Below are 288358 nucleotides of genomic sequence, written 5' to 3' on the forward strand. Positions count from 1 at the left end.
TTCTAATGGAGGATAAGGACAGGGATCAAGTACTCTTGCACATGAGAGGAGCGAAAGCCAAGGCAAGAGAGATAGATGTAACAATCTTGGAATCATGGTGGCAGGGACTTAGCACCACTTGGACATTAAATTGCTGGTCTGGGAAGTTCGCTCAAATGGGAGTGCCTCTCAGGGTATAGTTCCTTAAGCAGACTCTAGGGTGCTTTCACTGCTATAGGTACTATAGGGTAGGCTAGGCAATCCTTCTGACTACAAAGCTAGAGGGAGATTGTGGCACAAGGAGGCTTTGGATGGGCTTGCCTAGCAGAGGATTAGGGTCATGGGTCGATTGGGAAAGATTTGGTGTATCAATCTAGATTCAGTTCTTTTGGACTAAGAGGGAGTCTTTATGAGGGGCACGCTCTTAGGGATGTCTAGTGGGATGTAGGATAGTGGTTTTTGGCCTGCTTGAGTAGGGCACATAAACAAGGTGGAGGAGGTTCCCTTATTCTCATATATGACCCTGATCAGACGATGCTTGCATGGAACCCCTTGAGGGAGCACCACTAGGTTAAGCAAGAGGTCCCCAAAGAGATCATACCCCGATTTTGGTCACACCTTTGGTCCAGCCTGTGACCATGGAAGATTTCCTATTTCTTTATGATGATAGCACATGCAGGCCCATTGCCCCCTCATTGGACTAGGTGCAATTGTATGGCAGATGCCATTGTTGCACTGATGGAGTTACTGAGGTGATTCCTCACTGCCTTTGGGGATGCCTCGTAGTGCACAGGACCTAGTCAACAGCTTTGAGAATCATAGTGAGCACCCAATCGATGGAGCTTGACTTCATGTGGGGGATGGTTGCATGGCTCACAAAGGGGGGGTGTGCTTGGAGGCAGTAGCATGGACCCCCTCAAGGGAGCACCCCACGGGGTTAAGCAAGAGGTCCCCAAAGAATATGTACCCCACTTCTGGTCACGCTAGGTTGCGACCATGCATGATTTCCTATTTCTTCTGGATGATAGCACTTAGAGGCTTGCCCATTGCCCCCTCATTGAACTAGATGTGGGTGGATGGAAGATGTCAGTGATACATTGATGGAGTGATTGAGACGACTCCTCACTGTCTTTGGGGATGCCTAGCAGTGTAGAGGACTTGGTCAATAGCTTTGAGAATTGTAGTGAGCACCTAACGGATGGAGCACGACTTCATGTGGGGGATGGTTGCTAGGCTCATAGAGGGAGAGCATGAATTTTTTATCAACCCTAGCGATCCAAGCTTTCAGATTCATAGCCAAACAATGGCCAAGATAGAGGCCCATGTGGCAATACCTCCGAGACGTGGTCACCCTGCTCTCTTAATAGAGGATAATGTGTGCATGGCACATTTGGGTTGCCCATTGCAATTTGGTGATGGGAGGCCAATAGATTACTCTGATGGCCACTCTTATCGCCATTCGGTAGGACATCATCTACATTCTGCAACCTATTTGGGAGCATAAATTGTCTGCCAAAAGGCAAGAGCATTTTGGCATGCATTTTTTTTCTGAGAAAATTACTTCATTAAGTATGAATGAAAACACATGAGAGCAAGCTCAAAATGCGGGAGTACATCATGCAATGCATGAGGAAAAAAACAACTCAAAAAGAGCTAATAAAAAACCAAGGCAAAGGCTAAAGATGCCACCTCAACCCTGAGGGAGACTTAGAGAAAAAAGGAGATCCTCTCCAAACTCTGAAAAAGTAACTCTCTTAGTAGTGGCTGATCTCGAGGATCCCTACATGCTCACCCATATGATCATCAGAGTGTGTACTGTGTCAGTCCAAATACTGGCCATAGCCTGGGAAGGGTGAACCTGGATACCCTCCATCACCTCTGTACACCTGGCTCTCCAAATATGCAAAGCTTCAATGCTAGCCATAATCTCCCAAGAAGTGTCTACTGAGGCATGAGTAGCTCTAAAAGGAGTGAAGGGAACATCCTAGAGGGAACAAGACTCCACTAAGTGTCACTATACAATGAGAGCTGGATCTAAATCATGTCCCTCAAGAAACACCTAAGGGCTAGTAAGTGATAACCAAGCTATTGAACCCTAGGTCATATAGAAAGGTGTTGTATGAGAGATAATAAAAATCCTAGCAACACCTTTCCAGATCGTCCTCGCCTGTCTGCACTCCCAAAGGCAATGCTGTACTAACTCAACTACAATGTGGCAATGAGGACAAGTAGGGTCAGCCCCGAACCTGGATCTCCACAAGTCCACTGCAATCCCTCCATGAATAGAAATCCAAAAGAAAAGATTGATCTTTCTATTCCTAAGGTATTTCCACAGCCCATGCCAAAAGTTTTTGCACACAATTGCGAAAACTTGAAAACTATCTCGATGAGGTGCTCTGGAGGGCCTCCAACCTCTACTACTGAGCTAAAATCTTCGGGCATTTCTGATTGTATAGCGAAAGAAGGGGAAGCTCTTCTCTAGGTGGCCCTCATCAATCCATCCCACTCCCCTAGGTCCCACTACAAGAACCTAATAGGGTAACCGCCATATAACCAACATTTTTTGCATTTTCTGTGAAGAGAGTGGGAGAGAAGTAAGGAGACTCACTTGCAGCTTTCTCACATACACAATGGGGGAATACACACAAAAGGTGGAGCCTGAAAATAGTTTTCCTCTTCTTAGTTGCGAAAGCCAAAAGAACTCTCTCTAAGTACAAAAGGAATAGGTGAACCCTATATGTGGGTCTCAAACCAAACTCAGCTAACCTAGGTGGCATGCTAACTGAGCCACTAACTAGAATACATAAATATAGCTGTCATCCAGCTATTATTCATGGGTGGTGTACCAACCATATCTGCAGCTAACAAGTCGGTGATATAAATGCACAACGGTCACCCTGGCATATCACAAGTGGAGCTCGATATCTCAACACTCCCCCTCGAGCTCAATCCCAATTCCTGCACACCAAGTAGGTCTCTGAACTTGCGCAGCTTCTCTGTGCCTAATGCCTTTGTGAATATGTCAGCTACCTAATCCTCTATGCTGACATAAACTAGATCAATAAAACCTACTAGAACCTTCTCCCCCACATAGTGATAATGCACCTCAATGTGCTTTGTTCTAGCATGATAGATTGGGTTATTTGCCAAGTCTATACTGCTCATGTTGTCATAATAAATGACAACTAGCCCATCTGTAGACTAATGCATATCATAAAGTAGCATACGCAACCAAGTTACCTCACATGCAACCATTGCTGCACCCCTGTACTTAGCCTCTGTGCTCGACAAGGCAACTGTAGGCTATTTCTTGTTGCTCCAAGTGACTGCAGCACTCCCAAAAGAGAACACATATCCACTAGTAGATCGTCTATCAGAAATACTACCAGCCCAATCAGCAGTGTGTATCCATGCAATTGTATCTGAACCGTAGTCTCATAAAATAGTCCATACTGCAATGTGGACTTCACGTACCTCAGTATGCATCTAGCCGCATCCAAATGCGATTTCCTTGGAGCCTGCATAAAATGACTTACCAACCCAATAGCATAGCTCAAATCTGGCTTGGTAATAGCCATATAAATCAAACTTCCTACTATGCGTCTGTACATAGTAGGGTCTTCTAGAAGCTCACCTGCATCTATGCTCAACTTCACATTTTGCTCCAAAGGAGCTGAAATAGTCTTATAGCCTGTCATCCCATATTTGGACAGCATGTCCAATCCATACTGCCTCTGCAAGAGCCATATCCCACTTGTGGATCTAATCACCTCAATGCCCCAGAAGTAATGCAGCTCTCCCAAATCCTTCATCTCAAATTTTTGCTTCAATGCATTTTCACATGAAGGATATCTTCATCACTATCACCTGTGATGATCAAATCATCAACATAAATGACAAGCAGCATAATGCCTTTCTCTGTTTTTCTCACATAAAGTGAGAAATCTGCCTTGGAAATCTGAAAGTCAATAGTGACAAGATACTGTTCTATCTTGTTAGACCATGCTCTGGGTGCTTGCTTCAAGCCATACAAGGCTTTCTTCAACCTGCAAACAAACTCAGGATGAACAGCATGGACATAACCTGGTGGCTGCTCCATATAGACCTCTTCTTGCAAATCACAATGCAAGAAGGCATTCTTTACATCCATCTGATGTAAAGACCATCCCTTTGATGCAACCATAGCAATGACTGCTCTTACAGTTGCCATCCTTGCAACCGGACTGAATGTTTCTTCATAATCAATGCCATATGTCTGTGCATACCCCTTGACAACTAATCTTGCCTTGTATCTGTTCACCGAACCATCTGCATTGTGCTTCACCTTATAAACCCACTTGCAGCCAATTGCATTCTTGTCTTTAGGCAAAGGCACCAATTTCCATGTAGCATTTGCTTCCAAGGCATCCATTTCTTCATCCATGGCTTTCTCCCATTTTTCTTTTCCCATGGCTTGCTCAAAAGAAGTGGGTTCTGGTTCATGTATGACTTTGACCATATAGGAATAGTGAATGGCTGTAAATCCATCATATTTCAGCCTATCTACAGGATAACTCTGGTAGACCTGCGCAAAATAGGCTCACTACTAGGTGCTCTCAAAACATCCTAACTCATCATCAAGGCTCTGTTCTGAGCCACATGATATGCCAAGGTGACCGTTGTGCGTTTATGTCATCGACTTGTTAGCTGCACATGCGGTTGGTACACTGCCCATGAATAATAGCTGTTGGATGACAGCTATCTTTATGTACTCTAGTTATGGGATACCTTCCGTACAGCTATCAGTAACTCTGCACCTGGTGGAATAATTTCTCATTTGCAATTTGCGTCTCCAGATTCTGAATCTGCATCTGATTCATGGTCCTGCTGTGAATTCTGTGCAACATCACCATTTTGTCATCTACATCATCAATCACATTTATTGGTTTATATCAGCTGCTCATCTCATCAAAAACAACATCTTTCCTTACTGTAAACTTACAAGTAGAAGGGTTATAGCATCTATACCCTTTCTGCTACAGATGATAACCAATAAAGATGCACTTCTCAGCTTTTGGATCCAACTTGGATCTCAACTCATGCATCAAATTATTTCAAGGTGATTTAGTGATATGAAATCAAATATTTCATTGACATAGCCAACTTAAAGGTGGCTCCAAAGGCAAGATAAACAAAGAAAATGAAAACTTACAAGGTGACGTTGTGGAAGATCAAAGTCTTTTGGATTAAATTAAAAATTATATTGGCTTTCACAACTAAGAAGAGGAAAACTATTTTCAGCCTCCACCTTTTGTGTGTATTCACCCATTGTGTATGTGACAAGCTACAAGTGAGACTCCTTACTTCTCTCCCACTTTCTTCACATGGAATCAGAGCTCGGTTCGTGGTAAGGAGCTCAAGAAAGCAAACCAAGTTCGTGGTGTCTTGGTAAGAGGATCAGTGTTGCTTTCTTTTTTCGAGTTTGGGAGCAAATCTCTATAGGTAGCACAGCCGAAAAGTGCAAGAGTGCACTGTCTCAGATTGGGAAGCCCTTGGTGACATTATTTTTTTGATTCGAGGCCATTTCGAGGCCCGTTTTGGTGGTGGAAGTTTTCCGCAAGCACTCAGATAAGTGCCCTGTTTTTGCTGTGCGACCACTGTTCTGCAGGTCTGTGAAAAGTTGCCGTAGAAATTGCATCGTATGCCTATGCGCAGAGATATTGGGAGTGACATAATCATTCTTATTGCCTCTTGATGCAAAATCATCACTAGGAAGTGACTGTGGTCAAATACCACTTTCGTCAGTTTTGTAGATTTGTCCTTGTGAGGTAGAAGTTGTGTTTTTTGCAGTGATAGAATATTTTTGCAGTGTTATGTAATGGCGTCTGATGCTCTTTCACAGATAGTCACTGAAAATCTTGACAAGAACAACTTCCAAGCATGGAAGTTTAGAATGACGAATTTCCTTAAGGGAAAAGGCTATTGGGAGTTCATTACTAGAGCTAAACAAGAACTAGTTATTCCTAATGTTCCCAATCAACAGGAGTTGTAGGCATTTATCTGCAAGTCCATTAGTTGTGGGGTATGACTGCATGAATATTGCTACTTTATGCCATGCCCCTACTCTCTTTAAGTACAAAAGGAATAGGTGAACCCTATATGTGGGTCTCAAACCAAACTCAGCTATCACGGTCATCATCACATCCATGGCCATGATCATCCTCCATACGCTCCATATTAGTAAATGTACTATACATCACTTTGGAACGTGGCATAATAGGTATGACATGCCACCATCTATTATTATCCACCATTGGTTGATAGACAACCTAATTCAAACACAAATACAATCATGTTATTTTTCTTGCATCAAATATTTAAAAGCGAGTATTTTTATATGTATGCACAGTACCTGTTCACATTGTTGCGGTAGTACTAGTGTGTCCTTCCTACTTTGTCAAAACTTTGTGGAGTCAATAGTTACAAAGCCACTTGCATGGCGTTTGATTGTTGCCTTAGGGCCTCTTTCCACCATGTCCTTAAACCCCTTTACATCCAAAACATACACAAAGAAGCGTCGAAAGTCAAGCATAATAATATCTTGGATTATGCCACAATAATCATCCATGGCTCCATTGGCTCCCTCAAAGCTAGCAATGATGCCGCAGTCTTTTGTGTTTCTCTTATCATCAATCTGTTGTGTTCGAAAATGCTTGCCCTCACACCATATAGCATTGAACATAGTGCGCTACACCAAGAAAAAATCAATTAAATAAGCAATCTAAATTATTGAAAGCTCATAACTTATGCATAATATTCTATATACCGACCTTGCTCATGCATCCCCAAGCATACTCCCATTCTTCCATTGTGATATGCATCCCCTCGTCTTTCTCTGCTTTCTCCATTTCATCAAGTAGCCAATCCACATGAATATCCTTTGGAAGTGCTCTTAGATACTGAGGATATGGCACACGAGATCTGTGGTGTGTACGAAAGAGGGCCCTTTCTTCTTGTCTTCTTGCCTTTGCATCCTCGTATCTTGTCACCCATCTTTTCATCACATCACTATTAAGCACGCAAAAGAGGTTGATACTATTATGCAACTCCGTGTCTATTACTTTGTTGCGTCCTTTGCCTTGAGGCACAATAGAGGTCATCCTTAGGTCTTCATCATCTCTCCATAGTCGTGGGAGAGAGCCTGCACGTGAAGACCATAAATGAGGAAAAGCATTCGAGTAATTGACCCACTAGCATAATTCACCATGTTTGCAAAATAGACTTTAAAGCTTACTTGAGTAATGCATTCAAACTTGCATTGCTCCATCCATAGATGGTTTGCAAGTTTAGTAACTCAAGGGAAGCACGTAGAACAGAGAATGTGCACCCCTCAAATAGTGGAGTCGATGCTGCAGTAAAAAGATCATCCTACTCCATGCTATCATCCTCCCTTGATGGACATATAAATCCCGCACCATATCATCAAACACCTCCTCCTCCACGGCTTCATGAGGTAATGGCGGAGGGCTACTATCACCATCACTCCATGCATCCGTAACGGTCCCTCCTGAAGATCCCACCTCATATCGCTGACGCTTCGCCTCCTCACGGCGAGCATAGGGCAACATATGCGGGTGTGGCACTGCATCCTGTATCAAATTAAAACGGGATCATAACTCAAACATATGAACACCCATAGGTATCTCAATCAACCTTAACTTACAAACCCTTACCCTGTTTACGGTCACATCCCATTCTCCATACTTTGAGATATGATTGAGTGTAATCCTGCATGCAGGATACATGTTTCCTCGACATCGATAACACAGACATTTGATCTTTTGCTCCAACCACATTTCACGATGGTGGATACAGAGGGATTCATCCTCACTGGAGCTACTTGTTGAAGATGAAGACATCCTACAAACAAACAACCCACCAAATTTGCTCTTCTTCAAATGTTTAATTTAAACTCTGTGGCACGTCTAAAAGCGCGTCTACAGTCGCATCTAAAGGCGCATCTAAAGGCACATCTACTCTGTGTATTTAGACGCGCTATCGATGCACCATTAGACGCGATTATAGACGCGGCTTTTAAACCTACTTTTAGCGTGCTCGCTTTGCTTTTCTTCACATTACTTATACTTGCGCGTCTAGCCTGTTTGCAGACACAGAAAAACACGCCTATAGACGCGCTATTAGACACGATTATAGATGTACTAATCAAACGCGTCTATAGACACGCTCTGACAGTAAGCCTCTTTTCCCTTCCCCTTTCTTCTCAGCTCATCAGTAATAGATTTTTTTCCTTTTTCAATTCAACATGTGGCCAGGAAGTGCTTCCAGCTCACCTGATCCCCAGGATTCTATTTGGAAGGACTTATATAACCTTTTAGGGCACCCTCCTAGTCCTGCGGAGTTATACGGGTATATGATGGGTACTTTAAACACTCCCCAAGAGTCGGCACTACAGACTCCAAACCACCCCACACCACCTGAGATCACCCCAGCGGAGTCAGCATAGCCGTCTTATGCCCCTTCCCCCATACCGTCTTATACCCCTTCCCCCATGCCGTCTTATGTCCCTTCTGCCATCCCGTCTTATGCCCCTTCCCCCATGCCGTCAGGAGGTCCTTCTGTCTCGCAGAGCTGTCGACGTACTCCTGTGCCATCGAGACTCGGTTCTCCAGCTACAAGTGGTCAGCGTAGTCCCGTGGAGTCTCCAGCTACGAGTGGCCAGCGTACGAGCTCGACACGACAGGGTAGCAGGCGTAGTAGCAAGGAGAGCGGTGGGGGATGCATGGCACAGTGCTTTGGGCCATGTGGCGGTGGGGAGGATGATGATTCAGATGATTTAGACGTGCCTCCGAGTGATGGTACGATATTCTATGACCTCACTCAGACAGGAGGCATCTTGATGGATGCGTGGGGGAAGGACATCATGGCCTTCATGTGCTCTGTAATTGCTAACAATTACAGAGATTGCTTTATCCACTTCAAAGACCAGCCAAAGAGGTTGGCTAATGAGACCCTCGCTGCAGTTCGCTCTAGGTATCCTAACCCCCCCAATCGCCAGTTCACAGAGAAATGGGCCAAGTCAAAGATTGTTACGATACTTGGCAATAAAAGATCTTCGCTTAAGAGGCAGGCACTAGCGGAGCTTGCCAAGCTTGAGGGAGGTCAACCACCAAGGAGCCCGCCCCACACCGCTCACAAGTGTGAGTGGAAGAAATCAATGAAGTCAGCGAGGGAGGACCCCAGTCTGCAGCACGTGGAGGCACGGAGGATCCAGATGGAGGAATATGGAAGCGCGCATTTTGGAGCAGGGGGTGTTGAATCATGGGAGGCCCAATTTGTAAGTATCGATCTCAAATTATATTGCTTATGTAGTTTATTAGGAGGTTGTTTCTTTGTGCTAATCCCTCCACAAAGTGTGTCGTCTTGCAGCTTGAGATCGTGGGCAGATACCCTACTCCTGTGGAGACAGCCTACCACCGCCACCATCGCAGAGGAGATACATGGAGGCACTTCTATGATGACGGGTTGATTATTGAGGAGCAGTATACCCGGGCTACTAGAGCGGCCCCTGAGGTATTTGAAAGTAATTAAATAATGCCGAAATTATAAGTAAAGATTTGATTTTTCATACATTGATATATGTTGTCCCTTGTTTACAGGCCCGTGCACAAGATGATGAGAAAGACGAGGAAGGAGGCGCAGAAGGGAACGCAGAAGGGAGCGTGGAAGGGAGCGAGGACCTAGAGAACATAGATTAGTCGTAGAAGTAGTGCTAGCTACTCTTTTTTGTACTTAAAGCCACTAGCTTGGCTTCATGCCTCTTGTATATACACTCCTCTTATTTTTTGTACTTGAAGCCACATGACGTGGCTTAGCTTCCTTATTTTTTGTACTTGAAGCCACATGACGTGGCTTAGCTTCATGCTATATGTATATACAAGCACTTTTTGAGCTTTCAATTTTATTGCGTTTTGGAGTTGTAATGTTTTATTTGGAATTGTAATTAAAATGCGGTTGGCTATAAGAATTGAATTACACAATGTGGATATGGGATTCTTGTAACTATATAGCATACACAACATACATAGCATTCTGTAAATTTTATATTTAAAAAAATAAAGCACGTATATCAGTGCATCTATAAATGCGTTTATAAGCACGTCTGTCTATTTGACCAGCGTCTATTTTTGCATTTATAAACGCGTTTATAAGCGCATCTATTTAAGCATCTAAGTGCGCGTCTATACACGCATGTGTCTGATATATAGACGCGCTGATAGACGTGGGTCTCCAGACGCGAAAATAGACGTGCCCGCAAGTTTTTTATTTAGTTCAGTAAACGCGTCTATGTGCACGTCTATGGGTGCTTTGTCTTGTTGTGTACAAAAGTGATGGGCCTTGAACTAGCAAAACATTGACTACATTCCTTTTTGGTTTTGCATGTCCACTTATTAGTTTTCTCTGATTATTATACTTTCACTAACAATTGAAACAATATTTACAATCCATTCTTGTCTTATTGTCTAGATCAAGTGTCCACAAGAGTATGGTGCTTGAAACTTCCATTAGAACAACTTTCAACTCCAAGACAGCTCTACAATTTAATAAGGTAGCTAAAATTTTGGTTTGAATCTTATTATACATTGAATGAACCATTATGGCTCGTATGTTGCATAGATGCAATTATTACAACAAAGTGTTTTACTCATTATTCTTATTCATTTAATATTCTTGTCTTAGGAGAGCCACCATTTTGATCATGAAAATATAATAATCTCTATGTCCATATCATGTCATGGAATTGCATGAGATAATCCATTGCATGTTTTATTCATCATGTCTCCTTACTGAAATATTTATCCATTCTAATCATTGTAGTTACAACTTCTTATTAAGACATAGTACACATGTAGGTGGATTTTACTACCAACTGATGAGTCATCATTGGGGAATGAGGTCTCCCTAAAAAAACCTAGATGAACTTTGTCCGATGCTAGTGTGTTACCTGGGAAGGAGATGAGTGAAGTAGGTGGGCTGGAGGTGACTGTGAAAAATGTGGAGTTGGCTAAGGCAAGAGCTCGTGCCAAGCTAGGGTTCTTGTGAGGGAGAAGTCTAATCGAGTGAGTGTTCACTAATGCTTGTCATGATGTGCACCATAGTATGCTAAGGTGCTTGCAAAAAAAATGCAGAGTGGTTCTCCCCTTAGGTTAAAAATGTAGAGTTGTTCTCCCCTCTACCTGAGGAGGAAGAGAAAAGTATTCTCCAAGCTAAGGTGGTCAGGAGGGTGAAGGAGTTGGAGCACAAAATGCGGCTCAAGGGGAGGAAAGGCACAGGACAAGTCTGTGAACTCTAGGTGGAGGACATTACCCCGGAGTTCGAACGTCTCTCCAAAGATATGCTTTATCTTTTCTTTAGAGGATGTACCCCCCTCGATGGATGAGCTCGAACACTTTATGTCCTACGACTGCGAATTACAAAATACCAGCTATGCAGGCCATTTCCTTGGAAAAGGCTTCTTTTTTTGGTCTAGTGCATCTTTGAAGGCATCCAAAATGAGCTGTTGGGGCACTCATTGCTCTTCTCTAGAGCCTTGGTGTTGGTGGTGCTACGAGTCTTAAGCTGAGTGCAGACTACTTATTACTACATGACTGCCCAATGTGGATTGAATTTCCATACATCCCACCATGGTTGGATGATAAGGTTGGCAGACTGGCGTTGACCCTGGGAAAGGTGCTGCACCTCAACTTGCTTGCCAACAAAAAGGAAGAGAGCGTGGATATTATGGGATAGGAAATCCTGAATTTCATCGATATCAAGTTCCTTGACGATCCAGTGATTGCACTCTAGGTCAAGTTCAACACATTTCCCGATGCATTTCATGTAGGCAAATGTTTTGGGCACTTCGTGAGAAACTGTCTACTCATCAAGGCCGCGAGGAACTTTGGAGGGTGGTGGGATGGAAAGAAAAGGCAAGGTGACCAACCAAAGCCATGAAGACCTACTAATCGACTAGTATGCAAAAGGCCTCCCAGCTCACTCCTAGCTCAAGCGGGCATGTCAAAAGATGATGGTCGAAGTGTTGGTCTTAAGACGCAGGCATTGTGGATGCAGAGCTACATTCTCGTGAGAAAGGACATACAAAAAATCTTTTCGAGAAAAGTGCTCCAATACATCAACACAGTCTTTCAAAACATATCAAAGAGGTAGCCATGGGAGGTGAGGATAATAGGTTCAGTTCTTAACAAAACCAACATGAAAAAATCATCCATCCTCCACTAGCTTTTCAGCCTCATTTCGACCAATGGATGAGTCTATTTCGACCAGTGGCTCTTGCTACTTCAGCTCATGGTGGCTGATCTTTGTCGCCATCTTCTTTTCCTCCTTCCAACAAAACTGCTGCTCTTTTGGCCTCTTTCACATTTTGTAGTAGCTCTAGCTGCTTCTTCCACAATAGGCACTTACTTTTTTGGTGTCCCTCCTTCCCATAGAAGAAACACTCTGTAATGGGGTTCGTTGGCCTTTCACCTTAATAGGCCCTTCTTGGCTCCTGTTCCACTTTGTGGATGTCCACCGTTCTCTTTTTTTTGTTGTACAAATAGTCTTCGATGTCGTGGGTCAAGTTGTTGCAGATTTCCCACCATTGGCCAACCAACACTTGTATGACCTTAGATTTTGCATTTGTGGCACTAGGGCTCACCCTTCTCTGGGTTTCCTTGGATGCCCACTTCTTTTAGGAGTTTTTTGGTTTTCTTTTTGGGGTACCACCTCTTGTTCTTCTCTTCTTCATCTTTGCTCTTAACTTCTTGAACGGGTGGCTTCTTTTTCTTTCGAGATTCCATGTTTCTCTTTTCTAATGCAATCATGCCTCATTGGAAAAATTATCTCCATCTTGTGCAACTTCGTTCCCAAGGCAAGTCCACTCAACAACCATGACCTTAACATTGTCTTGTCTTGTGCATTGGTATGTTGGTTGGTTTGTTTCCAAGGCAAGGCCACTCAACAACCATGACCTTGACACTATCTTGTCTTGCCTGTTGGTAAGTTGGTTGGTCAACACCCTCATCTTGGCTACAAAGTCATACACCGTTTTGATTTTCGCGTGGTCGATATTGTTAAGCTTTACCAATACGTCTTCCTCATTGGATACATGCTAAAACCTCTTCAGAGACATAGCCTTCAACTCATCCCATGTGGTGAAGTGCCCATCGAAAATTCTTGGTCATACTATTCGATGGCCTTGCAGGTGAACGTGTACAATAAGTACTCCTGAGTGATCGCAAAAGTTCTTAAGAAATTTTGAACATGAGAATGGAGATGCTCTCCCTCGCTCCCTTTTAAGTTTGGAAACTTGATCCTTACTATCGACTCCTCGGTGTGAGCTGTTTGGTGACGTTGAGAATCAGTCCCCTCTCTCATCTCGCTTGGATCGATTGCCACCACTACCTTCCTCTTTGTTTCCGTCACATCTTCCCTTCCGTCTTTCATCTTGGTATTCTTCTCCTATCTCCTTGTTGTTGTTGTAGGCGTACCTCCACCGACTTCTTGCTCTTGCGTTTGGTCTCCATTAGCTTTTCTAGTGCACTCAAATTATACTCCCTAGTAGGACCACCAAATGTTAATGCCAAAATGCTAACTCCGAACTCCTAACATTACTACGCATTATCAAGTCAATTGGTTGTCCCATGAGCCCTTTGTTCGTCTAGGTGGCAGCACGGTTGCCTTTTCCAGATAATCAGAGAGGTGACTGAATGCGAGACAAATGGTGAAAACATGCTGCTATGTTGAGTATTAAATAGTGAAGAAGGAAAGATAGAGAAATGGTGCAAAGATGGACGTTTGCTTAAGGAAATGGGGATCCAAATGTCTAGATACAATAGCACACTGCCTACCCTCACACACATCAAAGAGAGGGAGTTACCAAGTCTCATAAAAAAATCAATCTCAATTTTCTTTGTTAGTAATTTTCATTTTTTTTGGGAAGAATTCAAGCATAGATTATGTATTCAAAAGAAAATCTTATATGAAAGTATATGTTTGTACAAGGTGTAACTAACTTAGCAAAACTAGCCTTTTCTTACATTTGTTTAAGATGACAAGAATACAACAATAATTGAGTATTGCACCAATTATTACTTTCAGATGATCCACAACCATGTAAAATTTGACACATCAATGCAACGAGCAATGAGAGCATACATACACTAGTTTTAACCAAAAACAAAAAACTCATAAAGGAGGTTGTACGATGAGAGTGCACATAAACTCATTTTAAGAAAATAAAACTCAACATGAAGGTTACATCTCAAAGCAAAGCAATGTATTCATTAAAAAAAGGGGTCGCGAGACTAGCATAAGAAATTCAATGAAGCTTAATGAAAGTCACGAATTGCAGACAAATTCCTTTTAAAACTTTGCGAAATGCTTACTGCGATACATCATAAGGGGGTGTGTGGTTTTAAAACACGAGTTGATTGGCGATGTGGTGCAACTAAATCTAACCTACAAAACGCACAACGCTCTAATCCCAAGGATTTGAAAACCATGCCTGAGCATGGCTGAATGCAATTGGGCAGCGCAGGCACAACTAGTTGTGTTCTTTCCTTTTAATAAATTATAATCTTTGTGTGAAAAAAAAGGCTTTTAAAAAAAAAAGAACAAAAATTTTATTAAGAATTCTAAGAGTGGAGAACTATGCTAAACTCATACGTGAGGGCCACCTCTTCTCTCTCTCTCTCTCTCTCTCTCCAATCTCTCTCGTTTGCTTTAGTTTAATTGATTAAACTAAGTTAATTTTTCCAAACCTCATTTTACCGGACTATTTAAATCCCTAGCTACCATCATACGCCAGCCACCCTAAGGGAGGGGCCACATTGTCCTTAGCACACTTCATTCTGTCTTATGACGATAGTGGAGGATGGTTTAGCTGTAGATGATTAGACACACACTACAATCTCTCTCTCTCACACTACAATCTCTCTCTCTCTCTCTTTTGCTTGTTCAATTCTCTCTCTATCTCTCTCACACACACACACACACTACATTCTCTTTGTAAAAATATCTCTCTCTCTCTCTCTCTCGCGCTCGCTCGCTCAATTCTAATGTCTTTACAGAGCTGCCTACGCTATCAACATAGAGTATGAGTGCTTACAAATACGACGGGCTGGCTGCGAAGTACGTCGCCCAGCTATGGAGGTTACAGGCCGCATGCAAAGAATGACTCATAAGCCCTCGTCTCTTCAGCTACGTTCTAAATAGTTCCTCTAGGTCCAAGAAACCTTCCTCGTCGTTCGGGGCCTCGCTGGTTGAAGGCCGGTTTCGCGTTGTCGAAAACTGCGATTCGCTCGAATCCGTCGACGCCCAGGTAAGACGGTGAGGAGCTCCTTGCGAAGAAGAATCCGTAATCTCTTCAGCTAGGGGCGCAATGGGGAGCCGATTGTCATTCGACGTGGAGGGATGATTGTCAATGCGAAAGTTCGACGGACTGGCGTGAATTCTGTCATATCTTGCGCCCTCAGCTAAAGCGGCTCGCTGAATGGCCTTGGGCGACAACCCCGGATAACGGGCTGCAGCTGGGATCTGAGGCGGGGAGTCTGGGAAATTGAGCTGAGCAGAAGGTCCTCTAAGGTAAACGAGGGCAGTATCGTAAGCACGAGCAGCAGCCTCGGGCTTGTGATAGGAGCCCAACCAGATACGAGACCGCTTATGGGGCTCTCGAATTTCGGAAACCCATTTCCCCCAAGAACGCTGGCGAACTCCACGGTACCCGGGTCTAAGACTAGAGGCGTTCACCTTTGAGGGCCTTGCACCCTCGGAAATGTTCATTGGCAGCGTTGATTGACCACTAAATTTAGGCTTTCACGTCAAATCGAAAAGCGAGTGTAGAGCAAAATTCAAACAGGAAGAGTCTGCACTCTACGTGCGTGATTGGAAACAATCATGGTTTACCAATATGGTCCGAATTTGAAGATCTCTTGGCGGTTAAAGAGGCGTGAGACTTTCTATCTCAGCTAGCAATAAAGAACATGGCGACTCGCGAGTGCTTTCGAGACGCTTCGCACACGTATTTCCGTGATACCCACGTCAACCGCCTTACCGGCCAACTGCTCGCTATCATGGAAGGAGGCGTACCTCAACGTGGCACTGTGTTATAGATTACATAGAACTCTACGGCGAGCCTATCGATAAATCTTTAATTTGCTTGTATTAATCACGTGCGTAATTCCAGTTACATCATCGATGAGCCGAAATTCGAATCCCCGTCCAGAAGTTGTACGATGAGAACCACCGCCTAAGTTTTAAATCCCTCTATCTTCGAAATTACATTCTGATTAACGTAGACTGATGCACAATTCCGTCACAAGCTGTGCAATGCGAACCACCGCCTAAGTTTTAAATCCCTCTAGAAATACTGAACACATCGGTTCGAAAAAGACTGAAGTTACATTCTAATTAAAGTGGAGCTTAGTAGACGTGATGCAAGTGCACAAGATACATACTATTGTTCCACCCAACTCGTGCTTATTCTAATTAATAATGTTTCTTCCCGATTGATTGAGCATAGTTGAAGTAACACTTGCATGATCGTCAAAGATTGACGAATATCCCATGGGTAAATTCCATTACGAAGCAATGAAATATGTCTAAAAAGCTCAATCAAACCTGAGATCAGTCCTTTACTCAACCACATACAAGCCAAAAGAGCAATTAGAAAACGCGAGAAGACATATCTAATTTTGGTGAATACGGTAAGAGCTACTTAGCCAAACACTAAGCCTACACACCAAAAGTTTCTTTCTCAATTTTCTGATTGTTTCTTAGAGGATTTACTACCTGGACTACCATGTTCTCGACCTGAAGATCATAGGATAGAAATTTTACCGGGCAATACTCCACCTTGCAAAGCTCCTTATAGAGTCAATCAGCTAGAACAAAAGAAAATTCAAAAGCAAGTGGAGAAACTGATAGAGAGAGGATTGATAAGACTTAGCAGTTCTCCTTATGGAGCACTTGTCCTATTAGTCAAAAAGAAAAATGGAGCCTATCGAATGTGCATAGACTATCGTGCACTAAACAAAATCACAGTGAAGAACAAATATCCAATCCCTAGGATTGATGATCTTTTGGACAAATTGAAAGGGGCCAAGGGCTTTAGTAAGATAGATCTCACATCCGGCTATCATCAAGTTTGTATGGTAGAAGAGAATATATACAAGACTGCATTTAGAACTAAAACGGGACATTATGAGTTCTTACTTATGCCTTTTGGGCTAACTAATGCTCCAGCTACTTTTAGTAGAATGATGAACCGAATCCTTCTTAAACACCAAGATTGTGTGGTAGTATTTTTTGATGATATTCTGGTGTTTAGCAAAGATGTTGAGGAGCATAAAGAACATCTGAAGCATTCCCTCCCCTTCTAATCCCTTTTCCCCACCCATGATAATGTTTTTTCCTCACGTTCTCCTTTCCTCTATGGCCCTCGAGCGTCGCCATGCTAAGTCTCTAGCCTCTTGTCTTGATTTCTTTTCTAGCTAATAGTATGTACTATATCTTAATAAGAATTTGTAATCACAATGATTAAAATGGATAAATATTTTAGTAAGGAGACGGATTGAATAAAACATGCAATGGATTATCTCATGCAATTCCATGACATGATATGGACATAGTGTGAAGAGAGTGGGAGAGAAGTAAGGAGTCTCCTCGGAGTCTCACTTGTAGCTTTCTCACATACACAATGGGGGAATACACACAAAGGTGGAGGCTGAAAATAGTTTCCCTCTTCTTAGTTGTGAAAGCCAAAAGAACTCTCTCTTAGTACAAAAGGAATAGGTGAACCCTATATGTGGGTCTCAAACCAAACTCAGATAACCTAGGTGGCATACTAACTGAGCCACTAACTAGAGTACATAAAGATAGATGTCATCCAACTATTATTCATGGGCGGTGTACCAATCGCATCTGTAGCTAACAAGTCGGTGACATAAATGCACAACGGTCACCCTGGCATATCACGAGTGGAGCTCGATATCTCAACACTCCCCCTCGAGCTCAATCCCAATTCTTGCACACCAAGTAGGTCTTTGAACTTGCGTAGCTTCTCTGTGCCCAATGCCTTCGTGAATATGTCAGCTACCTGTTCCTCTGTGCTGCCATAAACTAGATCAATAAAACCTACTAGAACCTTCTCCCGCACATAGTGATAATGCACCTCAATGTGCTTTGTTCTAGCATGATAGACTAGGTTATTTGCCAAGTGTAAACTGCTCATATTGTCACAATAAATGACAACTGGTCCATCTCTAAACTGATGCATATCATAAAGTAGCTTACGCAACCAAGCTACCTCACATATAGCCATTGTTCCACCCCTATACTCAACCTCTGTGCTCGACAAGGCAAATGTAGGCTGTTTCTTGCTGCTCCAAGTGACTACAGCACTCCCAAAAGAGAACACATATCCACCACTGGTAGATCGTCTATCAGAAATACTACCAACCCAATCAGCATCAGTGTATCCATGCAATTGTATCTGAACCCTAGCTCTTGCGATTGCCATCCTTGCAACCGGACTGAATGTTTCTTCATAATCAATGCCATATATTTGTCATACCCCTTGACAACTAATCTTGCCTTGTGCATATTCACAGAACCATTTGCATTGTGCTTCACCTTATAAACCCACTTGTAGGCAATTGCATGCTTGTCTTTAGGCAAAGGCACCAATTCCCATGTAGCATTTGCTTCCAAGGCATCCATTTCTTCATCCATGGCTTTCTCCCATTTTTCTTTTTCCATGGCTTGCTCTAAAGAAGTGGGTTCTAGTTCATGTATCACTTTGACCATATAGGCATAGTGAATGGCTGTAAATCCATCATATTTCAGCCTATCCACAGGATACTTAACTCTAGTAGACTTGTGCAAAATAGGCTCACTACCAGGTGCTCTCAAAACATCCCTTGTCTTCCTTCCTTCTGGTGTAACAATAGACGGAATACCCAACTCATCATCAAGGCTCTGTTCTGAGCCACTGGATTCACCATCCACATAAGAGTGACCTTCATTCACATCAAACATGGGCTGATCTACTTTGTCTTTTCCTTTTTGTGATACTTGCATACCACTATCTGCATTGCTTTGAGGAGATCCTCCTGATCTCAATCTGCCTATCCATGGCAAAGTATGTGAACCACTACTAAGGACACTACAGGTCCACTAATATTTTGTGATTGCTGCTATGAATTCTGTGCATCTACATCATTAATCACATTTAATGGTTTATACCAGCTGCTCATCTCATCAAAAACATCTCTGCCTAATGTAAACTTACGAGTAGAAGGGTTATAGCATCTATAACCTTTCTGCTATAGAGAATAACCAATAAAGATGCACTTCTCATCTTTTGGATCCAACTTGGATCTCAAGTCATCTGGCACATAAACATAGGCAATGCAACCAAAAACTTTCAAATGAGAAATATCTAGTTTCTTACCAGTATACGTCTCCTCTGGCGTCATGCCATGTATTGCTACAGTGGAAGTCTATTCATTATGTAGACTGTTGTAGCAACTTCTTCAGCCCAATAATAATCTGGCAGGTCTTTTTCGTTGAGCATGGCATGAGATACCTCTCCAATATGCCTGTTTTTCCTTTCTGCAAGTCCATTTTGCTGTGGGGTATGATTGCATGAATATTGCTGCTTTATGCCATGCTCCTGCATGAACCTTGCAAACTCATTTGAGAGGTACTCTCCCCCTCCATCTGACCTTAGGCATTTTATTTGCAGGCATGTTTCTTTCTCAACCATAGCTTTAAAAGCTTTGAAATGCCCAAACACTTCACTTTTCTTTTTCATAAAATACACCCAAACTTTTCTACTGTAGTCATCAATAAAAGTGACAAAATAATGACAGCCTCCAATAGATGCAGCTTTAGTAGTCCACACATCAGAGTGGATTAATTCCAATGGCCTCTTACTCTCTTGAACATGTCTAGGAAATGGTTTCCTTGCCTATTTTCCAAATTGACAGGCTTCACATACCTTATGCATTTTTGCAACCTTGAACTTAGGCAATCCTACAATAATATTTTGGGCCTGCATTAATTTAAGTCATTGTACATTAACATGACCAATGTGTTTTTGCCAGATATCAATATCTACAACTACACCGGTCCCATGTGCAAACATTGCTGCACTCAATTCAGGCATGTCCGCATCCAATGTAAACATCCTGCCCTTATTCTTCCCTTTTGCTATCAAGCGACCTTTATTTTTCATATCCTCAACAAAGCATCCATGAGGATTAAATCTGACCTGCAAGCCCTGCTCAACCATTTGACCAATAGAAACTAGGTTCTTGGTGATATTCGGGACATGAAATACATTAGACAGGTATTTCTTTTTCCCATCCTTCATAGACAAAGGAATTTTACCAATCTGCACAATAGGATGTGCAGATCATCACCAGTCTCCACAAATCCTGGTCTTTCCATTTTCCTTGCATCCTGCATCCATTCTGCATGACCTGTCATGTGGTTTGACGCACCTGAGTCAACATACCACACATCATTGCTTTCTTCTGCACTTGTCAGAGAATCGGTCATGCCCTTCACCATAAACGAATGCTCATTTCTGTCATCACCCTGTCTACTAGAGGATGCATAATTGCCTTGCTGCAATTTTCCAGTCATGATGTCATTCTGCTTTTTATAGCAGTCTTTAGCCATATGACCCATTTTACCACAGTAGTAGCATTCAACATTGTTGTTTGCATTTTGGCCTCTCTGCTATCCACCACGACCTCTTTGGCTCCCCCTGCCTCTAAAGTTACCACGTCCTCCTCCATAGGAGTGGTTTTCTTGAATTTCTTGCATATTCTGATTTCTGCCACGGCCTCCAGATTGGCGTGCTCTACCTCTACCTCTACCTCTTCCAGCATTTGAGTAGAAGATAGTTTCTTTTGAAGTTCCTCTTGAATAAGATGCACCACCATTTCTCTGCTCTTTAGAAATTAGAAGAGCAATCAACTCCTCAAAATCGGAAAATGCTCACGGACAGCAATGGATGTACGGAATTGTTCATAATCCTTTCCTAGACCATTCAAGGTCTCATCATCTTCCACTAGCAACCCAATAGAAGCAAGTGCATCTACAATCTTCTTCACCTTCATATGGTAGTCATTGATGCTCATATTTTCTCTCTGCACATTATGCAACTTCTACTTGAGCTGCATTTTCCTGGCTTGTGTATTTGTGCTATACATTTTTGTCAAAGTATCCCACGCCTCCTTCGGCGTGCTTGCATCCTGAATATGCACAATCATAGAATCTGAAATACTGATAGACAGCCATTACATAACTTTTTTGGCTCTCTCATGCCAGCCTTTAAATGCCTGCAACTCTTGTTGATTGGGAACATTAGGAATAACTGGTTCTTGTTCAGCTCTAATAATGAACTCCTAATAGCCTTTTCCCTTAAGGAAATTCGTCATTCTAAACTTCAATGCATGGAAGTTGTTCTTGTCAAGCTTTTTAGTGACTATCTGTGAAAGAGCATCAGACGCCATTATAGAACACAGCAAAAATATTCTGTCACTGCAAAAAACACAACTTTTGCCTCACAAGGGCAAATCTGCAAAACTAACGAAAGTGGTATTTGACCACATAGTCACTTCCTAGTGACGATTTTGCATCAACAAGCAATAAGAATGATTCTGTCACTCCCAATATCTCTGTGCATAGGCATACGATGTAATTTTTGTGACAACTTTTCACCGACCTGTGGAATAGTGGTTGCACAGCAAAAACAGGGCACTTTTCTGAGTGCCTGTGGAAAACTTCTGCCACCAAAACGGGCCCCGAAATGGCCTCTAATCGAAATGCCCTCTCGCCACACTGCGAAGGGCATCCCAATCCGAGACAGTGCACTCTTGCACTTTCCAGCTGTGCTACTTGCATAGATTTGCTCCCAAACTCGAAAAAGGAAAGAAACACTAATCCTCTTACTAAGACACCGCAAACTTGGTTTGCTTTCTTGAGCTCCTTACCATGAAACTGAGCTCTGATACCATGTGAAGAGAGTGGGAGAGGAGTAAGGAGTCTCACTTGCAGCTTTCTCACATACACAATGGGGGAATACACACAAAGGTGGAGGCTGAAAACAGTTTTCCTCTTCTTAGTTGTGAAAGCCAAAAGAACTCTCTCTTAGTACAAAAGGAATAGGTGAACCCTATACGTGGGTCTCAAACCAAACTCAGCTAACCTAGGTGGCATACTAACTGAGCCACTAACTAGAGTACATAAACATAGCTGTCATCTAGCTATTATTCATGGGTAGTGTACCAACCGCATCTACAGCTAACAAGTCGATGACATAAATGCACAACGGTCACCCTGGCATATCACGAGTGGAGCTCGATATCTCAACACATAGAGCTTATTACATTTTCATGCTCAAAATGGTGGCTCTCCTAAGACAAGAATATGAAGTTAATAAGAATCATGAGTACAACACTTTCTTGTAATAAATGCATCTATGCAAAATGCGAGCCATAATGGTTCATTCAATGTCTAATAAGATTCAAACCAAAATTTTAGCTACCTTATTAAATTGTAGAGCTTACTTGGAGTTGAAACTTGTTCTAATGGAAGTTTCAAGCACCATATTCTTGTGGAGACTTGATTAAGACAATAAGACAAGAATGCATTGTAAATATTGCTTCAATTGTTAGTGGAAGCTATAATAATCAGAGAGAACTATATATGTGGACATGCAAACCCAAAAAGGAATGTAGTCAATGTTTTGCTAATTCAAGGCCCATCACTTTTGTAATCTTATAGATCTATGAACAAATAGCATAATGGCTTTAAGATATGGAATATATTTATCTCTTAGCTTGATACAACTCTATTTGATGGAAACAAAATGAGAACAAAACTTGCTTCAGTAATTGTTGCACTTCCTAAAATAGTTGATGACTACAATGCAAGGGAATGCATTGAATATATTATTTCAATTGTGAATGGATGTTATAATTATTGGTGATAGGCAAACCAAAGGGAGGTTTATTGAGGGCAATTGGTTGGTAGATAGACATGGAGCAATGCATGGCGACGTGCATGTGCAGCTTGGAAGGCTGGTTGGGAGGATATGATCTTGTTGTTAACATGACTCCATTGTTGGAAGGTTGGTTAGGAGGTTATGATCTTGTTGTGATCATGACTCCATTGTTGGGAAGGCTGGTTGGGAGGATATGATCTTGTTGTGATCATGACTCCATTGTTGGTGTAGTTTTTTCCAAGGTTGTCGTCGTTGAGATCTCATCATGATGATGCAGCACCCATGATGTTTGTGGTGGATGTTGCAAATTCTCCTCCTGATCATGGCTCATGTTTTAGGTTGTAAGCAGAGAGAGAGAGAGAGAGAGAGAGAGAGAGAGTGTGTGTGTGTGTGTGTGTGTGTGTGTTTGTTTGTGTTAGACTCAGTTGTAACTCCAACAAGCTTGGTCGAGTTGAGGAGATCAATTAACAAAGCTCTCGATTATGAATAAATGATCTGTCAAATTAGGGGATCGACTCTCCTAGTCACTAAGATAACATCCTAATACAACACTAATCTAAGGAGGATGCAACCTAAGTGCAAACATGATGAAGAGAGTGCTCATGACATGTACCTCAAGTCAATTAGGTTCCAAGATAGATTAGCTTGGACTCATAAAGAGAATCTTGAGATAGTGCAAAGTGCTTGATTGATATTACTTCAAATGAACCTCCCTCTTAGAGGTGAGGGTACTTACATCCATATGCTTGCTCACATGTGGGATATCTCCTCCATGCCATGTGGCAGCTTGCCCTTTACTCATATCTTTGCTCTACATGTGCTCATGGCACCACAACTCTCAATACCTCCCCTTAGTACCATGATCCTTTGGCTACTGCAAGGTGGTCACATGTGAGTTACAAGATCAAATCCTACCCTGGGTGCTTTCATATCTACTCTCAGGTGGTCAGGTTTGATTTACAAAATATAGGCAAGGTTGGCAAGGTTTTTGTTTCTCAATACATTCCATTGATGTCACCTTTTGGCTCATGGCTTGATGACGATGGCGTTTGCTTCTTTGCTTGGCATAGCTTCATGCATGATTCTTTGTTCTTCCATGTGCCTTGATGCTTTATGTGTGGATGCCATGCTCTGTGCTATGGTCATCTCATGCAGTTGTGCTTTTGGCATGCTTATGACAATGATGTGTGCATTCATGCTTTGATTTGTCATTTGTTGCAAAGGTCTTACCATGAGCTTCATTTTGCTTAGATGGCAGTGTCTAATTGCATACAATGATTCTGACTTGATACGTGCATAGAGCTCAAAAAGACGATCACTTTTCCTTTTTGGAGCGAGTGCAAATTCTTCCTGGATTAGAAGTTATGGCTTGTTGAAGTTTTTGTGAAGAAGAGGGGGCCTTGATGATGTGGCACAAGGATTCATATGCTGAATTCCAAACTGTGCTTGGTAGGGGCAATGTGCTTAGGTGGCACTGTTGACTGTGCATGCTTATCTGGTAGTTAACCAATCGTAACTCTAACCATCGTGGGTTAAGTTAACCAGACCATGATTGAGTCTTATCTACCACGTGGCAAAACTTTGACCAAACATCATTAAACTAAACCTAGAATTAACCACGGTTTGTGTGGGGGTTAAAGGTCACTGTGCCTTTACCCTGGTTATGTACAATACTCAAACACATATATAAATGAATGAAAAAGAAGATTAGGGTGGTTCTGCACCCATCAAAACTTGTGTGGATCTCTGTCTCTCTCTCTCCTTCTTCCGTTCTTGCTTCCGTTGAGAGCACTCTCAACTGGTATCAGAGCCCGAGTGATCTAGCTGAGCGTGCATGAATACCTGGAAGCTCAACAACTCTATGGGAGGAAGGAGAAGCTCTGTGGGAAGCTTTGTGGGCGACTGTACTTGCATCCGAGTGTGCAGAGACCTTGGAGGAACCTTTGGAAAAGTCACTTTGGCTTTGCGAAGTGGTTTTGAGAGCCTGTTAAGTGTTTTCAAAGAAAAAGTCGTTTTTTGAGCTTTTCCCTGTTCCGTTCGATGACAGAGACTGCGTATTGACTTGTAGAGGCAACTATTGCTTGCTTTTGGTGTCCACTTCACTTAAGGAGCTTGGAAACACCTTCATTCTTGAATCTGGGATCATTTCATTGGATTTCTGACTCACTGTGTCAGTTTTCGCGTTTTTTGCCCGGGTGTTGGAACTCAAGTTTCGAGCAACCATTTGTAGATCTGTCAGTTCCGGTGGACTCAGGAGGTCCTAAACCTTCTATGTTGCTCATCATTTGCACTCTGGTGGAGTTTACAAACAGCTCTGTTTCCAAAATGTTTTTCAGTCCGTGTGTTGGACCCAGTGGATTGAGACCACGGTTTCCAAAACTGTCTATCCCATTGCGTTCCGGATGCCCAAAAACCCCTACCTGTCAGTTCTTGTGCGATTCAATGGAGGATTTTTAGAGTTATAGAACTTTGTGTATTCGATTTCGTCTCTCTGTTATGCATTTTTCATTCTAAGGTTTTGAAACCTTAGATTTATGCCACATGGCAGTGGATAAGTGTTGACTCCCATTTCTCACTCATCGGTTGGGATTTTGGAGTTTCGACAAAAGAGAGATATTTTCACATTTTCTTGCTGAGTCCGATTATGCAATGGCGCCCATGCTTTGAGGCATCTCAGGTTCTATTTTCAGTAGCGGTCATTACCGTGGGACCATGATTTCTTGAGCATAACTTATGCAGATCACTCTGGTTGCAGTTTGAGCAGTGTGCGCTCATTCGTGGTGTGCATTGGGTTGCAGTGGATGATTTATAGGCCATTTGGATGTATTGCGATCCTTATTAGATGTGCTGATAGGCCCAAATTGCCTTGTGGGATGCTATTTTTATGGACGCTTTGCACATGGATGCTATTTTATGCTAAGGGACAGTTTTGACACATTGCAGGTGATGCACTGATAGTGCTATGCTCTCTTGGATGAGATATTATTAATGCATATGCCAGTGGACGGTGTTTATGCTTGAGTCATTTGGCACTTATTGGCATTTTGGATTGCCATTGCAGTTGGCATTTTCTTTTGGGCCAGATTTGCTCATATGGATGCATAGTACATGCACATGAGTCAGCTACATCTTTTTTTGATGCTTTGATCTTTGAGTTTTTGTGATATTTCAGTCTATTGTGGCATACACATTTGGGTGCACCTGGTATTTGATGTGATTCTCTCTTACAGGCACTAGCATTTGGGATTTTGCTTTATTTGCATTATGGCATCCTCTTCCATGTCTGAAAAGGAGTTTTTCAACATTAAAAAGTTTGACGGGACAAACTTTTCTTTGTGGAAAGAACAGATAAGGGATGTGCTTATTCAAAAGAAGCAGATTAAACCCTTGGCAGGGATTGAAGCTAAGCCTGCAAATATGTCCGAGGATGATTGGAATGAGTTGGATGCATTAGCAAAGTCTACTATTAGACTTCATCTTGTAGAGTCAGTTTATTTCACATTAGTAAATCAGCAAACTATGGAAGATTTGTGGAAGAAACTGTGTGCCACGTATGAGAAGGAAACTGCCTCTAATAAAGTTTACCTCATGAAGAGGTTGTTTGAGCTACAGATGAAGGAAGGGGTCTCCATTGCTTCTCACTTGAATGAATTCAATATTATTTTCAGCCAGTTTCAGGCTCAGAAGATGAATTTTGATGCGGAGACTAAGGCAATATTTCTCTTATGTTCATTGCCATCCTCATGGGATACCTTCCGTACAGCTGTCAGTAACTCTGCACCTGGTGGAGTACTGAAATTTGATGATGTTGTGGGTAGCTTGTTGGCCGAGGAGATTAGACGGAAGTCTATGGACGGCAACAAGCAGGATGCAGCCTTAAATGTGCAAAGGGGCAGATCACAGTTCAGGGGGAAGTCCCAAGAAAGAGGGAAGTCTCGTAGCAAATCCAGGGCATGGAACATTGAGTGTTACCACTATGGCAAGAAGGGCCATATGAAAAAGGATTGCTACAAGCTAAAAAGAGAGCAAAAGGATAAGAAAAAGAATGCAAATTGGGGTGCAAATCAAAAGGAAGAGAGTCCAAGGGAGGACAAAGGAAAAATGAAGATCGAGGAGATCAATGCACACATGATAGTGACAATGACGTTCTCTTCATGTCTAGTTTATCTGTAGAGTTGCTTACCACTTCAGATGATGCATATTCCCAGGATTGGATTTTGGATTCTAGTGCTTCATTCCATGTTACTCCCCATAGGGAATGGTTCTCCACTTATGATAGTGGAAAGACAGGTTGTGTGCATCTTGGAAATGACTATGCATGTGACATAGTCGGAGCAGGTGACATAAAGTTTTCTTTTGCAAATGGGTCTACATTTATTTTGAAACATGTGAGACATGTGCCTAAGTTGACCAAGGGTCTTATTTCAGTGGGTCAACTAGATGATGCTGGTTTTCACACCACTTTTGGCTTTCAGAGTTGGAAAATTCAGAAGGGCTCTATGCTTTTGGCCAGGGGTGCCAAGTGTGGGACTTTGTATCCCTTATATGTATCAGGGGTATTTGATCATGTTGTTGCAATAACCAAGCAGCCAAGCACTTCTTTGTGGCATTGCAGGTTGGGGCACATGAGCCAGAATGGAATGAAACTCTTATGCTGCTTGGGTTATGTACCGCATTTGAGTTTCTCTGATTTTGAATTTTGTGAGTACTGTCTCTATGGGAAGCAGACTAAATCAGCCCATAAAAGAAGGGGAAAGAAAGAGTTTGAAAAGCTTGACTTGGTGCATTTAGACGTATGTGGTCTCATGCCTACATGGTCATTAGGCGGGGTTGAATACTATGTGACATTCATTGATGATGCAACTAGGAAAGTGTGGGCTTATGCTATAGCTCAAAAGAGTGATGTGTTCCAAGTATTTCAGAAATGGCTGGCCTTGGTTGAGAATCAGTCAGGTAGAACGTTTAAATGCCTACGGACTGACAATGGTGGAGAGTATCTCTCTCATGACTTTCAGCATTTCTGTGATACACATGGGATTAAGAGGGAGCTCACATCCCCTCGTACTCCAGAGCAAAATTTAGTTGCAGAAAAGATGAACCGTACCATTCAAGAAAGGTTGCAATGCATGCTTTCCAATGCAAGTCTTTCTGGTGGTTTTTGGGCTGAGGCAATGAAGACTGCAGTGCATGTGATCAATAGATCACCTAGTAAGAGTTTAGATGGTGGTATTCCTAAAGAGGCATGGAGTGGCAAGAAGCCCTCTTACTCTCATTTGCGTATATTTGGGTGTGAGGCATATGCACATGTGCCAAAAGCGCTTCGAAAGAAGCTAGACCCTAAGTCTAGGAAATGCATCTTTCTAGGTTATGGTGAAAGTGGAGAGATGGGCTATCGTCTCTGGGATCCAGAAGCAAAGAAGATCATACGCAGCCATGATGTAGTCTTCAATGAGAAGAAGATGCATAAGACACCCATGAGGGATGTGGAAATGAGGAGAATCACTTTCCAGGATGTGAATCCACCTACATATGTTGATAGACAGCAAGCTGTCCATGCACCAAATGTGCAAGAAATGGTACCACCAAGTACTCCCATAGGTATACAATTAAGGGTAGATGATGGATCATCTATTGGTGGAAATGATGAGCCAAATGTGGCTGATATGTAGGTGGGACAGTAAGTTGAAATGCCTTTGAGAAGATCATCTAGAGTGTCTAGACAACTTGATAGGTCTGTTCTAGGGGTAGACTATGTGATGCTTACTGATTGCGGGGAGCCTTCTTGCTATAGAGAGGCTATGATGCACGAGGATAAATGCAAGTGGGAGTATGCTATGCAATCAGAGATGAGTTCACTTATGAAGAATAAGACTTGGGACTTGGTTTCTTTGCCACATGGAAAGAAAGCATTGCCATGTAAATGGGTCTACAAAATGAAGGTCACAGGTGATGATGTGCCTAGGTACAAGGCCCGTTTGGTTGCTAAAGGGTTCAAGCAAGAGAAGGGTGTGGACTTTGATGAGATATTCTCTCCGGTTGTGAAGATGACCACACTTAGATGCATGCTTTGACTAGTGGCATTAGAGGATATGGAGCTTATGCAGATGAATGTCAAGACAGCTTTCTTGCATGGGGATTTGCATGAGGAAATTTACATGGTGCAGCCGGAAGGCTTTGAAGAAAAGGGCAAGGAGAATTTAGTTTGCAAGCTGAAGAAGAGTCTCTAAGGTCTTAAGCAAGCACCTAGAGAATGGTATCAGAAGTTTGATGCTTTCATTCGGTCCCAGGGTTTTAGAAGGAGTGAAATTGATCACTGCCTCTACACTAAAAGGGCTAAGGATAATAGCCTGATAATCTTGGCACTATATGTGGATGATATGCTATTGAGCCTATGTTGTTTGAAGGAGCCGTCTGGCATTGGCACTGTAGGTTGTCGGTCTAGAGTTGTTGGCTCGAGTTCGGAGTTTCTGTTGCAAGGAGATAGAGCTCTTAGTGGTTGTGAAGGTTGTGAGGCTCATAGTTATGGCTCGTTGGAGGTGTTGGCAGCTGATTTGATAGGGCGCTACTCGTTGTTGAGGTCACCATTGAATCCGAGTCGCTATAAGAGCTGTTGATATGGCTTGAGTCTGCTGGGTGCGGAGCGATGCTATGAAGGAGGAGCATGTGAAGGCACTGGGAGCCAGGCTATGAAGCTAGAGGAGAAGAAAAATAGAAGGAATTGCTAAGTGTATAAGGGCTGACTTGGGTTCTCCAGGGCATGGGTTGTACTCAGCTTCATTCCTCCTGAAAACATCCAAAATGTTATTGTTCGGCTTCCCCTCCCCAAACTTGTTCGCCTTCATTCAGTAAGCCCTGGTCTTCCCTCATTCCTGTTGGGATATCTCAAGGTGTATGCCTCAGGCACACCTTGGTTTCTATGTGTGAGTGCTAGAGGCACAGTTAGGTGCCCACAAGCACAGTTAGGTGGTGGAAGAGCCACATAGGATGATTGAGAGAATCTAGGAGCAGATTGAGGAGATGATTGTGGAGCTCTGAAGTCATCAGTGATGTCAGTGAGCATGTATGAGGTGCCTACTTAAGGACCTCACTCTTCTTCATTCTACAAGCAAGTAATGCAAGTATTCTGAGTTTGTGTCCACTCTTTCCTTTCCTTTCAGTTTACCAACATGGTATCAGAGCCCTTTGATCCCCCTTGAGCCCATTTCTGCCACATCATCTTCTTCTTCTTCATCTTCTTCTCCATTTTCCTCTTTCTTCCCAAAATCTTTGAGAGCTTGGTTCTCCACCTACAAACGACCATTGCCCAAACCCTCTAAGCTAGAAACTCCTCTAGTATGGGCAAACTTCCACCTGCAAGCAATTGAAGAAAAAACGTCTGTGGTGGCTGCCATTCCCCAAAAAGCGCATTTTTTTACCATTTCTTCTATTGCTCAATACTCCCTACTTGCTCCGCCATTGCCTGAGCCCTCTTAGGAGTAGATGGGTGACCTCAAGACAAAGATTTTGAGCCATTTTTCAGCTCATTTGGTTTAGTAACGAGGGAGAAATCGTCAAAACTCAGGTTCAGCCTGTAGCAACTCCCCCGGCCAAAAGTGCGCACCATTTCGTCCAACCTCTGTGTTGGACCCTCTCTGGTATATGAGCTTTCTTTTGCTTTAGAAAGCCCTCTTTTCCTTGCTTTGAAGAGTGAGCTACAAGCCCTCCAAGTTCAGCCTTTTAGTTTTGACAGTTTTGGACAAGTTTTTGAAGATGATGCTACATAAAATGCTACTCTAGCATTTCTGGTTTTTTGAAACTTTCAATAACTTCAGTACAAGTGTGGCTTCAGTTTTGTTTTGAATTGCTAGACCTGGTTTTGATTGGAAAGTATTCATTTTAGCCACTTCTATGAAGCATGTAAGAAGAAGCATCATTGATTGAATATTGGTCACTAGTCTTTGCTACATCAAGTGCTCATATTTTGGAAGTCTTTCAATTATTTTTTGCCTTGTAAGAGAGATAGACACTGCCCAATATCTGGGTTAGACCCTCTCATGGCTACCCTATTGAATCTAGAAAAGTTCAATGGAAAGGGCTTCCACACATGGCAGATGAAGGTGAAATTTGCATTGATGAGGGAGAACTTATGGGGACTTGTCAAACCGACTCCTACCGCTTCTTCTACGGCCTCCAATGCTGGAGAATCCTCCACTCCGACACGACCGGCAAGGGATCCAGCTAGAGAAGAAAAAGCATATGGTATCATTGCTCTTGCTTTAGGAGATGATTATATTCACCATATCTCTGACTTGGAGTCTCCTTCAGAAGCTTGGCAGAAGCTTGACATGATTTTTGGTGCTAGCTCTCACATCTCTAAACTATCACTTAAAATCTCTTTCTTTGAATTGAAGATGGCTAGTGGTACTACTTTAGCAGCTCATGTCAACTATATGCGGAGTCTTATGACTCAATTAGCTTCTATCAACTCTCCTATTACTCCAGATGATGCTATGGCAGTGTTACTTAAGAGTATGCCTGAAGACTATGATCACATAGTTACCACTTTGAAAAATCTTCCTAACCCTAATCTTGAAGGTATTATCTCTGCTCTCCAAGAAGAAGAAAGGCATATGGAGCTCAGGAAAGGCAATGACACTGTTTATGCTGTAAAAGTCCAGAAGGGCAAGTATACCCCTTGCAATCACTGTGGAAAGACAAATCACCTTTCAAAGGACTGCTTCAAAATTAATCCATGCAAGCACTGTGGCAAGAACAACCATAATGAGAAGTTTTGCAGAGCCAAAGCAAAGACAGAAAATGCAAATCTACTTTCAGTTGATGAGCCTCCACAAGATGAGGCATCCTTTGAAGATTATGCATTTTAAAACATCTCTATGTATGCTCCAAATCTCTCTTTTTATGTCAAGGTACTCAGCCTGGATAGTCCTCCAAAATGAATGAAATAAACTATTGTGTTTTGTGTGTTTTGTAAACACCTCTGGTCACCTTATGATGTAGGCCATGTGTATGTTTTGCTCCATGGTACCTTCTGCAGACATTGTGTGCATGTACATGCAGGGGAGATAACCATTGGAAGGTCTTTTTGTATCCCTTTTGTTTACCTTACACCCATGGGAACCCTTGCTAGCATGAGAACCTAGCCATAGATTTATCCTTGACCACCATGAGATGGCATGAGAAACTATGAGACTAGATGTATCCTTGACATAGCCTGAGGCATTCCCTTGAGGGGGGGTTTGTTGGGATATCTCAAGGTGTATGCCTCAGGCACACCTGGGTTTCTATGTGTGAGTGCTAAAGGCACAATTAGGTGCCCACAAGCACAGTTAGGTGGTGGAAGAGCCACATAGGATGATTGAGAGAATCTAGGAGTAGATTGAGGAGATGATTGTGGAGCTCTGAAGTCATCAGTGATGTCAGTGAGCATGTATGAGGTGCCTACTTAAGGACCTCACTCTTCTTCATTCTACAAGCAAGTAATGCAAGTATTCTGAGTTTGTGTCCACTCTTTCCTTTCCTTTCAGTTTACCAACAATTCCTTGACCAAGCTTTGGTGAGCTTTGGATTAAGGCTCCTGTTAGGAAATCGTGGCTTGTCTTGGATGTCACCGACCTTGAAGAATCGCGCTGTTTCACTTAAGTTTTTGAATCGAATTCCTGGTTTCTATTTGTCCTCAAAAAACCTTCTAGAAACATGTGTGATCATGAGCTCAGCCGGAGGATTGTCATAGCATTAGCTTTGTGGCTTGCTTGAAGCTTTGGAGCTACAGGTCTCCAAGATGGCAGAACATCGGCTGTTTGTGATGCCCGTCTCTCCTCTCGGAATAGGAGGAGACTAGATCTCTATCTCACAAGGGATCTCTGTGAAGAACTTCACAATTTCTTGTCTCAATGGAAACACCTCTCTCTCATGGACGGAATGGATGGAATGAACAAATGGAAAAGAGCCAACATTGGTATCAGAGGCAATGTAGAGAAGATGGAAAGCAAATCCAAACATGAGGTGAAGCTAATTGATTACAATAGCACCAACTTTCCTATTTGGCAGCTCACGCTTTGTTTGTATCATGGAGAAGGCTTTTGGTCGATTGTCTTAGATGTTGAGAAGAAACCAACAGGGAGAAAGGCTCATGACTCTCCTAAATTAGTAGAGAGATTGGAGGAAAGGAATGACAAGGCTCTTGGAATTCTGGGGTGAGCACTTGGTGGGAGGTATAGCCATCATCTCAACTTCTCCAAGATGGCATGCGAGAACTAGACTGTAGTGGAGACCTTGTTTAGTAGGCCGAGGCTCCAAAATTCAAAGGTATTACTCAATCATCAATTCTTTTGTTTGAATATTACAGAGGATCAAACACTTGGAGAGCATCTAAATCAGATGCACTCAATCCTTTGACAACCATTGATCTCGGTGTATGTATGGAAGACGATGATTCTAAAGTTGTACTTATTTCTAGCCTTACACCATCATATGATGATCTTGTTAAGATCCTAAGAGTTAAAAATGATGCAAGTCTCTTATAAATGATTTCCATGCTACTAGAAGAGAGGCACAAGGTACTGACGGGTAAAAGTGTGGATATTGTTGGAAGCTTGGACACAGAAAATAAACCTGTTTCAAAATGCGGGATGATATCACTCAGAAGAACAAAGAAAAAGGTAAAGAAAGTGTGCATGCAATAGAGGATTTTGCGAGACTCTATGTTGCAAGTGCAAGCGATGAAGATGAATGGGCATTCTAAACTCGGTGTTCATGTGTTGACTCTGTGCCAACATGAACTTATGAAGAAAGAGAAGGTGTTACAACTTTGTGATACAACTTTGTGTTACAACTTTCTGTTACAACTTCTAGACACAACCTTGTGTTACGACTTTGTGTTACAACTTCTACATGAAGAGAGAGAATGTGTTACGACTTTGTGACACAACTTTGTGTTACAGCTTTGTGTAACAACTTTGTGTTACAACTTTGTGTTACAACTTCTACATGTAGAGAGAGAATGTGTTACAACTTTGTGTTACAACTTTGTGATACAACTTTGTGTTACAACTTTGTGATACGACTTTGTGTTATATGCAGAGAGAGAAGCTCTCCAACTTGTATAAATACCCCATAATGGAATGAAGCCCACACTCTTTGGGGCATTGTGTTGAGTCTACTTTGGTATTCTAAGCATTTGTCTCAAGTGTCCATGCTTCCTTGCACTGCACGTCCAAAAGCATGTCCTAACCTTACAACTCCTCCTTCCCTCTCCTCCAACCTTGCAACTCATCCTCTCCCTCTCCTCCTCCCTCCTCCTCCTCCCTCCTCCTCCTCCTCCTCCTCCCTCCTCCTCCTCCTCCTCTCCTCCTCCTCCCTCCTCCTCCTTCCTCCTCTCTCTTCTTTCCCCCATGCTCTTACACCTTTTTCCTCTCCCACTCCTATGCTTTCCTAAACCCTTTGTTCCTCAACCCTTAAACTCCATGATCTACGAGGGAGACGAGTTCTCCACCATGTACTCTACTCTGAACCTTGGATCCTCCTTCTAACCTTGGACTCCTTCTAAACCTTGGAACCTCCTTCTAAACCCTGGAACTCTTTCTGAACCCTGGAACCTCCTTCTAAACCTTAAACTCCTCCTAAACCCTACAACCCCCAATGAAGGCGAAATAAAGATGATTTACGTTCCTTTTACACATGCATGCACTTTGTTTTCTTACCACACTTAAGCCTACGTCTCTCACCGAAACACGACTCGAGGTCCTAAGCTACACATCTACTACAACCGACAATCCCAATATATCTGTAGGTGACAAAAATCCTCGGAACCTTGCAAACATAGAATACCCAGCTCTTCCTACGAAAGTAATAGGAAAGAGCCAACATTTGTGGTAAGCAAACAAAGTGCATGCATGTGTAAAAGGAACATAAATCATCTTTGTTGAAGTAACGAAGGCTTTCGCCTTCATTGGGGGTTATAGGGTTTAGGAGGAGTTTAAGGTTTAGAAGGAGGTTCCAGGGTTCAGAAAGAGTTCTAGGGTTTAGAAGGAGGTTCCAAGGTTTAGAAGGAGTCTAGGGTTGTTGACTTTGTGCCAACATGAACTTATGAAGAAAGAGAAGGTGTTACAACTTTGTGACACAACTTTGTGTTACAACTTCTAGACACAACTTTGTGTTACGACTTTGTGTTACAACTTCTACATGAAGAGAGAGAATGTGTTACGACTTTGTGACACAACTTTGTATCACTCCTATGCTTTCCTAAACCCTTTGTCCCTCAACCCTTAAACTCCATGATCTACGAGGGAGACGAGTTCTCCACCATGTACTCTACTCTGAACCTTGGATCCTCCTTCTAACCCTGGACTCCTTCTAAAACTTGGAACCTCCTTCTAAACCCTGGAACTCTTTCTGAACCCTAGAACCTCCTTCTAAACCTTAAACTCCTCCTAAACCCTACAACCCCCAATGAAGGCGAAAGCCTTCATTACTTCAACAAAAATGATTTATCTTCCTTTTACACATGCATGCACTTTGTTTGCTTACCACACTTAAGCCTACGTCTCTCACCGGAACACGACTCGAGGTCCTAAGCTACACATATACTACAACCGACAATCCCAATATATCTGTAGGTGACAAAATTCCTCGGAACCCTGCAAACATAGAATACCCAGCTCTTCCTACGAAAGTAGTAGGAAAGAGCCAACATTTGTGGTAAGTAAACAAAGTGCATGCATGTGTAAAAGGAACGTAAATCATCTTTGTTGAAGTCATGAAGGCTTTCGCCTTCATTGGGGGTTGTAGGGTTTAGGAGGAGTTTAAGGTTTAGAAGGAGGTTCCAGGTTTCAGAAAGAGTTCTAGGGTTTAGAAGGAGGTTCCAAGGTTTAGAAGGAATTGTTGACTCTGTGCCAACATGAACTTATGAAGAAAGAGAAGGTGTTACAACTTTGTGATACAACTTTGTGTTACAACTTTGTGTTACAACTTTGTGTTACGAGTTCTAGACACAACTTTGTGTTACGACTTTGTGTAACAACTTTGTGTTACAACTTCTACATGAAGAGAGAGAATGTGTTACGACTTTGTGACACAACTTTGTGTTACAACTTTGTGTAACAACTTTGTGTTACAACTTTGTGTTACAACTTCTACATGTAGAGAGAGAATGTGTTACAACTTTGTGCTATAACTTTGTGATACAACTTTGTGTTACAACTTTGTGATACGACTTTGTGTTACATGCAGAGAGGGAAGCTCTCCAACTTGTATAAATACCCCATAATGGAATGAAGCCCACACTCTTTGGGGCATTGTGTTGAGTCTACTTTGGTATTCCAAGCATTTGTCTCAAGTATCCATGCTTCCTTACACTGCACGTCCAAAAGCATGTCCTAACCTTACAACTCCTCCTTCCCTCTCCTCCAACCTTGCAACCCATCCTCTCCCTCTCCTCCTCCCTCCTCCTCCTCCCTCCTCCTCCTCCTCCTCCCTCCTCCTCCTCCTCCTCTCTCCTCCTCCTTCCTCCTCTCTCTTCTTTCCCCCATGCTCTTACACCTTCTTCCTCTCCCACTCCTATGCTTTCCTAAACCCTTTGTTCTGCAACCCTTAAACTCCATGATCTACGAGGGAGACGAGTTCTCCATTATGTACTCTACTCTGAACGTTGGATCCTCCTTCTAACCCTGGACTCCTTCTAAACCTTGGAACCTCCTTCTAAACCTTGGAACTCTTTCTGAACCCTGGAACCTCCTTCTAAACCTTAAACTCCTCCTAAACCCTACAACCCCCAATGAAGGCGAAAGCCTTCATTACTTCAATAAAGATGATTTACGTTCCTTTTACACATGCATGCACTTTGTTTGCTTACCACACTTAAGCCTACGTCTCTCACTGGAACACAACTCGAGGTCCTAAGCTACACATCTACCACAACCGACAATCCCAATATATCTGTAGGTGACAAAAATCCTCGGAACCCTGCAAACATAGAATACCCAGCTCTTCCTACGAAAGTAATAGGAAAGAGCCAACATTTGTGGTAAGCAAACAAAGTGCATGCATGTTTAAAAGGAACATAAATCATCTTTGGTTAAGTAACGAAGGCTTTCGCCTTCATTGAGGGTTGTAGGGTTTAGGAGGAGTTTAAGGTTTAGAAGGAGGTTCCAGGAATCAGAAAGAGTTCCAGGGTTTAGAAGGAGGTTCCAAGGTTTAGAAGGAGTCTAGGGTTGTTGACTCTGTGCCAACATGAACTTATGAAGAAAGAGAAGGTGTTACAACTTTGTGATACAACTTTGTGTTACAACTTTGTGTTACAACTTCTAGACACAACTTTGTGTTACGACTTTGTGTAACAACTTTGTGTTATAACTTCTACATGAAGAGAGAGAATGTGTTACGACTTTGTGACACAACTTTGTATCACTCCTATGCTTTCCTAAACCCTTTGTTCCTCAACCCTTAAACTCCATGATCTACGAGGGAGGCGAGTTCTCCACCATGTACTCTACTCTGAACCTTGGATCCTCCTTCTAACCCTGGACTCCTTCTAAACCTTGGAACCTCCTTCTAAACCTTGGAACTCTTTCTGAACCCTAGAACCTCCTTCTAAACCTTAAACTCCTCCTAAACCCTACAACCCCCAATGAAGGCGAAAGCCTTCATTACTTCAACAAAGATGATTTACGTTCCTTTTACACATGCATGCACTTTGTTTGCTTACCACACTTAAGCCTACGTCTCTCACTGGAACACGACTCAAGGTCCTAAGCTACACATATACTACAACCGACAATCCCAATATATCTGTAGGTGACAAAAATCCTCGGAACCCTGCAAACATAGAATACCCAGCTCTTCCTACGAAAGTAGTAGGAAAGAGCCAACATTTGTGGTAAGCAAACAAAGTGCATGCATGTGTAAAAGGAACGTAAATCATCTTTGTTCAAGTAATGAAGGTTTCGCCTTCATTGGGGGTTGTAGGGTTTAGGAGGAGTTTAAGGTTTAGAAGGAGGTTCCAGGGTTCAGAAAGAGTTCCAGGGTTTAGAAGGAGGTTCCAAGGTTTAGAAGAAGTTGTTGACTCTGTGCCAACATGAACTTATGAAGAAAGAGAAGGTGTTACAACTTTGTGATACAACTTTGTGTTACAACTTCTAGACACAACTTTGTGTTACGACTTTGTGTAACAACTTTGTGTTACAACTTCTACATGAAGAGAGAGAATGTGTTACGACTTTGTTACACAACTTTGTGTAGCAACTTTGTGTTACAACTTTGTGTTACAACTTCTACATGTAGAGAGAGAATGTGTTACAACTTTGTGCTATAACTTTGTGCTACAACTTTGTGATACAACTTTGTGTTACAACTTTGTGATACGACTTTGTGTTACATGCAGAGAGAGAAGCTCTCCAACTTGTATAAATACCCCATAATGGAATGAAGCCCACACTCTTTGGGGCATTGTGTTGAGTCTACTTTGGTATTCCAAGCATTTGTCTCAAGTGTCCATGCTTCCTTGCACTGCACGTCCAAAAGCATGTCCTAACCTTACAACTCCTCCTTCCCTCTCCTCCAACCTTGCAACCCATCCTCTCCCTCTCCTCCTCCCTCCTCCTCCTCCCTCCTCCTCCTCCTCCTCTCTCCTCCTCCTCCCTCCTCCTCCTTCCTCCTCTCTCTTCTTTCCCCCATGCTCTTACACCTTCTTCCTCTCCCACTCCTATGCTTTCCTAAACCCTTTGTTCCTCAACCCTTAAACTCCATGATCTACGAGGGAGATGAGTTCTCCACCATGTACTCTACTCTGAACCTTGGATCCTCCTTCTAACCTTGGACTCCTTCTAAACCTTGAAACCTCCTTCTAAACCCTGGAACTCTTTCTGAACCCTGGAACCTCCTTCTAAAACTTAAACTCCTCCTAAACCCTACAACCCCCAATGAAGGCGAAAGCCTTCATTACTTTAACAAAGATGATTTACGTTCCTTTTACACATGCATGCACTTCGTTTGCTTACCACACTTAAGCCTACGTCTCTCACCGGAACACGACTCGAGGTCCTAAGCTACACATATACTACAACCGACAATCCCAATATATCTGTAGGTGATAAAAATCCTCGGAACCCTGCAAACATAGAATACCCAGCTCTTCCTACGAAAGCAGTAGGAAAGAGCCAACATTTGTGGTAAGCAAACAAAGTGCATGCATGTGTAAAAGGAAAGTAATTCATCTTTGTTGAAATAATGAAGGCTTTCGCCTTCATTGGGGGTTGTAGGGTTTAGGAGGAGTTTAAGGTTTAGAAGGAGGTTCTAGGGTTCAAAAAGAGTTCCAGGGTTTAGAAGGAGATTCCAAGGATTAGAAGGAGTCCAGGGTTGTTGACTCTGTGCCAACATGAACTTATAAAGAAAGGGAAGGTGTTACAACTTTGTGATACAACTTTGTGTTACAACTTCTAGACACAACTTTGTGTTACGACTTTGTGTAACAACTTTGTGTTACAACTTCTACATGAAGAGAGAGAATGTGTTACGACTTTGTGACACAACTTTGTGTTACAACTTTGTGTTACAACTTTGTGTAACAACTTTGTGTTGCAACTTTGTGTTACAACTTCTACATGTAGAGAGAGAATGTGTTACAACTTTGTGATACAACTTTGTGTTACAACTTTGTGATACGACTTTGTGTTACATGCAGAGAGAGAAGCTCTCCAACTTGTATAAATACCCCATAATGGAATGAAGCCCACACTCTTTGGGGCATTGTGTTGAGTCTACTTTGGTATTCCAAGCATTTGTCTCAAGTGTCCATGCTTAGTATAACTGAGAGTTAGTTACCCTAACTAGGTTAGTTGAACTAACTGTGGGCAGTTTAACCCTAACTAATTAGGCATCTAACTTAACTTCATCTAACTAGATCAACTTGGTTTCAACCCCTCGGTTGGACTTAAAGTCCATTCACACCACCATTAGGACCCCCGCAACGCAAAATTTACCCCTACTTTAACCCCTCTAAACTCATCCGTTTGGGACCCAAATTGAACCCCGTTTGAACCCAGATTTCACACACGGAAACACCACGTTACGAGGTATTTTTCCAGCCCATTGCACACCATTTCGGCATCCCTAGCACACGTTCATTCGTGCCCCCGTGTGGGCCTCATTTTGCATTAATTCACTCGTATTTTCACGCCATGACTTCCGATTAACGATCCGTCTGCACCGGCACATTTCCCTACACACGTAGGACAATCTTAGGCACATTATTAACACGACGGTCCCTACACAAACTAACACCACTCTAACTCTCCGAACAACACCACCTCCACACCCGCACTTGGGGTAGCGACACCCTTGGCAAATCACGCACAATTTGCATGCAGTTACGTTCCGGCCAACGACTTCGACTCCAACGATCGCCCCATCCACAACTAACTCCACTGCAACAACCGCCCCCGCCTATCCTCTACCCCGAATCCCCCCCTGAGATTCAACAACTCCCTTTAACTCCTCCACGCCCCAACATGGCTGGACGTCGTCATGACCATGATGGGGATATCGAGCTCGATGCAGAGGCTGACAACTCTTTCAATCGATGAAATCACAACAATCAAGGCCGATGCCCCTTGGGAAAACTGGAACTTCCCAAATATAATGGTAGGGGAGACCCAGCTCGCTTCCTCCAGCATTTTGATGCCGCATGTCGAGCAGGTGGTGATCAATCCCATGAAACCAAGGTGGCTTGGTTTCCAATGGCCTTAACTGATGAAGCGTCAGAATGGTACCTTGACCTTCTCGTGGAAGAATGCGCCACATGGGACCTACTTCAAACTGAATTCAAATGTCGCTTTCAAACGGAGAGACTACAAGATGATCCCGCTCTCCAACTCAACAAGATCGAACAAGGCTGGAGAGAAGATGTACGCACATACCTGGGAAAGATGAAGAGATTGATCGCCAAATGTGACCCACGCCCAGATGCAAAGTACCTCACGGCATGGTTCATAGCAGGTCTAAGAAAGAAAATCCGCAAGGATATGAAAAAGATAAGTAGCTATGAAACATTCAGTGTTGCTCATGCGGCAGCCATTGACATCGAAGATGGCATGACAGATTCAGACGATTCAGACACTAGTAGTGATGATGCCAGATCAAATACACGAGATAAGTGCTTGAAAAAAGGTAAATCAAAGGACACTGCCAAAACATCCAATGAAGATCGCCTAGAGGCCATGACTTTGAAGCTGAAAGAAGATATGATGCAGGCCATGGATCAAAAACTCCACTTGTCTCAGCCGCCAACTCAAACATATCCACGGCGAGAAAATGTCTGGTGCTCACACTACTTGGCAAATCATACAGCAAATGAATGCCCAGTCCTAAGAGCAAGGATCAGTGCACAAGCAAATCCACCGCCACGGTTGTGGTGCCATATCTGTGTCATCGGCGGCCATGATGAGAACAGTTGCATCTTCAACATGCGCAACAATCCGCCTCGACCTCCACAATACCAAGCGGCACCCATGCCAGTATACAGGCAACCGGCACTTGCACAAGCGCCCCCAGCTCCAAGGCTAAATCATGTTCCCGTTCGGACACAAGTCCCACAACTACTCAGGAATCCGAATCCACGACCGTGTCCAAGAGCACCTAATCCAGCTCCTTAGCCAGTTCCCATACATCAATTACAAGCCGAGGAAGTAGACTCACTATTTGAGTATGAAGCAGAGTACCCAGTGTACTATGTAGAAGGTGCAGAGGGTCTCATACCAGTTTATGCAAATCAAGTACAACCCAACACATATCGAGCACCAATCAAGTGTTACAGTGATCGTAGAGTGCCCTCATCGTGGTAGCCCCGCTACTTTCCAACACTCTGCAGAGATTGTGGCATAGGACATGCCTGTATGGATTGTCCCATGAAAAATAAGGTCCTAGAATAAACAGAGGTTAAGCCTGACATCCCCATCGGCATCATTGGGGTGGACCATCAAAGTCTAGGTCCGGCAATTCTAAGGTCACAACCTATCAATGTAATTACACGCCAACAGAAAGAGATCACGAAGGACCCTATCATTCCAATCCAACTAAAGTGACTTCTGAAAAAGAAAGCACAAGTGCCTCCACCTCCGCAGCAGTAATCGAGGGAATTCCCGAGGAAGTCACAGTCATTTTGCAAATGAACATGGAAATATGTTTCTTGCAAGTGAAGAATTGCATCAGACTAATACAATGCACCTAGACACTGATTTCAATCCCAAAGAGGATTACAGCTATCAAGTCGACCAAGTGGAACAGGATCCTTGGTACATCGACAGCAGTGCATCATCTCATATGACAAATCATCAAGAATGGTTCACAGAAATGAAGCCATTAGAAGGTCAAAATAATGTCATCTACACAGCAAACAATACACCGAATCCGATTCAAGGGACAGGTGTTATCCCTATGAAAATTTTCACTGGTACAAAAGGATTAGTCAAAGATGTGCTCTATGTTCTGAAGCTCAGCAAGAACCTTTTGTCAGTAGGTCAAATGATGGAACACAACTACAAAGTCATCTTCGACGGTGATGAATGCACTATCAGAGACAAATCCAAAAGAGGTCAGCTAGTAGCAAAAGGTGTCAAGGAAGGACGCTTATACAGGATGCTAGCTACTGTACTAGATAAGCATGCCATGTCAGCTCAAATGCAATAGATGCCACTATCTGCAAAATGGCACAAGAGATATGGTCATGTCAACTTCAAGTACTTGTTAGATCTCAAAATCAGAATATGGCAATTGGGATTCCGAAGCTACAGTTTCTTGGAAAGGTTTGTGAAGCATGCTGCTTCGGCAAACAAAAGCGAACCAACTTTGTCAGAAGTACCTCTCGTGCACGAGGTATTCTTGATTTGATTCATACAGATGTATGGGGTTATGCCCAGACCCGCAGCATCAATGGTTCACTTTACTACTTGACCTTCATCGACGACTATAGCAGATATTGTTGGGTCTACTTTCTGAAAGAGAAATCTGAAGTGTTTTTCAGATTCCAAGAATTCAAAGCCATGGTAGAAAACCAAACAGGCAGAAAGATCAAGGTCATGAGATCAGACAGAGGAGGTGAATACATGTCTTCAGCATTCATGAACTTTTGCGAAAATCACGGCATACGAAGACAATTCACATGTGCAGATACTCCTCAGCAAAATGCAAGAGCTGAAAGGAAGAATGGGACTTTAGCAGACAGTGCTAGAGCAATGCTTAGTGAAAAGCATCTTCCGAATCAGTATTGGGTAGAAGCAATAGCTACAGCTAACTACTTGCTTAATCGGCTTCCTACCGAACCGATACAAGGTATGACTCCTTATGAAGCATTCACTGGACACAAGCCACGCATTGGGCACCTCCGCATATTTGGTTGCATAGCATATGCCCACATACATGATGATCATCGCAGGAAATTGGATGCGAAGTCACGCAAATGCATCATGGTTGGCTACAGTGAAGAAAGCAAAGCATACAAATTGTATGATCCCATCAACCGCAAAGTCATTATCTCCAGAGATGTAATCTTTGATGAGGAATCAGAATGGAAAACCTCACCTACACAGGAGATAGAAGCATCGACTTCACAGTCATCTACAAAACAGGTTGATGAAGAAGAGCAAGAATTGCCAGCAACACCCCAAGCAAAGCCACAGCAGCTCAGACGGTCTACTAGGGAAAGCAGACCACCAGCCAGATTGACATATGCTCAGAAAGGCAAAGCAATTCAGGTGGAAACCACCAACTATGCTCTTATGACTACCATCATGGCTACAGAAGAGCTAGTGTACTTCGAAGACGCAGTAGATAAGCCAGAATGGCAAATTGCTATAAATGAAGAAATTGCTGCTTTGTATAAGAATAACACTTGGGAATTATGCGACCTTCCACCAGGAAAGAAGGCCATAGCCAACAAATGGGTATACAAAGTGAAGTACAATCCAGATGGCAGTATTCAGAGATATAAAGCCAGATTAGTTGCAAAAGGATTTGCACAACAATATGGTCAAGACTATGATGAGACTTATGCTTCAGTAGCAAAGATGGATTCCATACGGTTCTTGATATCACTAGCGACACTCAGTAAATGGAATGTGTATCAGCTCGATGTCAAGAATGTATTTCTCAATGGTTATCTAGACGAGGAAGTCTACATGCAACAACCAGCAGGTTATGTTGAACCAGGAAAGGAGAAAAAGGTTTGCCATCTCAAGAAAAGTCTCTACAGCTTAAAGCAAGCACCCAGAAGTTGGTACAGCAGAATTGACAAGTATTTTGCTGATCTGGGATACATGAAGTCCAATGCAGATCATACTCTCTACTACAAAGTTCAAGGGGAAGACATTACTATTGCACTTTTGTACGTAGATGATCTGATTGTGACAGGAAGCAAGGATAGCTTCATCAGAAAATTAAAACAAGACTTATCTGCAGAGTTCGACATGAAAGATCTTGGACTTATGCACTATTGTCTTGGAATTGAGTTCTGGAGAGATTCAGATAGCACATTCATGAGTCAGCTCAAGTATGTTGACAATCTCCTGAAGAAGTTTCATATGGCAGATTGCAAGATTGCAGCCACTCCCATGGAACAGAGTTTGAAACTTACTAAAGATTCAGAAAAGCCTACAATCAATGACAGATACTACAGGCAGCTCATTGGATCTCTTATATATCTGACAATCACACGGCCAAATATTTGTTATGCAGTAAGCTCACTAGCACAGTTTATGGCAAATCCAAAACAGTCTCACTGGAATGCAGCCAAAAGAGTCTTGAGATACATCAGAGGTACAAGACATTTTGGGATAGAATACAGAGGAAGTCATCCACGGTTGCATGGATACTGTGACAGTGACTATGCTGGAGATCATGAGACCAGGAGATCGACACAGGGATATGCATTTTTCCTTGGTCAAGGTGCTATATCATGGTTGTCAAACAAACAGCCAACTGTTTCTTTGTCTTCGATTGAAGCAAAATATAGAGCACTCACTACAGGTGCATGTGAGGCTATATGGCTCAGAAGACTATTGTCAGAAACAGATTACTTCGATGAGTCAAAGCCAACAACAATATACTGTGATAATCAATCGGCTCAAGCATTGGCCAAAAATCCAGTATATCACTCCAGGACAAAGCACATTGATGTCAGAGAGCACTTCATCAGAGAAAGAGTGTTACTTGGTGACATCACATTCCAGCATTGTGATAGCAAAGAAAATGTTGCAGACATCTTTACCAAACCACTCGGTAAAGAGCTATTCGAGAAACACCGACTAGCTCTTGGTTTGACACAGAGGAAGGACATTCCCATTAAAGGGGTGTGATGGAATGTAATGCTCAGTCCTTCTTCGATTCCCTCATCATCTTGAGGGAAGGCCTACTTCATGATGTTGATCTTGAGGGAAGGTGTTGAGAGTTCACGCTCAACATCATGTGATCATGTGTGCATAGCACCATCACGTGATCATATGTGCATAGCACTAACCTTATAGAGTGCTATAAAGGAAAGGGTTAGATTCCCTAACCCTAACCCTAAAAGGGTTTGTATATATTCTATTTTTTCAACTAAATCTAGTGTACAGTTAGTCATTTGTGGTGTGCTCTCTAGCTATGCCCTCTCTCCTCATCTCCACTCTTCTCCTCTCCCCTCTTCAAATTTTGTCAGGCATCTATGTGAACGTGGAATATTAGATTCTAGTCTAGGGCTTGTAATACCGATGTAGTGGCTAGGGCTAGTTTGAGAGTTTCGAAGGACACTTCTCGGTCCACTCAAAGACTACTAACAGTTTGTATAGTGGCCACGCTATGTCTGTGTAGAACAGAATGAACCTTTGGTAGTAGCCCGTGTGGCTAGTAAATCACTGCACTCCCTTGGCATTTGTGGGGGTGGTAATTTTAGAATGAGCTTGATTTTGTTGTAGTCCATGGAGATACCATTCTGGGACACTATGTGGCCGAGAATCACGTCATGTTTGACCCAAAATTGGCACTTAAGGGGATCCAGGGATATACAGTATAACTAGCACTTTTCCAAGACTAGTCTCAGGTATCTCAGGTGATCATCCCACTCAAGCTCACGCATATGTCATCCAAGAAGTCTTCCACAAAGTCCCTTAGGTACTCCTTGAAGATGGTGATCATCAACCGTTGGAAGGTGGTAGGAGCATTGGTAAGCCCAAATATCATTATCCTAGCTGCATACAAACCCCACTCGGTTGCGAAGGCCATTTTGTGTTGATCCTGAGGAGTGATAGGCACTTGAGTGTACCCAGAGAATCCGTCTAGGAAGCTATCGGCTTCCTTTCCAACAGATCTATGCATACTCGAATCTTTCCATTGTTCTTCAGGACTATCACAATGGGTGACATAGTCTGTATGCTCAATTTCATAGATGGATCCCGCATCTATGAGTTTTTGGATCTCCTCTCTCACTATGAGCGCATATTTGGGATTCATAGGGTAGGGACGTTGATGCACTGACCTGGCATCATCAAGCATGGGTATACCTTTCATATCTATGTATTTCTAGGTCATACAATCCTTGTACTCTTGAAGGAGGGCTATTAAAGCATTCTCCTCATTGGAGGTGAGATCGTCTCGGTGATGAATACCGGTTGGGGGTTTGGACCTTTCGGCGCTTGGTTTACCTCCTTGACCCAGGTTGGGCTGTCATATCCTTGGAAGTACCCGTCTTCCTGAGATCTCTTGTCCTGTTGGTATAAGATCTTGCAATCCTCAATCGTGTAGGCCTTGTAGTGGGCTGGTACCTGTCGTAGATCCTCCTTCTCTTCACCTTCCTCTTCCACTCCTTCTTGGGGGGTAGTCCTCTTGGTCCTAGTAGGGCTTTTGGATGTTGGGAGTTTCAGACCTGAAGGGGGCTCTTTCATGGCACTTATAGAGCCAATTGGGAGGTAACCTTGCTTACCTTTGCTCCCCAATTGGAGAAGAACTCATGGTGGGTGGTAGTGGCACCAACATATGCTATCCAGTGGAGGTTTGATTTGACCCTTACTGTCCCCTTGCTCACCTCGAGGGGTTTGAGCATGTTGATCAACCTGAGGGGAGCCAACGAGGTCAACCGCTCGAGTTCGAGCATTGTCACTTGGAGCCCTATTCTCTTTGGGACATCAATGTTTGCCAGAATGTGCATCCACTAGTTCTAAGAGAATTCCGCCTTGGGAAGAGGGGCATACCAAAATTCATTGGCCTCCTTCTCATCCTCTTCCTTCCCACAAGGTTGGAATAGTTTTAGGGATGCTGTCCAGATGGTTGTGTCAGATTCTGCGGCAAATAGTTGTCCTAACAATTGGTGGGTCTTGTAGGTGCACAAGTCCACTTGCATGATTTGCTCCTCATGCCACAAATAGATGATGTTGGTGCGCCAATTGTGTATGAGTCCGGACATCTGCAAGAAGGGCCTGCCTAGGATGGCTTCATATCCCAGTTGCTGGGTAAAGTCCATGATTACGAACCTAGCGGTGTACATGAAGCCAAATACTTTAATATTAATATCGATGAGGACTCCCAAGGGTGGCAAAGTTCTGCCATCGACTAACTTCACTTCTAGATGGGTTTGCTCGAGCACGGGTTTTCCCCACTTCACCCGATATTCCTTGGTACAAACACTCACTCCCGCTCCCCCATCTAGGATGGCATCCATCTTTTGGTTCTGGTAGGTTATGGAGATAGTCGCGTTAGTATCATCACCCTTCAAAGTATTGGCCCAGCTTATTGATGGGAATCTTGGGTAAGTTATGTCCCTTCTCTAGTGATTGATCGGCCTTGGGGCTAGTAGGTCTTGGGGGTAGGAATCGTCCATTCATCCAGCTCGATAGGTCTCGCCAGAGGGTAGGATTCCCTCATAACAAGGAAGCGATCGGCATTTTTACCTTAATGGAGAGGAAGGCTGCCAACCCCTATCGCAAGGTTCCCGAGAGAACTCTTTACCCACTGATAGCAGATCCTAAAAACCGTAAAGGTCTCCTTCTTCTTATAAGTTCTGCAATACTGGGTACTCTTGGAACATTCAATGCATCAAGTCTGAAGCCTCTGATTTACCGAAGCTAGAACGTTCCTCTTCTTCTACCCTTTCTAGCACCCTAAGCGCCTTTGCCCCTCTGTGCGTGGACAGGTGGATTGGGTGCATGGTATCCTAACCCTCTGCTAGCCTTGAGTCTATGATCGAACTTTTTCTGGCACTCCCGTACTGTCCTGAGCCTCTATTACATATTGTTTTTCCAATGCTGGGTTTGGATAGGTTCCCTTATATGGAGGTGGGGATGTGAGGCCTCGGGCCTGCACTGGCTTGTTTACATATGGGTCACTTTGGGAGGGAGAGGAGGTGGCAAGGGTGGCTGTCTCCTCATCAGAGCTGTCTTGAATGAACACCTCGTCGGCTCCTTCACCTACCTGTATGGCCTTCTTGGACCGGGTTTGCAGTGGTTGAGACACCTCAGGATTTTGTGGTAGGGGCGCTTTATCCTTCCTTGCCTATTTCTTCATTTCCCTGCCTATGGCTTTGGCCTACATCCTTGTGATGACCTTCAAGGGTACCACTGCTACTTGACCTTGTTCAATACTTATAGCAAAAGTTAAGGCCGATGCTCTTAGGCGGGGTGATCGGAGTTGTTGGTCATCCCAAGGGACAATCCTTGAATAAATGTTCTATTCTGCAACCAGCACACAAGGATGTAGGGCCTTTTGTGGGTGGGACTGCTAGGGTAAGACCTTTGTAAGGGAAGTCCTTTAAGAAATGCGGCCCCTGGCACTTGAAGCATGACATCGGAGGGTCTGCGAAGCCCTTATAGGGGCCCTGTGTGGACCCTGGCAAGTATAACACTGGATTGGAGGCCTTCATGTAACGGAGTTCATGTCTCTCACCCTTGCGGTCCGGGGGGCGATCTGGAACATTGGAACTTGTTGGTCCTCATGTAGGAGGTAGTGACTTAGGGTGCCACTTCCTTCCTTGTAAGGGTAATAGTCAAGGTGACCGTGGTTCGGATCTACTTCCTCCCAATTGTTGGGCACCTCCTCTACCAATACTTGATTAACATGAGTTATACGAGGTGGGGGAGTATGGGCGGCGGTAAGAGAGCCTGTTGTGCTCTGTACTACCCAGGGCTAGCCAAAGGGGCACCTTGTGTGTTCATAGGGCTAGGTGGGGCCGTCAGGGCGTGGGGGTCTCGCTTGGTACATAGGTTGGGGGATAGGGCCCTCGGGAATCTGCATTGGGAGGTGTTTCCCCATGTATGACAGTGTGCACAGTAGAGGGCTTGCCTTGCCCTAAGACGGGGGCACTCATTGGAAGGATGGTTGCCGTTGCATACCCCGCACCACACGTTGTCTCTCTGTGGAAACAAATGGGGGTTACTCAGTGCCTCCTTGGAGGACCCTAACTTCCACTACTGGCCCAACTGATTCAACAGATTTGAGGCCAGCTCTCGCTCATATCCAAGCCCTTGGGCTCGTTGTTCTCCTTCTTGGTAGGCTCCACACTCAAAGACGTCATCGGTCCTAGTGCATTCACCACGATGTGCATCGCCTCATCTAATAGCACTGTTTGGGAAGGTGGTGGAGGCAGCACCGTTGTGGGACTTACAGGTCGTAGTGGTGGCCTCACAAGCCTAGCCCTAGTGGTAGAATCCACTAAGTTGCTAGTACTGGCATTGCTATGCAGGCGAAAATGGTCGAGCTCCAAGAGGGGGCGGGTCATGAGGCATCTGCATGGAGCTTCCTTGCATTGGGCGGTAGGGTAGAACTTGTGGTGCCACATAGCTAATGAAGGTGGGGGGCACTTAGAAGATCGGAAGTTCATAAGAATTCCCCCCATGAGAGCCTCGTGCATCTCCTCGGCTAGGGTCTCATCCTGCAAAGTCACTCATCCATGGGTCTTCATCATCCATGCGTTCCCACTGAGGATGCCTTGTGAAAGCTGTGGGCCTCGAGTCCACAAAGGTGGTTTTAGTCCCTATCTGTGGCTCAAGAGTTGGTTGTTGCTGACCTTCCCTTCCCACGGACATACTGGCGAAGGGGTTCTCCATGTCTGCTAAATTCATCCGGCCCAACCATCCAAACATGTTGGTGATCGTACCTCTTAACTTGGATGCTACGGAAGGAGCAGGAGAGTTGGGTGGAGCCAAACTGGTGAAGGGGGCTTTGGAAGCCCTCTAATCTGAGGGGTCTTGCATTTCCTCGTTCAAGCTCTCCGTCTTGTCGGAGCTAGATGGATCCTCCCGTCAAGGCCCTAGCACTGAGTGGGAGCTAGGAATCAAGCTTTCGGTTTGGACTGATCCCAAACTCGGGTGAAAGGTGGGCTGAGCGTAAGCGTAGCTTGAAACACTATCCTCTGGACAAAATTCTTCTAGATCTCAAGTGCATGTATAAGATCTCTAAAATGGTACACTTTGGCTGAAACTTTAATTCGGTATTTTTTTGGACTACCCCAGAGATATCTCGAGGGTCGTGGGGATAGGGCTAAGGCGACGGTCGTAGGGATGAAGCTAAGGCAACGGTCGTAGGGATAGGGCTAAGGCGACAGTTGTAGGGATGAAGCTAAGGCAACGGTCATAGGGATGGGAAGCGACACGTGTCGGAGGGATGGGATGTAGGTGGTATCCCCACGGTCGTGGGGCTAGTGCTAAGGCTACGGTCATAGGGATGATAAGGTCAGTGGGATGCGAGTATTGTGACAGGTGTGGGGTTGATAGTAAGGCAACGATCGTAGGGATAGACCTTGGGCGTCAGTCATTGGCGGGGGTTATCTATCTTGGCGAGATATGAGTATGGCGACGGGCGCGGGGTTGACAATAGGGCAAAGGTCATAGGGATAGACCTTGGGTGTCGATCGGCGGGTTATCTATCTTAGTGGGATATGAGTATAACGGTGGGCACGGGGTTAACAATAAGGCAACGGATTGTGGGCATAAGCTCAAGGGCACTAGTCAATGCATGTTAGACCGGTGGGATCATTGATTCTGACATGTATTACTTAAGGCGGCAGGTTAGACGATGGTCAGAAGTTAGGTCGTGGGGATAAGGACTAAGCCAGTGGGTCAATGCAAGTTTGACCACTGGGATAGCGCTATGGCAACGGGTCGACGGGTTAACGCTATGGCGATGACCTATGGGGATAGGAAATTTGTGGGAACAAGAATTTCGCCGACTTCTGTTTGGTGATTTCTAGTGATTTCTGAGTGTTTGTGGGTGCTATGCACTACCTAAACCACCTATACTAAACAAAAAAGAGCAAAAAGCATCAACTTTGGGTGCATGAATGAAAGATTTCTACAAGCTGGGTTGTTCACCCTCAAGAACCATTTTGAAATTGAGCTTCCATCTCCATTTTTCGGTGTTTTTGTTAGGATTTGCTATCACCCACACCTTAGCAATCTTATAAACTACCTTCCTATCAGTTCAAAACATTAACAAACATAAAAAACAAGCTTCCCATGCTCAAAAATGCCTTCCAACAGAAAATGACGGTTTTCATCTCTTTTCCATTCAAACACTCACTTCTTCACTCTTTCCACTCCTAAATTCCACTAACAAAGCTCCAAGTTAAGCTTGAAACAATGCGCAATGGGTAAATTACGAGAGAAGGCAAATGCAATGCAAAAGCATACCTTGAACCCCCGGTAGCGACGCCAAAGATGTGGTCTCAACGGTGACTCATGTGTCGTGGGGATCTTGAAGGAATGCCAATGGAGCCTCCACTCCAAGCTACTCCTTGTGAGAGCAATGCAAGGCATAAGCCATCTGCATGTGTCACTCAAGCGTTGCAATGTGTTTCCACAAGAGAAAGAGGGAAGGGGGAGAAGGGAGAGGAGAGGAAGAAGGGGAGAAGAGAGGGGAGAAGGGAGGGAGAAGGAGGAGGGAAGGAGACAGTGAAGGGGGATGGAGTAGCAAACACAAAGGCACTACAAGGGAAACAAGAGAACACCCAAAGACACTCTTGAAAGAGAACAGGGTGCTTGTATTCCAAACTTATGCATACAACAATGAAGACCAAAGTCAACCATTTGACCTTTTATACAAGTCACCTTTTGAAGGGAGGGCCAATCCTTTTCCTTTTTGCACTCTCCCTTCCTTTACATTCACAAGGCTCTTGGGCCCATAGGGTGCCAAGGCGTATTCTCTATCCTTTCCTTCTCTCTTCTATTGTTACGTCTATCCGTGTGTCGAAAATAGCACCTGTGTTAACCATATACAAGTCACCTTTTGAAGGGAGGGCCAATCCTTTTCCTTTTTGCACTCTCCCTTTCTTTACATTCACAAGGCTCTTGGACCCGTAGGGTGCCAAGGCGTCTTGTCTATCCTTTTCTTCTCTCTTCTATTGTTATGTCTCTCCGTGTGTCAAAAATAGCACTTGTGTTAACCATATAAGAGCGCTTGGGACAAACCGGGCATTAGGAGGGGTTCCTAATCGGGTCCCAAATAGCACTTGTGTTAACCTTGCCCATTCGAGTCCTAAGCCATCTGAGGCTCAAAACCCATCTGTGAGGCTTAAAACTTGGAGTGGCGAGGCCGAGATCTTAAGCCATTTGTGGCTCAAACCCTGTAAAGCATGGAACTATACTCCTTCCATGGCTGCGACCGTCGAAGTAAATCATGAAGCCTAATCACCTCTAATCACTCATTACCATGCATTTTGCGACTGTACTCTGTGGATGTTAACAGGGCTACAAAGGAAATCTTGTTTATTCTATCCCCTTGATTGCTACTTTTTCACTTGAGGATGTTCTTCTTCACGAATGTTTCATTTTCCAAATGCTAATGTTCATGTACTCTATGTATTGCCAAAAAAGGAGCTCCCAAACTTTGGGACCAACACGAGGAGCCTCCAACACATATGGACTCAACTTCCAATGGCTAGGAGATCATTCTTTTTGTTACGTTTGGCCCATTCCCTAACGCCTATTACCATTACAGGAAATCTGGTCATTTTGCAAGGAACTATCCTTTGATGTTCCATCAGCTCCACAATCTAATAATTTGGTCCAAGATAAGATTGCGGTTGATCACATGCTTTTGATGTTGACGTTCAGCAGGCCATTAGTGGTTCTAAGGAAGTGGTTGCCAATATATACTCCTGAGCAACTGCCATATATACTTTCAGCAATAGAACTAAGTCCTCTTGGCCCATTAGTGATAGCTATCAAATACCATCTCCGAGCCATTGAGCATAGTAAACTTGCAATTGAGAGAATCCAATCTCGACTTAAATGGCTTGATTGTGGTGATAGACCTCTTGATTTTTTTCCAAACACATAAAGGGAAAAAAGCTAAAGGAAAATATTATTTCCAAGAGAGTTTGCTAACAACGCTGAGTCACCACAAACTGGTCACATGAGAGACGTAATATGAGCGCGTAAACCCAGAACCCTGCAGCATATATTACGAATTTTGCTCTGTGTTCCTCTGGTCTTCTTCTGTGTTGCTCTGTTGTCTTTGAACGATCCATTGCTCTATCTATCATCAAGTTCTGGTAATTTTAGTCTGGAGTTTTGTTTTCCTCCTCCTCCATGTAGTGATCCTCTTTCAAAGTACTCCCTCTTTTCATCGTCCTGCTTTTTCAATTGCTCCTTGTCCAGGATTGATTCGCGCCTAGTGCATTGTATTCTCGTCCACATTGGCTTCAAAACATTTGATTCCTACATTCAATTTGTCTGAAGCCATGACGCCCGAGACGGAATCTCGTTTGCAACCCCGCCCGAAGCGGTTGCGGTCGCCTTCTCCAACTTTAGAAGAGGAATTTTCCCAGAAACCCGATGACACTTCCAGGGTATCCGTGGATGAACCAGAGTCCGAAAATTACGACTTTGGAGAGGAGTGGAGAGAGCCTCTGCAAGCAGAAGCGATTGGTATTCATTTTCCTTTAATCACCAATTACAAATTTCAAATGTCAAATTTCATTGCCGATTGCCGTGTCCTAGTGCTGAAGGTGCCACACATACTTCAACTGGTTACTATCTTTGCTGAAAATGTTGCAGTTTTAAGAAAGATAAATGTTTGGTCCCTGACGTGTTTTTTGGTGCTTGGGTCAAGCACAAGGCAAAGAAGATGCAGAATTAGAAGCAGGCTTCTTACGTTTGGAGGATTTGGACGAGAGGATCACGAGAATATTAGCTGAAATCACGTCTAAAAGACCCACCGAAGCTCTTATAGAGTTCCGGGAGCTTTTGAGAGGCGTTGATGGCGGGAAGTTTCTCCTGCAGTATGTATTGCTTTCTCCAAAATGTATAGAAATTATGTCCGCTTGGTCTTTAGGGCCTGTTGCAGAATCTGCAGTGCCTTTGTTGCTTCTGGTAGACGAGCTAATGCGGCATCCTATTGGTAAAGATGGTGCACAACAAGATTCGATGGGTGCTTTCCAGCATGGTAAAGGGGACCCGCAGAAGATATTGCTGTTAGTGCGGGTAAGGCTAGATAAATTAGCACGCTCCATTGTATCTACCAAGCTGAAAGACATCTATGCACACCTAACGTCTAATGAACGGAGCCGTCAAAAGGCAGCATTGCTTCTCATGGCGGCCATTGTTAAGCGAGGGAGTATGTTAGCATCAGAGGTTGCCACAACGTTTGATTTTAATTTAAGCGTCCTGCCCAAGTTGTCAAAACCAGCCAAGGGTTACGAACAAAAAAGGGGAGAGAGAAAGCCGGAGGATGTTTTAAAGAGGACAACACGGTTTACATTCATTGAATTTGCCCTATCCTTCTTGGAGGTTTGTCACGCTGCCCTTTTACGATGGGTTCTGCAGATTCGGCCTTTGTATGCAGGTGTGTTGCATAAGCTTGCCAGCGATGATGAAATGACAATAGTGGCTGTTCTCAAGATACTCCAAAATAAAGTATTGGATTCAGCTGCCATGGTGCCTCCAGGGCTTCAAAGTGCCATATTTGGAGATGCCACTCTCGAGCAACTGGCCATCATATCTTGCAGCTCGTTACAGTTTGAGGCAGTACAAATAGCACATCACACCCTTTTGCTGCTTTGCACCGATCCTATTCATGGAATTTGTCCAGAGCCATCTTTATCATGGGGTGCTCCAACAGGGAAGTCAGGTAGTTACGGAGGTGGTCAAGGACGGTTAGTGAGGCTAATGCTGAAATTAAGAGCAACCGAAAACCAAAATCACAGGGAGTTACTTTTGTCCATAGCAGCGGGAAGACCATTGCTGGTCGCCACGTATTTTGAGTCTTTTCCATACTCTCTCGAACCAAGGGCTTCTATTGCATGGTAATTTGGGCTGATTCAACTGCATGGATCAATTTTGAAAGCATATTTTCCACGCTATAATGAGCTTGCGTTTTGTTCTTAGGCGTTCCACAGATTTGTGATTTTTGTATCTTGGCCTTTACATCTCTGATTCAGGTTAAACAAACATGCCATGACATTGGAGCAGTTTGCAGGTTTGCAGCTGTCTCGCTCATTTCTGAGATAATTTCTGTCACCAAGGTGCAACCTCCATTTTCCATACTGGCAGTTCAAGGTCTTCCACCTCCTGCTGTTGACAGTCCTTTGATCCAGGGTATGCTAAGGAGTGCATTGCCCCGGAATTTAACTCGCTTAGTGATAAACAGGGCCCTCCTTCATGCAAACATGCGGGTTAAGCATGCGTGTTTGAGGATGCTGCTGGAGGTGTTGTCCTCAGTTGAATTTTATTTAAGTTCAGTGTTCAATGCACATGTAACTTTTCAGCAAAAGCACAGCACCAGAGATTTATCAGAGCAGACAGCTGAGAATATAGCTGGGAAACAGAAGGTTCTGGAGTCTTTTGTAGGTGGTAGCATGGAGCCAAATAGTTCTGTCGGCTTACTTGCATGTAGAGATATCGAGGTCTTAGCTCGTGATTCTGGTTGCAAAGATTGGCTCGACTGTCAAAGATGGCTGGCCCTTGGAAAATATATTCAGGATGAACAGCGTTCTATGTTACCTGATCCTCAGGTTCTGCTGTCATTGCTGCCTTTAAAGCATGCCAACGTTGAAGACCTTGCTGTTTCGAAAAGGAAGAAAAATGAAGGCTTCTTAGAAGGCATTTCCATCAATATGACTATGGATAAGAGCAACTTGAAGAGAGAGAGCTTCCCAGAAAATGATGGTGATGTGGAGTTTGGGGATGATAAGAGTGATGCTTTGGATCATAGAGAAAATGAAGAGGCTACATTGGAACAGATTTGGAATGCGGACTCCCACTTAATTGAAACGGGTGATCTTGAAGATATCGGGAGCTTTCTAAATGCAAAGCTCCTCGAAGTGCTGGCTGCTTATCAGGTATTTGCTGATTGCATTGACTGCTTGAAGTGATCCAGCATTCAGTTTGCACTTACATTTTGAACTCAAGATGTAAGGAATCCCATTGATTTAATCGCATTTTTGTCCATGAAAAGCCTGAAAGGAGCACAAGAGAATCACACTAGGAGCAGTAAAGTGAATGGTATATAGAAAATGAAGAGAATGAATGGTCCCTTATATAGAGAAAGAGAGAAATAAAGTTTATGAAAGTCTTTGAAAGAACGAAGGGTGATCTCATATCTTCACCTTTGCATGTATTGGGCATGTCATGTGTGCTAGAGAGCTTTCAGTTTGGTTTAGGATTAATTACAGGTAAAAAGAGGGGTAGGTAGACTTTATGTTCTAGGTCAGGACTTTCATGATGTTATGTCATGGACAAGGATTATAGATTTTAAGGGGCCACATGATGTTGTAAGCCTCCACATGGACGAAGTGGATGGGTGCCACATGGCACTAATCAAATGGTCTATCTCATGTGGCTTTGCCACCTCACACAAACATGCACTCACCATGTCACTCACTCTGGGGCATCCAATTAGATGCAGGTATTGCATCTATGGCATGTGTTTGATGAATTTTGATTGGGCACAGTGTGTCAGTGTGCCACCTAGATGGGGCTGAAGAGGGTTTGCTATGTATGAGATTCATTGTGTGATTGCAGTAGTTGCTGCATTTTCAGTTTGGTGCGTCCATTGTAGCCAGTGGTTGGCCATCCATTTGGAGCAATACATTGTGCACGCATCCTACTTGTGTATCTGTGGGAGGGCATCACAGAGTTTTGTGAGCCTCCCTTGTTTTCTTTCACATAGGCACATGCGCGCACACACATAATAGCACGTGCGCAAATGTGCACACATAATGCACACGCCTGCTTGTATGCATACACACATGCACACAGCTTTCCATATGACTAGAATGTATCTTATCTAACAATTAATGTATATTCTTGTCTTCTTGCAATGTAGAGAATCATCCCTATGGCTTTGGTGGACAGTTGCTTTGATGTATTCAAGCTTCTCCCAGATGAGCCACTATCTCTGTCATGGTCTCAGCAGAAAGCCTTATTAACATTGCTGTTAGCAGCAACAGGGGAATCTTCTGTGCTGAATATGGGTTACATTTCTCAAACAGGAGGTGGAAATCCTCATCTTAGAAATTTGTATACGCATTTGAAGCCTTTGATAAAAGTAATGCTTGGATCAAAGGTTGCGTGGATGAGGGAGCAGGCTCAATGTCTTGCTGACAGAGCTATGGCTAGCTCTGGAGCTTTTGAAAGCAATAAGAATGAGATTCGTGTATGGCTCCAGTCCCTCTCACCTTGGAGTGATGCTGTTATATCATTTTTATGTGACGCTGTGAGCACTATTGGAAGGAACATTGACAAGCATTTGGATGTGCTTATTTCCATCGTCTATTCAGATACTAAAGAAGGTATGCACGTTTGGACGATCTTTACTGTTTGATCTCACAATTTTAAGCAATTAGTTTCACTGTAATGTAATATCAGTGGGTTACATGCAGATGTTTTCGGTACGACAGAGTTCGGTCCACTGGTAGTCTGCATCCTCGATAAATGTCTTCGAGTGCTGGCATCAAGTGCGAAGAATTTGAAACTTCCTCAACGAACAAGTATCTCTCTCTATGTTGCTACTACTCTGGAACTACTTTTGCAGTCACAGGTGGGCCATGTCTTTTTCTTGAAAACAAATAAATAGCTTTGACCTTTTTCTATTTTGTGCCATTCTTCTTTGATACAATGTGTGAAATCATTTTTGTTTGTATTGCTCCAGGGTTACCCAAAACCCCTAGGGGCTGTCATAAATGCATTGTTATGCTCAGGACTAAAGAATAGTGGCCAGTCTTTGGAGAACATGAACAGTTTCAGATCTGAGTGGAACCCTTTACAAAGACTGTATCTCTATGTGCAATGTGTTTTGAGAAAAGAAGATAAAATTTCATTCTGGGATTGTGACAGTTACAGCTTGGCAGTAAAGCAGAATGAATTTTCAACTGGGAATCTTGCAAAGGCACTTCAACTTTGTAAACAGGATGAAAGAAGCTCCTTGCAGGCAAAAGCTTCTGCTCTGAGCTCTTGTCTCCTTTGTGTTCCCCTTGAAGACATAGTTGACAATTTGCCTTTATTGATGGATAATTTTTTCCACATATTCAAAGGGAAATGCCCTATTTTAATGGCATTGCTTGGTGCGTACAAGCAGTTGCTGTTTTCCATTGCAGAACGTTGGCCTGACCTTTTTAATGAGTGTTTGTCACTGGCTTCTAGCTTGGCACATTCTGGAAAGGACATGTACAAAAAGTCTGATTTGTCCCAAGGGCAAGGGAAACATATTCTATCAGGAGAGTTACCCAATTCAACATTTGAAGATGAAGACACGCTGATGTCCTCAGCATCTTCAAACAGCACAACTCTTGCATTTTCTGCATTCTTGTTGGCTCTACCATTTGGAATTATTTTCCCTGCAGCTGCACGTAGCCACGAGGCACGATTTCTAAGTTCCAATGTATTTAGAAGCATCCTTGAAGCCGCACTTGCTGAAGTGCCACCAGGGCAATGGCTTATTACAGCTAGGGTAATTTTGTTTTGGATTGAAGAAATATGGATTCTTGGCCAGAATGGCTCAGATGTGGCATGTCAACTGGAAACCTGCTTCTTTCTTTTGAAAGATCTGATTCTACCGCCTGAAGACAAGGGCTGGTTAAGGCTTCTACAAAATGAACAAGATACAAGTACATATCTTCCTCTGATTGAAGATCTCATCAAGGGGGTCATGGCACACCCTGTAATGACTGTCCATCAAAGAGACTATGAAGTTCCTCAACAAGTTTCGAGTGGATATTATGATAAATTCAATAATTGTGACTTAGAGGCTGGTGAGATGGAATCATGGCTTTCTAAGGGCAGATGTGAACTTGCTTTGATAGACCACTATACCATTGATATTTTGAAGGAGCTTCTGTTCTGGGCTTCTAAGTTATCCAAAGCAGACTTGTCAGCTGCAGCTTTGAAAAGCTATGAAGTTGTTCAGAGGCGAATTTTAGCTGCCTGCAAGCCTTTCCTAACATGCATTATAGATGGTATGAAAAAGGAGGTCATTGAAAGTCAGAAACGTCATTTAAATGGTCTTTCACCATCTAAAAAAACATTCATAGCTTTTACGTTCTTGTCTCTCACTGATGTCCACTCACTATTGGACCTTGCTTACACCCTTCTCTCACAAGAACCTTCTGATCGAAATGTGGACAATAGATTTTCCACAGTAGTTGGCATGCCCTACCACTATGTGGGTCTTTATATGGCCACTTTGGCTTTTGATAGAATCTTGCTTTTGTCTGCGCAGACAGAGGCTGATGTGCATGCTTCTATTGTGTGGCAGTGGGAATCAGAACACATGAATATGTCTAAGGACAGTTTATTGCAAGATCTGTATGATAGAATAGTGCAGTTAGTGTTAACAAGACCATCTGAAAGGGCGATGGCTTGCTTCTTGGCTGCCTTGGAAGCATTGTGCAATTGTGGTCACTCCTGTCCTGATCAACCCCTGTACAGACTGTCAAATGCTGTGCTATCACCTTGCATACACAGAACACCGGTGCAAATATTAAGGCATCTCATGATAGATTTGAATAAAACAAAAGCAAAGATAGTCTTCCTTTTAGTTCAGGTAAGTCAGTTTTATCTCTTGGAGTTTGCTGAGATATTCGCTTGTAATGTGGGATATACAAAAAATGGTCTTACATGTGCACCCAGTTTCAGACTAGCTTCTGTAATTTTACATGCATCACAATCAATCCTTAGTTTCAGTAATGCTGAATATTCACTTAAAGATATGATTCTCCTTCTGCCAGCAGTCCACTGGTTCATCACTAAGGTGGTGTCTAATGAGCAGCTGCCAGTTAATAAAATGGTGGAACATGTTACTCTGGTCTACTTGAAGGCTAGTACAGAGATGTTAAAGGATTGGGATACTATACTTACTGATGTGAATAATGAGGAAGTTCTTTTATATATAAACAAAACTCAAGCAAACACGGATTTCTCTAAATTGGTTGATCTGACAGCCCCTGGACAGATTGCGTTAATGATGGAACAGTGCCTTGCCCATCACATGCTTAACTCAAAGGAGAGGGTAGAACTGTTTACATTGCTATTGCAAAAAAGTTATCCTTTACTAGATTCATCGGTTAGCACCATCAGCATGTCTTCTCTAGAGGATACGGTGAAGTCAGTAAGCTCTATGATTGCCAAGGCAATGATGGCAAGGCTGTTAATTTTTCCCGATATATGTGAGGGTGGTACTAGGCCCGGTGATGCTGGCGCAGGGCGTCTTCATGGAGCCAGACTCCAGGAAATGCTAGAAAAGACATGCAACCTCCAAGCTGACAGCTTTGATGTTGCTAATATGCTAATTCATACACTTGGCGTGATTTTTCAGCAGAATGTGTCAGGGATAAGAGAAGTTGAGGGTTTTGACTGTGTTCTAACGGCTCCTGGAGGTGGAGGTGAGGTTACCAAAAGCAGTTTGCTGAATTTTTTAGAGATGACGTTGTTGAATCATCTGAAAGAGATCTCTAGGACAGGGATCCCTGCCTCACGTCAAGGCCAATATACCTTCCTACTGACGAAGTTCACAAAACTGGTGCTCCGTTATAGATTTGGAGAAGGTTTACCCATGCAAGTTTTACGGTGCCTTGCATCCAGGCTAGTACGGATTCCGGAATTAGCGGGGCAATATGGTTCGCATGCATTTGATTTGTTAGTTGGGCATTCTAAATTTGTACCCACTCTTCTATCATGTGGGCCTAGCACAAAGCATAATCTGCTTGTTGGCAAAAACAATGAGAAAGATACGAGTGCAAGATCTCTTTCCTCTGTGTTGTATTTATTGAAGGCCCCATACAGGCAGCACTCAGTCGGTGATCCTAATAATCTTGATCGCCTTGATACAAAGAGCATTGAGGTAAAGCACGAAGTGTTGGTGCCAGGATGTGGCTTTTCTCAAAAACTTGAGCTGCTGAGGCTTTTAAGGCTATTGTACCATTTAAAGCGGCAAGGTACAGAATCTAATACATCAGCATACCCGGCATTAAACTCAAATGAGTTGCTATCTTTGTTGTTGGCGGCATATGGTGCTTCAATGAGTGAGGTAGATAAGGAAAACTTACTGTTAATGCATGAGCTGGAGTCATATGAGGGGGCAGGATTTTCTGGTCTTGTGGGGATGGATTATTTGTGGGGTGAAGCTGCTTTGAAACGATGGCAAACAAATGTTGAGGTAGATCAAGGGTTCAGTGCTTTGGAAACTGCCAATGAAGAGACCATCAAGGAAGTTCGTAAAAGGTGGTTTAAGGAGGACTTAGTGCTGGATCCAGTAAGGTGTGGTCTAAGTGTGCTATTCTTCCCTTCAAGAAGAAACGTGGTCACTGGAGCAGTGGCATTGACCAGAGGATTTGAAGAAGCCGATGAGGTGTGAACTAATAACTCTAGTACTGTATTTTATCACCTTAGAATCTGTGTGTTTGTACCTGGTAGGGAGCCATGTTTACCCATTTAGACAACAGAGTAGAAAGATTTTGGGCCTGGTAGGGAGCCATGTTTACCCATGGCTGAGTCTGCCCTTCACCTCTGGAGTGCCGACAGAAACTCAGTACGAAGACTTTGTATAAATGGATGCTCAAGTATGTGTGGGTGTGTGGATTTGTATGTGTGAGAGCATATTTTTATACTATGGTCTACACCCACTGTTGGGCGCTGATGACGTCAGTGGGGATGTCATAGTAGCTAGTCCCTGCTATGCATGATGGAGTTTATGGTTTTCAACCTTGTGAGTGACTATCATGAAATTGAAACTGCACTATGTTGTGTTTTTAGAGGATGAGTTTGGGAATGTTCCTGGATTCATCTAGGTATATAACAGAGTAGAAAGAGTTTGGGTATTTCTTATCACTTATCCTATGGCGTAATAATTTGGCTCTTCGTGCTTCTCCATGTGGTTCCCCTTGTTTTTCCTGCAGGTACAACTGCCTATCTTGGAATCTGGTGAGAAAGTACTGATGGAGGCAGCATATGACCCTTCTTTCATTTTGACGTTTGCTTTACACAGCATATCCTCTGGTTGGGTTGACGCAGAAGATTTTGTACTCAAAGGGTTGCTGGCTATAGCCTTTGCAAGTATCGCTTCTGCAGAAGAAGGCATGCGGAAGCTTGGCTATGACGTTCTTGCAAAGTTCTTCACTGTCCTTGAGGTATTTGCTTCATTCAATATTGTATATCAATCCGTTTACTCGTTATTCCTTTGAAGATTCAGTCTCTATATTCTTCAAAAGAATGTGCCAAGTCCCTTGCAATCTCTTATGCCTTGGAAAATTATTGGAGCTGCCCAAACTTTTCGTGCAAGAATAAGTATAGATTCACTGTTATACACCCACAAGTTTAAAAACCATCCACTCCCTTATACACTTTTGGACTAGCTTTTACGACATTCCCTTGATCAGCGCCTAGCAATGTACCAATGGGTGTAGAATTGGTATTAGTAACATGGTAGCAAGGGTTATAGAGCACATCACAATCTTGACCTTGAATGCTGCATACAACAATGTTGATAAGCTTGCCTGCCAACACAATGCTCCAACCAATGAAGAAACAAATATTTGCCAGAACATGTAAGAGTAGAGCAGAAAAGCTGTTGGAACATGTGCCAGACCCAAGGGGAGTATTTGATTTTCTAGATTGGAGATAGGGTTGACGATTTGAAGTACATAGGTTGAAGCTAGTTTAGTTTAGGCTTGAATGAAGAAAGAAAGAAAGAAAGAAATTTTATTAGAGTCTTCGGAAGACCGATGGGTCTATGAGACTGAAAGAAAACATGATACTGTAAGGGTGGAGCTACTGAAACGAGCATCATCACCCGTGCTGAACCCTAAGTCTGATCATACATAATCAAATACATCTGGATGTAACAATGAAAAGAAAAGGACTGGAGCGGAGCGGAATCCTCCGTATGTCATGTCGCCCTGGCTGGTGCATAGCCGGTGATGGGACGCTGGCGCCCGTCAAGGGGTGCCGTGCGTCTCGGTCTCCTGGACGAGGCTCGACACAAGACCAGAGCCACCGTGACTCCCGTGGGACGTATCCCGGGTCCAAACAATGACGGGAGGTCCCCCAGAGTGATCTGTGTGTCCCCTCGATGTCTCATGTGTCGTGCTGCAGTCGTCGGGTCGGGGTCCCTGTCACGTCTGCAGCTAGAGACTGGACGATCAATGTCACTCGATGGAAAGAACTCTGTGATCCTGCTTTGAGAGGTGTCTGATGATGTGGCCAAGCCCCGTCGCCTGAGTAAGTACTCTCTGTGTCGGACCCCCTCGTGAATGCCTTCTTCTTTAGTGCTAGCCTTCTCCTTTAGTGCTAGCCTTCCGGAGTGCCGACAGAAACTCAGTACGAAGACTTTGTATAAATGGATGCTCAAGTATCTGTGGGTGTGTGGTTTTGTATGTGTGAGAGCATATTTTTATACTATGGTCTACACCCACTGTTGGGCACTGACGATGTCAGTGGGGATGTCATAGTTGCTAGTCCCTGCTATGCATGATGGAGTTTATGGTTTTCAACCTTGTGAGTGACTATCATGAGATTGAAACTGCACTATGTTGTGTTTTTAGAGGATGAGTTTGGGAATGTTCCTGGATTCATCTAGGTATATATTAGTTTAGGCTTGTCTAGTTTAAGGCAGCTCAATGTAAATAGATGGTTTAAAGTAGTTGCCCCTTAACCCTTTACTTGTTTCAATTTGGTACAAGAGAGAACTCACTTGAATTGTTGAAAATGGGTTGGTCACGTCCCCATCTATAAGCTGCCATATGAGGAGAGCATTTTGTTGGGCGGGGGGGGTTGAACCAAAGTGTGATGTGGCTGCCACAGCATACAAACAACAAAACATGGAAGCATGGGCCTGCCACATGGGCAGCACATGGGCTGCCATGTGGACAACACAAAGGGGACGTGCCTGACTGTGATGACGTGGACCTGCACAAGACGGATGATGTCAGCAATAGTACAAAAAAGGGAAGGTACCTGACTGTGATGACGTGTCTGGCAATGGTTGGCAGGAGCAAATCTGTACAGGGATCACAGGTAGGAGACGCTGCGATGATGTGATGCTGACATCAGCATCAGTACGGAGCTGTTTGGAGGACATCTAGGGCCTGCCAATGGCCACAGAAGAGGCGGATTGCAGGCGGAATACAAAGGCTGAAGAGGCGACTGCTTTGGGCAGGTTTGGGCCTGGAAAAGGACAAACACAGGTCGGTTTTAGGGCAGGACTGCCTGGGCCAGTGGCAGCCTGCCACGTGGCCAGGCAAGGCCTACAAGCCCTCAGTTGATGTGCCCTTATGAGTCAGTTGTTATAGACTGGGTGGGTCGGCTGATACAGGGCTGCGAGTTGGCCATTTTAGGGGGCTACCTGAAACCGGCCTCTAATCACTCAGAGGGCAGTGGAACTAAACCTTTAATCACTTCAGCACTTATTTACAGCTCACAAAGCATTTATCACAACCATTAACCATTGCATGATCACCATTTGGCATTTACCCATTTGTTCACAAACAAAATTACTGAAAAAGGGATGTGAAAAAGGGATGGAGGCTAGAATGCCCCTGCTCAACTGACATAGACAAGTGCACCTGATTGGCCCCAAACACTGTGGCGCCCCTTTCAGTATTTCTTTATATTTCACAGTGAAATGATTACAAGTTGCATCTGGGAGACCTTCCCTGTAACTGAGCACGCAGCCCCAATTCACTAAGCCTTCGCAAGGCTTTCAAGCATAGAACACCATCACATAAGTACACTTAACCCATAGGCTCAACCCAAAGGCATTCTCTTTTCTGAGTGCAATTCCATTGGCTGTCCAGATGCAATCACACTGCACCCCAGCTGCACTCTCTTTGAGTGGTTTCTAGATGGCATTCACAAAGCTTTTTAAAGCTCCAAAATAAAATCAGCAAAGTACCCAACCAAAGACAAAGAATGACTCATGTAGCACTGCCTGGGCACCTGTGAGCCAAGAAAGAGGCGGCACACGAGGCCAACCAATAGCTTATGGCAAAAAGAAATTGCAGTAGCAAAATCACAACTCACCAAGCCCTGAAAACTCGAACCAAGTCCCCTCAATCGCCAAGAGGACATAGTAGCCAATGCCCAATTGCATTCTCAGCCAAAGAGGAGTGCAAAGGCATGAAGAAAGAGCATTTACAAGAGCCGACCAGCAAGAATTCCACTAAAAAATGCGAAAAGAAGCACTTCTGTCACGAAGAAGTGGGAGTTCTTGGGCTCAAAAGAAGCGTGCTTCAGAGAGGAATGCATTGAGAAGGTTTTGGAGAAGTTTCATCGCCGGAAAGTCCTGCAAAACTGAGAAAAACCAGTCAACCAGCGCTTGGGACCACTCGAAATTCAACAGAAAGCTGTAGCTTTGCAAGAGGAGAGGCCCAGGAGGCGGTAGAAGCAAAAAGATCCAGAAAAAGCCACTTTTGCAAATTCGACCAGCAAAAGAAGTGCTCAGCTCTGCCCGTTCTACCAAACGCACGGAGGGAAAAGCATATCACTACGAAGGGGAGGCAGAGGGGAAGCCATCGGGCCAAACGGAAGTCGAGGAATCCAAACGGGTAAGGAGTTATGAAGAAAAACGGAATTTAGTTGAAGGAGGCTGAAAAACCAGTCCAAAATCTCAACAAAGGGAGAAGACGAGAGAGAAAACCACACATGTGAAGTTTAGAAGGCCCAGGAAGGTCCAAGAATGGCAAAGGAGCATGTAGAAGGCACTAGAGCCACCTGGAACTCTAGGGGGGCCACTGAAGGTACATGGCCCTCTAGGGAGCCCATTAAAAATGCCACATCATCATTTTCCAGCAACCACTCTTTTAATTCCTTGGAATGCCTTTGGGCCTAGGGATTAATTACGCTTATGTGCTAGGCACCATGCCGCGTTTAATTACACATTATTAAGCCCACGCTTGGACTTTTAAAACCAAAGTTGTCACGGTCTTGTAGTACATTAAAGTACTTAGAATTTCACGCCCCCGTGACATACCCCTCTCTTGAAATAGCAAACCACAGTTTGCTGCCCCAAAACACCGGAGCGAGCATGAAATATAGCATAAAAGAGTGTTAGAAAATACCCAACAGAGGGTACACGTAGCGGAAGACTTATAGTAATGCCCAGGAGCTCACACAGTGTGCGGTGTGGGTGTGGAATCACAAACTTCTTTACTTATGTGCATTCAATAGGTGTGCAGACTCATCAATAGACATTGAACCAAACTAGATAGAGAAACCACCAAATAATATATTTCCGTCCACAACTATGGACACAATACAAGAGTGACAGATCCAGAGTCCCACCAATGGTGTGGTCCTCTGATCTTACCACAAAGTCCTTCTCCTATCTGCTGGCTATCTCTAGACTAGAGTCCGCGTGCTCCACCTCGAGCGTGAGTAGACTTTCCGTCTAAAATGATCCTCTCCACCTTGCTGTCTGGGAACCAGCCTAGGTGGGCAGCTTCCTGGCTAACTCTGCAGCCCTGCTAGCACCTCTCTATCCTCCTGCTGTAGGTCCAGAGGGTGGCTACCTGCTGCTCCTTTCTGCTCTGGATCTGCTGCTGCAAGTGATGCTGAAATGAGGCTAAATGGCCTCTTTATATAGGCCCCAAGGCCTGCACCAAAAAACCAACCAGTCTGCTTGAAAAAACCGACTCAGTCTGTACAAAAAACCGACCAGACTGCTTGGAAAAAACCGCCCTTAAAGGGCTCACAAGTCAGGCCTTTTATGGCCCAAACTTCCAGGGCTTTTGGCCCTCCATTCAAGGCAAATATGCAGCCTATAAAAGGGCTGCCACCTGCCCACTGACAGTCACATTCCTTGCTGCAGATCTGAGCCTGCACTCCCTGCCATGTCTGCGCCTCTGCAAACAGTGCGCCTCCATGTCCTAGATCCTTCGCAATCTGTCCCAGACTGTCTTGCTTCTGCTCCGGGCTTGTTCCAGCTCTAAGGCTCCTGCCTGAGCTCCGTATGCCAGCCGTACAGCAGGCATCTGTATTCTGCCATCCTTCCGTACTTTCCTGGCCCTTAACAGTTCTAGATGTGCTGCCCTCATGCCAGCCATGATGCTGTCTATGTGGCAGCCCCTTTCTCTCTTTTCCTGTTGGGTACTGCCCTAGGTCTCCCTCCCCCATGCTCTCCTCATATGGGGGCTTACAGATGGGGAGGTGACTTTTCCAACACCCCAACTAGCCGACACATCCCAGCCCAATGCCAACACGTCGATGAAGATGCTCCAGTAACTCCCTGGTCGTAGTCCTCTGGAACCTTTCGGTGTCAAAATCTTTTCCTGGCTTTTCATCCAGTGGCTCCTGGTCCACCAGGTCCGGTTCCGCTTCCGCACACCATCCTGGTACACAGGTCCATCTCTGGTAGCACCTCCTGGTACCACCTCCTTCAGTCGCATTCCCGCCTCTGAACTTGAGCAACCCAGCCGTCACGATCTTCCAGTCGTCCCCCTCATAATGAGTGAACAACCTGGAGTCTTCCAGGTACCATGCTCTGAGGGTCTGTTTCAACCCGTCCTTCCTTTGGCAAGGTCTGTAACCAATGAATATTTCCAGATAACCTGGACCATGAACTCTCGCTGAGTTCTCAAGCAGGTACTCTTTAGGCTTCAGTACTCTTTGTCCACCACCTTCTAGCAATCTGCGTCCGAGATTTGAAGAAGCACCAATACTTCCCCTTCTGCCTTCGAAGAAGGCCAATTCCTTCCAATCTCTTATAACCTGAGACAAATGAAGAGCAGAATCTCCCCACAGCATGCTATAAAGGCTCAAATGCAGAATATCAAATACATACCAGACTGTTGTACTGCCTGAATGTTCGCTCTGAAAGCAAACCCTGTACCTCAATGAGGCACCCGCCAAGATCCTGTGTAATCCTGTTCTGTCCCCTTCTGAAGTCCAGCATCCATCTGACCATGAGACCCCAGGGCTTTCCATGGAATCCACCCTCGTGTCAGTGTCAACAGCTACACACCTGGAAGGTACCAAGCGCTCCATACTGTCCTTCACCTTCACAAAGGCATCGGACTCCTCGTCGACCCACATCTCTATGTCAGACATCCTTACTGTGATTTCAGGATCAACATACTTGACCTCGGTAACACTCGGTGATGTCACCAGGAACAATTCTTCGATTACCACATTAGCTTTGGCCTTTCCCTCTGAATCTGGGTCAGACTCCTGTTTGTTTTTCAGATCCGCCTTTTTCTTTCTGCAGTCTTTTGCAAAATGTCTGGGCGTATCACAATAGAAACACTTCTTCTTGTGCTTCCTCTTCGAAGTCCCCTCGTCGTCAGAGTCATCTTTATTGGACTTGCCACCGTTAGGCTTGCCCTTTCCTTTACCAGCGGAATCCTTCACCAGCATCGCCTTTTCGTTTTTGTCCTCGTTGTAGAGCTTCTCCTGAGCTTCCTCCTGTAGCAGTAATGGACACAACTCCTCAAATGTCAGAGGTTTGGTCCGCTGTCCTGCTGTCACAGCCGTAACAAAGCTCTTGAAACTCCGAGGCAATCTCCTCAGTACCATCAAGGCCAGATGGCATGAGTCTTTCTTCTGACCAATCGCTGCTAACTGATCCCGCACCACCTTGACCTTTGTCAAATGGCTATGTACCGTATCGCCTTCTTCCATATCAAGATTGTAGAGTTGATGCTGAAGAAGCACGATCCGGGAGGTATTATCTGTCTTGTACAGATCCTTTAGGGTGGCCCACGCCTCTACTGAGGTCTTGGCCAGCTGGATATGCGGAAGAACAGAGTCCGCCGTAGTCCCTATGATTATTGCCAGGGCATGGGCATCTCTTTCTTCCCAAGCTTCAAGCTCCTCTCTGTCTACTGCCATGAGTACCTTCCCTTTATTGTCCACCATGTCTGCCGGCTTCGACTCCTCTCCTGTGGTCAGCTTCCACAACTTCCGAGCCACTAAATGACTCCGGATCTTCACTTTCCAGATCGGGTAATTAGTCCCGTCCAGGTTCCCAGACTCTCCAAAGTTAGGAATAGTGAAAGAGAGAAAACTGGAGGAGGAGGAAGGGATAGCAGGGGCTGAAGAGGTTGTCGACATCTCTGCTGTATATACCACACAGCAAAGTCAACCAAACTCAAATGCAGTAAACCAGAACTCTGAACGCACATGACTGAACCTGAGTCACCCTCCTTCTCGCAAGGGCACAATCCTCCAGTCGTGGAAGTCGATTCCCTAGAGCTTCTGAATCAGGGTCGTCCTTCAGCAAGGTCCCTGCCTTCAGGCTCCCACACCTGTGAGCCTCCTACTTGGGCTCTGATACCATGTTAGAAAATACCCAACAGAGGGTACACGTAGCGGAAGACTTATAGTAATGCCCAGGAGCTCACACAGTGTGCGGTGTGGGTGTGGAATCACAAACTTCTTTACTTATGTGCATTCAATAGGTGTGCAGACTCATCAATAGACAATGAACCAAACTAGATAGAGAAACCACCAAATAATATATTTCCGTCCACAACTATGGACACAATACAAGAGTGACAGATCCAGAGTCCCACCAATGGTGTGGTCCTCTGATCTTACCACAAAGTCCTCCTCCTATCTGCTGGCTATCTCTAGACTAGAGTCCGCGTGCTCCACCTCGAGCGTGAGTAGACTTTCCGTCTAAAATGATCCTCTCCACCTTGCTGTCTGGGAACCAGCCTAGGTGGGCAGCTTCCTGGCTAAGTCTGCAGCCCTGCTAGCACCTCTCTATCCTCCTACTGTAGGTCCAGAGGGTGGCTACCTGCTGCTCCTTTCTGCTCTGGATCTGCTGCTGCAAGTGATGCTGAAATGAGGCTAAATGGCCTCTTTATATAGGCCCCAAGGCCTGCACCAAAAAACCAACCAGTCTGCTTGAAAAAACCGACTCAGTCTGTACAAAAAACCGACCAGACTGCTTGGAAAAAACCGCCCTTAAAGGGCTCACAAGTCAGGCCTTTTATGGCCCAAACTTCCAGGGCTTTTGGCCCTCCATTCAAGGCAAATATGCAGCCTATAAAAGGGCTGCCACCTGCCCACTGACAGTCACATTCCTTGCTGCAGATCTGAGCCTGCACTCCCTGCCATGTCTGCGCCTCTGCAAACAGTGCGCCTCCATGTCCTAGATCCTTCGCAATCTGTCCCAGACTGTCTTGCTTCTGCTCCGGGCTTGTTCCAGCTTTAAGGCTCCTGCCTGAGCTCCGTATGCCAGCCGTACAGCAGGCATCTGTATTCTGCCATCCTTCCGTACTTTCCTGGCCCTTAACAGTTCTAGATGTGCTGCCCTCATGCCAGCCATGATGCTGTCTATGTGGCAGCCCCTTTCTCTCTTTTCCTGTTGGGTACTGCCCTAGGTCTCCCTCCCCCATGCTCTCCTCATATGGGGGCTTACAGATGGGGAGGTGACTTTTCCAACAAAGAGTATACAAGAAAGCCGCAGCTATAGTATACAGAGACAGTGAAAATATGGCTAGGAGAGGCATGCATCCATGCATATATACTGCTTAAAATCTATGTGATCCTCGGCGATCAATAGTCAAGATGCATCAATATCATGAAGTCTCACAGCAGAAATACTGTCAGCTCAGTATCTCGGATGAAACATACAGTGTCATCAAGTGACCTCATGAAATCACAGTGAGCCCGTTTGTACTGAGGGAGTGGAGGTGCTACCCCCCTCTCGAACACTAGGTAATGCTCCAGACGCTCACTCTGCTGAACTACCTGTAGGAGCCTGGACCGCAGTCGGCTCTAATTGGAAAGCATCAAGCTAAAGCTGCAATATCCCAGGTGAATCTGCCAGTTCACCTTCCTCCATCCATTTCGCATCAAGTGATGGGTAATTTTGAAATTTTACCAAGTAGCGACGGATAACTTTACCCTTGAGCTTTCTATCCCTGTGTAAAAGGTGCTTTACCTGTGGATGTAAGCATATTCCAGCAAAGGCAAATAATGCTCCCATTCGCTTTTGTGGTTTGAGACATAGCATTTAAACATATCCAAGATGGTAGAGTTTTCGTGCTCCGATTGTCCATCAGAATGAGGGTGAAAAGATGACGAAAAATTCTGCGTAGTGCCCATATTATCAAACAGTCCTCTCCAAATGAGGCTGGTCATCCTCGGATCTCTATCACTGATTATGGATTCAGGCATCCCATGATACTTGAAGACATGTTGCAAAAACAATTTGGCCATTTGATCTGCTGTAATTTTCTTTCTTACTAGCACAAAGTGGGCTTGTTTGCTAAACCTGCAAATTATTGTCCACAATCCATCATGTCCAGTAGGTACGTGGAAGATCAAACATAAAATCCATAGCTATGCTTTGCCATGGTCTATCCGGAATTGGCAAAGGGTATAACAACCCAGGTGCCTTCTGCCTGTCAAACTTTACTTTCTGACAAACCATGCATGTTCTCACATATTCTTCCACATCTTTCCTCAAAGATGGCCAATAAAAGTATTGCTCCACTGCTGTAATTGTTGCTGTAATTCCCCTATGTCTTGCATATGGAGGAGCATGACTTTCCATTATGACTTTCTGTCGCATCTGATCAGTGACACAGAGTTGTCCATGCATCAAAATGAAGCCCTCTTTCAACATATAGTGATCATGCCTTTGACCATCAGAAAGCTGATCATAAATAGTTGAAAAATCAGCATCATTAACATATTGATCTTTCATCACATCTAACACATTGTTGTAAGCAATGCTCACTGCTGAAACACTGGGTTTCTTGGAGACTGCTTCAGGCTGTGGTTTCCTGGAAAGTGCATCAGCCATGACATTTTTGTTACCCGGCTCATGTACAATTTGAAAATGAAAGATTGAGAGGAAGTTAGCCCATCTCATGTGCTTTTCAGATAATTTTCTCTGCGTGAGAAAATATCTAAGTGACTGATGATCTGTCTGCACATAAAAGTCAGCTCCAAGAAAGGTAATGTTTCCATGTGGTCAAAGCATGTATCACTGCTAACATTTCCTTCTCGTATGTCTACAAGTACAATTTAGCATCTTTGAGAACTCTACTCTCATATGCAACCACTCTGCCATCCTGCATCAAAGTGCCTCCTATGCTGTTTCCACATGCATCACAAGTTACAGCAAAGGGTTTTGCAAGATCTGGCAAGATAATAACGGGTTCAGAACACAACTTTTGCTTCAGCTCTTCAAAAGCTGCATTTTCCTTTGGTCCCCACTGAAACGCTACAGCTTTCTTTTGTAAAGCATGCAAGGGAGAAGCAATTTCTGCAAAGTACTTTATAAACCTCCGATAGTATGAACACAACCCAAGAAAGCTTCTGACTTCATGTAGATTTTTCAAAATTGGCCAACTCCTTATGGCCTCAACTTTTGCAGGGTCCATCTTGACTCCATCCTTTGACACTATATGACCGAGAAAATGAATCTCATGCATAAAGAACTCACTTTTCTTGGTGTTTATTAATAGCTTGTGTCTTTTCAACTCTTGAAACACAATAGTGAGGTGTTTCCTGTGCTCCTGCTCATTTTTAGAGAACACAATGATGTCATCGAAGAAAGTGCCCACAAACTTTCTGTGTGCTCTAAAAATTCTGGCCATCATTCTATTGAAAGTGGCAGGTGCATTAGTCAAACCAAAAGGCATCACAAGGAACTCATATAAGGCAAATGAAGTGCGGAAGGCAGTCTTGTAGACATCTTCAGGCCGTATCCTTATCTGATGGTATCCACTTTTAAGGTCAATATGACTGAACATTGAGGAACCTTCCAACCGATCCAATATATCATCAATGCGTGGAATTGGAAAACGGTTCTTAATTGTGACTTTATTCAAAGCCCTATAATCAATACACATTCTCCAACTGCCATCCTTCTTTTGCACAAGCAACACAGGGGAATAGTAAGGAGAATTACTTGGCTGTATTAATTCCTTTTCCAAGAGTTCCTTCACTTGTGACATTATCTCTTCCTGTTGTGCCTTACTGACACGATAGGGAGGTATATTAGGTGGTGAGCTTCCTGGAATTATATCAATTTGATGATCCTCGAGCCTCTTGGGAGGTAATTCTTGAGGAAGTGCATCTGAGAAACAATCCTGAAAATCTGAAATAAAAGCAGCCCTTTCTCTATCTAAAGCAGAAAGAGTAGAGCCTTCCTGAACTGGTTGGCTGTCCTCTTTGACAAAATCGAGTACGCTGAAATATGACGCTTTATTACATTGGAAATACAAGAAGCTGAAACTACAAGGATGGACTCCCCTTTCAACTTTACATCAAGTACATGCTTTTTGCCTCTATGAGTTAAAGAAATCTTCTTGTTTCTCATCTGCACATCAGCCCCCACCCTGTACATCCAAGGCATCCCAAGCAAAGCATTACACTCTGGCAAAGGCATAATGTAGAAGTCCTCTGCATCCTGATATCCCTGGATATGCATCCTCAAAAGAAGCGTGTTTCAGAGAGGAATGCATTGAGAAGGTTTTGGAGAAGTTTCATCACCGGAAAGTCCTCCAAAACTGAGAAAAACCAGTCAACCAGCGCGTGGGACCACTTGAAATTCAACAGAAAGCTGTAGCTTTGCAAGAGGAGAGGCCCAGGAGGCGGTAGAAGCAAAAAGGTCCAGAAAAAGCCACTTTTGCAAATTCGACCAGCAAAAGAAGTGCTCAGCTCTGCCTGTTCTACCAAACGCACGGAGGGAAAAGCATATCACTACGAAGGGGAGGCAGAGGGGAAGCCATCGGGCCAAACGGAAGTTGAGGAATCCAAACGGGTGAGGAGTTATGAAGAAAAACGGAATTCAGCTGAAGGAGGCTGAAAAACCAGTCCAAAATCTCAACAAAGGGAGAAGACGAGAGAGAAAACCACACATGTGAAGTTTAGAAGGCCCAGGAAGGTCCAAGAATGGCAAAGGAGCATGTAGAAGGCACTAGAGCCACCTGGAACTCTAGGGGGGCCACTGAAGGTACATGGCCCTCTAGGGGGCCCATTAAAAATGCCACATCATCATTTCCCAACAACCACTCTTTTAATTCCTTGGAATGCCTTTGGGCCTAGGGATTAATTACGCTTATGTGATAGGCACCATGCCGCGTTTAATTACACATTATTGAGCCCACGCTTGGACTTTTAAAACCAAAGTTGTCACGGTCTTGTAGTACATTAAAGTACTTAGAATTTAACGCCCCCGTGACACTACCAGCCCCTATAAGAGGGCCCCCTTGGGGCCTCATAAGTTATCACTTGAAGCAGCAGTTCAAGAGCAGACCAGAAGCTTGGCAAGGAGCAGATGGGCTTAGGGATCTAGAAGTGTTATGGAGGTAGTAGGACAACACCTTTTGGGGTAAGGACAAAGGACCACGATTTGGACTTCTTTTGTAATGTGTCCTATTGGACCGAAATATATTTTGGTTGGCTCTATATCTCTTGTGGAGCATTGTCTATTTATTGGCTTGCACATATACACATGTTTGTTGACTACACACAAGTAAATAAGTTTTGGATTCCGTAGTTAAATACTTCCGTGTGCAATTCTTGGGTAGCTCTTTCAGTTTTCCGCTGTGGGATACCCTCTGTTTGGTTCATTTCTAACATGGTATCAAAGCCTTGATCAGAAGTTCATGGGAAGTGGAGCTTGAAGGCAAGGACCTTGCTGAAGGACGACCTTGATTCAAAGCTCAGGGGAATCTACTTTGACATTTGAAGGATTGTGCCCTTGCAAGAAAGAGTGTCACGGGGAGGTGAATTTTCTAGACCTGTGAATACCTTTGGCCTCTCATTGATTAGAATTGTAAAAAGTGCTAATCGAGTGTATTAATTCCATGGGCCTGGGCAAGGAGCTGAAGGGCAAGAGAGGGGTAAAAATCCCATTGCTAAAAACAGCTCCATGGGTCACATTTGGCAAGGTGGCTTGGAAGCGAGCAGAAAAGTTGAAATTTACTTTGAGGTAGTTCAGAGAGAGGGAAGTCGCAAGCTGGGAAAGTGCCCTATGTTGGTATCAAAGTACGAGATTTTACTTAGAATGAAAAGCAATAGTTCACACGTGATATCAAAGTAGTAATACATTAAAAAGATGACAAAAACTCTGGGACAACAGAGTTACAAGCAAAGACCTAATGGCTCAGCCCGACCAAGCTTGTTGCAGTTTTACAAAGGATGCTATGATCTCAACACACAGTCGAGCTTGTGACTACAACAATGTCTGACACACAAACTGCTCGTAGAAGACCACACAGGCCGAGATGCACTGCTTTACTATAAGAGCACACAGCTCCAAAGAAAGGCGACACATGCCTTAGATCATCCATCATAGCGAGATGCTTGAAGAAGGCGCCATATATGAAGATCGGCTAACTACCAAGACAAGCTGGAGGCAAGAAGTCGTGCCGACAGTGATTCCAATGATCCATCACCAGCCATCATAGTTGCTCCAATCCCAAACTCTTGGAGTGACTCTCATCCTAAGCCAAAGGTTGAGTATCCAGCTAGACAATCGGAGACGACAAGTGGCGCCTTCCAAAGCACCGCCTTGCTCTTGACACGTCCATGCATGCATGCAATAACGCCAAGTGGCTGATCACTGCCACCTCAATCTACCCTACGAGGTTTACTAATGCTAACAAACGCAACAATCCCCCCATAAACCAAGGAGGGGAGAATCTAACTGGAAACACAACTGCAGACAAAAGCAACACACCACCAAAAATGTTGCTCACGCTAGAGCTTAAAAAGCATAATTATCATTGAGGTAGCTATCGTCTTCCAAATCGATTATAGGAATGCCGTCTTCACGTACCAAGCCGGCTATCTCATTTGTATCACTATCTTCGAGTAGACAAGCCTTTGAACTGTTGCCATGCTTATCATCATACACTTTCTTGTAGCAATGCTTCTCCTTGTGTCCTTCTTTCCTACAGTATTTGCAAGTGACCATTGGATTTTTCCCATTGCTCTTTTCTCCTTGGCTGCAAAAAATTGCTCACCATTGCCAACTGTATGCATCTCTGCTCGTGTCTCTTCACTCAACATAATCGAAAGCACTTCTTGAAAGGTTAATGCATCTGAATTTAGACGAAGTATTGTAACTAGTTTTGCATACTTGGAGGGGAAACTAGTAAGTAATATTGCTTTCGCGTCATCCTCAGTTCGAATCGAGAGATCCTGCAACTGCTTCATGATAGACTGCATTCTATTGAGATGAGCTGCTAGTAAATCCCCACCTCCCATCTGCAAGCCAAATAGTTCTTGTTTGAGCATGGTCTTTGAGTTCTTGAATCTAGATCCAAAGAGAGTTTTTAACGGAGTCCAGTTCTGATTTGCTGTCTTTGCAATGTCCACATGGTGGAAGTATTCTAGCCCAAGAGCTCTCCCCATCAGACCGAGAGCTTTCTCTTTTTTTGCATCCCACGCATGCATCTTCTCGAGACCTTGGTTGTTGGCCGGTTTCTTTTCAAAGCCAGATACAACTCCCCATAGGCTTATCCATTATTAGCACTCATAACAGAATCAGAAACCGAAGCCTAGTAGTTACACAAATAATTGCGAGGATGGAAAATTGCGACCATCAAACTTGACAACCGATGTGTCACGGACTTTGTTGCCTTAGCCCAAGAGTCCATGTCTGCTTCTATTGGAGAAGTAGCTGCCCACACAAATTAGCAAGCACATCAAGTGCAAGGGCTCGTCCTCTACATGTACTGCGAGGTCTCCTAAGAGTACTAGGTACTTTGAAGATGTCGAATCTTGGTGACCTTCGAATTATCTCTTTCACTCTTGGGCAGCTTTTGCAAAATCCGTCCCCTTCCCAATGCTGAGGCTCCTAACATTTGTCCACATAGCCATATGAAGAATCATCCATAAGAGAGTAGATACTTTTTGTGGTATGTTTTTGACCCAAAAGTTCTCATATCTACTCTTCCAAATGACCACACTATCACCATCTTCTGTTCAATTCATTGAACACCTCATCAATGGTGGAAGTTGGTGTAGGGATGGGAAAAAAAAGAGAGCTTCTCACCCATCTAAATTCTTTCAGTAGACCAAGTGAGACCCACCCTTCCAATGAGTTTCCCCTAGCTAGAGGGCAACTATGTTCATAACTAGACCCTGCTTCCTCAGGTGCTAGTATTGAGTTCTCAAGTTCATGAGAGTCCTAAACCTCCCAGCTACACGACTCAATGGGTGGCTAGACAACTCGAAGCACACTCACAATATCCAAGGAGCGTCCTGAAGAATTCACCTACAGCTAGGGAGCCTTCAGAATTGATTTGCGTATTGCTAGGGGCCTCCAGAACTGATTTGCCCATTGTCAGGAGCCTCCGGAACTGATTCGCCTACTGCCAGGAGCCTCCAGAACTGAATCACCTTCAATCAAGGAGCTGCCAGGTGAATTCGCTTTCAACCAAGAGTAGCTAGATTGACTTGCATGCATGCCAGGAACCTCCAGATTGGTGGTTCGTTTTCAACTACTGAAGACCATTATAGATGATCAAGTCATGAACTAAGTAGATGTTGCCCATACCCTGTCACGTGTGGGCATGTGCAGAGTGCCTCAGTATCCCGAGCTCAGCTGCATCTAGATCTGGGACTATGTGGGGATCTCTCTCATATGTGAAGTCTAGTAGACCCACTTGCCTATCCCTTGTTTGTGCATTGAAGTCCCCCAGAAGGGGGGTGTCTCCCTGTTTGGAGAACTCCTTGATGTCATCGTGGATCGTCTCATATGGGCTGTATCCCCTCACGTGCATAGGATGACATGTCTGGAGGAAAGTAGCACACCGCAATAAAGATCGGTTGGGCATCCGGCAGTTGAACTCGTATCCACATGTGTAGTGCATGCTCCTCTCTCCGTACCCAAGATATGAGTGGTCCCAGGTGTGATTTGAAAAGGACATCTACCCCCAGAACCTCGTACTCCGTTATCTCTCCTCAATTCCCTCCTATGAGTTGAGTCCCATGTGTATCTTGTCATTGTGGGCAGCGCTCTCTCTGGGCTCTCATGTGTCTCAGTGTTAGAAAATAGGAGGGAATGAATCACTCAAACCTCCACCCAAGATCTCTCCAACTCTTACACACTCAACTCAGATAGATGATCACAGATGCAAGTAACACACACTCAGAAATAAATGTAGACGGAGAGAGAGAGAGTATATTCATCCACCGGATGGTGGGCAGAAAATAGCTCCAAGGGAGCAGTACAAAACACAGTAGAGTGCTGGAGAAAACTGATGGACTCTCTCTCTCACAAACTGCCCCAGATCTGAGTGCTGAACACAGCCTTGGAGAGGGGCTTTCAGTTTGGCACTGGATGCTGGACTGAATGGAGAAGTGGGCCTTTTATAGGCTCTGCCCAGGCCCCTTCAGATGACCGACCAGCAGGGTCAGTACCCTGTCTGGTGGCCGACCACATGGGCCTCATAAACCGACCAGGGTTGGCCCTGGTCGGTGGCCCTGGTTGGGCCGACTTGGCCAGCCACAGGTCCTTATATAAGGTCGCCCTGGGCGGCCAGTCAGTGCTGCTCCTCGTGCCTCCATGTGAGGCCTAGAGCCCCTTTTATTCCTGCTGTTGCAGACTGCGACCAGCCCGTGTGCTGGTCACCTATATTTGCCATGGTATCCTCCCTCCGGTTCTGGCCTGAGTCTCTCTCCCAGCCCTCCTACCTCTCACTGCCCCTTGTCCCCTCAAATCGGGGGCTCACAGGTGGGCATAGTGAGAATCTAAAACCCCCCCTCAATGTCACAACTGTGGGCCAATCCCCATACGTCTGATGAGGTGCTCCATCTGTTCTCGAGGGAGTGCCTTCGTGAAGAGGTCGGACAAGTTGTCGGCAGTCGGGTAGTACATGAGCTCGATCACGTTGTCAATGATGAGTTCTCGAATAAAGTGGTAATGAACTTCAATGTGCTTGGTCCGCGCATGGTCACTGGATTCTTGGCAATGGCTATGCAACTCTGATTGTCGCACATCAGCACTGTTGCGGTCTCCTGACACACGTCCATGTCCTCCAGAATCCACCTCAACCACAGTGTCTCACAAGCTGCTGTACATGCGGCTCTGTACTTTGCCTCTGTTAATGAAAGGGCCACTGTGGGTTGCTTCTTACTCAGCCAAGAGATGGCACCAGATGCAAGTAAGAAGCAATACCCTGTTGTTGATCTTTTGGTGTCAGCATCACCCGCCCAATCACTGTCACAGAACCCGCCTAGTTCGATGCCTTTGGTATAGGTGATCCCATAGGTGCAGGTACCCTTTAGATACCTCAACACCCGTGAACTTGCATCCCAATGACTCTTCCTGGGAGAAGCAGAGAACTGGCATAATAGTCCAAGTGCATAACAAATATGAGGTCGAGTATTGGTAAGGTAAAGCAAACTTCCTACCAATCGTCGGTACAAAGGAGTATCGACCGGCTGGGATGTGTCGTGAACACTTAGCGACCTCCATGGGAGTTACTGCTATCCTGCAATCCTCCATCTGGAATCTCTTCAGAAGTTCTCTGCAATATTTCTCCTGTGAAATGAAGATCTTGTCTTTGGCCTGCTTTACTTCTATCCCAAGGAAGTAGTGTAATAACCCAAGGTTAGTCATCTCAAACTTAGACATGAGTAGCTCCTTGACCTGAGAAATCTTCTTGACATGGTCGCCTGTCAAGATAAGATCATCAACATAGAGGATGAGTACCAATCGCAACCCCTTCTCAATGAACAAGTAGAGGTTTGCCTCAGAAGGGCTCCGACCTAGCCCTATCTTATGAAAGAATACATCAATCCTTTGGTACCAAGCTCTGGGGGCCTGTTTCAGCCCATATAACGCCTTCTTCAACCTGCAGATTTTTAATGGGGACCCTGGATCTTGAAAGCCCGGTGGCTGCTCTACGTATACCTCCTCCTCCAGGGTTCCATTAAGGAATACGGACTTCACGCCCATTTGAAAAATAGGCCACTGGAATTGGGCAGCAAGGGCAATCACTGTCCGGATAGTAACCATGCGAGCTGTGGGAGCAAAAGTTTCATTAAAATCCATGCCTTCAGTTTGAGCAAAACCTTTGACCACTAACCTTGCTTTGTACTTATCCAAGCTGCCGTCTGATTTGTATTTAAGTTTGTATACCCACTTAGTGTCGATGACTTTCTGTCGCGGGGGCTTGGCCACTAAGTCCCAGGTATTGTTCTTCAGGATAGCATACATCTCTGCCTGCATGGCAGCCTGCAATTCTGGATTGTCCTTCGCCTCCTCGAAGGTCCTTGGCTCTTCAAGCTGAGCCACCAACGCAAGATTGACGGATGGGGTCTTCTGAAGAGGTTGGGACCGACGCAATCCAGAACTGCTACTCTCAGGTATTTCGGTGACCCGAGAGTCTTCCAATGTTCTTAGGTACCATTTGGGCAACCTCTTCTACTTCTCAGTGGGAGGAGGAACTGAAATCGCTTCTGGAACAGCCTGCTCTTCCTCAGTATGTTGTGGAACATCAGCTTCTGATTTCGCCACCTCTTGGATGGTCAACTTGGGGCGGGGTGGGTTCGGGGATTGAACAATCTCCTCCTCCTCAATCTGAGGCTCCTTCTGGGGTTCAGGTTCCTTTTCCTCGAAGACAACATCCCGACTGATAAGGATCTGCTTCTTTACTGGGTCGAAGAGTCGATAGGCCTTGGATTCTTCGCTATACCTAACAAAGATACATTTTCTGCTCCGGGAATCAAGCTTGGTCCTGTCTTCCTTGTGCACATGCACCCATGCATTAGAACAAAAAATGCGAAGATGAGTCATAGAGGGCTTCTTACCATAAAATGCCTCATATGGAGTCTTGTCCTTGACGGCCTTCGTCTTTGTGTACGGCTGTATTGATAGCTTTACTCCAATAGGCTTTAGAAAGGTTCCTCCCTCGGAGGATAGCAAGCCCTGTCTCCGTGGTGGTCCTATGCTTCCTCTCGGCTACCCCGTTTTGTTGAGAAGTATGTGCTGTGGTGAGTTGTCGCTTGATCCCATGCTTGTGACAAAATGTGTTGAACTCATTTGAGGTGAATTCTCCCCCCCTGTCTGTACGGAACGTCTTGACATCCTCCATTGTCTCCTTTTCAACTCTGGCCTTCCAGTCCTTGAACTTCTCGAAAGCGTGTGCCCATGGTTTTGAACCAAGTCTTTCTGTTAGACATGTGCTTTGAAGCACCGCTGTCAACATACCAACCCTCTTTTCCTTCACTGACTGCATAGGCTGAACAATGTTCACTGATTAAAAACAACTGCCCAGTCATCACATTGGCAGAATCATTCTTAGGCTCTTCTTTGTTCCTGGCTTCTCTCTTCCGCTTCTGATCTGCCTTCTTCTATTGGCATTCTTTGGCGGAGTGGCCAAGCTTTTCACAGTAAAAGCACTTCATTTTCTTCTTTCGGTCAGCGTACTCTGACTTCTTGAACTCCTTTGGCTTGCCTTTTCCAGGCTTGTCTTTGGCCACTAATGCCTTCTCGTCGGTTTGCGTAAAGAGTTTCTCTCGAGTCTCCTCCTGAAGCAGGAGTGGGCCAAGCTCCTCAAAAGTGATTGGCTTAGTCCGTTGACCCGTAGTGACCGTAGTCACAAAACTTTTGAAACTCCGTGGCAACTTGTGGAGTGTGAGCAACGCCAATTGACTCGAGTCCACCTTCTGACCAACCGCTGCGAGCTGGTTCCGCACGACTTTCACCTTTGTCAGATGGTCATGCACACTATCACCCTCATTCATATCAAGATTATAAAGTTGATGCTGAAGAGTAATGATGCGGGCTGTATTATCGGTTTCATACAGCTCCTTCAGTATGGCCCATGCCTCTGAAGACGTCTCTGCCAATTGGATATGAGGAATCACAGCATCTGCTGTCGTGCCAATTAGCATTGCTAAGGCTTGAGCATCCCTCTCCTCCCATGCATTGAGTTCATCCGCATCTGCTTCAAATAAAACATCACCTCTTTTGTCCACAATGTCCTCCGGATTCATCTCGGTACCAATCACTATCTTCCATAGCTTGTGCCACCACATGGCTTCGGATCTTGACTTTCCAAATTGGATAGTTCGTCCCATCGAGCTTTCCAACTTCACCAAAATTGGGAATGAATGAAGAAGGAAGATGACCGGAGGAGGAGGAAGGACGAGCAGTGGGTGTAGAGGCTTCTGAACGCTGATCCATCTCGGTGAATAGCAAACTGAAAAAAAACTGAAGCAAAAAAGATGTACTGACCTCTCGTGCTAGCCTGAGCTGAAAACAGAATCGCCTTTCTGCCAAGGGACTCCTTCCTTTAGAGAGTGCTTTGATGAAGAAGAGTTGAGAGCCTATGGCTCTGATACCATGTTAGAAAATAGGAGGGAATGAATCACTCAAACCTCCACCCAAGATCTCTCCAACTTTTACACACTCAACTCAGATAGATGATCACAGATGCAAGTAACACACACTCAGAAATAAATGTAGACGGAGAGAGAGAGAGTATATTCATCCACTGGATGGTGGGCAGAAAATAGCTCCAAGGGAGCAGTACAAAACATAGTAGAGTGCTGGAGAAAACTGATGGACTCTCTCTCTCACAAACTGCCCCAGATCTGAGTGCTGAACACAGCCTTGGAGAGGGGCTTTCAGTTTGGCACTGGATGCTGGGCTGAATGGAGAAGTGGGCCTTTTATAGGCTCTGCCCAGGCCCCTTCAGATGACCGACCAGCAGGGTCGGTACCCTGTCTGGTGGCCGACCACATGGGCTTCATAAACCGACCAGGGTTGGCCCTGGTCGGTGGCCCTGATTGGGCCGACTTGGCCAGCCACAGGCCCTTATATAAGGTCGCCCTGGGCGGCCAGTCAGTGCTGCTCCTGGTGCCTCCATGTGAGGCCTAGAGCCCCTTTTATTCCTGCTGTTGCAGACTGCGACCAGCCCGTGTGCTGGTTGCCTATATTTGCCATGGTATCCTCCCTCCGGTTCTGGCTTGAGTCTCTCTCCCAGCCCTCCTACCTCTCACTGCCCCTTGTCCCCTCAAATCGGGGGCTCACAGGTGGACACAGTGAGAATCTAACACTTAGTGTATAAGATCATATCTTTGTCATTGTATGTCTCCAAGAACCCTCCCGGATCATACCAGAGCGTGCCATTACAATTGCACATTTGTTGGAAAGGTCACCTCCCCATCTGTAAGCCCCCAAATGAGGAGAGCGTGGGGGAGGGAGACCTAGGGCAGGATGTGCCCCAAAAGGAGAGAGGTGGGTACTTGGTTGATCTGCAGGAACATAAGGCGGAGCAGAGGACAGCAGTAGGGACCCAAGAGAAGAGACCACGGATGACGTCAGCAACAGTACGGAATAGTACTACAAAGCTGAGGCGCACATGTGGCAGATCAGGAGAACAGGGTAAACAGGCGCTGACATGGCAGGTCAGGAGCGCAGGTGTACGGGGCTGCATGGGGCCTGGTAGAGCAGCAAATGGGGCTGCCAGTGGGCAGTGGCATGCCTTATATAGGCTGGGCCCCTGCCTTGATTGGAGGGCCAAAAGCCCTAGAAGTGTGGGCCAAAGGGCCCTAGTTTTGTGAGCCCTTAAAGGGCTGTTTTGGGGCAGACTGGTCAGCCCAAACAGACCAGCCAGTCGGCCCATTTAGGGCTGGCTGGTCGGTTAGTTCAAGGGGCCCTTGGGGCCTATAAAAGGAGAGGCTTGTGGCCTCATTTATCATCCAACATCCAGCAGAAAGTGGAGCAGACAGGAGCAGCCTGAAGGCATTCCCTTTGGCCTCATCTTGGGGAGGTAAAGGAGAGTTGAAGGAGTGCTGCAGACTGAGTTCCCTAAGGGCTGGGACCTTGGCTGTCTTCTAGGGCAGCAAGGTGTTGTGATCATCATACCTTCTGGAGCAGCCATTCACAAGCAGGTTGGAGTAGTGGAACAGGGACCTGTGTGCTGCAGACAAAGCTTGGCAGGGGCTGCCCCCCTAGGCTGATTCACAGGCAGTAAGGTGGAGAAGAACACACTGGACGGAAAGTCTACAGACTCTCGAGGTGGAGCACGCGGGCTCGAGTCTAGAGATAGCCAGTTGATAGGAGGACCTTGTGGTAAGATCAGAGGACCACACCATTGGTGGGACTCTGGATCTATCTCTCTTGTATTGTGTCCATAGTTTTGGATGGAAATATATATTTTGGTGGTTTCTCTATCTGGCTGGTTCATTGTCTATTGATGAGTCTGCATATCTATTGAATGCACATAAGTAAAGAAGTTTGTGATTCCACACCCACACCGCACACAGTGTGAGCTCCTGGGCATTACTATAAGTCTTCCGCTGTGCGTACCCTCTGTTGGGTTTATTTTCTAACAACATTGCTATTTTCAATCTAATGTGTGCATTTGTCCCATGGGCTCGACACTGTCATTATTCCCCATCTTCCTTCTCTTCCTTCTCCTCCTTTTCTCCTCTCTCTCAAATGATCACCTTACCATCCCTATATGCAGCCCATTTCCTTGCTTCTCTTGCTGCCATTACTCATACCATACCCTCCCTCTGGGGCTCCTGTTGTAGGAGAGTGAGGTCATCATCGAAGTAAATTCGGGTTCCTTTCAGAGTCGCCCTGATGCTCATGAAGGTCTTCCTGTCCATAGCTGTCCAGAACTTCATCTTTAGTGGCCTTGTAGGTGCCTCGGGTTTGCCCACTCCCCAAGCTGTCTCGCATGTAAGGTTCACACCCATTTTGGTGAACAAGCCCTGTGCGTTGCCATAGGGGTGTCTCCCACTGTGAGACCTCGAACCAAAACATTTAGAGCTTTGCTGTTCCTCCTTTTATCTTCCTCCAAAACATCTTAAATAATCTCTTTCTTGGGGGCAGGTGTGTCTTTTCTTGACAACATCTTTCCATTCTAGGATTGCAGCCTCTCCTTTTGTGATCTTTTGTGTGAATTCAATGTGTTTACCTTGCATGGTGTCTTGCAAGGATACCAAATTTTTTCAGAGTTTTTTATTCTCAGATTTCAGCTCTTCCATTACTTTGTTTGCTCCTTCCGGAGCTCCTTGTGCATCTCTTTGCTGTTGTAGCTCAGTTTCTATGGCTTGCATTTGGTCTTTGAGGCTTTTTTTTTTCTCATTTCCACATTGCTCTTTCCTTCTCCCACTCCTCTTTCTTGCTCTTCTCCTTCCGCCATTAATCTTGCAAGCGTTTTCTTTGTTTCTTGATGAGAGAGAGAGAGAGAGACAGAGAGAGAGAGAGAGAAGAAAGAAAGAAAGATATATTAACGTCCTCGGAAGACCTCGCGAGTCTATGGGACAGAGTGATACAACATCAAAAAAAGATCTCAACAAGCCTCTGTGGGCTGGGGCAAGGGGGTGAGCTAAAGCCCCTGCCAAGTACTAATCTAGTGTCTAAATAGAATAGAATAGAGACAAAATCAGAGTCTGAATCAAGAGTTAGGAGTGTCCAGATCAAGTCAGGTCAGGTCTCTCCGCTGGGCCATGTCAGTACGCGTCGGGCTACGTCGATTGTAATCCCTCATCTCTGGCTCTGGTGGTCCCCTACAAGTAGTGCTGTGATGGGACGAACCTCAATGGTGTGCGCTCTAGTAGTCCAAAGAGTCTGGTGTGACCGACTGCTGATCCAGGCTGCTCTCATGTCGACAATCTCCTCATCCTCAACTCCACTGTGTCCAGGAGCCGTCTCGAAGGCATAGAAGTCTATAACCTGTCTCTGAGCTGGGCCCAGCTCTGTATCCTGTAGTCTGTCCGGTGCTGATAGTGCTCTAGCCTGTCTCAGTAGTGCCTCTTGGTGTCGGCACATCTCCATCAAGTACAACCCTACACAGACTTGGTCTTGGAAGTGTATCAACCGAGAGAGCGGGCCGAAGCCGGTCCTCTCCTCATAAAGGCAATGATATCGCCCTCGTATCTCATAGTAAACCGGGCAGCTACATAGGAAGTGCTCCTCAGTCTCAACGGTATCCATGTCGCATAGTGTGCAGATCCTGTGTTCTCTGGGTAGACCTGCAGCCTGCCTCAATCCTAAGCTGATGGGAGGAAACTCGTATTTGGCCAATGGCAATCCGGAGTGCATGTGAGACTCCTGTGTCCTCTAGATAAGGAGGTTGGATAATGAAACCGTCATCAGAGACTCTGAGGGAGTGATCACGATAGAACTGCATCTTGGTGGGGAGCGGCTGGTCCCTCAACCAAGTTTGGGATGTAGTGAGCTGGAGGAGGTCTAACCGTATGATACGGTTAATCTCATGGCACGGAACTTGCTCAAGGGGGGCATACATGCTATACTGAAATGGGGGTAGTCTGTCCATCTGAATGCCATGGCTAGTCAGCCATGTGTCTGTGCGTGCATACCAGGTGGCTGCTCCCTCACCTGCTAGGCGTCGGGATGATTCCAAAGCTACCCTCGGTAGTCTCCAATGAGGCAGAGCCCCTACCCCGTGAATGAAAGTCACTGTCTGGAAGCTAGCATCGACATATATTGGCGTCATGGCAAACTCTGCCTGTATGATCTCATGTGGAACTGAGGGCTTACTCTGTATCATCCTGGATCCCATTGAGACCTGTAGCCTCTCAAACTTTCTCCAATCTGTTGCCGGAATGTCACTCGACCAGAAGGGCGTTGTATACATGGCGGTCGGCCGTACTAGAGTGTCGAAGAGCTAGCTCTTTGTTGGAGGATCTTGGAAATGTGCCTAGAAGCACTGTCTCTCTAGTCGGGCCAAAGCGCTCCGGCCTCGTGTGAGTCGTGCCCTGGCAGGCGGGGTCATTGAGAAAATGGGTCCTGCGAAGACCGTGCCCAAATATGTATAGGATTGTACTATCTCCACTGGCTCCCCTCTGTATGTGAAGTTGTGTCGAAGAAGCGCTGGATGTGAGGTATTAAAGATCATGACCTTGGTCTTGCCAAGGTTGACAGTCAGGTCCCCCTCTCTGCAGAATACCTCAAGGGCGTCCAGATGCTTCTGTAATCCCTCGGCCGATGAAGATAGAAGAACTATGTTGTCGGCATATAGTAATATCTGAATCAGGAGGTCAGCCAATGGTGAGCCCTCTGCACCCAGTGTCTAGGAAGGATGTGATCTCATCGATGTAGAGTCCAAAGAGGGTCAGCGAGAGAGGGCAACCCTGCTTCACCCCAATTGTGCTCTCAACCTAGTTTGATATACCTCCTGGGGCTCGGACTCTTCCTCTGACCGGCTCATATAGGCTCATAACCCCCCAAATCAACGTCTCTGGGATCTGTAGCTCGTGCAATCTTGTGATGAGACGGGCTCGTGGGACAGTGTCGAAGGCCTTCCGAAAGTCTACAAAACAAGCGTATACTTTCCGGTGTCGGGCTTTGGCTTCCTCGATGATGGCGGGTCTCATCGTGAAGATCGGGCCGGAGAAGATGAACCCCAAGTAAGTGTATGAGGATACGATCTCAACTGGTGACCCACCCAAAGTAAAAGTAAACTGTTTCCGTTGCATGAGTAACATGAGAGAGAGAGAGAGAGAGAGAGAGAGAGAGAGAGAGAGAGAGGCTTGTGCCATCGGGCCTCGTTGTTTTTTCCCAGTTTCTTATCTGCCGTTTTCTTGATACTTGTGGCAAGAATACGTTTTCTTGATACTTGTGGCAAGAATATAGCAATGCCATAAAATATTTCAAATTATCGATATATAGTGTTGTGAGTTGCAAGTTATAAGTGTTTTATTTATTTTTGATTGATTTGCAGGATGGCCCAAGTTTCAAAGGGAAGCCACAAATTAGATTGTTGTTGACTTTTGTGAAGAATGCAATAACAGAACCATGGCAGCGACTGCCTTCTGTAGTAGCTCTGTTTGCTGCTGAGGCCTCATGTGTTCTGATGAATCCTTCTGGCATCCATTATCCTGTGGTCAATAAATTCTTGTTTCGTGCTCCCAGCATGGATCTTGAGGTTTGCTTCTTTTGCTCCTTTCTTTCTCCATCTAAAATTTATAGTGCCGTCTGGTGTTATTCTCTGGATCAAAATCTGGCGTCTTACTGGTAACGTAAGGTTCTGAAGAATGAGATGTTTCTCCTTTTGGAGGCCATACAAAGGAAGACTAAAATGAAGGGGGATGAAGCAATGGATGATAAGACAGGTAAAGGAATAGGATTCAAATCTAAAGGAATAGAATTAAGAAAAGGAGGCAATAGAACCATGCTGGATAGAGTGCAAGCTTCTTTTATGTGCAACAAAGAGAAAAGTTAATCATACTTGAAACGTCAATTTATCGAGGAGTTGGATTTGAAGAGAAACAAGTACATGAATGCTTTCAAGAAACACTTGCCTACTTAAAAATAAGTTTCATAGGGGTTGTTTGTAATACTTCCGAGCTCTTGACTTTTTGGTGGTGTTCACATTTTGTGGAGGGACTGTGAGGGACCTTGCATTTTTGAGCGTTTTACTTTTTGACCTTGTTCAATTTAATTATCCAAATTGAATGTGGAATTATGCCTCTACAGGACATGGGTCTATGGATCGCCCAACCACTGAAGACCTTGCTCAATATTGGTTCTCTATGGTACTTTGTACTTGTCTTTGCCTTCTTAGAGGTACATGTGTAAGAGAATAGGGAAGCACACATCTTACTACCCACGTAGTGGAATTTTAGGATTCCCCCTCTCACACATCTTTAGATATTACACAAACACTCAAGAGCTGGAAGAAACACAGCAACATAGGAGAAAATTATAATTACCATGCACAACTACATAGACTATTCTAGTACAAGAACTGTCACAAACTTAGGCAGCCAACTATGCTGCATCACCTACAACCAACTACTGATGAAGCTGAGCACCGACTGTCTGTCCAAAAGGGCTCCTATAGCTGCTGTTGACTCTGGGCCAGGAAACCTAATAGTGATCCAAATCGGTACCTGAACAGAGATTAATGCCATCCCCGATGCAAAGTGCTCCTATCTCAACCTCCTGCATGTTTCATAGAGTGCAGATCTGCCTCTCACGTGGGATGTCCTAAGCTTGTCCTGTCTCAAAATTGGCGAGAGGATACTTGGAACTGCCCAATGGAGATCCTCAAGGCATGTGGGAGATGGATTTGAGTACTGCTAGGGGTGTAGAAGCTGAGTTTTACTGGAAGCTCATGGGGTGCTATCCAGGTCCTGTATGTGTCGAGTTGTTGGAGGTCCTCTCTGATTACCTAGTTCACCTCATCATAGGTGAGTGGAATGCATGGGGTTCAAGGCTACTGAAACAGTGGCAATCTATCCATATGGAAGTCCAGGGCCTGCAAATTGGTTGCGTGTTTGAGTGTACCAACTCCTTTAATCCTGCTTTGCCTCTAGTGCCATAGATGAGGTTAGGTCCAGCCAAAGTAGCCTGCATCGTTCTGATGTAGTGGTGCCGACGTTCTTGACTCTATGAAGGTATGTGACCACGTGGAAGGATGCATCACACTATACGAGGTAGCCGCAACTTTGCTAATAGGATATGGTATGGGACCGATGGCTTGCTACAGATCATCCGTGCAAGAAGTAGAACTTGCAATCTCTTGACACGGGAGGAGTATGTCTTAGATAGATTTGCCCCCCAAATGAGACTGCCATACATCCTAGTTGGACGAACAAGAGAGTTGAATATAAGAGACTTGGTCTTGGGGTCCTAAAATTGGGATTGAAAGCATTGACGCACGAGTTTGGCAAGTGCGGCATATCCTCTACTCAATCGAGCCTACATAGCTGGTCTCATGATGAAGCGCGGGCGTGAAAAGGGGCTCCCAATTACACATAAGACACAACAATATCAACTGAAGCCCCGTCGAAGGTGAACTGCTCTCAATCTGTGGCTGCATGAGATGTGTTGAAGATCATGATCTTGGTTCTACCAAGCTTGATCTTCACATCATGCGTCTCATAGAAAGTGTGAAGTACGTCCTGGTGTTGCTAGAGACCCTCAGTTGAGGAGGAGAATAAAACCATACCATCTGCATACAATAGAATTGGGATCAGAGATCTCGCTTAGGGTGAGTTTGTTTTGCCTAGTGATAAAAGGACAACCTTGTTTGATCCTAATGCTCATTATCAGGTTTGTCACTTGATCTTCGTCTTGACTCTACCTGGTATCCGCTTGTAGAGTGTCTGAATTCCCCAAATGATGTCCCAAATGAATCCTAAGTCATGTAGTCGCTTGAGTAGTTGGGCCCGTGGCACTGCATCAAAAGCCTTGCGAAAACCCACAAAGGAACCATAGATCGTATGCTTATGTCCCTTGGCCTCTTGAATGATACCTTTGAGTGAAAATGTGGTCCATTGTCGTGTGGTGTGCTTGGAGGCTTTCCCGTTCAACAACTTTGAATCCCCTCGGCTTCGCAAACTGCCTAACCTGGAATTAGCTGCCTTATGAATCGGGACGACTGTGTAAAGGATACCGGTGCAAAAACTGCTTCGTTAAATAGCTTTTCTAAGATCGGGGCTAGGGTGCTAAGTCCATATACAACATACTCAGTGCATAGACCCTCATGATCTTTGGCTCGGCCATTGTGTAGCTCGAGGGTTGCATGTTTGATATCACCGGGTGAACAAGTGGCCGGGCAATTACCTATGAAAGGTCTAGTGTTGGATGGGGAGTGTAAAGCACTCTCTCTACTTGCCCTCTACTTCGATCACGGGAGTAGCACCATTAATCACCTCCCAGCCATATCTCACTAAGGCTAACGAGCAGACAGAGATCTTCGTTGGTCAAAATCAACGTGAATAATTCCCTTCTCTTCTCTCTCTAGCCTCAGCAAGCCCCAATTCCCTAGATAGATCTAGATGCCACATGTCATCCATATAGGGCCTTGCTAATGTAACATTCCACCCCTCTCTTGGGATGCATTAATTCCTTTGCCCCTATGCACAATCATTGCATTAGGCCCTTGGCCTTAGATCTACCTAGTCTGGTGCTATCAGCCCTCACCTAGGACCTTGACATTAAATCCCTCCCGATCATTTATATGAAGCGCAAACACATATATTACAAAGATATACCCTTTAAGGGAAATGTCGACTGATTCTTCCGAGGTCATGCTACCTCGGCTAGAGTGTAACAATCCTTCCCTCTTCAAACATCAGCGTCCTCGATGATAAAGTCTGGGAACACTCTCCGCAACTGATATACGGATTCCCAGGCAGCTTCGGATAGAGGCTGACCATGCCATGCAACCAACACCGTGGGTATCTTCCGATTTCGTATTTGCATTGTTCCTCGGTCCAGGATTCTTGTTGGTTTGCGCCTCGCATTATCCTCTATCTCCTGAAACAAAACCACACCTTCGATTAGTGAGTCACCTGTATGTAAAAATTTCTTTAAGCGCGAAACATGAAAAACCGGGTGCACCTTACACCCCTGTGGCAATTCTAATTTATAGGCTACCTTGCCTATTCTCTTTAGAATTAACCATGGCCCACAGTATCGAGGTGATAACTTAGCACACTCTTCTGAAGTCAACGACTTCGAGTGCGAAGGAACTGTGAGAAAAACTTTTTCTCCTTCCTTAAATACTCTTATAGACCGGTTTTCATCCGCATACACCTTGGCTCTATCCATAGCCTGGCGGATATTAGCTCTCGCAAGTGCTAGCATCTCCCGCATTTGAACTACAAAGTTCGCGGCACTAGGGACTCTCTGAGGTACTCCAACTATAGTTGGATTTGCTGGTCTATAACCATAGCTCAGCTCAAACGGACTGAACCCTGTAGAGGAATGTTTTCTATCATTGTAGGCAAACTCTAACAATGGCAACCACTTGTCCCATGTATGTTGCCTTAATGACACATATGCCCTCAGCATATCCTCTAAAGTCTGGTTGACTCTCTCCGTCCGACCATCCGTCTCAGGATGATCCCCACTACTCATTCCCAACTCAGTCCCTCAGTGTCTCAAATACCGCTATCTAAAAATGACCGGTAAATCTGACATCTCTGTCTGACACTATGGATCTAGGCAATCGATGTAGACGAAATATAGGTCTAATAAACAAATCCGCTACTTGCGGGGCACTAACAGACTCTCTAGTCGGAATGAAGTGAGCCATCTTGGTTAGACGATCAACGACCACAAGGATAGAATCATACCCTCCTTGTGTTGTAGGCAGCCCTACAATAAAGTTGATGGAAATGCTCTCCCACTTACTTAGTGGTATTTCCAAGGGCTGTAAAAGTCCGAGTGGCTTCACTCGTTCGGCCTTGCTTACTTGACACGAAAAACACCGTGTCACATATTCATGAATATGCTTTTTCATCTTTGGCCAAAAGAAATCTTGCTTCACGAGATCATATGTCTTCTCGACTCCTGGATGTCCCGCACATGGGCTATCATGGCACTGTCGAATGACTCTCTGCCTGAGATCATCCTGACTAGGTACTACTACCTTGCCATTTCTTTTCAGCATACCATCCCTTATGGTATATCTTGCATATGTTTGGCCTTTTCTGGATGCCAGGTCATCCTTTTCATTTTTCCCGGGTTTTAACACATGAGCCTTAGGCCATAAGCTCTGGACAAACTCGTCCACCTTTTGAGTTTCTCTAATCTCGGTCATTAGAGCACTCTCTAATACCGTGAAACTCAGGTTGTGCATAATGAGACAACGCATCAGCAACCTTATTGTCTTTTCCGCTTCAGTACCGAATCGTTAGATTAAACTCCTGCATGAGCTCTGCCCACCTAGCTTGGCGGCCCCTCAAGTCAGGCTGTTTACAAAAATGTTTCAGAGTATCATGATCCACATCCACATAAAACTCTGAACCATACAAATAATGCCTCCATGTTTTCAGAGCATGGATAGCAGCATACAACTCCAATTCATGAGTTGGCCAATTCCTTTGAGAGGGAGAAAGCTTCTTGCTTTCAAAGGCTACTGGCCTTCCCTCTTGAAGGAGGACTGCTCCTACCGCAATGCCACTTGCATCGGTTTCTAGGAACAACGGTTTCTGGGGATCAACTATTTTTAACACCGGTCCTGTGACCACAGCTTGTTTTATGGCGTTAAAACTTTCTTGTTGATTCTGTCCCCATATAAAAGGTACTTTATCTGAGGTCAGATCAGTCAATGGCGATACTATTCCGGAATATCCTTTGATATGCCTTCTATAAAACTGTACAAATCCCAAGAATGATCGCAACGTGGTCAGACTCTGAGGGATTGGCCAAGTTAGTATCGCAGCCACTTTCTTCGGATCCATTTCTACCCCCTGTGGAGTAATTATGAACCCTAAGTATTCAAGCCTAACCATACACAGTATAGTTTTCTTTTTATTTACATAAAGACTGGCTTTCCTCAAAGTATTGAACACTACTCTTAAGTGTTCACGATGTTCAGTAATACTTTTACTGAATATCAGGATATCGTCAATAAAATGTACTACGAACTTTCCGATATACGGACGTAGTAAATCGTTCATAAGCATGACGAAGGTCGCTGGAGCATTGGTAAGTCCGAAGGGCATTACCAAAAGCTCATAATGACCAAACTTGCTTCTGAAAGCGGTTTTATACACATCCTCGGCTCTAATCCAGATTTGATGGGAGCCACATTTAAGATCAATCTTACTGAAAATCACGGCCCCATGTAATGCATCTAGCAAATCATCAATCCGAGCCATCGGATACCTGTGCTTAATAGTGATATTATTCAATGCTCTGTAATCTATACAGAGGCGAAACGTATCATCATTTTTCTTCTTTAATATCACTGGTGAAGCAAAAGGTGAGAAACTTGGTTGAATCTGCCCCAACTTGAGGTATTCTTCCAGTTGTCTACGCACCTCCGCCTCTTCGGTAAAACTCATTCTATAGGGAGGTCTATTTACAGGTTTTCTGCCCCCGGGATCAGTTCAATCTTATGTTGAACTTTCCGCTCTGGAGGTAACCCATAAGGTAGTTCATCCCTAAAACATTCAGAGAACTCCTCTGTTATAAGATTAGCCAGCTTGGCCATCTCACCACGTTGCGCAACATCAGTGCTAACCGAGGAATCATCAACCGGCTCTACCGATGCTGTGCATAGGAATAAAAACTCTACTTGAGCTTTTCGGATTTCCATCACGGAAACCAACGGTCCCTGAGGTATATCTTTCTCACCTCGCAAGACATAAAGCACATCATTCATCTTGAATTGATATACGTGCTTTTTCCAATCAATGGCTGGATTCTTCCTAGAATGCCATGCCATACCCAGGGCTATATCTGCATGAGCAAGCTTGGTCATTTCAAAATCAAGCTTCTCAGCATAGTCCTGAATCCGAAGTTCCAACTGGGTAACCCTTTGGTCCCATACTTCAGTTGAACTTCCATCTGCCATCTTGACTGTATACGCATAGTCAGATGGACTTGTCTTTAATTTCAGCCTCTTCACGAGCTTGGAGTTAATCACATTGTGAGTTGACGCCGAGTCAAACAACACAATGACATCATGATTGGCCACTTGCCCTTTCATTTTAATTAACTCCGTATCATTAAAGGCTGTATACCGTGTTGCTGCGGGCTTAGATAGGATGTTATCAGGTGCACTCGTCACTAACTTACCAACAGACACACATAACAAACAAGGTACTAACCTCTGAGAAGATCCCGCTAGCTGAATCTGCATCTCTTCCGCTCTGGGACTTCCCTGCATCTCCACGTCGCACTCTGAGATCACCATCTCAGCCATCCGACGATCTTTGTTACGTGGACAATCCTTCCACTGGTGAGGTTGAAGGCAACCAAAACATAAGCCTTCTCTCCTCGCTTTTTCCCTTTGTTCTGGGTTCAAGGGAGACTTAGACCAAGCCCGGGCTGCCATTGGGGTTACTTTCCTCTTCACTCCAATGGTGGTACTTGGTTTAGGAGTTTCAGCCGGTCTCGCCTGCTTGGTTTGACCACTCGGCTGCGAACCACTCCCTCTACTGGCCCACTTCTTCTTAAACCCAGATTTTTTTGGTTACCCATACTGGGTTCCGACGTGTGCAAACCCACTTGGCTTGCTGCCCTTGGCATCCTCGTAGTTCAGGGCTATAGCTATTGCATCATCTAACGTGTTCGCGTACTTAGCCCGAACTTCCATTTTTATTCGATCATTCAATCCAAATATGAAATCTTTCACTTGGATTGATTGAGGCAGGGGTTCGTCAACCTTCATTACACTCTCTCGAAACTTATCAGTGTATTCTGCCACTGATAAATTTCTCTGACGAAGGTTCCTATATTGATCCCAAGCTCGGGATGCTTCGTCAGGAGGTAAGAAGTGTTTCCTGAACTCTCTTTTAAACCCCTCCCAGGTAGTGGATGCTATACCATCTTTTTGTTGTTTAATCCACCACCGATCCGCTGCCTCACTAAACATGTGGGTGGCCTCGCGGATCTTGTTGATGTCATTTCTGATTTCACAAATGGCGAACGCCTCGTCCCATTTGTGTAACCAGTTCTCAATGACATCGGAGCTACGGTCGTTCATCCGACCAGAATACTTTTCCGGTCTGTAATTGGCAATATTTTGCACTTTAACCTTCCTAGGCTCGACCATATGGACACTAGACTCTAGTTCCATTGGAGCCTTTCCCTTCTCTTCTCGAGAAGGTCTGGCAGACATACTTTGTATCGCTCTCCTAAGTTCGGACTGCCCTGCATTGGCCTGTAATTGCTGCGCTAACAACTGTTGCAAGGCATCCTCCAGCAATGCAATCCTGCCAGCTAAAGTATGAGCTACAGGACGTGATCCCTGCTGGGTCGGCCGGACTCCTGATTCACCAGGGTCCCTCCTGGAAGCCCCTTCTTCTGCTTCCATTCCGTTCAATGGGTGTTTTGTTTTGTTTGTTTGTTTGTTTTTTAAACACCACTGGAAAACTATATTTACAAGCTGACATAGTTCAGTGTACTAACAGTAGTGTACTAACAGTCTGACACAATTCCCTATACTAGGGAATCCCTGCAATCCCACATTCACACCGATCAGGCATTTAACACAGGCATATATCTCATATGGCGCTTTTCCCTATACTAGGGAATTTCCTGCAAATTGACTCCGACTGAAGCACACAGCCATATGCACAGACATAATCTGTCCCTGCTATAACATTGAATCCTCATGCATGCTGATCATTCACATTATCTTGTCTATGGAAGTAGTGCATCACCCTACTAAATCGAGAAGGGAAAAAAACAACACGAAAATAATGGAGTTTGAAGAGAGCTCCCTGGTCGTTAACGAACAGCTACACTCCCCTTTTGTTCCATGCAATTCTAGTCAACAACCTGTCGTACTCTTGCAATCAGTCTTCAGTTACAGTTGATGTACAGGCTGCGGGCCACCAGCCTGTTCTGCCACGCCGTTCGACCAATTTGTCTGTTGAATTAGTTGGATCAATTGGTCCCCCGCTCACAAACTGCTGCACTCCGTTCCACTCCTTCCCTTGGGCTTTCTATTGATCTACTCACCCACAGAATCCCGACGTCGAAAGACCATCGAGGAACCTTCCGCTCCAACAACCGCTTCAACGCCTGCGCACGTCACCGCTCCTACGTTCGACTACCCGTTTGCGTAGGCTACCGTTGAACGACTAGCGCACTTCTGTCTGATTTCGTTGTAGCTGCGGGAGCGCCACCAATCCTTCGTTCCCTAATTCGTGGACGTCGCTGATTACCAGCCGTTCCATCCAGGCTCCAGACCCGCTGTCCGCCACAATTCAGAAGCTCCAGACCAAGCTTCAGCCACAATTCAAAAGCCTCCGTCAGCAAGCCTCCGTTCGTCACGTCGCAGCATCACCCGGTCAGTCCGTCGATTGGCGCTCAGATCGTTCGACGATCCAGCTCTCTATCGTTCACGTGAAGGTCTTCTTATTCCCTATCTAACTTGCGTAGACCATCGTTGGACGACTAGCCACCAAGTCCATGAACACGACCTTTCTTCGTCACGTATCCCTTGATCTCTCCACAGGCTCTGATACCAAATGTAAAGCACTCTCTCTACTTGCCCTCTACTTTGATCACGGGAGTAGCACCATTAATCACCTCCCAGCCATATCTCACCAAGGCTAACGAGCAGACAGAGATCTTCGTTGGTCAAAATCAACGTGAATAATTCCCTTCTCTTCTCTCTCTAGCCTCAGCAAGCCCCAATTCCCTAGATAGATCTAGATGCCACATGTCATCCATATAGGGCCTTGCTAATGTAACATTCCACCCCTCTCTTGGGATGCATTAATTCCTTTGCCCCTATGCACAATCATTGCACTAGGCCCTTGGCCTTAGATCTACCTAGTCTGGTGCTATCAGCCCTCACCTAGGACCTTGACATTAAATCCCTCCCGATCATTTACATGAAGCGCAAACACATATATTACAAAGATAGATCCTTTAAGGGAAATGTCGACTGATTCTTCCGAGGTCATGCTACCTCGGCTAGAGTGTAACAGGGAGAGATGTCATAGAGGGTGCATGCATATGTGCCTAGTGTGCTAGATGTTCGGATCCCTGAGGAGGGATGGGGACCTCTGCTCGAGAAACGTCTATGAGAAATCCTTGGGGTTATTGCTAAAGAGAATGTTTAGTAATTCCTCCTAATGCTTGCACCTGTGCGCTGGCCTATGGGTTGAGGGGAGGGCTAAGCGACTGGGGAGCTGAGTGATGGGATGAGTAGAGGCTAGTGGTAAAACTTCCATAGAAGGAAAGAAAGAAAGATGTATTAATGTCTGCAGGAGGCCTCGCGTGCCTATGAGACAAAAGTGCAAAACCAAAAGTAACTCATACAAGCCGCTATGGGCTGAAGCAAAGGGATCACTAAGGCCCTGGCTGAAAGCTAAAGTGCTAAACTAGTGAGCAAGTGCTCAGAGCTAATGCTCCTAGTACACACCTACGCTCCATATATCCAAGTACCCTGGTGGCTCTCTGATGGGATGTGAGGAGCTCTCGTATATCTGTCTGTCGAGCTATGTCTTGAAGTGGCGGAGGGCATGGTCTCTGTATTCGATGGGCTACAATCAAGGGTGATGCCTTGGTCTTTGGCGGTCTCCTCTGAGGAGGACTGAAATAGACCGGACCTCAATCGTGCGTGCTTTGGTCACTCCCCGTGCTGCATGTGGTCTGTGTGCCTCTCGTTTGGCAACATCGTGGGGGTGGCTCTCACTGCTAATCCAGATGCTCTCATCTCATCAAGCTCCTCTCCCTCAGCCTCTCCCGTAGCTGACTCAGCTGCAGAGAAGTCTGTAACATGTGTCCGTGCTCGATCGATCTCGGTGACATGTGGCATCGCCTCTTGCTGCTCTCTGGTTTGTCGCATTAGTATGTCTCTCAGATGCGACAATTAGATAGAGCCCAACTCAAACCTGGTCAGGAAAATGGATCAGCCGTGTAAGCGGACCAAAGCCATGCCCCTCCTGAAAGAGGCAGTGATATCACCCTCGGATCTCATAATAGGTTGGGCAGACACATAGAAAGTGCTCCTCTTTCTCGACCTCCCCCATCGGGCATAGTCTGCAGATCCTCTGCTCGCTGGGTATGCCTGTAGCTCTTCTTGCCTCAACTCAGCTGATGTGAATACTCTGAGACCCTCAAAAAGTGGTCATGGTAGAAGTGGATCTTGGTGGGGAATTCCTCTCCCTCCCAAGCCCTAGATGTATGAAGCTAGAGGAGGTCCAAGCGTATGATACGGTTGATCTCATCCCGTGGGATCATCTTAGATGGTGCATCCATGCTGTACTGAAAGGGGGGAAGTCGGTTCATTTGAATGCCGTGACTACCAAACCATGTGGATACCCATGCGTACCATGCTGTATCAACACCGCTCTCTGCCAATCGCATGGAGGACTCCAATACTAGCCTCGGTAATCTCCACTGGGGTAGGGCCCATACTTTGTGTGGACCCTCACATTAGAACTGCAGACATATCCTCTCTTTTCAACGTGGGGAGACAGACCATTAGAGTGACTATAGCGCTTGTCAAATGACGGGCCACCTCATGAAGGCTCCATAGGAGGAAGGGACATAGACAAACCCAGTGTCAGCATCGATTTAGCACTAATTTTCTTCTTCGACGCCAGCCCTCACTAGATCCAGAGCCACTATCAGATGAGGATATGCGGTTTGGAGTCGGGCCTTTGTTTGGAGCACCGTACGGGCAGTTGCTGGCAGGTAAGTGTTTTTTAAAGGTCAAATTTGGACACCTCTTACAGGTAAGAGGCATTCCAAAACTCCTTACCGTAAGGGGCACGCTTCGGATCCTACTATGGAGGTTTGTGGACAAGGATGTAATGTGTGCGACACGGAAGCAAAGGTTGTATATGAAACATGATCGAAATTTGTACCTGAGACTATAGTTACTAGGGAACGGGAACGTTTCGGGAAGGGGGAATGGGAACCGAAATGCCACGTCATACACGACACATCATCATATGACAAAAAACTATGTTATAAAATGAAAGAAACTAACATTTTACAGCTTTAACTTTATATATAAGCTCTAAAATACCCTTTTGGAACTTTCCAAGAGATTTTTTTTTTGGGGACGTTCCGGGGCTACTTCTTGGAACGGCGTTCCAGACGTTTCGGATGTCGGAACGCCGTTCCCTGGTAACTATGCCTGGGACTTCTATTGTGTGGGAGAGGGGTCCCACTAACCCAAATGAACACTCTAAAAAGAGTTATATGGCTTTAATATATTTACATGCATACTTTCTATCCAAGCGCTTCAAGAACAGTCCCACAGATTTGTGCTTTAGGAAGTGGAAAATTTGATCCTGATCATTTATGTTCCAATGACATAAAATCTGTAATGGGACCGAAATTGCAGCATTTAAGGATTTTGTGTCAACTACATTTGAACGTTAGACGGTTTTCATTACTGCTTGGGGATTGAGTACTGGTAGGCCAAAGATGTTATTTTTATGTCCCAATTTGAGCATGCCAGAGAGTTATTACAAAAATTAAACAGCAAGGCAACAAACATCTACCCCGATTGAGGGAGGAGTCAAACTCACCTGGATGAGTTGGAGAGTAAATAAATGGCACAATGATGCTAGAGGTGGTGACTTACATCTGCATGGGATTTGTGTGGACGCAAATCCATGGCTGGGATAAATTTTCCTCAGTGAGTTAAAAACATGTATGATGTATCTAAAGGTTTATTAAGAAGAAACTCAGATGTAGTGAAGCTGAGCATGAGGCTGCAAACATGGCCACATCAAAAGATTGGTGTTTAACTTTGCTCATGCGAAAGGCGAGGCAACTTCCCTTCAGTATTAAGTCAATGGGCAATTGCTAGTGCTGAAAATTGGTATATCATGTACATACACAACACATTGAGGTGCAGTTTCACAATACCTGGAGAGACAATAGTCAAGAGACATTGATATCGTTTATTGTTTATGGAACAATGGAGTGCATGTGTTGTGGGTTGTTGGAGCTACGCATGCATTTGCATGTGTTTTTCCCTGGACTTGTTGATGGTTGCGTCGACAAGTCTTGGCAGGGCAATAAAGTATAGGTTATTTTGACAATAGGGGCAGTGTCGCTAACAGGCAAGGGTTGATTTTTTTTCAATAAAAAGATTTTCCCTGATTTCAGACAGTGCAGTACCATATGCATGGGTAAAATAGGGTAGCATACACCTTTCAGCCAAACACTGATTTGAATACACACTTGAGCTCTTTCGAACTCGTTCCTCTCTCTCCTCACCTTCGTACACACACTTGTCGACCTGCCTGACTATTGCCCCAAACATTAGAGCATTAGCTTGTGTTTGTAAGTCTTATGAATCAGGAAGGATATCTTAACATTTTCCTTTTACAATAGGCTTTCCAATTTCATTAAGAGAAACCCTTGTGATATTCAGACATGGAAGTTGATCATAAGAGGGTTTTAGATATAAACAAGTGCTTCATGGATGGAGAAACAGTATGCACTTGTTTGACAAAGCAGATTAGCAAAATTTTCCCTTGGAGTAGATATTAGCGGTGCCTTTCCTCCAATGCCATCTCAATGCATTCTCTTATAGAAGAGGAAGGAGGTTCAGTTGTTGTAACCACCCCTAGTGGATCCTTTATGCTCTGCTGAATATGTACTGTTTGTGTTTCTTTCTTCAACTGAATCATTTTTAAAATGGGAAACAGTTGAGAGGCCTTTTTTTCCCATGACAACACATTATCCAGATATATAGGAAAGAAAGACGACTGGCTATTAGTTTTTTCTCAATGACAAGACAGAAGACTGCACCACCTAGCTGCACAACCCTTGTACCATGGGGATATAGTAATCTTAAGTTTAGTTTGTCATTTTATCCACATAAATCAAATCTGTTCATTTTTGCATCTTTTATTCACAAATATTTTAGTAAAAGTTGCGTGCAAATGGGAAGGGAGGTTAGAAAAACAGACAAATTGCTGATCTTTTAAGGCATGTATTGATTTCTATCTTCCCCTTTGGACTCTGTCTTTTGCAGAATGTGCCTCTGTTCAGTACTATGTTTGGAAGTGGCTCTGTTCATTTTCGTACTGCCCGTTCCTGGATGCTTCGCCTTCTTTTTTTTGGCTTGAAAACATCTTTTGATACTCATATTTATCGTCGTCGATTTATTCTAGAAATTCTTATGAGTTTCTACACTTCACCTTTGGGGGACCAGCATACTCGGGAATGGATCTTACAGGTACTCTATCCCCCTCTCACTGAAGCTGCCTTTTTGAATTTAAGATTTTGCCCAAGCTCCCGTGCAGCTTTTGTTATAGCAGCTAAACATGGGACCTTACGTTGATAGAGAAAGCTTACAGAAATAGTTTGTATGGTATATTAAATTTTTGGTAGATAGGATAGGAACAAAGGATACCCAGGTTGAAGATGTTCTAGAATCTGATATCAATGGGTCGTAATGATGACTCCAGGTTGTACACAGGGCCTCAAAGTTACGGAGCTTTGTGCAGTACCTGATAGAGCATGCTGGCTTACTGTCCTGGCTCAGTTCAATCACCATAAGCAATGGAGCAGCCAAATCAGGGGAATATGCTGTGGGGATCTCCTTTGAACTAGCTATTGATGCTCTAAAGGTAAGTTGGCAGTGTAAACTTTCGATTTGTCACCCTAATCTCTGTATACCTAACTGGGTAAAGGCTCATTGTACTTTTGAGAATAAGTCCTATGGACTCTGCAAAGGATTTCTACACTGTAATTCAGTCTAATCTGTGTGGAATGCCTGTTATCTGCATTGGCCTGGAATATTACTGTGAAGGTTCCTCAAACCACTATATGATTGGAAAAATTAATTCTTGTAATGAATGTTTATGAAATTTTTTGAGAGGAAAAGAAATAGGTTCTTTTGATCTGAAAGTATTGGAGCCTACTGGCTCCTGGGGAAATTGATACTAGCTCATCATCCAAATTAAATAGAAGGGAGGGTTTGTATGTAAATCACAGCAGCAAACAATCCATATTGGTTTCCTACATACCTCTTGGAGCGACGCAGCGCTCAACTCATATATTTGCTGGAGCCATATGTGTTTTGTACCCACTCTGGACTGAAAGTTCAGGTGCACCCTGCACATTCACAATGGAATATTGATTCTCAGTACTGTAATTACAAAATGCCTGCAGGCAATTGCAGGCCAAATTACAACAGGTGAAGTCCAGCAGGAGTGTTTAGTTACACATATGGTTCAGCTGTGCTGTAATCGCCATCACCTGCTATTTGCTTGTGCATTTGCGCTGATGACCTGGTGTGTCAAATTTCTTTACTAGACAGGCTTTACTGCCCTTCATGCTGCCACTGAACAATACAAGCGCTCACTTCTCAGCTCTATATTGCAGTCATCTCTCAGCTCTCTTTAGAATCTATTACTCCTAGCTTTCACTCTCTCACTCACACAGTAACCTTGCATCCCGGTGGACAGCACAAGCCTCTTCCTTGCCTTGTAGAAGTGCCCTACATAGTCAGTGTGGACAGCATCACGGTCTTGGTATTGTTCGGCGTTGCCTCTCAGGTCTTTGGGTCTGCAATACGTGTGCACAGTGTACTCTTCAGAAGCACGTTTCTATGCTCTCTCGAAGAGTGTTATATGTATTTCTTAGTTCTCCAAGTATAAATCAAATTCTCCCCTGATTGGGGGAGGGGGCCCTCAGTGGGTATAGGGACCCAATTGGTTGTCGACTCCATTCTCTCTCTACCCTTATCTCCTTTCTCTCTCTATGGTGCATAACACTAATTCCTCGCTAAAGGTTTAAAGAAGGTCTTGCTGTGATTACACAATCAGATTTTACATTTCATTAAGAAGCAAAACTTTTATATTAGTATTGAAAGTTGTATGCCTTAATAAAAATAAAATTTGAAACTTTATACAAACAATTTCAAAGTTTTGTAAGCATTTACATCTTTGACTTCAAATTTCAAAAGAAAATATACAAAAGCGTACTATATTCTACCATGATTTATGTTAATATATTATCTATAAAACATCCATGATTTGGCGATCTCTCACTTGTTTCTGCACTGTCTCTTCGGGGATTTGTTATGTGGTGGTGCCTAGTAGTAAGTTTGCCATTGAGTGGCAAGAAAGGGCTGGGATTTCTTCACTATTATAGCCAAGGGTGCATGTTGTCATGTCGATCGGGTTGCAATGGTATAGTTTGATGGAGTACTTAAGGCCTTGGAGGTGCATTGCAAGTACATGTATGCAAGACAACAACTTTTTTTCCCATGAAAATGACTTCTATTAAGTATGAAAACTACCCGCGTGAGCAAGCTCAAAGCGGAATTACATCATGTTGTGCATGAGGAAACCCCCTAAAATAGGGAATAGAAAACTCCAAATGAGCTGGAAAGAAACCAAGGTTGAGGCTGAAAGTACCACCTCAACCCTGCTGTAGTCGCTAAGGAAAGGGGGGATGTAAAGCTCTCTATACTAGTCTCTACTGCAGATCACGGGAACAGCACCATGATTCTCCTCCCAGCCAATTCTTACTAAGGCTCACAAGCGAGAGATAGAGATCTACGTTACCAAAAACTACTTGAATCATTCTCTTCTCTTCTCTCTCTAGCCTTAGCAAACCCCAAATCCCTAGATAGATCTAGATGCCACATGTCATCTATATAGGGCCTTCCTAATGCACATTTCACCCCTCTCTTGGGATGCATTTAATTCCTTGCCCCTAGGCAATATCTCAGCACTAGGCCCTTGGTCTTAGATCTATCTAGTCTGGTGCTATCAGCCCTCACCTAGGACCTTGACATTAAATCCCTCCCGATCATTTACATGAAGCGCAAACACATATATTACAAAGATAGATCCTATAAGGAAAATGTCGACTGATTCTTCCGAGGTCATGCTACCTCGGCTAGAGCGTAACATTCCTTCCCTCTTCAGACATCAGCGTCCTCGATGATAAAGTCTGGGAACACTCTCCGCAACTGATATACGGATTCCCAGGTAGCTTCGGATAGAGGCTGACCATGCCATGCAACCAACACCGTGGGTATCTTTCGATTTCGTATTTGCATTGTTCCTCGGTCCAGGATTCTTGTTGGTTTGCGCCTTGCAATATCCTCTATCTCCTGAAATAAAACCACACCTTCGATTAGTGAGTCACCTGTATGTAAAAATTTCTTTAAGCGTGAAACATGAAAAACCGGGTGCACCTTACACCCCTGTGGCAATTCTAATTTATAGGCTACACTGCCTATTCTCTTTAGAATTAACCACGGCCCACAGTATCGAGGTGATAACTTAGCACACTCTCCTGAAGTCAACGACTTCGAGTGCGAAGGAATTCTGAGAAAAACTTTTTCTCCTTCTTCAAATACTCTTATAGACCGATTTGCATCCGCATACACCTTGGCTCTATCCATAGCCTGGCGGATATTAGCTCTTGCAAGTGCTAGCATCTCCCGCATCTGAACTACAAAGTTCGCGGCACTAGGCACTTTCTGAGGTACTCCAACTATAGTCGGATTGGCTGGTCTATAACCATAGTTCAGCTCCAACGGACTGAACCCAGTAGATGAATGTTTCCTATCATTGTAGGCAAACTCCAACAATGGCAACCACTTGTCCCATGTATGTTGCCTCAATGACACATATGCTCTCAGCATATCCTCTAAAGTCTGGTTGACTCTCTCCGTCTGACCATCCGTCTCAGGATGATCCCCACTACTCATTCCCAACTCAGTCCTTAGTGTCTCAAATACCGCTGTCCAAAAATGACCGGTAAATCTAACATCTCTGTCTGACACTATGGATCTAGGCAATCCATGCAGACGAAATATATGTCTAATGAATAAATCCGCCACTTGTGGGGCACTAACAGACTCTCTAGTCGGAATGAAGTGAGCCATCTTGGTTAGACGATCAACCACCACAAGGATAGAATTATAGCCTCCTTGTGTTGCAGGTAGCCCTACAATAAAGTCCATGGAAATGCTCTCCCACTTACTTAGTGGTATTTCCAAGGGCTGTAAAAGTCCGGGTGGCTTCACCCGCTCGGCCTTACTTACCTGACACGAGAAACACCGTGTCACATATTCATGAATATGCTTTTTCATCTTTGGCCAAAAGAAATCTCGCTTCACGAGATCATATGTCTTCTCGACTCCTGGATGTCCCGCACACGGGCTATCATGGCATTGTCGAATGACTCTCTGCCTGAGATCATTCTGACCAGGTACTACAACCTTGCCATTTCTAACTAGCATACCATCCCTTATGGTATATCTTGCATAAGTTTGGCCTTTTCTGGATGCCAGGTCATCCTTTTCACTTTCCCCGGGTTTTAACACATGAGCCTTAGGCCATAAGCTCTGGACAAACTCGTCCACCTTTTGAGTTTCTCTGATCTCGGTCATTAGAGCACTCTCTAATACCGTGAAACTCAGGTTGTGCATAATGCGAGACAACGCATCAGCAACCTTATTGTCTTTTCCTCTTCGGTACCGCGAATCGTTAGATTAAACTCCTGCATGAGCTCTGCCCACCTAGCTTGGCGGCCCCTCAAGTCAGGCTGTTTACAAAAATGTTTCAGAGTATCATGATCTACATCCACATAAAACTCTGAACCATACAGATAATGCCTCCATGTTTTCAAAGCATGGATAACTGCATACAACTCCAATTCATGAGTTGGCCAATTCCTTTGAGAGGGAGAAAGCTTCTTGCTTTCAAAGGCTACTGGCCTTCCCTCTTGAAGGAGAACTGCTCCTACCGCAATGCCACTTGCATCGGTTTCTAGGAACAACGGTTTCTGGGGATCAACTATTTTTAACACCGGTCCTGAGACCACAGCTTGTTTTATGGTGTTAAAACTTTCCTGTTGATTCTGTCCCCAAACAAAAGGTACTTTATTTGAGGTCAGATCAGTCAATGGCGATACTATTCCTGAATATCCTTTGATATGCCTTCTACAAAACTGGACAAATCCCAAGAATGATCGCAAAAGGCGGTCAGACTCTGAGGGATTGGCCCAGTTAGTATCGCAGCCACTTTCTTCGGATCCATTTCTACCCCCTGTGGAGTAATTATGAACCCTAAATACTCAAGCCTAACCATACACAGTATAGTTTTCTTTTTATTCACATAAAGACTGGCTTTCCTCAAAGTACTGAACACTATCCTTAAGTGTTCACGATGCTTAGTAACACTTTTACTGAATATCAGGATATCGTCAATAAAATGTACCACGAACTTTCCGATATACGGACGTAGTAAATCGTTCATAAGCATGACGAAGGTCGCTGGAGCATTGGTAAGTCCGAAGGGCATTACCAAAAACTCATAATGACCAAACCTGCTCCTGAAAGCGGTTCTATGCACATCCTCGGCTCTAATCCGGATTTGATGATAGCCGCACTTAAGATCTATCTTGCTGAAAATCACGGCTCCATGTAATGCATATAGCAAATCATCAATCCGAGCCATCGGATACCTGTGCTTAACAGTGATATTATTCAATCCTCTGTAATCTATACAGAGGCGAAACGTATCATCCTTTTTCCTCTTTAATATCACTGGCGAAGCAAAAGGTGAGAAACTTGGTTGAATCTGCCCCAACTTGAGGTATTCTTCCAGTTGTCTACGCACCTCCGCCTCTTCAGTAAAACTCATTCTATAGGGAGGTCTATTTACAGGTTCTGCCCCCGGGATCAGTTCAATTTTATGTTGAACCTTCCGCTCTGGAGGTAACCCATAAGGTAGTTCATCCCTAAAACATTCAGAGAACTCCTCTGCTATAAGATTAGCCAGCTTGGCCATCTCACCACTTTGCGTAACATCAGTGCTAGTCGAAGAATCATTCACCGACTCTACCGATGCTGTGCAAAGGTACAAAAGCTCTACTTGAGCCTTTCTGATTTCCATCACGGAAACCAACGGTCCCTGAGGTATATCTCTTTCACCTCGCAAGACATAAAGCACATCATTCATCTTGAATTGATATACGTGCTTTTTCCAATCAATGGCTGGATTCTTCCTAGAATGCCACGCCATTCCCAGGGCTATATCCGCATGAGCAAGCTTGGTTATTTCAAAATCAAGCTTCTCAGCATAGTCCTGAATCCGAAGCTCCAACTGGGTAACCCTTTGGTCCCATACTTCAGTTGAACTTCCATCTGCCATCCTGACTGTGTACGCATAGCCAGATGGACTTGTCTTTAGTTTCAGCCTCTTCACGAGCTTGGAGTTAATCACATTCGCTGAGTCAAACAACACAATGACATCATGATTGGCCACTTGCCCTTTCATTTTAATTAACTCCGTATCATTGAAGGCTGTATACCCTGTTGCTGCGGGCTTAGATAGGATGTTATCAGGTGCACTCGTCACTAACTTAGCAACAGACACACAGAACAAACAAGGTACTAACCTCTGAGAAGATCCCGCTAGCTGAATCTGCATCTCTTCCGCTCTGGGACTTCCCTGCATCTCCACGTTGCACTCTGAGATCTCCATCTCAGCCATCCGACGATCTTTATTACGTGGACAATCTCTCCACTGATGAGGTTGAAGGCAACCAAAGCATAAGCCTTCTCTCCTCGCTTTTTCCCGCTGTTCTGGGTTCAAGGGAGATTTAGACCAAGCCCGGGCTGCCATTGGAGTTACTTTCCTCTTCACTCCAATGGTGGTACTTGGTTTAGGAGTTTCAGCCGGTCTCGCCTGCTTGGCTTGACCACTCGGCTGCGAACCACTCCCTCTACTAGCCCACTTCTTCTTAAACCCAGACTTCTTCGGATACCCATACTGGGTTCCGACCTGTGCAAACCCACTTGGCTTGCTGCCCTTGGCATCCTCGTAGTTCAGGGCTATAGCTATTGCATCATCTAGTGTGTTCGCGTACTTAGCCCGAACTTTCATTTTTATTCGATCATTCAATCCAAATATGAAATCTTTCACTTGGATTGATTGAGGCAGGGGTTCATCAACCTTCATTACACTCTCTCGAAACTTATCAGTGTATTCTGCCACTGATAAATTTCTCTGACGAAGGTTCCTATATTGATCCCAAGCTCGGGATGCTTCGTCAGGAGGTAAGAAGTGTTTCCTGAACTCTCTTTTAAACCCCTCCCAGGTAGTGGATGCTATGCCATCTTTTTGTTGTTTAATCCACCACCGATCCGCTGCCTCACTAAACATATGGGTGGCCTCGCGGATCTTTTTGATGTCGTTTCTGATCTCACAAATGGCAAACGCCTCGTCCCATTTGTGTAACCAGGTCTCAATGACATCGGAGCTACGGTCGTTCATCCGACCAGAATACTTTTCCGGTCTGTAATTGGCAATATTTGGCACTTTAGCCTTCCTAGGCTCGACCGTATGGACACTAGGCTCCAGTTCCATTGGAGCCTTACCCTTCTCTTCTCGAGAAGGTCTGGCAGACATACTCTGTAACGCTCTCCTAAGTTCAGATTGCCCTGCGTTGGCTTGTAATTGCTGCGCTAACAACTGTTGCAAGGCATCCTCCAGCAATGCAATCCTGCCAGATAAAGTGTGAGCTACTGGGCGCGATCCTTGCTGGGTCGGCCGGACTCGTGATTCACCAGGGTCCCTCCTGGAAGCCCCTTCTTCTGCTTCCATTTAGTTCAATAGGTGTTTTGTTTTGGGGTTGAAAAAAAAAAAAAAAAACACCCCTAGAGCACTGTAATCACAAGCTGACACAATTCAGTGTACTGACACTCTGAACACAATTCCCTATACTAGGGAATTCTTGCAATCCCACATTCACACTGATCAAGCATTTAATACAGGCATATATCACAAATGGCGCTTTTCCCTATACTAGGGAAATTCCTGCAAATTAACTCGGACTGAAGTATACAGGCATAGTCTCAAGCATAATCTGTCCCTGCTACAGCATCAAACCTTCATGCAGACTTATCACTTACGAGATCCTGTTCATGTAAGCGGAGCATCAACGAAACTAATCAGGAAAAAAAAACACAGAGTTGGCGGAAGCTCCCTGGTTGATCGCTCCTGCCTAGTGAACCAGACTTTCTCTATTTTCGAGCAGCGCTCCACCATGCGTCACGCCGGGCTGCACCTTGGAGATACCAGTAATAACATGTCACGTTGCAGGCCTTCCCGTTCACGAGCCCACGAGCTGTCTGCGTGGCCTTGGACGAACCAGATAGGTGGTTGGTCCACCTATCGTCTATCTTCAACAGCGTTGGATCTCCCTCGACGCTGGTCTATAATCGTGCGGCCTTTTCACTTGCCTAGCCTGTTCGTCGTCACCGTCGGGTGATTCGCCACCAACGCTCCACCTTTCCCCTTTCGTAACCTGCTCTGATACCAATTGTAAAGCTCTCTATACTAGTCTCTACTGCAGATCACGGGAACAGCACCATGATTCTCCTCCCAGCCAATTCTTACTAAGGCTCACAAGCGAGAGATAGAGATCTACGTTACCAAAAACTACTTGAATCATTCTCTTCTCTTCTCTCTCTAGCCTTAGCAAACCCCAAATCCCTAGATAGATCTAGATGCCACATGTCATCTATATAGGGCCTTCCTAATGCACATTTCACCCCTCTCTTGGGATGCATTTAATTCCTTGCCCCTAGGCAATATCTCAGCACTAGGCCCTTGGTCTTAGATCTATCTAGTCTGGTCCTCACCTAGGACCTTGACATTAAATCCCTCCCGATCATTTACATGAAGCGCAAACACATATATTACAAAGATAGATCCTATAAGGGAAATGTCGACTGATTCTTCCGAGGTCATGCTACCTCGGCTAGAGCATAACAGGGGAACTCTTCCATTCCCTAAGGAATATAACCCTCCTGACTGAGGCTACCCGGGAAGAATCTTGCATGCTCGCCCAACTAGCCATCAGTGTGTGAACGGTGCCAGCCCAAATATTGGCCAATGTGTGCAAGGGATGGACATGAGATCCATCTAAGGCCTTTATGCATTTGGCCCTCCAAATCTGCTAAGTAGTGATGCTAGCCCGTATCTCCCAAGCGGTATCCCCATTAGCATGTACTGGTCTATAGCGGGAGATAGGCACATCCTTCAGAGAGCAAGTCTCGACTAGGTGACGTCGAATCGATATGGCCCAAGAAGCATGCTGCCACTCATAGAAGACCTGAGTTCCTGACAGGGAGAGCCAAGCTACTGATCCCAGAGTCATGAAGAAACGAGAAGGAGAAAAAGTATCGAGTGAAGGGAGAGTAGTGGAAGAGAGATCAAGGGAGTGAGAGTGAGAGAGAGAGAGACACTCTAGTGCGGGTGTGAAGAATGATGAGCCACACCACAAACTCACTTATGTTTTATTAGGATTAGGTTTACCCTATGACTGTCTTAAGACAGTCATAGGTGTCCTATCTTTTAATGAAGGGTTGGCAATGTGCCTTTACCCCAACAACCTCCCACCTAAAGGCCAATGTGCCTAAAGGGGAGAAAAGAATAAAAATTACAGCAATATATACAGTTACTGTATACAAGACCATAAAGTAAGAATGGTCTCATCCTAATCCCATGATGTGGCGGCAATGTGCAAACCGCTCTGTAGGCAAGCTCTTAGTGAGCAAATCTGCAGGATTATCATCAGTATGCACTTTCACAAGCTCAAGTCGCTTGTCTTCCAGTACCTCCCTGATGAAATGATATTTCACTTCTATGTGCTTGGTCTTCTGATGAAAGACCGGATTCTTTGCCAACATGATAGCACTCTGACTATCACAATGCAAAACTGGCATATCTCCTGTAATGCCCAAATCTCCCACCAGCCGAGTAAGCCATATTGCTTCCTTGCAGGCCTCAGTGGCTGCAACATATTCAGCTTCTGTGGTTGACAGTGCAACGCATTTCTGCAACCGAGACACCCAAGATATAGCACCTCCTGCAAATGTGAAAATATAACCGGTAGTAGACTTCCGGTTATCTGCATTCCCTGCATAGTTTGAATCTGTAAAACCATGCACCAATGCATCCTGCCTACCATAGCATATGCACAAGTCTTTGGTACCTTTGAGATACCTCAAGACACCTTTCACTGCTTCCCAATGCCGCTTGCCTGGATTTGCCATATACCTGCTGATGACTGCCACCGCAAAAGCAATATCCGGATGAGTGGCAACCATGGCATACATCAAAGATCCAACTGCAGATGCATACAGAACCTTGGCCATTTCAGCCTTATCATCATCTGATCTGGGGTTGTCCTTACTGCTGAGTTTTAAATGTGGAGGCAACGGGGTACTAATGGACTTCCCCCCCTCCATTTTAAACCTCTGCAGTACTTTGTCAATGTACTCTTTCTGTGACAGAAACAAAAGTCCCTTGGACCTGTCACGAGTAATACGCATGCCAAGAATATGATTTGCATCACCCAAGTCTTTCATGTCAAAAGACTTATGCAGTTGTTTCTTCAAAGCACTAATCTCATGCTGAGATTTACTGGCAATAAGCATGTCATCCACATATAGAATGAGTATCATCAAACTGCCATCCTTTGCCCGTTTGGTGTATAAGCAATGATCGGTCTCACACCGATGATACCCTTGGGACTGCATGAAGGCATCAAACTTCTTGTACCATTCCCTTGGCGCCTGCTTGAGTCCATACAAGCTCCTCTTGAGCTTACACACAAGCTGTTCTTTCCCTTTAACAGCATATCCCTCTGGCTGACTCATATAGATCTCATCATGAAGATCTCCGTGAAGAAAGGCTGTCTTCACATCCATCTGACATAAATCCATGTCGTCATGAGCAACAAGAGCTAACACTGCTCTCAAAGTAGTCATCTTGACTACCGGAGAAAAGATCTCATCAAAGTCAATGCCCTTCTCCTGCTTAAATCCCTTGGCAACGAATCTGGCCTTATACCGAGGTAAAGCATTTGAATCCACTTTGACTTTGTAAACCCACTTGCATGGCAAAACCTTTCTGCCTGCAGGTAGCTGCACCAAGTCCCATGTATCATTCTGAAGTAGGGAGTCCATTTCTGACTGCATGGCTTTCTCCCACTTCTTTTTCTCTGTTCTTCCCATAGCTTCCTTGAAGCTGGAAGGCTCACCACAATCTGTCAGCATGATAAAATCAGCCACATTATTGGCTCCTGGTACAAACCTGGCAGGAGGCCGTTGTGCACGGGTGCTCCTCCTAACAAAATGTTCCGGATTAGGCTGCTGTCCAGCCTGTTCTTCATGCATGACGGGTGGCTGTACCACCATATCTGGCTGTTCTATAGCCCCATCTGTTGGTATATCCAGTGGTACATCATTGGCAAAATTATCTGGCTGATTTCCAGCCTGTATACCCTCTTGAACAGGGTGATCTGCAGCAGCCTGCTGCTGCATATAAATGGGCATTCTTTGCTGTCCAACATCATCATAAATAACCCTCCTGTATTCTACAGGTTGCACGGGTTCCTTGTGTACACTATCTTCTTTAAATATGACATCATTGCTGCGTATAATCTTCCGTTTAACGGGATCCCATAACCTGTACCCCATTTCACCTTCGTCACCATAACCCATAAAGATGCATCTGATAGACTTTGGATCCAGTTTGGTGCATAGTTCTTTGCGTACATGAGCAAAGCACTCGCAGCCAAATACACGTAAGTGCTTATATGAGGGTGGCTTGCCAGACCACACCTCCTCTGGCACTTTCAATTCCAAAGCCTTATTTGGTGACCTGTTAATAATGTGAACTGCTGTTTGCACGGCTTCTGCCCAAAAGCCATGGGGTAATGCAGCATAAGACAACATACATCGAACCTTCTCTTGAATAGTTCGATTCATCCGCTCACTTGCACCATTTTGAGATGCATTATGAGGGGCTGTGAGTTCCTGTTTGATGCCCTTAGCTTGGCAAAACTGCACAAAAGCATGTGACACATACTCACCCCCATTATCAGATCTGAGGCATTTCAGCCTACGACCTGTCCGATTCTCAACCTGAGCGACAAACTTCTTGAAAGCATCTAAGGCATCTCCCTTATGCTTCAAGAAATAGACCCACACCTTACGTGTGGCATCATCAATGAAAGTAATAAAATATTTTGCACCCCCTAGTGATAACTGTGGCATCTCACACAAATCAGTGTGCACTAGATCAAGTGGTGCTCTATTCTGGGGAGTTCTCCTCTTATGAGGAGTGACAGAGTGCTTGCCAAAAATACAATGATCACAAGTAGGCAAATCTGAAAAAGAGAGAGGCGGCAGATAACCCAAACGTGACAGTTCTTGCATTCCTTTAACAGACATGTGTCCCAACCGGCTATGCCACAATGAAACCTTTGGCAGCTCGGTTATGGCAACAACATGATTACCCACACTGGAAACATAAAGAGGGTACAAGGTATCACTCTTAAAACCCTCAGCCACTACAGTCTGGCCATCAGTAATCACCCATTTGGAATCCCCAAATGTGGTGTGGTAACCACTGTCATCCAATAAGCCAGTTCTAATCAGATTTTTCTTGATTTGCGGCACATGGCGAACACCATCAAGCATAAATGACTGTCCATCAGGAAATACTATCTGTATACTGCCAATCCCTGCAATCTGACATGCATAGTTGTTCCCAAGATGAACAACTCCATGAGTACCTGTGTAGGAAGTAAACCACTCCCTATGAGGAGTAACATGAAAAGAGGCACCTGAATCCAAGAGCCAGGTGTGCATGTCATGGCCGTCAATAACCAAAGCATGTGCTATTACAGCAGAAGAGCATAAAACATCATGTATGTCACTGTCACTGTCCTCTGCTGCAACATTCACTGCATCCAAGTCATCTGCCTTGGCCTTGCCTTTGCCTTTGCTTGCATTTCCTGCATCCTTTGTTTCAGCCTTCTTGGCTTTCTGATCCCGTATGAACTTGAAGCACTTCGACTTCACATGTCCCTTCTTGCCACAATAAAAGCATTCAATGTCCTTTTTGCCACGGGACTGACTGCGGGATTTGGACTTACTAGCAGATCTCCCCTTCTGCTGAGTCCTGCCTCTGTCCTGTACCTGCAAAGCATTTGAAGACTTGCTGCCCGCATTATTCTTCCTGCTCATCTCCTCCATAAGGAGAGAGCTCTCTACATCAGCATAAATAAGAGTGGCATTCGAGTTTGACATGGTGGTCTTGAAAGTGTCCCAACTCTCGGGGAGGGTACACAGCAAGAAAGTAGCCTTGAACTCCTCATCAAGGTTCAACCCCTGTGCAATCAGCTGTGTAAAGATAGCATTGAACTCACTCAAGTGTGAGGTCATAGCTGTACCTTCCTTCATGCGAAGATCGACCAGCTTCTTCAGCCAATAAACCTTACTGGCTGAGCTCTTTTGGGCATACAATTCTTCTAGTCTTTGCCATAGACCATAAGAGGTCTTTTCAGCCTGTACATTGAACACAAGAGTGTCTGAAATAGTGAGCATGATAGCTGCCCTCGCGGACAAATCAAGCTCTTCCCAGTCATCAGCTGCCATGTCAGATGGCTTGACACCCTTCACCCTTATGGGCTTAGCAATCTTCTTTAACAGAAGTACATTCAAGCACTGTTCTGCCCATAATGCATAGTTGTGTGCTCCTTCCAGTTTCTTTATGTTCAGAATTGAGGAATCACTTCCCCCTGATGCCATATCAGATGAGGAAAGTACCTGACTCCCTGGAAGTAAAAAAGACTGAATAAAAAAAAATTCTGATTTCTCAGAAAAAAAAACCTGCCCTATTCAAGAGCCAGAAGCACTCTCAATGGTGCTGTTTTTACTGTCAGTAAAATCTGCAGCAAAACAGTAAATGACCCTGCAAGTACTGTACCTTCTGACACACTGTTCTGAGCTCAAAGAGGCATAAAAACAGTAATTTCAGACTGCTGCAGCTGCTCAACAAGTGCTTAACAGTGCATAATCATCTGACAAAACCACCAACACTGCTGTAAACAATGCTGTACTGACTGTACCGATCACTTCTCCCACCTCAGATGAGGGATGGCACTGAGTTAAATTGCAGAAACCACTTGACAAACACCCAAAAAAAAACAGTAAATGACCCTTCAGCCTGTCACAAAACCTGCAACAGTAAATGGGATAAATCCCAAGCAATCACCCTTATACCAAGGGGAGAAAATGCATCTGAAGATCTCTGTCGGTAACCCAAGTGCTATCAAACAAAGTCTGGGCAAAAGCCCCTTGATCTGACACCTGAATCAAGTGGAGAACACCTCAACACTGAGGTAGCATGCAATATGAAATCTCTCTGACACTTGTACCTGACAATGTGCAATGCATAGACTGCCCCTGTGTACTCAGTAACAACACAAATCACACATGGGAGGAATTGCAGCTGCTGTGCGTAGAGGAATTGCAGCTGCTGTGCTTCCAACAGCTGTCACTAGTGCCCAATTAGTCATCCATCTGCTCAAAGCAGAGAAAGAAAGCATACATAAGCTTTCTCCATTGTCTAGGACTGTCATGAGCAATAGTCTCTCACCATATTGACAGCATACATCTTGAGACATCAACTTGATTTCAATAAGAGAACTAGCATTGCAACACATCAAACACTATGGCAGTCACACCTGTATCATCCCTCTCAGGGTTCTAGGGATACTTCCCATTCCAAGCATGGATTTCCCGACCCCTGCCTACTCAGCAATGAGGCTGTACCAAAGATGTGCCGTCGGCCTAGCAACCACTGCCTGCATGTGACCCATCTCTTGGAGAAACCAAAAACATACTCCCACACGGAACATGTTACCAGCCAAAGCCAGGAAATAGGATACACAATGAGTACCAACTCACTCGCATTTAGTGTTCATCCCTCTCTCAGTAGGCATCAATATCACAAGCACTAGCTCTGCGGGGCTCTACTGTCACACCCATGTGACCATGGGCATGCATACTCAGCGCAAACACCTGCATTTAACCTGGGAGCTGTTACTTGCAACTTAATCAAGGCAACCTGCTCCTCGGACAATCACAAGTGTCCACTGATTCACTGGAATACCCAAACAATGGGTGAAAGCATAATTGAACTGCCCCCCGCGGTGCTCGGAAGCAGGAACAATCTGTGCAAGCATTCATTGTGATCATCCTTCCAAGCAAGTCTCTTCTCTTCAAAAAAACAACCCAATGCAAGAATGAGTGCATAGGTGCATCTTCATGAAACCAAAATCTCAACCGATCATTCATGAGCTATTTGCACACCCTCATGCACTCAAAGCCTGTCCTATCAAGTTGAGATGAACCTCCATTCAGCCACTTAGTAGCAGCCCATATTCAAAGGGCAAGTGGGTGGTTGTCGTACAACCCATAGAACCACGAAGTCAGCACTTTGTAATCAATGGCCATCAAGCAGCCCGTGCCTTCCGTACACCCCGTACTATGCCACTACGTTTAGCTCTCTTGCTCTCACACTCTCTTTTCTAATATTTGGTATCAGAGCAAGATTCTGCTCTTTGCTTCCTAGCCCGCAAGCTCCCGGCTACGTAATGAGTCAGGTATCTCACTGGAGTCCCAAACGACGTGTAGGACTGAGGTGATGTGATCCCCGATCATATCCCAAAAGGTCAAGAAAAAGGAGGGTGTAAGACCATCTGAACCTGGGCATTTACCCTTATGAAGGGCAAGAAGAGCAATCCTGAATTCTAGGTTGGTAAAAGGTGCGTCAAGAGAGACTCTATGTGGACTCACCAACCTAGGGATATGACCTGCCTAGCATCATTTGCAGCCACACTATGAGGATCTGCTGAAAGAAGGAAGGCATGCAAATCTGTAGCTATGCGCATGACGGCATCTGGATTTGACTGCAAAACTCCATCAATAAGCTGAGAGACACTCTCTCTACTATGTTTGGGGCCATGAGTAGAGAAGAACTGGTTATTGACTCTACCTCCCATCTGTATCGAGAAGAACTCTCATGCATGAAAGACAAACTCTGCTCTCTAATCCAACAAAATATGCTGATGAGCCCTTGCTACAGCAAGGTGCTCCTGAATCCAAGCATCAAGTGGCCTCTTCTACTCTTCCCTCTGCAAAGCTGCCAACTATTGGCAAATACCAACCTCTTGCCTATGAATCTCACGTCTCTTGGTACTAGCAACTAGATGAATAAAGTCGCTAATATCAGAGAGGGCTGTTGCCATATGTGTAGGGTAGGGCCCTCCACCTTGTGCACGAGAAACCTAGATCTGCAAAGCTGCCTCTGAGAGGTCCTCCTCTGCATAAAGGGTATCACAAATCCTAATGTTGGTAGACCGTCCTCTCAAATGCGGCTCGGAAACCATTAGAACTACCGGAAAGTGATCCAAAGTGGAAACCCTAGGGGCAATGCAAACTGATCCTCCTCTATCCAAGGCCCAATCATCAACATAAAATCGATCAATCCGTGCATGGATAGGCATCTATGGCCTCTTGTTCGACCAAGAAAATAGGAGTGACTGTGACTGAGTGTGAAAAGCATTGTCAAGTCAAACATCTCCACCACTGAAACTGAAGAGGAAGGCATCCCACACTGCCCTCTCCAAAGAATGGATGCCGCCCTCTCTACCCCCTTTTTAATCTGAAGGTAACTCTACCATGTTGAAGTCCCCTCCTATGACCCATGAATTTGCAATGGGGGCCTAGGAGAGTAACTCCTTGCAAAATAGTACATGATTCTCTCTGTTATTGGAGGCGTAAAGGTTGAGGAGTCCAACCTTGCGCCCCTCAATCAAAAGAACCCATTGGGCTCTAGAAGGTAAGATCACACCATGTCCGACAACCAAGGGAGAAAAGAATCCGAAACTGAAATACAATTTCCTCCCCTAGTATCAAAGGCTGGTGACTAAAAGGTGTGACCTGAAAGTAGCTTGCCTGACTTTGTACAATCACTAGCGTCCAGTTTGTGCTCCTGCAAGAGTAAAACATCAATAGAGCCACCAGTAACTCCTGGATGCAACTGATTGCGATTCAATTGTTAGCGGCGGCGATGAGGGACGCGACCAAGGCCTGTATGTTCAAGCTAACAATCCTCATCGGTGAAAGGATGTAGAATGGAACATCTTACTTGACCTAGTGGCGGAAACAAACCCTTCAACAGTGGAAGACCTCCTGCTCTCAAAGACCAAGGGATGGAACCAAGTGGCGAAAATTCAACAGGAGAAAACATCCTACCACCTCCCTATCAACAGGAATCTCGATCATTGCCTCACCAAAGGTAGAGGGCACAAAGTCGTCCTCGGGGAAATTTGCCAGGGCTGAAAAGGAGTTCTTGTGAATCAAGCCCGACACAAGGGTGCGGAGGATCCCTTCAGAGGAAGTGGATCAACGTACCCAACCCCCTTTCCTCTATCCAAGAGGGGATGAAACTTCACTCAACTTTGACTATATAAAAACAGCGTCACCGAATCGATTCTTTCTTGCTGGCTGAGCAAACAGTTGCTGAGAAAATCTCTCTCTCTTGAAAGGGCCATATTCCATCCAAGGCTATACTTGGATGGAGCTTGATGCTCTCACCTCCAATTTTCCACACTTGATTGATGATGTGGGAATCCTCAAACTTTAAAAGGGAGGTAATGATGTAGATTCATCATTGGGATCATGATGTCATGTCATTTATAGTTGCAATAAGGCAAGATTACCATTCTTGTATTCAACTTTACCCTTTAGGTTACTATGTATTTGAGCTTATATATTGTGATAGGGTCTTTGAATAAGTAATTAGCTCTCTCTCTCTCACACACACACACACTTTTTTTTCAGTAAACACACACACACACTTTTTTTTTTTTTGTAAAACCAAGATACTTATATTATGATACATTCATTTACATCTGGGCAGAGCTCAAAAGAGAGCCAAAGCCCTATCCATCAAAAGCAGTAAAAGAAAAGCTGAATACAAGAAAGATCTAAATCTTCCTCAGGTAAGGCATCATATAAAGACTGCCGCAATGAGGCTCGGAAGAACTCATATGGCTGCTGAAGTGGAGAATTCAGATATGCTTGATTGCGCTGTAACCAGAGGGTCCATAAAGCCCACACACACACACACACACACACACACACACACACACACACACACACACACACACACATTTTTTTTAGTGAAAAATTTTGATTGATTATATTACAAGAGTAGCGACCTCAAAACGAGGCAGCCCAAATTACATCAGCTGAAAATCTCAGTGTATGCTAGATATACATCATGATCTATGCTGCGCGTCTGCAAGCAATCAAAGAAAGATTGTTGCAGAGAACGCTTAAAAAAAGCAAACAAGGAAAATGCAGGATCACCAAAGACTTTACAGTTCCTGTCCGTCCATAAAGTCTAGAGTGCCCAATAGCGAACACACACATACACACACACACAGAGCACTAGGACCCATGACAACTTGTTGGGCTGGACCCCCCGAAGTTTTTTATTCATTCAATGAAAACTGAGTACAAAGTTCAGCTCATGGGCTGCTTGCTTGAAAAACATACGTGAATCTTTTTTTAATACAAAGAGCTCACAAGCTCAAACTCTCTTGGCAACATGCCACATGTCTAAAATCTGAACTATATCTAATTACATGCCTCAAAGGGCAAAAACTCTAGGGTCTTTATAGCCCTCGGTCACATGGACATCTCGTGGCTACCCACTGAGCTCCATATCGCTTGGGCAATCAACCCCTCTTAGAACTGCAACCATTAATTAAAGCGCACATAGCCATGGCACCCATTAATCGTTAGTGCTTTTGCATGCAAATAAATTCTAGACTAATCCTAGTCTCTGTGGGCGTCCCCACCAAGCAAACATGTGCACATAAAATAACTAACTCTATGGTTGATCGAAGCCAACCCTTATAGTCGTAATTAAGGACTTTGACGAGGGGTCAAGGCGTCTTAATTAATGCCAGAACTCTTTGACCAGAGTCGATAATGATCTAGGTTGATTGGAGTCAGCCTGCTTTGGCTGAAGCCAAGTCTTGTTGATCGAAGTCAGAGGTTCTTTGGTTAACCGCAGTTAACCCTCTTGGCATACGCCAAGTGTCCCTAACCGTGGTTAAGTATACTTAACCAAGGTTAACTATCTTTGACCGAAGTCAATACTTTGACAAAAAAGAAATAAATTTTGAACATAATTAAATAAATGAGAGACTCTTTAATTATGATCAAATAAATGGTCAATTAAAACTTTGACTTTGGAGTATTTACAACTTGGTGACAGGGGAGTTGAAGATTGCTTTAGAGAACCTTGTGTCTGAAAACCCTCCAACCAGAGAATGTGCAAAGTCAGGGAGAGGGGCTACCACTAGGATAGGGAGAGGGGCAACCATTGGGTTTGGGGGAGAAGCTGCACGGGGGCTGCAACTAGAGTTGAAGCATCCTAGACTGCGTGAGGTGCGACACTGGGAACAACCAGAACGGGAGACTCCAAAGCTCCTATGGATGTGTAGTCGAGGACGACGGCCTCGTGAACTGATAGGGGTGAAGGTTGCGTATGAACCAAAACCCAACGAAGTTCTACAGTTTCCACTGGGGGACGTGAGGCACCAGAGGCAGGAGGCGGTGGTACCGAAGGGGCACTCTGTCGAGGAGGAGCGTTTGTCGTGGAGGAGCAATATCACCACCCTGCCGAGGTCGGGGAGCAGGCACAGGTTCTGTCCCACCCTCGAAGGGGAGCTGCTTTACTAGAAGGCTTTTTGGGTCTTTTCTTCTTCTTGGGGCAATCCCTGGCGAAATGCCTAAGGGTCCTGCAGATCCTGCAGTAGTCCTGTCTGCCTGCAACCTCTACTCTTTGTCAAAAGAAAGATCTATCCGGGCACTAAAGCAAGATATGATCATCCGAAATGTTAGGGACCGTAAGGATCCTAACTCTAGGGACCCCGTCAGACCTGGTTGCCTCTGCAGCTGTCAAGGGCAACCCAGGGAGGGGGGGGATCTCAATGATTGTACCGAAGTGCTCCCCAATCACATAAAGAAGGTGATGGTAGACTTGGGGGAGCCCAGGAAACCTGATGAAGACGAAAACGCCTCCTTATCCTCCTCCACAGGGTCGAGGCCTAGAGAGAAGGCACCAAAGAAAATCTTCCTCTGTCCCAGGAATAGAAAATGGGCTTGAAGCACGGAGCTCAGAGCCTCTGGAGAGTCAAAAACAACCTGGAAAAAACCTTGTCCCAAAAGGCGAACATCTTTAAATTGAGGGGTGAGGACTGGGGGAAGCGCCGCAAGCATCGAGTCTCTAGCTTGTGACCTGGAAGGGTGAGACCCATGTGCGTGCGATCAAAGTGGTTGAGCATTTAAGCTCTACATCCTTCTTGAGCTTCTGCAACTCGTCTTTTGAAAATGTGATGGTTTTTGCGGCCAGTGGAGGCGGAGTAGGATTGGCTGAGGGAGGATCCATCGCCGATTGAGGTGAGAAGGACGACTTGTTCGTTTTGGGAAAGCTGCGGGAAAGGGAGGGGCTGAGTGGGAGAGGAGAGGGCTGAGCCGCAAAGAGGGAGAAGGAGCAGCTTGGAGTGGGGAGCAGCAGCAGCGTGTTCTTCTTCGTGTTCTTCTTATGCAAGACAGCTTCCATTGTCTTGCATAGAAAAAAAAATGTTTGGTGGTGAAGTTTGCTGTCAGTATTGTTGAAGATGATGACCTTGGTTTTATCAAGGTTTAGGATTATGTTGTGGCTGTCACAAAAGGCCTAATGGCCTTCTAGTGCCTCCAAATGCCTTTGTAATGTGTCTGATGTCTATGCCATTGTAGACCCACAGTAATAATTAAGGAAGCTAACTCGTCAAGATAGCGCCCAAATGTAGTGGGAGATATTGGACAGTTCTTGTTTTGCCCTGATGGGACTAACGATCTCCACCAACGTCCTCTTATGTGAAGCCAAGACAACCCTAGTCTTAGAGCTGTGACATAAGTCAAGCTTTTGGTGCTGAATTAAATGTCTTTTGAAAGTCTTGATGGTTGAAGGAAATGATTATTGATGGATGGAGTGCATAAGAAGCCAGGCTTCTTTTAGAGTCTGGTAGGTCACCTCCCATCTGTGAGCCCTCAAATGAGGAGAGCATGGGCGTAGGTGCACCAAGAAGGTCTCAGAGAAGCCAGAGGGGCCAAAATTGAGAGGGTTTGCAGGGCTGCAACACGGGCAGCAAAGGGAACATAACCAGTCTGCCTTGAAGGGCTGGACAAGCTCTGCCTAATGGGCAAGAAGGGTCCAGACCTAGGATAACACATGTGACCTAGATCAGCAGCACGATCTGCTCAGAGAATGGCAGGGAAGTACCTGCACTGGAGGCTGCGACAAGCAGTACAAGATTGCACAGCACCCAGGTACCCTTTGGAGCACTGCAGGAGAAGATCAAGGCACACAAAGGGAAGCAGAGCCTGACAAAGGTGCTTGGAGCAAGAGTGCTGTGCAGCAGTTAGGCATCAAGATTGGAGCTGTGCAAAGGTGTCCCGAACATGACTGCAAGCAGCAGATGGCTGCACAGCAGTCAGCACAAAGGGTGCAGCCTTATGGGAGCTCCAGGAGCAGGTTGGGGCAGCATGTCATGTGCATGGATTGGTATCCGACATGTACTAGGTACACAAGACTAGCTTAGGTAGCCTGGGGAGGCTTAGAGTTAGGCAGGCTTGATTCTTGGGTTGAGTGGCAAGGGTACGAACCAGTTAGAGGTCTTCGCTACTTTTGGTGCTTGGGGCCCGAGTTTATAAAAGGGGCCCTGTTAACTACCTTCTCTGTTTCCTACTGCAGATCACAGGAGTAGCACCGATATTATTCCACCCAGCCTTTCTTGCTGAAATGTGAGAGCTAGCTGAGAATCAGAAATTCCAAAAATCACGTAAAAAGCACCATCTCCTTCTCTCACTAGCTCCAGCAAGCCCCAATCTCCCTAGATGGATCTAGATGCCACATGTCATCATTATAGGGCCTTACTAATGCAACATTTCACCCCTCTCTTGGGATGCTTTAATTTCCTTTGCCCCTAGGCACATTTCATGCATTAGGCCCTTAGCCTTAGATCCACCTAGTCTGGTGCTATCAACCCTCACCTAGGACCTTGACATTAATTCCCTCCCGATCATTTACATAAAGCACAAACAAATATATTACAACCATAGATCCTTTAAGGGAAATGTCGACTGATTCTTCCGAGGTCATGCTACCTCGGCTAGAGCGTAACATTCCTTCCCTCTTCAGACATCAGCGTCCTCGATGATAAAGTCTGGGAACACTCTCCGCAACTGGTATACGGATTCCCAGGTAGCTTCGGATAGAGGCTGACCATGCCATGCAATCAACACCGTGGGTATCTTCCGATTTCGTATTTGCATTGTTCCTCGGTCTAGGATTCTTGTTGGTTTGCGCCTCGCATTATCCTCTATCTCCTGAAACAAAACCACACCTTCGATTAGTGAGTCACCTGTATGTAAAAATTTCTTTAAGCGCGAAACATGAAAAACCGGGTGCACCTTACACCCCTGTGGCAATTCTAATTTATAGGCTACCTTGCCTATTCTCTTTAGAATTAACCATGGCCCACAGTATCGAGGTGATAACTTAGCACACTCTCCTGAAGTCAACGACTTCGAGTGCGAAGGAACTGTGAGAAAAACTTTTTCTCCTTCCTTAAATACTCTTATAGACCGGTTTTCATCCGCATACACCTTGGCTCTCCATAGCCTGGCGGATATTAGCTCTCGCAAGTGCTAGCATCTTCCGCATTTGAACTACAAAGTTCGCGGCACTAGGCACTCTCTGAGGTACTCCAACTATAGTTGGATTTGCTGGTCTATAACCATAGCTCAGCTCAAACGGACTGAACCCTGTAGAGGAATGTTTTCTATCATTGTAGGCAAACTCTAACAATGCAACCACTTGTCCCATATATGTTGCCTTAATGACACATGCCCTCAGCATATCCTCTAAAGTCTGGTTGACTCTCTCCGTCCGACCATCCGTCTCAGGATGATCCCCACTACTCATTCCCAACTCAGTCCTCAGTGTCTCAAATACCGCTGTCTAAAAATGACCGGTAAATCTGACATCTCTGTCTGACACTATGGATCTAGGCAATCCATGTAGACGAAATATAGGTCTAATAAACAAATCCGCTACTTGCGGGGCACTAACAGACTCTCTAGTCGGAATGAAGTGAGCCATTTTGGTTAGACGATCAACCACCACAAGGATAGAATCATACCCTCCTTGTGTTGTAGGCAGCCCTACAATAAAGTCCATGGAAATGCTCTCCCACTTACTTAGTGGTATTTCCAAGGGCTGTAAAAGTCCGAGTGGCTTCACTCGTTCGGCCTTGCTTACTTGACACGAAAAACACCGTGTCACATATTCATGAATATGCTTTTTCTTCTTTGGCCAAAAGAAATCTCGCTTCACGAGATCATATGTCTTCTCGACTCCTGGATGTCCCGCACATGGGCTATCATGGCACTGTCGAATGACTCTCTGCCTGAGATCATCCTGACTAGGTACTACTACCTTGCCATTTCTTTTCAGCATACCATCCCTTATGGTATATCTTGCATATGTTTGGCCTTTTCTGGATGCCAGGTCATCCTTTTCTTTTTCCCCGGGTTTTAACATATGAGCCTTAGGCCATAGACTCTAGACAAACTCGTCCACCTTTTGAGTTTCTCTAATCTCGGTCATTAGAGCACTCTCCAATATTGTAAAACTCATATTGTGCATAATGCGAGACAACGCATCAGCAACCTTATTATCCTTCTCTCTTCGGTACCGAATCGTCAAATTAAACTCCTGCATGAGCTCTGCCCACCTAGCTTGGCGGCCCCTCAAGTCAGGCTGTTTACAAAAATGTTTCAGAGTATCATGATTTACATCCACATAAAACTTTGAACCATACAAATAATGCCTCCATGTTTTCAAAGCATGGATAACAACATACAACTCCAATTCATGAGTTGGCCAATTCCTCTGAGAGGGAGAAAGCTTCTTGCTTTCAAAGGCTACTGGCCTTCCCTCTTGAAGGAGAACTGCTCCTACCGCAATGCCACTTGCATCGGTTTCCAGGAACAACGGTTTCTGGGGATCAACTATTTTTAACACCGGTCCCGTGACCACAGCTTGTTTTATGGTGTTAAAACTTTCTTGTTGATTCTGTCCCCATATAAAAGGTACTTTATCTGAGGTCAGATCAGTCAATGGCGATACTATTTCGGAATATCCTTTGATATGCCTTCTATAAAACTGTACAAATCCCAAGAATGATCGCAACGCGGTCAGACTCTGAGGGATTGGCCAAGTCAGTACCGCAGCCACTTTCTTCGGATCCATTTCTACCCCCTCAGGAGTAATTATGAATCCTAAATATTCAAGCCTAACCATACACAATATAGTTTTCTTTTTATTTACATAAAGACTGGCTTTCCCTAAAGTACTGAACACTATTCTTAAGTGTTCACGATGCTCAGTAATACTTTTACTGAATAGTAAAATATCGTTAATAAAATGTACTACAAACTTTTCGATATACGGACGTAGTAAATCTTTCATAAGCATGACAAATGTAGCAGGAGCATTGGTAAGTCCGAAGGGCATTACCAAAAACTCCTAATGACTAAACCTGCTTCTGAAAGCGGTTTTATGCACATCCTCGCCTCTAATCCGGATTTGATGGTAGCCACACTTAAGATCTATCTTACTGAAAATCACGGCTCCATGTAATGCATCTAGCAAATCATCAATCCGAGCCATCGGATACCTGTGCTTAACAGTGATATTATTCAATGCTCTGTAATCTATACAGAGGCGAAACGTATCATCCTTTTTCTTCTTTAATATCACTGGCGAAGCAAAAGGTGAGAAACTTGGTTGAATCTGCCCCAACTTGAGGTATTGTTCTAGTTGTCTACGCACCTCCGCCTCTTCGGTAAAACTCATTCTATAGGGAGGTCTATTTACAGGTTCTGCCCCCGGGATCAGCTCAATCTTATGCTTAACATTCTGCTCTGGAGGTAACCCATAAGGTAGTTCATCCCTAAAACATTCAGAGAACTCCTCTGTTATAAGATTAGCCAGCTTGGCCATCTCACCACTTTACGTAACATCAGTGCTAGCCGAAGAATCATCAACCGGCTCTACCGATGCTGTGCAAAGGAATAAAAACTCTACTTGAGCTTTTCGGATTTCCATCACGGAAACCAACGGTCCCTGAGGTATATCTTTCTCACCTCGCAAGACATAAAGCACATCATTCATCTTGAATTGATATACGTGCTTTTTCCAATCAATGGCTGGATTCTTCCTAGAATGCCATGCCATACCCAGGGCTATATCTGCATGAGCAAGCTTAGTTATTTCAAAATCAAGCTTCTCAGCATAGTCATGAATACGAAGCTCCAACTGGGTAACCCTTTGGTCCCATACTTCAGTTGAACTTCCATCTGCCATCCTGACTGTATACGCATAGTCAGATGGGCTAGTCTTTAATTTCAGCCTCTTCACGAGCTTGGAGTTAATCACATTGTGAGTTGATGCCGAGTCAAACAACACAATGACATCATGATTGGCCACTTGCCCTTTCATCTTAATTAACTCAGTATCATTAAAGGCTGTATGCCCCATTGCTGCGGGCTTAGATAGGATGTTATCAGGTGCACTCGTTACTAGCTTAGCAACAGACGCACATAACAAACAAGGTACTGACCTCTGAGAAGATCCCGCTAGCTGAATCTGCATCTCTTCCGCTCTGGAACTTCCCTCCATTTCCACGTCGCATTCTGAGACTACCATCTTAGCCATCCGACGATCCTTAGTACGTGGACAATCCTTCCACTGATGAGGCTGAAGGCAACCAAAACATAAGCCTTCTCTCCTCGCTTTTTCTCTTTGTTTTGGGTTTAAGGGAGACTTTGACCAAGCCCGGGCTGCCATTGGTGTTACTTTCCTCTTCACCCCAATGGTGGTACTTGATTTAGGAGTTTCAGCTGGTTTCGCCTGCTTGGCTTGACCACTCGGCTGAGAACTACTCCCTTTACTAATCCATTTCTTCTTAAACCCAGATTTCTTTTGGTACCCATACTGGGTTCCAACCTGTGCAAATTCACTTGGTCTGCTGCCCTTGGCATCTTCATAGTTCGGGGCTATGGCTATTGCATCATCCAACGTGTTCGCTTACTTAGCCCGAACTTCCATTTTAATCCTATCATTCAATCCAAATATGAAATCTTATACTTGGATTGATTGAGGCAGGGGTTCATCAACCTTCATTACGCTCTCTCGAAACTTATCAGTGTATTCTGCCACTGACAAATTTCTCTGACGAAGGTTTCTATACTGATCCCAAGCTCGGGATGCTTCATCAGGAGGTAAGAAGTGTTTCGTGAATTCTCTTTTAAACCCCTCCCAGGTAGTGGATGCTATACCATCTTTTTGTTGTTTAATCCACCACCGATCCGCTGGCTCACTAAACATGTGGGTGGCCTCGCGGATTTTCTTGATATCATTCCTGATTTCACAAATGGCGAACGCCTCGTCCCATTTGTGTAACCAGGTCTCAATGACATCAGAACTACGGTCCTTCATCCGACCATAATACTTTTCCGGCCTGTAATTGGCAATATTTGGTACTTTAGCCTTCCTAGGCTCAACTGTATGGACACTAGACTCTGGTTCCATTACTCTGGTTCCATTGGAGCCTTTCCCTTCTCATCTCGAGAAGGTCTGGTAGACATACTGTGTATCACTCTTCTAAGTTCAGACTGCTTTGCATTGGCCTGTTACTGTTGCGCTAATAACTGCTGCAAGGCATCCTCAAGCAATGCAATACACGTATAGGGAAGAGTATGGAGATGCCTGGAGTTGCTAGAACACACCGGGAGAGGTTGGAGCTGAAAAGAGTTCAGATCTGAGTAAAAATGCTGAAAAATAGCCAAAAACTACTCAAAATCACCTTTCGACAAGTTGTACAAACTCCTAGAACTGTTACGCAATTATATGAACGGATTCGTACGGATGTACGGATGCCTATACAACTATACGGACAAAAAGTCAAAATATTTTTTTTCACCTGAAATGGTGCGAGATAGGTTTGTTTGTATGCAGGCAGCTCAGAAATTTTGGAAACGTCGAAATCAGACCTCAAATGGTCAAGAAACAGCTGCTGGATTGTTTTTTTTTTGGGCTCTAAAACAATGATGAAACGAGGCACCGGATTGAACTAGAGAAGGAGATGAATGCTGGAGCTACCTCAAATGAAAGCTGGAGAGCTGAATGTGAGAACTAGGAACACACACTAGAGCACCAAGCTTGTGGGTGTCTAGAAGCAAGTGTGAGAATGGGCTCTAGAGACTCTAAGGCTCATTTTCAGCTTCCATCACCGAGGTCATCAAAGCAAAATTGAACTTTTTCTGATTTTTCTGAGTGCTGGCCTTGGTTTTTCCCAAAGTAGGCTGATCCTTAGCATCTTCAATGGTCAACCTTGCCCAACGTGGAATAGATTTCTCTGTTGTACCACTCGGGGTTGCATCAACATCTTTAGTGGCCTCACGACGTTGATAATGTTTCCAAATATGAGGCTGTCTATTCTCAATAATTGGCTGCAAATCTGAAACATTTGAGGAGAGCCATTTTCAACATGTGGCAAGCCTCTGAACTTATGAGAATTAGAAGGGGAAGCATCAAGAGACTTCATCTCATCATCCTCAAATTGGATGATGTCCAAAGGTATGGTGGCAAGTCTGCACTAGCGGGCTGCATGCACTCATTCTCAGAAACAAAGAGAACATCCTTGTTGATTCTTACCTTCCTGGTAGCAGGATTATAAAGCCTAAATCCCCTGCTTTTAGTGCTATACCCCACGAAAATGCATTTGACATGCTTGTCATCAAGCTTTGTCCACTGGAACTAAAGCATATGCCACTAAGCCAAAAACTCTAAAATGACTAACCTTTGGCTTAAAGCCATACAAAGTGCAATCCCAAACTGAAAATGCACAACCCAAATCTGAAATAGCACACCCATGAGCTCAAATGCATCCAATGGAGCTCAAAGGCATCCACAACTATAAAGTAACTGCAAATGCATCCAACAATGCAGGGTATTTGCAAATGCACTTGAGAGTGCAAGAGTATGGGCTACAAAAATAGTCCCGAAGCGAAATACACAACTCAAAACACTTACTAAAAGTGCACCTTGGCGAAAACCACCTACAAAATAGTCCGCTGGCTATGTGGGCAAGCTGGAGATGACAAAGGAGCTAAAGTGAGCTGCTTGGAGCTGAATGAAGCTGTCACCGTTAGAACACTGTATTTACAAATTGACACAATTCAGTGTACTGACACTCTGACACAATTTTCTATACTAGGGAATACCTGCAATCCCACATGCACACTGACTAGGCATTTGACACATGCATAACCCAAATAGCGCTTTTCCCCTATACTAGGGAAGCTCCCGCAAAACTCTGATTGAAACACACAGGCATAGCCTCAAGCATAATCTGTCCCTGCTATAGCATCGTAAACTGCAAACAGTGCTACAACCACAAAAGCCTAATTTGTTTATGACAAAACAGGAATGACAGAACAAAAGGGAAAATGAGTAAAGTACTCCCTGGTCTTGTTCGCTCCTCTTTTTTCTCTGTCAAGGCGTAACTCTATGTTCGAAATCTGTCTGAGCCTACAAGCTGTCTGCGTGGCCTTGGAGGGCTCTGACTGTAAGTCCGCCAGGGAAGCAGGTCGACATCTATTTCAGACTAGTTAGCCACGTAACACCTCGAAGGTCTTCATTCCGTCGTAAACCACGGGCAGCGCCAACACCTTGCTCACGGGCTATTCCATGACCACGTCCAAACCCACGAATTGCTTCGAAGGTCTCCCGTAATACGAGCTCACCCACCACGCTATCCCTAGGCCTTGCTGTTCGTCATTAGATCATTCGTAATTCATGAACCATCCTTGCGGGACCCGTTCAATCCACGCATCGCTTAATTACCAAAGATTTCACCTAATACACTGCAAGCTCTTGCTAGCCAACACGGGAATACCACCAAACAGATACGTCGTTCCTCGTCAGGCCTGCGCTCCAATCTGCTGTCCGCTCCAAGATCAAAGACACGTTCGTCATTGCACGACAGCTACCCGCTCACGATGCCTTTCACGTCCCATCCAATCACTGCCTGTCTCGCAAGTCTTTCACCCAACCTCTCGTTCAACCTGAGGGCTCTGATACCAATTGTTAACTACCTTCTCTGTTTCCTACTGCAGATCACGGGAGTAGCACCGATATTATTCCACCCAGCCTTTCTTGCTGAAACGTGAGAGCTAGCTGAGAATCAGAAATTCCAAAAATCACGTAAAAAGCACCATCTCCTTCTCTCACTAGCTCCAGCATGCCCCAATCTCCCTAGATGGATCTAGATGCCACATGTTATCATTATAGGGCCTTACTAATGCAACATTTCACCCCTCTCTTGGGATGCTTTAATTTTCTTTGCCCCTAGGCACATTTCATGCATTAGGCCCTTAGCCTTAGATCCACCTAGTCTGGTGCTATCAACCCTCACCTAGGACCTTGACATTAATTCCCTCCCGATCATTTACATAAAGCACAAACAAATATATTACAACCATAGATCCTTTAAGGGAAATGTCGACTGATTCTTCCGAGGTCATGCTACCTCGGCTAGAGCGTAACAGGCCCAGAGGTTCAGTTCTTAGAGAGCCGATGGGAGCAAGTCTCGTTCCTAGGTGCTAGGTCTGATCCTGGATTGAGTCGCGGACGTGCGCCTGCATCATAGCGTAGCCCAAGGCTTAGCAGTAGATCCCAGGCTTTGTAGCGCCACCTGGTGGTATGGGATACTAGGCTGGTTAGGATCTGGTTGGGAGTTCATGCCAGTAGCTCAGCTCGTGGCTCGGAGGGGACACCTCTTGATTCGGGATCGCATCCCGTAGATGTCATGGTTGGGTGGTGAGCAGCCTACTCAGTTTCTTCACGTTTGGTGTGTTCTTGTGTTTGCTTGCAGGTCAGAGGTTTCAGGAGTGCTGGGGTCGTGTCAGTTGGTATCAGAGCCAACTCCTGAGGTAGGAACTTCTGTTGCGAGAATTTTGGACGATTTTTTTCCTCCAGGTATGCCCTAATTTCGAAATTCATGTTTATTACCCTGCAAGTGCCTTATGGTTCATCGTTAAGGGTGGTGGTTAGATGGAGAGAAGAAGAAGAAGAAGAAGAATATATTATCGTCCTCTGAAGACCAAAACCGGCCTATGGGACCTGGGCAATACAATATCACAAGTACATGAAAGCTCCTCCCGAAGATGGGAGGGTGGAAAGAGAAACCACCTTCTAGGATTCAGGTGGATTCCTATGCTTGAAGAGCTTATACACAAATGTTCCTAAAGCTGAAGGTGACCCTTTATGCAGCAAATCAGCCAGTTTGTTATGTCCCTCAAGGAGGTGATTGAACTCTTCCCTAATGTGTGCATAGTGAGGGCATATCATTACCATGTGTTCTTCTGTTTCAACCATACCTTGATCACATAGTTGGCATATTCTACTCTCCCTTGGCATCTTTTTCCATCCCCCTGTTTCTATTTGCAGCTGGTGTGATCGGGTGCGAAGTGAGGCTAAAGCCCTCCGTTTATGCACTGCTATAGGTGTACATATGTACTTCTGCGTTGTTGTCTCCCTTCCTGTATAAATTGACCAATATTCGGGGTTGATATATGTGCGATAGTACTCAAATTTATCTTTGTTTTCTGCTGTTTGCCATTTCCTGTGTAGTGCATTCAGCAGGTCATAATGAAAAGCCTCTTCATCAATCTCCTCTGAAGAGTAGTTTAAATACTCTTCTACTTCCCACTTCTTGAACCATTTTTTTAGGTCCTGTGCCCATCCGGATGTCAAAATCTTGCCCTTGTTTGTCTTTTGAAGCTTCTGACTTTCATTCCATGCTCTCTTTGGTAGCATTTCATTATCCATGCACTTGACCTTTGTGATGTATCTGAGTACTCTCTTCAGAGCATGTAGCTCTATGGGTATACATCCTGTCTCTAGGAGTAACAAAGAGTATGGTGTAGTAGCCTTGATGCCCAGGTGCCTCCTAATGAAAGACTTTTGCATTTTCTCTATCTCATTCCACGTTGATGGAGATATACTCCCACCCCATACCTCTACTCCGTAGAGTACTGTCTGTATCACATATGCCCCAAAGATCATATTTCGTACTTGCCACCTTCTCGTATTGCTATTGTTGCACTTATTTTCAAATTGGAAGTATTTTTCCCATCCTGCATCAAGTCTCCGTTGCACACAGCTGTTCCATCTATTATTGGCGGGGATTTCAATACCCAAGTATTTGAATGAGTGCACTGTCTCAATGGGTTGTCCTTTATATAAGATTTGGAGGGGGCTGCTTGGCTGTATAGTCTTGACTATCATGAGTTTAGTTTTGTTGACATTAATAGCCATCCCACTCTCTGCACAAAATATGCTGAAGATATCCATCATTTTTTGCATCTTACTTTCACTATCAGTGAAAACAACCACATCATCTGCGTAAAGAAGCAACCAAATCACGAGACCTGCTAGATGAGGGCTGTATAACTCATCTTTACATGCTTCTTCATTCACCAACTCCTCAAGTCTATCAATGCATAGGCCGAACAAAGTGGGTGAGAGCGGACATCCTTGTTTTACCCCCATATTACTATAGAACTCTTGTGACATCCCATCCTTACATTTTAGTTGACATTTTACTTTCTCATAAAGTCTAAAGACAGCAAACCTTATTTCCTCGGGCACCCCTATGCATTCCATTCTCTCCCATAGCACATCCCTAGGCACTGTATCAAATGCCTTCTTAAAGTCAATGAAACAACAGAAGAGTGGCTTCCTCTTGAGGCGGCTTTCCTCCATCAAAACTCGAAGAGTGACTAGGTGATCCACTGTACAGTGTTTTGGTCTGAAACCAGCTTGTCCCATTGCTCTTTTATTTTCTTTCTCTGCCCAAGCACTCAATTTTGCCTCTACTATTGTGCTATATAGTTTGGCTAGAGTGGAACATACCATAATTGTTCTGTAATTTGTTAATTGATTGCGGTCACCCCCTTTGTAGATTGGTTTGATCCAATTCTCTTGCCATTCTGTTGGGAAACCATGCATCAAAGCCTGATTTAGTGCCATTGCTATGTGCCTTTGCGTGTGCTCATTGGTCCACTTAATGAGTTCAGCCACTAGGTGTAGAGTGTCTGCTGCCTTTCCATTTACCATTTTCTTGAGGCCATCTTGTACATCTTTCAATGAGAAAAGACCCTGAGTATTACTGCTGAGAGGTATGCTCACCATGGGCCGAGCCTTGGGATGTGTGTAGAGCTGTTGAGCATATTCCAGCATCTGTGTTTCTGTAAAATCTCCCATAATGTCATTTGACCTTTGTTTAATCCCTTTCCATGCTCTTCTAGGATGCTTGATAAAATCAATTGCATCAGTCCATTCCTTGTTCACAATATGTGCACGTCTTTTTTTACGTGTAAGTGCATGGAGCTGTTTCTCAGCTGCTCTTTTCTCATCCCCCATTGGGATCCCCTTTAGTGCATTCCTAGCTGCCTTGCACTCAGCATCAAACCAAACATTGTATGGTAGCCCTTTCTTGCATTCTTTATTGCTCTTTTTGTACCCCAAAACTGACTTGGCTGTAGTGAGAATAGCATTTTTCAATTCTGTCCACCCAATTTTCTGTTTTCCCAGCAGACACGTCTCTAGAGTTTCAGCGTACTCCACCTTCTTTGCCTCATTTATATGATAGTTGCCTTCAACTGTTTTGCGCTCTTCTAAAGTTGCCTTGGCAAGTAATATATTAAGCTCCACATATAGTGGTGTGTGATCTGAATCAGGGGACTTTGAGCCAAGTGAGAAATTGTGAATGAGATGGCAAGCTTCCAAACCAATCAATGCATAGTCGATCACACTAGCCCCTCCACTGGCAGGGAAACAAGTAGGGGTATTTGATTTTGGGAAAAGGGCTGTGCCATTCACCACCAACATGTGCATTCCATTCATCAATTGCTCCAATGCCCTACCATGTGCATTCACTTCCTTATCCTTCGAGCATCTACACCAAATGGGGTCAATGTCTATCTCATGTTCCTTGATGTATTCTTGCTGAGTGGGATAGTGAAACTGTAGATCTCCTATCCGTGCATTGAAATCACCAATGAGCAAAACATTTCCTTTTTTGTTGAACATAGCTATATCCAAGCACAGGTCTCCAAGTGGCTGGGTTGGGTCAACCTCATGTCTTTGGTAGAAGGGAGATTCTCTATGAGGAATGTAGCACCCTGCAATGTAAAGTGGTGAGTGCATTCCTTTTACCATGATCCATATGAAGCGTTTGTGGATGTCATCTTTGGCTATGGAAATCATGTCTTGTATATGCTCCTTGTATATGCATGCTACCCCTCCTTGCCCTCGTAGGCCAACTTGCTTTTGCCAGATGGAGTGCACCACGTATCCATTAATTTTAGGAATTCTGCATATGTCCCTTTCCCAAGTCTCTGCGAGAAAAATAATGTCTGCATCATGCATAACTTCATTCAATCCAGCCCCTTTATGCCAAGGGAAACCTCTACAATTCCAAAACATGATCTTCAACTTCTTTTGGGTTCCATAGGCCGCGTGTTCCTAGAGGGCCTGTTCAGCTCCTTGCTCTTTTTTTTTGATTCGGGCCTCATACATACGTCTCCTTTCTTCTTGCTGCTTGGGGGTGCGGTCTTCTGTCACGTAGAAAGATGTTCCCTTTAAGTAAATCTTGCTGCTGTCCAAAATGATTTCTCTCTTGCGCGGGTCAAGCATGGTGCAAACAATTGCTCGCTGACTCGAATTTTCATCTCTCTTTCTCCCTACTCTGTGTGCCCCAAAGACCACAACCTCTTGCATGGCAAAGTGCTCCACAAAAAAGTCCCCTACATCCTTTGCAAGTGAGAGGGGTGTTTCCTTTTCTTTTTCTACTAGACCTCGTATGACAATGTTCTGTGATCTTTTTTCTCTCTCTCTATACTCATCAACATCTATCTTATCTTCTGATTTTTCCCCCTTGTCTAGATGTGCATCTGGCGAGGCATGTCCATTTACTATATTTGCCCATGTCACTGAGGTGTTTGTCTGTGGCTTGCATTCTATTTGAGGGTGTGGTGCCGTATTTTCTTTCATCTTTTCCAAAGTCTGTTCCAGCTCACATAATTTTTCCTCTTGATTGATATTTTTTTCCTCCAAACTGTTTATGGAGCTCTCTTGTATGGCCACCTTTTGCTCCAAATCTTTATTTCTGTACTGTAAGTGTTGGCACTTCAAAGAGAGTGCATGTATCTCTTGCTGTTGGCGATCCAATGTGCTTTGCAGAGCTGTTAGAAACGCCCAAATTTCAGATTCATTAGGAAAATTGTCTATTGTAGCTCCTTGCACTGACATGAGCGGGGCTGCTAAAATGTTTCCTTGAACAGGAATAAAAGGGACTACTTGTCCATCTAAAATGGTGGGGGGTGGCTCATCTCCGACTGTCATTTGCAGAGAGAGAGAGAGAGAGAGAGAGAGAGAGAGAGAGAGAGAGAGAGAGAGAGAGAGAGCAGGGGTGAATTCACAGGAAGCAAGGTGGAGAAGAAGAGAGGCCGGGAGGAAGATCGTCTGTAAGGAAAAGAGTTTTGGTGTAGATCGTTAGTTGTAGGAGTTGGCGTAGGGAAGAAGTAGGAGCGAGATCGAGAAGGGAAGCCGAGAGCAAGGACGGGATGGAAGGCCGAGTGCGTCCTTCGGGATGTGTATTAGGGAGCGGGTGTTTATGGCGGAAGTGATGATGGTGGTGCGCAGTAGATCACAGTTGCCGACACGGGTAAGAAGAACAAGAGGAAGTTCTTCCAGTCTACCACTGGTACCGGGGAGTCGAAGTCTTTAGACAACACCTCCAAGAAATATTTGACTCAGGCGAAGAATGGTTGTGCTCCTTTCCTTCGTACCTTGAAGCTAAAGAAAGAAGGACGTTGCTTCATATGCGAGGAGCGGGGCCACACTAGGAATGATTGTCCTAAGCGCAAGAACCAGAAGCAAGCGCCGGGACCGAAGCTCCATGCGGGTCCAGGTACCAAAGCTAAGGGAGCTAATCAAGTTTCGATGCCAGGTATTTCTGTAAATGTCATTACTTGCCCACTCTTGTAATTGCACTTTTAATAATTCGTTATTTGGTTCCCATGATCTTTTCCGAGTTTATGGAGAAGTTAGAAACCGAAGAGTTCACATTCTCTTTGACCTGGGCAGCTCTCACAATTTTGTTAGTTACAAACTTGTGTAGAAGATGGGGCTGTCCATGATACCTAGTGGTCACACCTACGAGGTGCAGCTTCCAGCTGGGAAGCAGTTTTGGGATCGCAAGATTGAAGCGCTTTCTATCCGGATTCAAGACTACACACAGCTGCTCTTACGTGCTATGTCATGCACTTGGAGCATGTGGACTTGTTAATCGAATAGAGTGATTTAAAACCCACGATATTCGGATTGCATGGAAGAAACATACCCTTTCTTTTTTGGATAAGGACACCCAAATTTGTATTCAGTGTGATAATATTCCCTCTTCTCAGGGACCTATTGTATCTGCGATGCAGCTTCGGAACATATTAAACACTTCTTATTATGATGTGTATCAGTGTGTTTTGATTCCGCTTTCTTGATTTGTTGTCTTTGTTAATAACAAGAATGATTTAAGTGTGTTTGAACACCGTGAATTGAGAACGTTGTTAGGTGATTTCATGGATGTATTCCCTGCTGAACTGCCGGAAGGTTTACCTCCAGAATGGGTAGTAGACCATCGCATAGATTTAGTACGTGGGGCTCAACCTATTAGTGTTCCACCTTATAGGATGAGCCAGCTTGAGGAGGTTGAGTTAGCTTCACAGCTACAAGATTATCTGAATATGGGCTATATCCGCCCAAGTAAATCACCTTGGGGAGCACTTGTTCTCTTAAAGAAAGAAGAAAGATAATTCGTGGAGAATGTGTATAGATTATAAATGATTGAATAAAGTGACAATTAAGAATCGATGCCCTCTTCCTCGTTCCGATGATTTGATAGACCGTTTAGCCGGAGCGAAGTATTTCACGAAGATTGATTTGCGTACGGGTTATCACCAAATCCGCATCTATGCTAAACACATAGATAGAACCACGTTCCGAACTAGGTATGGCCACTACGAGTTTCTCGTATTACCTTTTGGTTTGACTAATGCTCTTGCCACCTTCCAGCAAATGATGAATGATTTGTTCCGAGATTTTTTGGGCAAATTTGTTGTCGTTTTCTTAGATGACATCTTGGTATATAGCCGAACGCTAGAGGATCACATTGGACACCTCTAAATTGTCTTAGTTATACTAAGACAGTATAAACTTTATGCCAAGATGAGTAAATGTGACTTCTTTATGAAGGAGATCATTTACTTAGGACACAAGATTTCTTCTGAAGGTATTAGCATTGATCTGGATCGTATCCAGAAGGTTTTATAATGGCCTATCCCTCAGATTGTGAGACAACTTCGTTCTTTCCTAGGATTCACGGTATTTCTACGAAAGTTTGTGCGTGATTATTCACACATCACGGCACCCTTGACCAACATATTGAAAGATCGTGGATGTAGGTCTACCCAGCCGATCTCTTGGAATGATGCATTGAACAAGGCTTTTGAAACCTTGAAGTTAACTATCAAGGAAGCACCCGTTCTTGCATTACCTACCCGATCCTACCCGGCCTTATGTTTTAAAGATTGATGCGAGTGATTTTGCGATTGGGCAGCTTTATTCCAAGAGGGCAGACCTGTAGCTTTTGAGAGTAAGAAGCTAGACGACACCCAATATCGTTGGCTCACACTAGAAAAAGAACTCTATGCAGTTGTGTATGCTCTGAAAGTTTGGAGACACTACTTGTATGGTTCGAGTTTCTTGTATTGACCGATCACCAGTCAATCAAGTATGTGTGTGATGGGCCTGAATTGAGGGGACGAAAGGCCAGATGGGTAGAGTTAATGCAAGATTTTGATTTTGAAATACGTTAGCGAAAGGGTTCGCTGAATAGTGTGGCGGATGCCTTAAGTCGAGTCAAGTTTGTAAATGCTATGTCATTTACGGAAATATCCTCAGACCTATTTCAATCCTTGAGAGGGCTTTGCACAACTAATAGTCATTTCAGCTCTTATTCGTAGAAAGTCTAGGATGGGAGCTCCATGGTTGACGAGGACTGAAGGATTGTGCCACCTACGGTATAGGCGACGGGAGGTCAGTGGATGATTAGGAATGGCTTGTTGTTCCGGAATGAAAAGATATGTGTGGCAGATGTTTTGGATCTTCGATCCAAGATTCTCTGGGAGTGTCATGATGCTCCTAGTGCTGGACATCCGGGTATACATTGGACTCAGTGTCTTGTGAAGCATACCTTTTATTGGCCTAAGATGGATGCATTTATTGAAAACTATGTGGTAGGTTGCTGGGTTTGTCAGGTTACTAAGGCAGAACGCCTTAGAAGCGCGGGTTTATTACAGCCATTGCGAATTCCAGGTAATAAATGGGAAAATATTTCCATGGATTTTATTACTGGTTTGCCTCGAACGCGCAAGGGTCATGACTCCATTTGGGTCATAGTGGTTCGTCTGACAAAAATGGCTAGATTCTTACCTACTAGAATAACTATTTCAGATGTTCAGCTGGCTCACGAGTTTGTGGACCACTTGTTTAAGCTGTATGGTTTGCCCTTTGACATAGTTAGCGACAGGGACTTGAAGTTTACAAGTAACTTTTGGACCCTTGTTTTTGAGAAGACTCTAAGTATGAGTTTTTCAGATCATGCACAATCTGATGGCAGTACAGAGAAGCGCAAATAATTGGTTGAAGATATGCTTCGGGCATATGTTTCTAGGAGATAGTCTTCATGGGAAGATTATCTACCTATGATAGAATTTGCTTATAACAGTGCGAAGCATTCGAGTACTGGTTACAGTCCTTTTATGCTTATGTACAGGTTTCAACCTAAGTCACCAGTTATGGTTGGGTTAAAGGGAATCCAAAATGATGCTGCAAAGACATTCTTGCAGGACATGCAAGAAATGTTTCAGTTTGCCAAGGAGTCAATTAGAAGTGCCCAAGATCGGGATAGATTTTATGCTAATAGACATCGTTCACCTAGAGAGTTCTTTGAAGGCGATGGTATATTTGCGTATTCCTAAGGAATCCAAGAGCCTAAGTACTGTTTTCGTTCCGAAGTTATCCCCCAAATATTGTGGTCCGTTCAAGGTTATTAAAAGAATTGGACTTGTTGCATATAGACTAGAATTTCCTCCTGATATTAAAGTACATCCAGTATTTCATGTCAGGAGACGAAAGAGTTATTGGGTGTGGATGATCAACTTGTTTCTCCTTAAGAAATAATAGAAGTTACAGATTTAACTTTTATTTCACACGAGCTTGAGAGTATTCTTGAATTTCGTGAAAGGCAGATTCGTAATAGAACTATCATGGAATACAAGATCAAGTGGAAGGATCGTGTTGAGGAGAATGCAACATGGGAGACATTACAGAACCTCCAGAGAACGTTCCCGGGTTTTTTAGTGAACTCAGAAGTGAGTTCTTAGAGGAGGGGAAGTATGTCATGTGCACGGATTGATATCCAACGTGTACTAGGTACACAAGACTAGCTTAGGTAGCGTGGGGGGGCTTAGAGTTAGGCAGGCTTGATTCTCGGGTTGAGTGGCAAGGGTACGAACTAGTTAGAGGTCTTCGCTATTTTTGGCGCTTGGGGCCCGAGTCTATATAAGGGGCCCATAGGTTCAGTTCTCAGAGAGCCGATGGGAGCAAGTCTCGTTCCTAGGTGCTAGGTTTGATCTTGGATTGAGTCGCGAACGTGCGCTTGCATCATAGCGTAGCCCAAGGCCCAGCAGTAGATCCTAAGCTTCACAGTGCCACCTGGTGGTATGGGACACTAGGCTGGTTAGGATCTGGTTGGGAGTTCGTGCTAGTAGCTCAGCTCATGGCTCGAAGGGGACATCTCCTGATTCGGGATCGCATCCTGTAGATGTCATGGTTGGGTGGTGAGCAGCTTGCTCAGTTTCTTCACATTTGGTGTGTTCTTGTGTTTGCTTGCATGTCGTAGGTTTCAGGAGTGCTGGGGTCGTGTCACAGGAGAACCAGTCTGGTTGACAGCAAGTTGGGTGGGCAAGCTCAGAAAGTGGTGCAGCAGAAGGCGGGACAGTTGCAGGCTGCCACAAGGCCAAATCAGCCTGTCAGTCAGTAAAAAGAAACTACAGCCCGGGTCAACCCAGTCTGTGGGTAAGTTAGGCAGATCTGCATGATTTGTAACATGCAACGGTTATCTGATTGTGTAATTCACAGCAAGACCTTCTTTAAACCTTTAGCGAGGAATGAGCGTTGTTTACCATAGAGAGAGAAAGGAGATGAGGGTAGAGAGAGAGTAGAGTCGACAACCGATTGGGTCCCTGTACCCACTGAGGACCCCCTCTCCCAATTAGGGGAGAATTTGCTTTATACTTGGAGAACTGAGAAATACAAAGAACACTCTTCAAGAGAGCATGGAACTCGCTTCTGAAGAGCTCACTATGCACACGTATAGCAGACCCAAAGACCTGAGAGGCAATGCCGACCAATACCGAGACCTTGATGCTGTCCACACTGACGATGTAGGACGCTTCTGCAAGGCAACGAAGAGGCTTGTGCTGTCTATCGGAATGCAGGGTTACTGCGTGAGTGAGAGAGTGAAAACTAGAAGTTATAGATCCTATGAGAGAACTGAGAGATGACTGAAATATAGAGCTGAGAGTGAGCTGTGTAAACTGTAAAAGAGAGCTGAGAAAGCTGAGGAAACAGTGTCCAAACCTCTCTCAGTTTGTTGGTCCAAACCTCCGACTATTGTGCTGCGTGGTCACCTTCAGAGCTGAACTGATGGCCAAGGGACTGAGGCTAGAGCAGGGCCAGATCTGAGGATCTCAGGGGCTGCACAGGAGGATGAAGTGGAGCTGTAGGAGGACTGAAGGCAGGAGCAAACTGAATGAGAAAACAGGGCAGCCAAGGGGCCCTTTTATAGGGCTGGACTGAGCCAACCCAGTCTGTAAACAGACCGACTCAGTCTGTTTTACAGACTGGCTGGCTTACAACCAGCCTATAAAAAGCCCTCCCTTGCTCATTTGCCAGGGGAGTTTTTGGGCAGCCTTTGCAAGCTGCCTTCCCTGCTTACCTGTCCAGCCTTTGGGGACCCTAAAGGGACTCCTAACCTAGGCTAAGACCTAAACTATAAGATGGAAACACTTAACCTACTGTTCTCCAGTGGGTACTAGTGAACAAGAACTGATTACTGACTTGACCTAAGGCTGAGAGACTGACCTACGTAGCTTGTGCCTGACTGTCCGTGGACAGGCTCACAAAGGGGTCATAGCATACGAAAAAATCTCCTATCTGGGAACTATAATGCACTTGTCGATGTAGCCAGTGTGTCACCTTGCACCCAAGTGCAGGGGTGCATGTGACATTACCTCCTTCTTAACTTGGCGGTAGGTTCATTGCTTCCAAGTAGTCCGCCGATATCTGGGGAAACTCTTGGAAAAATCTTCGTCCAACGACACTGCTTCATGGGTACCTCGATCACGGAACTTGGTGTAAAACTCCCGGATCCTACGTCCTGACCCATGCTTGAATTTATGAAGAGGGATCTCTCCTGGCTGCAAAATTTCGGCTTCATCAAGAACTTCAGGTTGTTGCTCGTTGGAAATCTTTGAAAGAGGAGGTCCAAAATATGGCTTCAACCAAGCTACATGGAACACGTTGTGGATAGTCCAACTGTCTGGTAGGCTTAACTTCATTGAGACATCGTTGATCTTTTGAATAATAGGGAATGGTCCGAAGCTCCTGAAGGACAGCTTAGGGCATCGCTTGCCCACCTGCTTCAATCGTTGCATGATAATGCGTAAATACACCCATTGACCCTCTTTATACTGGACATCTGGTCTGGATTTATTAGCTTGGCATGTATACGATGCTTAAGCTTTGGCGATGCGGCTTTTCACGGACTCCGTAATCTCTGCCATGGATTCGGTGGTTTTGTTGGCTTCAAGAGATGGAGACACCATCCGGGTAAGGAGTGAGGTAAATCGCCGTCCAAACGCCGCTTCATAAGGTGTGCGACCAATACTCGAAGAATAGGTATCGTTCAGAATGGCCTGCACAAGCGGAAGAAACTGCTCCCACTTTCCTTGAGCATCATGACAATATGATTTCAAAATATCAAATGCCATACCATTATACTTTTCCGTCTGGCCGTTCAATTGCGGATGGAAAGCGCTGGACATCTGTAGCTTAGTACCAAAATTATCAAACAAGGCTCGCCAAAAGTTAGACGTAAACTTGAAGTCCCTGTCGGATGTTATGGTTTTTGGCAACCCTCCAATGGAATATGAATACTTGATAAACAAACGGGCTACATCTTCAGCGCTGGCCGTTTGTTTGCAGGGAATTAGCATACAATATTTACTAAAGCTACAAACAATAGTAAGACATTGAGTATTACACGTACCTGCGGATGCTGGAAGTGGTCCCACGAAATTCATACCTATGTACTGGGAAGGACCGTCGGGGATTGGCAATGGCATAAGTAAGCGTGCCGCTTTCTTGTGGGAAGCCTTGACCTTTTGGCATATTTGACAATTCTGCACATAGCCGTATATGTCCTTCCGCATCTTTGGCCAATAGAAATAGCGCTCTAACTTCTCCAAAGTCCCGTTGATACCTCTGTGATCACCGGTAAGGGCATCATGGGCATCATGAAGAAGCAACTGTCATTTGTCTTTGAGTACACATAACCTTTTCTTATAGAAAAGCCAACCGTCTTCCAATGAGTAATGGCCTGGAGCAAGCATCGTGGCTAACTGGAATTGTGTGCCAAACTCTGCTGACTCCGCGTACTGTGCCTTCATGCTATCAAGATCATTTCCTTTGATTTTGAGCATAGTGGTCTGCTCAATGGTCTGGATGGAACCTTTCCGACTGAGAGTGTCTTTAACGGGGTTGTTTTTGCCAGGAATGTACTCGATCATTCCCCCAAACTATTGGAATATCTGACTCCACCGTTGCTGCCGATCACTCCATTGCGTACTAGGCATTGTTTGAAGCCACTTAAGGGCTTGGTGATCTGTCTTCACCGTGAAGGTCCGTCCGTATAGGAAAGGCTTCCAATGTTTTAATGCTTGGATGACACCGAGGAGCCCTCTATCATACACTGAATATTGCTTTTCGACATCGTTAAGCTTTCTGTTGTAGTATGCCACGGGCCTATCTTCTTGCTGTAAAACTGTCCCTATGGCGACATTGCTAGCGTCTGTGATTACCAGAAATGGATCATCCCAAGAGGCAAGCTTCATAACTGGTGCTGTCGAGGCCAACCATTGCAAGTTGTGAAAGGCCTGCAAAGCTTTGCCTGTGACTTGAACTTTTTGTCTACGTGTCTTTACCCCCTTGAGTAAATCTGTAAGAGGGGCTGCGTATGTTAAGAAACCCTCCATGTGCGAGCTGTATGCTTGATACAACCCCACAAAGGATCGGATCTCCTGGGCCGTCGTGGGGACAGCCCAACTTGTGATAGCTTGGATCTTCTCAGGGTCCAATCGAATCCCTTGAGCACTAATGATGTAGCCCAAATACAGAATTTCTAGCAATCCGAATTCACTTTTCTTTGCGTTGAGATATAGCTGGTTATCACGTAATAACTGTAGGGCACATCGCACATCCTTAATATGCTGCTCGGCTGTCGCGGAAAAGATAAGGATATCATCGAGAAAGATGAATAGGCACTTCCCAATATACCCGGGACATCATCTTGTTGAATGTTGGTGGTGCATTCTTTAGAGCAAAGGGCATGATGACGAACTCGTAATGAGCTCGCTCAGTTCGGAAAGCTGTCTTTGGGATGTCAGCTTAAAAAATCCGGACTTGATGGTAGCCACTCTTGAGGTCAATCTTTGAAAAAAATCTTGCATCCTTGAGTCTTTCCAAGATGTACTCGATGTGGGGCATAGGAAACTTGTTGCTTACCGTAAGCTTATTGAGTGCTCTGTAGTCGACACATAGTCGTGCGGACTTATCCTTCTTTGCCACAAATAGAATGGGTGTAGCAAAAGGCGAAGAAGAAGGTTTAATAAACCTTGCGCGTAGTAATTGAGACAATTGCTGCTCTAACCCCCCCTTCATAGATTTTGAAAGTCGATAAGGGAGCTTACTTGGAGGTGTCGAGTCCGGAAGTAGATCGATGCGATGGTCTTCCGGTTGGTTGGGAGGTAGCTGGGGTGGCAGATCGTCCCGGCGGACTTATCCTTCTTTGCCACAAATAGAACGGGTGTAGCAAAAGGCGAAGAAGAAGGTTTAATAAACCTTGCGCGTAGTAATTGAGACAATTGCTGCTCTAACCCCCCCTTCATAGATTTTTTAAGTCGATAAGGGAGCTTACTTGGAGGTGTTGAGTCCGGAAGTAGATCGATGCGATGGTCTTCCGGTTGGTTGGGAGGTAGCTGGGGTGGCAGATCGTCCCGGAGCATGATGTCTTTAAACTCTTGGAGTAGATCCACCATTGCTTGCCCCATCGGAGGAGCGGCTTGAATTGCAGTGATCTGGCACTGGACATAGACAAGTGCACACATGGCACCCTTGCGGGTGGCGCGACCTGCTTGAATATGAGAGATTAATGGAATCCCTGGTATGCTCCAATCACCGCGTATCATGGCGGGCTTAGGTAAACCTTCCACAATCGTGAAGGTGTCCTGCCGCCAATTAGGCGTCGGAACATGCTCACGGAACCATTGAATCCCGAGGATCATGTGGCACCCCATCAAAGGAGTCAATATAAAATCTCGCATAAACATGGTCTTCTGAACTGAAAAAGTGAACTAGATGGCCTTATGCGTGATGTGTGTGCGCAAGCCGGGTGTGAACCGTCCACTGCAAGCTCGTGAGGCACCATGGTGCATCCCACTGTCTTGGCAAGCTGAGGAGAGATGGCACCTTCTGAACTCCCCATATCGAACATGACAATAAACTGATGCCCGTTAGTTGTGCCGTACGCTCGAATGAGCTCCTTCTTTTGATCTGAGAAGTCGTCCTCCTTCTTACCTTGAAAGACTACCGTGGGAACGGCGTTCAAAGCAGGGAAGACGGCATTCGTAGGTGAGGATGGAGGCGGAGCTAGAAGAGCCAATACATTAGCGACGGACGAAGTAGGTGCTTTCGCAGCCTTTTCGGCAAGCCATTGACAATCCTTCTTGCCATGCCCAGTGATGTGGTGGCAATGAAAGCAACAATGTTCTTGGTGGTACTGCTTCTGCTCGTCGAGCTGTAGATAGCCTCCGGTAATATCCGCTTTAGCCTTCTCATCCGGAGTCATCTTTGGCTTGGACTCCTTCTTTTGACCAGAAGCCTGGCCATCTTTCTTTTGGAACTGGTTGTCCTTCTGATGATCCTTACCCGCTGTGTTGTTTGACTGCTGCGGGGCTTTGGAATCTTTCTGGACCTGCTTGGGCTTTCCCCCGTTCAGCATCATCTTCTGATTTTGTGCGAGAGTCAGCGCCCGCTCGTAATCCAGCAGGTCGAAGTTCCGAATGGTAAAACGTATGTTCGTGTGCAAACCTTGAATGAATTGCTTCATCTTGGCACTCTCCGTCACGCCCAACTGTTGCGCCAGTGTGATGACCTTATTACTGTATGTCAACACAGGCAAACCATTCTGGGAGAGACGAGCGAACTCATCCTTAGGTTAAGCATATATTGGGGTGGGAGAAAACAGGCTTTGAGATCGGCCACAAACGTTGCCCAAACAAAATTCGTCTTAAACATTTTTGGGTCAATATGCTTACTAGCCCAATGCTGCCACTAAGTCATCGCCTCACCTGTAAGATGAGGGGCTGCAAGGTGGACTTTATCTTGCTCATCTTGAATCCGTGCTAATGGAAAATGAGCTACAAACTGATGAATAAATTGCAAAATTGCTGAATGGTCACACTTACCATCACACTTAACAAAATTTGGAGTGGACTGAGTGAGTGGTGTTATCTTTGTCGATGGCGAAGCTGTGGCGGAGACGGCTGCTGCGCTCAAACTTGCCTGCATAGCGGCTAACATCTGTTTGTGTTGGAGAAGCATCGCCTCTCGGTCTAGCTTTTGTTGCCTCTCTGTTTGGGCGAGCCAGCGCCTCCTCATTTTTGCGTTCCTCACGCATCATCAAGAGCAGTTTTTCAAAATCTGTGGTTCCTCTTTCTTTCCAATGGCTTTTCTGCTTCTTTTTCCTCCAGACGTTGTTTTGTCTGGTCCAGCTGTCTTCTGCTTTCTTCCAGCTGGGATGAATGTTCTTCGAGTTACTGCAGCAGGACCCGATTCTTCTCTAGAAGGTTCGCCATCACTTCTTGAGCATTTGGCGGAAGCGTATCTTGTTGGTAGTCTTTAAAGTCTTCGTGGTTGAAATCTTTTCCTGACCCTTCCATGGCGCTTGATTGTGTGTCCTTTTCGGATCTCAACACAACCATACACTCGCGGTAGTCAAGCTGAATACAGACCGAAGCTCTGATACCAATGTAACATGCAACGGTTATCTGATCGTGTAATTCATAGCAAGACCTTCTTTAAACCTTTAGTGTGGAATGAGCGTTGTTTACCATAGAGAGAGAAAGGAGATGAGGGTAGAGAGAGAGTAGAGTCAACAACCGATTGTGTCCCTATACCCACTGAGAGCCCCCTCCCCCAATTAGGGGAGAATTTGCTTTATACTTGGAGAACTGAGAAATACAAAGAACACTCTTCAAGAGAGCACGGAACACGCTTCTGAAGAGCTCACTATGCACACGTATAGCAGACCCAAAGACCTGAGAGGCAACGCCGACCAATACCGATACCTTGATGCTGTCCACACTGACGATGTAGGACGCTTCTGCAAGGCAAGAAAGAGGCTTGTGCTGTCTACCAGAATGCGTGGGTTACTGCATGAGTGAGAGAGTGAAAACTAGAAGTTATAGATCCTATGAGAGAACTGAGAGATGACTGAAATATAGAGCTGAGAGTGAGCTGTGTAAACTGTAAAAGAGAGCTGAGAAAGCTGAGGAAACAGTGTCCAAACCTCTCTCCGTTTGCTGGTCCAAACCTCCGACTGTTGTGCTGCGTGGTCACCTTCAGATCAGGCTGAACTGATGGCCAAGGGACTGAGGCTAGAGCAGGGCCAGATCTGAGGATCTCAGGGGCTGCACAGGAGGCTGAAGTGGAGCTGTAGGAGGACTGAAGGCAGGAGCAAACTGAATGAGAAAACAGGGCAGCCAAGGGGCCCTTTTATAGGGCTGGATTGAGCCAACCCAGTCTGTAAACAGACCGACTCAGTCTGTTTTACAAAATGGCTGGCCTACAACCAGCCTATAAAAAGCCCTCGGCTCATTTGCCAGGGGAGTTTTGGGCAGCCTTTGCAGGCTGCCTTCCCTGCTTACCTGTCCAGCCTTTGGGGACCCTAAAGGGACTCCTAACCTAGGCTAAGACCTAAACTATAAGATGGAAACACTTAACCTACTGTTCTCCAGTGGGTACTAGTGAAAAAGAACTGACTACTGACTTGACCTAAGGCTGAGAGACTGACCTACGTAGCTTGTGCCTGACTGTCCCTGGACAAGGGCTCACAAAGGGGTCACGTCATACGACAAAATCTCCTATCTGGGAACTATAATGCACTTGTCGATGTAGCCAGTGTGTCACCTTGCACCCAAGTGCAGGGGTGCATGTGACATGATTCCAGGCCTCTAAAAGGGGCCCCAGGTGGGGACATTCTGCATTCCATTCTACAAAGAATTTGGTGCCTCAGTTTGGGCTGCCGCCACTACAACAAGGAGGTGCAGAAGACTTGGAGAAGAAGATCCTCACCATTGGGTGCCTGCACAGCAGCAAGGAGGAGCGGATTCACATGAGACTTGTGCCTCACTATTTGCTGCCTACACAGCAGCAAGGAGGTCAAGGTTCACCAGACACTGCCTTACATTGGCCCATTCACTGGAGCAGCAGGAAGGCATGTTTGTGCTCTAGGAGAGCAATGCAGGCTGAAGTGTTTTGAAGGTGCGAGGAGGAGGAAGGAGAACAGTTCTGAGTGTCACATAGCACCCTGCTGATAGGGGTGGCACACCTTGCACCTATTTTGTAGATGGTTTGGTCCACGCTTGTACAAATATATATTGTTGTTCTACTCTCTCTCTCTCTCTCTCTCCACTCCCTAGACCACATCTTCAACCTGTTGGCTATCATTGAGGCGTGGACGAGATCCCAGAAAGTCTACGCTTGCTTTGTAGACTTCCAGAAGGCCTTTGACATTTTCCCACGATCTTGTATGACCAGGAGACTTTAGGAGATGCATATTCCTGAGGGGGAGTGATGAGCCTATACGAGTCCTTCAGAGGGAGAGTTCATGCCCTAGGAGGCGTTGTATTGGCACTACATGAGAGTGTCTTAGACAACGGGAGGTGAGGCTGAGGGGATAGTTAGCGCCAGAGGGGGTTGCACCGAATGTAGCTTACATGGATTGAGGTAGCTTGCTAGAACTGTCTAGTTTGTTTATACTCTCAGGAGGAGAGGCCTCACTCTTGGCTCAAGCTGTAGTGTTGTTTATACTAGCGACATAGTTGGCTTATTTGAATGTTAAAGATCAAAGAGATTGGGAAGATAACCTTGGCAAGGGCAAGGCCATGGTCTTTAATAGTTTGAAACATGCTATGCTATGCATGCCTATATAATGAGGAGAGCTGAATTGGTGGTTTTGTCATATGTATGCTTGGATGTTATTTAGTGAGGTGCTATCTTCACTATGGACTACTGATCCAAGGTTTATTTGGATGTTAAAGATCAAGAGATTGGAAAGATAACCTTGGCAAGGGCAAGGCCATGGTCTTTAATAGTTTGAAACATGCTATGCATGTCTATGTAATGAGGAGAGACAAATTGTTGGTTTTGTCTTATGTATGCTTTGATGTTGTTTAGTGAGGTGCTATCTTCACTATGTACTTCTGATCCAAGCCACACTTGGCAAGAATATGCCTCCCTTATGAGAGTAGAATGTGAGGCCAAATTTTGAAGCTCGTGCAGGGTAATGTTTCTCTTGGAGTCATCAAGTTGATTGATACTATAGTTTAGGGTTTTAGATCTCTCTAATTTCTTCTAGGCGGATATAAAGATAGACTAAAGATGAAAAAGAAGAAGATATATACCTTTAGAAGACTAGGCTCTTAAATAATACATTGAAATGATAACATATTGATTCTTTCAAGGTGGAGATGGTTTTAGTTTTGTTGGTGGACATTGTTATGAGTAAGTCATCTTTTTGTGAGCAGGACATCTGGATTAGTTCCATGCAAATAGAATTCTTTTGTTAAGCAGTGTGTTTCTTATTGGTTACATATTTGTCTGGTTTAGGAAGTTCGAATTGCATGACTTCCACATTTCTTGTTCTTGTGCTTCTGGTTCTTGAGGACTGCCTCCATAAGCGGCATGATTTCGTTCTTCAGATTTTCGAGAACACACTATCGTGGAGAAGTGTTAAGCGCTGGGTTTTATCAGATGGATTTGAGGAGCTATCAAAGATGGCATTATTGTTGCACACATCCATTGTGCGAAATTCAGCTTTTAGAGAACAAGTCCTATTCAGAAAACCTGCACTAAGAATTTTGGGAAGCGCTTTTCGACTTTCCCGTGCAAGAAGAAAATTTCAAACTCTCTTGGATTTCTCCATAGAGGATATTATGGAGATTATTAATTATGTTGAAATGGAGGGGAGTAGCATGCGAATTTTGGAATTACGACTGTTGGCATTGAGAACGATACTAGAGTGCTCCCCGCCAGCATGCTTCTCAGCCAAGGTATCACTTTTTGGTCATTGGAAAGTTTTCTTGTAAAAATCAGACCTCAACCGGTAACTTTCTTGTGCTTTTCAAATATGCTACAGTGCTTGTATCTGTAATGATGATTCTAACCTTTATGTTGATGACGCTTTGGGAGATATGTTTTAGCTGTGATCTGCCTCTATTTCCAGAATCAATAGGAGCTTGTGTTTTGGTGAAAAATTCAGCGTATTCCTACTAAATTGGCACTTGTTTGTGCTTTTCAAATACGCTATTAATGCCAAACCTTTATGCTGTTGATGTTTTGGGACAACTGTTTCAGCTGTGATACATCTGTGTTTTGAGAATAGTTGTTCTACATAATGGCTTTGTGTTGATTTCATTTTTACATCACATTTTTCTAAAGGTGCAGTTTGAATGTAGTCTGATTGTCAAGAATAGCTCTCTGAAGTAGTGCGTGATGAAGCGTGATCCATTTGTATGATGACACGAGCTGACGGCAGCCATGCGACACCTGTATGAATTTTGGTTTCATCCCATTAAGGAGAAGCACACTTCAAGTGTTCATACGTTTACTCTGATGTTGGAGAGGAATTTAAGTATCATAAGGAACGTCTAGATTTTCTTGAGAGCTTTAATGATGCTAAGAGTTTAACTTGATGCTTTGACTATGGGCAATGATTGAGTGCATTTGGTTAAAGTGCTCTCTCTTTAAAACCTTACAGGTACAAGCTTACTTTGAGATTAGGGATATCTATCTGAAACCTTGTTCTGTTTCAGTTTAGAGCTATGAGATCCTTGTAATGGTCACCTGAGTGCTAAGATTTTAGATATGATATAGTATACGTGAGGTTACTGTATTTTACTTAAATTTTTATTCCCTACCAGGGTGATTTTTTCCTTTGGAATTGCTCTGATAGATGCAGCTATCCCTTTGGAATGAGGCATTGACATCAGATGGATGGGCTTTCTCTGGCTCAGGTATATTTCTAGTCTTACAAAGGTATATTTCTCTGGCTCAGGTTGTGCGCTGCATGTCACAGTGCAGTCCGGGTAAAGATCATGCATTGAGCCGCTTATAATAGTGAGCCATATGGAGTAATGCTTTTATGCTATAGGGTGGTACATTGACCCTCGTCCTCAGGACATTCCACTTGGTATTTGGGAGGCTATGGATATGTGGGCGTGTTACCATAATGTTTCTTCAGTGGGAGACATCACCTACCACCCAGCTCCTACCATGTCCAGTATCTGGACAGAGATTGTAATTACCTTGATGGCCATCTGGTGTAGGATGAAGGGGACTTGAGGCGTGCATCGTCCAGGAGGACATTTGCTCAGCGTAGAGAGGCATCCCTTCTTTTCTGAGTCTCTTACTGGTCTGGTGTGGCACTTTCATTTACAGTCCTGTTTCTTTCAACATTTACATATGCTTAGAGATTCCGAGTAGTACTTTGCCACTTGTTTCTCCTGCTCTCCATGATGTATTTGTGCCTTGAACCTTCATCAGTGCTTTGATCTGGGCGTCTCTTTCATACTGAATATAATTCCATTTCACAAGGGAAAAAAAGTGTTGCCCTTGATAATTCATACAACATGTAAATTCATTCAGAATAAGCCATGGATAAAGAGATTAAGGAGTCTATTCGGTTGGGAATACTTGAAAAAAACGAAGAGGGGGTTTGGAGTGTGTTATGTAAGGTTCTTATTGAGCACATGCTTTAAAACATATTTAAGTATTAATGGGATTGGAAGGCAAATACATGTTTTCCAAATGTTATCCAAAACGGAATCTATCTACATTCCTCACCACCATCACCTGACCTCTCACAGTTATCCCACCCCACCTCTTGCACATTGTTCATTGTTGGGGGCATCAAAACACATAGCTTTGAAGCTCCATAACGTGCGAGCGAAAGATCATGAGGGACTATGTACTATGAATTGCATATGGAATAACTACTATGGTCCCATCTTAGCAAAGCTTTTTAACGAAGCGGTTTGCACCAGTTTCCCCACACTTGGACCCTTAACACCATCACTCCCATTCACAAGGGAGGGGATCCCATGAAAGTAAAAAAGCTATAGGACCATTATGATTGGGCATGTGACATGTCATGTCCAAGGTCTATGCATTAGAGCTCGACACACAGGTTTGCTAGTTTGCAGAGCTCGAGGGACTTGGAGCCGGCGGACAATTAGTCCTCAGCAGGGTGGATAGAGGAGATGAGTATCACTATTGGGGTCAAACAGGGGTGTTAGCTATCACGAACCCTGTTTGGCCTACACATTGATGAGCTTGAGCAGCTTGCAGAGCTCCAAAATCTTGTTGCCGATGGACAGGCAGGCTTTTGGCCTGGTCTTGTGACTCTAGATCACATCCTCACACTTTGTGATGCTCTGTTTGCATGTATATGAAGTATTCGATAATGAAGACTATAGTGCCTCTCAAGCATGCTCTTTTTGTTAAGGTTTGATGCCTTATCACATGCATTCTTATCCACCCCAAAAGTAGCATGCATGAATTCCCTGGCTGTTTCCAATGGGCTGATTGCATCCTCTCCCCTTCCTACCATCTTGAGGTTTAGAACTTTGTGTTTGTGCCTATTATCTTCCTCAAGTGTTTCCTGAATCACTCTCATGGGTTTTTGCTCCTTAATCACTTGTGACCAAGGTGGAGTTGCCTGGGCTTGCTACTCTATCTTGGCTGTCATTTTTTCCTCCATCTACTTGGATTTTGCCAAGACTTGCCCGTGCTTGGTTTTTGGCTCTTCCAAGCATATTTTAACTGCAGCATAATATTTGCAATGTCTTGGCATCCAATGCTATCGGACCACCTTTCGTTTCCTCTTGCATCTTGATTTATGGCGAAAGCTTGCTCCTCTACTATTTTCTTAAAGCTCTCATTCTCTCTTTTATGTGTATCATCTTGATTGTGAATTCTTTGTATGCATATGGCCAGGCATTCTTTTAGCTTGGTGTTGAAACCCGGCACACCTTTAGTCTTGTCGCCTACGTGGGGGTGGGGGGGGTGTGTGTCACGGGGGCGTGAAATTCTAAGTACTTTAATGTACTACAAGACCGTGACAACTTTGGTTTTAAAAGTCCAAGCGTGGGCTTAATAATGTGTAATTAAACGCGGCATGGTGCCTAGCACATAAGCGTAATTAATCCCTAGGCCCAAAGGCATTCCAAGGAATTAAAAGAGTGGTTGTTGGGAAATGATGATGTGGCATTTTTAATGGGCCCCCTAGAGGGCCATGTACCTTCAGTGGCCCCCCTAGAGTTCCAGGTGGCTCTAGTGCCTTCTACATGCTCCTTTGCCATTCCTGGACCTTCCTGGGCCTTCTAAACTTCACATGTGTGGTTTTCTCTCTCATCTTCTCCCTTTGTTGAGATTTTGGACTGGTTTTTCAGCCTCCTTCAGCTGAATTCCGTTTTTCTTCATAACTCCTCACCCGTTTGGATTCCTCGACTTTCGTTTGGCCCGATGGCTTCCCCTCTGCCTCCCCTTCGTAGTGATATGCTTTTCCCTCCGTGTGTTTGGTAGAACGGGCAGAGCTGAGCACTTCTTTTGCTGGTCGAATTTGCAGAAGTGGTTTTTTCTGGACCTTTTTTCTTCTACCGCCTCCTAGGCCTCTCCTCTTGCAAAGCTACAGCTTTTTGTTGAATTTCGAGTGGTCCGACGCGCTGGTTGACTGGTTTTTCTCAGTTTTGGAGGACTTTCCGGCGATGAAACTTCTCCAAAACCTGCTCAATGCATTCCTCTCTGAAGCATGCTTCTTTTGAGCCCAAGAACTCCCAGTTCTTCGCGACAGAAGTGCTTCTTTTCGCATTTTTCAGTGGAATTCTTACTGGTCGGCTCTTGTAAATGCTCTTTCTTCATGCCTTTGCACTCCTCTTTGGCTGAGAATGCAATCGGGCATTGGCTACTATGTCCTCTCGGCGATTGAGGACTTGGTTTGAGTTTTCAGGGCTTGGTGAGTTGTGATTTTGCTACTGCAATTTCTTTTTGCACTCAATCACCACTTGACTATTCAGCCTCACCCTCCTACATTTCTACCATGTCCCTTTCAGTTTCAGATCCCTCAAGGGCCCGAGTTTCCATGAGCCGATCCACCGGTCCCTACTCATGGAGGTGCACAGTATTCGAGCCCGTGAGGTGGAGCTGACCCATTTCGCACAGGAGCAGGCCCACTTCACTCAGGATCAAGCTCATGCTATACAGGAGCATCATCCAGGAGCAAGCTGCGCATTCAGGGGCTTCCTCAAATTATTCATTGTTTAAATTTGTTTAAACTTTATCATTCGTAGGCTGGTTAAGACCAAAGAGAGCCTTCGTCGCACAATGACCAGTTCAGATTGGCTGGATTGGAGTGACTCGAGATTGCCTGCTGGACAGAATGTCGAGGGGATTGTCTTCGACAATTAGTTTTGGCAGGAAGCCCTTTGCATTCAGATGTCCATAGAGCCCTTGTACTTCGTGCTTCGACTCTTTGACCATGAGGGTTGTACTATGGGCTTGCTATACGAGTTCATGCTGAAGCTTCGAAAAGCAACGGAGGATTGTCCTATTGAGATCCTCAACCAGAGCAGGTACATATAAGTTGAAACTTGTAAGTTTAATACTCAGTTCTCCTAGCTCTAGCCTCTAACTTGATTCCTTTTGGTAAATTTTTAGAAAGGGTGACATATTAGGAATTTGGAGGAAGAGATGGGATTGGTTTCATAGGCCAATCCACACTTTTGCACATACGCTCCATCCCTTGTGGAAGGTGCCTGCTAAATGGAATGATTGGGTGCTTGTGAACGGATGGACCCAATACTTGGAGAAAGTATGCGACTCATCGGTCCAGAATAGGTGAGGTAGCATGGCGTACAAGTTTGCAGCCTGCTCACTACTTAGTGCTTTGTATTATCATTTATGATTTATGATTTATCTAATTATTTATATTGTCTTCTTTTGTATTGCAAATTGCAATAGCATTGAAGAGGACATAGTGGAGTTCCGCAAGACATGGGTCATTTCTCCCGTGCAATTGCCAAGGAAAGAGACAACAGGCTGTTGGCTCTTACTTGGTGGGAGAAATTTGGGATTTTGAATCCCTCATTGCAGAACTTAGCTCTCCGCATCCTCTCGCAAGATTGCACATCAGGTCCAGCTGAGAGGATATGGAGCATATGTGCAAACATACACACCAGGAAGAGAAACAAGTTCGTTCTAACTTCTTATAGTTCTTATTTATAGGCTATAGCGTCAAGCTTGTAAGATTTTGAAAAACAATTCTTAAGTTCTGAGAATTGACTTCTCTATGCTTTGTAAACTATGTCAGGTTAAGCGTGGAGCAGCTCAATAGGTTGGTATATGTCAATGCCAACCTACGTCTGCTTGAGAAGTACAGGTCTGCAAATGGTACCAGTAGCATTGAGTGGAAAACCAAGCAAGTCAATCGTGACAAGATCAAGCTAAAACCTGTTGACATGTCCAGCATCTAGCACAGTCGAGAGAATGACGATGCTTACAAGTTCCTGCGACAGGATGTGCTTCGATTCCGACGAAAGACACGTTCGATGGCTCGAGCTCGTGCACCATGAGTACGTGCTGCTGCTGTTGCAGAGGATACAGGGACACCTCAGATTCGTGGTTATCAGCATCGAGCACGAGCCTCATGAGGGGGATCACAGGTATCTGTTCTTGCATCGTCATCCCGAGGACGTTGAGGCAGAGATGAGCCAGAGGAGGAGGAAGAGGCATTGGTAGACAGTGCAAACTCAGAGGACTCAGATCAGTTGCGAGCCCCTGTTTGGTTCGAGGGTGGCACTTCCTCTTCCTCCACAGAGGATGCAGATCCATCTGCTGATTCCAGTGCTGATGATGACAGTGATGAGGTAGCAAATCTTGGAGAGGGCAGTGGTCCCTAGCTCTAGAGAGTCGAGACTAGAGTGTACTGTGTAGTTGTTAGCAGCTGGCTTGCAGGCAACAAGCTTTGATTATGTATACAGTTTACACCATACAATTACCAGTATATCATTACGGCATGTTACATGTATAATGTAAACAGTAATACATAATACATTTTGTTATATTTTGAATCTTGAATCTTGAAATTTGATTCTGAAATTTGAATTATGAAGTTAAAAGTTTATTGTTTGAACTATGGGCCATGGGCCATGGCATATGCTAGCAACCATATGCACTTGCAACTAATTAGTTAATAGTAATTTGTAAACTGTAAGATCTCTGTCTTTGTAAACCTCAATCTATAGGCTGCGTGACGCATCTTTTTACTCTTTCAACTATGTAACATGTGTGTGCATTGTGTGCACAATATGGATATCTGAGAGCTCTTTTGAGAGAGAGAGAATCTAAAGACAATTATTTATGAAGTGTATATAACTTCTATAAATTATAGTATTTTTAGGCGTTTCTAGACGAAACGCCTATAAAAAACTAGAAACGTCTCTAGAAACGCGTTTCTAGACACGTTTCTTGTGACACTGCGTACACTGTATGGTGCCCGTGCAAACCAACCGTACAGCTTCCGTCATCCGTACAGCTCCGTGATGATTCCGTACGGATTTCGTCGTACAGGCCGTACTTTGTGCAATTGTCTTATCCTTGCAGGTGAATCTTGCAGGTTTTCCTTTCCAGGTTCTCTTTTAAGAGACTTTGGGGCTTTTGAGTTTTTTGCAGGCACATTGCATTTTGTGGAGTGCCTTTGTGCAATTTTTTATCAGACATTGCAAACAGATTGTAGTTTGTCCAAAATTTTAGGGCTTTTGCAAGCAAAGTGCAATTTGGCAACATTTGGAACTTTTGGTCGATTTGCCCTCTTTCAGTTGCAATTTCTTGCAGGAATTTGGGGCTTTTGCATTTTGGATGCAATTTGACAGTGGACAAATTATTTGAGAGCTTTGCAAGCAGTTTTGGACTCAGTTTGAGTCACATTGCAGACATTTGCGACTTCTTGCGAATAGATTTTGCAGATTTTGGGCATTTGCAGAGCATTTTGGTGCATTTTAAGCCTTTGAAGGCTGTGACAACAATTGTCATTTTGGGCAGGTTTTTGAATACTTTTGTTGTGAATTTTACATCCCAGAAAGGGATTTCACTTGTCTAGTTTGCTGCATTTTTGAGTTGTCTGGCACATATGGCTCATAAATCCCAATGAGATCTTTGGAGTCCTCACAGAGGAGGATAAGTTGGATGGCACCAACTACTCCTTGTCGCGCTTTATGGTGCGCAACATTATGTCAATGGAGATGAGACAAGGCCAGAAACTGTGGCTACACATGTCACTTCTACAGGTGGAGGTAGGTGTAGAGGTCAAGGTCCAGGACAAGTGGTAGGAGCAACAACTGTTGCTACTTTGGTGGCTCCCACAGTTGAACAGAAAAGGTGGGTTTCACGGGATGCACAAGCTCTTTTAGTCATTTCTCTTTCTGTCAAGAGGTTTATCATTCCTCACATTCGGTCATGCAAGACCTCAAAGGCAGCTTGGGACATTTTAAAGAGCATGTTTGCTGCAAGAAATGATGCCCGAGTCTCATTCCTGAAGAGAAAGCTATCTCATACACACATGGATGAGGGTGATTCCATGAATGCTCACCTCACCAAACTTCAGGATTTGAGGGAACAATTGCTAAATATAGATGAGATCATTCCGGATTCATAGACGATTACCACCACTCTAAATTCTCTTCTTGAGTCCTATCTCGGTTTTCATACCTCGCTGAATTTGTCATTGAGGGGGGGTAGCAATCCTCTTTCTTTTCACGAGTTGGTAGGACTCTTGTTGCAAGAAGAGCAAATAGGAAAAAACATGGCCACTCAGCCCAAACATCAGCATAAAGCTGATTCCGGACAGCCCTCTCATAAGGCTAAAGGTGATGCAGAGAAGCCAAAGAGGAAGGGCATTTGTCATTACTGCAAGAAGCCGGGTCACTACATTGGTGATGTGCAAGAAGCGAATAGCAAAGGAGAAGAAAAGGGATTCGGGTTTGGCTGTCTCAGATGCATCAGCTCCTAATGCACATGAAGGAGGGGATGTTACAGCCAACTTTGTGGAAGAGTACATGCACTATTGGATTTGGGGAGGATGTATGCTCTCATTATCTACAATGGTCTCAACCGATGGCCCTCCTCAAGTGGTTTCACGTGTTTTCCACGCGGGGGGGGGAGGGGGGGTTTGCAAGGGGGCTCTAGACATCATGGGATCCCCTGCCTTCGCTTCTCATATCACTGATTTCGTTGTTGCACCACCTCCTCTAGGAGCAAATCACACGTACCTTTTCTTTCGTATCTCTACTCCCCGTCTCGCACACACACCACTGATCACTCATACCAGTTGTCACCACATACACTTTGACCACATACACTTTGACCACAATCTTTCACCTATCTACTCTGCTCAACTCTATACACTGGTCACATATATCGATTTCATACCCCTTCTAAAGGACCATGTAGCTCTTATCACTCACTCACTCCACGAGGTTGGGCTTCATGCCTTTCCATACACTACTTGCTCCACTCGTCCACCACCTCTTGGAGCCGTCCCCTGTAATCGTCAGTACCATGATGAGTGTAAGGCTCACTGTCAACCCAGATTCGGGACAAAACATAATCTCTGAGTTGTCTCCAAAAAGCACGTCTGCGGGCTGGATCCGTGGGACCATACACATTGAGAACACCAATTGCTGTGCTCTCAATCTGAAGAATAACATAGCATGCCCTGCTCTCCACTAGAGTACCCTCTTGGGTGATCTCTGGGGCCCACCTGGCTGAAACTGAAATGCAAAGCCCTCCCCTCGTACCATCCGTTAGGCTCCAATATGTCCGGCTCTATCCTTTGAGTAAGGATTTGCATCTGTCAATCCCGTCCTGGGAGAGCTTATGCTCCTGGATAAGCACAATGTCTGGAGGGGACCCTGAGGAAATAAACCGAAGGGAGTCCCTGAGCAACTGCAATTTGGGAACTCCCGATCTATGACCATCTGCATCTGAGATAAATCTACGGCCGTTCAGTCCTCTCACATTCTTGGGCCGTTCAGTCCTCTCACATTCCAAGAAATGATGGACAGCCTAGACATCGGATGGAAGTGAGGGGATGCCAGTGGCAGCGGCATAAATGTCTCTCTCTGACGGCGCAATCCAAAGTCGTTGATCAAGCTCCAAATCTGCCCCAACTCATGTAAAATGGCTCCGTCCAAGGGAATAATACTTTGGCGCGGACTGAGGAGCTGAAAGTCAAACCAACCAGCACTCCTGGGCAAATCAAAGTCTCCCTGAACCTCAAAGAACAGAAACAGAAAGGCCCTGCCACCAAAGCCAGGTCGAAGAGTCCTAGGGCAAGAATGAATCTGCGAGCCGACAATACGGTGAACCGATGAAAACTGAGTCATGCTCAAAAGCTGTCTAGCAATCTCGTTGTCAAGTAGCTCAGCTGACCAGCTTTCGCTCCCCCGAGAACGAAAGCTGCATGCGGAGAAACGAAGAATGTGCCCCTCTCTGGATAGAGTAACAGATCCCAAGTACTCCTCTATCTCCTCTGACCGTCGACAAAATACCGGGAGAAGTTCCAATCTAGTGAGGGAGTCTGTGGAAACCCCTCGAGCCAAAAAGGACCAAAACTCAACGGGCAGATCTCTGTCAACCATCATGGGGTCAGGTCTAGGAGTCAGAAGAACTGAAAAGGGCTGAGCCGTCCTAACTCTGCACTTGGAATAGGCGAGAGGGAGAGGAAGAATCTGCGACGAGGTGCCTGTAAGCATGGGTGACTGAAAATCTCGCTCGATCTCATCCGCTAGGATCTCCCAACCCTCATGCCTGTCTGGGTACTGAGCGAAATCTGTGACCGCACTCGCAAAAGATCTGGATAGACCAGGAGTGAAAAGCTGCGAGGACGAGGATGTACTGGGAGGGGTGTCTAAGAGGACGCTCCACATAGCAACAAAAGAAGGTACTGTGCGACGGGGAAGAGAAAGAGGTCTCGAGGGAACCTCATACAGGCGCATGAGATCGTGGGACGCAGGCTCTGACTCTGACCTGTGTTGTGAAATACCTCCCTCTCAATGGACTGCTGGGAAGAGAGATCCATCGCCGTAACTGCAGCCTGAGCAGTCTCCTGCTGGATAATTGTCTCAGAAACCAATATCTGAACCTCCGAGGTAGAAGTGTCAAGAGTCATCAAATCCTCAGCTACTGTCTCCTGCACAGTGTGAGGACTTGCCTGCGGATGGTCCTCTGCATCTCCCCTTTCCGGGGTCTCCTGCACGTGTGTCTCAACTCCGTGAGCTACCATCTCCTGCACAGTGTCAAGACCTGCCTGCAGATGGTCGTCTCTATCTCCCCTTTCCGGGGTCTCCTGCACATGTGTCTCAACTCTCTGCCATCTGTGAGCTCGTACCTGGGGCTGCTCGTACTGCTGACTCTCCCTCTGTCTCCGTCTCCTCCGAGCTCTCCATGAAAGCTGTTCCACTGGAGGCACCTCCACGTCCTCTGAGTTCACTGGAGGCTCCCCCACAGGAGTCTCCTCTCGCTCTGCTGAATGAGTCGAAGCAGGCTCAGAGACCCCTGGAGGCTGAGTTGTAGGTTTTGGGTCACTCGTAGGATGAGATGTATCCGGAGTCTCTGATCGAGGCCGACGATTGGGGCAATCCCTAATAAAGTGACCTCTCTTCCGACAGAAAAGACACTGATCAGGAAGACCCTCGTACAAAACCCTCTGCTGCATCTGGACCCCATCTCCGGTGGAGTACGAAATCAAAGTAGGCAAAGGTCGAGGAGGGGGGAACTCTGAAGTGAGTCTAACCCTCGTAACACCTGTACTAGTAAGTGGCTGAGCATAGGAAAGTCTAGCACCTGAAGGGATGACTGTACCTGCCACACTAGCCATATGCTCCACAGCTCTGCGACAAGAGCTGACCTCATCAGGAAGTCCAGGGAAAAGCATCCAAAAGGAGACCTGTCGTGGTCCCGGGGAAGTAGAACTGAAGTGCTTCTGCCAAGGCCACAAATGGATGACTCTGCTCTGAAACTGAATCGGTGAGCTCATAAGTACTCTTTGAGCCTGCTCTGTAGACTGAAGGCCAAAAGAAAGGTACCCTCTGCCAAGCAATCGAAAAGCCGTGACTGAGACACCCAATAAGGCCATGCTGGTGTACACCCAATCACGTAACTGTTGGCCTCTACCGGGTAGAAAGCCAATGATGTGTATCGAACGAAAACCCTCCTCTGCTACCTCAATCATCTGCACAATGTCGGGAGAAAAAGAAACTGTGACTTCAATCTCCTCAGGTTCGGCGACGGGAGTGGCATTAGTGTCCTCCATTGTCTCAGCTTACGCTGTCCTGAGGGGAGGAGCTACCTCTGCTGAAAATACCCACCAAGAACTCGCAACCAACCACAAGTAAATCCCCAAAAAACCTGTATAATGAATGCTCCGATCTTCAGCCTGCGTGGGATGCAAACAGGTCGCTCAATGCTGAAGCAGACAGCTCCGCCAATGCTTGGAAACAGCCCAGGATCTCAGCTCCCCAGAACACAAGTCGAACAGTCCCGGAGAGGGCCCTGAAACAGCCCAACCTGAAGCAAGGGACGGGCGGGCAATCAGCAAGGGAGGGGGCCTGAAAGGCGGCCTGGTGCGGTCAGACAGCAGGCTGAAGGGGAGGCGCGACGCGCGACCAAACAGCAGGCTGAAGGGGGGGCGCGACGCACGGGCAGACAGGCTGAAGCGGGGGGGCGACTTGAGTAAGACGCTGCCAAGGGGGCCTGCGTGGCCAAGGCAGCAGGGCGCTGCCAAGGGGGCGTGCGCGGCCAAGGCAGCTGGGCGTGGCCAAGGGAGCGAAGCGCTGCCAAGGGGGCTGGGTGATGGCGACGGGCGGTGGCGGGCAGCTGCAGACGGGAGCTCCTCCAATGTTAGAGCACATAATTCGAGAAAAGAGAGTAAGATAAGTAGAAAAGCTTTCTCATTTCAAAATTTCGATGGAAAGAAAGAAGCATGCACTGTCTTGTCTTGGATCAGTCAGCTAGATGATTATTTTTCAGGGGAGAAATTCTATGAAAAAGATTAGATTAAATGTGCCGCAAATCATTTAGTAGAGAGTGCTGCACTTTGGTGTAACATCACTAAGCATAGTAAAAGGCGACCAAAATCTTGGAAGTCCTTTCAAAAGCTCATCAAGAGAGATTTCCTTCCCTCACATTTCAAAGCAAAAGCCAGACAACATTGGGATACTTTCAGGCAATTCGATAAGGAAACGATCTCCACATACACTGATAGGTTTTGGCAGATGTTGATCCAATTTCAGTCCTTGGAGAAAGTTAATGAGCAAGATCAACGCAGGAAGTATGTGGCAGGTCTAAAGTCTAAGTTGAAAGCCGAGATTAACATGTTTCATCCTCGCTCACTGAACTCTGCGATTTCTCTTGCAATGAATTGTGAGAGGAAGAATGGGATCCCAAAAGAAGGGAAAGATTTGGAATGGCATGTACCCTTCCATAAGAAAAAGAGATTTAATAAAAAGCCCTTCTTTAAGTCTAAAAATGGTTTTGTTCCACAGAAGACAGATTCTTCTTTGAAGCTGAACGGTGGAAATTTTCCAAAGAAAGAAATAAGGTGTTTCAAGTGCAACAAGGTGGGACACATAGCCACTGAGTGTCCCGAAAGAAAGAAGACCCCGACGGCGAAAGTGCACATGATCGACGACGAAGCAGCCAAGCAAGAGGGAGGTAAGTATAATTGTCATGCTGTTCTAAAAATGAAAGGTTTCATTAATGGCAAAGAGGTTGTTATCCTGCATGACGATGGTAGTACACATGATTTCATTTCGGAAAGAGCCTTAGCAAAGCTAAACCTAGAGTCTTTCCCATCTAAGTATAAGGTCAAAGCTGCTTTTACCAAAACAAAGTATAATTGCACTAGAGAAGTCAAGAATCTTGAAATCTCAATCAAACCCTACAAGGATATTCGAGACTTTCTAGTGGCACCCTTACAGGGAGTGGACATCATCTTAGGAATGCCATGGAGGCATCAATATAATCCCAAGATAGATTACGATTCACATCAGATGTGGATTGAGAAGGACAAACAAGAAATATGTCTGAAAAGCTCAATGAAGCCTGAGATCAGTCCTTTACTCAACTACACACAAGCCAAAAGAGCAATCAGAAAACGTGAGAAGACATATCTAATTTTGGTGAATACGGTAACGGCTACTTAGCCAAACACTAAACCTACACACCAAAAGTTTCTTTCTCAAATTTTTGATTGTTTCTTAGAGATTTGCCGCTTGGACATACCATATTCTCGACGTGAAGGAAATCCTACCGGGCAATACTCCACCTTGCAAAGCTCCTGATAGAGTCAATCAGCTAGAACAAAATGAAATTCAAAAGCAAGTGGAGGAACTGATAGAGAGAGGATTGATAAGACCCAGCAATTCTCCTTATGGAGCACTTGTCTTATTAGTCAAAAAGAAAAATGGAACTTATTGAATGTGCATAGACTATCGTGCACTAAACAAAATCACAGTGAAGAACAAATATCCAATCCCTAGGATTGATGATCTTTTGGACAAATTGAAAGCGGCCAAGGTCATCAAGTTCGTATGGTAGAAGAGGATATATATAAGACTGCCTTTAGAACTCAAACGGGACATTATGAGTTCCTAGTTATGTCTTTTGGGCTGACTAATGCTCCAGCTACTTTTAGTAGAATGATGAACCGAATCTTTCTTAAACACCAAGATTGTGTGGTAGTATTTTTCGATGATATTCTAGTGTTTAGCAAAGACATTGAGGAGCATAAGGAACATCTAAAGCTAGTTTTTTCACTCTTGAAAGAAAATCAATTTTACATAAATCCTGAAAAGAGTAGTTTCTTTCGAGATCAGATAGAGTATTTGGGTCACATAGTATCCGCTGATGGGATTTGAGTAGATCCAAAGAAGATCGAGTGCATAGTCACATGGCCTAAACCCCGAGATATACATGAACTAAGATCATTCTTGGGATTGTGTAGCTTTTATAGAAAGTTTGTCAAGAATTTTGCATACATTGCACATCCATTGACAGACCTTCTTAGAAAATCTAAACATTTCTTATGGACAGAGCGTCAAGATAAATCTTTTACAGCTTTGAAAGAAGCTCTCACACAAGCTCCTGTGTTGCAACTACCCGATTTCTCTAGACCATTCTTTGTAGTTGTAACCGATGCTAGTGGATATGGAATTGGAGCTGTACTTATGCAAGATGGACATCCAATAGCATATGAGAGTCGAAAATTAAAACCAGCGGAATGCAATTATAGCACATATGATAAAGAATTAACCGCTGTTGTGCATGCCTTACGAATGTGGAAACATTATTTGATGGGATCTGAGTTTCTTATCAAAACCGATCAGCAAAGTATTAAGCATTTGTTGACTCAGTCACTAATATCCGATAGGCACATCAAATGGGCATCATTCTTACAGAGTTTTCAGCCCATGATTCAGTATCAACTTGGAAAAGAGAATGTAGTTGCTGATGCTTTTAGCAGAAAGCCAAGTATTAATCACATCATTGTTGTAGAGACCCAGTCTTTCGAAGGTATGAAGAATTCTTATCAAGAGGATTCAGACTTTTTCGATATACGGAACAAATTGAATAATAACTGGAATCCTATGTTGGACTATTCATGCAATGATGGATACCTCTTTTATCAAAAGAAATTATGCATCACTTGATCCTGTAGACAAATTGTAATGGAGGAAATGCACCAACCAACATATATGGGACATAGGGGAGTGACTGCCACATTACAAGTGATAGCGAGGGAATTTCATTGGCCTACTACAAGAAAAGATGTGGCTAAGGTTATAGCCAAATGCATCACTTGCCAGAAGATCAAGAGTTACAAAGGAAAGACCATAGGATTGCTGGACATTATTATTTTAGTCAAGTGCGACGATGGCAAAGTACTCCATAGGAGCGCATCGAACGCGACAGGGGTCCTAGTGGATACTTTGTGTGGTTAGTTGGGGATGCCTGACTAGCTTGTGTTTTGCCATGCTAGATGGTCGGTATTGTGGGTGATTCCATGTTAATACTGATGTCGCTAGTGCTATTGGTGTTGTGCTTGATTATTGTGCTTTGAGCGCGGTTATGTTGGGATCGGTTGATTCGGTGATTGAACCAATCAATTGTTAATAACTAATGGCGAGGATTGGAGTTAGTGCGAGGGTACCGATCGAGGTGTCGCACAGCGCATTATATATGACCATGGGCCAATTTTGTATTTGCTTCATTATTGCAAGTTTGAGCTATATATTTTGTAGTGGACATAATTCATTTTTGGGCCCTAAGATGGCTATGTAAAGCAAATCCCTCATTTTGCAAGAAAGGGATAATTTTGGCTCCTTGGTACTTTTATGAAATATCATAAATACTCTAGATGAGGAAGCATGAGCCACTCATCTAGGGAAGGAAGATTGTACCCAGTCTGCTGTCGTTTTCGTGGTGTGATTGTACTCTTCTTCTCCAATTGATTAAGTGGTGAATTTGTTTACGGAAATTATATTTCTGATATATCTTGCTTTGGATATTATTATTTTAGTGAAGTCGACTATGACAAAGTACTCCATAGGAGCGTACCGGACGCAACGAGGGTCCAAGTGGATACTTTGTGTGGTTAGTTGGGGACGCTTGACTAGCTTGTGTTTTGCCATGCTAGATGGTCGGTATTGTGAGTGATTCCATGCTAATACTGATGTCGCTAGTGTTATTGGTGTTGTGCTTGATTATTGTGCTTTGAGCGCGGTTATGTTGGGATCGGTTGATTCGGTGATTCGTTCAATCGATTGTTAATAACTAATGTAATTGGCGGCTTGAGTACAGGTGATGGAACTCATAGCGAGGATTGGAGTTAGTGCGAGGGTACTGATCGAGGTGTCGCACAGCGCATTATATATGGCCATGGGCCAATTTTGTATTTGCTTTATTATTGCAAGTTTGAGCAATATATTTTGTAGTGGACATAATTCATTTTTGGGCCCTAAGATGGCTATGTAAAGCAAATCCCTCATTTTAGAAGAGAGGGATAATTTTGGCTCCTTGGTGCTTTTATGAAATATCATACATACTCTAGATGAGGAAGCGTGAGCCACCCATATAGGGAGGGGAATTTGTACCCAATCTGCTGTCGTTTTTGTGGTGTGATTGTGCTCTTCTTCTCCAATTGATTAAGTGGTGAATTTGTGTGGAAGATAATTACCTTTAAGGCTTCACTTGATCTCCCCCCTAAGTCTGAGATGTATGGAGATGGAGGAGATCTAACCGTATGATACGGTTAATCTCATCTCGTGGGATTGACTCAAAGGGTGCATCCATACTATACTAGAAGGGAGGAAGCTTGTCCATTTTAATCCCATGTTTGGCAAACGATGTGGATATACTTACATACCATGTGTCCGCCCCGCTCTCAGCTAGTCGTCTGGATGACACCTCGGTAGTCTCAAGTGGGGTAAGTCCCAAACTCTATGAATGAATATCACTCTCTAGAAGATGGCATCAATCTGTAGTGCTGTCATGGCGAACTCTATCTGTATGATCTCTTGTGGGACTGAGGGCTTGCTCCGAATCATCGTAGACCCCATAGTCACCAGTAGCCGCTCAAATCTCCCCCACTTTGCTATCGGTAGATCACATCCCCAGAAGGGTGGTGCATACCATTGCCCTCATGTCATCTAGCTCCTCCTACTCCACCTCACTACTATGGTGTGGAGCTGACTCAAAGGCACATAATTCCGTGATATGTTGTCGTGCTCGGTCTACCTCAGACTTCTGCTGCTATGGCGCGGTCACCTCCTGTTGCTGTCTGATGCAATAGTGTCTCTTTGTGCCATAGCATCTTCATTAGATAGAGCCCCATGCATACCTGGTCATGAAAGTGGATCAACCGTGAGAGTGGACCAAAGCCGTGCCCCTCCTGAAAGAGGTAGTGGTATCGTTCCCGTACCTCATAGTTAGGCTGGGCAAGTACACAAGAAGGTTCCTGTGTCTCTATCGGCATAACCTACAGATCCGCTGCTGTGGGTGTGCATGCAACTCTCCTTGCCTTAATCCTTAGGAGACCCACATCTGCCCAATGGGAATGCTCAGTGCATGGAAGATTGCTCTATCCTCTAGGTATTGGGGTCTAATGATGAGCCTATCCTCGGTACTCTCAAGAAGTGGTTGTGATAGAACTAGATCTTGGTGGGGAAATCGTGGTCCCCCCTTTTCCAAAGTCCGAGAGGTATGGAGCTAGAGGAAATCTAACCGTATGATACGATTAATCTCATCTGACCAGAGGGTACCATTGCCGTTCCACACTGCTAAGTTCAATCTATTTTGTGCATGGGCCCGACACCGTTATGTGCTGTCCATCTCCCCTTCTTCCTTTTCTTCCCTATCTACTCTCTCTCTCTCAGATAATCACTTTACCATCCTTGTAGGCAGCCGATCTCCCTGCTTCTCTTGCTGCCATCATGTGTACCATCTCCTCCCTCTAGTGCTCTTGTTGTAAGAGTGTGAGGTCGTCATCCAAGTATAGCCTCGTCCCTTTCAAAGTTGCCCTCATGCTCATGAGGGTAGACCTGTCCATTGCAGTCCACAGAGAGAGAGAGAGAGAGAGAGAGAGAGAGAGAGAGAGAAAGAAAGAAAGAAAGAAAGAAAGTTTATTAAAGTCTTCGGAAGACCGATGGGTCTATGAGACTGTGAAAATGCACGATCCATTGCAGTCCACAGAGAGAGAGAGAGAGAGAGAGAGAGAGAGTTTAAAGCATAAATGCACGATCCATAATTCTATCCAAGTCTTAGTTTGTCTCTTAACTAAACTAGGTTGTCTAAGTAAGAGCTGCCCATAATTCTATCCAAGTCTTAGTTTGTCTCTCAGCTTTTGACTGTGTTGATTAAGTAAGAGCTGCTGTTTAGTCACCTTATGTTTTTATACATTTGCACAAGCAAGTTATTTTTGTGTCCTGAAATGTTTACGTATGGCAGTATTCCTTTATCTCAGTGTATCTGAGATCTATATTGCAATTTTGTCCATGATTGGACCAGTTTTCTATTTCTTGTCTTCTACTATTCACTCTCATTTGATTTTTCTCGTGCTTGATTTCTGCAGAAAAGGTTTCTTTTGTATGAAATCGGAGCTTGGGCAGTTTCAGTGGTGCTGAAAAGTGGAACTTCTCTGTTGTCTCTGGAAGATTTTGGTAGCCCCGTGCTGAACAGAAGTGTCGATTGTTCGAAAAGAGGAAATGAGGCTGAAAGTCTCGGGGTTTCAGTCCTGCGGTGGCTGGCAGCTTCATTGATTTTAGGGAGGTTGTCGAAGGATGTGGTATTGCAGTACCCTGACACTGCTTGGAATTTTGTGCGAAGTGTGAATAGGGTCCACTTTGATGCAGGTACTTCAGACATAGAGGTTGACAGAGAGCTGCTTAGACTGTTAATAAACCTGCAATGTTATTTAGGAATGTCTGCAACAAGCACATCTTTGGTGTCGGTGATTTGTGCCTCTGCAATATTGATGCCAGCAATTGGAGGCCCTCTTTTAGGTAAATTCACGTAATAACCCCAACTCCCTGTCCCCCCCTAGTAGGGTGCCAATGAATGATCGTGTTGTTTTCTAAATGAAGTTCACCGATCTATTTGTAGTGCGACAATACAATGGTAAGTGGCCTTTGTTGCTTCGATCAAGTTTTAAAGGGCAGCCAGTTAAGCGCCATGTAAGGAGTACTCTATGGTCACAAGGAACTCCTGAAAATATATCAATATTCTGGATATATATATTCTTTATTGAAAGAGTTTGGTGAGACTTTGTTCTAAACCCAAGTATCTGTTGAAAGAAATTTGGAGTTTTTTGTTAGACTTAATAGTATTTTTGACTAAAAACTGCCCTCAGTTTTAAGCACTCCTCTGATTGAATGGTGAGAAGTAACATTGTTTCTTGTGTCATTGAGGAAGGTAGTATGGGTGAAGGCATCTGGACTTTTACAGCCGTTGTTTGAAATACCATCATGTAGATGGAAAAGCATTTCCTTAGATTTTATAGGTGATCTGCCACAGACACAAGGAGGATATGATTCTACCTTTGTGGTAGTTGACCATCTTACTAATATGGCTTACTTCATTCTGATGAGAGAGTCAGTAAGTGCCGTCCAAGTAAGGAATTTATTTTTAAGTAACATATTTCGTCTGCATGGATTATCGAAATCCATAGTATCAGACAAGGATACATGGTTCACAGTTAATTTTGGACAACTGCATTCGATGCACTTAAGACAAGTTGAGAATGAGTAGTGGGGACAATCTTGAAATGGATGGTCAAAGAGAGAGGTTAATCAAACGGTTGAAGATATGATGAGAGCATTTGTTTCATTAAGGCAAATTTAAGGCAACGTAGATATGCTGAGAGCATATGTTTCCTTGGTAACCATTGTTAGAGTTTGTATGTAATGATAGAAAGCATTCATCCGCAGGGATAAGTCCTTTCGAGCAGACTCAGCCTTCATCATGGCTGAGTCTACCCTTCACCTCCGGAGTGCTGACATAAACTCAGTTTGAAGACTTTGTATAAATGGATGCTCAAGTATGCGTGGGTGTGTAGATTTGTTTGTGTGAGAGCATATTTTTATACTATGGTCTACATCCACTATTGGGCACTGATGACGTCAGTGGGGATGTCATAGTAGCTAGTCCCTGCTATGCATGATAGAGTTTATGGTTTTCAACCTTGTGAGTGACTATCATGAGATTGAAACTGCACTATGCTGTGTTTTTAGAGGATGAGTTTGGGAATGTTCTTGGATTCATCTAGGTATATGAATTATGGATTTAGGCCGGCTAATCCAACTACGGTTGGGACTCCACAAAAAGTGCCTATTGCCGCGAATTATGTAATCCACATGCGAAATGTGCTAGAGTTTGCCAAGTCATACATCCGTCGAGTCATGGACATGGCCTAAGACTCACATGGATGAGAAGAAGTTATAGAGAATTTGATGAAGGAGAGTTTTTCTCAAGATCCCTTTGCACGCTAAGTCCTTCACTACAAGATGAGCGTTGTCACATTAATATTGTGGGCCATGGTTAATCCGAACGAAAGAATCAGCAAGTTTGCCCATTGTTAGAATTACCACAACCCAAGGTGCATCCATGATTTCATGCATCTTTGTTTAAACGTTTTTTACAACCAATTGATGGAATTGTTATGTTACAGGGACTAGAGAAAATTGCAAGACCACCAACCCAACAAGAATCCTAGACCGGAGAAATGAGTGTTTGAAATCGGAAGATACTCACGGTGCTGTTTGCTTAGCTTGATCTTCCTCTATTTGAGGCAATCTTTTACTAGATCTAGAGAGCATTTATAGATGTGTCATCGAGGACATTGAAGAGGCAAGGAATGCCACATTCTAGTTAGAATGTAATAGGACCTCATATGGTTTGGTGACAGAAAATCCTTTAGAGAGACCCTTGTAATGTATATGATGTAAAATGGGTGGTTGTTATGTGTGCTGAAATAATTATGGTCAAGGAATTGTTTGTCAAGTTCTTTGGTGGTGGGTTCCCAGACTAAAGGTTTTAATGGACCTCCGTGCATATTTTGTTTAGGTTGATTTGATAGTCATGTGCCTAGTTAATGTGGACATCCAAGAGGGCTAAATGTTTAATGCATGTCTGGTAGGCACATGGCAAGAAGCCATGTTAAGCAATGAAACTTCTAGGAGATCATGGGGCGACTGCATCGTGCGGAGGTAGGAGATTGTCAGACTGGATATGATTTTCAACCACTACGTGAGTGTGAGCAGATTACAATGGGATGGGTGGAGATTTAGTCTCGAAAATGTGTGAGCCTGATTAGGAGACATGGTTGTGAGAAATGAACATACATGTTAGATTATGCATTTACGGGAGTTTGTGTCACGGAATTGTATTTATTCTATGAAATAAAGAGAACTATTTATTTTGACTCTGGTCAAACAGAGTTGACTTTGGTTAACTAGAGAAACTTTCCATTGTATTATTTGCATTTGTATATGTGCATTGTGGGGACGCCTACAGATAGTCCAGTGAGTACATCATGCATTTGCTAACCTCTAATGTGTGAAAGGTGTTGGAATTGTGTTATTTGTGACAGCAGATTGGAGAGTGCTAAATTCCCCCTTCTTTAAGGAGAAACTATACTGAAGTGGGCGACCAGCTTTAAAGAAAGGGTCCACAAGAGAAAAAGCAACGCAACGATTTTGGGTGCCCACTTTTAGTAAAAAGCTTTTGCTTTCCAGTCCAGCCAGCCTACTTTGGCAAAAAGCTCCAGCTTTTTGGGGGAAAGGCCAAAAAGCATGGCTGACCTCCTAGTCTACAAATTTCAGAGCTTTCATACTCTTTGTACAATTTGAGTTCTACCAATCTTCTTGTGCCCCTGCAAGCTAACTTTGTAACAAGTAATTTTTGAAATAAAATCCTTCGGGGAGGGGGGGGGCAGCCCTTAGTTCTCTACGATTTGCTGTGAAGAAGGTCGATTTCTGTTCGAAGTTTTGGAGCTGTCAAAACAGCAATCAAACCGTTGCTGATTCCCTGTCAGAGATCCAGCGTTTGTATCCACAAATTGTGATTGTAGAACTTTGAAATTAATTCTTCTTAGAACCAATTTGGATCAGCGAGTGAATCCTGTTGGGATATGTGTGATCAAGTGCTTGCTCTAGTAGCAGTCATATGATTATGTGTGTGTGTGTGTGTGTGTGTAGAGAAGCACACTTAGTGCTATGGACCATGACACAGGTGGTGATGCAGTACAAGGCCCCCACCTGGGGAGGTGCCTATGATGTAGGAGTTATCTCCTTTGATGTAGGAGAGGTGCCTATGATTTAGGCCACCCTCTCTCTCATTCTATAAAAGAGAGGCTTCCCTCTCAAATCAATAGAACACACACTCTTTGGCTCATTTGTGTTTTCACTCCCTCTTGCCATGATGCATCTTTTCTCTCCCAGTTTCCAACATGTGGTATCAGAGCCACCTCGAGCCTCTAGCCCATTCTACCTCCAAAATGCCACCTCATCGCCTTCTTCTCCACCCTCCACCTTCTTCCTCATTTCGCCCCCTTTCTCTCCAAAGCTTGCAGAGCTTAGTTCTCCTTCTCTGTTGCGCCATTTGCCAAGCCCTCTGAGTTGAAGCATCTTCGTCTTGGGGCAACCCTCTGGCCCCCGCCAGTGGAATTAGAGAATCCTCGCCTTTGTCGTCCGTGCCGATAGTTTCTTACCCGCCGATGTGTCGCAGAATTCTTACGAAATCCTCTGCCAATTCCTTCTAGGCACGGGTGGGCAGACCATAAGCTACCTTGTGTTCAAATCTGAGCTTAAATGCTTGCTGGAATGAGGAGAAATTGCAAAAAGAACAGTTGGACTTGGCGCAACTCTCACGAGTGATACTGCGCCCAATTTCGCCTATCCATGTTGGTGGACAATCTCTGGTATAAGACTTTCAATTGTGCATTAAAAGCCCTCTCTGTTATGCTTCAGAGTGTCTGAATTCAGCCCTCCAATTTGCTCTAATATTCTGCAAGTCAGTTTGGCAGTTTTTGACATTTGATGCGAAAATTCAGTTCTTGTGGGTGTTGAGGATGATTTACTATCAGTAAAACTTTCAGTTAGTAATGCTCATTCAGAATACCTAGCTCTTGTATCTCTTCCAATGCTTCATATGTGAAAGCAAAAGAGAAGAAACAAGCACCTAGATATGTCAATAGAAAGGTGACAAAGCTTGTGAAGAAAAAGCCATATAAGCCATATTATTATTTTGATGCAAAAAGATTAGGATTCTCTGATTTTATGGCTTGCAATATGCACTTGTATGGTTGAGATTTATAGCCATTTGTAAGAGAGCAGACACTGCCTAAACATAAAGGTAAGACCCTCTCATGGCTACCTTTAAGATAGAAAAATTCAATGGCCAAGGCTTTCATACGTGGCAAATGAAAATTAAATTTGTGCTTATGAAGAAGAATTTGTGGGATTTAGTCAAGTCAGGGAATCACTCATCACAAGAGGGTGAATCCACCACAACTAAAGGAAAAGGGAAGGCAAGTGACTCCACTTCAACAACACCAGCAGATGCTAAAAGATTAGAGAAAGCCTATGCAATCATTGCATTAGGTTTGGGAGATGATTATGTGCATCATGTTTCATATTTGGAATCTCCTTCTGAGGCTTGGCATAAATTAGATGTGTTATTTGGTACTAGCTCTCATTTTTGTAAGTTGAATCTGAAAATTAAGTTCTTTGAACTCAAGATGGATGGAGACACTGTTGTAGCTCATGTCAACACCGTGAGGAGTCTTATAACAAGATTGGTCTCAATCAACTCTCCAGTCACTTAAGCTGATGCAATGGTTGTGCTCTTGAAGAGTATGCCTCAGGATTTTGACTATGTTGTGACTACTTTGAAGAATCTTCCCCAACCAACACTAGAGGGCATCATCAGTGCTCTACAAGAAGAAGATAGAAATAAGACTTCAAGGAAGATACAGTGAAGTTCTCATCAAAGGGCAAGTACAAAGCATGCAAGCATCGTGAAAAGGCCAATCATTTTGAAAAAGATTGCTATAGGATCAATCCATGCACTTATTGTGGCAAAAACAATCACTTTGTGAAGTTTTGCACTGAGAAGAAGAAAGTCAAGGCAAATATGGCTGAAGAAAGAACTCCATCAGCAAATGAAGTAACGAATTTTGTGCTAGCATCAGCAAATGAAGATGAAGATAAAGATTGGACCTTCTAAAGTTCAACATCTTTTGAACTTTTGTCATCACTTGGTCATGTAGTCAATTTTGAGGTTCTTTGTCTGGAGTAGTACTCCAAAAAGAATGTTATGGTTATGTTTTTTAATCCTTATACTCTTTGTAAATCACCTCTGGTCACCATATGATGTAGGCCATGTGATATGTTTTTGCCTCCATGGTACCTCTTGCAGACATGAAAAACTAGGTTCACACAAAGGCCTAAGATTAATCCTTGTACATGCAAGGGAGATAACCATTGGGGGGGGTTATCCCATTTTGTAAATCTTGACCCTTGGGCACCTTTGCTAGCATGAGATCCTAGCCATAGATTTATGCTTGATCACCATGAGATGGCATATGAAACTATGTGACTAGATGTATCCTTGACATAACATTAGGTAAACTCTTGAGGGGGGGTATGTTGGGATATGTGTGATCAAGGGCTTGCTCTAGTAGGAGTCATATGATTATGTGTGTGTGTGTAAAGAAGCACACTTAGTGCTATGGACCATGACAGAGGTAGTGATGCAGTACAAGGCCTCCAGTTGGGGTGGTGCCCATGATGTAGGAGGGGTGTCTATGATTTAGGCCACCCTCTCTCTCATTCTATAAAAGAGAGTCTTCCCTCTCAAATCAATAGAACACACACTCTTTGGCTCATTTGTGTTCTCACTCCCTCTTGCCATGATGCATCTTTTCTCTCCCACTTCCCAACAAATCTGCTCCTAGTAAGAATTTAAAATTTTAGAACAATCTACTTTTATCTTACATGGCTGATTCTCGAGAAGATGAAAGTTCAAGTAGTAAGTGACCCAACAAGAAAAGATGTGAAGAGCCAGATTATGATCTTGACGAAAATGAAAGAATCCTCAATTTCAACATCTCTTTGAAACTGGCCACATGGAGCAATTGTCCAAACATATGTTGATCACTTCTCCTAATAGATTGAGCCGGTAGACGTTCCCCTAGCCCCATCACCTTCCTCTTCAAAAGAATCATCCTGAAAGCGCCTTGGATCTCGGCATAGGGGAAGAAGCAGAAGATGCGGTAGAAGATCCTCAAGTCCCTCTTCATCTAGCACAAGTTCATCTTCATGCTCATCCTCTTCATTTGGATCTTCAAGTCAAAGAAAGCGGAAGCGTTCCAAGACCATGGTCAAGAGGTAAATCCATTCGGTTTCTTCTTATGATGGAGCTTATGAGATAAAGCATTGCAATTCATCCAGTAGTTTGATGTGGCCTTTGGCACGGAGAAGTTTCAGGGTCATCCAAGTTAAGGATGGTGAGCCTGCATCTCACAGGTACAACCAGTGCTTGGTAGAGTGCACATTTGGTTGATGGTGCCGTTCCCAAGAAGTGGAGGCATTTCAAGAAGCTATTCTACTAGCAGCTTCTTGATGAAGTTCATAATGCTTGGGAGAGTTTATGCATAAAGCCAAGAGAAGACATCGAGACTTATAATCAAGAATTTTGGGATGCATATCTTCAGATCACCCCGTTTCAGGAAAGTCTGAAGAAGGCAAATCTTCGAAAGTGTCAAGAGGATTGCCACCCAAGTATGAGCTTTTGTGAATATCCTTCTCGATACAAAGATCTAGGATCTCATGCATTCAACATTGGCCGCATTCAATGCCGGATCTTGCCTCCTTTCAAATAGGGAAGAAAGGGGGATCAGAGAAGAAGAACTTCGTGGTGCTATGAGTTTGAAAGAAAGAGTTTTAATGTAAGAGGCCGAGGGGAAATCAGAATCCTTACAAAGGCAAGGTTTATCGCACACTAGAACAGATCGAGTACTTCCGTTAAGGAAGGAAAGTCTTCTTGATCAGAAAAGAGGGGCATGCGGCTGCCCAATGCCCTGAAAGCCCCTGACCTTTAGGGAGCAGAAAAAGCCACACGAGCCACCAAAGACCGTGGTGGTAGGAGTGCTCGATGTACTAGGGAGAGTGGTCAATCTAGAGGGAGGGCAAAGTAAGAGACCAGAACATTTTAATCTTGTTCAAGACAGGAGCTAGACACAGCTCTATTTTGGAAGACCTAGCCTTGAAGTTATGAATTAAAACATAAACTCAGGACGAGCACTTGACGTCGAGCAGATTTTTCGGGGAGACTCTGTTCTGTTATACCCCCTATTGGGAAGATTAGGATTCACATCGAGGATTATGTGAATTAAGAAGGGTTTTACATCTCGCCATTGAAGCATCACGATGTAGTTTTGGGGATTCCTAGGTCTCTTAGAAAGGGAGTGCATCTTTTGATGCTCGAGATGACACTTGTTTTTACCCATAGAAACATGAGCACAAGATTGTTGCCAAAAGAAAAGGAGAAACAATTTCTATTGTTTTGAATGGTTCAGTTGTGAAATCAATAAAGTTTTCTATTGTTGCATATATGATTTTCATCAAAGATAAAGAAAATGATCAAAAAATTGAGTTCATTGGAAAACGAAAAATCTTCTTGAGTCTTTTAAGGATTGTTTGTCAGAGTCTGTTCCAGGAGAATTACTGCCCGAGTGCCCGAAGGATCACACCCTTGAGCATGTACTAGGGCATGAGCCTTCAATTTGGCCACCTACCACTTTTGATGACCAAGACGACCCTTGTTTTTACCCATAGAAACAAGAGCATAAGATTATTGCCAAAAGAAAAGGAGAAACGATTTCTATTGTATTTAATGGCTCAGTTGTGAAATCAATGAAGTCTTCTATTGTTACGTATATGATTTTCATCCAAGATAAAGAAAATGATAGAAAAGTTAAATCGAGTCCCTTGGAAAAAGAAAAATCTCAATTTGTTGAGTCTTTTAAGGGTTTTTCTTAGAGTTTGTTTCAGGAGAATTACTGCCCGAGCGCTGGAGGATCGCACCTTTGAGCATGTACTGGGGTGTGAACCTCCAAACAAGCCACCTTACAGAGTGAGTGCAGCCTGAAATGAAGAGATTGTGCATCAGGGACAAGATCTACTATCTAAAGAACTGATTAGGTCCAGTTTTCTATTCATGTGTGTTGCTAAGGATGGATCATTTCGAATGTGCGTAGACTATAGAGCCCTTGGAAAATGACAATAAAAAATCGTTTTCCCATTCCTTGATTTGATGATGTGTTAGATAGGCTGGCTGGAGCCTCAATTCAGCAAGATACATCTCAAAAGTGGCCATCATCAAATATGGATACATCTTGAAGAGATTTATAAAACAGCCTTTCATACTTCTTTTGGGTTGTATAAGTATTTGGTAATGCCCTTTGGTCTCACAAATGCTCTTGGATGATCGATCTGATTTTCAGACCTCATCGGCACTTTACAGATGCTTCATTTAATGATATTCTTGTACTTTCAAGGTCAAAAGAAGAGCACGGGGAGAACTTATCCGTAGTGTTTGTAGAGAAGGGGGAAGGGCAGATTTGGAGATGGGGAGAGAATAGCAGAAGGAAGGGAGGAGAAGAGAGGAGAAGGGGAAGGAGAGAGGAAGAGAGATAGGGATGAGGGGATAGAGAGAGAGAGAGAGAGGGAGGAGAGAGAGAGAGTGTGAGCGTAGGCAGGAAGGAGGAAGGGAGAGTAGATAGGATTAGATGTCACATCAAAAGGTACATAGTAGGGGGTGGATGGAGACTTATATAGTCCCTCCACATTTTCCACGTGAAGGGCCTCTAACTTGGCCTCTTTTTCCCCTTCATTACAGCCATCCCTTCCCATAGAATTTTGCCCTCAAAATTTCATATGTGGGCTGTTAAATAGGTGCAACAAACAGCAAATAATAATCAGCCCGGTAGGAGATAGGGGTTGTCTTGGACAATGCTCTTTGGTTGCCGTGAGTTCTCATCCTCAGGGAGTCCCTGCCACTTGATAAGATACTCGGTGTAGACTTTGTTTTTTTGTTTTTTTTCCCAAGAAAAAGACTTCTATTAAGTAAGAGAAAAAACCCGCGAGAGCAAGCTCAAAGCGGAATACATCATGAAATCATAAGGATGAATAAAAAAACCCCCCTAGAGTGAGGTGGAAAACAACCAAGGCTGAGGCTGAAAGTGCCACCTCAACCCTGTAGTAGTTTCAGAGAAGAAAGGAGAATCCTTCCATTCCCTGAAGAAAGAAGCCCTCCTAGCTGAGGCTGCACGGGAGTCTCCCTGCATATCCGTCCATACGGCCATCAAAGTATGTACGATGTCTGTCCAGATACTAGCCAATGTGTGCGAGGGATGAACCTGAGTACCCTCCAAAGCCTCTGTGCATCTGGCTCTCCAGATATGCCAGGATGCTATGCTCGCTAGAATCTCCCAAGAAGTATCCACAGAGGCATGTACAGCTGTAAAAGGAAGGTGTGGTACCACATCCAACGAACAGGACTCAATCTGATGACGTCGAACCGAAATGGCCCGAGAGGAGTCAACTTTCTCATAGAAAACCTGAGGTCCTGTAAGAGAAAGCCAAGCCACTGAGCCCCATGTCATAAAAAATGGGGGATGGACAAAGTGACTGAAAATCCTGGCTACCCCCATCCAAATCATCCTTGCCTGTCTGCAATCCCATAAGCAATGCTGAATAGACTCCGAAGCAGAAAGGCATCGAGGGCATGTAGGGCCGGCTCCGAACCTGGACCTCCAAAGGTTCACTGCAATCCCTCCATGGATAGAAAGCCAAAAGAAGATAGTGATCTTTCTATTCCTGTGGGATTTCCAGAGTCTCCTTTAGAAGCACCTCTGCAGATTCGCAGTAATATCAAAAGTCTCCCAATGAGGAACTCTGGACGGTCTCCAACCTCTACTACTGAGCTGATATCTCCTGGCATTACTGACCGTGTAACGAAAGAAGGGGATGCTCTTCTCTCGATGCCCTGCGTCAATCCACTCCCACTCTCCAGGGTCCCACTGCAAATACCTGATGGGAACTCCCCCATAGAGCAAGAGCCTCTAAGACCCGGTGGAGAGTAGCCGGGGGTCTGGGTCTAGGAACCACTCTGAATCTGATCCCTGTATCAAAGGACCTACAACCCTGATAGGTTGAAAAGCAGACTCAAGCAAGATGTCCTCTGTGGACCTGAGCAATCTGCCACCATCTTGGATACTAAAAACCAAAGCATCCTCCTGTGCATCTCGAAAGGCCAAAACCTGAAGCGGAACCCCGCCTCTCGAAAAAGTACCTGCCCAAGTGGAGGAAGTGAGTGGCATATCATTTGTGTATGTAGACTTTGTTTCGGAGTACGTTATCCTTGAAACCCATGATGCGCTCCGGAACATAGAGTATGTGGCCCTCCTTATCCATAGGTGGTAGCTCAGGAAGGACTTGGACATGCTGTCCGACATGTGGCTTTAGCAAGGACACATGGAAAACATTATGAATCCTGGAGGTCTTGGGTAGCTCCAACTGATACGCCACCTTGCCAACTTTGTGGATGATCCTATATGGACCATAATACCTGTGAGCAAGCTTCGTGTTGGTGTTACCTTTCAGCGAGGCATAACGGTTCTTATGGAGGCGTAAGTGCACATAATCCCCTTCTTCAAAAGATAGATACCTCCTGTGTTCACCGCATACTTCTTCTGCTTGGCTTGGGCATCTTGCATATTCTTTTTAGCCAATTGCAGAAGGGCATCCATACTCTCCAAGTCATTTCTTGTTTGCTAATTTTTCACAGCCATGTCTGCAACTAAAGATGGCATACCCAGTGTGCATCCATACATAGCCTCGAACGAGCTCATGCCAATAGAGATGTGCTTGGTACTGTTGTAACAAAATTCAGCAAGTGCCAACCACTTATCCCAAGACTTCTGTGTGTCATGACAGAGATGCCTCCAGCCATTTGTTCACCCTTTCTGACTGTCCATCCGTCTCAGGGTGGTAAGCAGTGCTAGGTGTAAGAGAAGTACCCACTACTGTAAATAACTCCTGCCAAAAGTGACCCATAAATTTTGCATCTCAGTCGCTTACAATCTCTTGAGGGAAGCCACGATGCTTAATAACATACTCGATGAACTGCCAAGCAACCTGTGATGCTGAATAACGGGTCTTAGTGGGTATGAAATGGGCCTGCTTTTTCATTCTGTCAACCACCACAAAAATGATATCCAATCCCCGCTCTGTGGAAGGCAACCCTGTGATGAAGTCCATAGCAATGCGAGTCCATTTGCCTTCTGGAATAGGTAATGGCTGCACGAGAGCCGCAGGTAACCGGCTGTCCACTTTATTGTGCTGGCAGGGCAAACATTCACTGACAAATTTAACTACATCCCGCCACAAGCCATCCCAGATAAAGGTCTGTTTGAATTTTTCATATGTCTTAGTAATACCCGCATGTCCTGCCATAGGACATGAGTGCATTTCTTGTAAGACCAGCAGTCGGTACTTTGAATCTGGCACCAAATAAATTCTGTCCTTGCACCACAACGGCCCATTATGCAGCTTAAATTCAGCATGCCCCTGGCTCGATGGCCTTTGTAACTCCACAAATATCGAAGCTGCATGTATTCTTCGTGAATACCATGAATCCACTCCTGGTAGATGGTAGAAATGGTAGACAAACTGCAAGCCCATATACAGGATAAGTCATCTGCAACCACGTTTTCTTTCCCTTTCCTGTTTTCAATGTCGAAATCATAAGACTGAACCTTAGCCAGCCACCTCTTCTGCTTCATTGACAAGTTGGGCCGCATAAGGAAATACCTGAGTGTCCCTATGATTTGTCTTAACCTTGATTTTGCTACCGTATAGGTAGTGGTGCCATTTTTCGAAAGCATGGAGGATAGCCAACATCTCCTGATCATACACATGATAATCTAGTTCCTTGGCATCCAATTTCCTGCTTTCAAAAGCAATTACCCCGTGTTCCTGCCTTAGCACAGCCCCTAATTCTTTGCCATTGGCATCTGCCTCCACAATGAAAGTACGTGAAAAATCAGGGCATACCAACACAGGAGCATGAGTGAGGGTGAATTTCAGGTCTTCAAAGCTGTGCTGTGCATCTGTAGACCACATAAAAGCATCCTTCTTCAAAAGGTCTGTCAGAGGGGCTGCCCTCTTGGCAAACTTGCGAATAAAGCGCCTGTAAAAAGAAGCAAGACCTAGAAATCCCCTCAACTGAGTAGGGTTGTGTGGCTGCAGCCAATCCTCAATGCATTTCACCTTTGTAGGATCCACTCGAATGCCATCCTTGCTCACAATGTGACCAAGATACTCAACCTCGTGTGCCATAAAAGTGCAGTTGCTGGCTTTAGCATAAAGCTGATGCAACCTCAAAATTTCCAGCACTTGCTTGACATGTCTGATGTGCTCCCACTTATCCTTGCTGTAAATGAGGATGTCATCAAAAAATACCAGCACATATATGTATATATATGTATATGTATATATATATATATATATGTATGTATATATATATGTATATATGTATATATATATGTATATATGTACCAGCACATATATGTATATATATGTATATGTATGTATATATATATATATATATATATATATATGTATGTATATATGTATATATGTATGTATATATGTATATATATATGTATATATGTATATATGTATATATCAAGAAAGAGACTTCTATTAAGTAAGAGAAAAAACGTGCGAGAGCAAGCTCAAAGCGGAATACATCATGAAATCATGAGGATAAATAAACCCCCTCAAAGTGAGGTGGAAAACAACCAAGGTTGAGGCTGAAAGTGCCACCTCAACCCTGTAGGAGTCTCAGAGAAGAAAGGAGAATCCTTCCATTTCCTTGAAGAAAGAAGCCCTCCTAGCTGAGGCTGCACGGGAGTCTCCTTGCATACTCGTCCATACGGTCATCAAGGTATGTACGGTGTCTGTCCAGATACTAGCCAATGTGTGTGAGGGATGAACCTGAGTTCCCTCAATGCCTCTATGCATCTGGCTCTCCAGATATGCCAGGATGCTATGCTCGCTAGAATCTCCCAAGAGGTATCCACAGAGGCATGTACAGCTGCAAAAGGAAGGTGTGGTATCACATCCAACGAATAGGACTCAACTTGATGACGTTGAATTGAAATGGCCCGAGAGGAGTCAAGTCTCTCATAGAATACCTGAGGCCCTGCAAGAGAAAGCCAAGCCACTGAGCCCCATGTCATAAAGAATGGGGAGTGGGCAAAGTGACTGAAAATCCTGGCTACCCCCATCCAAATCATCTTGCCTGTCTGCAATCCCATAAGCAATGCTTAATAATCTCCAAAGCAGAGAGGCAATGAGGGCAAGTAGGGTCGGCTCCGAACCTGGATCTCCAAAGGTTCACTACAATCCCACCATTGATAGAAAGCCAAAAGAAGAGAGTGATCTTTCTATTCCCGTCGGATTTCCAGAGTCTCTTCCAGAAGCACCTCTGCAAGTCCACAGTAATATCAAATGTCTCCCAATGAGGAACTCTGGAAGGTCTCCAACCTCTACTACTGAGCTGGAATCTCTTGGCATTACTGACCGTGTAACAAAAGAAGGGGATGCTCTTCTCTCGATGCCCTACATCAATCCACTCCCACTCTCCAGGGTCCCACTGCAAATACCTGATGGGAACTCCACCGTAGAGCCAAAGCCTCCAAATCTGGTGGAGAGTAGCCGGGGGCTTGGGTCGAGGAACCACTTTGAATCTGATCCCTGCACCAAAAGACCTACAACCCTGATAGGCTGAAAAGCAGACTCAAGAAAGATGTCCTCTGTGGACCTGAGCAATCTGCTACCATAAGCATCCTCATGTGCATCTCGAAAGGCCAAAACCTGAAGAGGAACACCGCCTCTCGTAAAAGTATCTGCCCAAGTGGAGCAAGTGAGTGGCATATCAACTGTGTCTACCCAATCCACTAGAAGGGCTGCCTCAATCTGCGAGATCCTTCCTGCACTCCCTCTGAGATGTCATGTCAACTGAGATTTGGTCTCCTTTGGAAGCCTGCGGAAAGCTTTCCATGACCCCAAAGATGATGCGGGTCCCCTCTCCCACCTGGACCACTGCATGTAGAGTGAGGCACCAAGTGGTCTGCCACGATCATCCAATATACTGTCATTCCACATGATCGGTTGCCTATCAATCTCTTCACGAGAGGAAGGAGGAATCCTCCGAAGAGTGCTCCTGAAACTGGCCCATGCTTTCAGTATGGCAACCATGAGAGGGGGCGAAGGTGATCTGAGGTGTGCTGTGGTGAAAATCTGCCTAATACTGCTCATCCAGTCTCCTCCTGAAGAAGGTGTGCACGTCTGTATGCTGCTAATAAGAAATGCCTTCCACGGCTCCTGCCCTGGCATAAGTCCCCGCACCACCATCTTGCAGAGTAAAGCTCTGCACTGTAAATCCGGATCAATAATATTGAGACCCTAACATTGAGCATACAAATTTGGGTGCCATCAATCCTTAAAAACAATAGACACATGAGAATCTATGTAAATCTATTGAAATGAGGACACCCTTCATCATGGAGATTTTGGTTTGGTTCGTGGTTTCCCTCAAGTGCCTTTATTCTTCTTTTAATTTTAGGAAATTATCCACAAAATTTACAAATTACCTAGCTTTGTTGTTGGTAGGTTTGAGTATTCATTAGTCCCTCTTCATCAATCCACCAACGTAAGTTCATCAAGCCTCATGCCTTTCTTGATCATGTAAGTACTTTGCTTAGTTGTATATTTCTTTCTCGCATTATTTCATTTCCATTATGCTTTCCTAGTCTTGCTTTTCCTTTCCATTCCATTTCATGTCTTGCATCTTCAGTTGCAAAGAAGAATATCTGATTCAACTTATCTATGTCGCATCGAAGTTGTTGAAGCCTCTCTAAAACAATTAAAGAATCCACATTTGGCAAATAATCTATGAGCTGGTTTAAAAAAAGGCGCTCTCTATCACAATGTTTACTGTCTTAAAGTGAGCGTAGTTTTAAACACAGACTATAAAACCTTACACAAAGATACTTGGATATTAAGTTTTGTAACATCCTCCCATTCCAACCCATGCATCTGCTAGGTTGTTGTTCATATTCAACAACGTGTGCATTGTGTTGGCCCGTGGGTCTCTAGTCAAGTATGGCTAAGATTACTTAATAAAAATTTACGATTATAGCTGTCCCCTTGAGAATGCTCTCAAGCTTGTTTTTTTGAGAACTTGAGTTGCTGCAGCAATACGAATGGGTGGTGTTATTGAAGGAGGGTGGAGCACTGATCCAAAATCTTGTCGATAACAATATTGAAATGATGTACATTCTATGCAAATCTAGTAGCAAACAAGGATCTAGTAGATGTAGTTTGCACACCTTGAGCTCATTGGCTTCTAGGATGGGCAGAGGATAAATAAGAACCGGAAATTGATATATGAGTGCAATACGAATTTGAAAGCTTAGAAATCCATAGATCATCAATCACTTTTCCAATAATGTTTACATACATACATAGATACGTATGCATACATACATACATATATAAATACACACATTCATCAATCACTTTTTCGATAATGTTATATACATACATAAATATGTGCGCACACCCATGCACACACAAGCATGCGCATGTAGGCATACACACATATATAGATTATCTAATTTCTATCTATGTAACTTACAAATAGCATGCATCAAGATGGAAAGTTTATAAGCTTGCCGATTCACCCAAAGTGAATATAGCTTGTCAAATGTAGCAATTCCGTGGTATGAGCATCAAAGCAAATCTATGAGACTTTGTGATTTGTTGCTTACCTGTTTCCGCGAGAAGATTACTTATGTAGAAGTAATTTATCTTTTCGTAGCATTGACCATGATATATTCTAGATTGTTCTAATATGCTTATTACTTTCGAGATTAAGTTAATTATGCTAGCATACATGGTTTTGTCTTTTCCTTGCGATCATTTATTTATTTGTTTAGTTTTTGGGATGGGGGATGGGGTGCTAGGTGCACCTTTGGTCTCTCTAGCTCCCAAAGAATTGGAAGATTTAGTGGAGCGGCTACTTTCTGAAGTTTCCAGTCCTCTTGAGGCAGATACATCTTGGCGGTGGTAAGCTCAATTTCTTTGCTCCTTTTTAAACTATTCAACTACTTTCTATTGTGAGAGAGTGTGTGCACACACATGCGTGCATGCACATGCATGTGGGTGCTCTTGTGTGGATAGTATCAATGTTGCAATTTGTGCTTGCTTGCATGGCACTCTTTTCTTGGACAACTACTTGAAGAACCAAACAATCAGTCATGGTAACCTTTGGTAAGCATGGATCTTTTTCACGTGTTAATTTTTTTATACCATGTTTACATTGTGAAGTAAAAAAAAACTAGCTCCATAAACTTTTGCCAGTATTTCCTATTGACATACAAGTATACCTTCAAAAATTTTGGTTCTGCTAGTGTATTACGTTAGTAGTCTTTCTACTACTCGCTCTTTTATTTTAACTAAGAGGTGAGGACATTTTGGGGCTGTACCAATCAGAATGCATTTTGACTAGACTTTGATGGTTGAGATGTCGCAACCTCTTATGCCATAAGTGTGTATTTGAAATGATAGACTCAGCTATTGCATTTTCTTGGCCCCTTCTTGATATGCATCAAGATGATAGAGCCCTTAGGAAGGTGTTCCAATAAGTAGTATGCAGTTATCATGCCCTTCACCTCCGGAGTGCCGACAGAAACTCAGTACGAAGACTTTGTATAAATGGATGCTCAAGTATGTGTGGGTGTGTGGATTTGTATGTGTGAGAGCATATGTTTATAGTATCGTCTACACCCATTGTTGGGCGCTGATGACATCAGTGGGAATGTCATAGTAGCTAGTCCTTGCTATGCGTGATGGAGTTTATGGTTTTCAACCTTATGAGTGACTATCATGAGATTGAAACTGCACTAGATTGTGTTTTTAGAGGATGAGTTTGGGCATGTTTCTGGACTCATCTAGGTACTTGGTATATGTAGTTATCATACATGCCACAATGATAACCATCAAAAATCACTTTGAAGCCTTTGGTAGAAATGTCTGAGATAAAGATCAGACTCTTTTGTGTATGTGGAACATACAACACTTCCACAAGGGTAACTATATCTCCTGAAATCATAGTGGTTTCAACTTGGCCACTTCCTCTCACAGGATAGGAGGCTTTATTAGCACATGTGACAATGCCCCCCTTAGGGGCATCATCCAAGGATTGAAATAACTTTTTGGAGGTGCTAATGTGCTTCGAAGCACCACTATCAAAATACCAATCGGACACAGAATCTGAAACTGATAAAGCTTCATCATGCTTCGACGGATTGTAATGGCATGTGACAATAAATGCCCACTCTTACATGAACCATATTTGTTTCCTCATGGCTGTGCTCAGCAATGTGCTTTTGACACTTTGAGATGTCATGTCCGAGCTTCTTGCAATAGTTTGCATCTCTTTTTCTTCCTGCCATCACTCTGGCTAGAAGAAGATGAGGTACCAAGAGTAGCTTTGGGCTTGCTGAAATCCCCCCCCTTTTCCCTTTGCATTTGTAATGAGTGGCAAAGGCTAGGTCTGCATTGATGGAGACAGCCGTATTCGAACGGCTTTGTTCCTCCTGCATGGGCAAGGTGACAAGTTGATCAAAGTTGTAGTAGTTGGGGTTGCCCATAGCCGTTAACCTCAATGTCGTAGCAAAGCCCTGATAAGAATCGGGAAGGCCACTCAGCGTAGTGGACACAAACTGAGAATCGAGCACAATATCTTGTCAACATTTATGAGCTGCTTGCTAAAGTCCTTGAATTTTGTGAGATAGGCATCCATGCTGCCCCTTGATATTGTCCAATCGCTTGTGCAAAAAGGAAACTATGGCCTCATTGCGAGTCTGATAGCAATTAGCCAATATTGGTATCCCATGCAGCCTTGGCTATCCTGAAAGACCGAATATGAGTTATAATGAACCTGTTGCAAGACAAGGCAATCAAAGCATGTGCCTGTACATCTCTCAGATCCCATCGGATCCAATCTGGCATGGGAGGCATTCAGGCAGCAATGGTAGATGATCCAAATGTAACAACAGTGCCACCGCTCGGAGTGGTGGTGGTGATGGCAACATGCGCGTGCGCTTGAGAGGCAGGCCTAGTCTTTGATCTTGCAACAGTACCCGAAATTTCTTGGCAACCGATTAGTGGTGTACCATGTATGAACGTGGGATAGCTGGTGCTATCAAGCTTGTTCTCAGCTGAAAGCATTCCAAGCAAATGATTGCTTGCCTTTGCAAAAATCCCCAAAAGAGATGTGCTTTGCAAATGTCAAAACCTCAAGATGAGCTTGCTGCCAAAAAATCTTATTGCAATTCTGCAAATGTTAGACCAAAAAGACAGCAACGTGTCTACATGTGTGAATGCCCAAATGGTCGCTCAACATGCACAACAATAGTGCCCAAACCCATGCAACAATTTGAACTAAATGTGTAGGAAATTAGGCAAAAGCCGCAATTTTAGAGAAAAGCCCCAAATTTTGGGTGACCACTTGACATAGTTGCAATGAAATGCTCTTTTTATATTTTGAAACGCTGACAAACGTTTGGGTTTTTTTTTGGAGGATATTTTTGGTGCAAATGGGGCTAAGGTTGGGATGTTTTTGGTGCAAAAGGCGCTCACTCTAGACTGTTAGTGTTGTAGGTGCCATTAGTGCATGAAATCATGCATTTTAGGATCTAGGCATGTGTATTTTTATACTAGGCATAAAAAAAATTATAACACAAGCACCTGGAAGAAGTTTTGATTGGAAACACGTTTGGAAAAAATTCAAATGTTTGCAAACGTGTTTCCAAACACCACATTTCCAAACATCTGGCAACTATGCCACCTGACTCAAAAGAGGGCAATGCACAAGAATTTGTAAATATCCCAAGAACACCAAATTTTGAGGCAGATTTGGCAGTCTTAAAGTCAATTGGCTTGATTGAAATTGTCAATGTAAACCGAAGACTACAAAAGGGAGTTGAATAGAATTGTTAAACTAGGAACCAGCAAACAGCATGCCATAGCGGGCGATACACAAAGAAATGTCAACAATTGGATTCAAGCATTGGCAACCATTGACAACTACCATTCACTAGATCCCATCTTCTTGCAGATTGATGCGATGCTAAGGTCATGTAGGTAAATCCTCCACTCACACATGAAGAACCAGTCGATCTAGACGTGCTATTCTTTATGGTTGACCTTGAGTGGAATAATGAACCTAAAGGTACCCATACCAATAAGGACCCAGATTTTCCTTGGCACCTTGAAACAGAGGCTGCTCAATTTGAAGATCGTGCCAGAACTGAGAAATGGCAGACCCGTACAGTCGCACGGACAGTACAGTTGTCCGTACAGCTATACGGATGGGTCTGTATGGACAATTGCTAATCACATTAGACTATAAGAGCTCCTGTGAGCTGGCGCTGCTGATTGGAGCACCCTGCAGATCCAAAGAAGCTTCAACAGCTGGTGATGGTCCTGAAAACACGTTGCGATTGCAAACTTTTTGGCGGCCCAGCTGAAGCACAAATGCATTTCAAAGTTGGCTATAGCAGGGTATGGGGCCTGCTTGGAAGCTCTAGAAAGGGACAACTTCAATCTGCGGCTGCAGGCAAGACTGGAGAACTCTGCAAGTAGGTGCAAATGAGCGTTTGTTTTGGCAACACATGCAGATTGGGGGGTCACATGATTGGCAGATGTATGATGCAATTGTTCCAGCAGGCAGTGGGTGTGTGGAAGCTGTGTTGAAGCACATGTCAAGCAGCTTGAGCTATGAATTGAGCTGCAAGTTGTGGAGTTGGGTAGAGAGATGAGTTGAAGCAGATGTGCAATGGAGAGCAGATGCTCAAAGGGAGAAGCAATCTAGGGCAAGAACTCCTTTAATACCACTGGTGGATGAAATGGAATGGAAGACAATAAGCTGAGGGTGCAATGGGGGGGGGGGGGGGCGGACTCCAGCTTGAAGGATGTGTAGAATTGTAACGGTTTACTTGCCTTGAGCTTGTCCAAATAGTCATTGGAAGCAGTGCCTTCTGAAGCTCGAAGCTGATCCATCTCCTCTCTCATGCTTGCCTCTTGTGCTCGCACGTCACTGTCTCAAGAACTGCCACTATGTAGTGAAATAGCAACGAGGTAGTTGTTCTGTACAGCCTTCTATCAACAGGATTGTATGGCATGCACGAGAACTTGTTGGAGTGGCTGTTAGTCCATTTTCAGCGATTATGGGGCTAGGTTAAGTGTCTCAAGAACTATGTACTAAAATGGCAATGAGGTAGTTGTTTTCTACTGCCTAGGAATGTATGGCATGCACGAGCAATAACTTGTTACTTATCTCACTGAATCCAAGCTGTCCTAGTCACCCTCAGCTACCCCAGCCTGTAGGCTTATTCCTTTGAAGACGCTGCCTATTGAAATACGAGCAAATGCATTTCAAAGTTGGCTATAGCAGGGTATGGGGCCTGCTTGGAAGCTCTAGAAAGGGACAACTTCAATCTGCGGCTGCAGGCAAGACTGGAGAACTCTGCAAGTAGGTGCAAATGAGCGTTTGTTTTGGCAACACATGCAGATTGGGGGGTCACATGATTGGCAGATGTATGATGCAATTGTTCCAGCAGGCAGTGGGTGTGTGGAAGCTGTGTTGAAGCACATGTAAAGCAGCTTGAGCTATGAATTGAGCTGCAAGTTGTGGAGTTGGGTAGAGAGATGAGTTGAAGCAGATGTGCAATGGAGAGCAGATGCTCAAAGGGAGAAGCAATCTAGGGCAAGAACTCCTTTAATACCACTGGTGGATGAAATGGAATGGAAGACAATAAGCTGAGGGTGCAATGGGGGGGGGGGGGGCGGACTCCAACTTGAAGGATGTGTAGAATTGTAACGGTTTACTTGCCTTGAGCTTGTCCAAATAGTCATTGGAAGCAGTGCCTTCTGAAGCTCGAAGCTGATCCATCTCCTCTCTCATGCTTGCCTCTTGTGCTCGCACGTCACTGTCTCAAGAACTGCCACTATGTAGTGAAATAGCAACGAGGTAGTTGTTCTGTACAGCCTTCTATCAACAGGATTGTATGGCATGCACGAGAACTTGTTGGAGTGGCTGTTAGTCCATTTTCAGCGATTATGGGGCTAGGTTAAGTGTCTCAAGAACTATGTACTAAAATGGCAATGAGGTAGTTGTTTTCTACTGCCTAGGAATGTATGGCATGCACGAGCAATTATTGATATGATACACTCTTCGTGGACACTAAGGATCGGCTGTCATCTCTTGAACAGCTGTTCTTTGTTCTATGTGCGCCAAGTCTCAAATTATTGATATGATACACTCTTCGTGGACACTAAGGATCGGCTGTCATCTCTTGAACAGCTGTTCTTTGTTCTATGTGCGCCAAGTCTCAAATTGTTGATGATCCACTTGTTTCGGCGTAATCCCCTTACCACCACCACCCCCCCCCCCCCCCCCCCCCCCCCCCCGGCTCTTTCCTGCTGGAATAACTATCGAATGAGAGACTTTTGGATAAATGGTTCTATGAATACGCTTAACCTAGTCCCTTAATATCTGAAAATGGACTAACAGCTTATATGCTTTGGAATGATTATTTCACTCTCTCCTTTCAAAGTTTTCATATTACTTAAGAGTGGTCTACCAAGCATTGTGTCAAGGAGATTCTTCTATTTCATATTTGCTTGAGAGTGGTCTACCAAGCATTGTCATTGTAAAGGAAGTTCTTTTATTTTAATGTATCAACTAAGGTTGAATCATGCAAGATAGTGTATTCCGAATGAAATTTCCTTAGGTGAAACATACAAGAGCATAAAATGTCTTCTCGAATTCCAATGAGGATATTCTGAGATATTGGTTCTTTAAAGCATTAGTTATTCAAATAGATTTTGAGGTTTGTTCCACTTGTATTTATGAGTTTTGGATACGTGTAATGCACAGGATGCCTTGGAATACAACGAAGGACACATCTTTGTGCGAATTTGAGGCTTGCCAAATGTTGATGGCATTGTTTCAGAAGGTCTTGCACATTAAAGGATATGATGAGCTACCTAACATGGTACAAGTTTTAAAGGCGTCTTTTCAAAGGCTTGTTGATGTCAAGTTCTTAGAAAGACCAATTGATTCGGATCATGTCCATGAAACGAGTAAGCTCAATGCTTTGAGGAGGGATTTGCAGATATTATTGAATGTCTAATTGCTTCGTGTTGAGGGGCAATCTCTCTCTCTCTCTCTCTCACCCACCCACCCACACATACACACACACTTTCTCTCTTCTATTTTTCCTAAACCCTCTTCCTAGTTAATCCAATAAACCCCCCCTTCTATTTAATTGTTAGATCCCTTTTTTTATTTTTTTAATTTTAAAAGTATTAATTATTGTGAACATTTAGGCCCCCTGTTTTAACCCCCCTCTAATTTAAGTAAAATAATCTCCCAGCTATTTAGTTTCTTAGCCCCTTTTAAAAGTGTAATTATTAACTAATTTCTCAACCCCTCCCAACCTCAACCCCACAAACCCCCAACCCTTTTACAACTTTCACCTCTATTTATCAGCTAGGTGCACACACACACACACAGAGTATTTGTGTGTGTGTGTGTGTGTACTGGAAGCTTCTTTTGCTGCTCTACCACACACACACACACACACAAAGTATGTTTGTGTGTATGTGTGGGTTGTGTGTGTGTGTGTACTGGAAGCTTCTTTTGTTGCTTTAACACACACACACACTTGCAGAGATTGTTTGTGTGTGTGTGGGTTGTGTGTGTGTGTATACAGGAAGCTTCTTTTTCTATTCTCTTTGGTAGAGCTAATGCATGTGTGCCATGCATAAAAAAGGAATAAAACAAAAAAACATGTCAATATTGATATTATATAGAAGTCTACTTGTCGTTGGATTATCGACTTCTCATGAAAAAAAGAGCCCCTTCCTCCCCCCTTCCTCTTATAAGAGAATATGAGTACATGCTTGGCGTTTTGTGTAGTGTGGTAGCTTTTCATGGTTTTCTGCACGAATGTTTGATAAAGTTGTTTTGCATGCTCCAAATGAGCTAATAGCATACAATCTAGACATATCCCAAGCATAGGGCTTTAAAAAAAAGTGTATCTAGTACATATCCCAAGCATAGGGTTTAAAAAAAAGTGAAGGGTGGTGATCTTTTTTGCTTAACAATTGAATTTCAAGATGCAAGGTGGATTAATAAAGATTACTCTCTACATTTAAAAGGTATACTTGAGAAATTGTGCATCAAATCGTTCTTTGAACATTCCATAGATTGGATCCCATCTTAAATTTGATTGATGATGATTATAGCTAAATCCATTTGATATTGAATGGGCGATTGACATAAATTGTTTTGGTTGGAATGTCTTGTTGAATTTGGTTGCTATTAGCAACAATGTTAAAACAAGATCAATTTTTATGTGTTATGTCAAAAAATAAGGGTGTAAAGATTTGTTTTCGGTGGATTTAACATGAGGTGAGAAAATCACACATTACTCAACTCAAAAAACTTTTAGTGATATGGTGACTAAATGGAAGATATCATGTTTTAAGCTTAAAATAAATTTTTCATCAAAGCATTTTAAAATCACTTTGTTGGTTTAGTTGGTAAAGTGTCGAACCTACAATAAATTGCATTATTGAGTCTTTCAAAATTTGGAATATTTGTTAGTGTTACTGTGGCTTGTTGTGCCCAGAAAGCATTGGATGTAGGGATCTCGTACCTCACTCTAGACCTTATTGGTTGCATGCTAAATGAGGGTTTAAAATTTTATTACATTCAAGAGAGATCAATCATTTGATTTTGCTAAAATTCCCGATTTTCGCATCCCCCTACGATTCCCCTACAGGGTAGAGGGTTATAATGTCTCTATAACCTCCTTGGTCTTATGTTTCTAGAAAAAGGTCTCTTTTCCATATGCATCCTATTGTTAATGCTTTATTGAGGCCATTGGTTTACACGCAAATCACCTTGTGTTATTATTCCGTGTGATCACAATATTTTTGTGTTGGTACCATGTCAATCTGACGTGTCACTGTAAGGTATCATTGAGCAAAATAGTTAGGCAACCCTTTTTAAAAAGTTGTTATGTGGAAGCACATAGTCATGTAAATACACATAGTCCATGTGTAAAGTGAGGTTAGTGGGCTTGCATCAAATATGAAGTTCCTTAGAGATAGAAAAAGGTGGCCATAATGGATCATCTTAGTAAAGAATTAATACAAATGGTTTATGTATTCGAAAGTAGTAGTAGTTGCCACCTTCTCCACATGTTTCTCTTGTCCTACTTAGTTTCTTCTCACTTCATTTGGAATGTGTACATGGAAGAGAGCTTGAGCTAAAGCTCAATACTTTTTGTGGTAAAATCAATTTCATGCTCAATCGCTCTATGTGGTGATAAAATACCTTCATAGCTTTGCAACCTCTCTTTAAAATTATGATGTTACCCGTTAAATGCATCAGCCCTTACATCTTCCTACTTTCTTTCTTCGTCAAAAGATAGCATTACTTGTAGTTCTTAAATATCTTCTTAGATGCTTAGCTAAGAGCAATGCTTGGTGTTGACAAGCAATTTTGGCCTTGCTAGATTGCTTTCAATACAAAGGATGTCTTATATGAATGTATGGTTATGTCTTTTGGATACTCCAATGCGCTTGCTACTTTTCATAGGTTGATGAATCATGTTTTGAGACCACTTCTTGGAATTGTTTACTAGATGATCTTGGAAAAGAGTGAGTTTTGCAAGCATTATCTTGTGATTTCATACGTTGATGAATCATATTTTGCGACCACTTCTTGTAATTGTTTACTAGATGATATTCTCATTCACAACAAGTCATATGATTCACATCTTGCATCTGGAAACAATCATGTAAAAATTAATAGAAAATCGGTCATACGTTAACTTTTAAAAGAGTAAGTTTTGCAAGCATTATCTTGTGTATGTAATACTCAGGGAGGTCACTATGTGTAAACCCTATATATTGCGTGCGTTCAGCGTCTTTTTATAAAACCCCTATTTCTGAATTTTTCATTAATAAATGCACCCTTTACTTATTCAATCTATAAATTTTTTTCCAAAATCCATTTTCCAACACCCTTGTATCGGTGAAAATGTGAGAAAGAATGAAATTAAGTATGCCCTTATGTTGAACTCACGTGATAGTCACATATATTATTGAGTGACCCCCCCGGGATGTAATATCCAAAGATGGGCTAGAAACGGATCCAACATGTGGAAGCAATTGTGACATGTGACATGGCCAACACTTATAAGAGTCATAGAAGTGAGAGTTCATGGTATGGTCAATGTTTAGAGGAAGTTTGTGAGGGAATTTTCAAGGCTTGCTATCCCTCTTACAAACATAAAAAAGAATGATAATGGAATCCACGAGTTGAGAAGTTTTCTCAAATGATGAAAGTCTAGAAGATAACATGTCCTATCTTGGTTTTACAAGAAGGCTTGAGACATTGGAGATATTAGGTGTTGCCAAAAGATTTTATGGTGTATATGCATTATACAAGCTTTGACACATTTGAGATATTATTGTTGCCAAAAAAGAGTTGATGGTGTATAAAGATCATGAAGCATTGAAGTACGTGCATGTTCAATCGCCTTCCCTTCCGTCCATGCTCTTCTACTTTAGGGCCATGCTTAAATTTGCTGCGCAGATTGAGCTTCATTAGACTTTTGGGCTTCATATGGCGCCCAATAATTGAAGGAGGGCAGCATTCGTGAAGCTCAAGAGTATCTCCAAGACTTCAACATATAATATACATACATATAGTTACTAGTTAGAATTTATCTACTATACTACATATTACTATACTACTAATATGTATCCCAAATAATCTGAGTCCCCTGCTCTAGAATCTCGAGGGCCTGGCATCAGTCTGGCACTCCGTGCATCAGCTTAAAAAGGGAATGCCAGTCTGGCACTCCGTGCATCAGCTTAAAAAGGGATTTGTATGCAGTGTCATCTTCATTTTGAAGCTTAAAATTTTTTCGAAGACTAGAGGTGTGCAGCAAATTTTATGAAGCCTAGAGGTTGAAGTTCAGGCGATCGGCCCTCTCTTCCGAACAGAGATATGCTCAAGGGAGACTCCGGTGAATTTTCACTACAACAAATATGGGCACGTCAAGAAACACTGCCGACTTCTCCAAGCCTACGTTCAGAACGCACTGCAGCTCTTGTTTCGAGAAAAGACGAGCTGGATCTTTCCGGTAGTTGACGACTCACGTCGCTACCAATCCTCCTAAAGCCGTTGCATTCGTAGTCGAAGCTCGAGTTCAAGACGAACCACCTCTCCTTCTCGTCGATTCGGGCAGCTCCTTGACCTCGTCTTTCCTCCCTTTCTTGCAAGAACGACACATACCTCACCTCCTCGTAAGATCACCTTCGGCGATAATCAAAGCTCGGCCACCACTTCAACCGGAGCCGCCACGATCGAGATGCAGTTGGGATCTAAAACCTTTACTGTTCCTACTGCAGTGCTACCCAGACAGATCTTTCCGATCACCCTCGGCTGTGACTGGGTCAGCGATCGAGGCGCCATCATCGATTTCAAAAAGCAATCGCTAATCCTTCCAGGTGCATCTTCGATCCCGTGGATTTATTCCAGAACAACCAAGGATTTGATCTCTTCAGCGATATTTCATGAAGACATTTGGCGTCATTCTCACATCCAGAAGCTGCTAACATCTTTCACTCAAGCTTTTGCGGCCCCAAGCCCACGGTGACAACGGCGAACATTTTTCACGAGATTCCTACTGAGAATTCCCGTCCGGTGTCAACTGCACAACGTTGCCGTTCTCTACGAGAGGTCCAGATTCTCGCCAACACGTCACTCAAATGTTGCAAGACAACATTATCCGTCATTCGAAGAGCCCGTGGGCCTGTGAACCACATCTGGTCTGGAAAGCAGACGACACCTACCGTTTCTGCGTTAGTTTTTTTACAATCTGGACCTCAAGGCTGGCTGCTGGCAAATTCCCGTCAAGCCCGAAGAAGACCGAAGACCGCATTCACGAACTCCATTTGGACTCTATGAGTTCAATGTTATGCCCGTTGGGACCAGTAACGCACCCGGGATGTTCCATTCGTTCTTCATGATTTAATTGTTGCAGGCAAAGTCTTGGTGTACTTAGACGCGACTTGGGAAGAGCATCTAGGAGTCTTACGGCAAGTACTCTATCTTCCTCAGCAATTCAATCTTCGTCTGAACTCTGCAGAGAAGTGCAAATGGGCTCAGACTCGGCCCAAATACTTGGGCTTTATTATAGCCTCAGATGGCATACGACGAAAGTCAAGGCTATACAACAGTTTCCGGTCCCCAGCAATGCCAAGCAATTAGAAGTTAGAACGTTTTCTGGGCATGAACAATGAGAGTGTTCAGTTCACGTTTCATGCCAGAACTCTCAATCATTGCTTCCCAGAGTTTGCCCATGACCGTAGTCAAAATTGTACTAGAGGTATGACTCCTTTCTACTTAGTATATGGAATGAATACAAGATACCTTCAAAGGTAAGAGCTCAAGGAATTAATGTAGAAAAACAAAGTGCAACAATAGACTAGTTCTTTGAAAGTATGCAAGAGATAGTTGAGGAGGTACATAGGAGACTCGTAGAGCAAAACTTGAAATATAAGAACTATGTAGGTAAGAAAAGAAAAGACAACAAATTTGAAGGAGGATATTTGGTAAGGGTTTACTTTAGCAAAGAGAGAGATTCAAAGGGTGAGCGTAAGAAGCTTGCAAAGGTGAATATTGGTTCTCTAAATCTATAAAATCTTTTACAAAGTGGTTTTAGCTAGTGTACTTGAGCTAAAGGTTAATATCCGTGTATGTTGCTTGGCTGAAGAGCAAGATAATTTTGAATCACAAATGAAAGCTAGCAACTATTGTTGCTCCTTTCAATAAGCTCAGTTCAAGGTATGCTCAGGTCAGCATCTTAAAGTTTTTCTGTTATTGGATCTCTTCTTGCAAATTTATTCACATTTTTCCATTTCAAGACTCCCTTTAAGGATTTCTTACAACGCTTGATCAAAGAGAAGTATTGGCGAATGCTTTGGTGATTGACTAGATATTATGGAGAAGACTCTTTGGTTGTGTTTCTAGACTTAATGTTTTTAAGAACACATGTAGATGGAAACATCAATATTTTGAAGAGGTGGATTTCCACTTATGCCCTTGATATTTTCATGGACCATGGCTTGATTGAACAACCCCTTTTCTTTGCATCCCTTGTACTCCAAATATTTCCCTTATGTCATCTTCTTAGACCTATGATACCGAACTGATACAAGCCTATATCAAAATAGATACCTATCTATTGGACCTGTGAAATTGCTTATACTGAATTGACACTTGTTATAGGATCGTCGCCAACTAGTCCCAAACAAAATGAAATGGACTTGGAAACTTGCCAAGTGTCCATGCAATAGGTCCCCCCTTCCCTTGCAACTTGCATGGTTTTCTAGGAAAAACCGCTTCTGGGGATCAACAATCTTTTACACAGGTCCTTGAGAGCAACTACTCTCTTTATTGCATCAAAACTTTCTTGTTGATTCTTTCCTCAAACATAAGTTACTAATTCAATGGAGTGACACTGCTAGAATACGCTCTGATATGTCTTCTATAAAATTAAACAAATCTTAATAATGATCGCAAAACTGTCACATTCTCAAGCACTGTCCACAATAAAATTGCAGCCACCTTCTTTGGATCCGTTTCAGCCCCAACAAGAGTTATAATGAACCCTAGATATTCTAACTTAACCATGCATAGCACAGTTTTCTACTTCTTCACACCATAGAGACTGGCTTGTCTCAAGGTGGAGAAAATTTTCCTTAAATGTTCCGTCAACAATACTATTGGTGTAAACCTATGTATAATTAATAAAATGTAATATGAACTTATTGATATATAGGCATAGTGAATCATTCATCACACGATGAATGCAATAGAGCATTGGTAAGGCCCAATGGCATTACCAAAAAGTCATAATGGCCAAATGTGTTTCTAAAATTAGTTATTGGCTAAGCAAAACTCAATTGAACATTACTGTAGCTTTAACTACCTTGCCTTAATTTATTGCATGCTTGTTTTTGCGTTATACAAGAAGACCTTTCTTTTCATATGCTTCTATTGGGTCCCCTTGATTCACCCATCACCTCGTGTGAAGACAAAATAGAAAGTGCTTGGGGGGGGTCTCATTCCTTACCAAGTTTTCTTCTCCCTTTGAAACATATTTCTACCACTTAGAATCAAGAATAAAAGTTCACTTACCCTAACGAATGTCTCTCTCACTCTCCTCTTGTAAATGAACTCCTGTCTCAATATCACATATTATCCAAAACATTAATCAAGATTTTGCAAAGGAATGGAATAAGAAAGGTATCGTAGCCTCTTCAAAGGGATAGATTTTGTAGACTAAAATTTACACAAAAATTGTGATCTAGGTTTCTCTCATCTCAGTGAAATAAAAATCTACTTTCTCTCAAAATTACTCACACAAGTGGAATGGAAGAGCACTCTAAATCTAATAACCAATTAATACATCCTAGTGAACACATTTCTATACATAATATGTGCATGGCCTAGGGACCGTATGAATGGGATACCTCAATACCTCTGTGAAAACTTTGGTGACTCTCACTGTGAAAACTTTTTCACTTGGGGAAATCTTGTTTCAAGATCATTAGGGGAGAAATGGGGTCTCAAAAGGGCCTCGTAAGGAATGGATTAGGGGCTCAGTTATGAAACTTAATCTCATCCTATGTGGAGGGGTCATAATGGAGGGTCAAGTGGTTTTGCTAAGCTGGAGGTGGTTTTACAAGAAATAAAGAGGGAGGGGTCAAAAAAACATCTAACAAGTTCTAAAAATATGTAAGCAGTCAACCTATATGGATACATGATTGCTTGTTGGCTTGGTAGTAAGGGCCCATGGGTGGGAGCTACATGGTCGCGGGTTCAAATCTTGTCAGGCGCCTTTATAATTTTGGAGGGTGGCGAGTTTGGTGGGCGCCCAAGGTGCAGCTGCCTATCCACATGGTAGGACCACGTGAGGCACGTTTATATTTTTGGAGGGTGGCGAGTTTGGTGGGCGCCCAAGGTGCAGCTGCTTGTCCACATGGTAGGACTGCGTGAGGTGTGGCGTGCTCTCTGCCCACTGTACTCATGGGGGCTAGCCACTTGCAGCCCCCCTTTTTGACCTTTGGGGTATGCCATAAATGCACCCCTTCCCCACATTTTGAATTTTGGGGACACATGGCAGCACACAGTTCTCCCTCCCCACTCTTGTGGTTTTCTTTCCCAAATCCATGGTATTCTTTCCCTCTTTTTCAAATTGAAACCACCTTTTTCAAATTGAAACCACCTATGACCTAAGCAGAGTAAATGCCACAAGCCACCTCAACATACCATTGCCCCACACCTTCGCTATGACGTGCATATGTCATAAGCTCACATTAATGTCATCGGCTAAGTTCGCAAATCTTTCATGTATGCAGTTCCATCTTCAAGCCCTAAGACATTATGACTCCAAGTCTAGAGAAATCAACTGTATTCTTCTTCATCAAATTTATATTTGATCCAAGAGGACAACACCAATCTATGATTGAAACTCCACTTTGTTTAGATTTAAAACCCTTTAGTGTAACAATTGATTCCCACTCTCTGGGGTCCCACTAAAGATACTTTATGGGGACACCTCCATAGAGCCACAACCTCCATGAACCCGAAATATAAAGACGAGGGATTGGATCTATATGTCAAGCAGAGTCCTTGCCCTATTCTACATAGCCTATGATCCTGTCAGGCTGAAATGGTGTGCCCAAAATAATATCATCTGATGAAATAGACAACTTGCCACTTGAATGAGGAAATAGGCAAACCCTTATTTTGACCCCAAGGGGTTAACAATTATGTGTTCTCAATTTCTTAAATATTTACTATGTGTTCTCACTTATGCATATGGTTGAATCAAGAAACAATACAGTGAAGGATTTATGCATATGGTCCTATAGAATGTATTATGAGTGCTTTATTGATCAAGTATCGCAATCAATAATTCGATAAACAAATACTATGGACAGTAAAACCAAGGAATAGAAAATAAATTCCAAGGAAAAAGCCAATCATGCGGCAAACAATCAATGCTATAACAACTTTGCAGCTGTATGCCTCACCTTTTCTCCACCAAGTGCCCTTTACCAAGGGCGTGAGATTCTCCAAGAACATACTTTGAGATATCTCAACTTAGCTTTACTCAATTGGACATCAGTATGCCCTTGGTCATTGTTATGTCCATTTTTGACTAGCATTAGCCTTGTTATGATTGACCTTTGGTGGCTAGACTAACACTCATTTACTCTCCACTATCAACTTGGATGTGCCAGGTTACACAAACTGCTTGTGATTATTGACATGAATCATGATATGGATGATGCATGTCCCTAGCTACTTGCAACAGTGACAAGTGATCATTCCCTCCTTGTCGGCTTGTGATCAATTATATATTTAGTCTTTTAAGCTTGCATGATCACTATGAAAAAAATTTATGTAACCTTATCAATGTGTGCAGTGTTACATTAGTATACTCATTGTTTTGTGTTGGTACCCAAAGAAATTCCCTTGACTTTTGAAAATGTTTATTCTACAAATTCTTTTATTGCAAGTATTTCCGACTTGAATCTCCATGCAAGTTGACAAATTATTGGGGTCTTGTGAGAGCTCCTATGAGCTCACAACTCAATAATCTTAGCTCAAGAATTAAATCTTTAAGGATTAGTTATATGCTTAGAATAAGACACGCATACAAGCTCTTAAAGAGTGGGAGGCTGGATTGGCTCCTAGGCTGAAAGAGTATTTATCTCAATGATGAAACATGTGTAGGAGCTTTTAAGAGTATTAATCTATATTCTTGGAATGAGATGTTAGAAGCTCTTAAGAGTGAAGGCCATGATGCAACATGCAATCTCAAAAGCTCACTAGAATTATCAATATTCTTATAAGCTTATGAAATCTCTTGAAACTGGAAAGTAGATCTCTTGAAACCTACGCATACTTGAAGATAAGTTGAAGACTATGTAATGGAGGACAAGATTATTGGCTCTTTCCCATGGCTTTCGCAATAGGAAGAGTAGGGTATACTTAGTATGTAGGGTTCCGAGGCTTTTTGTTACCTACAGATATATCGGGGTTGTCGTTTGTAGTATACGTGTAGCTTAGGACCTCGAGTCGTATTCCGGTGAGAGACGTAGGCTTAAGTGTGGTAAGCAAACATAGTGCATGCATGTGTGAAAGGAACGTGCATCATCATGGTTGAGGTAATGAAGGCTTTTGCCTTCATTAGGGGTTGCAAGGTTTATTAGGAGTTTAAGGGTCAGAGGGAGGTTCAGGGTTTAGAAGGAGGTTCCAAGGTTTACAAGGAGTTCCAGAGTTTAGAAGAGGTTCTAGAGTTTAGAAGGAGGATCCAAGGTTCAGGGTAGAGTACATGGTGGAGAACTCGTCTCCCTCATAGATCATGGAGGTCAAGGGTTAAGGAACTAAGGATTTAGGGGGAGCATAGGAGTGGGAGAGGAAGAAGGTGTAAGAGCATGGGGGGAAAGAAGATAGAGGAGAAGAGAGGAGGAGGAAGGAGGAGGAGGAGAAGGAGGAGGAGGGAAGAGGAGGAGGAGAAGGGAGGAGGAGGAGGAGGAGGAGGAGGAGAAGGAGGAGGAGGGAGGAGGAGAGGGAGAGGATGGGTTGCAAGGTTAGAGGACAGGGGAGGAGGTGTTGCAAGATTAGGACACGCTTTTGGATGTGGAGTGCAAGGAAGCATGGACACTTGAGACAATTTCTTGGAATACCAAAGTAGAACTCAACACAATGCCCACACTCTCCCCAAAGAGTGTGGGCTTCATTCCATTATGGGGTATTTATACAAGTTGGAGAGCTTCTCTCTCTGCATGTAGGAATTGTAAGACATTCTCTCTCTACATGTAGAACTTGCACATAGGAGTTGCATGTAGGAGTTGCAAGTTGCATGTAGGAGTTACATGTTGTATGTAGAACTCACATGTTGCATGTGAGAGAACATACTCCTGGATCCATTTTATTTCCCGTCCTCGGGTTATGGCTTATTGTGAGCATGTAGCTTGGTTGCCATGTGTGTAATTCAGTGGTTGTGGAACTTGTGTCATGCTAGTCGATCCTGCTATAAAGCCTTGGCACCATACAATTTTTTCTTAGTTTCCAGGTAGCTTGTATCTACCATTTGTTCGAACAGAGATGCGTGGCGTGCTTCTAAGAAGATGAATCTTTGATAGAGTCGGCTTGTAATCTGAGAATTGATCCGTTCATTGGGATTGAAAGTGAGTGGAGGCAAATGGCTATTGAGGTGACATGGGACCTCTAGAATGTATTCCAATGTTTTGCATAAGATAGCACTTAGGCAAAGGAAGTGATCAATGTTTCCGCGCATTATTTGCTCATGTTGCTGAAGTGCTCGGATCATTGTGCCTTGGATATTCCATTCTACACCAGAGTATGGTTCGATCATTGGCCAATTAATGGTGTGATCTTCATCCAAAGTGTGTATGTTGGCTTCCCATCTTTGACGTCATGGAACTGCATAGAACTTGGGATGGGTTCTGAGACATGGAGGTGCATGTAGGTTCTCTTTCAAGAAGATTACATCAAAGAGCTTGGGACGGCACCAATCAGGTTGTGGATCCAACTTACTTATCCAATCTTCACTAATTTGACGCTGATGAAGGTTGGTAGGGAAGTTTTCTAGGGTGACCCATTCCCCTCGAGTTTTCATTTCAGGATATTTGCTCCAAAATTCCTTAATGGGGTTACTGGGAAGTGGTATCTCATCAAAATCATACCCATCATTGGAATTTGGCATGGGAGTATGAATTGGATTATCTGGATCCTGATATTCAAAATCAAATACTGTGTCTTTTTTGCTGATGGCAGCACAAGTAGTGTCGGAGGTGATTGTTGGGATATCTCAAGGTGTATGCCTCAGGCACACCTTATGTTTCTATGTGTGAGTACTAGAGGCACAGTTAGGTGCCCACAAGCACAGTTAGGTGGTGGAAGAGCCACATAGGATGATTGAGAGAATCTAGGAGCAGATTGAGGAGATGATTATGGAGCTCTGAGGTCATCAGTGATGTCAGTGAGCTTGTATGAGGTGCCTACTTAAGGACCTCACTTTTCTTCATTCTATAAGCAAGTATTCTGATTTTGTGTCCATTCTACTCTTTCCTTTCAGTATTCCAACACGGTATCAGAGCCCTTTGATCCCCCTTGAGCCCATTTCTGCCACATCATCTTCTTCTTCTTCATCTTCTTCTTCCCCATCTTCCTCCTTCTTCCCAAAATCTTAGAGAGCTTGGTTCTCCGCCTACAAACAACCATTGCCCAAACCCTCTGAGCTGGAAACTCCTCTAGTATGGGCGAACTTCCACCTGCAAGCAATTGAAAAAAAAAACGTCTGTGGTGGCTGCCATTCTCCAAACAGCGAATTTCTTCTGTTGCTCAATACTCTCTGCCTGCTCCGCCATTGCCTGAGCCCTCTTAGGAGTAGATGGGTGACCTCAAGACGAAGATTTTGAGCCATTTTTCAGGTCATTTGGTTTAGTAACGAGGGAGAAATCGTCAAAACTCAGTTTCAGCCTGTAGCAACTCTCCCAGGCAAAAGTGTGCACCATTTCGTCCAACCTCTGTGTTGGACCTTCTTTGGTATATGAGCTTTCTTTTGCTTCAGAAAGCCCTCTTTTCCTTGCTTTGAAGAGTGAGCTACAAGCCCTCCAAGTTCAGCTTTTCAGTTTTGACAGTTTTGGACAAGTTTTTGAAGATGATGCTACATAAAATGCTACTCTAGCATTTCTGGTTTTTTGAAGCTTTCAATAACTTCAGTACAAGTGTGGATTCAGTTTTGTTTTGACTTGCTAGACTTGGTTTTGATTGGAAAGTGTTTATTTCACCCACTTCTATGAAGCATGTAAGAAGAAGCATCATTGTTTGAAATCTAGTCACTACTATTTGCTACATCAAGTGCTCATATTTTGGAAGTCTTTCAGTTATTTTTGCTTTGTAAGAGAGATAGACACTGCCCAATATCTGGGTTAGACCCTCTCATGGCTACCATATTTAATCTTGAGAAGTTCAATGGAAAGGTCTTCCATACATGGCAAATGAAGGTGAAATTTGCATTGATGTGGGAGAACTTATGGGGACTTGTCAAACCTACTCCTACCGCTTCTTCTACAGCCTCCAATGCTGGAGAATCCTCAACACCGACACAACCGGCAAGGGATCCAGCTAGAGAAGAAAAAGCATATGGTATAATTGCTCTTGCTCTAGGTGATGATTATATACACCATATCTCTGACTTGGAGTCTCCTTCGGAAGCTTGGCAGAAGCTAGACATGATTTTTGGTGCAAGCTCTCACATCTCTAAACTATCACTTAAAATCTCTTTCTTTGAATTAAAGATGGCAAGTAATACTACTTTAGCTGCTCATGTCAACTATATGCGGAGTCTTATGACTCAATTAGCTTCTATCAACTCTCCTATCACCCCTGATGATGCTATGGCAGTGTTACTTAAGAGTATGCCTGAAAGTTTTGATCACATTGTTAGCACTTTGAAGAATCTTCCCAATCCTAACCTTGAAGGCATTATCTCTGCTCTCCAAGAAGAAGAAAGGCATATGGAGCTAAGGAAAGGCAATGACACTGCTTATGCTGTAAAAGTCAAGAAGGGCAAGTATACTCCTTGCAATCACTGTGGAAAGACAAATCACCTTTCAAAGGACTGCTTCAAAGTTAATCCATGCAAGCACTGTGGCAAGAACAACCATCATGAGAAGTTTTGCAGAGCCAAAGCAAAGACAGAAAATGCAAATCTACTTACAGTTAATGAGCCTCCACAAGATGAGGCATCCTTTGAAGATTATGCATTTTAAACACATCTCTATGTATGCTCCAGATCTCTCTTTTTATGTCAAGGTACTCAGCCTGGATAGTCCTCCAAAATGAATGAAAATAAACTATTGTGTTTTGTGTGTTTTGTAAACACCTCTGGTCACCTTATGATGTAGGCCATGTGTATGTTTTGTTCCATGGTACCTCCTACAGACATTGTGTGCATGTACATGCAGGGGAGATAACCATTGGAAAGCCTTTTTGTATCCCTTTTGTTTAAACCTTACACCCAAGGGAACCCTTGCTAGCATGAGAACCTAGCCATAGATTTATCCTTGACCACCATGAGATGGAATGAGAAACTATGAGACTAGATGTATCCTTGACATAGCCTGAGGCATTTCCTTGAGGGGGGGTTTTGTTGGGATATCTCAAGGTGTATGCCTCAGGCACACCTTATGTTTCTATGTGTGAGTGCTAGAGGCACAGTTAGGTGCCCACAAGCACAGTTAGGTGGTGAAAGAGCCACATAGGATGATTGAGAGAATCTAGGAGCAGATTGAGGAGATGATTGTGGAGCTCTGAGGTCATCAGTGATGTCAGTGAGCTTGTATGAGGTGCCTACTTAAGGACCTCACTTTTCTTCATTCTATAAGCAAGTATTCTGATTTTGTGTCCACTCTACTCTTTCCTTTCAGTATTCCAACAGTGATGACATAGCAGGGAGAGAATCTGGGGACATGGGGGAGAAATATGGAAGAGTATTAGTTGTGGAAGGGGGAGCAGAGGGGAGGGGGGAAGGATTGGGCAAATGGTTTGAGAAGCTTGGTAATCCTCGAGGGTAGGATTAGCAAGGGGAGGGAAGAAGCTAGGTGTGAGGGGCTTGTAAGTTTGTGACTGTTGGGTTAGTTGAAAATGGTGAGAGGCATGAGCAAAGAGACGATGAAGGGAATAGATGTTAGGATGAAGCTCAGGGAAGGTTAAGAGGGTGGTAGCTGGAAGAGTTGAGTCTTTGGGTAGTTTTTGACTATAACAATGGAGTGGTGATTCTCAATGCTTTCAACTTCTTTTGCTATGCAAATGATGAGGAGTACAATATCTTGAAGCTATTATGTGCATTTCCAATTGTGACAAGGGTAATTCTTGAATGCATGTATACACGATGTTTTCATGGTGCTGGTTGGTCACTTATTTTTGAAGATTTTGTTGAGGATCACATTGTGGAGGGTTTTCAACAAGTGGTTATGCACAATAAGTTGGTCTTGGTATACTAAAGCTCTGTGGGATCTTGTTTGGATCTTGGTGTTTCCTTTTTGTGTTTCATCATGGTGAAGATTGCAATGTTTCAAGGGACCCAAGGGGAAGACCCGGAGTCTTATCTTTGGGATTTGGTTCGAGGATGCCGGCTTTCTGATGGTCCATGAAGGATCGAGCAAAGATTTTGCCTGATTTTCTTGAAGGTGTAGCCTTGAGTTGGCATGAGGCCTTACTAAACTCTACCAAGGAGGACTGGGACCAAGTGGTGGTTGCAATGAAGTAGAGATTTGGGGAAGTAGAGTCGCCAAATGCTTTGATGTTGCAGTTGGACTAGTTCTATCAAGGAGAGGGTGAGATGTGGCAATCCGATATGAAACTTTATGGACAAAGCATGAAAGGGCAGCTTTGCGAGCTATGGCATTTGCATCATTGGCCCCTCAAAGTCTCGTAGGGATGGAGCGCTTAAAGATGAGCAAATTTGTTATGGCTTTGGATCCTCGTCTTTACTCAAAAGTGATGAGTAAAGATCCAACAACATACATGGAGGCACTTCGCATTGCGACCAAGAAAGAAGCTTCTCTAAAGATCGAATCCTCTTTTGTGTCTTCAATAGCTTCAACTTCTAAGGTGGAGGTAATGGCACTCCTCAGGTACCAAAGCCTCTAAGTTAGATCATAATATCTCCCAATTTATGGCAGAGTTTGCTGATTTGAAATTGCATTTGATTAATGCATGACAACCTAGAGCACCAAAGAGTGAGGATAGTCCTTGAGATAAGAGTGGGGTCACTTGCCTATGAATGTAATGAAAAATGTCACTATCGCCCCGAGTGTCCTAGATTGAGAAAGAAAGAAGAAAAACAAGTATCCTTGTTAGAAGCTTCTTTAGGGGATGAGGAAAGAGAGGTAATGATGGCTAAATAGGGGCGTGGTAAAACAAAAGAAGAAGAAGAAAGCAAGGTAGAAGTAGATGAGGAGCATCAGGAAGAGGAACACTATAGTAAGAAAAAGAAGGCATCTAGAAGGAGAATTAGCCACTCAGACTTTCCTTTAGGACAAGGCATTGGAAGCTATGACTTGTTGTCCGATGTTAAAGAAAAGGAAGTTCATATCACCTTTGGTCATTTACTTGCTTTGTCTCCAAAACTATGAAAGGAATGGTGAAAGCTAGCAAGCACAAGAGTGTCAAAGAAGAAAAGTGCCATTCCTGTTGTTCAAAAGGTAGATATAGATGTTGGTGATGACGTACCTATGGTTAATGTGATCATTAATGGTTAAGTGATTTCTAATGTGTACATTGATGGAGGTGCATTGATTAATGTCATGATCGAGAAGACCATGATAGATGCTGGTTTAAAATACTCTAATACTACCTCTCCTTATCACATCAAATTGGCTAACAACACTAGGGTAAAGACCTTGGGAGTTGTGAAGAATCTAGAACTGGATGTATGTGGAATTTCTGTGCGGACTACTTTTCAGGTGATCCCTATCAAGCCAGATGCACGTGCAAGGTGAAGGCTATTCAAAAGTGGGATACTGGAGAATTGATTTTGCAGGGAAACAATAAGAAGGTGCACTGTAACATCAAAAGTCCCAAAAAGGAAGTTGTCAAGGAGGAGTCTTCAACATCAAAGAGTTCAAGCTCTGACTTAATCGATGAAGAAGAAGAGACAGGGTGTAGCTCTGAGGAATCCAGCTCTGAGGGTGAGGTGGAAGGAGTGGCCTTTGGTCTTTGTCTTAGTGCTGATCGGGATGAGTCAGGAGGGAACAAGGTGGTGGTACAAGAAGATCCTATAGAGACACTTCATGTGGAGGATGTGGAGCACACTAAACGATGCCAATGCAATGAAGAGCTTCTTGATGATTCTCTATCAAGTAGTGAGAAGCTCCAATACTTGGATATGTTGGATGATTTTCCATGTCTCTTTGGAACAAGCTATTCATAGGTTCAACCAGTCTCTCTTGTGGAGCACAAGATTGAGTAAAAGCTAGAAAGCAAGCGAGTTGTGCAACGCTTAAGGAAATTGGGGGTGATCCAAGCTGAGGCACTAAAGAAAGAGCTAACACAACTATTTGAGGTGGGATTCATCTTTCGTGCTAATGATTTAGAATGGATATCTCCTGTAGTTGTCACACCAAAGAAAGGAAATAAGTGGCAGGTTTGTGTGGACTTTTGCACTAAGAGGGATCATTTTCCTTTGCCATTCCAAGATGAAATACTAGACCAAGTAGCAGGGCATGAGATGTATTTTGTGTGTGATGGGTATTCTGGGTACTTTCAAATTCTTATTCGGGAGGAAGATCAAAAGAAAACATCATTTGTCACACCTTGGGGAGTTTTTGCTTACAGAGTGATGCCTTTTGGGTTGACCAATGCACCAGCTATATTTCAAACACTACTACACACGCATCCTATTGCGACGTTTACGTACCGACGTTTAGCGCCCGCTTAGCGCTAATCGTCGCTATAAAAATCGGGTTTCGTAAATCGTCGCTATATAGCGACTTTTGCCAAAAGTCGCTATATAGCGACTTTCTTATGTCGCTATATAGCGACTCTTGAACATCGCTATATAGCGACATTCCTAAAAGTCGCTATATAGCGACACTGAGACAAAATATTATAGCGACGTTTTTACAGAGAGGTTTTTTTTTTTTTTTAGGCCTTAAAATTTAGTTTTTTCCAATGACAAAATTTTTTAAATTTTCATACATGTTTGAGCTCATAGAGAATAAAAAAATGAGAGCATGTACACCAAGCCTTTGAAGCTCATATATTCATGTCCAAGTTTGAGATGAGAAAAATCAAATAAGAGCATTTACATCAACTGTTTCATCTTGAGCCAAGTCTAAGGCGCCAAGCAAGTCTATCTCCAACTCTATACCGAGTTGATCTCCTATATCATCATCGTACTCTAGTATCGTAAGTTCACCTAAAAGTATTTGATCATCTTCTTCAATAAAGCTTAAGTGTGGTGATTGATCTTGATGATTGTTGTCTTCCTCGTCAATATCGTGATCTCCATCCTCCTCTCGTGCGATGTCATTATGTGCATCTTCCTCTTGCCTCATATGGTGATCTACATCTTCTTTGCTAGATTCATCAATTGGATCCGGCATTGGTAGTGGCATCTCCATATCCACATCTCGATCTTCAAAAATCTGCTTACTTCGTGGTGCAACTTGGATCACGTACCACCATCTTGGATCAGAATGATCCGGATGAAAAACCACCTATATTGAAGATGAAAAATCACGTGCCAAATGTCGTCGATTATATATATATCAATGGACTTTAAAAACGAAAGCTTCGACTAATTAAATCATTAGTATGCACCTGCTCATAGTGCTCGGGAAGAACAAAAGTATCACTTTCATCGGTCTAATGTTTGGTGGAGTCTATTGCAAAGAGACCGCTACTATCTTTTCTCATTGTCGCATGGGGACCGTTGTAAGTAGTTCTAAACCATTTTACATCAAGAATGAAAATAGTAAATCGTCTGAAATCAATTTCATAGATGTCGCATATGGTTCCACAATAGTCCAACTGTGAGGAGAGAAGATTGGTATCCGAAGCACTTGCTCGGCTATCTTGTGTGAAGTTAGCCATGACTCCACAATCATACGTGACTCTCTTTGAATCGATGCGTTCCACGCGAAAATGTCATCCATATGACCATAATGCACGGTACTTTTTGTACTGTAAAAGAGCATCATTAAAACAATGAAGATGCACCTATTTTATAGCATATATTGCCACAAATAATTACTTAATTACGTCAAGAGATAAGAAACTTACATGCACCATACATCCAGATGATAACTCCCACTCGCGCTCGTTTATTGTCTCTCCATCACGTTCGGCTTTACGTACAGCCAGTTGTAGCCAATCAAGTGACATGTGAGTAGGGAGAAGAGCCAGATCTCGTGGATATGGTTTTGATCGCTTGTACATTACTCTAAATCTCGTCCTTGCATTTATTCTTTCTGCTTTGGCCACTTCATATCTCTCAATCCACTTCTGCATCTCAGGGCTATTGAGGATACAAAACTTATTGAATTTCTCCATTTTCTCTTCGCTCATCTTTCTTTCAATCCCTTTTCCTTGGGGGACCTCGCCAATGATGCGATCATCATCCTTGTTGTGCCAAGCTTGCGGCATATCAGGATCCGTGGATGCAAGAAACTCTGTGATATATACTAATGACTCTTGCACAAGCCATCCCTCTGCCATGCTTGCTTCCGGTCTTGCTCTTTGTCTTACAAACCCCTTTAAAGTTTTCATAAACCGCTCGAGAAAAAACATCCATCGATTATGAACGGTACCTGCTATAGCCACCTCATCAACTATGTGCACAAGCAAGTGGACTTGAGTTGTCATAATGCTTGAGGGAAAGTGCTTCTCAAGCAAGCATACGGCTTCGATGGATTCCACCCTAGCCTTCTCGATGCTCGATATAGAGATCTCCTTTTGAGATATCCACCTATTTCACATGTCCATGCATATGTAAGATATTTGAGATATCTACCTATTTCACATGTCCATGAAGAAAATACATAATGCGAATTGATAGTAAGCATACCTCACAATACCACAGATCTTGAATATAGCATTTCTAACATCTTCTTGTAAGCACCCTTTTATTGTAATTGGAAGGATGAACTATCAAAGCAACAATGAAATCATGTCAACAATATAACATAATAATAATTACGCTAACGCATCACTATTATCGGTACACTAATTCTACTTAGAATACCTGTAAGACCTTGTGCCAATCATGGGACTTGAGGCCACTAAGCTTATTGTCCTTTGAAAATGCTCCTTTCAAGCAACGCATGTACCCTGTTGGTGTTTGAAAAGAGGCAATGTCTGCCTTGATCGCTGCCTCCTCCCTCGTAGAGAGGATCCACGTTGCTTTCGGGAGGACAACTTTTCCTGAAGCATGCACTTGGGGCCACAAACGAGACATCCTATTCATAGCACGCAAGTCTTCTTGCACTCCTCTCGAGTCCTTGGAACCAACCAAGTGTGCCCAAATGGTAGCCCCCACATTCTTGAAGATATGCATGGGATCCAAGAGATGATTGATTTGTAACTGACCCCAATAAGGAAGCTCATGAAAGATCGATAGCCTCTTCATACCAGGAGGAGGTTCCTCTCCATTCTCCCTCCAAGCTTGAATTCAATCACTTGCTTTCAAATATGATGGTGGTGGATCAAGCTGACCTCCACGTGCGAGATGGTCGAGCGGAAGGTATCGAGCATGACCTTCATAAACATTTTTCCTCATATGTTTGGAGTAGCGTGCAAGCGATTTCAGAGCGGGTCCACAAACAGGACAAGCATGATACCCACTTGTAACAAGTCCTGCACGCATGCATGAATATGTTAGTACAAGACATGCGTGTAAAAGAGAGTAAAAAAAGCATAATCCCTCATTGTACATGTAAAGACATAACCACGTACCTGCGCACTCTCCATATCCTGGGTAGTCATGCATGGTCCACATCAAGATACCCCTGACCAAAATATCATTGGTATGCCTAGGAGCTCTGGAAATATCGAAGACCTACACTCCTCTCCATAATATCTGTAACTCCTCTATCAAAGGTGCCATGTACACGTCCATGTTTTTTGCCTTGTACTTTCCTGGCACAAGTAGTGCAAACATGAGGTGTCCCTTTTTTATTGTTAGCCATGGTGGGATATTGTAATTCACCACGACTATGGGCCATGTCGACCAAGATGTCGAGCGTAACCCGAAAGGATTCATGCCGTCCATGGCTAGCCCAAGATGTAAGTTGCGTGGCTCCCTCGCAACGTCCGGCCATTGATTATCTCTGTGCTTCCAAGCTGCACAATCTGCGGGAATCCTCAATGTGTGATCAGTGGACCGATGAGATGCATGCCATGTCATCAACTCCGCTATGGATTTGCATCGAAACATGTGTTGTATTCTTGCAATGATGGGAAAGTGTCTTAAGACCTTTACCGGTATCCGCTCACCCTGCAAGTCATCTCTATATCGTTGTTCCCCACACTTTGGACAACTAGCCAAATCTCCATGCTCACGACGAAAGAGAATACAATCATTACGGCAAGCATGGATGGTATCATAATCCATACCCACCATTGTCAGCATCTTTTTCGCTTCATCTCTTGATGCGGGCATGGTATTTGGTGCAGGCAACATCTTCTGGAGCAACCTATGACAAAGACACTATCCAAATGATGATTCTCAAAACAAACAATATCCAAATAATGAGTCAAATTAATGCAAGGGCTAACCTCATTAAGGCCGAGACACTTGTATCCGACCACCCATACTGTACTTGTAGATTCAAGATTGAGAGACAAGCACGTAGTTTAGACATCCTAGCACCCTCGTACAATTGTGTTGATTGCAACTCTCACATTTTGACCTCAGACTCTAACATCACGTGTACGTGGGATGTAGTGCCCCTAAAAATGGAATCCATCATGTCGACCATACCCTCGTCGTCATCCGGGAGACTATAGTCTTGTTGAAAGTGAGAAGGTATATGTGTACCCTCGTCACCCTCCTCATCCTGTCATAAGCTCATTCGTGTAAATATAAGATCTTCTATTTCCTGGTATACAATAAGATTGCGAACTTAAATAGCTTTGACTAACCGATGATCCATCAACATGTGCAACACCAACGGGGGGTACTAGTTCCGGCTCCTCCCCATACATCCGCAAGTGGCGCATGATAATACGACGTTGATGTCGTACCTCTCGCTTGCAATGAGTGCAATGACAGTATAACCTCTCCGTAAGCCACTTCGTGCTCCCGGGCGTTGGCGCATCATCGGGGATGATCTTCCACTCGTCCCTTCCATCTATACTTATAAAATCACAACATAAGCATGAAGAGGAGATATTGACAATTATAAGCATAGCATGTTTAATTTGAGCTTCTCTTGACAATTATAAGCTATATAGTAAGAGGAAATATTGACAATTATAAACATAGCATGTGTGAGCTTCACATGAGGCCATATAAAAAAAATGAACAGTAAGCGTCGCTATATAGCGACGCTCTTTTTCGTCGCTATATAGCGACGAATAAGGGTCGCTATATAGCGACGCTGTGGGTTAAAACCCGATGAAATGCCGAAACGCGCGGCGTTTTGCTTTATCTATTCCCTAATCTCTCAAGTAAGAAACCCAAAATCTCCTCCCACCTATTTTCGACGACCTCCCATCTATTCCAAGCAACCTCTCACTCTATTTTCCACTCCTCACCCTTCTCCTACCTCTTGTGCTCCAAATCTCTCCTTTTCCCCTCCTTTTCCCTCTTTGGTTTCCTGAAAGAAAGATCTTCAAGAGGTGAGTTTGTTTCAACAATATAGGTTGTTTGTTTGTTAGCTTTAGCTTTGTGAGTGTTTCTACTTGTATTGCTAAACCTATAAACTAGTTTTCATGCTTGATTTGAAAGGATTGAAACAAAAAACAAGATTTCAAGAAAGAAAGAAAGAAAACTCACCTCTTTTTTCTGTATTTCTCTTCCTTCTCTTTCTCCTTGTCTCCTCAATCTCCTCCTTTCCTTGTCTCCTCAATCTCCTCCCTTCAAGAAGTTTCTTTTGTAATCTCCTCTTTCCACTAACATCTTATTTGAAAAAATGGGTTGTATTCTCTCTTTTGTAGGGCCAGTCCACTACACCGAGCAGGACATACTCTCTCTTTTGTAGGGCCAGTCCACTACACCGAGCGGGACATACTTTTACAGGTAAGTGCTTCCTCTTCTTTCCATTTATTATTTCTGCATTTTCATTGGCCTACAGCTAGCGCCTTAAGCGCTAGCTGCAGTGATGGGCGTAGGAACCCTCTCTTCCCCTCTCTCTCTTTCCTTCTTCCCCCTTCTCTTTTTCTCCTTTTTCCCCCTTCTCTTTTTTCCCTCTTCTCTTATTCTCTCTTTCCCCCCTCATCTCTTTTCCCCCTTCTCTTTTTTCCCTCTTCTCTTATTCTCTCTTTCCCCCTTCTCTCTTTCCCCCTCATCTCTTTTCCCTTCTCTCTTTCCTTTCCCTCTTATTCTCTATTTCCTTTCCCTCTTATTCTCTTATGCTTATGCTTCTCTCATTCCCCCTTCTCTATTTCCCTCTTCTCTCATTCGCATAAGCTCTTTTTCCGCATGAGCATGAGCATGAGCTTTTGCTTATGCTTATGCTTATGCATAAGCATAAGCATGAGCTCATGCTTATGCTCATGCATGAGCATGAGCTTATGCTTATGCATGAGCTTATGTGGAAATAGAGAATGAGAGAAGCTTATGCTTCTCTCATTCTCTATTTCCGCATAAGCTCCTTCTCTTTTTCCGCATAAGCTCCTCCTTCTCTTCTTATGCATAAGCTCCTTCTCTTTTTCCGCATGAGCATAAGCATGAGCTTATGCTCATGCATGAGCATGAGCTTATGCTTCAGTTTCACGCATAAGCTTATGCGTGAGCTTATGCAGAAATAGAGAATGAGAGAAGCTTATGCTTCTCTCATTCTCTATTTCCGCATAAGCTCCTTCTCTTTTTCCGCATAAGCTCCTCCTTCTCTTTTTATGCATAAGCTCCTCCTTCTCTTTTTATGCATAAGCTCCTTCTCTTTTTCCGCATGAGCATGAGCATGAGCTTATGCTCATGCATGAGCATGAGCTTATGCGGAAATAGAGAATGAGAGAAGCTTATGCTTATCTCATTCTCTATTTCCGTATAAGCTCCTTCTCTTTTTCCGCATAAGCTCCTCCTTCTCTTCTTATGCATAAGCTCCTTCTCTTTTTCCGCATGAGCATAAGCATGAGCTTATGCTTATGCTTATGCTTATGCTCAAGCATAAGCATAAGCATAAGCTCATGCTTATGCTCATGCATGAGCATGAGCTTATGCTTAAGTTTACGCATAAGCTTATGCTTCAGTTTCACGCATAAGCTTATGCGTGAGCTTATGCGGAAATAGAGAATGAGAGAAGCTTATGCTTCTCTCATTCTCTATTTCCGCATAAGCTCCTTCTCTTTTTCCGCATAAGCTCCTCCTCCTCTTTTTCGTGAGGAAAGCTTTTGCGGAAATAGAGAATGAGAGAAGCTTATGCGGAAATAGAGAATGAAATAAGCTTTTGCGTGAGCTTATGTGGAAACATGAGCATAAGCTCATGCTCACCCATGAACATAAGCATAAGCTCATGCGGAAAAAGAGAAGGAGCTTATGCGGAAATAGAGAATGAGTTTCCGCATAAGCTTCTCTCCTTCTCTTTTTCCGCATAAGCTCCTTCTCTTTTTCCGCATGAGCATAAGCATGCGGAAACTCATTCTCTATTTTATGCATAAGCTCCTTCTCTATTTTCGATGCCTATGCTTAAGCATAAGCATAAGCATAAGCTCATGCTTATGCTCATGCATGAGCATGAGCTTATGCTTAAGTTTCCGCATAAGCTCATGCTTATGCGTGAGCTTATGCGAAAATAGAGAATGAGAGAAGCATAAGCTCATTCTCTATTTCCGCATAAGCTCATTCTCTATTTCCCACTCTATTTCCCCCTTCTCTCATTTCCCCCTTCTCTCCTTCTCTATTTTTCCTCATCTCTTTCCCCTTCTCTATTTCCCCCTTCTCTCATTCTCTATTTCCTCATTCTCATTCTTTTCTTTCCTTTCCATCTTCTTTCCCTCTATCCTTTCCCTCTTCTTTCCCTCTTTCCTTTCCCTCTTCTTTCCTTTCCCTCTTCTTTCTTCTTACCTATGCCTATGCCTATGAGAATGCTCATGTTTGTTTTTTGTTTTCTGTTTTCGTGTTTGTGTCTATGTTAGACATGGGATCACGTCGCTCATCCGACGAGTACGGACAGCCTCGCAGGAGGAGAGCTCACGATCTATATGCTCCAGAGGACTTTGATTCCTCTCAGGCGACTACCCCGAGGACTACCCCTGGTCCGACTCCTCTCGGTCCTAGCACTGCGACTACCCCTGGTCCGACCCCTCTTCCACGTAGCACTGTGACTACCCCTCAGGGAACTCCTTTGCTAGCCGTGCATGGCTTTGTCGGGACTCCTGACGAGTTTGTAGCGCAGATGAGTGATGAGGAGGCAGCAAGATTCTTCTCTCTGCTCTCTCAGAGGACCTCTGCAATTCCTTCCCCTACACCGACGGGTGGACGTACTGCCCAGCCATCCCCTCGCGTCCCTTCGACCGCGGGATCATCACCTGCGCATGCCTCCCGCAAGGGAAGGAAGAGTAGGATGGGCGGCTCATGTTGTGCTGACTCAGGAGATGTAGACGAGTCAGCACACTCACGCTCCTTTAGGTCTCCACTTGGTCCGGAGACACAGTATCAGTCAGGTCCCTTTTCCTCTCCTACTCCCACTACTACTCCTTGATCCGGAACCTCGATCCGGAAGCGATCGCGCAGCTTCCACTCCTTCAGACTCTGCTATCGTCAGTCCCCCTTACTCATCGGGGGATCTCTCCTATCAAATCACATCTGCCGGAGAGATAATAGAAGACAAAAAGGGCAAAGCAGTGATGGCCACCATGAGGAGGTTGATGAGTCATCACTTCAAGAGCGGCATAAATATCGATTGGCGGTATCAAGATGCCCAAAAGAAGCAGGCGGTGATCGATGAGTTAAAACAAAGATACCCTAATCTGCCAAATGTGGAGTTTAATAACAATTATATGCTCGAGCACATGGGTTTGGTCCTAAAGCATCGCAGATCAACCTTGCGTACTTCCATTACAAAGGGGTTGGCTAAACCCAGCTGGGCAGACAAAGCTGATTGGAAGTACTTCAAGAAGCAACATAGGGACCATCCCGAAATGTTCGAGGGTTAGAGGAGGGCTGCAAAGAGACGGCTGGACGTCGTAGGTACTTCGCACTTTGGTGCAGGCGGACGGTATGCATTCGAGGCAACTGTGGTAAGTCTACTTCTTCCCATTTAATGTATTGTTCTATTTGTTTTACTTACATATTACATGCACTTTAGCTAACTCTAACTCTCGTAAATTGGATCCACAGCAAGCTGCGATGGGTCATCTTCCTACGGATGCAGAGACACGGCACGCATTTCAAATAGGAACAAAGCCGTGGTTCATTGAGCAAGAGGCAATGGGAGTGACAGTCGATTGGGATTAGGTGGCTGCTCGCACGGTATAAGTTTACTCCTACTTGTAATCTCACTTTTTAATTTAAGTTCCAATCTAATTTTTGATTTATATGGTTCACTCTTAGGGTCAAAGCTCAAGCGTCCCATCATCGGAGACGAGCGATCAACAGGGGCAAGGATCGGACGCAGGTGCCGAGGATGAGGGAGAAGACGCAGGTGTCGAGGACGAGGGAGAAGACGCAGGTGTCGAGGACCAAGGAACAGGCCAACAAGACGAAGATGATTCGGATTCGGATGAGTAGTGGTAGTAGCATTTTGTATATCCACTCGTTTGAGCAATTTTGTATCGCCCTTTCACAGGGTAATTTTGTTACAAACACAGTTGTATATGTATATGCATTTCTTCCTCATCGTTCACAAGAACAATTTTGTATCACCCTGCAAGCAAGGGAAATTTTGTTATAAAAAACTTTCTTCTGTAATTACAAAAAAAAAAAAGGATTAGTGGGGCTAAACAGGGCCAAAAGGAAGCCCTGTTTAGCCCCACTAATCCTTTTTTTAACTTCTGTTAATCGTCGCTATATAGCGACGTTTACCAGTGTCGCTATATAGCGACGATTAACAGAGTCGCTATATAGCGACGTTTTAATCGTCGCTATATAGCGACGATTATCAGCGTCGCTATATAGCGACGGTTTATAGCGACGCTTCTTTTCCGACGATTTTAACGACTTTTATAGCGACCTTTGTGCCCGTGAAAAAAAAAAATTTAATGTAAAAAGCGTCGGTATTTCCGTCGGAAAATGGCCTATGCCTTGTAGTGAAAGGTTCATGAGTCAAATGCTCAAGCCTTACTTGGGAAAGTTCATAAGGGTGTTTTTGGATGATTTTTGCATTTATTCTCGGTGCATGGATCACATGGAGAAGTTAAAGATGGCCATAGCTAGGATTGATGAAGAAAAAGGTTGTCTAAATCCTAGCAAGTGTCATTTGGATCAAACAAAAGTAGCCTTGTTGGGGCATATTATGTCTGAAGAAGGCCTACAAATGGATCCTGACAAGGTTCAAGCAATCATGGCATTGCCAAGTCCTGAGAATGTCACTGGTGTTAGCAGAATTCTAGGGAAAAGCAAGTATTATCAATGCTTTTGTGATGATTTCACAGAGATAGTGCATCCCATGAACTTATTGACAAGAAAAGGAGTTTCTTTCCAATGGGGTGTGGAGCAACAAGAGTCTTTTTAGCAACTTGAGGCCATGAGTAAGGCCCAATATTGTAGCCCCCTGATTGTCTCAACACTTGAAATTGACACGGGTATGGTTAAGGGATTTTTATTAACTAGTATAGCTTGTTTAAAATTCTATTCTATGTATGGGTCATTGTTTGCTTAGGCGTAGCCATTTTTGGTGAGGTTCAGGGACTTTTCTGTATATAGGTATCTTGCATGACCCATAACTTATGCATTGCTCAATGGAATTTGGCAAACTTTGTTTTCAAGTTAAAGTACACATTCTAAACTTGAACATGAGAGTAAAAAATTATGGAATAAAGATTTTAAACGAGACTGTTAAAGCATTACAAGTGCTATGTTGCATGTGAAGCATGCATCCTGAAGACTATAGGATAAAGCAATTTATTCAAAAACGTCAAAATTTTGTCTATATATACATGCAACGTCAAAATTTTGTCTATATATACATGCAACCAAGTAATCATTCAAAAGTACACTACATGAGCTTCTCCTCAACCCAAGGACACACCTAAATGAGAATATTAGGCATGGGTTAATGGGCCTCCAATGTTGTGCTAAAGTGATGCATACCCAGTTGAGGGCATGCTCCATAACTTTTTTTTGATTTCTTGAAAACTAAAATGGATTGAAAATTTGGAATCCAAAAGTAGTGGGACTACTACATGGTGGTCTTAAAACATTGATAGTTATTGGTATTAGTATCTAGAATCACCCTAAAATGGAAGAAGTCCAAAAAGTGCAATTTGTGCATGTGCAAAGATCTTTTAATAAATCCAACACTATCTATCATTTTGAATTGTTTCTTTTTCCATGCACTTGCTTGTTATATGGCTAGTAAGCATGCCCAAGGTCATTGCATTTCATAATACACATCATCAAATCCAATATCGTGTCCTTTGGCCTATTTGTGTTTTAAAGCATTTAAGGAGACATTGCACTTGTTTGGGATATCCAATTCTGCTGACGCGTATCATTGGAGGGGGGAGAACTAGCGGCTAAAATTTTTGCTACTCCCGCAAATTTTGAATTTTCACATCTCTTGCCCATCAAATCTTAGAAGATTAAGTACTTGCAACCTATCCTCACTCTACAAACTCCCTGCAACCCGCACACACCTTCACGTGACCTTACGCAGGCTTTGGTTTGCCATTGTCTTCTTTATGGTAAGTTTTCTATTCTTTTTTTGCCTCACCAGCTAGGTTCTCTAGGTCTATTCTAGATTGATCGTGGCCATGGCATCAATGGAAGCATGCGGCTCACCATGGATTGCAAGAGAAGCAGACAGAGGCTGTGAGGTCAAGGCATAAGGAACAAAGTGTGGGTCGAGGAAAGCATTTGCATGGTATCAAAACAGCAACGGAAGACACTTTTGCAACACCTGCAGAGGAAGAAATAACAAGAAGGAAGAAGACTCCTTATAGAGCAGCAGTAAGAAGCAGTTGTTGCAGATGCATGCATTTGATCATTGCCATCAGAGTGAAAAACACGAGCCATGGTGTCACGATCGGTGGGAGCATTCGAGGCAGCAACATGAGGCCATTCAAGTGATTACTAGTCTGGAGTCTTCACAAGCTTTAGCCCGTACCCTAAAGTTCATAGAGTAACAACCCTATCAACACCTCGGGAGATGCACGCCCAAGAGGTGATGCTCTCTAATCTGAGAAATGGCCTACAGAAAGTAAAAGAGGTGCACAACTTAGATCAACTAGTTGCAAAGAGGGTGACATTAGCTATGTCAGTGTCCCTTGAAACAAAGGAGAAACGGCTTGGGCGCACAATGTCAAAGATGTCAATCAGAAGGACCAACATGGCTCCAGTAGTTGAACGTAGAGCAGAAGCAATGCATGATCATCCCGATCCAAGAAGTCTGTGGGCTTGAGCAGAACACAAGAAAAGGAGACACAGCCTAAGTGCAGAAGTCATTGCTGCAGTGGCAACATTTTGACATGAAAATACGGGAGTTTCTCCAAATAGAAAGGACATCTGTAAGAAGCAAATGGGATGCGAGGTGCTTGAGGAGCATATCATACACATGCTAGATACAACGCAAGTTAGTGGTGGCTAAACCACAACCCAGTGCTTGTTTGTGATTGAGCTTTGGGATAGTTTACTTGTTTCATTTCTTAAACCAGGCTTGGACTAAATGTGCTTGTCCTAAACTAGCTTGGTGGTTGGAACATCATGCAATTGTAGGCTAGTTCAGCTCAATCGCTAGTTATGTGATTGTCCTGAACCAGTGTGGTTGAACAGACATTAGTTGTTGTCCAGCCCAGTGGCGTGGTTGAGTAGAAATTAACAATAATATATTTTGCAATAGAATAGCAATATATTGTTATTTACTAAACCATCTCGGTGGTTGGAACATCATGCAACCATGGCTGCTTCAGCTCAATCACTAGTTATGTGATTGTTAATGAACCAGCGTGGTTGACTAGACATTAGTTATTGACCAGCTCACTGGTTGAAATTATTCTGTTTCTTAGAACTTAAATTTGTTAAATTTAATTTCCTGTTATTCGGGTCATATACCACTATTTCTAGATCGGGATGGCTTGGAATTAATGTGATTATCCTAAACCATCCTAGTGCTAGTTTAAGATAAACGGTTCACGACAAACAACAAGCAGTTATACTAACATAAAATTATCAAATTCAGAAATGAAAAGCAATATATTGTTATTTTCTAATTGTGAAATTCAAAAATGAAAAGCAATATACTTGTTATTGTCTAATATGTGAAGTTGAGACTGTCAAGCTAAACCAGCCCCATGGTTGACTGTCCTAAACATGGCCTAAATCATCCCGATGTTTGATTGTCCTAAACTAGCCAAGTGATTGAAATTGTGACTGTCCTAAACCATCCTAGTATTTGAAATTGTGACTATCCTAAACTAGCACGGTGGTTGAAAATTATTTTGCTTCATTATATACTTTAATTAGAATGTGTTTTGTCTTGTTTTAGTAGTGCAAAAAGGGGGCTCATTGTTCTGTTGTTCCTGCATGTTGGGTCAGTTGACGAAGTTGTATCTCAAGTTTATGGATCAGAATTCGAACATTTCGATTGGGCAGAGGAGCTTTGAGTATTGTAAGCCCTAGTACATCAAGAAACTCAAAGATAGGAATGTTTGTTGTTACAAAACACACATAGACTTTGACTTGGCCCAGCAAGCTATGAATGACTTGAGATCTGGTCATGTTGGAGCATTGCTCCATGGGGATCGATGCCCATGCCTCCTTGATGAATGCATAGTCTATAGGCCACCTGGATCCTCATCGTGTGTTACAAGGGAGGGCAAGTTTTGTAGCCCAAGGTCTCGAGCCAGTGGTTTGTCCAAAGGGAGATCGTGAGTTGCACTAGATTGAATGCATTTGTGGCACATGCAAGCATTGCAGTTTAAAGCTAAAGAAGAAGACATTCAATGTCTATCCAAATGAAATGAGGGAAGACAACCATGTTGCTCTAAAATGGAAGAGATTTGAAAATGTTAATGTTAAAGGATCCGATAAAAAGAGATGGCTACTGTCATATAAGAGCACTCAGCCAAGGGAGCTTATAGGTCACGTGGCTCAATCCGTCCCAAAATATGTGCTTCATAATTTCACGACCAGTTGTGGGGTAGGATAAGCAGTTCAGGACATGCCTTGCCAATTTTCCCTGTGACACTATTGTCTCTGTCATAGATTTTGTTGAAAATTATTCATTTCAAGAACAAGATGAGATACAAGGTGCTCACTGGTACAACAAGCAGATAATAGCATGGGGGTGTTGGAAGACAATGTGACAAAGACACTTGGTGGTTCAAATTTGGGAGATATATAAGTGACAGGGTCCGAGGGTCCTCAAAATGGTATAAGACACGACTGGTTATTCCTTCTTCTTTTTTGACAACATGATTGAATGTATACAGATGTCACTTGAAGTAGTCCTTACATATTTTGTTTTTGGCTGTCTGGCAGTGGGTGAATCGGTCAATATTGCTATTGTTGATGGAGATTTGCTTGATTTTCTCAAAAACTTGAGAAATGACATCCCTTCAATGGAGCCGAATTCTCTAGGTAAGGCAGATGGTAGCCATACTTCTAGTGAAATGGAGCGAGTAGATGCGGATGCACCAAATCCAATTTCTCTTGCGTATAGTCATTTGCTTGATTCTTACATGCATGATACCAATCTTCTTGTTGTGCTGACTCACAGGAGTCCAGGTCAGTGTAACACACATACCATTTCTACATTTCAGATGATAGGGAGGAACACATGATGGATGCGGCGTTGTTATTAAGCAAGCTCGCTCTATTTAAACACCAATTAGCATGCCCTCAAGAAAAACTCAATGATGCCCATGATGTTGTAACATGGCTTACAGCCAACCTGTCCACAGATACTCATTCAACATACAGTAAACAAAGCCTTAAGAATACTATAGTAGGCAGAGTGTTCCATGAAGTGAAAGTGGATGAAGTGCAAAGGAGAAGCTGGCACGATTGCGAGAAAATTAAAGTTCATGGTTTGCATAGCATGTGGGTCTTTTCAAACAACCAACTGATTAAAACAAGAAAACTTTCTTGTTTTTGCAGTGGATCATGACTATTGTGAAAACATTGCAATTGTGAAGACATGGGAGCGAGTTCAAGTTTTCCCTCTACGTTCAGATGGAGTGACAAACAAAGGAGAGACAAATGACTCGCCATAGTTTGGGGAGAGTTTCATGACCTCACAAACTGTCTGGAAGAGGGGGATAACTTTGCAGTTGTCGTGCAGCATCTGGGGAGAACGAGGAAGATGACCCATACTTTTGAGGAAGATGACCCATACTTTCTATTGTAGTGCACAAAACCTAAGCACAAGGTTGAGGTGAGTAAACATTTAAGGATAATTGGGGAACAACCTCTGAGTAGTCAGAGCTTTTTCGTACAAAAAACATCCCAGAGAGGCCGCAATTACAAACTGCTACATCAGAGTCCACAAACATTTGTGTACTCTCATCTAGTAAGAGCTATTAAGGCCACAATGAAAGAAGGGCAAGAGTGTCTTCAAATTGGATTTAGACATGCATGAGCACATCTCTGGAGTGTCTTGAAGTGATGGATGAGGACGACTAAGATAGTACTAAGAAAATGTAGTCTCATTGCAAGGAAATAATATTCCACTTGTCCTAGAAAATGAAAATGTATTTGAAACTATGCTTCTTTTTAGTATATCCCAAACAACCACTGTGCTGGTTTTATTAAATTGTTTTTGTAAATTCCAAACGATAAATCCCATGCTTGTTTTTAGTATATCCCAACAACCACCGCACTGGTTTCCCATAACGAATCCACACATCCACAAATCCATTCATCTTGTAGTAATAGAAGTAAACCACCGTGCTAGTGGCTGTTAATATCCTAGTGCAACCCACCACAGCATTGGCAATCACTTATCCTACACTACTATCATGCAATCCCTACACTACTGCTGTGCTATCCTAACATTTGTTGCACAGTGCTATCCTAAACACTCCACTTTGGACTATTTATCAATAACCGTCAGATTTCATCTCATGCTTGTTTTTAGTATATCCCAACAACCACCGCGCTAGTTTCCCATAACGAATCTACACATCCACAAATCCATTCATCTTGTAATAATAGAAGCAAACCACCATGCTGGTGGCTATTAATATCCTAGTATAACCAACCACCATGCTGGCAGTCACTTATCTTGCACTACTACCATGCTATCCCTACACTACTGCCATGCTAAAATATGTTGCATAGTGCTATAGTAAGATAGTCCCCTTTAGACTGGTTATCGTTAACCATCAAATTTCAACCATTGGGCTACTTAAAACATTTAAGTACTAACATGGAAGCAGGTCGACACAAAATCAGGTATTATGAGCACCATGAGAAAGTCCACAAGTCCAAGAAATGTCTACAAGATTTTTACTTTTTCAAAATACGACAACATTTTGCGGCGCAAGGAAATTCCAAACTCCCAATTATCTTATTAGCCTCTCTATAGCATGCATCTCCCAGCTCTTTAGGTCAATCTAATGCACAATGGTAGACCTCTTCACACACTTGGATTACACACTGCTTGCTTGACTCTACTGACTTGTATGCCCATAGTAACTCCTCCTTTCATTGGGGGTCCCCTTCATCCTAGTCTTTGTGCTCTATACATCTTCACACCTCCATCGTGTCCTACCAAAAGAAACCTACATCATGAGCTTGACAAGTACCTTAAAGGAGAAGGAAAAACAATAGCCAGGGAAATTAATATTCACCATCTGTGAGGATGAACATCTGCATATGGATCCATATTGTATCCTTATTAGATCACTAATGTATTCCATGGTCTGCACACGACCAAACATATCTACTTTTGTGATTGAGCTTGTTCAATTTATGACTAGCAACCAAACATGTTCTCAAATCTCTTAACAGCACCTCCAATTTGGACACTACTTATTTGACTCAATCACCACATCTCTTGGGCCATGCCCACTTTGGACATACGATATTGGGTGATCATTGTTCAAAGAATGGTTATAATTTTGTTGTTTGAAGGACCAGTCTCTTGGGCTTGCATAAAGAAGAAGTCAATTTCCCTCTCCTCCATAGAAGTCGAGTACATTTCTATGTGTCACACTGCCAACAAGGAGCATGTGTGGCTTCACAGATTGGTCCAAGAGATTTTAGGATCCAGTTCACCTCCAGCATCCTATATAATGGCAATAATGCTTATATTTGGCTAGCAAAGAATGGTTGCCATGACCCACTACAAACGTAGCAAGCACATTGATCTCCACGAACACTATATTCATGACCTTGTCCAACAAAGGGAGCTTCTATTACTTTACTGCCCCATTGCAAATATGCTTTCACTAATCATTTGCCAAAAATTAGTTCATTTTCTTATGCACTGGCATTGGCATAACATCAACACATTTGACTGTCGATTGAGGGAGGGATTATGAGGAGTTATCAGATCAATTGAAATCTATTTACTTAGTGATGTTAATTACTTAGGTAGTTTACACATTCAGAGGTACCCTCCCTGGGCAACTGCTTGAATCAATGGAGGTAGTTTTTAACGATAGACAAACATCTTATTATACAAGCACACACTATCCATAACTTATCTTTCTAGTCCTACATCAATTCCACATTCAGCCCTCTCCAAGGGTAGCCAAGCTTCACTCCCTAGTGATGGATACCTTTCAAATCTCCTAATCACCTATGCTTTTAGAGTCCTATAGATCATTGGCAATTCCTTTTAATTACAAAATCATCGTTGGGTGCCCATGGGTTTGGAATGGGTGCACACATTCGAGATTCCCAATGAATCTTTTTAAGTGCCCATACATTCTACTTGGCATCCTTTGGTGGTGTGTAAACAGCCTTAGCTAGAAAATGGGCGAGTCCCTCTTGCCATGTATGAATACTTTCTTACAAAAGGCTCATGCTCATTTCGTACATGTGCTCTAGCTTTAGGTTGCTCACATTGTCGTTCCTCCACCTACTCTCAGGAAATTCCTTCGTCTCTCTTGATGCGTTTATGACTTGGGTTTTCTTTGATTCTTTTTCTTTTTTTGTTTTTAGTCATTGCACTATGGTGCTCGATAGTAGTATATGCACATGAATCAGATGCATTTTAATGCTTTGAGCTTTGTATTTTTAGTGATATTACCCTCCATTATGAAAGACATATTTGGGTGCACCTGGTATTTGGTGTGATTCTTTCTTGCAAGCATTGGGATTTGGGATTTTTCTTTATTTGAATCATGGCATCCTCTTCCATCTTTAAAAAAGAGTTTTTCAGCATTAAAAAGTTTAATGGGCCAAACTTTTCTCTATGGAAAGAACAGATAAGGGATGTGCTTATTCAAAAAAAGTAGATTAAACCCTTGGAAGGGATTGCCAGCTAAGCCTGCAGCTATGTCTGAGGATGATTAGCATGAGTTGGATGCATTAGAAAAGTCTACTATTAGACTTCATATTATAGATTTAGTTTATTTTATAGTAGTAAATGAGCAGACCACGAAAGATTTGTGGAAGAAACTATGTGCCACTTATTGGAAGGAAACTGTCTCTAATAAAGTTTACCTCATGAAGAGGTTGTTTGAGCTGCAGATGAAGGAAGGGGTCTCCATTGTTTCACTTGAATGAATTCAATATTATTTTCAGCCAACTTCAGGCTCAGAAGCTGAATCTTGATGAGGAGACTAAGGTAATATTCCTCTTATGTTCATTGCGGGATACCTTCCATACAACTGTCGGTAACTCTGCACCTGGTGGAGTACTGAAGTTTGATGATGTTGTGGGTAGCTTGTTGGCCGAGGAGATTCGATAGAACTCTATGGATGGCAACAAGCAAGATGCAGCCTTAAATGTGCAAAGGGACAGATCACAGTTCAGGGGAAAGTCCCAAGAAATAGGAAAGTCTCATAGCAAATCTAGGGCATTGTGGAAGATTGAGTGTTACCATTGTGGGGGCAAGAAGGGCCGGAAGAAAAAGGATTGTTACAAGCTGAAAAGAGAGAAAAAGTATAAGAAAAATAATGCAAATTGTTGTGCAAATAAGAAGGAAGAGAGTCCAAGGGAGGACAAAGGAAAAGTGAAGATCAAGGAGATCAATGCATTCATCATCACTGATAATAGTGACAATGATGTTCTCTTCATGTCTAGTCTACCTATAGAGTTGCTTACCACTTCAGATGATGCATATTCCTAGGATTGGATTTTGGATTCTAGTGCTTCATTCTATGTTACTCCCCATAGGCAATGGTTCTCCACTTGACAGTGGAAAGACAGGTTATGTGCATCTTGGACATAACTATGCATGTGACATAGTGGGAGTAGGTGACATAAAGTTTTCTTTTGCAAATGGGTATGCATTTGTTTTGAAAAATGTGCGACATGTACCTAAGCTGACCAAGAGCCTCATTTCAATAGGTCAACAAGATGATGCTGGTTTTTAGACCACCCTTGGCTTTCAGAGTTGGAAAATTTAGAAGGGCTCTATGGTTTTGGCAAGGGGTTCCAAGTGTGGGACATTGTATCTCTTACATGTATCAGGGGTGTCTGATCATGTTGTTGCAATAACCAAGTAGGAAAGTACTTTATAGCATTGCCAATTGGGGCACATGAGCCAAATTGAAATGAAACTCTTATGCCATTTGGGTTATGTATTGCATTTGAGTTTTTTAAATTTTGAATTTTGTGAGAGCATTGTCTCTATGAAAAGGAGACTAAATCAGCCCATAAAAGAAGGGGAAAGAAAGAGCTTGAAAAGCTTGATTTGGTGCATTTAGACATATGTGGTCCCATGCCTACACGGTCATTAGGTGGGGCTAAATACTATGTGACATTCATTGATGATGCAACTAGGAAAATGTGGGCTTATGCTATAGCTCAAAAGAGTTATGTGTTTCAGGTATTTTAGAAATGGTTGGATTTGGTTGAAAATCAATCAGGTAGAACACTTAAATGCCTATGGATTGATAATGGTGGAGAGTATATCTATTATGACTTTTAACATTTCTGTGATACACATAGGATCAAGAGAGGGCTCACGTCTTCTCATACTTCAGAGCAAAATCTAGTTGTAGAAAAGATGAATCACACTATTCAGGAAAGGTTGGAACGTCTGGTTGTGAAGATGACCACACTTAGATGTGTACTTGGACTTGTGGTAGAAGAGGATATGGAGCTTATGTAGATGGATGTCAAGACATCTTTCTTGCATGGGGATCTGCGTGAGGAAATTTACATGGTACAGCTGGAAGGCTTTGAAGAAAAGGGCAAATAGAATTTGGTTTGCAAGTTGAAAAAGAGTCTCTATGGCCTTAAGCAAGCACCTGGAGAATGGTATCAGAAGTTTGATGCTTTCATTTGATCCCAAGGTTTCAGACGAAGTGAGATTGATGACTGGCTCTACACTAAAAGGGCTAAGGATAATAGCCTAATACTCTTGGCACTTTATGTGGATGATATGCTATTGGCTAACAAGAACACTTATGAGTTGGATGCACTGAAAGCCAAGTTGCATGAGGTCTTTGACATGAAGGATTTGGGGCCTACGAGTCATATTCTTGGTATGCGCATCACATGTGATGGGAGTAGGAAACTCCTTTGGCTTTCACAAAAGGAGTATATTACAAAAGTGTTGCAACATTTCAATATGGAGGGGGGGAAGGGAATAAGTACTCCATTACTCCATATGTGAAACTGAGTTAGATAGATAGTCCCAAATCAGATGAGGACAGGGCCATGATGGTGGCCAAGGTTCCTTATGCAAGAGCGGGTGGGAGTATTATGTATGCTATGATAGCTACTAGTCTGGACATTGTATTTGCAGTGGGATTTGTGAGCCGGTATATGGCTAACCTAAGAAAGAGGCATTGGGAATCAGTTAATTGCATCATGAGGTACATGAAGGGTACTGAGTAGATGTGTATCGGCTTTGGCAAAGGAGAGATGCATGTACTTGGGTACACAGATTCAGGCTATGCAGGGCATGTGGACAACAGGAGATCCACTTCTGGCTATGTGTTCACCTTTGCAGCTGGTGGAGTGTCGTGGATGTCTTGCACACAAAAGTGTGTTGCTTTATCTACCATAGAGGCTAAGTATGTTGCAACCATAGAGGGTTGCAAGGAGGCTATACGGCTTGATCAGCTAGAGGGAGATTTGGGGATTCATACAAGTGTACTGACATTGCATAATGATTTGATGAGTGCTATTCAGCAAGCATAGGACCCCGTTTTCATGCAAAGACCAAACACACTGAGGTTAGGAACCATTTCATCAAGGAAGTATTGGAGGACAAGCGCATAGAGCTTGTCAAGGTTCATACAAATGATAACCCTGCAAATATGCTGATGAAGAGTCTACCTAGTCAGTGGTTTGAGTATTGTCGTGTATTGATGGGCATTGGATAGTATGTCCACTGGTTGTTCTCCCTTAAAGGCACATTGGCCTTTAAATGGGAGGTTGTGGGGGTTAAAGGCCATTGTTCCTTAACCTCAGTTATGTACAATACTCAAACACACATATATATAGGGATGACATAGAAGATTGAGGTGTTTTGCGTCCACCAAAACTTATGTGGCTCTCTTTTGGCTCTCCCTCTCTCTCACCCTTTTCCATTCTTCTTCCGTTGAGAGAACTCTCAGTCAACTACCCTAAGGTGCATGCAAGTTATCTTGCCCATTGGATATGGTTTTTATACTTGGGGATGCATTATACCATATTTCTCACCAAGTATCATGCACAAGGTTCAAAAAACATGCTTTTATGTGCCTTATTGGAATGTGAGAGTGTCCAATGGGCATGATACTTTGCATGTGCTTTAAGGTAGGTGACATGGTTAGGGTTCTTATTCAAACATGCAAGTATCCAATGGGCACTCTCCTCTATCACACCCACCTTAAGGGGCGTGTGCAAAGCATCATGCCCATCGGATATTTTTTGTATGGTTGGGGATGCATTATACAATTTGTTCACCATCTGCCATGCTTAACAACTAAAAAACACATTTTGGTGTGGCTTGTTCAAATGTACGAGTCTCCGATGGGCATGATACTTTGCAAGCACCTCAATCTGCAAAGAATCGTGCCCATCAGATATGGTTTGGATGGTCATGGATACACTTTTTCTTGTTTTCCACCACCCATCATGCACAAGGTTCAAAAAACACGCATTGGAGAGCCTTAGCCAAATGTGTGAGTCTTTGATTTGCATGTGCCTCAATTTTACCCACTTCAAGGCCTATGCAAAGTATCGTGCCCATTGGTTATTGTTTTCATGGTGTTTTACCACCCTTCATGCACATGATTAAAAAAACACTCATCGAGGTGTCTCATTCAAATGTATGAGTGTAGGATGGGCACAACACTTCACACACACCTCAATCTCTCCTAATTTAATGCCTGTGCAAAGTGTCAAGTCCATTTGATATGGTTTGCACCAGTTGAAGAAGGATTTTACCTTGTTTTTTCTCTACAGTCATGCAGAAGGGTAAAAAACATGCTTCTATGTGCCTTAATATCACCCACTTTAGGCCCCCCATCAAATATGGTTTGCATGGTTGAGATGCACTTTTTCTTGCTTTTTCATCTTTAAAAAAATATAAAAGTTGTAATAAAAAATATATTGTTATTAATCTTTGAAAAAAGAAGAAGAAGGTGCTCTTGTTCACATAGAAAGAGATTATTGGACATGGGTTGAGAGATTACCTTTTTAATAAGTTGGTGGTCACAATCCCTAGTCAAAGAGTATGCATGATTGCACATACAAACTCTCAATTATGGCACTAAAGGTGTGAATATGTTAGCTTTAGATCCATGAATTTTCTTGAATGCAAGAACATGGTGAAAGGAATCCTATCAATCAAAGGGGGATATTTGTGTGAAGGATGCCTTTATGGGAAATAGCATCGAGAACCCTTTCCCAAGTGTTAGGCCACAAGAGCCAAGAGACCATTATAGATAGTGCACAGTGATATTGTAATGTACATGATAAATATGCCATCACTCAGAGGTGGCAAATTATTTATCACGTTTATTGATGACTACACCAGGAAAATATTTGTCTACACCATGAAGCAAAAGTCCAAACTACTTGCAAGTCTCAAAGAGTTCAAGACTATGGTAGAAACATAGTCTAGTTGTCAAATCAAATGCCTTCAATATGACAATGAAGAGAATACATCTCTAAAGACTTTATTTGGTAATGCAAGCAATAGGAAATATGCAATTTTACCTTGGCTAAAACACAACAACAAAATGGAATAACAAAAACGGAATAACCACACTGTTGTTGAGTGTGCAAAGAGCATGTTGCAAACAAAGAGAACATGCCTAACAAGTGTGGGTAGAAGTAGTTTGCATAATAGTTTATTTGTTGAACCAGTATCCTACTAATGCTTTAAATGATATGACACCAAAGGAAGCATGGAGTGGGCATAATCCCTCTGGATCAAGTGCCTATGCTCACCTATCAACGGACATGAGGGGTAAGTTTGATTCCAAAGTGAGAAACACACTTTTGGTTGGGTCTGTAGAGAAACATAAAGCTTATAAGATATATGACCCTGTAGCTCACTAAATGTTTGATGTGGTGTTTAATGAGAAGGTAAAGCAAGCTACTTGCCATCATGGTTATGAAGAATCGAATAAAGAGTAGACAAACAAATGGTTGACAGTGCTAGAGATACAAATTCTCAAACATTCATAGAATGTGGAATATTTGATGACATGCTACCTAGCATGAGTGGGAGCAATCAATGGAATGGGGAAGCATCTTCTAGACATTCTAGAGATTCTCAGGTAGATAATGCATCTCATGATCAACATGACCAAGAATCCACATCATCCAAGTAAATGCCAAGGTGGGCAAAAATGCTAGTGGATGAAGCATAGGACATCATAGAGGATATGAAACCTAGAAGAGTGCAAATAGCCTAATATTGTGTATATAAGTCCCCTCACTCTCATTCTCCTCATTCTACCAAAAGAAGAGCAAGAGAGAAATCATGAGAGCGAGACATCTTTAGCTTCCATTCTACCGATAGGTATTTCTAAGTTTTGATCTGAATAAGGAAGAGAGAGGAATGGAGAGGTTGAAGAGGTGAGTGGAGAGGTGGAAGTGGGTGGGAGTTGAAAGGTGGAAGTAGAGGTGGAGAGTTGGAAGTGGGAGATAGAGTGGGAGTTTCCTCCTCCCCTCCTCTCCCTCGCCATCTCCGTGCCTACGCATGACTGCGATTGTGAGCAGGGAGGTGATAATAATTAAAATGATTTTGTTAAGTTTTTAAAATTAATTTTATTTCTATAAATAATTAAAAATATAATATATATGTATTTACATTTAAAATTATAATTTTTAATATATTGCTTTATTTTGTTTTAAATTTAGTAAGTTCCATGTCAAGGCTTAGCATACAAGGTAGTCCTTGGTCAGATGGGACCACTCTGAGGGTTACATCCTTGGACTCTCTCGAAGAGGGTGGTGGTTTTTGCAAATTTTTAGATACTAGTTATTAATTAAAAATTAGTACTAGTACTAGGTTAATGATTTTTTTAGTTAATATATGAAATTCATAAATAATATGAATATTATAGGATGTGAATATTATAAATTATATGGTTACATTATCTAAAGTTTAGTTGTTTAGCAATGTCTATCTAAAATTTTTATTGTATTTTCATGCAGATTTCAAATTATGGAGAACTCTGTAGAAATACCCGACCACGAGATAGAGCATTTGTCTCTAATATTGCTTTTATTTTTTGGGAAGAGAGGATAACCCTGATAAATTCAAAGATATAGTGGATTATCACATGGGTAGAAGAGCTTGGTTTTTGGTTCAGAAGAAAGACAAGCTATTCTATGTGGTTTCAAGAAAAAGATTTAGAGAGAATGAGGAGCCATGAGGTGTGACATTTTCTAAGAAAGATATGATTTTTTGCCTCATAAAGTGTGCACATTTTCACAAAGTTAAAGGATCCTAAAGTTGGTGGTGATCGTTCTGCTGTATAAAGAACAGATGCTTAACACTTTGTGATGCCACAGCCTAAACCATCGGAGTTCCAACCTAAAAATTGCATTAGAGGCTCTGGCAAGAATTTGGAGGGAATTTCCAAAGTGTTAACCCTATGGCAACAAGGGCCAGAAGTGCAATCTAGAGCAACAACAATGAAATCATTGTGTGTGTAGAGTAGCAGCAAAGCTCCTCTTGTAATATCTTGAGCCTGAAAGATGGTATGATGAATCTTAAAGGATGAGAATAGCCAAAATCCTTTCTAGAAAACATCCAATTATACTTGCACTAAATCTAGAGAGAGAAAGACTAAAAGAATACACTTTTTGAGGTCCCCCACTTTGTGTAGAGACCCAAAAGGTCCCCCAAAAAATATAGAGGATGACTAAATCTAGAGAGAGAGACACTAAATCTAGAGAGAGAAATACTAAATCTAGACAGAGAAATACTAAAAGCCTATACTTTTTGAGATCCCCCACTTTGTGTAGGGACACAAAAGGTCCCCCAACTTTGTGTGGAGACCCAAAAGGTCCCCCCAAAAAGTGGAGGGACTCTTGTCCAAAAGGTCTCCTACAAAAGAGGTCCCACAATGAAGGTACCTATGAACTATGTAGAGACCAACATGTATATATACTTCTCAATGGGGTTCAATGTTCAAGCTCACTATTGTGTTCATGTGATTAATCTCCATTGCATCCATGCTCTCTTACACTATTGTGTTCTAGCAGCCCTTACCCTTCCACTCCCTACCCTTGTACTTCCTCCTCCCTCCTCCTCCTCCCCTCCTCCCTTCTCCTTCCTCCTCCTTCTCCCTCCTTCTCTCTCCTTCCTCCTCCCTCCTCCTCCTTCTCCCCTCCTCCCTCTTCTCCTCCTCTCTCCTTCCTCCTCCTCTCTCCTCCCCTCTCCTTCCTCCTCCTCTCTCCTCCCTCTCTCTCCTTCCTCCTCTCTCTCCTCTCTCCTTACCCTTCCACTCCCTACCCTTGTACTTCCTCGTCCCTCCTCCTCCTCCTCCCCTCCTCCCTCCTCCTCCCCCCTCCTCCTTCTCCCTCCTCCTCTCTCCTTCCTCCACTCACACATGAGATCTCTTTTCCATGCTTTAGCCTACACTTCTCATTGGAATACGACTCGAGAAGCTATGCTACACTTGTGAACACCTATGCTACAATGAGCAATGACACAACTATAGGTGACCAACACCCTCGGAAGCTGCACTTGGGAGAACCAATGACAACATTTTGGCACTGCTGCCGGGGAGGTTAGCACCTAAAGTGAAAGTGGATCGTGTGTTTATCCACATGTGGAAGAATGCCCTACTGAAAACCATAAATGCAACATCTCTCAAGGCAAAGGAGTGCCAAAATACTTCCACTTATGGGTAAAAATAAGGCTAACCGGTGTTTTTGCTTAAGCCACATTAAATAATTTAAGACTAAAACCCCTATAACTCTCCACATCCTATAAAAGAGACACCCATCCCCATCATTTCTTTTCTCTCCCACTTCTCAAGCGTCTACACCTCCTTTTTTCCATTATTCCCCCATATTTCCGTCCACTCCCTCCACCACCACCACTTTTTCTATTATCACCAACACTTTTTCCATCACATCCCCTCCACCTCCACTCCAATTTTCCATCCACCCCCTTCTCCCACCACTATTTCCGTCCTTCTCTCCCCAAATTCCATCCACCTCCATCACCACCACCATCTCCTTCCATCTCCCTAACAAATCAACATCCCCTATTTTTTCCCGTCCTCCCATACACTTCAATCATCAACAATAAGTTTTTTTCCATCAAGGTGAATTTCTTGTCCACACCCCCCCCCCTCCCCTTTCCCCCCTCCACCCACCACCACCCCCCTCTCCACCACCACCACCCCCCCTTCCCCCTACTCCAGCCCCCCCCCCTCTCCACCACAACCACCACCCCCCACCTTTCCCCCCCTCCACCACCACCACCCCCCCCCCAAACCACCACCCCCCTCTCCACCATCAACACCACCCCCCCAACCACCTCCACCAAAGCCCCCGTCCACCCTTCCCTACCCTCTCTCCTCCACCCCCCCCCCCTCTCCACACACTCCCAAACCTCCCCCAACCCCCCTCCATGAACCCCCCCGTAGCCTCGAGTGCCCGCGCCCACTACCTCGGTGCTTGCACCTGCTATCTGCCGCCTCATGCACCGTGCCTCACATGCCTCTGTCTGCCTGCACATGTCGCCTCACGTGCCATGCCCCATGCACATGCACTACCACATCATGCATGTGCCACTGCACCACCTCGGCAATCGCACCGCCACCTCCTACACTCGTCGACTGTGTCGCCTAGGGCGTAGTGCCACCTGGGGTGTTGACCATGCCACCTAGGGCGCTACATTGTGCACCTCGAGCATCGAACAGGCCTAGGGCTGTGCACCCGTCTACCACCTCACTATGCCATCGCCTATCACATGCCCCCTAATGCCTACACACCCGTCGACCATGCCCTTCCTTTTTGTACCACCACATCACACGCTCGCCGCTTTGTTCTGGCACGTCACGCACCAGCAAAAGGTCAAGAGAGGAAAGAGGAGAGAGAAATGAGAGAGAGTGAAGAGAGAGAAAGGTAGAGAGAGAGAGAGAGACTATCGTTAGGTTAGGTTAGGACCCTACCAACACAAAAAAGGAAAAAAGGGAAGGATCTAGCTCATTATTAGTTAAGGAAGTTAAGTTAGGTTACCAATCCTCCAAAAAAAAAAAAAAAAACAGACCTTTACCAAAAAAATACCTATTTTTGCCCCTTCTTCAAAGGTTCATATCTTGGCCGTCTGAAGGCCAAATCGCACCAGGTTTGAACACAAATTTCACGCATGCAAAGATCTATATCAAAAGAACCATTTCAAGTATTTTTACAATTGTTTTGAGTCTTGGAAGTTGCCACTACGTAGGCACTGATTTTGAGCCATTGATCGCATATTTTTTGCCATTTTCGAGCTACGAAGGTTGACATCAATTGCGGATTTCAAAGTCAAATGCACTCACTTGAAAGATAAAATTAGGCATTATTTATGCACCTTAGATCTGGAGGAAGACTAGCACTTGCATACTTTCACGACCTTCCTTTTGGCCTCGACGCTCTCCAAGAATTCAACCTCTCACCATCGACAAGTAGCATGAAGGACCTAAGGATTAAAGAAGAAATAAAAAATGAAGATTTGCATCTTGAAGATTACTTGGATCAATGACACAACCACAACAACAAAAATAATGGCAAAAGACACTTTGGCAAATTCGAAATGCCAAAGTACAATGGACAAGGGGATCCTGTCAGATTCCTTCAACTCTTTGATGCAGCATGTTGTGCTAGAGGCGACCAATCAAATGAAACCAAAGCCTCTTCGTTTTCAATGGCCCTAATCGATGAGCCCTCGGAATGATACCTCAACCTTCTCGTAGAAGAAAGAGCCACATGGGCACTACTATCCAAGCAGTTTAGAAGAAGATTCCAAACAGAAAAGCTCCAAGATGACCCCGCACTTCAACTGGAAAAGGAAATGCGCAAGAAAGAAAAGGTCTAAACATACTTAATAAGAATAAAAAGATTAACAGCAAAGTGTGTTCCTCATCCACATGACAAGTACCTCATAGCAGGGCTCATCTCTGGACTTAAAAAATCCATTCACAAGGACATGAAAAAAATCAGCAGCAGCTATGCACATTTCAGCGGCGCTCATGAAGCTGCAATTGACATTGAGGATGGCATGATCGATTCTCACAATGATAGTCATGACTATAAATAACTTTGTCCCTAAGACTAAAATATGAAATGATGTAGGCCATCGAGCAAAAGTTGCGCATCTCTTAGCCACCACAGTACCCACGAAGAGAGAATGTCTAGTGCCCATACTATACGGCCAACCCCACGACCAATGAGTAGTGGCTCGACCCCCATGGTTATGGTGTGCCATTTGCAATGATGCAGGCCATGATGTAAATACCTTTTTCTACAATGTGAGGGTGGCACAACCCCGGCCCCAACAATACCAATAGTAGCTCCCAATCCCAGCATATAGGCAACCAACACTAGCACCTAATGCACAAGTGCCATGGCTCAACCCCCTCCCAGTGAGGACACAAGTGCCTCAACTTTTTAGGAATCCCAATCCTCCACAATATCCTTGAGCTCCCAATCTTGCCCCAGTAGTTCTAGTGCAACAACTCCAACCTGAAGAGTTGGAACCTCACTATGAATATGAAATAGAATACCCTATGTACTACATGGATGGTGCCAAAGGACTCATTCCAGTGTTTGCTAATCAAGTAAATCCCACAACATATCGAACACCCATCAAGTGTTTCAGTTGTGGGGAAAACCACTGCATAGTGGAATGCCCACACAAGGGTAACCCCGTTTCATTTCAACTTGTGTGCAGGGAATGTGGAGTTGGGCATGCTTGCATGGATTGCCCACTAAAAACCTCAACCAACCAAGTAAAACCTGATGTACCCTTGGGGATGATTAATGTGGAAAATCACAATGTGTCTACACAAAGTGTGTGCTGCAGCCAATCTTGATCATAACAAGACAAGGAAAGAAGTGGCACAGCAAAAACTCCTTTCCACTCAAAAAGCAAAGAGCCCTCTAGCAAAAAACTCCATGCCAATCCCCACAACGCCATTCCCAACACATCTACGGAAAATGCCACCCAAGAAGCAAAGGAAACATACCCCAATGTTGAAACTGAGAAAGCCCATTATTAAGACTTGAAGAAATGGGTACAAAAGGAGTAAGAGAAATTTGAGGTAGACAAGATGGCACCAATAGAGGTTAGAGCATGCTCATCACCCATCATTGACATAGTGATTGATCTCAACAACTTCCAAAGGGTAATGGAGCAACAGGGAACACATCCCCAATTGGATGGTACCGCACTAGCTAGCTTGATAAGTTGTCCCGTCATGATGCCAATTGGAACCTTACTGAGAAACCCTAAAATTTGGGAGAGTAGGGATGGATCGAATCTTCACAATACTTCCCCCCACATAAAGAAGAAGATAAGATTATTTCAGTAAAATTCGGTGCTAGGGATGACATTAAAAATGTAACCATCCCACTGGAGCATAAATCCTTTGGCCAATACCCTGCAATAGTGGATGGTGGAGCCAGTGTAAACATTTTAGCAAAATATATTTATGAAGAATGGGGCCTACCTCCAATGCAGAAGGATACATTCAACATCCGCTTAGCCCACCACACTAAAATGAAGCCATTGGGCATTGTTGACAATGTGTCAACAAAAAATGCTGGAGTCAAGTTCACTCTCTAGTTTACTATCTTGGATCTTCCTAAGGGAGCCATAGCATACCAGATATTGTTGGGAAGACCATGGCTTTAGGAAGCTTTGGTACTCCATGATTGGGGCATTGATCAAATCACAATCTAAAATAGAGAAACCGCTCTCAAGATAAATTTGGGAACAAGGAGATGATTAACCCGACCACACTTAAAGACCTCACTAAACTGGTTGAAATAGCTGAGAGGAAGTTGAATCCTTGTAAACGCCTCAATAAGATGGTGGGTCAACATCTAAGACTAACAATATACGATTTTTCATGAGCACAAGGGTGTGGGAGAGCGCAGTTCCGATCATGATATAGAAGACGGTGCACCAGAAGGATTTGGAGAGTCGAACACAAGAAATGATACCTTTCAAAAGTGTACTTTCTCTTGTTGTTTTCAAGTTGTTCAATTCATTGTTTCATTCGTGGTCGATTGTTTGATTTGTGGTTGTTTCTTGAATTCGGGCATATTCTAGTATCAGTCCAACTGTGTTCATCTTGAGCATAGTTCCTGTGCTAGATTGTGCATCTTCAATTCGGGTGCATCTCGCCATAAGTCGAGGCATCTTGAGTGTAGTTTCTTCATACTATGCATAGTTAAAGCAAATTTGAGTGTTTCTTCCACTGAAATTTGTTGTCGATTGTAACAGTTGATCAGATAGAAGTAAGGAGAGAGAACGATCGTATGTAAGGAGTAAGGAGTAAGTTGATCGTATGTAACAGTTGAGCATTGAGAAATCCATACAATTTTGGGTATGATTGAAATTATGTCAGCACGTGCACCCCTTGACATTGTCTAGATGGAGGTCTTTCTTGTTATTAATGTCACAAAATACAAAAACATTCATGTGTTTTTTTTCCAATGTTGGATCAGCAGAAACACTCAAACCTATTGTTGCAAAGGATTTGGATTATGCTAACGAATAATGCCATGTTTGCCATCAAAGGTAAATTCGGCCGAAATAATACACTTGAGGCATTGTTTATATCCGGTTTGCTTGCTTAAAGATTGTTTTTTGGTACTCATGCAGGAAAAAAGCAAGAAACCACGCACCTCAATGCTAGCTTCTCCTGTTCTTTTTTTCATTTGGAAGCCGGGCCCCCAAACAATCTAATTTGTTAAAAAACTCTCCGATAAAAAAAGACACTACAAAGTGTTCTCTTCGTAAATCTTTTCAAGCGGCAGCGAGGCATTTGGCAAAGGTACTCTCCCTTTCGTTGACATTGTTGTTGTCACAACTTTCAATCCTAATTTCAAACGGTGGTACGTGTGCAAGATACTTCTATAGCAACATTAGGATTTGTTGCTATTGTTGCACATACAGCGTGTGCAAAGAGGCTATTGTTTCACGCGATGAATCGCCATGAAGAAACGTGTAGAGAATTATGATGTAGTCATTCTTAAATAGGCCATGGGGTGTTGCTATGGGATGGTCATCCTCGATACACTCAAAATTTGACAGTTCCATTTTGCAAGTGTTTTTTTCTTGAGAATTGAGATGGTGTGCTACAATGAAATTGAGATGGCGTGGTGCATTGAAATGTAATAATGTTGCTTTGTTGCACTTAATTTCAACAATGCTCTCTTTTAACCATAAATAACTTTCGTGAAAAAGCCGATTATGTATCCTTAAGTTCTTGTTGTTTTTTCAAAAGCAATTTGTTTTTTTCCATGCCTTTACAAATTCCAAGTAATTGTAACATTAAGGAGGAAAAACCAAGACAACAACATCACCATAACAAAATTAAGGCCCAAATCCGCAAAAGTGTTAAATAGAAAGCAACAAGACTAATAGCTTCGTATGAAAACACATTGTCATGTAAGCAGACACCTAACATAGTACATGTTGCATGCATTCTTGCAGCCAGTGAAATCACATATGTCATCACACACAGGTTTGCTTTTGAAGGGAAGCTCCTCCTGACATATGGCAGTTCAAGGATAAAAAAGCCACATACACGACCCGTTTATGCGTTGATTTCACCAACTGCCACAATTGTGAGATGATTAGCTTGATTGTGCCTCACACATTTGTCTAGCAATACAAGGATGCACTAGTTCCAGATTCTTTCTACAGAATTGAGGGGACAGTTCCAAGCAAGAGAGGTCAAGGTGAAGGAGGAAGCTGCTATTACTCTCTCCATGTCGATGCAACAACCCTGATAGTAAAAGGTGAAGACTTTGAAGGAAATGTCAACTTTGTATTAGAGACATCGATAGCTGACTTTGCACCTTTCATAGCTTGGACAATACGAATGAAGCTAGGGGCAATCTCAACCGTGGTGGCAACTATCAGCGTTGTTGTGATAAAAGTTGATAGTGATGGTGGCGTACTGGACCAGATGATTGTGGCAGACGGACCGCGAGATGAAGATCGTGCCACAGTGCATGCCTTTGCTTCTTCCATCAAGTTATGATAGTGCATGCCTCTTGAAGTTCCTAACACCCAGTAATTCATTGTAGATTTCCTTTGTCTCGGAGCACAAAAACGTCCTCACACATTTGGTTCAAGAATTCAACTTGTCATGTACACTTTGAAAAATGTCTTCTACATGACAACAAAGAATGCGCTAGGCTTCTATGACTTTAGTACCCTAGCGGATATTCCAGATGGTGGCAAAAAACAAGAGCTCCAACAAGTGTTCATGGTGGCTGCAATGTTCTTTCCAAGTTATTTGTTGCTGAAGTAGTTTAGGTGCACATGTCATTTGCAACAACGCTGCAACAATGCACACACTTCTTCTTGACGAGCTTGCAAGCCCTGCAACAATAGCGCCACTCCACAGGAAAGTTAAAAAGAGACCCTATGCTCTTTGGGTTGCAAAGCAAGAGGATTACTTGGTCTACTTGGTGCAATCATTGCCACATGCCACCGCAAAAGAGTTGGCAATTGCATTCTTGCAAAGATTTCCACAGTCCATTCACTTGATGCAAGCTATCATGCAAAGAATTTATAGGAAGAGAAAGCGATTAACAGCTGATAGTGAGCTCCCACACAGTGTGATTCTTCGAGAAGAAATTTCTACCTTGCCTATGCCCACAAGTCTACCTTCAGCAGGAGACTTAGCTCGCTGTGCACCATCCCTGCACCATCACTCCTTGTAGCACAAAGCAACGTGATCAAAAGATACTTGAAAGCTATTGAGGACACACCCTCTTTTGCTTGTGTCTGTTGTGGTACTCTTGAATTCAAGATAGATGCGACGTACCACCATTGCAAGACGCACTTTATTGACTCACCATGGTTTGCTACTAGCCTCAAAAAAGCCACTCTTATGTGCAGTATGCTATGCTTACCTGAAAAAGGGAAAAATTCCAAAGCATGCGAGGAAAACAATGCCACGACAATTGCAAACACAGCATTTAAGCATGTTCAATGCCTTGGAGGCACGATTGATTGCAATTAGAATACCTTTTGCCCAAATACGCGAGCTAACATATGAAGGTTAGTTTGGCCTACACGGTGCAATCATCAATTGTTTCGCTGATGTAGATAGAGCACAAAATGTTCTCCCATGCTTCCTAAGTGACAATTCAATGGTCATGGTTGCCTTGAAACAGAAACTTCAGTACAATCACAACTACATGAGTGGGCTTGTGTGGCCCATGCTCACTCTAAGAGCACTTAATGAACTCTTAAACACGCCTTTGTGCAAAGAGTGCAACGTCACAATAAATGCTCTGTGGGCTAAGCACATTAGAACACCACAAAGTGATGCCGAACCAGTGCAAGAGCAGGAACATCAACATGAACAAGCTGAAGATGATATTCCAACAGACACACTAGTGCATGTGGTATTTACACAACGCAACAAGTTGTAACTAAAACACAAGCTAAAGAAAAATCTATTTGCAATGGTTCGCCAAGGACATTATTCTTGACATTCTTAGTTGCTTGCGAAAAAAAGTTGGGAGCCCTTGGTGCGGTGTTTGCATAAAGTCAGACCAATAGCTATAACAAGTGCATCACAAGCAGATCCTGCGAACATGCATGACCTTGTGAGTTCTGACCCAGTGACAACTGCGAGGTACTACATCCACAAATTTCAAGCAATAAAACGTGCCCTCAAACAAGACAACACAATACTTGGGAAAGTTCTCGACTTCTTCGTAGTAACTGAGTTTCAAAATAAAGGGACCCAACACCATCATGGATGATTGTGGATTCAAGATGCCTCGACTTATGGCTGAAGACTCCTGTTGAGGTTGAGTCCTTCGCTGACAAATTTAAATGCATAGACTTTCAATTTAAAAACAAGATGAATTTTATTCATGTGGCCTGCCAAGAGAGAGAGAAAAAGAATAGAGAGAGAGAGAGAGAGAGAGAGAGAGAGAGAGAGAGAGAGAGAGAGGTGAACATTGTCCAATGTGAGAGATGGAGAGAAATGGAAGAGGAGAGAGAGGGAATGTTCAATGAATGCAAGTCCAAATTTTAACAAAAACGTGGAAGAGGAGAGAGAGGGAATGAATGCACTTCCAAAAGTGTGTGCACCTTCAGTTTGCTTTTGTGAAGTTGATCATTTTATGGATTGAAGAAAAGATGGTAGGCACCTCTCTATTAGTGCATGTACCTTCAATGTGCTTTCATCAATTGGGCCGCGAAAGAGGCCCAAATAGAAAGAGAGAGAAAGTGGGTGTGTTGTGTTAAGGCACTAAAAGTGTCTAGAGAGAAAAAGTTGAAAAAGAGGCCCAAATAGAAAGACAAAAAGTCGATGTGTTGTGTGACTAAAGCCTAAGTCTTGAGTCCTCTTGACCATCAGGTGTGTGCACCTTTATGGTTTCCTTGATTGAGAAAAGATGGCTTGACCACGTACGCAACCCACACCTTCAACTTACATGGGGTCGATTCAAGAAAAGATGGACGTAGGTAGTAGATTTTAAACCTTCTATTTTCAGATTTGAAGGTGGGCTATAATATCATTCCCTTAGTGCTAGCCTGCTCCTGTATGTTTGTTTGTCCACTAACAATCTAACTCTACCAAAAAAGGCTACATGTGTAACAAGAATCGCAAAACTAGGCTTGGCGTGCAAGCTTGACTTAAGTCTTGCACATAGTTCGAGTCAATGCGAGTCTGGTGTCAAGTGAAAGGAAGGAATAAATGGGTCCTTGTTCACTTTTCTCATTTAATAAGAACAAGATGAATTTTATTCATGTGGGGAGAGAAAAAGAAAAGAGAGAGAAGAAGGAGAAGAGAGAGAGAGAGAGAGAGAGAAATGAGAGAGGAGAGAGAGAGAATGTTCAATGAATGCAAGTCCAAATTTTAACAAAAAACGTGGAAGAGCAGAGAGAGGGAATGAATCCACTTCCAAAAAAGCAAACCCAAATTTGAAAGAGATGCTCTAAAGTCAACACACCAACCAATCAAAGAATTTGAAAGAAAAAACACATCTTAAACATGCTAGAAATTATTTTTACTTTTGAAAGTGTTGAACCTTCACTAAGGCTACGTAACAGCAGGGGAAAAAAATTAAATGCATGGACATTTTGAAGGTTGCACTGGAAAACAAGGATTGCAGAGACATAATTTCTCACGGCATAGACACGACAATAACGGCAGGCCGCCAGGCCGGATGAATGTAATTAACGTTGTTGTCAAATTTGCCCCCGAATTCATCGGGCGTATATCCCGGGTCAGAAAGTGCCTGGAATTACTTTTGGGGCTCGTTCCCCTTTTCACTTGCATTGTTATCCCGCAAAAGTAGCAATGGAGAATCGCAACTAAGCAAAGGCAAGCATATGCACTTCACCAGAATGGGTAGCAGCTGCGGAATCTTGAACTGGGTTGCGAGATGATCACAGGTTATTCAGCACCTAAACCAGATTTTGTCATGGCGGATCGTTCTAGATGAAGCTGCGTTTGATCAAAGGCTATGGAGGAGCAACCGCAAAGAAAACCAACAATAGCAGAAGAGCAAGCGTAAAGAAGCTGTGTTTGATCTAGCAGTAAGAGCAACATCCACAGAGACAAGAGGGATGAAGCTCCTTCACTCCCAGGAACCTTTTTCGAGATCGATTTGCGACCTTGGTAGTCTTAGCGATTGGAGCAAAATACTAAAATGAAATCAAGAAAGAAGAGAAAGAGTGAAAAGCAGAAACAGAGCGCACCCAGGCAAGTGGCCAAATCAGGTTTTAGACCTGTTGGCATTGATGCACAGCAGTTGGACGCTGGGCTTCATCGCCTCTATTGCAGTGTTACCAGGTGCCCATCAAATTATCATTTGGCTTTGCTGCCACAAAAGAAAGACTCGTCTTGATGGGAATGTCGTTTCTGCAGAATCCATCGAAGTCTAGCGCCAACGATCAAGCCAATGACGCACATCAAACTCAGAAGCATTTCTTTTGCATCAAATCGACTAATCCCTTAGCGAGAGCGAGAGCGAGAGAGAGAGAGAGAGAGAACACTAGGACTTCAGGCAATCCAATTTGAAACGGAAGGCAAAAGAAAGAGATGCGATTTGCGAACCCCCCAGCAATTCAAAAATGTCCACGCGCAGCAGCATTTTCATCTATCATCTCCTCGAATCGTTCTTTGTCAAAGCCTCTTTGTCCCTAGTGAGTGCGAGGAAGATTGCTGAGCAAAGATTTGGACCCTGGTACTTGGACCAGGAAGCTCAAGGATCAAGCATGTCTGGCTCAAGCAAGAGGTACGAGTTCAGGATATTTTGTTTCCTTATGCATTTGCACAATTTTAGCTGCTTCTCTTTTCAAATATGTATATATATATATATATATGTATATGTATATTTATATTCATATAGAGAAAATCGCAGATCTTACTACAAAACCTCGGCAATCAGAAACATACTGATGCCAACTCTCTGAATTTACCTCCCACAGCCAGTGCACAGCTCCCTAAACCTCCCCTAATTATTGACAAAATCACCTCTATTTCCCTATCAGATAGAGTACACCACCTGCGCTTTCACCATTTGCCAGGCGTAAGCTTACGATGAGGGAACCTGATCGCATCACCAAACAAACGAGCTGTGTGGGCCCTAGAAAGCTCAGTCCTCAGGGCCTTCTCTACCTCAACCAATAGAGTAGAAGCTATTTCGTCCTCAGGCATGTTTTAAATCACTTGGGCCAAACTTCGCCAAAGGTTGCTTTGCATTACTATGTCCCTCCTGGCTGCTGGCTCTCTGCCACACTGCTTGGCGTGCTGCCTGTTTTAAGGGTCTGGTTGATTATTGTCGTGGCCTTCTTTAATCTCATCAAATGCCTTTAGGTTGTTGACTCCCTGTAACAAGTCAGTGATAATCATGGCTATTTGGCCAAGTCTTTGATATGCATGTCCCCTGTGATGTATCTCCCAACTCCTGTAAATGGTAGCAACCTCTGTCTGTGTTTTCTAACATGGTATCAGTGGAAATCAACTTTTATGTCTGAAGGACACGTACCTTTGCAAGAAGGAAGGTGACCAAAGGTCTGACAGGTGTGCCTTCGTGTGGGATTGCTTCTTGTTGTGTAGGGGGACAGCTGGATAGGCCTCATTTTGTACTAGGATTACTCGAGCGTGCTGGCGGGTTGTGCTCAAGGATGGTGGTACCATGGATGGTTGGTGCTACCAGGATTTTTGTATCTGTGATCTAGGATGGTTTGCTTGTATAGAACCAGACCTAGAGGAGAAAGAACTGCGGTTTCCAGGGCCAAAGTCGAGGATGTCTCCGGCTTGTTCCTGAGAGCTTCTCAGTGGGAGTGTGTGGAGCATCTGCATGTATGTGTGGGTGTTGGCCCATGGTGGGTCAGTGAGAGGGGGTGTTGAGATTTTTGGGGTCACCACCCCACCTGTGAGCCCCCAAATGAGGTGGACATGGGGAAGGTAGACCAGCAGCAAAAAAGATGCCACATAGGCAGAGAAGAAAGCTGCCACCGGGACAGATCTGAGAGAGAAGGGAGAGCTGCCACATGGGCAGCATGCAGGCTATCATGTGGGCTTCCTAGGAGCAGCATAGGGCCCTGCATCCGGGCTGAAGTGCTGGCACATAGGGCAGCCAACATGGGCTGCCAGGGCCGCTATATAGGCCTGCATGTGGCAGCAGAAGGGATTTCCAGTCGGCAGTCTGGAGGGGTGGGTCAGGCCCATAGGCAGGGCCAGTCAGCAGATGCCACGTGGCAGGCTGGTAGAGAAGAGCAGGTCTTGCCATAGACTGGGTCGGCCCAGACTGTGGGCTGGTCTGCCAGTTCATACAGCATTCCAGCCCTATAAATAGGGCCCCATTGTTGGGGTTCTACGAATTGACTGCTGCCTCAGATTTGGGACGGTTCCAGCAGCAGGGACTTGAGAGACTACTCTCTGTTGGAAACCAAGCCCAACAGGGCTAAGGCTCAAGGGGGGCAGATGGAACGTGCCATGTGGCACTACTGCATGGGTGCATGCAGCACTTGTATGGCAGCTCTTCCAGCATATTCTACTACACGGTCATGATCTCAGGTGACGATCTGGAGGCAGTTTCGGAGGTGATTTTGCAGCTCATGGAGGGCGTCTCATGGCGGTGAAGCTGTTCTCCTTCTATTTAGTGATGGCCCGATGTCCAGAGCTCTCTCGCTCTCTCGAGTGTAGCCTCTTCTATTCACACAGTTTATGAATATAGCTTGTCTTTTGATTTTCCCTCTGCTGTGTATTGTTTACAGTAGGTTGTAGTAATTGTGATCAATAAGTTTTTAATAGTTGGTATCAGAGCAGTGTTTGGATCTGTGGAGAAGGGAGATAAATCGATTACACGCATGTGTGTATCTTCACTTTGAACTAATTATCTGCTCGAGCATCGACGCAGCTGTCAGGAAATGGAACCGAAAGGAGAAGCTATAAAGCTTGTCACCTTCACAGGAGAAATTTTTCCGGCATGGCAACTTACAATTCAACTCTATCCGATGGAGAGAGGGCTCTGGCCAATCGTGTCAGGTGCTGCTGAGGAGGATTCAGAAGGCACAAGTTTTTTGCAATGGGAAAGCCGCAATCTTCGTGCTCTAGGAATCATAGGCAGGGCACTGGGTGCTCGGTATTATCACCACCTCGATCTGGGAGTTAGTGCAGCTGAGAATTGGATCGCCATCGAAACTTGGAAATCAGTGCATGTCTCAGAAATTCAAAGGTATTGTTGAAGCAAGAATTCTTTGGTCTCAAGATGGAGGAGAATACAACTCTCGGATGGCACATTAGCAGGATGCGAGTTATCTTGAGGCAGTTGCTAGATCTCCATGTCAAAGTAGAAGATGACGATATAAAGGCAGTACTCTTGTCGAGTCTTTCCTCCTCCTACGACAATATAGAGAAGATTCTTCGTGTGAATGGTGAGCTGACGGTGAACAAGATGGTAGCTACTCTTTTGGGCAAAGAAAGGCGTCAGAAACGTGAATATAGCTTTGGAGAAAACGCTTACCTAATGGAGAACAGCAGGCAGGTGAAGAAGAAAGAACTGAAGTTTAGTTATTGTGGCAAATCGAGACATAAGGAGGACTATTGTTATCGAAAGAAGGAAGCCTTGGCTAAGCAGAACCAAGAGATCACTATGACTAGCAAGGAGCATGCACATGCAATAACCAGGATCTGTGCATCGTCGAGGGCGACATGGATTACGATGGGTTTGCTTTCTGAGTGTGTGCTGCAGTAGCAGCAAGTAGCATAGGGTTCTGGTCAATAAGGTGATCAGTTTGTATGCCGATCATTGTCGTGTGTGTGTCAAGAGAGGCGATGAGCGTCACTTGTTTATTTTCGGGTCTGAGCATTGATAGTCTTGGTCTTTGTCTGGTTTGAATCAAATCAATTGCGTGTTTTGTTGGGCAGAAAGCCTTTTCTTTAGTCCTTACTTTTCTTTTGCAAGTGACATGTCTGGCATTTTTGCTCGTTTTTTAGTCTTTTACCAGCTTCGGGTCATGATCTTTTTCCTTTTGGATCCTTTGAAAATGTGCAAGTAGGGGAATTTGTCATGTAGTTGATTATGTTGTCCAACCTCAGCTTGAGGGGGGTGTTGGAAACCAAGCCTTGTTAGGCTAAGGCTCAAGGGGGTGCAGATGGAGCGTGTCATGTGGCACTATTGCATGGGTGCATGGAGCACTTATATGGGGGCTCTTCCAGCGTATTCTACTACACGGCCGTGATCTTAGGTGACGATCTGGAGGCGGTTTCGGAGGTAATTTCGCAGTTGATGGAGGACGTCTCATGGTGGTGAAGCTATTCTCCTTCTATTTAGTGATGGCCTGATCCTGGGACACCAACTCAATATGTAATATGTTACTACCCTCATCCAAAATCTAGGGTATGGGGGGACAAGGTCCATATATAATATGCATGGATTTCCTTTAAAAAATTCAAATATGCAAGGAAAAAATATGAAAATTTCACGTTCCCCAACCTTCATAGTATAAGATATATACCTTGAAAAATATGCAACATTTTAAGATTTGTACATATTTTTCATAATATGTGAGGCCCAAGGAGGGGGTCTTTTGGATGACGGGGGGGTAAAACAAAAATAACACTAAAATATGAAAACCCATCTCCTTTTAAATTAATGTAACTTTTTTATGTGTTACCCAAATTTCAAGGTGTAAAGACATATTTGAAGCTCTTTTAGTATAGAACACAACCATGTTAATTTGAATAATTTCTACTCATGGCATATTGTTAAATTCATCTCATACTTAAGATTTTGATGGGTTTTCTTACTAAATGGAGTTGGCGCCCCAGGGGCCTGATGTCTACCTCTCGCTCTCTCGCTCTCTCGAGATGTAGTCTCTGCTATTCACACAGCTTATGAATACAGCTTGTCTTTTGGTTTTCCCTTTGCTATGTATTGTTTACAGTAGGTTGTAGTAATTGTGATCAAATCAGTTTTTAACACTCTCAGCCTGCAGTTCTTCATAAGCAATGAGGAGCTCAAAGAACGGAACAGTACGCTGCCTCACCATTGGCTGTCCATTGGAGCAGCAAGGAGGCTTGTAGGGAAGGGCATCTACTCAGCCCACTAAATCTCCTTGGGCAGATTTGGAGGTGCCAGGAGAAGATAGAAAAGTTTTGTGTGGCCGATGGTCCACATCTAGGCAGGACAATATCTGCTAGATGGTGGTACACTGCGCACCCCTTTATATGAGGTTCATTCATTGGAGCAATCTATTTTACTGTTTCTACTCTACTCTGCATGGGTCAATAAATGTGTGCGCATCTATCTCTACCTCCATTCACTTGTGTGCACAAAGGAAATAGAGTTAGATTTTAATTTAGCAGTGTGTGTTTCCTTGGCTATGTTTCTACACAATCTTCTGGCGCGGGAATGTTGCCTACAGAAAGCAAACTTGCTCATGAGCTTGGAGTTCTAAGTGAGTTGATAAGCGGTATTGTGACTCGTAGTCCTGGTCTAAAGCTATGGAGCTTCCATTGGATATCTGATCCAAGTCTATGGAAAAATTTGTCGAGCCTATCCTCATCTTTCTATAATGAGATGGTTACCAAAGTGAGTGGTTCATTGGTTCATTAGGACTTGCGTCCGTCCACATATTGTGGCAGCGGATCTGAGGCCTTGCAGTCATACTTGGTGAGCTCCTAATCCACATCATCGTAGTGATCTGTATGCCCTTATGCCACCAAGTAATTGCTTCCTTTTAAGAGGCAAGGATACACTTCTCGTTGTCCTTTGTTTGAACAACTCTCAAAGTGATTAAGCAATGAAATGAGGGTTAAAGGATTGGTTTTTCAATCGTACTCCTTGAAATTGGAAAAGAAGACTTGGTGAGCTGTCAAACAGCTCCTCTTTCTCTGCTGTCTTTATCGGAATGAAACATAGGAAGGCAGATCCATTCCTTTGCTTCATGGTCCAGGTTGTCTTTGGCTAATAAACTTCACCTGCATTGCGTCTTGCATCATGAACATCATTGACAATGGGGAAAGTGGTGCTTTTATAGCAAGGAGTTCCCTTGAAAAGAGCAATCCATACTAGCAAGAGAACTGCATGATATCATGAGGGAGAAAAGCAAATAGCTTGGTATTACAAGGTATGCAGGGAGAGAACCCAGATTTTATGATGCAAGGGCTGGTCATCATTGGGGCACAATGATTGGCAAGGAAACTTGAAAACAGTAGAGGCAAGTACATTGCATGTACAATGGATGTGCCCTTAGAGCAACTATTGGGGTGGGCGCTCAGTTTCTGGTCACACCAGCTAGCCCTACAAAACCCAGGTTGTTGGAAGACCGAAAATTGTGTCTGGGAACCAGAGGGGCGAGCAGTGCTGGTTCAGTTGTCTCTAGGGATGGTCTCCCTGCTAGTAGGCTCGGTCTATGGTGCCAAGCGCTCAAAGGAGAGCCGAGCTTTGAAATTGGTTGCAAGATGTTGAGAGTCAAAAGTTGTCTTGAAGGGGACTGGAACATGATTCGGAATGAAGAGACAGATCGCATGACAGAAAGGATATGCTTCAAGTAGAGGAGGCATGGCAAGACTGGACAGCAAGTTGCAACTGTTACTGCTCAGAGCTGATTCTTCTGGTTCTCTTTCATAGTTTACATGGTGGTGGTTTGTAATACAGCTTTCTCTGATCATCAGCCTATTGAGAGGGAGTTTTCGCTTCTGCAGGAAGGGGGCAAAGCTTATTTAAATATTCCTCTCAAGTTCAATCATTTTATGCTGAAGGATTCGGGGTGTCGTCACCCAATTCTCCTTGTTCTGTCATTCCCTTTCTAGGATTCTGTCAGGTGGACCAAGGGTTCCAAGTGCACCTTAACTTTGTCATTCACTTGAGCTGGTGCCACTGTACATGTACTGAATTTGGAGGATGCTGGACAGAGACCAAGGGTTCCAAGTGCACCTTAACTTTGTCATCCACTTGAGCTGGTGCCACTGTACATGTACTGAATTTGGAAGATGCTGAACAGCAGGAATGGCCATCCCCTAAGGCCATCTACCTCCTCTGTCCCACAGCTTTACTAGCCAATATATCTCCCTGGTGAGTGTCCGCCAAGCTTGTAAAGGCTGGCTATGAAAGCTGATAAAAACTACCGTTATAGAATATCCAATGCAAGCATGGGCTCTAGGTGCTTCCAACCTGATTGCAATGTTGTATGCATTTTCTTGGAAGCTGCTTTCATAGCTGATTGCTTAGAGTGCTGTGTAGTAGTAGCTTGCAAAGCAGTGCGAGACACTGCTTTATTGTGATGTGCACGGACATGAACCTTATTTTTATTAGTTCGCCCAATTGGAGGTGATTGCTTCGTAATGGATTTACCTTAGGAATTCGTCAATCTTTGACGATCATGCAGTGTTACTTCAAATATGCACAATCAATCGGGAAGAAACATTATTAATTAGAATAAGTACGAGTTGGCTGGAACAATAGTATGTATCTTGTGCACTTGCATCACGTCTACTAAGCTCCACTTTAATTAAAATGTAACTTCAATCTTTTTCGAACCGATCTGTTCAGTATTTCTAGAGGGATTTAAAACTTAGGCGATGGTTCGCATTGCACAGCTTGTGAAGGAATTGTGCATCACGTCTACTGTAATTATAATGTAATTTCGAAGCTAGAGGGATTTAAAACTTAAGGCGGTGGTCATTGCACAACTTAGGCGGTGGTTCGCAGTGCGCACTCTGGAGTTTGGGCAGAGAGCATCGGGATTCGAATTTCGGCTCATCGATGATGTAAGTTTCATGTAACTGGAATTACGCACGTGAGTATTACATTAAAGAATTCTCGATAGGCTCGCCGTGGAGTTCTATGTAATCCATAACAAAGTGCCACGTTGAGCGACGCCTCCGTCCATGATAGTGAGCAATAGGTCGGTAAGGCGGTTGACGTGGGTATCGGGACCTCTTTAACCACCAAGAGATCTTCAAATTCGGAGCATGGTCCTGATTCATAAACCATGATTGTTTCTTGAATTTTGCTCTACACTCGCTAGTCGATTTCACCTGGAAGCCTAAATTTAGTGGTCAATCAACGCTGCCAATGAACATTTCCGAGGGTGCAAGGCCCTCAAGGGTGAACGCTTCTAGACCCGGGTACCGTGGAGTTCGCCAGCGTTCTTGGGGGAAATGGGTTTCCGAAATTCGAGAGCCCCATAAGCGGTCTCGTATCTGGTTGGGCTCCTATCACACGCCCGAGGCTGCTGCTCGTGCTTACGATACCGCCCTCGTTTACCTTAGAGGACCTTCTGCTCAGCTCAATTTTCCAGACTCCCCGCCTCAGATCCCAGCTGCAGCCAGTTATCCGGCGTTGTCGCCCAAGGCCATTCAGCGAGCCGCTTTAGCTGAGGGCGCAAGATATGACAGAATGGGCGCCAGTCCGTCGAACTTTCGCATTGAGAATCATCCCTCGACGTTGAATGACAATCAGCTCCCCATTGCGCCCTTAGCTGAAGAGATTACGGGTTCTTCTTCGCAAGGAGCTCCTCACTGTCTTACCTGGGCGTCGACGGATTCGAGCGAATCGCAGTTTCCGACAACGCGAAACCGGCCTTCAACCAGCGAGGCCCCGAACGACGAGGAAGGTTTCTTGGAGCTAGAGGAACTATTTAGAACGTAGTGAAGAGAAGAGGGCTTATGAGTCGTTCTTCGCATGCGGCCTCTATTCTCCATAGCTGGGCGACGTACTTCGCACCCAGACCGTCGTATTTGCAAGGTTCGACATACCAACTAGTTGTGTTGCAATGGCATTTAAGCACTCATAATATGTTGATAGCATAGGCAGCTCTGTAAAGACATTAGAATTGAATTGAGCAAGCGCGAGAGAGAGAGAGATATATATATATATATATATATTTACAAAGAGAATGTAGTGTGTGTGTATGAGAGACTACTTTCACTAAAAGAGTGTGTACAATGAGATTGTAGTGTGTGTGTGAGAGAGAAGAAGAAGAAGAAGAAGAAGAATATATTATCGTCCTCTGAAGACCAAAAATCGGCCTATGGGACTTGAAACAATACAAAACCTTACATACATAAAGACTCCTCCCTCAAAGGGGAGGGTAATAAGAGAAACTACCTTTATGTCTGGGTGAGTTTTTGTGCTTGAAAAGCTTAGATACAAATGTTCCTATGAGAGAGAGAGAGAGAGAGAGAGAGAGAGAGAGAGAGAAGAGGTGGCTGGCACCTATGAGTTTAGCATAAGAGTATTATAATGTATGCTTTTTTTTTTGGTTTAGGTCCCACTCTTAGAATTCTTAATAAAATTTCCATTCTTTAAATTTTAAAGCCTTTTTTTTTCACAAAGATTAGAATTTATCAAAAGGAAAGAACGCTTGCTCGGACCATCCCTTGCCAGCCCGTCGTGCCCACTGCCCAATTGCATTTAGCCATGCCCAGGCATGGTTTTGAAATCCTCTGGATTAGAGAGTTGTGCGTTTTCTAGGTTGAATTTAGTTGCACCTCATCGCCAATCAACTCGCATTTAAAACCACACACCCTTAATGATGTATCGTAGTAAGCATTTCATTGAATTACTTATGCTAGTCTCGTGACCCTTTTTTTAAATGAAAACATTGCTTTGCTTTGAGATGTAACCTTCATGTTGAGTTTATTTTTTGTACAACCTTCTTTATGAGTTTTTTGTTTTTGGTTAAAACTAGTGTATGTGTGCTCTCATTGCTCCTTGCATTGATGTGTCAAATTTTACATGGTTGTGGATCATCTGAAAGTATGATAATTGGTGAAATACTCAATTATTGTTGTATTCTTGTCAACTTAAACAAATTAAAAAAAAGGCTAGTTTTGCTAAGAGAGATTACACCTAGTACAAACATATACTTTCAAATAAGATTTTCTTTTGAATACATAATCTATGCTTGAATTCTTTCCAAAAAAAATAAAAATTACTAGCAAAGAAAATTGAGATTGATATTTATGAGACTTGGTAACTCCCGCTCTTTGATATTTATATATATATTCATTGCATCAAAATCGGTGAAATAAGATAGGATCGCCTTGTTGGATTTTTGGGTGCTTCTCTTAAGTGTAGAAATAAGGATCTTTCTAATGAATCTTGAGCTAACACTTCTGGGCTCAAACTTAAATCGAAAGAGTACACCGATTGAAAGAATGTGCAACTGAAGAGAGCCCTTGAACAAAGGACGATGAGAGTGTTGGTAAATTGAAAAGAAAGAGTAGAGTGGACACAAACTCAGAATACTTGCATTATGGAATGAAGAAGAGTGAGGTCCTTATGTAGGTACCTCTTACATGCTCATTGACATCACTGATGACTTCAGAGCTTTACAATCATCTCCTCAATCTGCTCCTAGATTCTCTCAATCATCCTATGTGGCTTTCCACCACCTAACTGTGCTTATGGGCACCTAACTGTGTCTCTAGCACTCACACATAGAAACCAAGGTGTGCCTGAGGCATACACCTTGAGATATCCCAACAAACCCCCCCTCAAGGGAATGCCTCAGGCTATGTCAAGGATACAGCTAGCACAAGGTGTCTCATGCCATCTCATGGTGGTCATGGATCTATCAATGGCTAGGATCTCAAGCTAGCAAGGGTTCCCATGGGTGTAAGGTAAACAAAAGGGATACAAAAAGACCTTCCAATGGTTATCTCCCCTGCATTTAAAATGCATAATCTTCAAAGGATGCCTCATCTTGTGGAGGCACATCAACTGAAAGTAGATTGGCATTTTCTGTCTTTCATTTTGGCTCTGCAAAACTTCTCATGATGATTGTTTTTGCCACAGTGTTTGCATGGATTGATTTTGAAGCAGTCCTTTGAAAGGTGATTTGTCTTTTCACAATGATTGCAAGGTGTAAACTTGCCCTTCTGGGTTTTTACAGCATAAGCTGTGTCATTGCCTTTCCTGAGCTCCATGTGCCTTTCTTCTTCTTAGAGAGCAGAGATAATACCTTCAAGATTAGGATTAGGAAGATTTTTCAAAGTGGTAACAATATGATCATAATCTTCAGGCATACTCTTAAGCAACACTGCCATAGCATCATCTGTAGTGATAGGAGAGTTGATAGAAGCAAGTTGAGTCATAAGACTCCGCATGTAATTGACATGGGCTGCCAAAGCAGTGCCTTTAACCATCTTCAATTCAAAGAAAGAGATTTTAAGTGATAATTTAGAGATGTGAGAGCTAGCACCAAAAATCATGTCAAGCTTCTGCCAAGCTTCTGAAGGAGACTCTAAGTCAGAGATGTGATGAATATAATCATCTCCTAAAGCAAGAGCAATGATACCATATGCTTTCTCCTCTCTAGTGAGATCCCTTGTAGGGAGTGTCGGAGCTGAGGATTCTCCAGCATTGGAGGCTGTAGAAGAAGAGGTTGAAGTCGGTTTGACAAGTCCCCAGAGGTTTTTCCTCATCAATGCAAATTTTACCTTCATCTGCCATGTGTGTAAGCCCTTTCCATTGAACTTATCTATATTCAATATGGTAGCCATGAGAGGGTCTAACCCAAGTATTGGGCAGTGTCTTCTCTCTTACAAGGCTAGAATAACAACTGAAAGGCTTCCAAATATAAGCATTTAATGTAGCAAAGACTAGTGACCAAAATTCAATCAATGATGCTTTTTCTTACATGCTTCATAGAGGTGGCTAAAATGAAAGCTTTCCAATTAAAACCAGGTATAGCAACTCAAAGCAAAGCTGAAGCCACAGTTGTACTGATGTTATTGAAAACTTCAAAAACTTAGAAATGCTAGAGTAGCATCTTATGTAGCATCATCTTCAAAAACTTATCAAAACTGTCAAAATCAAAAGATCGAACTTGGAGGGCTTGTATCTCACTCTTCAAAGCAAGGAAAAGAGGGCTTTCTGAAGCAAAAGAAAGCTCATATACCAGAGAAGATCCAGCACAGCGGTTGGGCGAAATGGCGTACTGTTTTGCCCGGGGGAGTTGCTGCAGGTTGAACCTGAGTTCTGACGATTTCTCCTTCATTACTGAACCAAATGAGCTGAAAAATGACTCAAAATGTTCATCTTGAGGTCGCCCATCTACTCCTAAGAGGGCTCGAGCAATGGCGCAGCAAGCAGGGAGTATTTTGCAACAGAAGAATGACGAAAAAATGCGATGTTTGAAGAATGGCAACCATCAGAGACGTTTTTTTTTCAATTGCTTGCAGGTGGAGGTTCGCCCAAACGAGGGGTATCTCCAGCAGGAAGGGCTTGGAGAATGGCGGAGAATTGAGGGAGAACAGGCTTTAGCAAGATTTGGGAAGAAAGAGGAGAAATGGTGAAGATAAAGAAGAAGAAGAAGATGATGTGGCAGAAATGGGCTCAAGGGGGATCAAAGGGCTCTGATACCATGTTGGTAAACTGAAAAGAAAGAGTAGAGTGGACACAAACTCAGAATACTTGCATTATGGAATGAGGAAGAGTGAGGTCCTTATGTAGGCACCTCTTACATGCTCACTGACATCACTGATGACTTCAGAGCTCCACAATCATCTCCTCAATCTGCTCCTAGATTCTCTCAATCATCCTATGTGGCTTAACACCACCTAACTGTGCTTATGGGCACCTAACTGTGCCTCTAGCACTCACACATAGAAACCAAGGTGTGCTTGAGGCATACACCTTGAGATATCCCAACAGAGAGGTGTATCTGAATAGAGCCCCTGAACAAAGGACAGGAGTTATGGGCCATAACATCCACTTATGGTCGCATCGACAAACCAAACAAGTTGCATCGGGTCAAAGGATTCATCTGGGCGAACTTTGCCAACATGCAATTAACGACACTTACTCGCCTAACAGGTGCAGGACAAGTCTTGTAAGTATAGGTGCAAGACAAGTCTTGTAAGTACGGTGGGTAGTACACATTGTGAATGTCAAGTAGTTAGCTTAGTATAAAAGGATAGAGAGTCTGAGGTGCTATGATCCAAGACTTTTGTAGCTGAGGCTACTTGTGTGTGAGGGTAGACAGAGTGCTATTGTATCTAGGTGTTTGGCTCCCCATTTCCTTAAGTAAACATCCATCTTTGCACCATTTCTCTATCTTTCCTTTTTCACTATTTAATACTCACCATAGGAGCACATTTTCACCATTTGTCTCACATTCACTTGCCTGTCTGATTATCTGGAAAAGGAAACCGTCTTGCCACCCAAACGAACAAAGGACTCATGGGACAACCAATTGACTCGATAATGCGTAGTAATGTTAGGAGTTCGGAGTTAGCACTTCGACATTAACATTTGGTGATCCTACGAGGGAGTATAATTTGAATGCGCTAGAGAAGCTAATGGAGACCGAACAAAAGAGCAAGAAGTCAGTGGAGGTACGCATACAACAACAGCAAATGTTTGCGGAGATCGATACCCGCATAGGGAGAAGTCTCATCTAGAGACAGAAAAGGGGAGATAGGAGAAGAATACTAAGATGAAAGACGGAAGGGAAGACATGACGGAAACAAAGAGGAAGGCAGCGATGGCATTCGATCCAAGCAAGATGAGAGAGGGGATTGATTCTCAACGTCACCAAACACACTGAGGAGCCGATGGTAAGGATCAAGTTTTCAAACTTAAAAGGGAGTGAGGGAGAGCATTCCCATTCTCATGTTCAATTGTTAAGAATTGTTGTGATCACTCGGGAGTACTTATTGTACACGTTCACCATTTTAGAAAAGGGGAACATGGAATCTCGAAAGAAAAAGAAGCCACCCGTTCAAGAGGCTAAGAGCAAAGACGAAGAAGAGAAGAACAAGAGGTGGTGCCCCAAAAAGAAAACCAAAAAACTCCTAAAAGAAGTGGGCGTCCAAGGAAACCTAGAGAAGGGTGAGTCCTAGTGCCACAAATGCAAAATCCAGGGTCATACAACGGATGAGTATTGATTGGCCGTTGGTGTGAAATCTGCAATAGCTCAGCCCAGGACACCGAAGACTATTGGTACAAAAAATTAAAGAGAATGGTCCACAAAGTGGAATAGGAGCCAAGAAGGGCCTACTAAGGTGAAAGGTCGACGAACCCCATTACAAAGTGTTTCTTCTATGGGAAGGAGGGACACCAAAAAAATAAGTGTCTATTGTGAAAGAAGCAGCTAGAGCTACTACAAAATGTGAAAGAGGCCAAAAGAGCAACTGTTTTGTTGGAAGGAGGAAAAGAAGATGGTGACAAAGATCAACCATGAGCTGAAGTAGCAGGAGCCATTGGTCGAAATGGACTCATCCACAGATGAGGCTAAAAGGCCATTGGAGCATGGATGATTTTTTCATGTTGGCTTCGTCAAGAAGTGAAACTTTTATATTGGCATCGAAAGTTTATATGCCCTAATAAAAATAAAAACTTAAAACATTCGCCAAGATTTGAAACCTTTATGCAAAAGTTTTAAAACTTTCAGCAGGATTTACATATTTTACTTATAAATTCAAAAGAAAAAATATAAAATCATACTACCTTTTGTCAACTTGGTGAAATTAAAAATTTTAGCTTGATACACTTTGGCCAAGATTTTAAAGTATAGCTTCAATAAAAAGTGGAGTGAACACAAATCAATACAGCCTAGCAAAGTTGTGTGAGCTAAATGTGACGACTCCAATCTACCACTTGCTTCCTATCGCACAAAATTTCTCAAAGTTCGGTGATGGAGCACGAGCCGCAGCCATAGCCCTAGTGCCATGTATCGAATTGACCAAAATAGAAGTACGAGTGATTGATGTCAAAACTCCAAAATCACATGGTCAAGGGCGTGATAGTCGATGGAGACTTGGGCATCAACATCCTCTCAGACGAAGTCTGACAAAGCTCAATTTAAGCAACTTACAGTCTTTGCTGTTTAGAATCCAGATGGCTAACCAAAGACTAGTCATGCTCGTTGGCATGTTCAAACATGTCTACATGGGGCCTGCTTTACCATAACGTTCATTGTGGTGAAGATGGAGAATGGAGGTACCCCATGTTGCTAGGATGACCATGGCTCAAAGGTGCCAAAGTACTACATGATTGGGGAGGGGAGTCTCTCACACTAACACAAGAGGATAAGGAGGTGCGTATTCAAATGGCCAAAAGCATGATCCAAGGGAAGTACAAGGTCTGGAGCTCAGGGAAGACTATGACTTCAATATCGAAGGTAAGTCGACAGTGCCAGATGCAACGATCAAAGCACTTTGAATAGTCGTCGAAGGACGAAGGCTCTAAATGACCCCTCAAAATGAATCAACAGTTGGGGTTTAACGAAGATGAAAAGGTCAACATTGAGACGCGAATCAACAAAGCAAGACCAAGGGAGGTAATCGGGAGATCAAGTGTGTCCTCGAGGTACATCGTGGAGAGCGAAATTGAGAACTCTATTCCAGCTGTGCCAGACAACTCGCAAATGCACTAACAGCACCGACATGCATCACATCTGACAACAAGATTGGGCCAGCCTAGTAAGGACATTAGCAAGGTGCACAGCCCTCCAGTCTTAATAAGGAGAGGGGAATGAGACATGCAAATGGGCATCAGGGTAGGAAACGACAGCGAGGCTGTGAATTAACTATGCGCATTCAGTGGTCAATGGCACCCAAGGGGAGAGGGAGCCTATACAATTAGTTTCAAGAAGAAAACTTTAAGAGGACGACGAACAATCACCCACCTCAATCTCCACAACCTTTAAATCTTCTCGCTCACCCTCCTACCCAAAGCAAACCCCATAGCATGTATCACAAATAAGGTCGCCAATTGAGACAGACATAACTTCTGGCAATTCCTAACAGAGTAGATGAAACTAAAAACACTGGGTACGAGCATGGCGAGGGAGTTGGTGCAGAAAGCACTCAAGGCGAAGGAAGGCCACCTAATTAACTGGGTAGTGTTCATCACAACGTAACTAAAAATTCAATGGAAAAGGGTGCATAGGGCAGCACTTTTCAGGGCACACTTGAGCTTGTTGGCACGAAGTGACAATGAGTTCGAAATGATCTCGCTCGCACCGAAGCCCCCGACCCTCTTGGATAACTTGTTCGGGGAGTTACCACCTTGAGAAAACACAAACGATGACAAGGCCCCAACTAAAGGCCCTGTAGCCGCACCTGAAACACTCGAGCCAACACCACAATTGCAACCAACAAGTTGAATACATTCAAAAGGTATGCCTTGGAAGTTGAGAGAGAGAACAAGAAGAAGAAGAAGAAGAGAGATAAAGGGGGAGAAAAAAATAGTTGCTATTGAAGAAGAAGAAGAAGAAGAGAGAGAGAAAGGGGGATTTAAAAATGGGGACAAAATAGCAAACACCAATTGGATGAGGACAAAATTACAACGCCAAAAATAGCACTTTATCATCTCCACCAAAACCAACCCATCAGTATAGCCTTTCCTACGGGTAGGCCAAAAACGATCGTTGGTACCTCAATCGTCACCAAGCAACCCACTCCATTGCCGAGGATGACGTTGCGAGCCTGGAAGCCAACATGATCCACCCCAGAGGAGCCACAGGAGGGGACATACAGTGTCCCCGTGTTCCCGCCCTTCCTATGTGGACACAAACTTGGGGAAACGTTGGCGCTCGAGATGAACTAGGCGTGCAAAATGTGGTTTGCTTCATGATAGATCACTTCCTCCCACCAGCAGTCGCATGCTACCATTATGTTACTAATCACAGAGATTGGAAGAAGAGAACAAAACTCTCTAGGCGATGTTCGTCTCTTACATCCGCAAACCAAAAGTTCTAGCAAGATGATGCTAAGAAGACTCAAGTAACCAACGAAGGCCACCGCAATGTTCGAAGACGACGAAGCCAAGGCAGAGGTCACATGCCTAGAAGACAAACTCAAGAAAATGAAGTAGGAAGGCCATAGAAGGAGGAAGTAAGCAAGGGAGGCTTGAGCAATCTAGCAGCAGAGTCAACAAAGAAAACCTCAACAAACTAATGTTCAGCTAACACCGCAGATAAAATCTTGAAAGGAATTTACTAGCAGAGAGACACATAGCAGCAGTTAGTAGAAGATCTGTTGTAACAATAGCATAAGACTAGGCATATGTAAGGTAAATAGTAAATTTTACACCCAAAAATAAATTTTTATTATTATCAACTTAAGCCATGCAAGATTGGTCCCATGAAAGTTTACTTGGTCATTTGTGGGAACACATCTATTTTGGAAACTCCAATGATATTGAGAATATAACTTTTGAGAATGATAAGATGATATCCAATCCGATAATCTCAAACGTAGGTTTTTTTAAGTAGATTAATCCTTAATAATTGATCCGATAGTCATGCGTGGATCCATAAAGAGGCATCAAGTGAATGTTCTATTTGATAATGCAACTACTCACAATTTTATTGATTTCTCTGGTGCAAGAGTTGAAGCTGCCTATGGTGCGTAATGACCACTCTTCTGTGTGGTGAAGTTTTCTTGAGGGGATTTTGAGCATTTGGATCGTAGTGTACCTACAACTCCTTTATGAATTCATGAATATGAAGAGAATCTTTTCTTTTATCATGTTTGAAAATGAATCTCATAGATGTAAATTGTTTGGCAAAGAATGGTTCTTTCAATGGAACCTCATGTGGGTTACACTATTTTCTTTTCTACGTGCAGTTAGCATGTTACTGTAGAAGCTTACCCCATGGCCCTATGCCATAGTGTGTTAATAATGACAATTAGCTTTTATTGTATGATGCTCTGATGCCGTTATTCTTTATTAGTTGAATGGATTTTGGTTGAATAATGCATGAACTTGATGTTATAGCTCATGTTTGTTTAATAAAATCAAGTTGTAAAACTATCTTTGCAATGCTAAAAATAGTTATTTTTAATGCATTAATGAAGCAATTCATTTCGAAATTTGAACTGTTAATGTAGTAATATTGAATTTTTTGATAGCCATAATTCTTTTTTGCATGATGGAATTGAAATGTTATACAATGGATTATGGATGTACTAGCAGGATTGTGGATTCAATCCAAGGTTTGATTCCCGCTGTTAGAGCTTCTTCCTGACTAATTTTTCATGCAAAAATTCAATGACACATCCTCAACTACCACCTCCAACAAACCTCTTGGTAGCATTAATTGGTGACATTTTTAGTCATGTAAATTCACTACTGATTAGCAATAGAGATGACTAAAAAACCTACTAAACACAAGGATTTAAACATCTTGACAACAATTGTTGCTCAGAACACCTTGGGGAATGGTGGGCCCCATACATCTATTTGTAAATTGCGCTCAAGCCCAATGCATAATTGTTGTCACGTATTATTTCACAAAATGGGCCAAAGTTAAAGCAATGAGGAAAGTAGATGCTAAAAGTGCAGTAAAGTTTCTCTATGCACAATTTATCACGAGATATGGTCAATGATCAATGATAGCAAACTCAGGAAATACTATGATGCCTTTCCATGCATCATTAACCACTCTGATGACTTCGGTTAAATGTATGTATGTATGTATGTAGTCCTATTGACACAATATTCTTGCCTTTATTGTGATCATTTCCTACACTCAATCTCTTCAACCCTCAACTTACACCAGCTTCTATAGACCTCCAGTGGCCACACCCTCCTCGCATCGCTCAATAGTGCTGGGAAAGTACCATTGGCCTAGCATTTTCATGTGTGAAGTTGTCTGGCTTGATATTGCACTGCTAGCCCAACGCCATGATTATTCCATGGTGGGATAATTTGCAAAGACTTGCAAAGCAAGTTCCACCTATTGCAATCCCTTGACGACATGTGGGGACATACAAGGACCTCACGCCTCTCGTTGCCCACTGATAACCTCAATTGTGATGCAAGGAGGCCTTTCTAGTCCCACCAGCCTCTCATTGGTTTTGGAGCGAGGCCACACCATTGCATTGATGTCGTGGATATCCAAAGGAGCAATCTATTACTTCAAACCTTTATCATCCAAACTATCACAATTAGTACAAGGGGAAGGAGGATTTGGACTAAGCTAGGGTAGTTCAATATCCATATTTTTCCCCAATGAGAGAGGGTGAAATAGAAGAGGGGAGGGGGAATTCACAGATCAACTAATAGGAAGACATGTAGCCATGAGATAGTGGTAGGATAGAATTTGTATTAGGGTTTAACATTAGGGTTTTCCAGGATAAGTAGGGTTAAGCACCCATTTTCATAGCCACTCGTGTGCGTAAGCCTAGATAAGAATTGTGTGTGTGTGTGTGTGTGTGACGTACTACTTCAAAGAATCTACATCTCCACTATTCCACATTCTTAGTCAAAGCTTTGCAAGGCCCATGGCAACCATTGCTTCATCAAGACTATGTTCACAAGTAAGTTATTTCTTAAGGGTGCAGAAAAGAGAATCACCATGTAAAGAGAAACACATTTGATTATTCTAGTTGCATTTTCATTTGGGAATCCAAGGGAACAATTTCTTGTCAATTCCTCCAATGGTAAAACCCTAAGAACTTTTGAACTGAGCAAGCTTTAATGTAGTTCACGTTCTAGTTCTCACTGCAGACTCATACATTTATGTAAGTGTGTACAATAGGGTTGAGAATGCTGTGTCTCTCAGGGTGGTAGCAAGCTAAGGGTGTCCACTTTTTGACCACTTTCCATGGCTTGGGAGGGGGGAGAACATCCTTTTTTGCACATAAATTGGGAAATCAGATCTAGTTCCCTAAGTAATTAATTCTCAAAGTCTTAAGACAAAACACCACACATGCCTTTGTGCACATAATGGTGTGATCCGATCGAAAATTGGAGTTACTCATAAAAACTTTGTTTGCGGCCGACTTCAGGGTCATAGCACCTGTTAGACTTTTTCACAAATAGACACTATGACACTAAATTCACAATTTCTCCCTTGTTATACATCAAATGATGGTGAGACTTGATAGGAAGTGTGTTCACATATGGTGGAACTTAACTTTATTTTTTGGAATTTTTTGGAAGGGCTTATATAAATAATACTAATTTTTGTAAATTTATGAAGAATAAAAAAAGGCACATTTTTTTGTACCACAACATTTTTTTAGTATTATGATTAATTGAACAAATCCACTTTGATAGAGGGTTAGTGGACATACAAGTTTTTGTGCTGTTTTACTTTCACTTGTTAGAGGAGTGGTAAAGGAAAAATGAAATAAATATAATAATTTGTGCACATAACCAATTACGTCAAAATTCACACATATTAACCTCCTCCACGTGATGAATCCAAGGAAAAACATTTGGTTAATTTTGGCCTTCCCATGTTAAAATCCCCCTTTTAGGGAAAAGGGGCTAGCCAAACCAAGCCTAATTAGGCTTGGAAAGGTAGGCTTGGTAGATCACCAACCCTAGTGGCCGCCATTTGGGGGGTGGCATGGTGCACATGTGGAAGGCTGACTCATTAGACAGCTCATCTAAATTGCATCATCATCCCGGCATGTAGGCAAGTTTGACTATGGTCACCCATGCCACCTCCCCACCTCTTGCCACCTCACACATCATCAATGTCCACCTCATCAGGTCACCCTCTTCCACATCATCACACGAGCTACCGCATCACCTTGCCACATCACAATGATTTGCCACCTCACCATTCTACATTTCTACCACCTCAACCACATGTGCCACCTCATCAAGCCACATCATAGGCATGGTTGGAGCCTAGTCATCAGTTAGCCACCACCACCTCAATCTTCCACCTCATCTTTGCCAACTCATCATTGCCACCTCGTGCTACCATATCATACCATGTCACATGCTTGGCCACCTCAACTTGCCACCTCATGCATGATGACCTTAGAGGCATGACACATGATGTGCCACCTCAGCAGCAGCAAGCATGGAGCCACATCACCCATCAACCATGCTCATGCATGCATGCCCATGCCAATCTTGAAAACGTGTGGTTATGCCAATATTCGTGGAATTTCCCCCGCCAAAAAATATGCGTGGAATTTCCCCCGCCAAAAATTATGCGTGGAATTTGATTCAATGATTAGCATAGGTGAACTATATTGAGCACTACATAACTATAACAATACACCATTTTTAAAGCATAGATTAACGTATAATATTTGCAACATAATCAAGATGTTAGTACATAGCATTAGGTTAATATGGAAATAAAATTAAGTGAAAGCAAAATATTTGCATAACATAATCAAAATGTTAGGACATACCATTAGGTTAATTTGGAAATAAATTAAAATTAAACATAATAATATACCATTATATTATGCAAACATGAAATCCGATAGGATTAGATTCCTTTAAAATTAGTGTAAAAAAATAAAATTATGTCAAATTAGAAGAGCCACTTATTTTGGCGAATCACCACAACCACTAGATTTAGCCAATTTACTAAATCCAATCAAGATTTAGATTAGAAGAGCCACCAAATCACCACAACCACTAGATTTAGCCAAACTACATCCAATGAAAGGCAATTAAATCCAATGAAGATCTAAGGGAGGATTTCCCAACCTCTCTATAAGAGACTACTTTTTTAGAACTCATTTCATGCATCCTTGTTTGGAGCCTCTCCATTCTTGCCTTCCCATCACTTGTCACTTTCTCTTACCTTCATTAAGATGGCTTCTCAAAGTCGTAGATCTGATAGATGTGATAGAAGCAGGAATCCCCCTACTCATACTCTCGTGGACGAGGAGAGGAAGAGGAAGGCGCCTGAGCGAAACAGAGCCTCGAGAGTGAGAGCAGAGCTCGTGCTACTGATGATGCACCCTTACCCCCACCACCATCTCCCACCTCCAATTCCACCTCCACCCCCAACTCCCTCCCTCCCTCCTCCCCCTCTAGCCCCCCCCCCCCCACACACCTCCACCCCTCCCCTCCCCTCCCCCCCCCTCCCATGCATACTCTCTCCCCTCCCCCTCCCCCCCATACCCTCTCCACCTCCTTACTCCCCTTCACCTCTTCTCCCTCCACCCTTCCTCACCCCCCTCCCCCATCCACTTCCCTCCACTTCACCGAGTCTTCGTTTTCCTTACATCCCTCCCCCCCCCTTCTTGTTCCCTTCTCCATTATTCCCTCTAGCTCTTCCCCCTCCACTCTACCTCCCCACCCCTCCCCCCCCACCTCCCCCTCTAGCTCTACTCCCTCCACTCTACCTCCCACCCCTCCCCCCCCCTCCCCCTCCCCCTCTCCCTCCCCCTCCCCCTGCCCCCTCACCTCCCCCTTCAACCTTGTGATGGCTGACTTGCCTAGGACTACCATTCATCGTTGTGCTAGTAGGATAGTGGAGTCATTCTTCAGTGACATTACACCAGCTTCACAGTCAGCTCTACTATCTTGCTTTTGATAGATCACCCTACCTTGGTGGAGTGTAGGAGGCTTGCTGGCTCAGGGGGTTCACTCATCATATGTAACCCTATCACGTGAGTTCAACAGAAGGATTTTTTTTATTTCTAAAATTTACAGAAATAAATATACATAAGGGACTATTTAAAATAGTTTTGGAAAAAATTTACAGATTTGTATAGAAAAGGGGTACATTTTATTAGTGAAAATTTTTACAGATAAGGGACTTTAAATATAGGCCTTGAATGCACGTGATATAGAGGGTTTATACATAGTGACCCCCCTGAGCTTGCTGGTCTTGTGCATCTAGAGATAGGGCAGTATGTAGTGATGTCCTTTCTAGTGTTCATCGGTCCTACGCATCCATCAAGCGTAGGAACACCACAGATGCCTTGGCAGCACGTTGTGCCATTATGCTGCCATTAGTAGACCGTAGATGGCTGGCCATGTACGCACCACATTGCGTTTCCTTGACATTGCACCACGCACATTGCAAGTAGGTATGATTAGGAGGCAGAGTCTAGAGGACCATGATGTTGATGCTCTTTGGGCTTTGAGTGGCCATGCACCTTGTAGCAATCGACTATTGGATGATTGCACTAGGTCCATCATACATCAGTTTTGGGAGGAGCATTGCAGGGTATCTCCAGTGTTCAAGAAGGCAGTGCGAAAGAGGGTATCATGTGGTGTGTACATTGAGCATGGTGCATGTTTTTTGGAGTGTACCCAGACTCATTTGTACACTCAGTTTGTAGAGGTGCACACGGAGGTAAGGATTAAGAAAAGGTCATTTGAGCGGTGCAAGCCATGGTTTATGCGGTGCTCTAGAGAGTGTGACACGTGTTGTCGCTATCATGTTGATTTTGGATTGATGTATGCCGTATTTCGTTCCCTTGATGGTCATAGGGGAGTGGTTCCTACTAGCCCTCATGACTTCATTCACTCCATATTGTGTGCATGAGATGGCAATACTTTGTACCACTCCCTTGATTGTGTAGAGGGGAGGTGTACAATGTGTGGTCACTTTGCTAGAGTGTTGCGAGTTCCGCTAGATGTCAGTGATGTGGAGATTGCGCGTTGGCAGCAGTACGAGTACATCGTGTTGACATTAGAACAGTCCAAGAGGTTGCAGCTTGTGGAGCAGCAGACTGCTTTCATTGATGCTTTCCGAGGGAAGTTGTACCACTACATACAGCACTCCCACACTACGAAGTGGGAGGATCGACAGTTTCAGGGCACATTTCTCATAGGGGTGGTTGTCTCGGTGGTGGACTTTGTGGAGAACTATACCTTTGCACCACAGCAGAGTTCCAATCGGAGTATTATTTTTCCGAACAGGTGACATGTAAATGAGTATTGTTCTTACTTGTGTTTTCTTGTGCATTTCATTTATTTCTTTCCATCATCCTCATTGTTTTTTATGTGCCATCTTGTAGGTTGCTATATTTGTGAATATTAGCTATCGTCATGCAGAGGCTCAGGGGGATGGCATTGATAGCACCATGGACTCGCGTGTCATTGTGTAGGAGTATCACTTCTACATTAGTGATGATTGCTCGCATGATGCCCATTTTGTGCAGCATTGTTTCGGTCTCCTTGATAGTTTCTTGAGGGATCGGGGTGTGACATGACAGCAGCACTGGGTTTGGTCTGACGGTTGTGGTGGTCAGTTCAAGTCTGCTAGGTAGTTTTATTGGTTCTACATATGGCACCGCGAGATGGGCATTCCGGTGATGTGGAGCTACTTTGAGACAGGGCATGGTAAAGGAGAGCATGATGGGGCAGGTGCTTGCGTGAAGCGTTCTTTGCGGCAACACCAGTTGTGTCACAGTGCCGCTCGCTTTATGGATGCACACGATGTGGTGCAGTGGTGTACCAAGCACTTAGGCACTAGTGCATTGTCCTCGTATTAGTCGTGTGATGAAAGGTGGTCATATAGTTTTCCTAGTGTGTGGACGTAGGGAGCATTCATCAGTCTAGGCCTTTTGATTGTCGTACCGTGCCTGGCACTCTTGATTTACATTATATCAGGAGCACAAGTGACACAGACCCCATGATCTTTTCTCGATGCTTTGCATGTTTTTGCTCAGCATGCATCGATGATGATTGGGGAGGTTGTTCCATGGTGCCATGGGCCGATCCATGGATGCGACATGTACTTTCCCCCATCTAGCCCTGGGAGGTGGTACATGACGATCAGGAGATGCACAGTTCAGTTCTAGCAGTGATTACGATCAGTTGACAGATCTCTTACGTATTGATGACATATTTGTGCTCATTGCTCCAGAGGGCAATCCTAAGCACATGGATTGCTATCTGTTGAGATGCTCTATGGTGAAGAGCGTGCTCAACTAGGATGCAGTGGACGGGCATGGGATCCATTTTGATGCTCACAGCATGATCATAGCTGGGTACTACTTTGAGCAGGTACATATGCATGGTCGCTTCTTCGAGTATTAGGAGTACATGGTAGATTGTGAGGTGTACATGTATTCCCATCTTTTTGTTGCGATCAGGATCTAGCTGACTCGTGTTCGCAGTTGCAAGATGACATCCACTCCTCGATGGCACCTTGCTCTTGAGGATCACGAGAACATACGCGGCTATTGGCATGAGAGTGGATTCTAAGTAGTTTAGGGTATATCATTGTATTGGGGGTTTCTAGTTTATTACATCATTGTATTGGAGATCTATAGTTTCACATTGTGAGCACACCATTGTATTTTGCATGGAATTTTTTTATGTATTTCACTGTAAACGACATGATTGGTTTTATACAATGTCATGCACATCTTGTATTTGACTCTATTTTATTCATTATCCCCATTGCCTCCTCCATTCCATTCCTTGTTTTATCATCTCCAAGTGTTTATTATTATCAATGTTCCAATGGCATATCATGCTTTGGTGATTGAAGTGGTTGTTGTACGTGCATCATGCAATAAAGGAATAATAAATTGTGTAAACGATTTGCATGTCCATACATGTGTCCGATCGGGCTCAAAATTTGCACAGGTCCTAAACCCTATGGTTTCCATTCTCTTGCAAAGTTTGAGTCCCATCCAACACTGGATGTGGGCACGCGGAGGTCAGAGGGCCCATTTTAATCCTATGCACCTTGTTGCATCAGTGAAGGAGCAAAATAAGGAATGGGTCATTCGGATTTGCATGTCCATGTGTCCGATCTGGCTCAAAATTTTCACAAGTTCTAAACCCTATGGTTTCCATGTTCTTGCAAAGTTTGAGTCCCATCCAACACCGGATGTGGGCACAGGGAGGTCAGAGGGCCCATTTTCACCCTATGCACCTCGTTGCATCAATGAAGGTGCAAAAAAATGGAATGGGTCATTAGGATTTGCATGTCCATGTGTCTGATCGGGCTCAAAATTTGCACAGGTCCTAAAACCCATGGTTTCCATTCTCTTGCAAAGTTTAAGTCCCATCCGACATCGGATGTGGGGACAACAAGGTCAGAGGGCCCATTTTCACCCTATGTACCTTGTTGCATCAGTGAAGGAGCAAAATAAAGAATGGGTCATTAGGATTTGCATGTCCATGTGTCCGATCGGGCTCAAAATTTGCATAGGTGGTAAACCCTATGGTTTCCATGCTCTTGCAAAGTTGAAGCCCATCCGAGACCAGATGTGGGCACGGTGAGATCAGAGGGCCCATTTTTACCCTATGCACCTTGTTGCATCAGTGAAGAAGCAAAATAAGGAATGGGTCATAAGAGAGGATGGAAGAGGAAAGGAGAGGGGAGGAAGAGGGAAAATAGAGGAGGCAAAAGAGAGAAGAAAGGAGAGGAGGGGAAAGAGAGGAGTGAAAATAAGAGGGGAAAAGAAAATAAGAGGAAAAGAGCGGAAAAGAAAATAAGAGAGGAGGGGCATACGTGTCTTTGATATTTATAGAGTCTCGAGGCAAGCCGCATCATGATTGGCACAAGGTCTTACAGGTATTCTACATATTAGCTTGAAAGAAGAGTAGAACTAAGATTGCGATGCTTTCATGTAACTTATATGATTGTGACACTTTGTTATAACTCCTTTGTTGCTTAGGTAATTTATCCTCCCAATTACAGTGAGAGGATGCTTATCAGAAGATGTTAGAAAAGCTATCTACAAGATCAGTGGCATTGTCAGGTATGCTTACTATCATATCACACTCATTGTATTTCATACAATTTTAAATGATATGTAGAAAATATGAAATCTTATGGGTGCATGTCGAATAGGTGGATCTCACAAAAAGAAAAATATATGTATCAAGCATCGAGAGGGCTAAGCTGGACTCCATTGAAGCTATGTGCTTGCTTGAGAAGCACTTTTCCTCAAGCATTATGATGACTCAGGTGCACTTGCTTGTAAGCTGTAAGATGACACAATTTGCAGAGGGGTTAGTACAAAGAAACAACCTCCTAATAAACCACATAAACACAATATAATTTGAGATCGATACTTACAAACTGGGTCTCCCATGATTCAACACCCCCTGCTCTAAAATGCACGTTTCCATATTGGTCCATTGGGATCCTTCGTGCCTCCATGTGCTGTAGACTGGGGTCTGCCTTTGCTGCCTTCATTGCTTTCTTTCACTCACGCTTGTGAGCGGCTAGCCCCTTGGTGGTTGACCTCCCTCTCTCTTGGCAATCTCGGCTAGTGCCTGCCTCTTAAGCGAAGATCTTTTCTTGGCAAGTATCATAACAATGTTTGACTTGGCCCATTTATCTGTGAACTGAACATTGGGGGGATTGGGATACCTATAGCGAACAGTAGCAAGCGTCTCATCAACCAACCTTTTTGGCCTGTCTTTGTAGTGAATAAAGCAATCTCTATAATTATTAGCAATTACAGAGCACATGAAGGCCATGATGTCCTTCCCTTGTGCATCCATCAAGATGCCTCCTATTTGAGTGATGTCATAAAAGATCATAGCATCACCCTTTGGCATGTCTGCATCATCTGAATCATCCTTGCCCCCACCATTACCCCCCCCCAAAGCACTGTGCCATGCATCTCCCACCACTCTCCCTGCTACTACGCTTGCTGCCCTATCGTGTCGAGCTAGTACGTTGGCCACTCGTAGCTGGAGAAGTGACTCTCGATTGCACGAGTACATTGCACGAGTACACCGGTAGCTTTGCGAGGCAGAAGGGCCTCCTAACTGCAAGAGGGGAGAAGGGGCTCGGCTCTGTAGCCAGCTGGGGTATCTTGACTCCATTGGGGTAATCTCAACTAGTGTGGGGTTGGGGTGGTTTGGAGTCTGTACTGGTGACTCCTAGGGGGTGTTTAGAGTACCCGTCATGTATGTGTATAACTCCCCAGGAGTGGGAGGGTGTCCCAAAATGTTATATAACTCCCAAAATATGGCATCCCGAAGATCAGGTGAGACTGAAGAGCTTCCTAGCCACATGATGAACTGAAGAAAAGAAAAGAAGAAGATTACCATCGAGCATGCCCTCTTTCCATCATGCAAAAGAAAAAATAGAGTGACAGCCTGACATTGAGCAAGCATTTATAAGCTCTTGCATTCTTTGAATTAGAGTGACAGAAGTCTGTATCTGCTTGCTCAATGTCAGGCTATTGAAGCTTCATGTGGGGAAAAAGAGAGAAGGAAAGAGAGGAGAAAAGAGAGAAAAAGAGAGGAGAAAAAAGAGAGAGAAAAGAGAGGAGAAAAAAGAGAGAGAAAAAGAGGAGATAAGAGAGAAAAAGAGAGCAAGTAAAAAGAAAAAAAGTGAGGATAAAAGAGAGAAAAGGAGAGAAGGAAAGAGAGAGGAAAAGAGAGAAAAATAGAGGAAAAGAGAGGATAAAAAAGAGAGAAAAAGAGAGGAGATAAGAGAGAAAAAGAGAGGAGAAAAGAGAGGAAAAGAGACAAAAAGAGAGGATAAAAGAGAGAAGGAAAAAGAGAGAAAAAGTGTGGATAAAAGAGAGAAAAAGAGAGAAGGAAAGAGGGCAAAATAGAGGAGAAAAAAGAGAGAAAAAGAGAGGAGATAAGAAAGAAAAAGAGAGGAGAAAAGAGAGGAAAAGAGACGAAAAGAGAGGATAAAAGAGAGAAGGAAAAAGAGAGGAAAAGTGAGGATAAAAGAGAGAGAAAAAGAGAAGGAAAGAGAGTAGAAAAGAGAGGAGAAAAAAGAGAGAAAAAGAGAGGAGATAAGAGAAAAAAAGAGAGGAGAAAAGAGAGGAAAAGAGACGAAAAGAGAGAAGGAAAGAGAGGATAAAAGAGAGAAGGAAAAAGAGAGAAGGAAAGAGATGAGAAAAGAGAGGAAAAGAGAGGAGAAAAAAGAGAGGAGATAAGAGAGAAAAAGAGAAGAGAAAAGAGAAGGAAAGAGAGGAGAAAAGAGAGAAAAAGAGAGGAAAAAAGAGGAAAGAAGAATGCTCCATCATGCATGCCCTCTTTCTTTATCCCGCCCTCATGCTTCAGTCTAATTTTGCTCTTTCTTGGACCCGCCCTCATGCAATCACTTATTTCCATCATTCATGCAATCCCTTATTTCCTCACCAATGCAATCCCTTTCTTCATTCATGCAATCCCTTTCCATCATTCATGCAATCCCTTTCTTCATTCATGCTATTCATGCAATCACTTATTTCCATCATTCATGCAATCCCTTTCTTGGAAGGGGAAGGGGAAGGGGAAGGGGAAGGGAAAGGGAAAGAGAAGGAAAAAGAAAAGAAAGGGGAAGGGGAAAAGGGAAGAACACATAAGCAAAACTATCGTAGCGCATCTATAGATGCATCTAACAGCGCATCTACAGGTGCGGCTATCTATTTTTCCAAAAATTAGATGCATTGTTAGACGTGATGTTTGACGTGTCTATAGACGCACTCTGACAAATGCCTTTTTGAAAGAAATTGAAAAGGACATGCGCCCGATCCCAAAAAGAATAACACTAGTACCAAAAACATCCCTTCCCTGCATATGACAAAGGACACCGAATCCAAAGAGAGCAACTTCCAAAGAAAACCAACCGCCAAGAGACTTACCTTGGATAGAGGTATGGAAGCTTCTTGTCCTTCTTCAAAGCTACTTCTCTTTCTTCTCTTCCTTGTTCACCCTCTTCTCTTGTATGCTTAGGGATGACTGTGTAAGCTTGGAGATGAGTGTGGGTGCTTGGAGATAAGTGTGGATGCCTAGAGCTATGTCTATTAATAGGAAAGCAAGCCATGCGACACTTAAAGTATGTGAAGCGCGCTAAAAGTAGGTTTGAAAATCAGCTCGCAGTCTATGCATCCAAAAGCACATCTAAACACGTGTCTAAAAGTGCATCTACACTATGTTTTAGATGCGCCTATAGATGCGTTCCATAGTACAGATGCGATGTTAGACGCACTTTTAGATGCTACACAGAGTTTTGACATTTACAACTCATGCAAGAACACATTTTTTGGGTTGTTTATCTATAGGATGTCTTCATCTTCAACAAGTAGCTCTAGTGAGGATGAATCCCTCCGTATCCACCATCGCAAAATGTGGTTGGAGCAAAAAATCAAATGTATGTGTGATCGATGTCGAGGAAACATGTATCGTGCACACAGAATTACACTCAATCATGTCTTAAAGTATGAAGAATGGGATGCGACCGTAAACATGGTAAGTGTTAAAGAGTTAAGGTTGATTGAGGTACCTATGAGTGTTCATATGTTTGATATATGATCCTTTTTTAATTTAATACAGGATGCAATGCCACACCCGCATATGTTGCCCTATGCTCATCGTGAGGAGGCAAAGTGTCGATGATATGAGGTGGGATCTTCAGGACTGACCATTACGGATGTATGGAGTGATGGTGATAGTAGCCCTCCACCATTACCTCATGAGGTCGTGGAGGAGGAGGTGTTTGATGATATGGTGCGGGATTTATATGTCCATCAATCCTCAGATAGGGATGATAGCATGGAGCAAGATGATCTTTTTACTGCAGCATTGACTCCACTGTTTGAGGGGTGCACATTCTCTATTCTATGTGCCTCCCTTTAATTACTAAACTTGCAGACCATCTATGGATGGAGCAATGCAAGTTTAAATGCATTACTTAAGTAAGCTTTAAAGTCTATTTTGCAAACATGGTGAATTATGCTAGTGGGTTAATTACTCAAATGCTTTTTCTCATTTATGGTCTTCATGTGCAGGCTATTGTGTAAAATGCTTCCAAGGGAGAATAAATTACCGACCTCAAGAGACATCTGACCTCTCTTGGAGGATTAGATTACAAGCACATCCATGCATGCATCAATAATTGCATTATGTTTCGTGGACCACATAAGGATGCAAGAAAGTGTCCTACTTATGGAGAGGCAAGATATAGAGCAAATCTCAAAACTTTGGATGTGCCTCATAAGGTTCTGCAACATTTTCTGCATCCAACATATGTTCAAGTGCAAATCCATTATAGAGCTCATGTCATGGCATTCCTCCCATCAATCAACTGATGGCCTTCACGTGCAGGCTATTGTGTAAAATGCTTCCAAGGGAGAATAAATTACTAACCTCAAGAGATATGGCAAGGCAGCATGTGACCTCTCTTGGAGGATTAGATTACAAGTGCATCCATGCATGCGTTAATGATTGCGTTCTATTTCGTGGACCACATAATGATGCAAGAGAGTGTCCTACTTATGGAGAGGCAAGATATAGAGCAGATCTCAAAACTTTGGATGTGCCTCGTAAGGTTCTATGACATTTTCCCATAATCCCTTGCATCCAACATATGTTCAAGTGCAAATCCATTGCAGAGCTCATGTCATGGCATTCCTCCCATTGATCAACCAATGGCAAGTGGAGAACTCCCACAGACACTCCTGCATGGAAGCATATTGAAGACACAAGGAAGAACCTAGAAACTTGAGACTTGGATTGGGTATGGATGGTGTGAACCCATTTGGTTTCAAAAGCACCTCTTACAATGTATGGCCAATGATATTGGTGAATTATAATCTTCCACCCTCTATGGCGATTAAGAAAGGACATGTTATGTTATCCCTTCTAATTCCAAGGAAACATAAAGTGAAAAATCCTGATGTTTATTTGGAGCCTTTGATTGATGAGCTAGAGATACTTTGAAGAGGTATCAAGAACATTTGAATGGGACACAAGATTCCACAGGCATAAGGGAGGATCTATGCACCACAGGGAGGATGCATGAAGCTTGGCCACAAGAGAGGCCAAATGGGCATGTCTTTTTACCTTATGCACTGTGGAGGTTATCAAAGCTAGAGATGGTGGCGGTGAAATGAGCTATCACTACAATTCATACTCCCACCGGATGCATGAGGTGTTTGAAGGGGGCCTTCACAAAGAGCAAGAAAAGAGGTGTAGAGCAATTATATGGCTTAAAATCTCATGATTGGCACAAGATGCTTCAAGTAAGTATTTTATGTGCATAATATCTTTTTCCTTTCAAATTTGTGAGTGAATTAGAAGTAACTAATCAACCATTCCTCATGTGTTCAGTTCATACTACCTACTAGCATTTCTCGTAGTGCATCAAAAAACATGAAGGATTGTATTTACAAGATGGGTGAGCTTGTGAGGTACTTTACATGATACAAAATGTGAAGCGTATCAATGCTCCATGTAAGGTTTTCATATTGCTAATATGGTGTACTTTTTCCTTTCTAGGTATGTGAGCTCAAAGGAAATAGATCCCACCACGCTTGATAATGCTCGAGTTATGTCAGTGGAGGTGGTTTGTTTAGTGGAGGAGACATTTCCACGTTCTATTCTCACAAGCCAACTACATCTCATAGTGCATTTAGTGGATGAGATTGCTATATGCAGTACTGTACATGCACAATGGTTGTTCTTTCTTAAGTGCTTTATGAAGACCTTAAAGGGTTTCATGAGACAAAATGCAAGGCCTGAATGTAACATGGCCAAGGGTTGGTTGGTACAAGAGTCACTTGTATATATTTCTGAGTTTCTTGTTGATGTGGATAGCTCTCTCCCATGACTATGGAGAGATGATGAAGACCTAAGGATGACCTCTATTGTGCCTCAAGGGAAATGACGGAGCAAAGTAATAGACACAGCGTTGCTTAATAATATCAACCTTTATTGCATGCTTAATAGTGATGTGATGAAAAGATGGGTGACAAGATACGAGGATGCAAAGGCAAGAAGCTAAGAAGAAAGGGCCCTCTTTCGTACACACCACGGATCTCGTGTGCCATATCCTCAGCATCTAAGAGCACTTCCAAATGATATTCATGTGGATTGGCTACTTAACGAAATGGAGAGAGCAAAGAGAGACGAGGGGATACATCACAATAAAAGAATGGGAGTATGCTAGGGGATGCATGAAGAAGGTCAGTATATAGAATGTTATGCATAAGTTAGGAGCTTCTAACAATTTAGATTGCTTATTTAATTGATTTTATCTTGGTGTAGTGTACTATGTTCAATGCTATATGGTGTGAGAGCAAGCATTTTTGAACACAATGGATTGATGATAAGAGAAACACACAAGATTGCAGCGTCATGGCTAGCTTTGAGGGAGCCAATGGAGCCATGGATGATTATTGTAGCATAATCCAAGATATTATTAAGCTTGACTTTTGATGCTTCTTTGTGTATGTTTTGGATGTAAAGTGGTTTAAGGACATGGTGGAAAGAGGGCCTAATACAACAATCAAATGCCATGCAAGTGGCTTTGTAACTATTGACTCCACAAAGTTTTGGCAAAGTAAGTAGGACACACTAGTACTACCGTAACAATGTGAACAGGTATTGTATACACATATAAAAATACTCACTTTTAAATATTTGATACCTTCGATGCAAGGAAAATAACATGATTGGTGGATAATAATAGGTGGTGGCATGTCATACCTATTACGCCACGTTCCAAAGTGATGTATAGTACATTTACTAATATGGAGCGTATGGAGGATGATCATGGCCATGGAGGTGATGATTACCATTGATACGAGAGAGGAGAATGATCATGAGATAGGAGATACAGATATTGAGACCATTACCCGTGAGGATGAGCCTACCATTGGTGATGCTGATTTCGATGAGCACATGAGTAGCACAAGTAGTAGTGCGCTGAATGTATTTGTAGATCTCAACACTAGTTTGGATTTTGAAGTAGATAGTTTGGCAAGGGTTGATCTCATTGAGGATGAGATTGAACCGTAGCCCTGAACCATAGCCCATCATTGATATTGGCAAAACTATTTTACATATTGTCTCATTCTCCTCACCTCACTTAATTTTTGTATATGTGGGTTTGCCAAAAAGCATTGATATTCTTATTAAAATTATGTGCTTTGGTAATCATGGGCAATATTTGGAAAGCAGTGATGTACATTTGTCTAAATTCGCGTCTAATTCACAGTGCAGATGCGCTAATAGGTGCGCTACTAGACGCACCAAAATCTTACTTTTTATATTCTCTGTTTTGCGTCTAAATTCGCGTCTAATAGATGTAAATTTATCAGCTTGTACCAAAATCTTACTTTCTATATTCTCTATTTTACGTCTAAATTCGCGTCTAATTCGCAGTGCAGATGCGCTAATAGACGCGCTATTAGACGCACAAATAGACGTACTATTAGACACGCCCGTATTTTTACTATTCTAACAGTGCTTATAGATGCGCTCGCTATTTTGCACGTCTATCAAGTGCGTCTATAGTTGCTTTGTCTTGTTGTGCCCATGTCTTGTAGTGATTCTACTTCACACCCATGGTAATAAAAGGGATAGGGATAAGTGTTTTTAAAAAAACGATGGAGATTGAGGTAATTTTTAATGTTGATTCAAAGAATGTGTGCATAGAATTGAACAAGAAGATGAAGATGCTAAGAGAAGAACATGATAGAAAAAACTCATAGTTTGTAGTATATTGCAACAAAAAATCAACCATGCTTCCATGAAGAAACTATACTAATAGCCAGCAACTTTTTATAAAGTAGATTGATAAAATAAGAATACACGTATGATGACGAGATGGAGATGGAGATGGAGATGGAGATGGAGATGGATTCGGAACAAGACAATAATTAAAAGAAGGTGACTGAACAACGTACCCTAGATCATGAATAACAGAGAGGAGAAAGTGTAGATTAAAGGTAGATTAAGAGAACCATGACAAAAATAATGAAAAAGAGATGAAAATGATAGTTATGGGCCTTTCCAAAAAGTTGCTGCGTCAATATTCCAAATTTCCCACAGCCTGGCAACACAAAATCCTGTTGCGGGAGGGATTAGTGTCACAGTCTGTAGGAATTAAGAGCCTGTGCAAAGAATTGAACGTATGAAATGGTCAGTATAAACGAGCACTCCTCTCTTTGGAATATATATAGAGCGTAGAACGCCACAGAACATCCAAGGAATCATTCACATAAACGTGCAAAAGCACATCGACAGAAGAACACCGTATAATTCGAACTGAACATGCGGCGCACACATATAGCAGGAAGATCTTCGAGGCAATATTTTTAAATTCCTTTATGCTCTGTATAGCTTCATGCAATCACGCTTACATCCTCTTCCCAACCCTGATCCTGCCATTGCGCCCAGATTTCGTCCTTGCAGCTGCTACCTCCTTCAAAGTGTGACTCGCTTGGCCCCGAGTCAGCAGGGCCACGCTGAATCAAAGATGTATTGCACGTAGAATTATATGAACTGGAAACTGCAGAATAACTGGTTGTCAAGCTGCTCGGATCGCTTGACGGACGTGAATGAGACAAATTGCCAGGCTGAACAGCTGCATAAACGATCTTCGAGGGATTGTTGATAGCGGAACGACAGTTAATAGTATTTCTTCGGTCGTAAGCTGCTCCTTCAGCCATAGCAGCCGTTTGGACAATTTTCGGGCTGTAATCGCCCGAATCTCTAGCGATTCCAATCTGTGGACGCGAGTGGGCTGGGAAGTTCAGGCGCGCACCGGGTCCCCGGAGGTAAAGCAAGGCGGTATCATAAGCGCGAGCAGCTGCCTCTGGTGTGTGATAAGAGCCCAACCATATGCGAGATCTCTTGTGAGGCTCGCGAATTTCCGACACCCACTTCCCCCAGGAGCGCTTGCGTACTCCGCGGTAGATGCAAGATTTAGTTTTCCCGTTGGATGAATTGCGATTTTGTCGTTGATCAGCATGCATTGGATTCGCAAACTCTAGATCTGTCATGCTACAAAGTTGTACTCGTGTACGCAAATAGAAACGGAAGGAAACCAATGCAAAGAGCGTTAATCCTATGTATGAATTTCAAGAGAAAACAAATAACTGCGACAACGGCTGACGAGGTCTGAAAACTGATCACAATACAAACGGCGCAGCGTGCTACAATATCAATACTGGAACGTGCTTGTATGACTTCGTAAAACGTGCTGATGCTAACTCTACTTCACATGGGATACAACAATCGAATGGTGGACGAGTTTGCAAGAGAAAGAATGTAACGACAAGCGCTAAGATGGCTACGCCTTGCTGGGCAGCAATCTATCTTTCTATAGCAGCCGTGATTCGTAAGGGATGAATGGCAAATTGCAATCAATTTTTGTGAAGAGATCATGCCATTTTCTCGTTTAATGACTTGCAGGAGGCGAATTTTGTGCAATTGGAGCACGATTTTCTTCCACCACGTGGGAAGTGTGCTCATTTGATAGACGGAGTCTCAAACATTCCTCCCCACAAGACTCCGTATCTTTCGTCCAAGACTGCGTGATGATAATGGTCCGCCACTAAGTCGAGTAGTATAGCATCTCTCTGATTGAGCAATAACTTCCGTGCCCGTCTGGTCTTTAATTATCTCGGCTTCAAGAAATCTTTCTATATTGGAATCTGCATTTTAATTTCTTTTGTCATTCTTTCACATTTTTGCCAACTTGGACCTTTTCCACAGTAGTAAATTCAAAGTGGATGACTTGGAGTGCAAGTTGCCAACTTGGAACCAATATTCAAAGTCACGGATGACTTGGAGTGCAAGTTGCCAACTTGGAGCCAATAGAGTGCACTCCAAGTTGTTAACATGTAGCCAATAGTTTTGCAGGTGGGGAGCCCACAAAGGTGGGTCAAAGAGGCTCCACTCTATGATTTTGACTAGTTCCACAAGCTACTTCTTCATTGGTGGGGCTTGACTTGTTGAACTGCAAGCATATCCATGACTCATAGGCTTATGTCATAGAGGCTAAATATATGAGAAATAGAGGGGGAAATCCTCACACATACACAAGACCAAGGAGCATCTCTCCTATTTCCCTTACCCTTAAAGACAAGTTAACAAGACACCTTTATGATGTGAAGTTTCTTTATAGCTCCCTCTCATTTATCCTTTTACATTATCTCATGCACCATGAGAATAACTTCACAATTATGCTCTTCCAAGGGGGGTGGGCGGGGGTGTTGGTCAAAGTGGGGACCCATCCCTCAATTATAATTTTGTACCTACTTGGAAGATATTAATACTCTTACCTATCAACCTATTGACTCACACCTTTTAGTTATAGCTACCTTCTTACTCTTGCTAATATGTTACTCATATATTACAGATTTCCATGTCCTGATTCTAGTCCACCTCATCACTCATCATTCACTTGGCTCTGCGCCAAGTCTCTTGATGAGATACATACAAATTACCTCGAGGGATTCACCAAAATACAGGTAAGTTATCCCTTGGGTTTAGATGAAGGGGTTTTTGAAATCAATCTTCCAAGGTAAATTGATAGAGATTACAAAAGATCTTAAGTTTGGAATACAAGGGGCCTACACCAATTTCCAACGTGCAATATAGACAACCACCCTCAAAAAACATTTTCAAACTTTTTATGGCATATTTTTTTAGGGCAAACAATAAAAAAGTAAATAATTTGCTTCAAAGACATGTTTTCATAAAAGGGGGCTCCTATACATTCTCAACATTCATGATCGTGAATAAGTTTTAAATGACTTCATGCACAGTGCCCTACCCTACCAATTCCAATGTGCAATATAGAAAACCACATAACTCACAAGACGTGTCCAAACTATGTATTGTATATTCCTTTAGTGTAAACATTGAACTTCTTTTGCACATTATAAGAAGACACCAAAAAATCCTCTTAAAGTGAATACTTATTTTTATCTCCAAACTCTTATGATGATATAAATGTATGCATATAAATTCTAAAATTATACTAGTAAATGAAAACCATGAGCACAGCAATCTGCATAACATTTAATCATTCATACTTGCTACCCAAGTGTAGGAGAAATAACGTGCGTATAGATTATCACTCAAATATTACCAGCAAGACCCTATTTTCTACATGCATATTCACATTCTTTAGCATGCCACTATACAAGAATTATAAAATTTGTTTTTCAACTTTCAAGTGTCATCAAAACTAATCATGCATATAAAATATTGGTTTAAATTTTATATTCCATGAACATTTATACATGTGTTTATGGTTCCTTAGTGCATCATAAACATTAACAATCACAAAAATTTTGCTCAAAACCCCTATTAAATCAAAGAGTGGATGTAATTTTTATTCTAAAGTTAAGATGCCCATACCTTTGGTTCCATAGTTGAGAGTCTATATGTGTAATCACATATACTCTCTAACCAAGAATTGTGACCACCAACCTATAAAAAATGTGATCTTTGAATCCATGTCCAATTATATCTTTTTTATTGAATAAGAGAACTTTCTTCTCATCAAAGAGAACTCAAGTCAGCTGATCAGCACATTATATGATTCAATTTGATAGTAGATTCATGGTAATTCTCATACATAAAGAATATCACAAATGGATTTATCTTACCATTCAAAAGCTAGGCTGATACATCTCGAATTCCTTTGGTTGTAAGTGGACGATTATCTCCTAGAAGAACATCTGGAGCCCTATTGACTTGATCAAGTGTCTTGAACTAATCATGTCTACAATACATGTGTTATGAAGCACCTGAGTGCACTCTCCACAAATTTCAATCAATTGTATTTGAAACACTAAAAGATGTGCATAAGTTGATGTCCTCGAGATGTTTAAGGTCTCTACATTAGCTATCTATGGCAATCGGCATCCTTATCATCTCACAATCCATGTTGAATGAGGCATCACCTCAAGATTCCTATGGTTTAAGTGGCAAGGCTACAAATCTAGCCACTGCCATGGGGTAAGAATATATTGCCCTAGATTTCACAAGATACTAGACCAAATCGGGTGAAAATATCTACTACCAAGAGGTGGAAAACAAAGAACTTAGAGAAAAGGTGGTGGAAATCTTGGAAGGAGACACCACATGAAGAAGCTTGGAGTGAGGCACTATGAGATAAGAAAGTACAAGAGCTCCATTTTCTTGGTTAATGAAAGAGACAATGAAGGAATTGAAAGATAGCCCTTTTCCTCCTTGGAAGAGTCATCTAAAATAGCTCTAGTTTCCTTTCTTGACGACATTAACTTAAGCATAGTCAATGCAAGTCGATAACTATCATGAGCAAAGACATGCAACTTATAAGTTGAGAAGAGGAGAACCATCTTTCATACCAAAGTGATTCATTAACCTTGGGGTGGTAACAATTTTTGAAATTGTTTATAATGAAAAGATCTATAATCAATCCTCAACCTTCTTGTTTGAATCAATTAAATCTTTATTTAATAGCGAAATTGAGGTGTATTCAAGCTTACTTCCATTTTGTGTTTAAATTGGTTGTGTTTGGGATGGGGAGTTTGTACAATTTAAAAATAAAAATAAAAATAGGGAATTAATGTAAATTAAAATTAAAATTTTTGTATTCCCTCTATGTATGTGTGTGTGTGTGTAAAAGAAAAGGCATGTAGGTGCGTTTTGAGAAAAAGAGAAAGAGTGGAAGCACGTTAACCCACTCAAAAAAGCATTTCCATGAAAAATTCTAAGAAGCACAATTGAATAGCACGTTTTGGCTTTGTTTGTAAGTGAGCATAATGTTAATTGGCAGTTACACTCAGCCCATACGTGGAGTTTCTCTATCTTTTGAATTTGAATTGCAGTTACAGGCTCTCTCTCTCTCTCTCTCTCTCTCTCTCTCTCTCTCTCTCTCTCTCTCTCTCTCTCTCTCTCTCTCTCTCTCTCTCTCTCTATCTATCTATCTATCTCTCTCTCTCTCTCTCTCTCTCTCTCTCTCTCTCTCTCTCTCTCTCTCTCTTGTTCTCACTCTCACATGCACAGAGGTGTAGTCTTCATCCTACCTGCTCCATCACCAGCTCTCTCTCTAACAGAGGTGCAATATTCCTCCTGCTTCTTCCATCACCAGAAATTGTTGTCCTCCCTCTCACTCACTCTACTGTTGCTACTGTAGGTGACATTGCAGTGTCTAGACTACCTCTCTCTCACACACACTCACACACAGGTGCAAGCTTCCTCCTGCCTACTCCATCACCAAGAATCCTTGTTGAGTCGGTGTATTCTCTAGTGTGGACTCACTCTCTCTCCAACTACATGAATCATTTTAGACTACATTAAAGGGGCTACTGCAATCTTGTCAAGACCTGCTTGCAATCAAGCTTTCTTGAAGCTTTGGTAAGTATGCTCACCATAGTCACCAGATCTTGCTACTTCAACTTGCTCTTTTTTTAAAACACTTCGAGTTATGGATTTGATGTAGAAAGTTGTATGGATTCTTGGTTTATATTGTTGATTGTTCAAAGCGTTGCTTAGTTCCACATTTTTGTATGTGTGCTACATAGAATATTCCATTACTCATAGTCTTGAAGTCTTTGTCTCCTCTTCACTATGTTGGGCATCTTCATCTTTGTCTCCTCACTTGTCTTGTTGTCTAAAGTCCCAATCCTCACTCAATCCTCATGGCACATGAAAAGAAACCCCCAATCTAGCCATAATGACAAATTGCCTATGTTGCATGCTAGCCTTTGATGAAATTATAGATCTTTCCAAGTACACTTCAGCAGCCAGGGGAACAGGATAAAGAGGATGAGAGGATTACAAAGAATATTACTATCTCCTAAGTGTACATGATATCTATAATTTCATGGAAGCTTGTGTTGTGTGCTAGCCTTTGATGAAATTATAGATCTTTCCAAGTACACTTCGGCAGCCAGTAGAACAAGATGAAAAGGAAGAGAGGATTACAAAGAATATTGCTCTCTCTTAAGTGTATGGGAGATATCTATAATTTCATGGAAGGCTATACAGTGGGTTTCTTTTCATGTGCTAAAGATGTGGACTGTCATATGCTAGTTAATGCTAGTTAGGACCTGAAGTATGATGCTAGGGACTTGCTTTTGAAGTCCTTGAAAATAATTGTCATATAAAAATCTTTTTGCCCAAGTTCTACCCTCTCCAAGTTATTTATCTTTACATCATTCAAAGTCACAACTAAAAAAGGCTATTCGATTAGCTTGACTGAGTAATTGACAGTGGGAACAATGAAATCTAAGGCCTTTTGAGGTAGGACTTGTGGGCTGAATAGCACAAATAGTGTGCTATAGAGCATACATGGTGCACATAGCTCCACATCTATGTGTGCACTCAAATTGTGCACTATGTAGCAAATTTTGTGGGGTGTATAGCCTTGTATAGCAGAGATAGTGTTGTATAGTGCATACATGTTGTGCCCCATCTTTGTGTATTGAAATTGTCTGCTATGTTGCTGTAGTGTGCCACATAACATATGCACATTAACTGTTCAGAGCATTGCTTAGTTCCGAGCCTGCACTGAATCGTAGGTTTTGCATTTACAGCAGTTGAGCTACCAACAAGTTGAGCCAATGCAAGGCAACATGGGAAGATCCATTGAACCAACAGTATGGGACAATGTCATAAGGGATTATGAATCTAGAAAGAAAAGAGAGCCACGCACAAGAGACAAATGCAGGAGGGAGGTTACTATACATAGAATTGATGACTTGCAGAAGTGAAGGATTGTTAACAAAACTGTGAAAATTTTTGATAGCATGATAGCTGGCATGGGTGCAAAACTCAGGACTGAACTTTTCAATTCAATATTGCAACATCCTTGGGTCTAATTGCTTCATGACCTTTCATCAAGAGAAAAAGGTGAGGTTCAAGCATGCCTCACTAACAATGTTCGCAGTACAGTGGCCATTATAAAGCAACCAGCTTCCAAAGATGAGTTGTTTTTTAAGAAAAGTGCATTGACTATGCTAATGAACTCCAGTCAGTGCATTCCCTCAGAAAAGGTCTCAAGAGTACTTCAAGTTCCTAGGCATAGCTTGTATGAGGCAAGATCCAGAGTCTATGCACGGGCTGATGATAGTGGAAGCAACACCACACTAGCCCAATTAGTGATGAAATAAAGGAGCTTGTATAATCATTTTGGGAGGCCGAGATGCGTGTTTCCCGCAATAATAAGGACATGTGCCGATAAAGAGTTGGTAGAAATATTTACATCAAGCACCCAATGCACCTTCTCGAGGAGCCTCAAGTGCTACCCTACTAAAGTGCATGATTGATAGTGCCTACTCTGCAACTTACCACTGACATGATAGTTACAGTATGATATGTTGATTTCCACTGTCATATGTTATTAACCAAAATCATGGGATGGTTTCCTTGTTGCGAGATCACGCTCAACATCATGTGATCATATGTGCATAGCACTAACCCAATAGAGTGCTATAAAGGAAAGGGTTAGATGCGCTAGCCCTAACCCTAAATGGGTTTGTATATATTCTACATTTTCAACTAAATCTAGTGTATAGTTAGTCATTTGTGGTGTGCCCTCTCTCCTCATCTCCACTCTTCTCCTCTCCCCTCTTCAGATTTGTCATGGTATCAGATCTCCCTTGCCTTTTGTTGTTGAGGCATTGTGACCCTTGAGAGCGTGAGAGTGATTGAGAGATTGAGAGCTTCTCACATGTTCTTGTGAGAGTTCACTTCCGTAGAGAAAAGTTTCTGTTCATTGCATTGAGAGAAAATTTTCGTCCATTTGATTGAAAGAGATTTCTGTTCATTTCTTGAGATTTCCTTATGAGGATTTCAATTCATTCTTTGAGACATTGTTATTGTGAGAGAGAGATTTCTTCTTCCTGAGTGAGAGAGGATTTCCATTAAGAGTTCTTTGAGAGATTTCTTGCTTCAAATATTTCCGTTGAGAGAAAGATTCAGGTAATCATTGGATCTTAGTGGATCTTGAGAGAGAGAAAGAGAGAGATAATTCATTAGAGAGGTCGCAATGAATTAGAGAGTGAGACCCTCAACTAAGCTTCTGTCTACCTCGACCCAACCTCTACAACAGCAATAGCCTTCTACCACGACCTAAGGCGAGCCTTCTACAATGAGCCGCCTCTCCAAACGCCTCTCCAAGATCAGCTTATGGGCAACGGTAGCTTAGGCTTCACGGGCTAACAAGTAGCCCTCCATTAAGCTCCTACACGACCTCAAAGACCTGATGCAATGACCTAATGAATAGAGCCCTCCACGGCTACCATAGCCTATGACTCGACTACTCCAACAAGCTCCCTTCAATGGGCGCTTCTCCATCAAAGGGCAACATCACACCGCTCCAAGCCTCTCAACGTGTCCTATCAATACGACAAGGTCCACAATGCCCTACTTCAACAACCCGCTCCTTAGCCGAGAACAGAAGCCTCATAGCACCAACAGCCTTGTCTATGTCGAGACGCCTTACATCCTCACCAACCAACGCTCCTATTCTCTCTATGACCAAGCACTCCCAAAACGGCCTCCTCACAATGATCTCCTGGGGATGTGACAGCTCCAAATGCACAGCTCTAGAGTTCAAACGGGGCAACTCTCCATCGATGCCCATGCTCAGAGCCTCTCCGTCGACCATCACCCTTCTCTGAGAGAGAAACTGCCATGTGGCAGATAAGGCCACGTGGCACTCCACAAACCACACCCAATTCTTTGGTCACATTAACCTAGGTATGGTTTACAGTGGATAGGGTTGGTCACTTTAACCCCGACTCAGGCTAACCTCTAGTTGAGTCACTAGAGTAAGGTTTGGTTAAGAATTTGACACGTGGCAACCGACTGCCATGTCATCTCATCTGCCACCTCAACAGACACATGGCACCCTTATCTTTCACCTCAGCAAGTCAAAGTCAAAGTGCCCAATCATCCTTTGACCAGTCAAACTACCACATGGCACTCTGACCCCTTGCTTGGCACAATTACCCCTTCATTGGCACACTTGGCACTTTGCATGTGAAAGATCCAGGAAGAATTTGAGAGTGCTATAAAAAGCTGAAACGATCCATTTTTTGTGCTCTATGTGCTTGTCACATCATGCACACATTTTGGCACAGTATCACTCACTTTTATGCCTCACCAACAAATCCACTTCCTACACGCACATCAGCCTCTACATCGATGCATCTGACCCAGCACATAAAAAGAACCAAAGAAAAGAAATTATTTGCTGTTCTTTCATTGATCGATGGTTGGTATAGATTTAGATCAGAGTAGACTAGATCGCCATAGAGGGGATGCTTTGAATTTCCCCAAGTTGCCAATCTAAGCCATGCCCAAAATTCTAGACTAGTTCCTACTCGGAGTCAATCCCTATGCTCACATACGGTTTCACATCATCACATTACC

The 288358-nt window shown here is 43.5% G+C and overlaps 3 protein-coding genes and 1 pseudogene across 5 annotated transcripts; 2 read left to right on the plus strand and 2 right to left on the minus strand.

Annotated features, from left to right (window-relative positions):
* Window positions 1-10363: 10363 nt before the first annotated feature.
* Window positions 10364-15971, minus strand: LOC147905776 (ethylene-responsive transcription factor RAP2-9 pseudogene; annotated as a pseudogene). Of its 2 annotated transcripts, XR_015540992.1 has the most exons (4): window positions 15125-15971; window positions 13618-13720; window positions 13336-13514; window positions 10364-13242 (listed from the first exon to the last, which is right to left on the minus strand). The product of XR_015540992.1 is annotated as an ethylene-responsive transcription factor RAP2-9 pseudogene, transcript variant X1 (transcript). The 2 variants fall into 2 exon arrangements; XR_015540993.1 differs by having other exon boundaries at window positions 10364-13514.
* A 37752-nt stretch (window positions 15972-53723) lies between these two features.
* On the plus strand, window positions 53724-191659 carry LOC147905777 (uncharacterized). The gene is made up of 14 exons (XM_087376923.1): window positions 53724-53910; window positions 54095-55286; window positions 55460-56321; window positions 57308-57773; window positions 57864-58021; window positions 58133-61825; window positions 62373-62603; window positions 88098-88301; window positions 101802-102005; window positions 102238-102399; window positions 150300-150650; window positions 168782-169211; window positions 185306-185408; window positions 191287-191659. The coding sequence occupies exons 1-14, from the start codon at window positions 53724-53726 to the stop codon at window positions 191540-191542; spliced, it is 8499 nt and encodes a 2832-aa protein (XP_087233049.1). The 3' UTR covers window positions 191543-191659.
* Window positions 191660-252588: 60929 nt separating this feature from the next.
* LOC147905778 (ethylene-responsive transcription factor ERF011-like) lies at window positions 252589-253445 on the plus strand. The gene has a single exon (XM_087384451.1). The coding sequence runs from the start codon at window positions 252674-252676 to the stop codon at window positions 253247-253249; it is 576 nt and encodes a 191-aa protein (XP_087240577.1). The 5' UTR covers window positions 252589-252673; the 3' UTR covers window positions 253250-253445.
* A 25535-nt stretch (window positions 253446-278980) lies between these two features.
* Window positions 278981-280335, minus strand: LOC147905779 (uncharacterized). The gene is made up of 2 exons (XM_087381836.1): window positions 279340-280335; window positions 278981-279090 (listed from the first exon to the last, which is right to left on the minus strand). Exons 1-2 carry the CDS (start codon window positions 279979-279981, stop codon window positions 279067-279069), a joined length of 666 nt encoding a protein of 221 aa, XP_087237962.1. The 5' UTR covers window positions 279982-280335; the 3' UTR covers window positions 278981-279066.
* Window positions 280336-288358: the final 8023 nt, after the last annotated feature.

Source organism: Dipteris shenzhenensis, chromosome 1 (assembly GCF_047967505.1).
Source record: "Dipteris shenzhenensis isolate YYH24624 ecotype China chromosome 1, Dip_SZ_1.0, whole genome shotgun sequence".
Taxonomy (NCBI): Eukaryota; Viridiplantae; Streptophyta; class Polypodiopsida; order Gleicheniales; family Dipteridaceae; genus Dipteris; species Dipteris shenzhenensis.

What these genes read in the sequence shown, in the direction of transcription:
- LOC147905779 (XM_087381836.1), bottom strand. Translation starts at nt 279,981, where the DNA reads ATGACAGATCTAGAGTTTGCGAATCCAATGCATGCTGATCAACGACAA. An exon ending in ATCAGGGTTGGGAAGAGGAT is followed by an intron (nt 279,091 to 279,339) that starts GTAAGCGTGATT and finishes TTCTTTGCACAG; the next exon opens with GCTCTTAATTCCTACAGACT.
- LOC147905777 (XM_087376923.1), top strand. Translation starts at nt 53,724, where the DNA reads ATGACGCCCGAGACGGAATCTCGTTTGCAACCCCGCCCGAAGCGGTTG. An exon ending in GATTTGAAGAAGCCGATGAG is followed by an intron (nt 61,826 to 62,372) that starts GTGTGAACTAAT and finishes TTTTTCCTGCAG; the next exon opens with GTACAACTGCCTATCTTGGA. An exon ending in TAGCTATTGATGCTCTAAAG is followed by an intron (nt 102,400 to 150,299) that starts GTAAGTTGGCAG and finishes TTCGTTCTTCAG; the next exon opens with ATTTTCGAGAACACACTATC.
- LOC147905778 (XM_087384451.1), top strand. Translation starts at nt 252,674, where the DNA reads ATGAACATTTCCGAGGGTGCAAGGCCCTCAAGGGTGAACGCTTCTAGA.